This window comes from Liolophura sinensis, chromosome 12 (genome assembly GCF_032854445.1).
Source record: "Liolophura sinensis isolate JHLJ2023 chromosome 12, CUHK_Ljap_v2, whole genome shotgun sequence".
NCBI lineage: Eukaryota > Metazoa > Mollusca > Polyplacophora > Chitonida > Chitonidae > Liolophura > Liolophura sinensis.
In genome coordinates, this window is record NC_088306.1 from 18,855,741 (window position 1) to 19,134,610 (window position 278,870).

General features: G+C 37.8%; 4 protein-coding genes across 4 annotated transcripts; 1 reads left to right on the plus strand and 3 right to left on the minus strand.

Annotated features, from left to right (window-relative positions):
• Positions 1-7,781: 7,781 nt before the first annotated feature.
• Positions 7,782-33,421, plus strand: LOC135479021 (alanine--tRNA ligase, cytoplasmic-like). Its single transcript, XM_064758724.1, has 22 exons — positions 7,782-8,007; positions 8,416-8,604; positions 9,042-9,187; positions 13,666-13,857; positions 14,722-14,866; positions 15,783-15,928; positions 18,317-18,425; positions 18,888-18,926; positions 19,967-20,084; positions 20,984-21,117; positions 21,860-22,007; positions 22,758-22,918; positions 23,370-23,486; positions 24,324-24,467; positions 25,299-25,439; positions 26,302-26,399; positions 26,830-26,938; positions 27,907-28,017; positions 29,198-29,317; positions 30,915-30,995; positions 31,498-31,603; positions 32,581-33,421. The coding sequence occupies exons 1-21, from the start codon at positions 7,792-7,794 to the stop codon at positions 31,600-31,602; spliced, it is 2,769 nt and encodes a 922-aa protein (XP_064614794.1). The 5' UTR covers positions 7,782-7,791; the 3' UTR covers position 31,603; positions 32,581-33,421.
• A 2,206-nt stretch (positions 33,422-35,627) lies between these two features.
• LOC135479762 (filamin-B-like) lies at positions 35,628-172,686 on the minus strand. Its single transcript, XM_064759668.1, has 49 exons — positions 172,054-172,686; positions 168,933-169,312; positions 145,638-145,827; positions 143,835-143,900; positions 137,352-137,565; positions 136,270-136,372; positions 135,762-135,949; positions 135,291-135,446; positions 134,908-135,018; positions 133,849-133,978; positions 132,014-132,151; positions 130,531-130,704; positions 129,915-130,061; positions 128,756-128,850; positions 124,585-124,789; positions 115,826-115,966; positions 104,156-104,323; positions 95,320-95,475; positions 91,010-91,090; positions 89,836-89,973; positions 88,669-88,836; positions 87,605-87,760; positions 85,974-86,060; positions 84,502-84,642; positions 83,883-84,056; positions 83,304-83,450; positions 81,772-81,852; positions 81,151-81,288; positions 80,579-80,752; positions 80,122-80,268; positions 79,605-79,688; positions 78,985-79,122; positions 77,807-77,980; positions 77,215-77,361; positions 76,719-76,940; positions 73,465-73,638; positions 72,961-73,119; positions 71,510-71,593; positions 70,900-71,037; positions 68,838-69,011; positions 44,395-44,538; positions 43,963-44,088; positions 43,479-43,625; positions 42,603-42,707; positions 41,641-41,826; positions 40,997-41,278; positions 40,277-40,426; positions 38,297-38,464; positions 35,628-37,502 (listed from the first exon to the last, which is right to left on the minus strand). The coding sequence occupies exons 2-49, from the start codon at positions 169,282-169,284 to the stop codon at positions 37,219-37,221; spliced, it is 7,452 nt and encodes a 2,483-aa protein (XP_064615738.1). The 5' UTR covers positions 169,285-169,312; positions 172,054-172,686; the 3' UTR covers positions 35,628-37,218.
• Positions 172,687-179,642: 6,956 nt separating this feature from the next.
• Positions 179,643-209,884, minus strand: LOC135479390 (cytoplasmic protein NCK2-like). The gene is made up of 3 exons (XM_064759215.1): positions 209,555-209,884; positions 187,054-188,089; positions 179,643-181,262 (listed from the first exon to the last, which is right to left on the minus strand). Exons 2-3 carry the CDS (start codon positions 188,068-188,070, stop codon positions 181,056-181,058), a joined length of 1,224 nt encoding a protein of 407 aa, XP_064615285.1. The 5' UTR covers positions 188,071-188,089; positions 209,555-209,884; the 3' UTR covers positions 179,643-181,055.
• Positions 209,885-223,058: 13,174 nt separating this feature from the next.
• LOC135479473 (tyrosine-protein kinase SRK3-like) lies at positions 223,059-249,875 on the minus strand. The gene is made up of 9 exons (XM_064759324.1): positions 249,834-249,875; positions 235,534-235,945; positions 231,438-231,541; positions 230,790-230,996; positions 230,198-230,362; positions 229,426-229,685; positions 226,840-226,993; positions 224,351-224,482; positions 223,059-223,854 (listed from the first exon to the last, which is right to left on the minus strand). The coding sequence occupies exons 2-9, from the start codon at positions 235,932-235,934 to the stop codon at positions 223,679-223,681; spliced, it is 1,599 nt and encodes a 532-aa protein (XP_064615394.1). The 5' UTR covers positions 235,935-235,945; positions 249,834-249,875; the 3' UTR covers positions 223,059-223,678.
• Between the last annotated feature and the right edge of the window lie 28,995 nt (positions 249,876-278,870).

Genomic DNA, 278,870 nt, shown 5'->3' on the forward strand with positions numbered 1-278,870 from the left:
CAACGCTCAACACAATCCATCAAAAAACTAAAATCAGGAGGTTACAAATTTAGTCCTATTACAACGCTGGAACAAGATTGTAACAATATCCATCATTAAAGATGTTTCAGGTTTCACAGAGGCATGTTGGAAAAAGCTGATCTAGATAATAATTGTTTGTTTTCTGAGCCTCTGTCACATTTTCTGTTGATCAAAAAAAATCCTCTGAATAACTTATATTTATGGACATTTTCTTATTTAGCGGTTAGGGGTCTCCGTGACCGAGGTGGTTAGCGTTCTAGCGCGGCGCAATGAGCCAAGAGCCCCTCACCAAGGCGGTCGCTGTGAGTTCTAGTCCAGCTCATGCTGGCTTGCTCTTGGTTTGCCTCTGTCCGGTTTCCTTCCACCATAATGCTTTCCGCCGTCGTACAGGTGAATATTCTTGAGTGTGCGGCGTAAAACACCAATCAAATAAATCAGTATTATGGGGCTTGAGTGTGGTGTTTGTCATGCCAGCAGTGTGTGTGCTCAGTCAAAGATGCTGCTTTTATGCTACCACCAATCGATATCATGTGCATCGTATGTACCGCATGTAACATATTGTAGGCGATACTTGATGTTCATCGTTATATGGGAAAACAAAGTGGTTAGCAATCTAGCGCGGTGCACTGACCTAGTTGAAATCATGGCCGTTCCTTCTAGGTTTTAAATTCTAAGAGAGATCAGGGATGACAACTTGGCTTTGACTGTAGGGTGCATATTCCCAGCGTCTCGGGTACAAGCTGGAAGGACCATTGTTGGCATGTAATGAATGAGTGATATACATTACTACTTTGACTACACGGTTTCTTCGCAACTATGTAGGCAAACTGTGAATATAGGTCGGTACCGATAAATATTAACCTGCACTACCTAGTGCCCAGTTTCCTCCCACCCTAACGCTGGCTGCCGCCATACAAGCTGGCAGGTGTAAATGAAATATTCTGGGTATGACGAAAAACACAAATCGAATAAGTAAATAAATAACCAAATGGTGACACTGATGTACATATTCACTGTAAAACAGCTCACCATAAGATATAAATTTTACAGATTTAGTAAACTGTTGTGAACCATGCATGGATAACTCCGCCTATAATCGCAGCCACACCTGTCAACTCTCTTTTTAACGATTAAAGAATAAATGAATATATGAGTACCCCGAGCTGTGACCGGATGTCAACACCATGTGAATGTACATGGCGACAGCATGAGTGAATCTACTTATAAGAATCGTAATGAAAATAGAGTATTCCCAAGTGGGGGGCTAGCTCACATGGTAGAGCGCTCGCTTTGCATGCGAGAGGTACCGGGATCGATGCCCGGGCTTTCCAATCTTTGTTTTTTTTTATTTAACAAAAAAAAAAATACAAAAAATAAAAATGTCAATTGTTTATTGTCAAAAACAATATGTATTTATGTATGCTTGAGGCTTTACGCCGTATTTAACACTTTTTCTATCATATGACGACGAAGAGTCGTTAGGTGTTTGTGTATATATTGTGTCTTCATATGGCAGGGCTCATATCATACCGAAGACACCAGACATGACACCCAACAAAATCACATTGTTCCAGTCCTGTTTCACTGGTTTCTCAGCGCCAAGCGCTAAGAGGTAGCAAAAGATTTCTGCTTCCTAAGCTGGGCGTTCAAACAGACATTGGTTAACCATTCTTTACTATCATCAACCATAATTTACATTCAGAATTAATAATCGCAGGCCAATTTTCAGATCAACGCTCAACACAATCCATCAAAAAACTAAAATCAGCAGGTTACAAATTTAGTCCTATTACAACGCTGGAACAAGACTGTAACAATATCCATCAAAAAAGATGTTCCAGGTTTCACAAAGGCATGTTGGAAAGAGCTGATCTAAATACTAATTGTTTGTTTTCTGAGCCTCTGTCACATTTTCTGTTGATCAAAAAAATTCCTCTGAATGACATATTTATGGACATTTTCTTATTTAGCGGTTAGGGGTCTCCGTGACCGAGGTGGTAAGCGTTCTAGCGCGGCGCGATGAGCCAAGAGCCCCTCACCAACGCGGTCGCTGTGAGTTCTAGTCCTACTCATGCTGGTTTGCTCTCTGGCCGTACGTGGGAAGGTCTACCAGCAACCTGCGGATGGTCTTGGTTTGCCTCTGCCCGGTTTCCTTCCACCATAATGCTTTCCGCCGTCGTACAGGTGAATATTCTTGAGTATGCGGCGTAAAACACCAATCAAATAAATCAATATTAAGGGGTTTGAGTGTGGTGTTTGTCATGCCGGCAGTGTGTGTGTTCAGTCAAAGACGCTGCTTTTATGCTACCATCAATCGATATCATGTACATCGTTCTCTATGGGGAATATGTGTTTTCAGTTATGTATATTTTACCACGTGTAACATATTGTAGACAATACTTGATGTTCATCGTTATATGGGAAAACAAAGTGGTTAGCAATCTAGCGCGGTGCACTGACCTAGTTGAATTCATGGCCATTCCTTCTAGGTTTTAAATTCTCAAAGAGATCACCGACGACAACTTGGCTTTGACTGTAGAGTACATATTCCCAGCGACTCCGGTCCAAGCTGGAAGGACCATTGTTGACATGCAATGAATGAGTGATATACATTACTACTTTGACTACACGGTTTCTTTGCAACTATGTAGGCAAACTGTGAATATAGGTCGGTACCGATAAATATTAACCTGCACTACCCAGTGCCCAGTTTCCTCCCACCCTAATGCTGGCTGCCGCCATACAAGCTGGCAGGTGTAAATGAAATATTCTGAGTATGACGAAAAACACAAATCGAATAAGTAAATAAATAACCAAATGGTGACACTGATGTACATATTCACTGTAAAACAGCTCACTATAAGATATAAATTTTACAGATTTAGTAGACTATTGTGAACCATGCAAGGGTAACTCCGCCTATAATCGCAGCCACACCTGTCAACTCGCTTTTTAACGATTAAAGAATAAAGGAATATATGAATGGTTCGGTAGTACGCAATATCGTGTGTAGGAAATAAACAAGGAAGGGAAATAAGCGTACTGAATAAGGTCATATTTAGCAAATCAATATATGGGGTATAGAAAACCGCTCCGGTAATAAGAAACCCCATGGATGCGGGAGAGAGAGAGGGACGTGGGGGAGGGGCTTGGGGGGGGGGGGGGAGATAATCAGTTAAACATTTGGTCATTATACATGGCACAGAAATTAGTGTCCGAATGTCGAATAAATTGAGTATTGTTGCAATGTGGCAATGTGACTTGTGAAAAAAGTATGGGTATTCTAAATATGTCATGATGATCTATAAATTTTTATTTGAATTAATTAAGGTGAAGTACGACTTCTCTTTATATGGTGCAACCACGAAGCAATAACGTCTCACTCAGTTACTTTATTTAAGGATGGAGGTGTGAACAGGTTTGTTTGTAGCTCTATTTAGTGAACTTTAATCCGACCCCCAGCTGTGACCGGATGTCAACACCATGTGAATGTACATGGCGACAGCATGAGTGAATCTACTTATAAGAATCGTAATGAAAATAGAGTATTCTCAATGGGGGGCTAGCTCACATGGTAGAGCGCTCGCTTTGCATGCGAGAGGTACCGGGATCGATGCCCGGGCTTTCCAATCTTTTTTTTTTATTTAACAAAAAAAAAAATAATAAATAAATAAAAATGTCAATTGTTTATTGTCAAAAACAATATGTATTTATGTATGCTTGAGGCTTTACGCCGTACTTAACAATTTTTCTATCATATGACGACGAAGAGTCGTTAGGTGTGTGTGCATATATTGTGTCTTCATGTGGCAGGGCTCATATCATACCGAAGACACCAGACATGACACCCAACAAAATCACATTGTTCCAGTCCTATTTCACTGGTTTCTCAGCGCCAAGCGCTAAGAGGTAGCCAAAGATTTCTGCTTCCTAAGCTGGGCGTTCAAACAGACATTGGTTAACCATTCTTTACTATCATCAACCATAATTTACATTCAGAATTAATAATCGCAGACCAATTTTCAGATCAACGTTCAACACAATCCATCAAAAAACTAAAATCAGAAGGTTACAAAGTTAGTCCTATTACAACGCTGAAACAAGACTGTAACAATATCCATCATTAAAGATGTTTCAGGTTTCACGAAGGCATGTTGGAAAAAGCTGATCTAGATAATAATTGTTTGTTTTCTGAGCCTCTGTCACATTTTCTGTTGATCAAAAAAATTCCTCTGAATAACTTATATTGATGGACATTTTCTTATTTAGCGGTTAGGGGTCTCCGTGACCGAGGTGATAAGCGTTCTAGCGCGGCGCAATGAGCCAAGAGCCCCTCACCAAGGCTGTCACTGTGAGTTCTAGTCCTACTCATGCTGGCTTGCTCTCTGGCCGTACGTGGGAAGGTCTACCAGCAACCTGCGGATGGTCTTGGTTTGCCTCTGCCCGGTTTCCTTCCACCATAATGCTTTCCGCCGTCGTACAGGTGAATATTCTTGAGTGTGCGGCGTAAAACACCAATCAAATAAATCAATATTAAGGGGTTTGAGTGTGGTGTTTGTCATGCCGGCAGTGTGTGTGCTCAAAGATGTTGCTTTTATGCTACCATCAATCGATATCCTGTACATCGTTCTATATGGGGAATACGTGTTTTCGGTTATGTATATTTTACCGCGTGTAACATATTGTAGACGATACTTGATGTTCATCGTTATATGGGAAAACAAAGTGGTTAGCAATCTAGCGCGGTGCACTGACCTAGTTGAAATCACGGCTGTTCCTTCTAGGTTTTAAATTCTAAGAGAGATCAGGGACGACAACTTGGCTTTGACTGTAGAGTACATATTCCCAGCGACTCAGGTCCAAGCTGGAAGGACCATTGTTGGCATGCAATGAATGAGTGATATACATTACTACTTTGACTACACGGTTTCTTCGCAACTATGTAGGCAAACTGTGAATATAGGTCGGTACCGATAAATATTAACCTGCACTACCCAGTGCCCAGTTTCCTCCCACCCTAATGCTGGCTGCCGTCATACAAGCTGGCAGGTATAAATGGAATATTCTGAGTATGACGAAAAACACAAATCGAATAAGTAAATAAATAACCAAATGGTGACACTGATGGACATATTCACTGTAAAAGAGCTCACCATAAGATATAAATTTTACAGATTTAGTAAACTATTGTGAAGCATTCAAGGGTAACTCCGCCTAATACCGCAGCCACACCTGTCAACTCTCTTTTTAACGATTAAAGAATAAAGGAATATATGAATGGTTCGTTAGTACGCAATATCCTCTGTAGGAAATAAACAAGGAAGAGGAATAAACGTACTGAATAAGGTCATATTTAGCAAATGGGTGTGTGGGGTATAGTAAACCGCTCCGGCAATAAGAAATGCCATGGGTTCGGGAGACAGAGAGGTGGGGGTTGGGGGATAAGCAGTTCATTCAACATTTGGTCATTATACGTGGCACAGAAATTAGTGTCCGAATGTCGAATAAATTGATTATGGTTGCAATGTGGCAATGTGACTTGTGAAAAAAGTATGGGTATTCTAAATATGTCATGATGATCTATAAATTTTTATTTGAATTAATTAAGGTGAAGTACAACTTCTCCATATATGATGCAACCACGATGCAATAACGTCTCACTCAGTTACTTTATTTAAGGATGGAGGTGTGAACAGGTCTATTTGCAGCTCCATTTAGTGAGCTTTAATCTGACCCCCAGAAGTGACCGGATGTCAACACCATGTGAATGTACATGGCGACAGCATGAGTGAATCTACTTATAAGAATCGTAATGAAAATAGAGCATTCTCAATGGGGGGCTAGCTCACATGGTAGAGCGCTCGCTTTGCATGCGAGAGGTACCGGGATCGATGCCCGGGCTTTCCAATTTTTTTTTATTTAAGAAAAAAAGTGTCAATTGTTTATTGTCAAAAACAATATGTATTTATGTATGCTTGAGGCTTTACGCCGTACTTAACAATTTTTCTATCATATGACGACGAAGAGTCGTTAGGTGTGTGTGCATATATTGTGTCTTCATGTGGCAGGGCTCATATCATACCGAAGACACCAGACATGACACCCAACAAAATCACATTATTCCAGTCCTATTTCATTGGTTTCTCAGCGCCAAGCGCTAATAGGTAGCAAAAGATTTCTGCTTCCTAAGCTGGGCGTTCAAACAGACATTGGTTAACCATTCTTTACTATCATCAACCATAATTTACATTGAGAATTAATAATCGCAGACCAATTTTCAGATCAACGCTCAACACAATCCATCAAAAAACTAAAATCAGAAGGTTACAAATTTAGTCCTATTACAACGCTGAAACAAGACTGTAACAATATCCATCATTAAAGATGTTTCAGGTTTCACAAATGCATGTTGGAAAAAGCTGATCTAGATAATAATTGTTTGTTTTCTGAGCCTCTGTCGCATTTTTGGTTTGCTCTGCCGACGTACTTTATTTCACCGATGAAAAAAACCCAAAAAACAAAGATATGATATTAGGGGAGCAGCGAGTGTAAGAAATCCAACAAGGAGCTATCTGTGACTTTTGACATAGCCCACGTGACCATCTCGCCACTACATGACCGTGCACGCGCCCCAACAGACCCATGCTGGTAAGCTATAGAAATTCCACAAAATTCGGTTTTTAAAATTGAAAAATCGCATGGTAATGGAAAACAGTTGCCAGCTACCAACGTAACTCCTTTTCTTGTCAATACAACACTTACTAACGAGAAAAGGCGATTGAGAAATCGTTCATAAAAACTAAACAAACACCATGTTGTAACAACAACAACATGAGCTATAACTTAGTACATCCCTAGCTACATGATCTTAAGATGTGGCCACAGGCCACAATTAATTTTCTACTTACTTACATGTTTGACGTTTGACGTCACAGTACTGTCCCTAAATCTCCGAGCAGCAAAACCTCCTCGTCCCATGATACAACTTCTGTCAAATTTTTGATTCACAAAATTGACAAAGGCTGAGCCTAGAAGCCGGTATGAGCTCTGGTCTGCCGGTCTGAGATCCGGTCTGGGCATTGTGGCCAAAACAGCAGTGAGTATCGACTTAAAACTGATACAGATCTAATGACATTGATTTTTTCTATTCAGCAGTGTATGATGTGTCAAGATTGAAGCAGTATTTATCGAGTTATCATATTTGCATGACGCAAATTGGAGATTTCTGCTCGATTTCCGGCTTTTCCATTATGGCGGACGACGGGTACTGCAAAAATTTATATAAAATCCGATAACGGACTATATCGTTGTTTTATGGTAAAATTGTACTCAATAATATGTCACTTATACCACCACGGCCGGCATTATGCTGACAGGAAACCGACAGAGCTCGGGGAAAACCCACGACCATCCGTAGGTTGCTTGTAGACCTTCCCAGTTATGGCCTGAGAGGAAGACAGCATGAGCTGGACTTGAACTCATAGTGACCACATTGGTGAGAGGCTCCTTGTTCATTGCACCGCACTGGAACGCTAACCACCTTGGCCACAGACGCCCCCTGCACCCCACAAAGCAGCTGATCCCAATCCTATCCATTTCTGTACATTGACAGCTTTGACCTGACATAAATTTATATCATGTTGTCCTAGACTGAAACGTTCATTCAAACTTTTATTAACATTTAAGGTTGAATTTTTTTTTTTGTTTTAAATATATTTTGGTGATAATGAGGAGACCCATAATTTGTTTTGAAGTGGAAAGGGAGTAAGGATGTACCTGTCAAATGGTTGGAGCTGGTGTCAACACAGGGTCTGGAAGCAGATGTTGCGTGGTCTCAGCACAAGAGTAAACCCTGCATCAAAAGAGATCAGGAAAATGTTTCTTGACTTTTTTATGGAGAGGCATGGCCATGAGTACGTTCATTCCTCCTCAGTGATTCCTCCCAAGGGGCAGGGGACGTACTTCACCAACGCAGGCATGAATCAGGTAAACTTAGCTGTATGTATTAGTGTGGGTAACAATTCACTATGACAACGCCTATTTCTCAGGTAAATCAGTGTGATAACAGTTCAAAGTGATAACGTGTCTGAAACAGGTGAATTAATCTGTTTTGATAACAGTGCTAAGACAAGGGAGAGCATTTATTTATGTATCTAATTGGTATTTTATGAACTCTCGAGAATGTTTCACTTTAATATTCAGTGAAGGCCAGCATTATGGTGGTAGGAAACGAGAGAAGAGTCTGAGGCAAACCCAGAACCATCTGCAGGTTCTTTGCAGACCCTCCCACGTATGACTCCTATCATGGAAGGGAAAAATTCTTGAGCATGGTGTTAAACTTAAAACACCAGCCAGATAAACAAATGATAGCCTGAAATGTTTTCTTTATTTCAGTTTAAACCGTTGTTTCTGGGAACAGCTGATGCCATGAGCGAGATGTCCAGATACAGACGTGTCGTCAACAGTCAGAAATGTATCAGAGTTGGGGGTAAACATAACAACCTTGATGATGTAGGGAAGGACTTCACGCATCATACATTCTTTGAGATGTTGGGAAACTGGTCATTTGCGGACTACTTTAAGGTACGTTCACTCTCCAGATTGGTGCCGTTCTAGTGTACTTTAAATGATCAAAAAAAAAAAAAATCTCTGTTAATTTCTGATCAAGTTAAAGGCTTGAATATTAAGTATGTTCTTTTTCTTTGAATTTTGAATTTCAGCTTGGGACTTTACTGGCGATTAAGAGATCTAAAGCATGTTAAAGGATTCAAGTAGCTGTTGTATGTTCATAATTAGAGTGTGTGGTATAAACTGAAACATTGCAGTCAGGACCAGCTCATGGTTACATCTGGGCTCTAAAATGACTTCCTCCACCTGTAAACCCATTGGCTGCTACATAACTGAAATGCACTAGCTGTGTACCCTAAAAGACGACAAATTTTCGTTATCGTTATGCAATTTACTTGAACCATATTGCACTGGCTTTTCTTCGTGTAAGTTTGTCCTGATTGTGTATTCAGACAGAAGCTTGTGCCATGGCTCTTCAACTGCTGACCCAGGTCTATCATCTCCATACTGACAGACTTTATGTTACCTATTTTGGGGGAAACAGTTTGTTAAGCCTTCCCCCTGATGAAGAGTGTCGGCAGGTGTGGCTGTCGCTAGGGTGAGCTTATAGGTGGAATGTGAATCTCCTGCATGATGCTTCAGTGGCTGCAGCACTTTGACCACAATGACTCATCATCCTCTTATGATTTAAAAATTGCTAAAGGAGATATGAAAATGAACTATAAAATAAAGATTGTTTCTATCCCAAATGAAGAAAATTATTTCAAATAAATTTTGTTAAAAAAATTTCATTTTGGGAGTATTTTTATACCTGTCGATTACCCTTGTATATTCTGCATATTTTCCGTCAGCGGTCAAATGTTTTCAGAAATTACATCATCATTGATCTTGCTCAGAACTCAATGAACACCCCCGAAGTGCCCCAAGCCTGATGAACCATGTTGCTACAGTGTGGGCAAGGTGACATGTTTCGCCCATTTGGTCTGTCATCCCCATTTAGCCAGACCCGTTCAGTCTGTCCCCCACAGAGGTCTGTCATCCCCATTTAGCCAGACCCGTTCAGTCTGTCCCCCACAGAGGTCTGTCATCCCCATTTAGCCAGACCCGTTCAGTCTGTCCCCCACAGAGGTCTGTCATCCCCATTTAGCCAGACCCGTTCAGTCTGTCCCCCACAGAGGTCTGTCATCCCCATTTAGCCAGACCCATTCAGTCTGTCCCCCACAGAGGTCTGTCATCCCCATTTAGCCAGACCCATTCAGTCTGTCCCCCACAGAGGTCTGTCAAACTCCATTTAGCCAGACCCCTTCAGTCTGTCCCCCACAGAGGTCTGTCATCCCCATTTAGCCAGACCCGTTCAGTCTGTCCCCCACAGAGGTCTGTCATCCCCATTTAGCCAGACCCGTTCAGTCTGTCCCCCACAGAGGTCTGTCATCCCCATTTAGCCAGACCCGTTCAGTCTGTCCCCCACAGAGGTCTGTCATCCCCATTTAGCCAGACCCGTTCAGTCTGTCCCCCACAGAGGTCTGTCATCCCCATTTAGCCAGACCCGTTCAGTCTGTCCCCCACAGAGGTCTGTCATCCCCATTTAGCCAGACCCGTTCAGTCTGTCCCCCACAGAGGTCTGTCATCCCCATTTAGCCAGACCCGTTCAGTCTGTCCCCCACAGAGGTCTGTCATCCCCATTTAGCCAGACCCGTTCAGTCTGTCCCCACAGAGGTCCGTCATCCCCATTTAGCCAGACCCGTTCAGTCTGTCCCCCACAGAGGTCCGTCATCCCCATTTAGCCAGACCCGTTCAGTCTGTCCCCCCACAGAGGTCCGTCATCCCCATTTAGCCAGACCCATTCAGTCTGTCCCCCACAGAGGTCTGTCATCCCCATTTAGCCAGACCCATTCAGTCTGTCCCCCACAGAGGTCTGTCATCCCCATTTAGCCAGACCCATTCAGTCTGTCCCCCACAGAGGTCTGTCAAACTCCATTTAGCCAGACCCATTCAGTCTGTCCCCCACAGAGGTCTGTCATCCCCATTTAGCCAGACCCATTCAGTCTGTCCCCCACAGAGGTCTGTCATTCCCATTTAGCCAGACCCGTTCAGTCTGTCCCCCACAGAGGTCTGTCATCCCCATTTAGCCAGACCCATTCAGTCTGTCCCCCACAGAGGTCTGTCATCCCCATTTAGCCAGACCCATTCAGTCTGTCCCCCCAGAGGTCTGTCATCCCCATTTAGCCAGACCCATTCAGTCTGTCCCCCACAGAGGTCTGTCATCCCCATTTAGCCAGACCCATTCAGTCTGTCCCCCACAGAGGTCTGTCATCCCCATTTAGCCAGAGCTTATAGGTGGAATGTGAATCTCCTGCATGATGCTTCAGTGGCTGCAGCACTTTGACCACAATGACTCATCATCCTCTTATGATTTAAAAATTGCTAAAGGAGATATGAAAATGAACTATAAAATAAAGATTGTTTCTATCCCAAATGAAGAAAATTATTTCAAATAAATTTTGTTAAAAAAATTTCATTTTGGGAGTATTTTTATACCTGTCGATTACCCTTGTATATTCTGCATATTTTCCGTCAGCGGTCAAATGTTTTCAGAAATTACATCATCATTGATCTTGCTCAGAACTCAATGAACACCCCCGAAGTGCCCCAAGCCTGATGAACCATGTTGCTACAGTGTGGGCAAGGTGACATGTTTCGCCCATTTGGTCTGTCATCCCCATTTAGCCAGACCCGTTCAGTCTGTCCCCCACAGAGGTCTGTCATCCCCATTTAGCCAGACCCGTTCAGTCTGTCCCCCACAGAGGTCTGTCATCCCCATTTAGCCAGACCCGTTCAGTCTGTCCCCCACAGAGGTCTGTCATCCCCATTTAGCCAGACCCGTTCAGTCTGTCCCCCACAGAGGTCTGTCATCCCCATTTAGCCAGACCCGTTCAGTCTGTCCCCCACAGAGGTCTGTCATCCCCATTTAGCCAGACCCATTCAGTCTGTCCCCCACAGAGGTCTGTCATCCCCATTTAGCCAGACCCATTCAGTCTGTCCCCCACAGAGGTCTGTCAAACTCCATTTAGCCAGACCCCTTCAGTCTGTCCCCCACAGAGGTCTGTCATCCCCATTTAGCCAGACCCGTTCAGTCTGTCCCCCACAGAGGTCTGTCATCCCCATTTAGCCAGACCCGTTCAGTCTGTCCCCCACAGAGGTCTGTCATCCCCATTTAGCCAGACCCATTCAGTCTGTCCCCCACAGAGGTCTGTCATCCCCATTTAGCCAGACCCGTTCAGTCTGTCCCCCACAGAGGTCTGTCATCCCCATTTAGCCAGACCCATTCAGTCTGTCCCCCACAGAGGTCTGTCATCCCCATTTAGCCAGACCCGTTCAGTCTGTCCCCCACAGAGGTCTGTCATCCCCATTTAGCCAGACCCATTCAGTCTGTCCCCCACAGAGGTCTGTCATCCCCATTTAGCCAGACCCGTTCAGTCTGTCCCCCACAGAGGTCTGTCATCCCCATTTAGCCAGACCCGTTCAGTCTGTCCCCCACAGAGGTCTGTCATCCCCATTTAGCCAGACCCATTCAGTCTGTCCCCCACAGAGGTCTGTCAAACTCCATTTAGCCAGACCCATTCAGTCTGTCCCCCACAGAGGTCTGTCATCCCCATTTAGCCAGACCCATTCAGTCTGTCCCCCACAGAGGTCTGTCATCCCCATTTAGCCAGACCCGTTCAGTCTGTCCCCACAGAGGTCTGTCATCCCCATTTAGCCAGACCCGTTCAGTCTGTCCCCCACAGAGGTCTGTCATCCCCATTTAGCCAGACCCGTTCAGTCTGTCCCCCACAGAGGTCTGTCATCCCCATTTAGCCAGACCCGTTCAGTCTGTCCCCCACAGAGGTCTGTCATCCCCATTTAGCCAGACCCATTCAGTCTGTCCCCCACAGAGGTCTGTCATCCCCATTTAGCCAGACCCATTCAGTCTGTCCCCCACAGAGGTCTGTCAAACTCCATTTAGCCAGACCCATTCAGTCTGTCCCCCACAGAGGTCTGTCATCCCCATTTAGCCAGACCCATTCAGTCTGTCCCCCACAGAGGTCTGTCATCCCCATTTAGCCAGACCCATTCAGTCTGTCCCCCACAGAGGTCTGTCATCCCCATTTAGCCAGACCCGTTCAGTCTGTCCCCCACAGAGGTCTGTCATCCCCATTTAGCCAGACCCGTTCAGTCTGTCCCCCACAGAGGTCTGTCATCCCCATTTAGCCAGACCCGTTCAGTCTGTCCCCCACAGAGGTCTGTCAAACTCCATTTAGCCAGACCCATTCAGTCTGACCCCAACAGAGTTCCTTTTAAACAGGGATCATCGTTGACATTACCCCTGCAAGCTACTTAATTTCTGGACTGTCCACTAGGGCCTTAAGAAAACCATATTTTGAAGCCATTTTTACCCCCCAAAGATGAAAGCTGAAAAATTTATGTTGTTATATGTTATTACACATAATAATCTGCACATTAAGAAATAAAACCAAAGTGTTTCATGTATCCTTGAAGTATGATGTAAAACCCCAAGCATTGTGTGTGGCATTATACCCAAATAAACAATGTAACACCATCTGCATATTTACATATATTAAAAAGCACATATGTCTCAATGTTAGAAAAGGTGTCATAGTCTACTCAAGATTTCCTCTCTTGCTCTGCTAAGTTTTCTTAACTTATTAAACCAAACACAAGCATGTAAGCAAAATAAACTGAGTGTATAGGCATGTGTATGTGGGAGATTTTGGGTAAAAAAATACATACTTTTTAATGAAGTTAAATGTCTGTATTTAACAAGATTGGCTTAAATCATTGCCTCGTAGTTAATATCAGACTTGTACATGTAATATTTATAGGGTTTAAGTGATTTTAAAAGTAAATGTTAGTAACGTTCATAGACAAGGTTGATATTTTGTGAAAGGTAATTTTTGGGGCTAAACTACAATAAAGGCAAAAAAAATTCGTTTGGATTTGTGCTGATTGATTTTTTGCCTCTTTCGTTGATTAACAATTTCAAAAAATGATTATTAATAATGGCTATTCACAATACAGTATTCCCCCAGAGAGAGTGCTACCATTTGGGATGAAGGACAATTTCTGGGACATGGGAAACACTGGGCCCTGTGGTCCGTGCTCAGAAATCCACTATGATCATATCGGCAACAGAAACGCTGCGTCACTTGTCAACACAGGGTCACCTGATGTGGTGGAAATCTGGAATCTCGTCTTCATGCAGTTTGATCGGTGAGCTTTATGGATCCATGAAAATCTACAGGAATCACACTACTTTGTGTATAGATCCATGCATATGGAATTGGTGGATGTATCCGTGGCAACCTTTTTTGCCATATTGTTCAGGGTTAAAAAATATCCTCAGCTGGTCTTTACGGTTTTTATACTTATGCTTGATTTTTTTAAAAAAATTTGGAGAAAGTTAAATGGAAACACAGAAGTGGTGTATTAAAATGAAAGAAAGTTTAAATTTGAAGTAAGGCTTAAAACTGAAAAATGTACATAAAATATGTTCATTAATTTATTTCACATTTTCTATAAAATGTATACATGTAAATGCATTGAAGTGTTTGAATTCTGTGGTAGGCTTTTCTAACCATTTAGATGGTGTTTAGGTGTCACAAGTTATTTGGCCACTATAAACACGGTTATTAATCTGGGGATAGCTCTTATTATTCACAAGCACAAGATTACTTAAATAATGGCTACAAAATGTTCTCCTGTCAGTAAATATAAGGAAAAAATCTGATGTGATGTGATATATCCTGTTACTGACATTATCGTCCATAGAATTCAAACACTTCAATCGATTTAACTCTCTTCCCTAAAAATATACCCAATAAATGAACGTAATTGTGGTCAGGGATTTCATCTGCTGAAAATCCCTCCATGTTTGAGGTTTCTGTCAATTTTTATGACATTTTATGATTTATTTATTTCATTGGTGTTTTATGCTGCACTCAAATATATTTCACATGTATGACGATTATGGTGAGAGGAAACCTGGCAGAGCCTGGGGGTAACTCATGATCATCTGCAGGTTGCTGGCACACTTTCCCACATAAGACCAAGATGTTTTATGATGTATATTTACAGACTAGCTGACCAGACCTTAAAGTCTTTACCTAGACAGCACGTGGACACAGGGATGGGGCTAGAGAGATTGTGTGCTGTGATACAGGGGACAAGATCTAACTACGACACAGACCTCTTCTCTCCTCTCTTTGATCATATCAGACAGGTGAGTTTAACACACGGACACAGGACTAGAGAGACAAGATTTGATTGATTTCTGAAACTATGATTGATCATATCAGAGATGTAGTATAATTGACACGATTGCTCATTGACGTGACACGGAAATATATGCTGTCAGTAACCCTCAAATCGGGAGAGGGAAAGCAAACGTATCCTGCAAAAAACCCATTAATTCTATGCAAAAAGGCTGACTTAATGGTGAATCAGTTTATCATCAGCATACATGTATGCTATCGGTTGCAGGATATGCGATACATGTGTCCCCAGCATGTCTGTTTTCTGTCCAATGACCAGAATATTTTGCCTTATGTGGGATAAGTGTTTTTTTTTCACCCCACATTAAAATGTGTACCACATATTCACTTCGTTATGGAGAAGAAACCATTGTCTTTGACATATTTTATTTTGGAAAGTCACTACACCTATTCCTCCGTTACCTTGTAAACACAATATCGCAACTTTATGTGTCGCTGAGGATTTGTTTTATTTTGGGGGCCTCTATGGGGGGGGGGGGGGGGGGCCTCTATGGCTCAGTTCGTTAGCGCTGTAGTGCAGCATAATGACCCAGGAGCCTCTCCCCCATGCGGTCGCTGTGAGTTCAAGTCCAGCTCATGCCTGCTTCCTCTCCGGCCTTATGTGGAAAGGTCTGACATCAACCTGCGGATGGTCGTGGGTTCCCCCCAGGCTCTGTCTGGTTTCCTCCCACCGTAATGCTGGCTGCCGTCATATAAGTGAGATATTCTTGAATAGGGCATAAAACACCAATCAAATAAATAAATAAATTTATATTTGTTATGTGCCACGGTCTCAAACTGTGATATGTTTTCTGTGAAAATCTGTTAGTTACATAATGCTGCTTGAAACGAGATAAAGCACAGTTTTTTGTTAACCATCTACAGGCGGGCACTGCTCCTGGCTACCATGGTAACGTGGGGGCAGCAGATGAGAAAGGGATCGACTCTGCCTACAGAATTGTGGCTGACCATGCCCGGATGTTCACCGTCACCATTGCTGATGGATTGTTGCCAGGCAACGAAGACCTAGAGTATGTGATAAACATTTTTAACATGTTAAACATATGGCTGTTTTGGCACAGTATTAAAGTGCATACGGGGGCCTCCTTGGCTCAGTTGGTTAGTGCACTAGCGCAGCGTAATGACCCAGGAGCCTCTCACCAATATGGTCGCTGTGAGTTCAAGTCCAGCTGATGCTGGCTTCTTCTCTGGCCGTACATGGGAAGGTCTGACATCAACCTGCAGATGGTTGTTGGTCTCCCCCAGGCCGGTTTCCTCCCACCATAATGCTGGCCGCCATCATATAAGTGAAATATTCTTGAGCACGGCATAAAACACCAATGAAATAAATAAATAAATAAATAAGTGGACATATACTCTAAATGACCATAAATCATGCCCTTGTCTAACTTGCCCATTTTTCCTGATCCTGAGAGTTCTATTGATTTTAGAAAGGTGTTTTGAGGGATAATGGGATGATATTGTACTGGGAACTTGTAAATTTCAGCACCAGAAATAATATTTTGTGACATTTATTTGCCTCTAAAAATGTTCTTTTGTAGGTGGAATTTAAGGCCATGTCTAATGCATTCGTTATATATCCTAACTTGGGGTCTTTGGTTGACCAGACAGTTACAGCAATGGCTTTCTCTGATTATGTGGATTTTGACAAATGTGGTTACATGCTTGGATTGCAGCTTTAAGTCAGGTTGTTTGTCAGTTACCAGTTAAAGTGCTGTAGTTTACTCAAGGCCCCTGGATCACAAAGCTATCTTGGACAGAAGTCAAAATTTCAAACGACTTTTATAGAATTGTTATTTCTGTTGTAATGAGATAATGTCTGTTGTAAACTCTGGTTAAGTTATTGCACAACAGTTTTTGGCTAAAGTAACAAAAAGGAACATACCAAATTTAATGATTAAAATTTTGACTCGAAGTACATCCCAAGCCCTGACACTTTCAAACTGCAGATAGATGGTTTGATGTCCCCTGAATCAATTTTGATTAGTTAAAACGTTGAAAATGGAAGAAAAAAAGCAGAATTTGTTGATTAAACATCAGAAAATCTACTCCTCTGTGATTGAGCCATCGTTAGCCTATCTTTCAAAATGTTTGTTGTGAAACTGATTTCCATGGTGCTAATTAAGAAGTGTACACGTAAGGGTAATTATAGATTAAGTCTTGAAAAGCACACAGTAGGCAGGCCTAATGCACGGATTCAGCAATGCTTCACAGAGCTTTTCAATACTTAATCCCAGGAGGTCAAACTGGCATGATGTCACCAGGCCAGGGCTCCACGGTCAGCAAGATGGGCAGAATGTTCATTGGGGTGTTTTAAATGGAATTAGTTGACGTTAGATTTTTTTAAATGCAGTTTACAGACTAACGTAGCATAAATATTGTGTCTAGAGAACATTTGGTGTGAAAATAGAGTCATTGGGGGATCTCCCTCAAGTCTAAGATTGCATTGTGATCCTGGGGCCTAGCGGCGGGAAGCCTAATGGTTTGAACACCTGAGTCTGCCTCTTTCGTAAGATCTGGCACCAAGCCCGGGCTTGGTCATCCCCAAGACTTTAAAAATGGTACTCATTGCTGCCTTGCTTCTCACTCAACACTGAGAAGTTAGAGCGAGAAAACTGGACTAGTTGGCCTGGTGTTAGTATGATGTGACTGGCATGATACTTCAGTGACAGCAACACATTGGACTTGCCCTGTCTCAAGAAGACATAGTGTGTTGACTCTTTGTTGTCATATGGCTGAAAATCGGTCCTAATAGCACAGTTGGTAGAGAATCCACTTCGAGAGGCGGTAGGCGGGTCAATCCTGGGTCGAGTCACACCTATGACCTTAAAAGAGGAAGTTGTATACCTCACTTGGCATTCAGCCAAGGGGATATTGCAACGACTAGTTCACCCGTATTAGTATAATGGTTCAGACATTGCGGCTTACTTGCCTCCGGTGAGGCGTCTCAGTGAAACAGCACTAAATAAAAGAGCGGTGGAAATCCGTCCTGCAAGAAGGAGGCACATTACATACGCTCTAAGGATTCCTTCATTGTCGTATGACTGAAAAATTGTTGAGTACAATGCTAAACCCCAAGCACTCACTCACTCACTCATATGGCTGAAATTTTACGTAAAAGTAGAAGCAGAAATCCATACATATCCCTGGCACTCTGGTTTCCTGCACTCTGGTTTCCTGGCACTCTGGTTTCCTGGCACTCTGGTTTCCTGCACTCATAAACCTGACCAGTGTCCTTTCAATGGAAAAATCTTGACTATAGTGATAAACAACAATTAAATAAATAAATAAATAAATAAATGTATGCCATAATGCAGTTCACAGTCATTACCACTGGGATCATTCATTGCCATCCTTGTTATCATTTCTGATTGTTACAATATTTTTGAACTCGGCAGACACAAGCTAAGACACATCCTCCACCGATGTATTCACCAGGCTCTCTGTATCCTTCATCTTCCTCATGGATTCCTCTCTGGCTTGGTCGATGTTGTTGTTGATTCACTGGTAAGGGCAGATAACTCGCTGGACAAGCCATGTTTGAGTGGATAATGGGAAAGATTGCCAGTTGGTTCGAAGGGGTGCAAAAAACAAATATTCATTTTCTGCAGTGCTTTTGAACAGTGAACAAAAAAGTACAACTCTTGGGCCAACATTTTTAGGGGAGGTATACGCCTCGTGAAGGATCACATTTTGGTATCCAAAGCAAATGAGATTTTTTCACACAGCAGTAATTTAGAATATACTTTGACTGTGAAAAATTGTAAGCAGTTGTTGGTTGTGAAAAACTTACATTCGTTAATTCATCATTTACACGATAATTATTTGTAATAAGTTTTGGTTAAAACCATGGTATGTTTAGATTTCTCTGTTATGGTGATACCTATTGAATATATTTATGTTCTGTGTGTTGCTGAAGTTTATAAATAACAGACAAAATGTTGGATGGTTTATATTATCATTTTACAGGGAGAGGCATATCCAGAAATCTCAAAAGATGTTCCAAAGGTAACACTGAGAAGAATTATACTTGCAGGAAACATAATTTGCCGGAAAGTGACTTCTCTTTGCTGCAAAATTTTAAAAAGAGTCATCCAACCATTCATCACCACCACCACATGTTTGTGGTAGGAAGATAAATTGAGCATATACTGTAATTCTTCTAATTTATAGAGCAGAAATAAGTTGAGCTGAATGCAAAAAATTACAGTTCTCTTAGTTTTTTGGAAAAGTAAAGACACATATACTGTAATTTTTCAGCCTTTACAAGGTGTTTATTCAAGCATATTCTGAAGGCATTTTTCTGTGTTGACCGATAAAATTATACTTTTTGTGAAACCCTGAAACTGGCCAATCCAACCAAAGTACTTTTGTGTCCAAAATCGAATTCAAAATGTGGATAAATTGCACTGAAAGTTGCTCTCTCATATCCCAGTAGGCTGAGGAATGAGGGTACATTCTTCATTAGATGGACAAACCATGTGAGGAAAAGGAACTGTGTAATCTGGTTAGAGTTACATGTAAAATGGCTAAAAGAAGCAGTCCAGATGTCCTAAAATAAGAAGAATTACTGTACCAGTAATTGCTATATTGATGAAGGGGCCTCCGTGGCTCAGTTGGTTATCGTACTAGTGCAGCGTAATGACCCAGGAGTCTCTCATCAATGCGGTTGCTGTGAGTTCAAGTCCAGCTCATGCTGGCTTCCTCTCCGGCCATAAGTGGGAATGTCTGTCAGCAACCTGCGGATGGTCGTGGGTGCCCCCCCCTCTCCTCCCCCCCCCCCCCCCGGCTCTGCCTGGTTTCCTCCCACCATAATGCTGGCCGCCGTCATATAAGTGAAATATTCTTGAGGACGCCGTAAAACACCAATCAAATAAATAAATGAATATATTGATGAAAACGGTGTTGCATATAACTTTAATAGAGAACCTTGTGTAATCCATGATGTATTCCATCTGTTGCCACCCTTTTGTTCAATCAGAGAATTGTTGGTATCTTTCAGATCTCACCAAAACTGTAATCGCCTTATCTCTCCTTTGTTCTTTCAGATAAAAGACGTAGTTAACATGACAGAGGATAGATATCTGAGTAATCTGACACAAGCCAGGAAGACATTAGAGAAGTTTTTGAGCTCACAGAAGACAGGAACAGACAGACTCATCTGTGGTGAGATAGTCTGTTGTTAGTGAATGCCTTTATAGCCTTTTCCTATTGAAGAGACTCGGGCCTCTGTGGCTCAGTTGGTTGGCGCGCTAGCACAGCATAATGACCCAGGAGTCTCTCAAAAAATGTGGTTGCTGTGAGTTCATACTGGCTACCTCTCCGGCCGTATGTGGGAAGGTCTGTCAGTAACCTGCGGATGGGCGTGGGTTTCCACCCCCCATAATGCTGGCTGCCGTAGTATAAGTGAAATATTCTTAAGTACGGCGTAAAACACCAATGAAATAAATAAATAAATAAAAATTGAAGTAACTGGTACATAATTTAACATATACCAAGAAAAGCATCTGTCTTGAGGTCAGAAGGTCTGGGATCACACTCGGATTGGGAAATACCAAAGACTTGAAAGTGCTGCTTGTTGCTGCCTTGTTGGTGCTCAGCACCGAGAAATGAGAGCAATGAAACAGACCTGTTTGGCCCGGTGTCAATATTATGTTATTGGCAGCTTTGGGTGGGATGTCATGTCTGGTGTCTTTGGCATTATACTTCAGTGGCGGCAGCACTTTTGGGCATGGACTCGCCCTGCCACAAGAAGACAGTGGTTGTACACTCACACCTGGTGACTCGTAGTTGTAACTGAAAATTGTTAAATACGACGTAAAAACACAAGCATTTATTCATACATAAATAAAACTGACTTTGTGAAAATTTTTGGAATAGAGTGTTTAACACAAAAGCAAATAAATAATTGATCAGAGTTTTTGATGTACCTTGTAGAGATTGTCCTAGATTAGTTTAATGTGAAGAGGTACTTGGGCTGTATGGTGGGAGATATGGTCCACCTATATCTGTGGAGATTTTAAGTAGATATGTACCTTGTAAAGATTGTCCTTGATTGGTTTTAGGTGAAGAAGCACTTGGGCTGTATGAGGGGAGATATGGTCCCCCTATTTCTCTGGAGATTTTAACAACTCTTGCTGAGGAGAAAGGCCTTTCTGTTGACATGACAACAATTGAGCTGAAGTTGAAGGAAGACAGGGTAATGTTACATCGTACTCAAGAATATTTCACTTATATGAAGGTGTCCAACATTATGATGGGAAGATCCGGCAGAGTCCGTCAGAAACCCATGACCATCCGCAGGCTGCTCGCAGGCCTTATTTACTTACTTTATTTGATTAATTGCTTATCTCTGTGCTCCACAATATTTCACTCATACGACAGCATTATGATGGAAGGAAAACAGGCAGAGCCCAGGAAAAACCCACGACCCTCTGCAGGTTGCTGAAGGATCGTTCCACATACGGCCGGAGAGAAGGCCAGCATGAGCTGGACTTGAACTCGACTGTTATATATCTTATATCGACTGCATTGGTGAAATGCTCCTCACTGAGCCACTGTTAAAATTCTGCTGTATTGTATTAAACAGCAATGAAATAAATAAATACTACACAAGTTGTCTTGTAATGATGATGTTTTGTCTATAATTGGTAGTTTTCTCTGAAGCACATTTACATTATTAAAGATAATTTTTTTGTCAAATTTTCCAGCAATCTGCGGGTGGTCGTGGGGTTCCCCCAGGCTTTGCCTGTTTTCTTCCCATCATAATGCTGGCCGCCATCATATAAGTGAAATATTCTTCAGTAAGGCGTAAACTCTAAATAAATAAATTGAAATTGTCTGAGGCTGGACCTAAAGTCAACTGATTAGATGATTTCCTTTTTTTTATTTACATCGATTTCTAAATTTTCTGTCATGTTATTTTTGTTTTTTTAAATCAGGAGACATCCTACAGGGCATCTAATATGAGCCAGTCAGCTTCTTCCTTTCACCTAGACCACCATGCTTTGCAAAGGCTGCAGGAAATGGGTGTGCCTGAAACAGAGGATTCTGGGAAATATGACTACAAGAGAATGGGAGATTCGTATGGTATATATTATACAACAATATTCTCTTAAATGAAAAGGTCAAAGAGTAAAAGGGGGTCTGAGTGGATTAGCACGCCAGCATGGCACCTTGACCCAGGAACCTCCCACCAATGCGGTGGCTGTGAGTTCAAGTCCAGCTCATGCTGGCTTTCTCTCCGGCAGTATGTGGAAAGGTCTGGCCGCAACCTGCAGATGGTCGTGAGTTTTTCCTGGGTTCTGCCTGTTTTCCTTCCATCATAATGCTGTCTGTTGTTGTATAAGTGAAAATATTTTTGAGTACGACATAAAACCAAATAAAGTAAATAAATCAAAGAGTAGAAGCAGAGTACAGAAGTGTACGTGTACAACAAACAAAATTAAAATATTTTCCATTTGCACTTTCGCATTAATTGCAATGCACCTTCAAATGCAGTTCTGCTACATACCAGAGAGAATGTTAACTCTTTAAAGTATAAAATCCTGTTAGAAGAAAATAAAAATATGCGAGATATTTGCTTCTTCATGTTATTCATAAAGCCCTAGTGAAACGGGAGTGTTTGCTTGTAGATTGACTGAATGGTTTGCACTAGAAGATGACTGATCTTTGAGCATTGATGGTTTGCGAGGCTTTAGGTTGGGAGGTATGTCACATACCTGGCAAGGCAGTTTCTCACAGGTAGTCCCCAGATTTTCGACATGAACAAATCAAACAAATCCATCAGAATGTCATCTATAAGGGTCATTCAGTTTGACTTTTTCGTTGTTCCGGCAGATTTCACAACAATAAGGGCATGTGTCTGTGCACTGGTGCATGATGGGACATTTGTAGACTGTGTTCAGTCAGGAGAACAGTGTTGGGTCATCCTGGATCGTACTAGTTTCTACGCCGAGAGCGGCGGACAGGTGTCGGATCAGGGGGAGATAATCACGCAGGTTTGTGATTTCGTCAAGGAAGTTGATGAGTAAAAGCATATTTCAGACGGGTCAATTCTTTACATATTTCTTTGATGTTTTCACATTTACAGGATACTCAAATAACTGGATGGTTAATCCAAATGAAGCTTACTGCTCCAATGTCATAAATTTAGTATCTCAAAGCACTCTTTGAGAGCCCTTTACAAAAAATGTTCCCATCTTCTCGTAAAATATTCAGTATAAATGTCTCTTAAATGTCAGAATATATCTTTGCTTTGCAGGTTGTTGGACTTTCTGTAGGAAATGTGGGATCCTGCTTTACAACATTCTCATTGTTTTGCATATCATTCTTGGCGTAAAACACCAATCAAATAAATAAATCAAATTTTGGGTATCATATATTTTAATAGTGTATCTGTTCTTTTTTTGTAGTGTTTTGCATTATTTTGAGTCCTTGTTCATTTTCCAGACTGGTCGCTTGTTAGTGACAGATGTACAGAAGGTCAAAGGTTATGTGTTACATATTGCCACAGTAACATCTGGACAGGTTCAAGTTGGGGAAAGTTCATTATGCAAATTAGATCAGGTACATGAATGATAGTAGTTTTATATATTATATTTATTTGATATTATTAGCCTTTGTGGCTGATGGAGGTAGCAAGGGAGCAGGACACAATGTCCCAGGAGCCTCCCACCAATGTGGTCAATGTGAGTTCAAGTCCCCGGTCGTATGTGGGAAAGTCTGCCAGTAACATGCAGATGATCGTGGGTTTTCCCCTCGCCCTGCCCAGTTTCCTCCCACCTCACTGCTGGCTACTGAAGTGAAATGTTTTTGAGTACGGCATAAAAACCAGTTCAATATTTGATTTTATTTGATTGGTGTTTCATGCCGTACTCAAGAATAAGTCACTTATACGACTGTGGCCAGCATTATATGGTGGGAGGAAACCAGGAAGAGCCCGAGGGAAACCCACAACCATAAATAATAATGCTGACACTCAGTGGTAAATGGTGTATCATGTAACAATCTTATGGTCGTAAGAGCGACATGCCGATATATGCCAGTTGAAAATAAGTGAAGTAAAGATTCAGTCCACATCATGACAGAGCTCTATTACTTTGTAAAACCATTACAACAATGTCACAGTGGCCGTTGGACTCATTTTTGCCACACTAGAGAGGTTGGGGAAGATGACTAATATTGTTGTGTTTTCATGACTGCATAAACATGTTATTCTGCACAGTTCCACCAGTTGTCCAAATTATTTAAAATGCACCTCTGCGTATATATTTCGTTTGTCCTGAAAAAGTTCCAGTGAGTTTGCGTAATTTATTCTAAAAGCGAAACATACTCTGGTGTATATTGTTGAATTTCTTTGATGAAGCTTGACGTGATCATGTTTGATGGTTTGCTGTGTTGTAGGCTCGCAGAGAAGGCTGCATGAGAAACCATACCGCCACCCATCTGCTCAACTTCGCGCTTCGTGAAACACTAGGGCATGATGGGATACGTCAGCAGGGGTCACTCGTCACTCCACAAAGGCTGACGTTTGATTTCAGCTATCTGGTGAGTGAGATGACAATTGACAGTTGTGGACGGATATCTGTATGTTCCAGTTCAAGTCCCAATATCACAAAGCTACCGTAGTCAAAAGTTCATTCATTAAATTTAATATGTTCCTTTGCATTATTTTAGCTGAAATTTGTTAGTACAATAACTTACCCAGAATTTAGGTTGTCAAGCAATTTTTTGACCTTGTTACATCAGAAGTAGCAATTTTAAAGTAATGTCAAATTTTGACAAAGTCTAAGATTGTTTGATAATTCCGGTGTCTGAATTCACTTGATCTTTTGAGGGTTGGATAGTTTTTGAGAGCAAGATTAAAAAACTGATGACTGGAAACTTGTTTTTTCCTTTCCAGTGTTCAAGCTCAACCTTGGAATGGCAATCTTAGTTCATGTACTTGTATGGCTTGTTGGTATATTATGGCATATAAAGATTTTAGGCTACTGGTGCCAATTCCACTAAGCCAGTATCGACTGAAGTCAAAATTTGAAACTTTAGAGCATATTTTTGGTCCCTAGATTTAAAATTCTTCCTGCCTCATAAATGTTATCTCAATACAGATGTGTCAAAATTTCAACTTTTAGTGTTGAAAACTAAGTATTCTGACAATGTTTTAAATTTTTATTTAAAGTCAGAAAGCATTTTGTCGAGTTGGCCAGTGGTCACTGATGTTGGGGTGTCTTGTTTTGTGTCTTTGGCATGTCATTTAAGTGAGGCAGCACTGTATATATATGTCAGCATTGGAATTGTCAGCTTAAAGGTGACACAGACACAAAAGAACAACATTAATCTTGAATCAATTAAACAACCTATCGATGTTTTGTTCTACAGGGTAGTATTGACAGCCAACAGCTGACAGAGATAGAGGTTTGTGTGAAGAAGCTGATAGCTGAAAGGAGAGAGGTGACGAAAGCAGAAATGACGCTGGCTGCAGCTCAGAGTCTTCCCAATCTTGTGAAACTAGAGAACGAGGTAAGTCTGACTACCCTTTAACGAATGTCTGAGCTTTTAAAGCAAAATATGGCAAGTATTGGAGAGCCACCCTGTAGATAGCCATGTTTGTCTTCATTTATACCAGTCATATTGCCACAGTTCAGTATAATTCAGCTCCCTCCTGTTTTAGGTATGTGGGTCCAACCTATGTGATTTTAAATACCAGGAGAATTAGCAAGTTTTGGCCCATTGTCATAATCCACTCATACACTGGCTGATCCCACAACTCTCACCATAATGCTGACCGCTGTCTTATAAGCCAAATATTATACAAATAGTGGTTCTGTTCTCCCATATTGAATATCACTTCTCTAGAGCTGACATTTCCTCATATCCCATCCCTCAGCATGCAGCATATGTTTTATTATACCGAAAAAACTGTGTACCTTTTGGGGCTGTGTTTAAATTGCCGGATTTGTCCGTCAGTGACAGAGCTATAACCATAAACCACTGTTTACTTTACGAACAAGCAGATGGTGGAGAGCGTAGAAAGGGAGATAATTGTCTTGGAATAAACGCGTGATCATTGGATATTAGCACGAGATCGTTGGATATTGTCGCGTGAATGTAGGATATTACTTTATGGGTGTGACATGGTATTCCTTGGGCATGTGAGCCTTGTACATCATGTTTTGCAGAATATCATGTGACTGTCTCGACCAATAGAAACGGAGAGTAATCCTGTGAGGTATAATAATGTTGACTACACCAAAATATAAAATAAATAAATTTATGGATGGACATTTTATATACATGCAAAGTTATTACTATGGCTTTCTTTTCCTTAAACAAAAATGCATCGTCTTAAACATGACCCTAGTTGGTGTTTTCTCTCTTTTAGCTCTACCCTTCAAACGTAAGGGTGGTAGCTGTGGGAACAATTCCAGGGGAGGTTTCTGGAAGAGCTGAGAACAGCTCTGTGGAACTTTGTGCAGGAACGTAAGTTGCACATTGAAGTTTAAAACCATTTGAGTACCTCTTTAAACTCCTAAAATGCACAAAATGATACATTAACTTAATTTACATCACCTGAACAGGACTAGGTTTGAAGGGAGATGGTTCATCAATGGTGCAAGGGGCCTTTGTGGTTCTCTCTGGTCATAATATTGGTTGTTGTTGTAAAAGTGAAATATTCTTGAGTGCAGCGTTAATCACCACTCAGATAAATAAATGGCACATTGGCACAACTGCATCTTGTTGTCACTTCTTTGAGAGAACAAATGCTTATATCTATGTAGGTGTAGTTGATGAAAACAAATACAACTATATACATGTACATATGTGGGCATTCTTATTCTAACTGAAATATACTTTTGTAAAATCTTTTCTCATCTGTTAAGAACAACTTATAACTTTTTTTTTTTGTCAGCCATGTAGACAACACAGCTGACCTGACAGAGTTCTGTGTCATCCGTCTGACCAGTGTCAGTTTGGGTACCAAGAGGATGACAGCTGTCACAGGGAGAGATGCTGTCCAGGTAGGTCAGGAGTTACCTCCCCTTGTGGGGTTTTGCTTATGTTGTCAGTCGTGTAGAGAACACATCTAACCTGGAAGGGTACATATCAGTGTTTATAGTTTATGATAACCATAACACAACATGTACAGGTATAAACACCCATCCCTGTCTGGTGAGTTTACCCCATGTGGCCCTGGGGTTTGCTGTACAGCTAGGGGCTGATCACTTTCCCCTGTCTTCTCTACCAGCAACTCACATCGCCTGCATTCTTTATATGCCATAATATACCAACAAGCCATACAAGTACATGAACTAAGATTGCCATTTCAAGCTTGAGCTTGAACACTGGAAAGGAAAAAACAAGCTTCTGAAGTAAGAACTTGTGTCTTGTCAGTTTTCAACAGTCCAGTAATTCAGTTTTTTAATCTGGCTTCCTCTTCGGCCGTATGTGGGAAGGTCTGAGAAGCAACCGCTGGATGGTCGTGGGATTTCCCCGGTAGGTCTCTGCCCGCTTTCTTCCCACCATAATGCTGGTCGCCGTCGTATGGAAATGAAATATTCTTCATTACACTAACCAAATAAATGAATCAAATCAGCTAAACTTTACAACTGAAAATAATCTGCTAAAGTACATGTAAAATAATCTAAGATTACTCTGTGAAACAGGGTTCAATTCTGCTAATGCAGTTTTTTTTTATCACTTGTTTTTTATACCTTAAAGCTAACACTGGAAATACGTAACAAGTGTTGTATTCAGATAAGCCTGATTTACCATGTCAATTCCAATGAGGTCCACATATACATTGAAATTCAAAATGTGGGCTTATCATGATTGTTCTTATTTTTGGGATGCTCTGATTTTTTGGACACTCTAATATCACCCATCATGGGTAAGTTAAATCTGGCTTTGGGAAATTGGCTCTGAGGGCCCAGAACTTGAGGTAGCCAATCAGCCAGCTCACCACTTTCATCATCTGTTCATCCACTAGGCCGTGCAAACTAGCCATGAGCTGGAGGATGTGTACAAGCAGCTGGAGGAGTGTGTGCTCAACGGGAGGAACATGGAGAAGTGGGTACAGTGGGAGAAACAACTCAACAAGGTAAGCAGAGGATGAGACATGTACGACATCTGTGATACATTAATACATGTACTCTTCTCATGGTGAGTACTTTGTTGTGCCGTCTCTGGTTACAGAGTTGCAGAGGATCAGACATGTACGACATCTCTGACTCATTGATACCTGTACTCTTCTCATGGTGAGTACTTTGTTGTGCCGTCTCTGGTAAAAGAGTTGCAGAGGATCAGACATGTACAACATCTCTGACTCATTGATACATGTACTCTTCTCATGGTGAGTACTTTGTTGTGCCATCTCTGGTTACAGAGTTGCAGAGGATCAGATATGTACGACATCTCTGACTCATTGATACATGTACTCTTCTCATGGTGAGTACTTTGTTGTGCCGTCTCTGGTAACAGAGTTGCAGAGGATCAGACATGTACGACATCTCTGACTCATTGATACATGTACTCTTCTCATGGTGAGTATTTTGTTGTGCCATCTCTGCCAGAGCACAGGAAAGTCATTACAGGTATCTCATACCTGGATGGTTAACAAACTCGACACTCCTTGGCAGATGGTGAAGAAGATTTACATTAGAGGTGCAGGAAATTTGACTGAACCCAGTGCCAAAGCCTAACCTTCAGGCGTCACTTGTTTTTGTGGTAAATGTTAATAAACAAAACAGTTTTCTGCACAGGGTCCCTCTTAAAGGCTTCTTCCTAAATATTAAGCAGTCAAAAGATGGAATTTGATAAAGTTTTAGAAAAATGACATGTTTACATATATATAATGTTCAGCAATTTACCTGCGGTTTGTTTTCCATATACTGGTATCTCAAATTCACAAAAGAATTTCAAAGAATCATTCTCGAAACATGTTTTTGCCGTAAACTTGGATATTTTCAGCCCGACTGTGTAATTAATATGTAAAATGGTCGTGGGTTTCCCAGGGCTCTGCCCAGTTTCCTCCCACCATAATGCTGGCCGCAGTTGTATAAGTGACATATTCTTGAGTATGATGTAAAACACCAATCAAATGAAGCAAATAAATGATATATAAAGCGTTCTACAGAGAGTTTTGTCCATGAGGATAGTCTATTTGTACTTTGTATAAGATGACATGAATGTTGGAGATTTTTTTTCTTTCTACAAAATTGCACAAAAATATTTCCAGTTATCAAGATTCAGTGTTTTGATTTATTTATTCAATTGTAAAGGGATTGTCCGAGGAATTGGTCCAAAAGACAAAACGGGATGAACTTCTGGATAAATTGAGACGACTGGGTGACAAGATGAGTCACCAGATGAACAAAGACGAGAAGAGCAGGAGAATAGAGGTGAGTGCCAGAGTACAGGAAAGCCACTACCTGACAGGGTACATATCAGTGTTTATAGTTTATGATAACCATAACACAACATGTACAGGTATAAACACCCATGTGTCAACGCCTGTCTGGTGAGTTTACCCCATGTGGCCCGGTGAGTATTTTGTTGTGCCGTCTCTGGTTACAGAGTTGCAGAGGATCAGACATGTACGACATCTCTGACTCATTGATACATGTACCCTTCTCATGGTGAGTATTTTGTTGTGCTGTCTCTGGTTACAGAGTTGCAGAGGATCAGACATGTACGACATCTCTGACTCATTGATACATGTACCCTTCTCATGGTGAGTATTTTGTTGTGCCGTCTCTGGTTACAGAGTTGCAGAGGATCAGACATGTACGACATCTCTGACTCATTGATACATGTACCCTTCTCATGGTGAGTATTTTGTTGTGCTGTCTCTGGTTACAGAGTTGCAGAAGATCAGACATGTACGACATCTCTGACTCATTGATACATGTACCCTTCTCATGGTGAGTATTTTGTTGTGCCGTCTCTGGTTACAGAGTTGCAGAGGATCAGACATGTACGACATCTCTGACTCATTGATACATGTACCCTTCTCATGGTGAGTATTTTGTTGTGCCGTCTCTGCCAGAGTACAGGAAAGCCACTACAGGTATCTCATACCTGGATGGTTAACAAACTCGACACTCCTTGGCAGATGGTGAAGAAGATTTACATTAGATGCTTTTGCCATAGTCACACATGAGTGAAAGGTTGTGGTTTGATCTACCTTACCAATAATTTGCGTTAGCCTATATCGTGACTTAAATAGTTTGGTGTCAAGAATAGGCAGTTATTCTTAATTGTCAACCCATAAATTTATTTATTTATGTGATTGGTGTTTTATGCCGTACTCAAGAATATTTTACTTATACGACAACAGCCAAGAATTATGTTGGGAGGAAACGGGACATAACCTGGGGGGAAAACCCACAACCATCCACAGATTGCTGGTAGACCTTACAACATGCAGCTGGAGAGGACAAATCAATCCATGGTGGATTTGTAGAGCATGTTGAATATATGTTCTTGATGTACAATTTTGTTTTTAATATTTCCTAAACTAAAATTCCAGTTGCAGCTCTTTATACCGACCAACATGTAGACTTCCAGATTCGTAGATTCATTTGTATGAGTAATTTACAATTTCATAGAGGTCCTCCGTGGCTCAGTTGGTCAGCGCCCTAGTGCAGCGTAATGACCCAGGAGGCTCTCACCAATGTGGTCACTGTGAGTTCAAATCCAGCTCATGCTGGCTTCCTCTCCAGCCTACATGGGAAAGTCTGGCAGCAACGTGTGGATGGTCGTGGGTTTCCTGTGGGCTCTGGCTGGCTTCCTCCCACCATAATGCTGACCGCCGTGATATAAGTGAATTATTCTTGAGTGCGGCGTAAAACACCAATCAAATAAATCAATAAATATAAATGTCATAGGTTCACTATGATTTCCTAAAATTCCAATTCCAGCTCTTGCCTACATATTTAGCTTTTAGCTCATAGTGTTATGGGAAGCAAATTTTTCTCTTTCTTGGACGGTCTACAGGATTTTGTGTCCCTGGTAGATGAGCATAAGGATTCACCATTCCTCATCTCTGATGTTACCATGGAAATCACCATCAAGCAGGTGAGAAATCAATCAAATATGTAAATTTAATGTAAAAAAAAAGGATAAAAAAATGCACATTAAATAGCATTAACGATATAAAATAAATAAATATATGTTAATATATGTATTTTGTGTCATCTTACATGTGGCCCCTGGACATGTGAATTGACCATGCGAATACTGACCAATCAAATTACAGACAAACAGACAAAGTGACTTACTGTTCATTTAGTTGTAGTAGTATTCAGCATAAAGGAATAGATCAAGTACAGGTCAGCCAATGTCAGTAAATTGTCACTCAGTGGGACCTCATGTTGGGTGTCATTGGCATGGCATGCCAGCGCAGCAGCATTACACACAAGAGCAGATCAGCCAGTACTGTGTTTCCTTTCACAGTAATGGTAAAATTGTAAACATTTGAATTCATACATAAAATATTTGTAGAAATCTCGAAAGAAGCATGTTATTTAAAAGGCTGGATGAACAAAAGTTTGGGAGTTTTTTTGTTTCTTTTTTACAGATGATGAAGACTTTGCATAGTTCAGCATCATACAGAAAACCAACTTTCCTCGTGGTGAGAAGCAAAAACGGGGAAAACTCTGAACTGCTTGTTAAGCATACCTGAGGTAAGAGTTCTGTACACTCTGTCATTGTACATTTTTGGGGAGTGTAAATATTGAAGGTGTTCTATTTGTCCTCTGCAAACGGCAGTGATTCCAATTGGACATTTTCACTTGGAGCTTCCTTATATTCAGTTAAGAGCGGGGAAATGTTGGGGGAATGGGGATGAGGAGTTTGCGAGAGAGAACCAAGCAGAGTTGTCTCGCTGCATGCGTTATCATATGAATGACATGAAGTTCAGATGAAAGAGTGCGAAAAGCTGTTCGTAAATGTGGTCTTCAGTATTTTGGGGGATTTTTCCTTAAGGAGAAATAGACATTTGAAAATAATTTTTGTATGATGGGTATTTGGGACCACATTTTGGGATTTTTTAAGCTTTGTTCAATAATGTCATAAAGGAGGATTTAACACAGGCTAATATTTTTGCACTAGAATTTGTTCTTTTCAGCTAACAAGTGTGTTAAACCTAAATTTGGGTGATATTTATATTTTTAATATGTTCATAAATATCATAATTTAGGTTAAATGCACATGTTTCGATATAAACAACAGATTTATATTCAAATAAATTTATTAGACAAGCATCACATCCTTATTTAGAACATTATTATGCAACAATGATAAATACCAAAAGTTGGTCCCAAATACCCACCATACAAAAATATTTTCAAATACCCCTTTGTCTTGAAAAAAAAAAAAATCCAAAAAAATATTAAAGATTGTATTTGTAAATATGTTTTGACGCTCTTACATCTGATTGTGGCATCATTTTTATGTTTTCTTCTCCTTTAATGTATGTAATTTTTGCATTCTGAACTGTTTGACAGTTTCTTTACTAGATTGGCACTCCACTTTCCTCCAACCATAAAACTGATTGCAGTCATGTTAGTTAAAAACTTGTGAGTACAAAATGGCTTCAAACAACTATCAGTCAGAAAGTCGTTAGTACAACTGGCTGTCAGTCCATGTTTTTGTGTTCTAGGGTAGTCTGAAAATTTCCAGTGAAGACATTGGAGATTTGGTAGTGGAGAGGTTTGGAGGACGAAGAGCTCTGGCCAAGGGGAAGAACTCTGAAGGATTTCATGTTGTGAATTTGGACACAGCAAATAACACAGCAGATGTGTTAGAATATGTGACCAATAAGTTTTCATCAGCTAGTTGAGAAAGATTATCAGGATGAAAAAGATGTGTCCATAATTTAAACAAAAATACATGTAATGTGAAAGTATATGTAAGTCTGCTGGGAGAAAACAATAATGACAGATTTTGTCGTAATTTTTGAAACATTTTTGTATCCTGTATAGAATGTGTGGTGACAAATGGTGGATATTATAAACTTATGTAAACAAGTTACAATAGTATTTATGATTGTCTACTCACAAATCCCACCAAAATATTTCCTGTAGAATTCAGTGTACGTCAGGATTAAGCTGAGCAGATTAATGGCTTATCACCAGATCTACTAACCCTGGGCTAATGAGGTATCTGGTTCGGAAAAACAGAATATACTGAGTGAGTAAGTGCTAAGGGTTTAATATCGGACTTAGCAACTTTTCAGTCATATGATGACGAAGGACAAAGAAAATTTATAAATATCTGGATATCATGGATGGACTGAGGCATCTCAGAACTTGTGTTCTGACTGAATATACAAAAGGATGAACTTCATGTACAACATCAGTGAAATATGTAAATGAACACATCCATTGGTCAGCAAACCAACCAATCAATCAGAGATTTTGTCTCTTATTCTGAATCAGACTAGCCACATATGTTTACCAACTTCACCGACTTGTGCTGTTTTGATTAAAATCATGTATATCATCTACATGTATCATAAAGATGACAACTAAAAATTTGTCAAAATTTTGAAACATCAAATATGTGCCTTTTTACCTTTTATTTCACAGTGTCCGTGCTTTTGCATTGTTCCGTTTTGGTGGCAGTCTTTACATTTCCATGCCTTGGTACTCGGTGTAATAAAGGGATTGGCTCTGTTCTTGTTGGCATGGCATTCCAGTGAGGCAGCACTGTGAATATCTCATGATCAGACCCACATATTGTAATTCTTCAACCTTTTCGCATGTTTGCAAGACGTTTATTCAAGCATATTTTGAAGGCAATTTCGCCACAGTATGGCTGAAAAATGGTTAATGTGTCATCCAGCTTTAATTGTTCTTTCATTCTGAAGGCATTGCTCTGTGTTGATTGATAAAGGCATATTTGTTGTGAAGCCCTGAAATTGGTTAACCTAACCAATGAAGTTTTGTCACCAAATTTAATTTTAAAAGGTGCATAAATTGCACTGAAAGTTGTCCTTTCAACTGTGAAAAGGTTGAGGAATCAGGGAAGGTTCAAAGGGAGACTGCCCTGATGTAACCTTGGAAGAGTGATGTGTAGTCTAGAGTTTAGAAACGTTCGCCTTTCAGTTTGTATGGCACACAAGATGCAGGTTCAAATCTAACCTTGGACGGTGAATTTGTAGATTCTCTTACTCTTTTTGCTGGTGTCACTTTAGTGACAGTAAGTGTCTTAACACTTTTTAGCTCGCCTTATGAAGTAAGGAGAGGTATTGTGAGAGGGGGATCAGATGCTGTCAGTGGCAGTGTCAGTGTCCAGTTATTGGCCAATCATAGGGTTGCAGTGGCCACACATTGTACACAGGTAGCCAATTGCTGATAGCCATTTGCATATCAAAGACTATGGGAGTTGTTTCCTTCATAGCTCAACTTTTCCTGAGCCATTCTCAGGTTTGCGGTTGCTACCCATAGTACATGGGTTGACAAATGCAGTTCGTGATTAGCTTATCAAAGACCTCTGCGATGAAATTTGAGCAAAAATTCCCCGGTGTCTTTTACCACCGCAGTGACAACTTCATAACATACGCAGTCACTTCTGTGCAATCCTTTCGCATCTGATGAAGCAGTGATAGTTGTGACAGTATGATAATTTTTGCCTTTCTTGTTGATTGATTTAATGGTAAGATCTTATCGCTATCTAATTAGAGAATAATAAGTGTATGTGACACTGTTAAACAATCTACTTTATTTTGGTTTAAGGGGTCAAAATTTCATGACCTCTTTTCATGTATTACATGACTTGAAACACTATGCAGTTTTACGAACTGCTCAATCACGTGAGCTACCGTTAGTCTTTGAACGCCTTGTTCAGTTAAATGACAAAGAGGAGTCATTAAGTGTGTGTATGTAACAGAGCGAGTCCATGCCGCCAAAGTGCTGCCACCACTGAAGTATCATGGCAAAGACACCAGACATGACACCCCATCCACAATATACGGACACCTGACCTGGTCACATTATAATGACACCCGACCCAGTCACATTATACTGACACCCCACCCAGTCACATTATACTGACACCCCACCCTGACACCAGGCCAACCAATCCTGTTTCACTGTAATGTCTGAATGCTGAGTGCCAAAGGAGGAATCAACAAGAACCTTTCTTAAAGTCTTTGGTAAGAGCCAACACAGATTTGATTCTAGGTCTCCTGACTGCTAGGTGGATGCTCTAACAATAAGGCCATTCCTTATGCAGCCTGTTTGGGTGACTGTCTTAATGCAGGTAGTAGAGGTCAGCTTCATTTAGGATGCTCTGATGGTTGATAAAGTGGTTTCCAGGTAAATAATCAAATATTTCTATTCACGCTTGTAAGTTTAACAAATAATCAAGTCACACATGAACAGTAATAGAATATTTATTTTATTATGAAACTGTACACTTGCCAAACACCTACAAGTATATTAGAATGTAAGTATGTCTTAACACAAGAGAATTATACAAGAGAATAAATTATGCTATGCGAAGAAACGCCACAACAAAAACAGATGTTGTATTATCCATTACTTTTTTTTTTTTTTGGTCATTAAAGACTGAAGCAGAAGCAGTTTACAATTTTGTGGGTGGAATGTTAGATATCTCAGCCAATATATTGCCGGTTAATGTAATATATGTAATAATAATTATTATTATTAATATTATTATTATTATTATTTAACAAATACCTGATTACTTGTATATGTTATAAAGTTAATATCACAATGGGTAATTTAAATCAGTGTGGTAGGTGGAGGAGGAGGAGGAGGGAGGGAGGGGGATGTATGATCAATCACCTTTATGCTAATTACTAATAGCGAATAATTCAAAATATTACGATATGCTGAAATATGAAACATTTTTAAAATGGTTTAAACATAATAAAATGATAAATAATAGTGTTTTACAGCAGATATGTAATACATGTACATGTAAAGGTATAAGATGAAAAACTTGCAACAAAAAAAAAATGTAAATTCCATAGCATTAATATAGTGTAAGATACGTTTGTCTCTAGCAAACAGTACCATTAAAATCATCAATGTTCATAATCACAACACAATTCCTTCACGCAAATGCTATAAAAGTTGGCATCAATAGATGACTCGTATCAAATTTACATAAAAAGAGAAGGTATACAATAACAGAGAGTTTATTTTACACACAGTTTGTTCTATTAAAGTACAACTGTAGTAATAAGTTTATGCATTAATTATGATATTACAGTTGCAAATAATATATGACATGGTAATAGACAGTGTAGGACAATTTGTTAACAAATAAACAGGACAGGAATACACATTTATCAAGAGATGGCATACAAGAGCATTTACAGTACCCTAAACCTGAAAAAAAAGCATACCCTATTTACCAGAGTGCAAAGGTCAAGTTCAGATCCTTACTAAAATATCCAGCAACTATGGACAAAGAAAACGAAACTGGCAAGTTGTCTCCCTTTGATACCCAGTTGTGTTTCCTTTACAACTGTTTGGGATGTTGAATTCAATAGTAAAAAGAGAAGAGATCCATTATCTATTGATATATAATACAAAAATATCTAAAAACCGAGTAAAATGTACATGTAAATGAGATTCTAGCTAAAGTTTTTCCTGGTCAAGCAAGGAATAACTGGTATTTTAGATGAAAATCTAAAAGCTTCTATTTGGACCACCTCTGGATTTTACGACGTTTACAATAAACTAGCTGTAATTCTAATACACAACTGCTATTGGTAATTCAAGGTAGGCTTCTACTGTAATATTGGGCAGTAAGCAATCATATGGAGCAATTTTTATTTGTAAATATTTACTCCTAAGTCTTGCATCCATGATTTCATTTTTCTTTTTCTACAACTTCGCACAAAATGGCAGTGGTGGGAATGTTTATATGAACAATGCATGGATCCCTGTTGTCTGTATCACAATAAATGATTTTCAATTTTGCAAAGCTGTAATCACTAAATGCAATGTTCTGTTGTTATGGTGAGTGCAGTGTGCAAATAAATGCAAATGGCACGGCAAAAAATTATTGCAGATAATTGCTTCATTTTTTTGCATATAATCAAACTTGCAAAAACGCACCATACACAATTTTTCTGTTCACCACTGTGACATTTCTCGGAACTAATCAAGGGGAAAAACTATTCTGATGTTTTTATTTTCGGAAATATTAACAGCATTGCAAATGATGACTGATTTCTTCTGCACAGATCATATAACATGTTGTTGTTGTAGTACATTCACTCTGTCGTCATGGCAACCTCTGACATGGCTGTCATCTGTCCTCACATCCTCATCATATTATCATCCTCCCTCCATGAAGAGTACTCAGAGTTGTAGACGGAGCGGTTTAGGGTGCTGCCCTGATAGTGGGCTGGAATTTGTCCCTGCATGACACGCATCAGTTCGTGTTGGGAGTCTACAATGTAAACCTGGAACGGACTGCCGGGAACGTCCACGCCAGACCACTTCACGAAGATCTGGTACAGTCCGGTTTCTGTTGGATCAAAACGACACAGGATGGTCCTGTCTTTCTGACTGTCGCGTAACATTTCTACCTGGAAGGCACCTGTAATTGCAAAACAGAATCAAGGTGTGTTCCATGACAATTAAAACTACAGCAAGGTGTTGCAATGGACATTCCCAGCTACATTACACCTGTAGTGATAAAACAAAGGCATAACTACAGGCAATGATTTTTCTCATCTAACCCAATTTGTCCATTCTAAACCCAGCCCTAATTTCATGAAGCGTACTTGGTGTGAAGTAGCCCTTTGCTAAGTGCACTTTATATCTCTAAAATATATGTGGTTGTAATAGCTAACGGCTGACTTTGCCAAAGGTGCACTATCATCACTGAATTACAGGGTGAATTCCAACAAGCAAGTTCAATTTAATGTTTATTTATTTGATTGGTGTTCTATTTAAGAATATTTCACTTATATGGTGTGAGGAAATCCAAGCAAGTTTAAGACAAATTTGAAATCACTTATCTTTGGAGAACAAAAGTCCTCCAATATATTTCACCTGGCTGTTACTGGTCAGCTTTATGCGTAAGGAAACTGGGAAGAGGAACCCTTGGCCTTCAATTACCTTGACAAACCTCCTGATTTAAAGTTGTACCATGAAATGGGGCAGCGGCCCACCTGCTGTAGCAAGAGTATCCTTTTAGGCAGTGTGTGAGTCCGAAAACCCTACAATTCTCATCCAAGACGTGATGTCCACTATATCTGTTTGTAATGCCACCCAACTAAAATGGTTACACATACTCAGTATACTTTTACCGAAATGTGACCAATGTTGTGAAGGAAGAGAACGAGTCATAAAAAAAAAATAAGACTATACGCTTGCATGGTTACCAACCTTTAGGTCCTCTAATTCTCACGGTCAGCTGACCAGCTCCCGCCCCCCGAGTCTCCACAATGAAACGGCTCTCAAAGTTTGCCAAAATGCCGTGTTCGACACCCGGTCCAGAAACACGCACTTTGCTAGCATCTGGTTGTGCTCCCACCCGTAGCACGTATGGACTTCCTGTAACACAAAATGACATTTGGCCATGTTCACTCACTGTGTATGTAATGTAATAGTCTGACCTTTTTTAACCTCTGGGAGAGTTAATGTGGGAGAAAATGATGCCATACGTATGTATAGTTAATTGACGGAGCTGAATAAATGTCCGACCAGTAAATTACTTTGGAGTTGTTATAAAAAGAAGAAGATTACAATATCTGCAGTGGATGAATAAATGTTAACTGCTATTGAATAAACTTCATACAATAATAATGGGGTAGGTATATCTTAATGGCTCTAAAGACACGAGCCATTAACTGTAAAATAAGTTTTTATGCCTTAAAACTGTGTTTTTCAGATTTCATTGTTTGTCCCCAAAAATATGAAAATATTGTGAAAACATAGTAAAATGGTGTGGAGTATGACATTAAATCCCTATCAAATGTATCACATCAGCCTTTGTTAAATTTGATCTTATCTTAGGGCATTACTTATACTTCGCAAAGCAACTCTGCAACACTTAATCTTGTCCACGTGAGTTGTGTATTGTGCAGCACACTGGGGCGTTCTCGTAATGCATTTGTGAAACAACATGAAGGCTGTGAGGAACATTGGGAGTGTAAAGTTAAAAAAACTTCAACAACAATAATGCGCTGGTTAATTCCACAGTTGTACATAAACCAGTACAAATGGCACAATTAATTGTTAATTAATAAACTGGTGTACACAATATGCACAAAGTGAGAGACAATTAATTTGACATTAACAGGATTGTGACAAAGTTACGGCATCAACAAGACTTATTTTTACCCTTCACATCCATTCTATCCTTCACTGGAAGAAAAACACAAGCGACACATCAGCACTAAAGCAAAAGTTATCCCCTTTGACCCCAACCAGCAAGTTGTCTCCCCTGATCAAGAAAACTGACTGAAGTCTATTCATCTGTGAACCAATGTTCTTCTGCTAAGAGAAACTGACTGGCAAATACATACCACAGTTTATCTTACTTTTACTTTTATTTCCCAGGTATGTGTAATTGCTCTCCTGATTAAATACATACGTTTTTTTTTCATAATTTACAAACAATTAAAATAACAAGGTTTAAAATGAAAGTGATATTTTTAAAAGAAGTATTTCACATTTATTATCATATGGCTGCATATGAACTTTGTCCTGTATTTTCTTTCCTGTTTATCAGACAAAAACCTCTCAGATATAAATGATAAGTGGCATATTCTGCTTACTCAGAACTCCTTTTTTGATGAATCCACCAAGGTTATAGACTATCAATGGAAACTTCAACTAAGGATACATTTCAGTACTTATTTATTTGATTGGTGTTTTACGCCTTACTCAAGCATATTTCACTTATACAACGGCGGCCAGCATTATGGTGGGAGGAGACCGGGCAGAGCCCGGGGAAACCCACAACCATCTGCAGGTTGCTGGCAGACCTTTCCACATATCGCCGGAGAGGAAGCCAGAATGAGCTGGACTTGACTCACAGTGACTGCATCATTTGAGTACCAGCTTGAGTGACAAACCAGCAAGAACAAGTACAAACTATCCTCCAGCCAACGATCACTAAGCTGTCTTGGTATTGTTGTGAGCTCCCATGGAAATTTTCATTTCAATATTAAAAATTTTCTTTCACTTTGTCAAAAAAATTCAAATCTAAGTTCAAGGATAAAAAAAACTGTCTTGGAATTTTGTGAAACCAAAAAAACTCTAAGTTCTAGAAAAACAGCATAATAAGATAGGGTTTAATTCACAGGCAGCTCTGTGATTCGTGGCCAGCTCTATTCTATGTGATCTGGCAAGCTTTATTACCTAGAACGTGTTCTCCTCCGTATTTGATCTGTAAGATGTGTCTTCCTGGCTCCTGGGGTCGGATGTTCAGTTTGTACGTACCGTCCCTCATGTCCTCTAGCTCACAGTAAGCCACCAGGTGAGGGCCCATGCAGTGAGCAGTCAACTCGCCTGTAAACATACAACAGGGGCTAATAAACAAGGAGTTAAATTCTTCTATCTTAACTCATTGAGCTACAAACAATGACAAGTTTATCCACATTAACAGCACTTTAATAATGAAGCCATGACAATAACGTGAAGAAATCATCATGTACTGTTACGTTATTCAAATTTTCTTCACCATTTTCTTTTTTTTAATCAACTTTTTGAAAAGTACATGTATTTTATGCACATGAGGATTTCTCTGACAACAGATGTGTTTAGAATTTGATCATACCGTAATGATCATGAAATAGAGGTTTCAAGGTACAGTCCCTGGTTGTTAACTTCTCAAATTTGGAGAAAGAAAACGATAAATCAATGTTTTGGTGGGAAAATTTACCTGCCTGATTGATCAGGTTACTAGATTTACCTCCAATGATAAAAGAGCTCAACATGCTCAAAGGAGCTGAGCATTGAAGTAGGAACTTATAGTGAGGTTTGTATTCACCCATAGTAGTTATTACATGTATATACTTTTTATATTCAAATAAATATATCAAAACCACTTATCACATGAGTATTAAGATTTCTCCTGACCTGGGCCAGCCTTGCGTGTGTCGATTATCACGTTGATATCGCGTCCCATAACCCCGCCTTTCAGACCCTCACCGGACACGACAACCTTCTGCGGGTAGTGGGCGTTGATGACATTGACCTTGAACGGTGACCCTCGCAGCTGGCGGTCATTCCAGGTGATGTGCAACAGATATGCACCTGCTGTCTCCGGGATGTAGGTGCAGCGGTACCGGCCGCCGCCTAGAGATGACACTCGGACAGGGATGTTCCTCTTAAGCCCTGTCAACTGTACCTCAGGACGGCCTGCAACAAGGGGAGATAACCACAGTGAGCAGGCGCAACAACTCACTGACTTAAGCTACATTATAAAAAGAAATGTAAAATACAGAGGAGAAACCATTTCAGATTTAATTAGTTTATTTTATCTTTTGTTTGGGGCATGAAGTTTCCCTAGAAAACACTAGTTACTATGGGTATTGCTTACAGTGTTCAACGGCATGATACAAAGTAAGAATATTTTCTTCAATTGATATGAGTTGTCCAACAAGTATAAAAGCAAATAAAGTTGTAAACCGGTGAAACTGTGAAACACAATCATCAAACATTACACATCAGAAAAAAAGAACATAAATTTCCACAACGTCAATCAATGTCAATTTGCCTACCTGGCCCTGCCTCTGAGCCATCAATCTGGAACTCAGCCTCTCTGTGGACAATAGCCTCTTTCAAGCCCCGCCCACTGAGGATGACTTTAGTTGGGTCAGGTGACCTCCGTCTGCTGACTGCGTAACCATGGAAAGGGGCGTTGACAAGAGTATGATCCGACCAATAGGCATAGATGTGATGGTCACCTGTATAAGGTAAGAAAAGTCATTTGCACATTAATATACACTTGTAAAGACTAGCATAAAATCACTTGTTAAAATAAAACACCAATCAAATAAATAAACTTTCAAGGTCAAATAAATAAAGCAACAAATAAATAAGTGACAGTGCTGTATCTATATTTCAAAAGTTTCATGGCATAATTTTTCGCCTTTATATTTATTTATCTGATTGGTGTTTTAAGCCGTACTCAAGAATATTTCACTTATACAACGGCGGCCAGCATTATGGTGGGCGGAAACCGGGCATAGCCCAGGGGAAACCCACGACCATCCGCAGGTTGCTGCTAGACCTTCCCACATACGGCCGGAGAGGAAGCCAGCATGAGCTGGACTTGAACTCACATCGACCGCATTGGTGAGAGACTCCTGGGTCATTACGCTGTGCTAGCGCGCTAACCAACTGAGCCACGCAGGCCCCGCATTAAGGTGGCAGGAAACCGGGTAGAGCCCTGGGGAAACCAATGACAATCTACATGTTGCTGGCTGACCTTACCACGGAGAGCATGCCAGCATAAGCTGGACCTGAACTCACAGCAATGACCCCACTGGTGAGAGGCTCCTCGGTCATAGCGCTGCCCTGGCATGCTAGTCACCTTAGCCAGAGAGGCTGTTGGATACACATCAAAGTACTGAAAAGAATTTGACTACAAAATCTTGAAAAAAATGGGTCCAGATTCTATTTGAGGTGAAGTTACTTAATATTATAAAATTAAGGAATTCTAACAAGTACATGAACTGACCTTCTTCTCTGGGAGTAAAACAGATGGTTCTCCTGAAGCTGCCGTTCTCCTCAACATGACAGGGGATTTTACCTCCTGGACCTCGCACCTCTGCTTTCAAAATACCTACAAAACACAAAGAAATAACAATAGCTAAATCAGGATCAGTAGCAGAGGTTATACAATAACCTAAAATGCCTGTGTGGAGACTGGAACAAACTGGTGCCAGGTAATGAAATGAATACTGCTATTTGGAATGTTTTAAAGGTAACCGTTCAGAGAAGATTCTCATTCCAGGTTCTAATCATAACAGTTGTAATTGTAGAGTTTTAAAAGATTTCGTGGTAAAAACTCCAGTTGTCTCCCCCAGTCGTTTTGATGACTGACTGAAGTTGCCGTGGCTAATGAAACTGCTGTGTTTCTCTTGATGTAATGCTATATTTCATGCCACAATTATAACTGTAGCTTCTTTACAAGCAGAAGGAGTTTTAAAAAGTTCCCAAACATAGACCAGAAAGCACCATGAAGCTTCTGTAATTTAGCTGGTCTAACCCAAACAAATTTTGTTTCCTTTTCTTGCAATACAGTCTCTCTTAATGTTATTTTCATCATCATCTCACAGTATTATGAAGTAATGTTGCAGGTCAGCCACAATTTAATGCTAACATGTTTTAATGCTGCCTCACTGGAATGCTATGCCAAAGACACCCGACATAAGGCACCCCAAAGCCACAACATTCTTACACTGGGCTGAGCGGGTCTTGAACTATCAACTTTAATATGCTAAATGTGGAACCAGTAAAGTGCGAGTGTACTAAACTGCCATATTCAATGTCCTCTGGAGATATAATCCAATTCGGGCTTAAACAGAATTCTTTATTTGAAAATGAATCTTACCTGGACCAGCTTCAGAGACATCAAAGGGAATTCTCTTTTCTTCATCAACCAGCAGGTGAACACGATCGTTGGAGTCCATGAAATGTTGCCAGCCACCTACAACCTTGACCTTGCGAGCATCAACGACCTTGGGATGGAATGGGCTCCCTGAAAGAAAGAAAAGCGATTAAGATTTTGAAACAATTGCAAAGCTTCTTATTTTTTGCGTGAATTTGGAAGCTGGTTGCATATTGTTCTCAATTATCACAACTGTGATGTTTTTCTTACATTTTGCCACTGGTTTGGGATTATCTGACAAAATTTCTCATCTATCTGTATAGAACTTAGTGAGAAATAAAAAGCTAAGAACTGTCTGCAAACTGTCAGAATTTTAGTCTAATTGTGGGTAGAATTCTTGAAAAAAAAATTTGAAATTATTCTTCAAACTGAAGCAAACCAAAAAGAGAAAACATTCAGCTCTATAGGATTTACTTCTTTAGCTCACCTGGTATTTCCTTTCCATTCCACTTGACAATAGCGCGGTATTTCCCCACCTCCACAGGTACATAAGTCACAGCATACACACCATCTCTCTCAGGCTCAATGTTACATTTGGCAATTGAATTGGGTCCTATGAGAAATTGTGATTAAGAATTTAAATGTCTACTTACACAAGAATTGCTCTTCAAAGATGGGAGTAGTCAATGAATTAATAATCTGAACTGGTTGACAATATGGCAAAAGGTTTTCATTTGTAAATAAGTCTGGTATTGAGGATCAACATTTGTCATGATAAAACTTAACAGACAAAACGTTCAGCATGGAGTTGGCTGCTGCATTGATCAATTCAAAACTTGGATCAAGAATGACCTTGAAACCATGGTGCCAAAAGTGTCATGAAAATGGATTAATGGAAATATCCCTGACATATATTTACCTTCCACCTGAACACCTAATTCTCCTCGTAAACCACGGGCATCCACATAGAACGTAGCTGGGCGGTCTTCTTCACCCCTGTACAAGCCGTCCCCATTGGCTGTCGGCATCCTGCCCTCGTCCACATCTATGATGAATGGGGATCCTGCACCAACAGAAACGATGTAACAATGTAATGTGGTGTTCATGTAAGAGAGGTGAAGCCTGGAGAAACAGAAACAACGTAAGAATGTAATATGGTGTTCATGTAAGAGAGGTGAAGCCTGGAGAAACAGAAATGATGTAACAATGTAATGTGGTGTTCATGTAAAAGAGGTGAAGCCTGGAGAAACAGAAACAATGTAGCAATGTAATATGGTGTTCATGTAAGAGAGGTGAAGCCTGCACCAACAGAAACAATGCAACAATGTAATATGGTGTTCATGTAAGAGAGGTGAAGCCTGGAGAGACAGAAACAATGTAACAATGTAATATGGTGTTCATGTAAGACAGGTGAAGCCTGCAGAAACAGAAACAATGTATTATGGTGTTCACGTAAGAGAGGTGAAGCCTGCACCAACACAAACAATGCAACAATGTAATATGGGGTTCATGTAAGAGAGGTGACGCCTGGAGAAACAGAAACAATGCAACAATGTAATATGGTGTTCATGTAAGAGAGGTGAAGTCTGCGCCAACAGAAACAATGCAACAATGTAATATGGTGCTAATGTAAGAGAGGTGAAGCCTGGAGAAACAGAAACAATGTAACAATGTAATGTGGTGCTAATGTAAGAGAGGCGAATCCTGGAGAAACAGAAACAATGTAACAATGTAATGTGGTGTTCATGTATTTAAACAGATAAGATGTACAACATATTTGCCGAACAGCAATAATGTAACGTTCACTGTTATCACAAAATTGATGAACAATGAATCTTTGCCGTGCACTCAAAATGTAATGTGATGTTCATGTAGCAGATGGTGAACAATGAGCCTATGTCAAATACAGAGAACAATGTGATGTGATGTTCATGTATAAACAGAAGATGAACATTTGGCCTTTGTGAGGTACAGAAGAAACAATGTAATGTGGTGTTAATGTAGTAGAGAGTGAACAATGAGCTCTCATCATGTACAGAGAAACAATGTAATATGGTTTTAATGTAGCAGAGGGTGAACAATGAGCTGTCATCAGGTACAGAGAAACAATGTAATGTGATGTTATGTAGCCGATGGTGAACAATGAGCCCTCATCATGTAGAAAGAAACAATGTAATGTGATGTTCATGTAGCAGGGGGTGACCAATGAGAAACAACGTAATGTAACAAAAATGATGAAGTCAACAAATCAGTCCAGAATATGTACTACATAGAAAAAATAACTATATAATCAATGTATGAACAAGGGTGACCAATTATGAGTACCTATATGTAATATGAAAACAAAGTGTTACAATATTATATAATGTTCATTTAAACAACGAGGTGAACGATGAGCATCGAGTCTGCACGACAGAGAAATAATGCAAATAATGCAATATTACATATGTGAAAGTAATCCAGCTGATATTTTAAGCCACGTATTCAATTTTATATTAATGGCAGCAGTCTAGTTTGTGGATGAAGGACTCTAAACCTTGAGGGCTGCAGTACATCTGCCCACCTTTCTGACACTTTAATGGTTAATATTAAGATATGAATTAGCAGAGTAATACCGTGATCATATCACGTGGCACTATAATATAGGCACGAAGTTTGAATGAGAAAACAACCACGTAAAAAATGCCCTCAAAACTGCAAGATGTGCAGTACTGCAGTGCATAACCTGTGGCCAGCTTCAAACCCAGGATCGCCATGATATGGCTGAAATATTGCCGATGTGGCGTTAAACCATAATCATTCATTCAAACCCAGGATAAACATTTACTGGCTAAGTGATAAACAAATTATTAGCAAAGTGTTATGTAAAAGGTGTTTTTGAGTAATTCTACAGCTCAGTGATGTCTAATAAATGGCAATAAACATCCATGCATTTCTCCTTTTTTTTTAAAGTAATTCTGCTAAAGCCATGTTCCTAAGAGGAGTAAAATCTACTAACATGAACAGTTGGAATAAAACCCAGATTGGTGTAAACTGACAAGAGGCCGCATTTCGACGTTTAGATGTGATTGTTTGTTACCTATGACACTGTCATCACTGCTCTGGTTTTACTTGCTACTGGCGGCCATCATATAAGTGAAGTATTGATAAGTATGGGGTAAAACACGAATCAAATAAATAAATAAAGGTTTTACTTGTTATGCTACTAGTCTTGTATTATATTATGTCAACTGTACATATGAATGCTGGCAAAATCATTTACTGTATGAGTATTTTACCTGATAAACATTCTCCGATAATTCTCTCTGGTTCAAAAAGCCACTGAATAAAGTGACAGGCAAATGAACTAGGCCAAATCAAGATGCTAGATAAAATTTTTGTAAAGTTAACGAGTAAATAGTAAAAAGACAAATTTTCATTACCGATTTGAAAGGAGACCATTAAACCTGCCGAGAATAAATAACTAAAGATGAAAAATTTTGATAAGATCAAGGCAGATAAACCAGCATTTTAATCTGAGGTGGATCGCGTTTGTGATAATTAACCAGGTGAGTGGTTTAATATCCTACAGAATAATTCAACGCATAAAATCAAGATGTTATCGAAAACCTACTCACGCAAACCTTCACAAACAAATGCTATCGTACAGCACAGATTAAGACTTAAGAAAATCAAAGAGGCAAACACCAAAATCAACACATTAGGTTTATAATTCAGGGAAATCCACTCCTCCGACCATCTGCAGACCATGCCCATATCAAGAGTCACTTTGGTTCTGGAAAACCAACACGGCTGCTCAAACTAAACCAGCTGCCTTAAAACTAACTAGCAGATAAAACAAAAATATGATGGTTTACCAATAAAAACATAAGTTTTCATATTAACTTCTTTCAGGCTTAAAAGCTCTTAGAAGCATCATTTTGAGTTGCATCTTTAAAATTTCTTTATGCACACAGTCACAGTGTCACCAGTAAAGTTTGGGATCAGAGCCTTTGATGTTTTTCTGGATATTGCCCTGCAGGCTGCTGGCAGACCTTCCCACATATGGCTGGAGAGAAAGCCAGCACGAGTAGGTCTTGAAGTCACAGTGACGACATTGGTGAGAGGCTCCAGGGTCATTGCGCTGCGCTGGAACGTTACCCACTTTAGTGTTTCTTCACACACGTTTCATCACAAAGTTACCATGCTATTCAATACAACACAGTCACAAACATGTTATCAAAACTTTTACGCTGTTATTACAGCTGTCATGTAACATCATTCAATGATATATTAGGCTTAAATCTGGCTGATCTGGCTTAAGTTTAACCTCCAGTATCGCACTATGAACATGATATCAACCCCATCAATTGGAGTACATGTCTATTTGTTTATGATTTCAGCTGATGTATGTTGTGATGTATTGCTGACAGCTTTCATGTTTTCAAAAATGCCCTTGTATATACTTTTTCTACTTGTTCATGTATTGTAATAGAAGGCCTCTGTACAATTTGACAGTTACTCTATTTATTTATTTATTTATTTGCTTGGTGTTTTACGCCATACTCAAGAATATTTCACTTATGACGGCGGCTAGCATTAAGGGGAGAGGAAACCGAGCAGAGCCTGCAGGAAACCCACGACCAACCGCAGGTTGCTGTCAGACCTTTCCATGTAACACTTCTAACTAGGTTGGCATATTTGTCCCCCAAAAACAGCGTTGAAATGAGGGAGATGCGTATTATCATATCTAGTTGAACTGTGATTTCAACCCAAAGTTATTTACCTAAAGTCTTCTAAAATTTGGGACAGATATTAGTAATGTTGAAAGCAGAATATTACATTTCTTCACCAGCCTTTTGGAAAAGTAAAGATATGAGTATGGTGTTCATTAGATGGTCTGACCATGTGGGGAAAAAAGAAACTCAACATCGCTGCTAGAATTACATATCTATTGGCTAAAACGAGCAGGCCAGGTGTTCCAAAATTTAGAAGAAATAGGGTAGTCTGTATTCAGACTGATCAATCTCGTAATGCTCTGTTTCTGTTTACTATAAAGACAAATATAAAAACAAGCTTTACAGGTTTGAATAAACGTGAAGTTTGCTATAATTACTGATAAATAGTTCATTTCCCTTTCCGTTAAACATCAAAGGCCTAATTACTTTAATCAGCTCCTATCACACTATACCTACACTATCTGACACATTTTTGTTTGTGTTTATGCATTGAAGTAAAAAAAAGCCTGGGAAAACTTGGCTCTGGAAACTCAACAAAAATGTATGTTAATAAAAACACACCTTGATATGTAATATAAGACTTAAAAATAAAATAACTCATATACATTTACAGATCTATATTTTCCACGAATTTTTCAAACAACATGATAACTGTTAAATTAAATTTTTTTTCCTATTTCTTTAGTTATTTATTTAAATAATAGACACGAAGTAACCATCAGGCCTAAGGTACTGGTAGATATAGGTAAACATAACAACACAATAAAGGATAAATTACAATGCCTAAGTCACCTGCTAAAAATAAAGGACAGGTAATGCTTTCAACATTTTTTGTACATTTTAAATTGTTTCACATTGATGGGTAGAGGAAAACCCCACAATGTCATCATGCCACAGGATATATCTATACAGTTTTGTTACCAGTTAGTTAGTTTATTAAAAGAAATCCAGCTGATACTCTATGGCCATGTAAAGAGTACACCTGACATTACTAATTGCAAATTACCCAGGTATAAATACAGATAAATTTAACGATCGTGCGTTATGTCAAGAAGTGGTGATCTAACTGGAATTGTTTTAAGACCAATTACTGATGTAACATGTGTTATAACATTCCAGCAGGAGTTCATTTTCCCCTGTCTGCATGCTTTCTAAAATTAACAACTCATTAGAGGTTAATTAGGTCTGCTACTGGAGTTGACAGTTGGTATTAACCAGGCATATAAAGGTTTGAGCCACCTTCCTGGGCATATATCATAGAGACTTAGGAACCTAGGAAACATTCCCCTACATTTCAGGCATAATAAGTATAAATGGTAAATAATTATTGCACAAAAACTTTTTGCAAATGCAACAGGGTGATATATAACCCCTATCTTCCTCCAGACTCGAGGAGAATTTCCCTGAAATCTTGTGGTAGAAGTGTGGATTTCAAACCCAGTGATTGCTGGTTCAAATCCCCAGCCGGCACGCCCCGTCACATAAACTATAATTGCACCCCTCAAAAAGTCCTTAATCTTTCCACACATAAAAACATTTTGGATTTAGAAACATTTCTAATAACTTGGCTTGGAATGTTGGTATCTATAGTCACTCATTTTACCAACAAATTCTTGTTATTCTCTATACATATTTTCGTGTAACCATACATGAAGGTCTCTCTCTCTGTATATATATATACATATATATATATATGTCTATTCATTCACACTCACAGCTTTAGACACAGTTATTAAACGACACATGAACGGGAACTCTTAAAACAAACATTAATGAAGAAAATTATGCCCTAGAATTTTTGTTAAAAAATTTTCATTTTGGGGGTATTTTTATACCTGTAAATTACCCCTTATTATTATGCATATGTTCCATCAACGGTCAGAATTTATCAGAAATTACGTCATCGTTGATCTTGCATGGAACTCGGTGAACACCCCCCTGAAGTGCTCCGCGCAGTGTGGGCAAGGTGACATGTACACAGATACTGCATGGCTTCTTCGGGCCAGCTTGGCACCCCCTCCGCACTGCTAAACCCACCCCTTTTCGGTCTGTTCCCCAGACCCGTTCCGTCTGTCCCCTGCAGAGTTTATTTTAAACAGGTATCATCGTTGACGTCACCGCTGCAAGCTACTTAATTTCTGGACTGACCCGTGGAACCCTAGCAAAACTTGACCTTTGAAGACATTTTTACCCCCAAAAGTGAAAGTTGAAAAATTGGTTTGTACTGTTATATGTTATTGCACATGATAATCTTAACATTAAGAACTAAAACCAAAGCGTTTCATGTAGACTTTCAGATCAAAAGATTTATTACAACACCCTAGTGAAGACCCTCAGAAATAACAGGACTCAGGGTGACTGAGAGAACTGGCTTATTCTTCTCAACAAAAAGTTTTGTCATGCACACTGAAAGAAATTTTTTCTTTTTTTAGAACGAAAATAGGTCATTTTGAATAGAAGAGAAGGAAAAATTCCTGTTGCAACAGTCTGTGTGTATGTCTCCTGAAAAGCATTCTCAACTACATGTATGATATACAGTTGATATTTGAAGGGACGAGCTGGCATAACTTCATGAGAAACAGGTTGGACGAGTGGATTTGTTCAAACATCGCTGGTATAAATGTAGACACAATGGGCTAAATATTAATATAGTTTGAATAAGGTGTAGTGCACCTTTTTTAGGTGTATGGTTAATTACGTAGCACATATGCTTTGATTGAGAGAGCAGAAAAGCTGACATGTTTATACAGACAACAAAAAATCTTATGGCTGTGTTATGTGAAGTTGATACCTAATAAACCCAATCATGCCACATGGCAATGTAGCCATGCACTCTTATCTAAACATCCTACATCTAACAATGGGGGCCTCCGTGGCTCAGTTGGTTAGCGCGCTAGCGCAGCATAATGACCCAGGAGCCTCTCACCAATGCGGTCGCTATGAGTTGAAGTCCAGCTCATGCCTGCTTCCTCTCTGGGCGTATGTGGGAAGGTCTGCCAGCAGCCTGCGGATGGTCGTGGGTTTCCACCAGGCTATGCCCGGTTTCCTCCCACCATAATGCTGGCCGCCGTCGTGAAATATTCTTGAGTACGGCGTAAAACACCAATCAAATAAATAAATAAAATAAATACATCTAACATTTATCCTAAGATTCTTCAGTCTTTAGTATATAAGACATATACATAACCCTACGCAAGGACTGATAACAAGCTTACCCAGGCAAGAGTAGTGTAACTCAGAAAAACGAAAGGCTCATTTTGATTTCGGCACTGTGAAGTGTGTAATTATACACTGTGAAGCCGTCATGCTCCCTAAACTGGTACCGATACATTGTTTGGTGACTAGTATGAAGGTACAAGATAACAGCACATCTGATGCCCTCATTTTTCAACAGTTGTGCACATGAAAGAGCAAGTTTTAATGTGAATGGTGCTCCTTATTAAATTGATTTTGAAGGCAAAAGTACATTGGTTGGGTTGCCCAATTTCAGGGCTTTACAAAAATTGTGACTTTATCAATCAATAATACCCTCAGAATTTGCTTAAATTCAAACATGTGAAAGCTTTGAAGAATTACAAGTTTGAATAGTAGTATTAACAGTTTCATAATCAAATATAAGGTTTGCAGAGGAATTCAACGATAAGGCGAGGTGATCAATTTTGGCGCTCAAGCTTTCACCACATGAGTGTCATTATCAATTGTGTGCTTGACTCTTTGCCAAATTTTTATGATATTTGTAGCAATGAAAGTTTTCATCTTATTGGTGTTCAGTCATTAAGCTCTGGCCTGATCACCAGACCACTTTGATGATCAACTTTAGCCAAAATCTTCATCATTGTGGATCCATTTCCTTATCAGATTTCTCTATTAATAATTTTACATCATCAAACTAAAACGCCTATCTATATGAAAACCAGTTAAATTTTCTTTGGCTGAATTGTTAACTGTTGTACAAGAGATTGATACACTAGTTTAGACATCATTTGACAGTTTGGACAGGAAAAAAATATCTATCTGAAAAAATGTAGATGTTTTTAAACCTGAATTTGCACCTGAAGGATTCCTGTACCTACAGTTCCACCATACATGTTTCTCATATCCTTTCAAAGCTCAACTTTAAAAGGAATTCTGAAAGCATCTAAGGACAGAAAGAGTTCAACCCTGAAACTCTTTGAAACCTCCAACAACTGAAATGTGTCAACAAGAAAAACCTCTTTCAAGGTTATTTCATTCTCTTCCATTTTCCTGCTCTTAAAGAATATGTAGCCACATGAGGGTGTTTCATTGTTCCGATTTGTATTCACCTTACTGATGTGCAAGTATACATGCCTGATCACTGCAGTCTACCTACGCACATACGGCTGTGGTTATTTCGCAAGATTCGATGAAAAGTACATGTACAGGACATGAAATTAACCGTGTACTAATTGAACCATATTGAAAAATAAATTATGGGTACAAAACTGGGTGCTTGAAATCTTAGTAAAGAATTTACATCTCATTTGTCCAATTTCAGATACTATATAATTTGGGGGGGGGGGGGTTAATACGTTACTAACAGCATATTTCTTTGTGGCAAGAGACAGTTGGACAGAAAATATCCAGTTTTAAGCAACAAATGGTCCAAGTATTTTGGATACACAGTTTGAGACACCAGGATCATCTTTAGTATCAAACTCATTGACTGTGACCAATTCATCAATTCGCTTCCTATATAAATTAAGACAGAACCTTACAGTAACATATTTTCTTAATTCAGTGAATACAAAAAAAGTCACATGTCCAGCACTTTGTCAGCAAAATTCCCTCAGAACTTCCAAAGTTAGAATAAAGATAGAACCTTGGTGACTTGTAACATAAATATATTAACAGTAATAATGTTAAAAAATTGCTTAATTAACATTTACTAACACTAATGAAGAAGTGCATTTATATTCTACACCTGTATATTGCATGTACGCAAAAAGTATTTTAGCAATATATTTTGACACAAAAGTTCTCAATATTTAACTCAACAATTTGTACAAAAAAAAAATGTGCTCTTATTGTTCACTAAAAGTTTCTCTTACTGAATGCAGAACTGAAAAAATCCTGCTCATAAATCTCCTCCTTGAGGATAATTTTCGTAAGGAGCATGTTTAAAATAAAATTAATCATGATTATCATTTTTTTTATTTATTTATTTTATGTCTTACCGTCTTCAGATGTTTCCAGAGGCCCAATGATGACTTTACTTTCATTGTGTGAAACTATTTTCACACTGACTCCCTCCGGTGTTACATACTCTTCAATTCTGTTTGTGCCTTGTTTAAAAGTATCTTCATTCTCCTCGGAACTTACGCTAGTATGATGTACAGGAGCATTGTGGGAAACATTCGAAAGATCTGTAGATACCGTTTCTGACATTATAGTCCTGTTGAAACAGGAATCTGTTTCAGACTTCATGGATTCACCAAAAGTTCTGTTGGTCCTATTTTTCTCTGGGGACCTTGAACGATGTCTTCGATGTTTGGGTTTACGAAGGTCAATGAGGACTCGATCTGGGCCAGCAGAGTCTCCGAAGCTGGATGTGCTTGATGTCATGACAGTGTAAGATGGTTTCCTCTGCACAGTGTCATCAACTGAAAAAGCAGGTTCATGCGAAATTGGCACGACACGATTGGACGAGGAAAGTGGAAGACTTGTCACTGTGTCATGGGAGGGGTAGTTCTTGCTGCTGAAGGCCAAGTGATGGCTGGTTTCCAAAACATCCGGGCCGTACCCCGCAACTTTGGGGCGCGTTTCTTTAACGTAACCCGATAAGTTGTGTGGACTATGGTGGTGGTGCCCCCTGGTGGGAGAAATGTGCATCACCGTGACAGCAGAGTGTTTCTCCGGGTATCGATGTGCACCATGATGCCCTCCAGGGGAGTGATTCAAGGAGAAGTGGCTTTGATGCGACTCTCCAGATGGCCTTCTGGGAACTGCAGTCTTGTGGTTAAAATCGTAAAACATCGTGGCAGCCTTTCCTCTGGGAGGAGTATAAACCACTGGTCCTGTGTGCACGTGATGTGCGTTGAAAGGATGAACAGTGAAATGATGGCGCTCACCAGCATGGACATGAGAACCATGTCCGCGATGATGTTGCTGGTTGGCATGACGATGCCGTGGAAACCCTGCTGTGTGACTCATAGGAACGTATCTTATCACCGTCGGCTCACGGTTCTGATGCATGGCAATAGAATGCGACCGTACACCATGAGGTGGCCCATAATGCAACACCGACACAGGTTCCAAATTGTTGTTGTTATTCACTACTCGTGGCCTGGAGTCCTCATGCGACACATTGACCGGGATATGATGGACGGCCCTGGGAGAAGTTTGAGCTTCAGGGGGTGAATATTCAAAGACATCGTTCTCAGGTGTGACATGATTGATCACAGTGACAGTTTCTTTGTTGTGGTTAGTCGTCAGACTGTGGTTTATTACTGTCATTTTCTCCTCACTTGTATCCGCGACTGAACTGCGTCCGTTTCCTTCACTGGTTCTGGTTGTTGACTTGTAGCTTATCACAGTAGCAGAAACATCAGGACTCTTTCTTGTCTCATCCTCAGAGTCTAAGTTCATTTTTTGGCTGGTTTCTCCTTCCAATTCAGAGTTCATCGTATTTGCACTGTCATCGCGGTTCGTGGAATCTGCACTGGACTTCCGTCCGGTCACTTTTTGATCGCTGATCTGCTTAACTGGGCTACTGCTGACTACCACAGTTGTTTCCCTTGATTTCTCTCCCACTTCATGGTATGGTGACTCATACCGAATAACTGATGCTGGAGTTTTGAAGTTTGGCGAGGGGGTTTTCGTAGGCAGCTTCTTGCCTGTATCTAAACTGCCAGATGAATTACCTGTTTCACTTAAGTGGAACTGGGATGATTCAGATTCGACCGGCCGAAAATGACTTTCCTCTGATTCATCGTCTCTGTGGGTGCTACTCCTTAGAGACTTGAAACCAAGGTCTGACTCTGAGGCAACTAATCTTCGCTGTACATCAATCTTCGTAGTGAGATTTCGAACTTCAGCATCCGTGAGGCTAGCTGAGGGGGAATGGGGGGAAACCGAATGATTACCTTTGACATGATCCTCTGATACATCTGATCCGTGTCTGGATTCTCCATCAGAAATATGGATTTCTAGCTCCTCCTCTGAAAAATCAATTGCACTTGGGGCTGGGGAGTCAGATTTGTGGGAAAGTTCAGCGTGGTCATGAGAGATCCCATTTCTTTCAGCAGACTTGTGTACATTGGGTGAAGATTGCTGGATGGGTGCTCCAGGGGAAATAACTTTCTCTGAAGAATGTGCAAAGTTTCCCAGAACAACTAATGAATCCGGGTAATCATAGTTGGCCAAACTTGACGTTATCGACCCACTGCTTTGTGTATCCATAGCAACAGAGCTGCCAGTTGACAACCTTGATCCTGGTGTCACTTTTACTTCAGACTCTCCCACCTGACTGCTCTGTTTATCTTCATCTAGTAAAGGTAAAGCCATTTCTGTTTCATCACCCAATGGCTGTCCAGCACTGGTGTGAGCACTTGATTCAACAACAACGCCAGCATCACTGGAAAGACTATCCACTGGATACTGCACAGTGCTGTTATCTTGGTCTTGTACTCTAAACAGTTTTGACCCATGACCATTATCTGCCGAGTCATTAGACAAAGAGGAAAGTTTCCCATCAATCAATTCTAACACCTTATCATCATCACTGGAAACATGAATGTCTGCAATGACGACAACCTCTGCGCTGGAATTATAGGTGCTGTCCAAAGAGCTTGTTTCTGAGCTGATGTTTGAAAAGCGCTGGCTATGTGGGCTTTTGAAATCATCTAAATTTGTTGATGTTTTTGATGAGATCTGTTTTTCTGAAATATTGCTTTGGCTTTGGTATTTTGTTTCACCTTCATTTTGTACGTTTGTTTCATGTAAAGACTTTTCATCAGTTATTGATTCCACATTTCCTTGCTTACTGACAGTCAAATCAGATTTATCAGCTTTTTTCTCTAAGGGTTCTTGTCTGTTTTTGTCTCTTGATGTAATTAAGTCTACTTCCTTTACACTAATGTCTTTCTCTGCCTTCTTGCTTTCAATAATGGACGTCCTGCTTGCTTTTTGTGAGTGTACAGATGTCGGTGCAGATGTACTTACCAGCACATTCTTTATTTCTTTCCTCTCTTTCTCATACGTGTTTCCTTCTTTTGCAGCAGACTCCCCAAAGATTTCTGCCTTGTAGCGATTAATCTCAGAATCGTTCACGGCAATTTGTTTGTTACCAAGAGTCACCTCGTGGAAGACTTCGGGCCCCGTATCAGAGTCTATGGCTTTGTCCAGCATAATGGAGGCTATAGCTGTCTCGGTCATGGTGCTGAGAGGTTTGCGACGCCGATGTCTTTTCCCGGTGGAACCGTGAACCAGAACCGCCTTAACCAACTCTTCATCCTCTGAACTATTCACGCCCCATTGCTTTTCCCAGCATTCACACCGGACGCCATCCTGCTTTTATCCTGTGAATTCTGATTTATTCGATTTTCTCGAGATGACGCTGTCACCAATCCACTCACATTTTGTACACCATTTTCTATGATACTTGTCGACTCTGGCTTACTAGTGCTAATCTCACCACTGAAATTTGAAGATCCAGTCACATGATTCACATCATTTTGTTTAATGATTTGTGACTTATGTCCATTAGCATTTCCTGAAATGTCCAGCTTACCATTTTTTTCATCATTAGAATTAGTTTTAATTTCCCCATTAGTTTTCAGTGAAATGTTTTCACTAACATTCTTCCCAGGTGCTGTAATCTCATGTTTTGCGACAGGTGGTTGTTTCACATCATGAATCCCCTTTCTGTTAAAACGCTCAGGTGAATTGGGTGTTCCATTTAAACCTTCCTGACTTGACTGGTAGCTTTCTATCAATTTGGACACATTGAGTGAGCTCCGAGAAGCCTCTCCTTCACTGGCTGAACCATCTGACCCACGTTTAACAGTGCTGCGGTTAGTTCCCTTTGAGAATGGCTTGTTAATGTTTGTTTTGACTGAGCCATCACTTCCAGCCACACTAGGTCTGACCTTGTTTGGGGATTGGGAGTCTCCAGTCTGCCCACTTTTCTCGTCACCTTGCTCAACAATCACAATATTTAGTCCATTGACAAGTTTTTCACTGACCTGCTTTATGTGGGAATAATGACCTGTCTTCTTTTCACCAGCTTTCCTTGGGCTCTTCAAATCTCCAGATTCACTTTTGTCATTCAATGACTCAGTTTTTACTGCATTTTCCTCCTCATTTTTTCTGAAACGTTTTTTAAGAACGGAATTCAACTCATCAAAAACGTTGATTGTGTTGTTAGGCACGAATCTCCTCGGTCTGTTAGGAGTCCAGGATGGTATGTGGGTTGAAGTTGTCGTTGTGACAGGTCTGTTAGTAATTTTCTGTCCCCCTGACTGTGGAGAAGGAAGGGGAGGTGGGGGTGGTGGTACAAGAGGGGCGAGAGGCACACTCCCGGTGCTAGCCTCCTTGCTAACTGAGCCACTATTTGTTTCAGTGCCAACAGATCCGTTTACAGGTACATCCAAGCTCGACGACTTAACTCCAGGGCTATTGCCAGAACCAGTGTTAACTAAAGTGTTTCCATTCACCGAGGGAAATCCATTAGAGACAGGGTTAGAGTTTGTCACAATGCTGTTACCATTGCTGTCCACAGAGTTTTCATCTTCTGTGTTTGCCCTGTCCCCACGCACTTTACGAATGGCACGAAAAAGCTCTGACATGACACTGTCAGAGTTCTCGGCAAAGGACCGGGTCCTGGTCTCTCTGGCCAACATCTTAGTAACAGTTCACAGTCCCCGGACAACTCACCTGTACAATTGTCTGCAGTCGTTAACCTGATGGTCCTGCCTGGTAGGAAGGCCCCTTGGGCTTAGTGCTCACCTGTGAAACTTTGCTTAAGAGACAGTCTTGCTCAGGTATGCTTCACCCCCCTTAGAACTGTCCACTCAGCCTGCAGGTAACTCCGCTTTTTTACCTCGGTTAACAAGTTAATACATTTTGTCCCTGAGCAGGTGAAGAACTTCACTGGTCTGTTAATCCCTCAGACCTCAGTGGATAAACTCTGGAAAACTTTCCCGAACCCTTCCTGTGCTTGAAATCTTTAATCTTTAAATTCCTGGAGGGCATTTTAAACACACAAACACACGATGGCCCGATACTCCAGGCCTCCTGTACCTTCACTCTCAATTAATGCATCAGTAATTCCAGAAAGTCAAGCCTAAGCAAGATGTAAAAAAGCTCCAGGTTTTAATTCAGGTGGAAAACACTGCTTCTTCTTCTCCTCCTCCTCCCGTGTTCAAATCACTGTAAATACTTGGGGCAAGTCCACAAGGAAACAGTCCTGCTAAAGTTTACCCTTAGTCTACATGAACAGTTCAGGAACGTCTGCAGCAGCCTTACCTGCGCTTCACATACAAACACCTGTGCACGATTCCTATTTTTTTTTCATCTACGTGACCTTTTTAGTGAAACCACTGCAACAGTCTGGTTGCAGTTTTTTTCCTGTTGTCGTTGTCCTGCACTTTCCACATGGAGACAAACTCTGCATGTCTCCCACCTTTCACAGAATATAACACAGCTACTAAGCATTTGTCTGCATGACCGAGCAGAAATCTACACTTAAAAATAATCTTCTCTTTCAGTTGTTACTTTCACTAGTTTCCTCCTCCAAGCAAAATATTTCAGATCAGTTCAACTAAATTCCAGGTGAGTCTGATATACCTATGGAGTAAATACACATGTACCTGTGCTTGAGTCCTGTACTTAATGGCAAGGTTTTAGACTACACGCCCCCTCACCCATTACACTGGCACTGAGGTTGTCAATCACATATGTCTATACTTATATATATATATATATATATATATATTTACCCATGGTCACACCTTACAGCATGGATTCTTTCCAAGCCTTATGCCACAATGCTTATTTGGCCTTTAAATACACTGTACCATAAATCTGTTAAATATCCCTCACCTATGCTTAATCTCAAGGAATCTATTGTGGAAGACTGTCCTGCAAAATACACGTCAAAGATTTGGCAAAAATAAAGAGAGTTTGCACGGTCTCACTATCTACAGTCACACACATTTTAACCCTGTACCATAAACATGCCAATAGTCTGTGGCTGAAAAACTTCACGGCTGAACGCAAATCTATTCATCCAAACAGGTAACAGAGAATGTATCCCTGGGGTAAATGACCCTACTGGTAAAGTCTAAAGCCTGTTGTGTAACCAGGGATTACAAACCTTGTTACACAGAGCAGTGACTGCAAGGGGCCATGTGTGGGGGTGGGGCTGTTTGTGTGGAGGCAGGGGTGGATAAATTCTAAATTCTAGTACAGATTTAGGAGCAGTGTTATTGTTGCATAGAATCTGTCTATTACATTAGTCAATTAAGCCTTAAAGGCATTCAACTTAAAGATATAGACTTATGCATTAGTACAGTTATGGTTCCAGATTATTTTAGCACTCTTTAAAACCATGGATTAAATCCTTGAAAATAAAACATTCAGCGTCGAAAGATTTTATCGTTCACTTTTGTGCTTTTTTTCAATTTTTCAGTCCTGTTTAGGTTTGAGAATAAGGGAATGTTAATTATACATTGCATAAGCGCTATATTATAAATTTTAAAAAGAGGCCTTAAATGTTGTATGAAACATATTGCAATAATAAAAAAAAAAAAACAAAAAAAAAAAAAAAAACAAAAGTCAAGAAAGTACAGGTTTATTAACAGGTATAAAAACTTAAATAAACATAAATCAACTTATTTTCATTCATGAACTACCGGTCATACACTCTAACAAACATTTTTAAAAGGTTCATTTAACTTTGTCAAATTCAAAAATAAAACTACCGGATGAACTGCATGAATGCACCTCAAAAAGACTCGCCACTGAGGGTTTTAAGTCTTCATTGGGCAAATTTTTTAAGGATTTTACATTGTACCAAGACTGTAATTTTACTCATGTGAAAAGATTGATAAAGCTTTTGGAGCCCTGACAGAAGCCCACTGATAATTACATTTCGCCAGAGTTCAGATCAGCTATTCATGCATGTCTGGTTGTGCATTATACCCAACACGAGAGCTTTTTTGGACGTGATGATATTTACTTGGTAAAGTACGTTATTCGGTGCCTCAGCAACAAAGGAGCAACATGGGACAAGCATGGGAAAAGGGCATCAGCCAGTTACAAAAGTGTGAAAGTTGCCATGAAAAAGCGGAGTCATTCATTCTTACGGCAAACACTAACTTCAAGTTTAGTACTAAGAAGCCCTGACGTTTCTCTATCACATTGTATTATACACATCCTCTAACCTGTGACGGTGGGAAGAAAATCGTCGGAGAAGAAAAATGTCCTGGTAAACTTAACATATATACTAGCTGCCATTCTTTGCAAATTAACTCAAATTATAATGAGGATCTTATATCCTAATAACAATTTTTTTTTATACATAGATTAATATAGAAAAAAAAAGATTTAAAAAAAAAAGGGAAAAGAAATCTAGATATTTAATGCCTCCATCCATTACTTTATCGATATTGATACTATTAATCTGACATGCTCATATGTCTCTAACATGCATGCATGTATCTAAAAATAACATCTGTCTATGTAAGAACAAATCACACAAACCACTCCACTGCTTATAATAGTTACTACATTTAACATTTCATGTCAAAAAGCACTGGCTGGATGATTGCATACAGCAAATAACTTTTCATACTTCTAACTATAGTGAAAATTCCAGACTGGTATGTATCTTAAGTTCGTGGTATGAAATAAATGCTGAAAGTCAAAAAAAAAAAAGAAGCTTTATGTCACGAGACAAGTGGCACACGACAAGGTGACACGCTGAGAATAACGCTATTTAGTCACACACTGGGAAAACTATTCACTGAAACAAATTAGTAATCACGAAAATTGATTTCTATATTTCAGATAACTGTATTTCACCTGAAATTCTGCATTTTTTCAAGTGTTGCGTGGGAGATTTTTGTAAAGCCTGATTCTGTTGGTATAAAAAGTGTCGTATTAAGACATTAATGAGTTTCTGGATTTATATATTATTATACCATATTTACATACCAAACTTGAGGTGAAATACACTGTTTGCTATTCTGATGATTTCTGCTGAACAAGATTAGCATTTACCTTCAGGAAAATAAAAACTCATTCTATATCGTGAAAGGAAGCTCTTCAAATATCTATGACAATCCCGATGCAGAAGCAGTTCAATAGTACATAGCTCATATCTCTTCACTAAACAATTACACTTCCACTTCCGCAAGAAGAACGAAGGTTGTTTCCGGCCAGAACAAAAACAGAACTGGGAAGGGGAAGAACCTGCGTATCACGTTCTACATTTGTACCTGTGTGACAGAATACATGTTCTTTGATTACAGGGTTTATATCTCAGAAATATTTAAAATGACTATAAAATGATGACGAGCTCATTTTTCCTTTTAACAATCTGTTTACCTACATGTTTATCCATATACATGTACAAGTATTAAAAACAATGCACAAACAATACTAAGAAAATATGAAGAACCTTCACCTGCCATATTTTGAAAAAAAATTTTTTATTTGAACTGGTTTTGTCCTAATGACTGAAATTAAGGCAAACACCTTAAACATTTGGCCACACTCCACTCCACTTATGTTTTAGAATCATATCAGCCTGAAGTGGATTGTATATATCCTGTTTTCCCTTTTGACTTTCAACATTTTTGCGCTAACATTCAAAGAGCACAACCTGGCAACTAAGCAGCTTCTTCAAAGTCATCAAACAATAATTTTCCACTGCTTGTCACATTTCTGTACCAATTTTCCTTTCAATACACTCACAAGCTGTCATAATTTTCCACTGCTTGTCACATTTCTGTACCAATTTTCCTTCCAATAAGCTCACAAGCTGTCATAATTTTCCACTGCTCGGCAAGTTTCGGTACCAATTTTCCTTTCAATACACTCACAAGCTGTCATAATTTTCCACTGCTTGTTACATTTCTGTACCAATTTTCCTTTCAATACACTCACAAGCTGTCATAATTTTCCACTGCTTGTCACATTTCTGTACCAATTTTCCTTTCAATACACTCACAAGCTGTCATAATTTTCCACTGCTCGGCAAGTTTCGGTACCAATTTTCCTTTCAATACACTCACAAGCTGTCATAATTTTCCACTGCTTGTCACGTTTCTGTACCAATTTTCCTTTCAATACACTCACAAGCTGTCATAATTTTCCACTGCTCGGCAAGTCTCGGTACCAATTTTCCTTTCAATACACTCACAATAAAGTTAAAGGGGCTATACCAGAGTTATTGGCTAAAAATCGCTTAGTGCAAATCCAACTGAATTTTCCAAGTGCTATTATTTACAGTCTGATATTTTACGAGTCTCACATTTACTCAAATGCAATAATTGGAGCTATTACAGTTAAATACAGAAAATTTTATTTGATTAGTACATATGGATTGATGGCCAAAACTCTCCAGTGCAGCCTCTTTAAAACATTAATGAATATGTTGATTATTTGTACCTTTTCATTTATTGGTTCCTCTCTGGCTATAAGTGGGAACCTGTGGATGGTTGTGGATTTCCCCCGGGATCTGCCCGGTTTTCTCCCACCATAATGCTTGCCGCCGTCGTATAAGTGAAATATTCTTGAGTATGGCATAAAACATAAATCAAATAAATAAATAAATAAATTTAATTGAGTACTGAAGTAAACATGTTCTTACATACATATACACACTTTAAATTCGTTGATCAAAGAATTGAGGCAGGTCATAACAACTGCTCTCTTACTGAATCTTAAAAAAGGTTTCAAGAATATTTTCTGTAGACAAATAAAAATTATACTTTATGTGAAGCCCTGAAACTGGTCAACGCGAAGAGTGTAGTTCTGGCTCCAAAATCAAATTTGATCAAAAATGAGTATAAATGGTGATGAAAGTTAATCACCATTACATGTGTATTTCTGTGTAGCTAAGGTTGTGCAAAGTCATGAGTCAATGGAGCTGATTTTTCTCCGGGGGAGCACGAACAGGCAGATGTGTATATATATATATACATATATATATATATAAATAGAAATGCAGGTGTATCTTCATATAATTGGCCATAACAGGTAATGTTTTTACACTTAATATGGAAAAGCTTGTTAGTGACCACCTGGCTAATTATTTACTGGTAAGACGAATCGTAACAGAGTTCTCGGCAGTTTTACCTGACAGACATAATTACCTACACAAAAACTCGTTACTCTGCAGGTAAAAAGCATGTTAACATGCTACACCTGCATACAGAACAAACTCATTACCTAAATACCACGTGTGTGATTGTGTGTAATGATAATGCACAACCTATACATAACCTTATCATTTTATTATCTCATAGATATTAGTCTCTGATTCTTTGAATTTAATTATTAAAGTAAAATTTATTCTAGCAAAGAAAATGTAAATTAAGTGATAATAGCCCTGCATGTTGCTCTTGAAATCAGAATAACTGTAGTTCAGTTTATACATCATCCAAAATGACACCTATTACAACCCTAATTCCGTCAGATCCTCAATCAATTACTGGTGACATTCACCATTTTTATACAAACCATCCTGAATACCTAATTTTTACTTATTTAATTATCTCCGTTACTAGAATGCTATATAAACAAAACAGGAATTGATATATCAATTTACATCTTTAATTATCATATGTAAAAAAAAAAAGAAATAATAAGAATAAAAAAACAGGTAATTCACCTAAATTCAGCTTTTTTTTCAAGTGACACATTTTGCTTGATTTCGACTGATTCCTCCAAGTTTTTTGTGAAGTTTAAATGATTTCTTATCAGAAAAACTTAAATGTTGGTATCAAAAGTATAATTTTAAGACCTTTCTCTGCCTCTGAAAGTGCACTTACACATACCAAACTTTAGGTGAAAAACAGAACTTACATTTTACATCTTGAATTATTTATTTCCATTTCACACACTATCAATGTACATACTGGTTTGCTTTTACACAGTTAGTTTTACTTGATAATCATTTATGTGATAAAGGTGAAGCTCTGTTACAGCATGCAGGTGTTGTGATATAGGTGAAGTGTTAATTACCAGGTATTTCACCCTAACCATGATTATAATCACCTGAAATCAATCAGGGTCATTACTGTGATATGTTGGTCATGTCGTGTGAAAAAACTGGACTACCTTTATATATATATGTATATACACATCAAAGGACATGACAGTTATAAATATGCTTAGGGGTGAGTTTGTCAACAGTGATACTTAGGCTATAAAATGTGAATCATGATTTCAAACATTCACATCTAAACACTACATACCTTCAGTCAAAGTACCGTACCGGTATACATGACTCAGTTTTATATGTACATGTGTGCAAAAAGAATATTTCTACATTGAAAATGAATATTCTGTCAACAATAAATCACCTGTCTCAGTTTTTTTTCTTTCATCTGAACGATGCTTTAAAAGTTTGTTCATTTTGAGATATTTTCACAGAAATGTGTACACTGTCACATTGTAAGTGAAGAAGTCTGTCATCTTTCAAATGTCATATCTAAAAACAATTTCCTAAGGGATTCATGTTCGTGAAAGCGTTCCACCGAATACATTCATTACTCGAACACGAATGTCTCACTAATATATAAATGTATGATAATAAATAACTAGCTGCTATAAACATTCATGTTCGTGAAAGCGTTCCACCGAATACAGTCATTACTCGAACACGAATGTCTCACTAATATATAAATGTATGATAATAAATAACTACCTGCCATAAAGATTCATGTTCGTGAAAGCGTTCCACCGAATACATTCATTACTCGAGCACGAATGTCTCACTAATATATAAATGTATGATACTTAATTATTTCAGCTGACAATGTCGTTTTGACTTTTTGAAAAATGGAATTGATATTTTGAAAAGCGCAATGGTATATATGATTATAGCTGCATCAAGGGAGAGTAAACTATTCAATTCGGCTGAGTCACTCTCTTGCCATGAAGATTATAATTTCAATTTCAATCAATTGATCGACTGGTGCCTTCTGCATAAGGATAAAAGCATTTTCTGTCATTTTGTTTAACTCTTTCCCGCTCACTGAAATACAACAGGGTTAAACTGCTTCTGAATGTATATCACACCTGTGATTTACCTTGATACCTGACATACCCTGAATCAGGTGAGAACCATGTCCACCCTGCTAACGGGATTATCCAGGGATCGAACAATTTAACTGATTAACTCCTGCAGATTATCCTCAGATTATAGGATTAACAGGGTAAGGCTAAATTCTAAGGTCAAACAACCCTCATGAAAGTTAGGAGTGTCTTACTCTGTTCACACTTTTGAAAGGAGTCTAAAGATACACTGAAATTTTTGGACATTGTAACTCTCATAAATTCTACAATGAATCATTTTGGTTTACTTTTGGTAATTCAACGTGGCTCTTATAGACAACCATTACTTCTATATTTGTATTTTTATTTATATATCTTCTGTTTTCTTGACACTGATTCCCACATTCTCATCAAACTAATGAGTGATGTAGTCATCCACATTGGAAGCTTGGTCATGTACCATAAAGAAATCAAGAATTTATCTGTTCCTAATTATGAAACATGTTGAATAATAGTATTCAGTTCTAAATTAAACTTCTAAATACCACTGATGAAACTGATGAAGTTCACTATATCAATCTATGAACATAACAACTGACAGAACTAGGTAAACTGTATTTCACCGAATTTATTTATTTGATTTGTATTTGACGCCATACTCAAGAATATTTCACTTATACAACTGCAGCTAGCATTATAGTGGAAGGATAAACGGGTAGAGCCCTGGGGAAACCCACAACCATCTGCAGGTATATTTATGTATATTTACCTATGTAAAAATTCATGTTCTGCAGCAATAAAATCCATGCAAAGTCTTTGATGCAAGTCAATGCAAGTCAAACTTTTTCCAAGAAATTACCCCTACTTCACAAAAAAAAAAATCTTCAGCGACTTTGCAATGTGGACGAATCATTCACAATCAACCAATATGTGTCAGCTGAAAAATGCTAAACTCTACATTTGTACCACATTTTACTGAAATATTTCTAGGGAAAAAAGTACATTTTTAGAAGCAAATAAGGGATATAAAATATTATCTTTGTGCTGAAACTTACAATTCTCCAGTTAGGTACACTGTTTTTCAAACTACTATGCCTCTAAACATTTGTTTATGGTAAATAAAACTCTTAGAATCAGTGAAAATAACAGACTAAGTTGTTGTCAAAAAGTTTAGGATAAATACATTACCTGTCTAGAAACATTATGCAACTGTAACACACACAGGATGACAGACTGCTTAGTCACATTCCTATATACCCCAAAATAACAGCAACCAGGTGTAAAACATGAACAATGAGTTAAACAGCAATCATACCTGAGGCCTGCATGGTCATTGAGCTAACCTGGCTGGGAAAATAACTCTCAGTAACCCCAGGGTTCTGGCGGTGAGGGGTGGGGGTGGGGAGGCTTACAGAACAGTAGACATACAGGGCCAGTGGTTTATAGCTCCTTCCTTTAAGGTGCACAGAGTTCTAATCAAAACGATTCCAGATTCAATCAGCGGAGAACAGCAGCATGAAGGTGAAAATTAGGTGCTAAAATCACAGCAGGATGTTAGACACAATGGCCAAGGCAGTTCACACCCCTCACCATGTAATACACTGATTCTGAGACCCCACCCCAGGGACACCGATTTCAGGGAGAACCCTTTCACCGCAGGAAGGTTTTGTACACATTAATGGTTTAATCGATTCCACTTGTTCAAACAGTGGTACATGCTGATACAGGGTAATGCCTCAGAAAGTATGGAAATAAATACTTTTTACATTACTACCTGGGATTGCCAGCGAGCATGAAAAAGCCATCACAATTCCTACAGGCAATATAGATCAACTACACCTTTTTAAATGCTTACTTGGTTCCATGAATTTTGTGAAATACAAATGAATTAAGCCATACTGTTCTGTGTATTCTGATTATTGATTTTTCTCACGATAAAAAAGAATCATGCCCAGACTTAATTGGGACAAATATTCAGCAGTAAAGAGTATAAAGCAGTTCATTTAATAATTATTATAGTTTCATTATTTAATAATAATTAGGATTTCCCTTTTATAATGTACAACTTAGTACCTTTACATGGATGTGGCTTTATTTATTCATTGCTAGTAATTTACTTCGTTTATTTTATTTCTCTCATGAGACGCAAGTTCATGGAGGAAAGCGTCAGCCAGAATTCATTATAGAAACAGCCTTTTGATCATAAATATAAAGGAAGAGAGTGGTGTTGCTAGTAGGTTGCAGATTATGTCAATCACAATAAATCTCTGACAAAAATTATCAGACACATATATCAACAAAAATAAGGGAAGAATCAATCAAACTGTATTCCACACTACAGCTTGGATGGGTTCCTTGTGATGCTCAAAAAAGCAACGTGTTGAGGACACCAGAAATGACACTACTCAATCACAATGACCCTTGTACTGCTAACTACAGAGACATGATTAAGACACCAGACACAACACTACACACAAGCACAATGATCCTTGTGATGTTCACTAAAATAACAAGTTGAAGACACCAGAAACAACACTCCACAAAATCACCATGATCGCTGTGCTGTTCACTGAAGACACAAGATATATTACACTACACAATCAAAATGATTTCTGTGATGCTCACTAAAGCACCATGAAGAACACACCTGGCAGGACACTACAAACAATCACAATGATCCTTATGTTTGCGCTAAGTAGCATGATGAAGACACCAGACATAATACTACACACAATCACAATGATCCTTGTGCTGCTCATTAAAGTAACATGGAGAAGACACCAGAAATGCCACTACATTTAATCACAATGATTCTTGTGCTGCCCACTGAAGCAACATGTTGATGAGACCTAAGATTACCTGCTGTCAAGTGAATAGGACTGAACATAAAAAAAAACAAAACAAAAAAAAACATAATTTGCCCCTAAAAATGCATATGAACATGTTCTGTAGTAAATTTTTTCATTTTTCATAACACACAAGTCACGGTGAATAAATGGACACACTTGTGAACTACCTAGCTTTGATCATTTAAGCGAACTGTTTGCTTCAAAAACAGCCATTTTCTTCCTGAATTTAAAGTGATAAAGAATCGATGCCAATTGCCTGACAGTGGAGATAGGGTTTCCTGGGTTAAATCTTGTGACTTTGGTCACACTTGAATAAATGTCGTACCTAAAATTCAGCTTAGGCAAGACATAGCCCGGACTTACCTAACTCTCACACCAGCCAATCTGAATCCATTCTGTATTCTTTAAAAGTTACTGTGATATTTTTCGTTCTATGCTGCAATGTTTGCTGTGTTAAGTTAGCAAAACTACTGATGATGTGTGTACTACAATGTATCTGTAAATGTCACCTCCTCCAATGATGTTCATTGATAAGAAGCTCAACCTACCTGGCACATCCATCCCTCCGTACGTTATGTAGATCTTGTACCTGCCAGGCTCGTGGGGCTCAAATCGCACGTGTTGTCCGTCACGCGTCTCCTGTACCTCAGAATGCACGTGGTGACCTGAGGGACCAATCACACGCACTGTGTGCTCGGCTTTTCCAGCGTGGCTGTAGTCGACTGAAACGCAACAACATCAGAATTAGGTGTCAACTGGATGCTTGAATGGTGACAAGCTTTTCAGGGTATTTCCAATGACGATACTGTCTGAAGAGAAAATTGCTCTATATATTTCTTTTAGTGATAGCTTAGGTCATACTGAAGAATATTGCCCTTATATCTATATGGTAAGGTTTATGTCAGAAACTGAGAAAAACTTATGTGAAGCCCTAAAACTCTGGGCCCAGTTGTTCAAAACTGGTTTAAGACTTAATACCAGATTTAACTTTAAGCCAAGTCTTCAATTTTGTACTCAGTCTAAAAAAAATTGTGTAACATTATATTAAATATGATCTAAAAATGTTATATTTTGGAGAACTGCACTGGCTGCTGAATTTGGCTTAAAATTTAAATATGAAATATGACTTGATACCAATATTAGCCAATACACTTTTCAATAACTGGGTCCTAATGTAAGTGCTTCTGACGTGCAAATGACCGTACAACCAGTTTCAGAAATTTATTTTCATTACATGTGACAGTTTACAACATTTATGACACATTATGACTTTGAAGGTTTTAAGCTGGCCATTTAGAAGAGGTATTCAAATTCCAGATGAGCTAGTATTTACAAATGTTCATTGATGTGACAGAAACGTACTCTACGAGTTAGTATCCTATATTTCTGGGAGATGGTATAAAAAATAAAACATTTTATATTCACACTGACACCTGACTATCTGATCTGAAATGTATGAATATGTATTCATGGTTCAGGTATAAAAGTTACACTATGCTGTTAAATATCCTTAAAGTATTTGGATAAAAATTTAATCAATCAAGTGAAAATAATCTAAACTTATGCCATTCAATTGCAAACGATTTTGCTGTTAAACTGCTTTCACATAACGATTTTGCTGTTAAACTGCTTTCACATAACGATTTTGCTGTTAAACTGCTTTCACATAACGATTTTGCTGTTAAACTGCTTTCACATAAAATCATTGAAACCATTTTTACCATTGCCTCTGATCTATGTTTAGTCTACTTATTCATTGTCACCTTTGTAAAACTATGTCATGTAAATCCAGAAACTGGCTCCTTAATTCCTGTGGACAATTTCAATTTATCCCTCTGGAGAACTCACTTGCTTACTGATTTCCTGGTTATGCAAAATTCTCTTTAGACATGACATAAAGTGGTCAGACCAGTTTTATCAGCTCTGTCAACAGCATTACCTCCCTTGAACACAGCACTTTTGTAAGAGAGACATGTAATTAATTGATCAAGTCTCTAATGGCACAAACTCACCAAATCTCATTTAGATATTTTAGTCGTTAAATACATCAAAGTTCTTTGTGAACTCAAGAAGATTTTGGTTGTCTTTGCTCTTTTAGTGTAACAGCCATATTAAATAGCTTCTTTTGTTGTATTACAGTGTGGCGTCCATCATCTGTGTTTGTGCTTGGAAAACGACAAATATCCACACTCACTCACTCACTACATCAAACATAGAATTCAGTACATTTCAGCCAGCGAAAATAAAATGCAATTTGCACCACTTTTAAAAACTCGTTATTACAAGAGCTAAAGATGTGTCCTTTCTTTTTTATGAATTATATTATCATTCATTACTTATACAAATTATTTGAATTGTCTGTGTCCTAACAAGACATCATTTGTTAATTATCCATTTATTTGATAGGGGTTTAATATCGTATTCAAAAAATTTTCACTTTGTATGATGTATGTTATTTATCATGTTACACCACATGGTAAATAACAAATAACAACAATATGATATAAGACCCATTATTCACGGCCAACGAAACAAAAAGACAAACCGAGTGACAAAGTCTTGCCCTACAAAACAGGTAAACTGTCGGCGAACATTTTGGAAATCTCTTACCATCAAAACTGGCCATTTCATTGACACTCCCATAGCGGATGTTCTCCACCCGAATTCTGGAAATGTCAAAGACGTCCACGTAAAACGGGCTCCCCTGAATCTTACGTCCTCCAAACAGTACGTCAATGGTGTAACGCCCTGAAAGAAAAACAACCGACATAGCCATTGTTGGTTTTGTTTTTATATTCAGAGTTTTGTTTAATTATTTATTTTCCTACTTTTATTCATGCTGAATGAAAGGTTCAAGAAGATGACGTAGTTAAAAAAAAAAAGAATCAAATAAATTAAATCTGATCATATCCAGATGAATTCATTTACTCATCTGACAGGTGTTCAACACTGTACTCAAGATTCTTTTGTTTCTATGGCAACGGTAACATTCATGGGTGAAATAATTTGACTTTACAGTATTTCTTTATTTGATTAATTTTTAACAAACTCAATAATGTCTCACTTTAATATATTACACTAATAAGGTTTAGAAGGAAGCTACTAACTACTGCCCTTCACTGGGAATCTGACAAACTTATTGACTTGAAGTTGCAAAGAAAAACCAGAAAAAAAGAGTTTTTGCAACAAAAACCCAAGGAGAGTTTAAGAATTTGTTTACCAGGAATCGTTGGTGTCCATTCAACTCTGTAGTCGCCATCACTCTGTGGGATGATTCTAGCCGGAATCTGCTCCCCATTGGGCGCTGAGGAAGAGTTAACAAATCAAACATATACTATCTTAACACATATTTCAATCTTTAAAAGAAAGCTGTTTAAAATTTTGAAAATGTAATTACGGTACTTAGCTTATCCTCTGAACCTGTAATGTAAGCAGACACTCACAATTAAAAGGCTAAAAAACAAACAATGGTAAAAAGTGAAAATAAAGGGTGCACTGTGCTGATCACAACATCGACAACAATGTGCATGAATGATTTCTGGGAGTGGGTGTTGGTGTAGACACCATCAAATACATTTTGTTAATATGAAAAAAAAGCTTTTTTTTTTTTTTTTTTTTTTTTGAAATTTTGTATTTCGGTATGAATTGGAATTATACCCATGAAACCTTAAAAATTAAAAAATGGTCATTGTCATTTTTAGTTTGTCATCTCTTCCATGGTTTTATTTATGACTTTTATTTTAGTTAATATCAAGTTGTCACATCTTCTTTCATCCATCTGTAAGTTCATCCAAAACCATTCATCCCAAACCATTCATCCAAAAACATTCATTCAAACCATTCATCCCTCACGGCTTCTTTTCTATCCCAGTGAATGCATGTTTTTAAAACTCTCATTGTTTATTGCTTTATTTCTGGCACAGTAATATGAAAAGAAAGGCAGACAGCAAATCAGCTTTTGAATGTCAACAAAAGAAGAGGAGAAATAAAGAACATCATGCAGTTCGAATACATCAGAGCTGGCATAACGTATGCCCCTACAGCATACAGACAAACTCAAACACCAAGAGTCATAAGCATTCTTTATTTGTTCACCATTTTTTAATACAAAATATTCTTTAACGAATCCACAAAATGTAAATATTTCGGTAACACACATGTACATGTAACATTCATATATTTAATAATGACCTTTTTACTTGATATCAAAATAAAAGAGTTTGATGCAAGTTTAGAAAAAAATAAATAAGTTCAAGAAGTAAGTAAAATACTGAGGAGAACCAACCACTGAAATGATGGAAAAAACTTGTAAAGTACAGAAAAAAGCTTGCAAAGTAAAGGAAAAAACTTGTAAAGTACAGAAAAAAGCTTGCAAAGTAAAGGAAAAAACTTGCAAAGTAAAGGAAAAAAACTTGTAAAGAAAAGGAAAAAAGCTTGCAAAGTAGAGGGAAAACTTGCAGAGTAAAGGAAAAAAACTTGTAAAGAAAAGGAAAAAAAACTTGAGGAGAGATCAAGGAAAAGAACTGAAAACTTTTATTAACCAAAAGGGGGAAAAAAAGGAACAAAAAAACCCAGTGTTTAAAACAAACAACTCAGGCAGGTTAATATAATTCAATGCCACATAGTTTGTGTCTTCCAGACAACCCAAGCACTAAACGTTTCCATAGCAACCTCTGATGATGATGTCAAAGTCATCCAAGTTGACCTTGGCGCCGTCCATTTCCAGAAGGAACTGACTCTTTCTCTGCGCCTGATGCGCGACAGCCCCCTGGAAATTGATCCGAATTGTAGTAGGTTTTTCTTCCTCCACCTGAATCAGCAAAGGGCTTCCTACAAAACAAAAATGGTACAGGGACATAGAAAGACAACACACATTTCATAACATGATTTTCACTCCACTGAAGCGATAACATTTTGCTCTCTGCTTTTTGTAAACTTTTGTGAAAAACAAGGTACAGTGAGTTAAATTACATATTTACACTTTAGACCATGGTGTTATTGTCTTGCTTCATTAAAATTACCAAAAATGACTACAAATATACATTTTAACTCATGTAACAATATGTACAATATAATGTGCTGAATATGAGCTGATACAATACATGAACTTATTAAAAATCCAAAGTTTAACCCTAGCAGAAGTCAACAAAAATTTGTGACATAGAAATGACTTGCCTGGGGTGCGTTCATTATTGAAACGGACATCAATGTCATAGGGCCCTGGTTCAGTTGGGACAAAGACGTAGCGATGACGACTGACACCAACATTTTCCCTCCAAGTGCGCACCATTCGCCCATAATGAGTGACTGTCGCCTCAACTTCACCTTCTCCAGCTGCTGATGCATCAACTATCAAGGAAACAAAGTTACAATTCTGTCAGAGCAACTTTTTAACATAACTAATGATATTTAAACATAATATACAATTTTGAAAGTCTCCATGACAGTTTAACAACCTGTTAATTCCCCATCCCATAGAGAAGAACCAAAGTAAAAAGAATTAGAAGAACAGATGTGGAGGAAACATCGCAAACAAAACAAACACAACTTATTTTTTCCATGTCGTAAACATTCGAAATCTCTAAGCTTGATCTCGGCACCTCAAGAACAACTCAGTGCTACAATAAATATTAGGAGTCACTCCGTGAGAACCATACCTGTCCAGGACCTTTTTTTCAGGTAAATTTTGCAAAATGTAAGCTTGATATCCTGTATAGAAAAACTATGTTGAACTTTTACAGTTCAACATTTAAAAATGTTAAAAAAAGAGACAATGTTCTCAGTTTCTGGCTGAGTGACTTTTAGAACATTTCCAACTCCACGTCTGCTTTTAGAAGCGGACAAAAGTAGACGCAAGGTAAACAGTGTGGCAGGGCTTGAAAAAAGCTCAGGTAATCACTGTTTGCTCAGGTCTGGAGACCAGCAGGTATAATGTCAACAGAGTAATTGCCTTTGCACCTGGCAGACAAGCTGGGAGCCGAGAGCCCAGAGGTTAATGCTTCAATTCCACTGGCTTGATACAGTAGCAAATTAATGTCTTTATGCAAGCATCCAGGTTGTTATATTCATGTATAATTTAAACAGAAATTTACTGGATATAGGTTAATATGTTTGTCTGTGGTAAATATCTATACAACAACAATAATAATACTCTCTATGTAAAATATTGCTGATGTCATCTAGGCAAATTAACTGCCTTGACAGTTTCCATAGCAACTAAGACCGTTTCCATGGCAACTACTGATAAAAATGTAAAAGTTAGCATGACATTACAACCACATTTGTCTTTCAAAAAAAAAGGAAAACAACAAATAAAAAAAAAGGCATCAATGACAGCTAAAACTGGACGCAAGCTTAAAACCACTCATAAAAGTTCTCATTGGAATACAATGATATTTTGTATTATTTATAATACAATGATATTTTGTAAATCTCTCCAAAAATATGTGCCAACATTCAAAAATGACAGCTGGTATCAAAATCAAATGATGAAACTGAATTCTGATAAATACAGGGAAAGTTTTCCTATGATTATTATTAGGTGACGATTTCTTTTCTGTCCAAATCATAATTTACATTTTGCATTTGAAGTTTTGACTGTTTTGTGCATTGAAATCAATGTATCTGTGCAAACCTCCACGCTGTTCTATTCACATAAAACTTGAACAGAAATTTTCTGGATATAGGTGAATATGTTTGTCTCTGGTAAATATCTATACAATAATAATAATATTCTTCACATAAAATATTGCTGATGTCATCTAAGTAATTTAACTACCTTGACAGTTTCCATAGCAAACAAGACAGTTTCCATAGCAACTACTGATAACAATACAGAAGTAAGCAAGAAAACCACATTTGTCTTTCTACAAAATAAAATAAAAATAAACAAAAGGCATCTGAGACAGCTGAAACTGGATACAAACATAAAACCACTCACAAAAGTTCTGATTGGAATACAATGATCTTTTAAAATGTCAGCAAAAATATGTGGCAACATTCAAAAATGAAAGCTGGTATAAACAATCAAACGTGATGAAGATTTGGTAAAATACTGGTAAGTTTCCCCATGAGTGCAGTGTTATATCATTATTAGGTAACAATATCTTTTCTTTCCAAATTATTATTTAACTGGGCTGCCAGTAAAAACTACTTTCTATCCACACTTACTGCCTTTTGATTATATTTTTGTGCAAAGAAATCAAATAATTCTGGATATATATGTATGAATGTATATATGTATGAATGTATGTATGTATGTTTGGGGTTTAACGTAAAGGAAAAGACCTCTAAAAATAGATGTAGGCATCACTAAATAGATTACTTAAAACTATGCATAAATACACTTCAAATATTTTTTTTAATTTTTGTGAAAAAAGTTAAAGGCGTTCAGACAGTTGGATTCTAAGGTGGGCTTTAAGGATCATACTATCAGAGTTTATAATCTCTGACTTCAAAGGAAGTTTTTCCAGCCCTAATCACAACACTGAATGTTGGAATAACTCTTAATACTCATGAATGAAAGATTACGGAAGTGATTTTCCCAAAAATTCCTTCCTTCTGGTGAACATCAGGAAAAAAAGATGTGACGTCAAAGTTCCTAGATTCCGTCAGTATGACTCATAAAGCCCACCATAGTATTCAAATACATGAATGCCTTTCTGAAGTAATAAATGAAAGCATTCTTAAGCTTAGTTTTCACTTGTCTATATGACGAATCTTACTTCATATTTTAGCTTTCTTTTACTTCAACAATGTTTCTGTCATGTGACGAGGTGGAGTCATTAGGTGTGTGTACATATACTGTGTCTTCTTAAGGCAGGGTAAGTCCATGCAGCCAAAGTGCTGTCGCCACTGAAGTATCACTCTGAAGACACCAGGCATGGCACCCTACCAAGTTACATTATACTGACACCGGGCCAAATGCCATCTTTAAAGTCTTTGGTTTAGCCCAATCCTGGTTTTATCCCAACTCAGAGGTGGGCGCTCTAACCATTAGGCCACAGGAGTGGTCAGACTCAGAGGTGGGCGCTCTAACTGTTAGGCCACAGGAGTGGTCAGGCTCAGAGGTGGGCGCTCTAACTGTTAGCCCACCGAAGTGATCAGGGTCAGAGGTGGGCTCTCTAACCGATAGCCCACCAAAGTGGTCAGACTCAGAGGTGGGCGCTCTAACCATTAGGTCACAGGAGTGGTCAGGCCCAGAGGTATGCTCTCTAACCGTTAGAGTGGAAGGCTCAGAGGTGGGGGCTCTAAATGTTAGGCTATCAGAGTGGTCAGGCTCAGAGGCGGGAACAATGTTAGGCCATCAGAGTGGTCTGACTCAGAGGTGGGCGCTCTAACCGTTAGGTCACCTGAGCAGTCAGGCCCAGAGGTACATGGATTCAAGAAAACTGAAAACTGAAACTCAAACTGCAGAGCTTTTTTCTTACCAATGAATCCAATCTCTCTTTCCAGACGGCCTGTCTTATCAACATCAGTGATGCGTACTTGGCTAGGGTCAAAGGTCATGCAGGTCACCGGTCCGCCAGACACGGGCATGCCTGCATAAAATGCCTGGACACTGTGAGGGCCTACGTCATGAGGAGTGAAATCTACCCTGTACAGGTTGCCATGGCGAGTGATGCGACACGGAACCTCAACTCCAGAGGGACCTAGAAATGAATAAAAGACCAAAAGTGACACAAACCATTTTGAACGGACAACTGTACATACAGACATTCGATCAGAATCCAAACACAATTTCAGTTTTATATATGCACATATTATCAAGTTTCACCTTCACACATGAAACAATTTTTACTTTACCTGGATATACTCAGATGTCAGATTCTTAAATGATTTTGGACTGTCATGACAAGCTAGCTTCAGTATACCTTCATGACTAGGTAAAATCAGTTCACATTTACAACTAAAGCTTGCACTCACCTGTAATCACAGCTTCAACCTCCTCATCAGGTGGGCCATGAGGGTCAATCTCAAAGTGAGACTCCTTGTACACCTGGGCTGTTCTAAGACCCTCCCCTGTCATGGACACCTGGCTTCCGTCAATGATTTCAACATGGTGAGGTGAACCTGGGTAAAGTTAAAAGAAGGGTCAAATTTCTTTTTTGGCATACACTGAAAACAGATGTTGTCCAAATTATTGGCTTTCATCAGCAGTTCAATGTGCATATTGCATTCTTGATCAAGGCTGATAAGATCAAACAAGTAAGTGTTAAAGAAGCAGGAAAACATTAATTTACCAAAACCATTTTATCTCTATTGTAGAGCATTGACAGACAGACTGGTGGACAGACAAACAGGCAGGTGGACAGATAAACAGACAAACAAATGGACAGACAAAACTCCCCAGGTAATGGATACTGTACAGACAGACAAACAGATAGACAGACTCACTCACTCACCAGTTATTGTATCTCCATTATGCAGCAGTACTTACAGACAGCCTCAAATATATACAGCCAGACAGACAAACAGCCAGACAGACAAACAGCCAGACAGATATACAGCCACTCACCAGGTATTGTATCTCCATTATACAGCAGTGCCAGGGTGTGAGTGGAATGCTCCCTTGGGGTGAAGGTCACCTCGTAATGACCAGGTGTCACCTCACGAATGTTACTGCGGACAACTGCACCTCGACACTTGAGATCAACATCCAGAGAGCCTGGGCCAGCCTTGGATGTGTCAACTGGAGGTAAAGGTACATACCCAAGTACTGAAGGCTGTAAAGCTACACATTATTCATAAATACAATTAAATCTAACACGTAGATTTCACTCCAGATGCAATTATATTTACTTACTTATTGTTTTTTTATTGTGAGTTTAATGCAATACACTAATATAACAAACATTTTTGAGTACGTTTTACCAGTGAAGGAAACCGGTGTGGTGACAATAAACCATCGCCTTAGGCAACCAACTGACAAACTTTTCCACATCTAACCCACAAATTTTCACCTGCACTGAGAGCTCAACATGCAGTGATTTCTAACACATGAAGCATTATTAAATAGATTGTCACGAAGAACCCACGAATAGTGGATGCAGGGAAATTTGAGATTTATTTATTTATTTATTTGATTGGCGTTTTACGCCGTACTCAAGAATATTTCACTTATATGACAGCGGCCAGCATTATGGTGGGAGGAAACCGGGCACAGCCCGGGGGAAACCCACGACCATCTGCAGGTTGCTGACAGACCTTCCCACGTACGGCTGGAGAGGAAGCCAGCATGAGCTGGACTTGAACCCACAGCGACCGCATTGGTGAGAGACTCCTGGGTCATTACGCTGTGCTAGCACGCTAACCAACTGAGCCACGGAGGCCCCGGAAATTTGAGAACCAAGGCTGAATGAGCCCTGAAAATATGTCAATATATTTATTTACTTATTTGATCCCTGCTTAGGAATATTTCACTTATACGACGGCAGCCAGCATTATGGCAGGAGGAAACTGGGCAGAGCACGGAGGAAACCCACAACCATCTGCAGGTTGCTAGCAGACCCTTACACACACGGCTGGAGAGGAAGCCAGCACAGCTGGACTAGAACTCACAGCAACTGCATTGGTGGGAGGCTCCTGGGTCATTGCGCAGTACTGGTGTGCTGGCTCCCTCAGCCCTTTCTCTATTTTTAGTTGTAAATTTGAACATGCACTTCTATTACAGTACAGCTCATTAAGTCTTCTTACCTTCCCAGGTGACAGGCTTGTTCAGATAAGCCTTGCTCTTGTGGGTAATCCTGACCAGATCTGGGTTGTACACATCACTGGAGAACGGGCTACCTTTGACCTCTGTATCGTCGTAAATTACATGAACTGCGTACTGACCTGTGTAAGAAAGGCACACACATGTACACAACAATTACTGGGAACAGATGCGAAGAACAAAACACATTTTTTAGAGAATATGTCTTTCTTGAGATTAATGTATTTCCCCTGAACTTTAGTGTGTAAATATGCACTTCAGAAGAACATAAGGTTTTGATGCCAATGATTAAATTCTTCTCCTAAGAAATTAAGCAAACTTCACATAAGGCTTTTTAAGATGCCATATAAGGTGGGTTAATCAATCAGAATCAAGCAAAATGTGCCACTTTAGGTGAAAAACAATAAGTCTTAAAAGATCAGTGAATACATACTTCTACACATATCTAATGATATAAGCCAATATTTTGCATCAATTTTATCTTGTAAAATCTCTTTCACCCAGAATATGTTTTAGGTCTAATCCTCAATGGCTAATGTATTTCTAACTTAGGATGAATTCCTGAAATTATTTTTCAACAATTCTGAAGAAACTTGTAACTCACCAGTTTCTGTGGGGGTATATTCCACTCTGAATGGGGTCCCACGACCTCCTGTGACCCTGGCTGGGATGTGACGACCACTCGGACCTAGAAAAAGTCACAGTAAAGATTTAAAAACAAAATGTAACTTAAGGTTTATGGACAAGAGATGGTGCACATACTTAACAGTTATTGAACTTCATTTCAAACTGTTACTCATTTTGAATTTTTTCCTTGACATAAATTATAAGTTTTTGTTATTAATATCTTTTATTTTATTTTTTTTAAGAAAACCACGAAACCACCGAAGATAATATTTTCCATCAAAATCAACAGAAATTTATTCTCTTAGGTGGCCCCCCATTAATAAAACAACAGATTAGATAATCTGTAATAAAACAGATTAAATAGCACTGACTTCCCTGAAAATCAGCTGAAAGACTGCTGCGAACCATTGTTATCCATCATATTAATGATCTAAAATCCTCAGCACCTCTGTCATTTTCTTCTGAGTTTATTTTATATACTGCATTGAGCTTACCAATTATTTCCACATTGCAGGAGGCAGGGTCAGTAGTCTGAGGGTCGACTTTGAATGATGTGGGGATGTTAGCCGGCACCAGTCTTAGTCCGTCACCACTCACGTGTACACGGCTGCTGTCTGTGATCTTACACTGAAAAGGACTTCCTGTAATGTTTAAAATGAGACGCTTTAGTTTTTTTATACTGACACTGAGACTGGCAAACAGATATACCCAAAAAATTCTCTCACAGACTATATAGGTGACTGCCTCTCTCCAGGGGTGCCTGTAACATTACAACACTAAAACATAAATCTTCAAATTTTTAAATTCATTCAATTTAATTCTAAAATTTAATTACACACTTTTTCATTTTAATTTTTATTATCTCATTTCACATTTACTTGTTTTCTAATTACCAAAAGGCCATTTTAAATATCTCATACTCTGGTTCTCCAGCTCCCTGAGCCAACTCACCTGGCACCGGGTCCCCGTTGAAGTTCACAGTCACCAAATGATTCTCAGGTGTCTGGGGGGTGAAGGTCACTTCAAACTTTGCCTCCCCCTCCTGTCTGACAAAGTTAGGGACCGTCTCGCCTTTACTAGTCACAAATATCTCCAGGTTCCCAGCTCCAGCCTTGGCGGCATCCACTGAAAACAAGAAAAACAAAAGAAGAATAGTTTAAAATTTTGAATATGCATACCTTTTAATATTTCCAACAGTGCCATTATTTTGTCCTTATTTGTCCATTATTTTCAGTAAATCTCTAAATTACAACATGTATCTTACTGACAAAGCTAAAGGGGGGAACAACTCCGGCAATTGAATTTCTTAAATCATTAATTCCCTTAACAGGAAGGATCACCTGTTGTTCACAAGGCAGTGGCTATGTGTTTAAAATTCAAGTAATATTTAGCAGTGGAGCAACATTCACAAATTTTGTGATATTGACAAGAACCTGTAAATCAACCCACAAAATGCATTTTCTGATATATGATGGGAAAAAATGCCTCAAGTTTGAGGTAGTGCAAATATATGTCATACTTACAATGTAAAGCCACGGGTTTGCCTATTTTTCCATGGCCATCATGTCTGACAATGACACCACTAGGGTCATACACCCGGGGCGTGAAGGGACTGCCCTTCAGCTGCATCTCAGCATAGGACACGTACACCTTGTGTTCACCTGGCATTTAAGCAAATTACAGGTGAGTCAAACCTTAACAATAAACAGGGACAATTTTTGGGGGATAATTTATTGTAATGCAATTACTCTATCCCAAGCCAAAGAAAGAATTGAAATGATAAGTCACAAATTGTTTAGTATTAGCCATTATTTTTTCCATGGATGTAACAAATTTTATTGAGATGGGCTTTCCTTGAAGACTTCTGTTTTCAAAATAAGTTGCTTATGGAGGTTGTTACAAACACACAATTCTCTTGCTTTTAAATGACTTCCAAAGACAAATACATGTACCTGAATTTACCCATCAATTTATCAGTTAACCCATCAAGTAATTTTGTATGAATTCTCAATGTAACTTTTCCATTACAACATGTCTATGATTATTCCTTCAATTTATGCGAGACACTTTATTAGATTTTAGCCTTAGATTTTAGCAAATCTCCTTGAAATCCATGGTGGAAGTCTTGTTAAAAATTTGCTCACCAACAGAATTTGGTGTCCACTCAACGCGATAGCCATCTGGACTCTCCTTGACCCTTACAGGAAGGTCACGGCCATCAGGTCCTGAACAACAACAACATCATCTTCATGTACATACCAATAAATTCACCTGATAATATTTTTTATTATCTCTAAATTGTACAAAATATTTCATCCAAAGCTTTAAGAGTACCTTTCAGTGCCTTTTTGAACTCAACTTTATAAAAAATTATGCTCATATACAGGTAAAATGAAATTTTAATTGTGACTTACCAGGATTATGAACATGTCTCCAGCACCATGCATTATACACATCTCAGGGTCCACTTGGACAAAAATCCATCACCAAAAAAGTATCCATGCCAACAGGGGGGGATAACCAGGTATATGAAAAGGATATAGCTTCCACCAAAACCAGGAGCACATGCACTGACTGACACGATCAGCAAACTTCAGACACCCATACATTTTCATATCATGACTACCATGTGCAAAAAAAATAATCTTATGTACATTCTGTTTTTAAAACTGCTCATGCAACTGCACACGTACATCCCTCAAAAATTCCCCACACAATTTATTAGTGAAACAGGTTTTATTCATAATAATACAAGTCATAATTATTTGTACATGTACATTTCATGCACATAAAATACATTACAGAACACCCAACCAAACTGCGCATAACATAGTGGTAATTATGTTTATGCACATTTAAGTTCATTTTTAAACCTGCAAGTGAGTCAGACAAATTAACAAAGTTATTTTATGATAAAATTATTGTTACAATGTTACAAGGAATTCTAGGGCTACTTTCACAAAACTTCGTCAATTCAGTTTTTTTGTGAAAACTAGGGTAAAAACAGCAATTAAAAAGAAAGTGATGAAAAATTAATTAACATTAAATTAAGTTCATGAAAGTGACCTTCGATCAACAAAGACCTAAACTGTTTTGCCAATATATGCAATAAAAACAAGAATGTCAGGGCAAATGTCACGTACAGTAGACACATCCAAAACCTAATTAACTTGACACAAAACATTCCTCGCCTCCCATAAAGGTGAATACTGTAATTATTCGACCCTTTCGCACATTTGCAAGCTGCTCATTCAAGCATACTTTGAAAGCATTCTTCTGTGTACACTGATAAAATAATGCTTTATGTGAAGCCCTGAAACCAATCCAATCAATGTAGTTTTGTTTCCAAAATTAAATTAAAAAACGAGCATGAATTGCACTGAAAGTTGCTCTCTCATATGCGAAAAGGTTAAAGAATGAGGGGAATGGTGACAAATCGTGCACAGAATATAAACATAAATAAGTATAAATGCAATAATAAAAGTTTGATAACGATTTACCTTTGTAACCATGTATATAGTTTGCATACATGTATATATTTACACTGTTGTAATAAAAGTCATGCAGCATTCTCCAGCTTGATTTAGTTTACAGCGTGAGCATGCATCCAAAAACACAGCACACATCAAGATGCCAGTGTGTGAAAACAATAGTTGCTCCCCCTTGAGGACTCTACCTTTAATCTTCACACCAATGTCTCCTCCTTCGTCCCCACCACCATGGATGTTGAAATGAGTGGGGTGGTGACAGAGAACATTGTTGAGGCCTTCCCCTGATGCTGATATCTTGCTAGAGTCATAGACGTTCATTACAAATGGACTTCCTATAAAACAAAGAGCACAAATCTGTTCTAAACAGTGAACAAGCAGATCTTTAACAGACCGATAATGCAGCTTGGAATGGTCAAACATCAATGCGTAGTGTGGACTTTGTATAAATTTGTTGTGTATTACCTGATATAACTAAGATCAAAGTAAAACCAAAACTTTCACTATCCTTATATACACATGTATAAGACACATATCCACACTACTGGGCAGAAACAGTTAAATTCCAGGGCCTTGATCACATAGATCATTTACATGTGAAACACAATACTTAAAATAAGAGAAAAAAAGAAAAAAAAAGGGACAACATGTCTTGATATGCTATGTTCAAACTTAAGTAAATATATTTATATACAAAAAAAAATATCTTACAAAAGTAAATCTTTTCAAAACATCTGTTGTTTTTGTGCAAACAAGAAATTACGCACCTGGAACTCTATCCTTGTTATACAGCACCTGAACTTGGTGTCTGCCTGACTCGCGGGGCATAAATGCCACCTCACAAGCTCCTCCCCCTATAGGGCGAGCTTGGCTGGGCACGATGACCCCGTTATTTGTTATCACAACCTCCAGGGCACCTTCACCAGCCTCACTGGCATCAACTGTAAAGGGAGACAACTACAGTAGTGAAAATAATGTTCTGATGGGTGATTGACATCCTGAGTCTGTGGGAAAAGGTTAGTCAATCAAAATGTACCATATCAGTGCCCATGGTTTCAGGCACTGCACATTTTGCAATATTTTCTCATTTTGTTGAATTTTATAAGTATTCTAAACATCTCTGACTGCACAAATTTGAATTTTTACAAGCTCTTAAGTATACTTTTCAAACAGCATCTAATTTCAAAGTGCCCATTCCAAAACATTTCACTGTTAGACCTTTCACAAACATGTAACACAAATAGAAACAGAATGTGAAGAGTGCAAACGATTTCTTTTTGAACACTGGAACATGCTGCATATATTTCATGTCAATTTCTTAACTGCTTTTAGCAAAAGAACTGAAATGTCTCGACCTTATAAAGTATTAATTTATGAACTCTTTACCTTCAAATTTCGTAGGGATTCCCACCATGCTTTGGTTGGGAAGGTCTGAGACTCGCACCCTGCTGGCGTCGTATGTCTTCACCTGGAACGGGCTGCCTTTTACTGGGATTCCTCCAAAACTCACATTCACTTTGTGAGTTCCTACAAGAACAAGCAAATGCAAAACCACGGCTTCTGTTAATACTGGGTAATGTTAATAATGTTAACAACAATAATGTTAACAATGTTAACAACAATAATGTTAACAATAACGTTAACAACAATAATGTTAACAACAACAATAATGTTAACAACAAAGTTATGTCAACATGCGTGATCAGCAGTGACAAGGGCGTTACCATAAAAATAGCATTAACAAGAATCTTATTTGATGAGTAAAATTTTGAGCCTCACAAAATAATGACTGCATGTATTTATTTATTTATTTGACTGGTGCTTGACACCATTACTCAAGGATATTGCACCTATACAGCAGTCAGCATTATGGTGGGAGGAAACAAGGCAGAGCCCGGGGGAAACCCAAAGCCATCCGCAGGTTGCTGGAAGACCTTCACACGTACAGCTGGAGAGGAAACCAGCATGCAGGGTGCATGTACTATGACATCCACCTACCATATATAGAATTGAAGCAATGAAGAACAAAGGCATATATTCATGAGCAAGTAATACAAGATTTGCATGTTTGCAAATCGAACCCAATGTAGTTTTGTCTCCAAAATCAAATTAAAAATATGCATAAATTACTCTGAAAGTTGCTCTTTCATATGCAAAAGGGTTGAGGAATTTAGGTAACTATATGGCCTATGTTCTGTTCAAACCCAAATAATCAGCACAAAGACCACCTAACAAAGCCAGATAGTCTACAGTATTAACCCTCTCTAGCAAACCTGAAAGGATCTGTCCTGAAGGTATATTTTCCTTTTACGTGTATGAATATGGTAAATATATATTAACGTTGTCCAGAGGACAGTACCAAATTTTCCCAGGTCTCTGACAAAGCTACTAGCCAGATGATACAACTGAACTGGCAAGAGCTAGATTTGAACCTGTGACCTCATTGGTTAGGGGCTGAATGGTTGCAATAAGAATGGTGCTTTAAGGTTAGATCAAGATCGATCTTAGATTTAAGTAAAAATTTCACATTAATCTAAAATTCAATGTCAATGACAATGTAAATTCTGCTTATGAAGTTATTGTAAAATGAATTTCAGCTAAAATAACAGAAAAGAACATGTCAAGTTTAATGATTAAATTTTGACGGAAGTCTTCATGAAGATTTCTTTGTGATCACTGGGCCTGTTGTTCCACTGATTAATTAATAGAACTTAAAGGTTTATAGTTCACCAGCTTGGACACTTTTCACTTTTTCGCAAAAATTATTGTCATCATAACAAAAATGTCCACTTTCAGTTCCTCTGCCTATGTTCTTCGCACATCAGAAAGCAAATAATACACTCAAGGCAATTCCTCACCTACTTCCATTGGCATGTATTCGGCTCGGAAAGTACCAGAGTGCAGCGATCCAATCAGACGAGAGCTTACTTTGCGTCCAGTTGGTGCTTAAATATGCAAATTAACACAAATGTTCACATGTAATTACATGTATCTGGCATAGCAGCAAAAATAGGAGAGTTCAAAAACTTATCAATTTTTATGGAACATTAAATAAAATTATAACATTATTACATAACAGCTTAATCGTTCATAATTATCTCAATTTGTGATCATGTTATAATGTAGTTAGGACTTTATATAATCACTGAAATGAAATATGGCAAATGAGAAAGCTACACAAAAGCACAAAGGATATTCATGCATAAATCATGCAAATATGTATATGTAATGGAGAGGCATAATATAAAACGAAGACAAATGACAAATAAGATTGAAAATATGAAAAGCATATCTTACCCTAGGGGGTTAACTCCCCTTGGCAACAGCTAAATGGAGAGGGCAGTGCAAAAAACAGGACACCAGTGAGGTAGAACGTAGGAGTGTCGAAAAACAGCGCAAACATCCGTGAATGAACAAAATCACATCCCAAAGAACACAATAACAAGAATTGTGCAACACAAATATAATCACCATATAGGTATGACAAGGTCTCACAACAACGTCACTCCAGACATCCTTCCTGACAAATGCACACTTACAACTTTGATCATTCAAAATCACCTTGTCTCACACACCAAAATCACCTTGTCTAGCACACCAAAATCACCTAGTTTCACACACCAAAATCACCTAGTTTCACACACAAAAATCACCTTGTTTCACACCAAAATAACACTTCACTGATGTTTCACGCAAATCATTCCTATTCACAACTTCACACACACTAACCACGCATGTGATGGTAACACATTTAAATGTGTTTGTGTTTGAGTGTTAATTATTTAGTTCAGGTGTTCATGTGCTGTATTGAAGTGATGTTTAATCAAATATTATTATTATCCCGGACAAAAATAATCACGTGGTAATAAAAGAGCACAACATTTCTTCTGAACAAACAATACCACGGATTGTCACAGCACAACATTTTAACAGCATCAATTAAGCGTGCATTTTTCCTTTTATTTACCTGTCCTATTTAATCAAATACTGTAAAGAAATCAAGTCAACATTTTTATTTTTGTTTCAACATCAGCATATAATTTCAACTTAAGGCTTAGCTATCTTTTGTCGGCCACACAGGACATCTTTTCACATTAATGTATTGCATGCTGCCATAATAACTTCAGATTAAATTTAAATAAACTTTCTAAACTAAACACAAAGGAGATGAATTCGCCCATCAGCCATGAATATATTTATTCCATGAAAGACACCCTGGTAAAGAATCAAAAACTGTAACAATTTTATCCAATTCACACCACCTATATATAAGAACAGTAAAACACAAAAATGATAAAAATGCCCCTTCCCTTGGTGATGATAAATAATTCATGTAAAAATGTAACCTTTAAACATGGGTCAATGGATTTCAAAATACTTGAAATGTTTCCCTTGAAACAGGTAGGACTGTCAGCTGATTGATCCCAGATTTGAAAACGAAAGTGAAAGTAAACTGTTAAGTTGTATGATAGCAGGATCAGAAACTTACAAGTGATCTCAACAACACAGGTAAGGTCGCTCGTGTCAAATCCGGACACGGACTGTGACTGGATCACAAAATGACTGGATTCACGTACAGGTACTAAACGACGAACTTCAACATTAACTCTGGACGTATCGATCACATGACATGTGTACGGAGAACCTGGAAACAACAAAAAGTGAGAATGACTTCAGATATCTTTATTGATTGCTGATTGTTCTGTTCGTTTATCCATAAAGTTTAAGTTTAACGCTAAACATTATTTATTCACCTCTTTGAGCAATCTTTTAATTCCACAAAGAAGAAATTTTCACTGAACGGTCAATTTTATGGGTGGAGGAAACTAGGGTGTCTGGAATAAACCACTGACCTTTGGCAAGTTATTGACAAACACGTGATGGACTAGTATGTACACAACTGGTAGAGTGAGTGAGTGCTTGGTGTTTAACGTCGTACTTAAAAATTTTTTCAGTCATATGATGACAAAGGAATCCTTAGAGTGCATGTAATGTGCCTCGTTGTTGAAGGACAGATTTCCACCGCTCTTAAATCTAGTGTTGCTTCACTGAGACGCCTTACCAAGGGCAAGTAAGCCGCACCGCCTGAGCCATTATACTGATACGGGCCAGCCAGCCGTTGCACTATCCCCTTAATGCTGAACGCCAAGCAAGGAAGCTACTTTCTCTTTTAAAGTCTTAGGTGTGACTCGTCCCAGGATTGACCCTGGATCTACCGCTCCCGAAGCAGATGCCTGACTAACTGTGCTATCGGGGTCCGGTCCAATTGGTGGAAGACAAAGGGGTTTCAACAAACGCTAGCAGTACAGGCAGCCACACAGGTATCAGCGTTGATTGCTTATTGTTACCCAAGTTGTAAGAGCAGAGGAATATGCAAATTCCCTGTTCGATGTTGCTTTTGAACGGGCACCTCATGTGTCCTAGTGATTGAACGACAAGCACCTTTACCGAATAGAAAAACGGTTCGCTTTCCCTTCAGTAGAGGGAGCTTAGTACAAAGGTGCATGAGGACCATCTGGAATAAATACAGAAACCCATCCCTAGACAGCTCACCTGGAAGCCTTTCTCCATTAAACAAAATTTCCACGTAATGAGTGCCTGCCTCTACAGGTGTGAAGGAGACTTTGTAGACACCTGGTCGTTGATGCGTGACCGTGTTAGGCAGGTTTCCATTGTTTACCATGATCTCCAGCTGACCTTCCCCAGCCTTTGTCACGTCAACTGGAATGGTACAGAGGTTCGTCAGGATTAACCAGGAATTTCAGACAAAACTTATTTATTTATTTGACTGAAGTTTTACGCCATACTAAAGAACATTTCAATAAGGCAAAGCCTGCCAGCATTATGGTGAAAGGAAACCGAGCACAGCCTGCGGGAAACTCGCAACCATCTGTAGGCTGCTAGCAGGCCTTCCCATGCACGACCCAAGAGGAAGCCGTTGTGACAAACTAAAAACAATATTGAAAGTTCTTTGTACTGTAACTATATTCAACACAATGCAAAGTATTTTCATAATACTTTAAAAATCTTTAGTTAGAGGTTCGTCAGCTTCATCCTGGAATTTCACATCATATGAAACATCTTTAAATCAGTTGTTATCATTTGTACCTGTACATATATTCACACTGAAACAAAAAAAAAAACACAAACTAAATCCATAATCTCAAGTATACTTTTTCTCTACATAAGACAAACTATCTGTGCATCAGAGTTGTAAGCTAAATCCCAACCCCCACCCCACACCATATACTTGAGAGATATAAACCAACTGACTGACTGATTGTTTGATGAACCACCTGACAGTCTCAAATTTAATCTATTTACCTTAATTTGTTTCAGTTACATGAACCACCTGACAAACTGAATCTCAATTTACTTATTTCATTTAATTTATTTCAATTACATAAACCACCTGACAATCTAACTCACTGACTAATTGTTTAATTCATTTAATTTATTTCAGTTCCACGACTGTCGTTTAACGCCTTACTCAAAAATGCATATTTCCAAATATAACTTCACAAGTTGGCACAAATTCTTGAGAACTAAACTTTAACCATTGATATTAATACTTCAAAGTTCCAATGCTGCAAATTTAATTCTCTGTGCATGTTCTAGCCACCTTGAAATATTCAAACAAAGTTGAATTTTCTGGCTGTTAAAATTCAGGTATAGGGTTAATAATGAGGGAATGCTCGACGCTCAACTTGAGGTACTTACTGAAGAAGTCCACAGGCTTTCCCACCATGCCATTTGGGACTTCACTGACTTGGATAGATGTACTGTCATAGGATTTAACACTGAATGGAGTGCCCGCCACAGGGGAGCCAGCAAAGAAAATTTGAATTGTATATGTTCCTGAAAAAAACAAACGTCAAGAAGATGAAATACATGTGTATGTTTATCCTGCATCAGACAACATACTCCGTGTTTCATTGGATAACAAACCCTTTATTGGGTTGTGAATGCAATGGTCACATCGCTGAAACAATTCACCTATACATCAGTGTTCTGCACTGACTTGATGGGTCTTTGCAGGATAAATTAGCTACATGGTTACTCAGTGATAGGATACGGACATCTATGGTGTCAATAATCCTTACCCAATATGAGGATTATTGACACTGTATATACCTGTATTTGCGTATCCTATCACTGAGTAACCATGTAGCTAATAATATACACTACATCTGGAGAAACAAAGTCTTATCACACTGATCTGGATGCCATTAGTCCACATATCAAAGAAATCTTTTGAAACCATTGTTCTTAGTATCACATTTATGTGTTTGTGTTTTTGTTTATCCCGCTTCAGACAAAATACTCAGGTTTTTATTGGACAGTAACAGTCACACAGGAGACAGGTACATTCCCGTATCCTGCAGCTGATGTGTCTGCTGACTAGGTTATCTCCCTTTGGTCAGTGGTGAAAACAGTGGTCACACCACCATAGCGATTCATCTATATTTCTGTCTTCTGTGCTGAACTGATGGGTTGGATGTCTTACCCAATACTGCTATGAGGATTATATTTTTGAATGATCCTGTCTCTGAGTAACCATGTAACTTATAATGTCAAAAGAAAAGTCTAATTTGCACATGATTATTATGACATGTTTGGTCAAACAACTGGGGTAGACCTGAACCCAGGTCTTCGGATCTCATCAGGTGGAAACTTTAACTGAATGACTGTAGACCTCCATCAACTTGGTTCAGACACCCCTCACCAACCTGCCCTCCTCACACTGCAGGTTTCAACATGTACTCCTCAAACTTTTTGAGTGATCCATGAATGAGGTAATTAGCGCCATCAACATTATTTGTGACATCCATTATCTTGAAAGCCTGTTCAAAAAAGCTTATAAATGATGAAAATGTTTACATAATTTACATACCGACTTCAGTGGGTGTGTATTCCACCCTGTATCCGGTACCCTCTGGGAACAGCCTACTGCTGACGGGCTTACCACTGGGTGCTGAAAACGAAAGTGGAAGTGAACTCAAGAAATCACAACAAATGAACACAATTATCAGTACAGTTCAGCATAAAAATACACTCACATATTTAGCAATTTGCTCCTTCTATGGTTGGAACTGAACCCACTAAGTTCAGAACTTTGAGTAGACACCAAACAAAAAAAAGGGTAAAAAAAACATCAATTTGATGCAGAACTGGAAAGATTTTTTAACTAAAATACCTAAAAAACTAAAATTGGCATGACCCCATAGCTTGTTACAGACCAAAATCTTGTTTTTTGAAAGTGAAAACTCAAACAACAGTTCTTGCCTTTTTGTATTATTAGAAATTTTTAAAATTAATACAATGTGTGTTTTGACAAATCAAATTAGAAATATTTGACAGCCAAAACTGCCAGTGACAGATTTTAACATGAGAGGATCTAGCATTGATCACTGGTGACACACATACTCTAGATACACCTAAAGACACTAGAATGATTGATTGTATAAAATAAATCAAACTATTTTCTTGGACGGTGTTTAATGGTCTTTCATCTGATATATACATGTGCTTCACTTTAGTGTTTTCTTTGCCTTTAATAGACAGATGTGTCTGTTGTTTCGGAAGCTACACAATTTGCTCTCGTTTTCAGAAGAGTCTGACCGAAAAGGGGTGTCACCAGCCTGATCCTTTTAAAGTCTTAGTCATTTAAATTATATCACATGCAAGCTAAAACAACAAATAAAAAAACCCAAAAGGGGAAGAAAAAAAAAAAGCAAAATAACAGCAAACTTTTTAAGTTTAAACGGCCACATACAAAAAGAGCAATTGCACTGTCAGTTAAAACGCCATTAGATTAATAATTACTGCTTAGATAAGCGCCTCAAGCACTGACTCGATGAATAGGAAATCATTAATGCATCTAACAACATGATATCATGAAGCCGAGAGAGTGGGTTAGAAGGTTACAGTAAGCTATAATCATGCATGCATGCATGCATGCACTTACATATGAGTGAGGGCACCTATATTAATCTATACATATAAATATTTATACATATAAAGTATATACATGTAGGTTGTATGCTAATGTGAATTATACATACGGATAGACAGACAGGCAATTTTAATAAATACATGACGAAGTGGCCTATAAATAGAATGAGGTCATTTCAACAAATGTCTTATTTCTGTCTTACCTGATAAATTTGATGTAGTTATGAAAAAGTAAATTAATTACAGCAAATGTTTACAAAAAAAAAACTCTCCCCCCCCCATTAACATGCTGTAAGCACAAAGAAAAATAAAATGATAAAAAGGAAAATAAAATATGATGTATTATTCAATGACATGCCTTTTTCTCTTTTTCTGCCATTTGGTGTGAAAATAAAGTCACAGTGTATGAAGATTATAAATGTATACAAATCTTCATGAAAAACAAATACTAGCGAGATAAAGATTTTACATGGTAAAATTTATTCACATGCTTTGCCCACATCTAATAACACAGATTATGAACAAGTGAGCTCAATAACATATTCAGCTTCTATTCCGTTTATCTAAATTTATACAGAAAAAATCTGACATCGGTATTTGAGGTACTAAAACTATGGAGTTTAATGAAGTTAAATCAACGAAGTTTCCATCAGCAAATCAAATGTTAGGTTAATAGGTAAAATTTTCTCTAATACAAAACCTACCCTGCAAACATTTTGGTTATAGACCGTTCACTAAGGTTTCATTACATAAAAAAAAGAATAGTAAGAGTAATTTAATGTATTTTCAAAACTGTATTCTGGATGCCAACTTCCTTGTTACAAATCTAATTTAGGTAAATGCAGATGTTGCCCTGTGTGAAAAGGATCTAGTCACGCAAGCTAATGGTTGACCCAATCATCTATTAATCTGATAATTCTGTTATCCATTCAAGAAAAAGACAGATCTGGCCATGATTAACAAGGATCTAGTCAAAGCAATAACAGATCTTGTCATCTGTAACAATGATCTGGTCAAGGTAACAATAGATCTTGATTTTTGTAACATGGAACTAGTCAAAGCAACAAGAGACCATGTTTCATAACAAGGACATAATCAAAGCAACAACTGATCTTTTCAAGTGTAACAAGGACCTAATCTAAGCAGCAACAGATCATCCCTCTGTAACAAAGATCTAATCAAAGCAATAACGGACCTTATGTTCCACAACTGGGATAAAATCTGGTCAGATCCGGTCGTTTGTAACAATGATCTTGTCACAGCAATAACAGATCTTGTCTTTTGTAACAAGGGTCTAATGAAAGCAACTACTGATCTTGTCAAGTGTAACAAGGATCGAGTCAAAGCAAAAACAGACCTTGTGTTCTGTAACAAGGACATAATCAAAGAAATAACTGATCTTGTCAAGTGTAACAATGATCTAGTCAAAGCAATAACAAACCTTGTGTTCTGTAACAAGGACATAATCAAAGAAATAACTGATCTTGTCAAGTGTAACAAGGATCGAGTCAAAGCAATAACAGATCACATTCCGTAACAAGGACATAATCAAAGCAACAACTGATCTTGTCAAGTGTAACAATGATCTAGTCAAAGCAATAACAGATCACATTCCGTAACAAGGACATAATCAAAGCAACAACTGATCTTGTCAAGTGTAACAATGATCTAGTAAAAGCAATAACAGACCTTGTGTTCTGTAACAAGGACATAATCAAAGCAACAACAGATCTTGTCAAGTGTAACAAGGATCGAGTCAAAGCAATAACAGATCACATTCCGTAACAAGGACATAATCAAAGCAACAACTGATCTTGTCAAGTGTAACAATGATCTAGTCAAAGCAATAACAGATCACATTCCGTAACAAGGACATAATCAAAGCAACTACTGATCTTGTCAAGTGTAACAATGATCTAGTCAAAGCAAAAACAGACCTTGTGTTCTGTAACAAGGACATAATCAAAGAAATAACTGATCTTGTCAAGTGTAACAAGGATCTAGTCAAAGCAATAACAGACCTTGTGTTCTGTAACAATGATCTAGTCAAAGTAACACTAGATCTAGTTTTTTATAACAATGGTCTAGACAAAGTAACAATAGATCTTGTTTTCTGTAACAAGAATCTAGTCAAAATAAGGAAGGATTTTGTTTTCCTTAACTAATCAATGGCTAATATACATGTAGTCTTTCCTGACACACATCAAGTCAAGGTAAAGACAGATCTAGTCCTGGATTATGAGATTATGTTTTAAAAGTTTACATAAACATAAATATTACAAAAGTAAACATCACTTTATGTCAAACCACTGCTACAGTTGTTAATCAAACAATTTTAACTGTTACTTATTTAAATACGCTGACTAACACTAATGTCAGTATACTTCAAAAAATGAACATAATCTTATGTTACATACACATGTAGACAGGATACATTCCATCCAATTTTAGCGGACCATATCTACTTGTAATTAATTCAATAACTGTCGTCTATTTTGTTTCATTCAAATTTGCTTACGGTTATTTAACATTTCTTTGAATGGAATCTGGCTTATGATTAAGCATAAGAATATTTTAATCCCTATTAAAATAATATGAATTTGCAATTATTACACAGAATATTTGGATATATAAATGAACATGTAATATATATCACACATGTAAATTGTCAGTAAATCTACAAGTTTTATCTACAAGAGCTACACATACATGGATCTCCATTTTCTTTGGGTTGACAAAAATGATTTTTTTTAATATCAACAGGTACGTTACAAAATCTGAAAACATGCAGACAAGATCATATTCCCAGCCACCACAGCCAGAAGTACCACCCACATGCAAACCACTGGAGAAATGAAACAAACACAGATCAAAATATTCCAGCAAGCAACAAATTCTACCACTATGAAAATACCCCATGCTTCTCGAAGACATAAATATGCTAATGTGACCTTTCACCCCTCAATTTTTCATCAGAAATTGTGCTTTTGTTGACACTTCAAAATTTGAAATTGCAAATGAAATCAATCTACATGTCGTGACCTCACTTTATGCTTCATATTGTTCGTTTTCTTAGTTTCCTTTTGCATCAATATTTTACAAGACTTAGTGTCAAGAAAGAAACTTTGAGGTTTTCTCAAAGAATCTATAGCAAAAATTCTGATGAAAGGTCATTATTTCATGAAAAAAAACAAAACACAATATCCTGTACAACACCGAATAATCCAACATGGCCGTCAGCTTCCGTACCTTTGACAACCACATCTAATTCTTGGGAGGGTATTCCATCAGTTTCAATATAAAACGACACAACTTTGTGCATCGGCACATGTTTGAGATTGCTGGAGCTATTGTTCATTACGGCAACCTTCCGCGGGTCAACCACGCCCACCTTCCACGGACTTCCTGTTGGGAAAAACAAACAAAATCGTCATCATCATTAAAATGGTTGGAAAATTCTAATACAAATGTTATTATTGGAGACCTTCAGTCGTGTGTTTAATTTTGACATTAATACTTTCAACCATGATACTTTAGAAGTATATTGTATACATTCCTTAATCCCATTGAAATAAACTGACTTTTTACATAATGAGTTAATATACACTAATAATTCTTGCTGAACTTACATGACGTATGATTTTGGCTACCCTTATTCTTCAACCTATTCGCATGTGTGCAAGGTGTTTATTCAAGCATATTCTGATGGCATTATTCTGTGTATTTTGATAAAATTATTTGTGAAGCCCTGAAATTGACCAATCCAACCAATGTAGTTTTATCTCCAAAATGAAATCAAAAATGTTCATAAATATTTATTTATTTCATTGGTGTTTTACACCATACTCAAGAATATTTCACTTATATGACGGCAACCAGCATTATGGTGGGTGGAAACCGGGCTGAGCCCGGGGGAAAACCCATGACCATCCACAGGTTGCTTCCCACACATGGCTGGAGAGGAAGCAAGCATGAGCTGCACTTGAACTCACAGCGACGGCATTGGTGAGAGGCTCCTGGGTCATAACGCTGCACTAGCGCACTAATCAACTGAGCCACGGAGGCCCCCTGTTCATAAATAGCACTGAAAGTTGCTCTTTCATATGCCAAAAGGTTCATGCATTAGGGTACATTAGCACTAATACAATGCAAATTTGGTGTCGGGGGTGGGGGGGTGGGGGGTAGAGGACAAACAGCCTCATCATTGTTAAATTTCTAGAAAGCTTTCACGTGCACAAGTCTCTCAGACACAGTTACATGTATAATTACAAACCCTATCAGATACATTCTTCATGACATTTACCAATTCTTGTGCGTTTTCAACTGCCTCTGTGACCAAATATTTTCAAACATTGTGAGAGAACTATTTGGTATTGGGAAATAATTTGCACAGTTTTATGAAGCTTGGTTTTAGTGACACAAACAAAAGATTTTAGCATCAATATCATGACACATTTAATTGTGTGCATAAAATCCACTGGAAAAAGCGCCTTAATTAGAGGTCGCAAATGTTCAACATTTACAGCATACTAAATTCAGCCAGGATATCTCAGATCATTGTGATCCTTTGCACTGGTGTATTAAAACAAAAGAAAGCATGTTTACACAATGGGTACATAAGCACTCATATCTAATGCTCACACGGGTACACTTGTACCCGGCTTTACGTGTCAAATATAGAAAACAAAGGATTATCTGTCAACATCATGCTCAGTTTTGGAAATGCAACTTTCTTGTAGATCAAACATCAAATCAACCTGAAAATCATGTTAGGAGCCAACTTTATTAAAAAGAAAAGTTATGGATAATTGATTTAGGTGGTTTATGACACTGGCTAGTCTGTATGAAGTGTCTGTGAAATTTAATCGTATTGATAGAGGGAATTTAGCAGTTTAATTGATTAAAAATTATTATAGACTCATGTTTATATGAAAGATGTAATAGCAGTGGTGTCTTGGGATGTGCAAACAGTAGTGCACAAATCAATCCCTGTCACAGACAGGAGGTATCCATCACACTCTTACTGTCTGAGGTGCCTTTACGGAAATTTAGTCTGAATTTTCTGACAACAACTTACAACAGATTATGATAAACCTAATGGTATGCAGCAGTTCTAATCAGAAGTCACCCCGTTTATAATGATCAAGAGTTTCCAGGAGTATGACTCCTACATGAGATGCAAGCAGTTCTTGCATTCACAATAGACTGGGCCAAAGGTTAAAGTGAAAGTGAAAGCCAGTGAACAGAGAAGAGGTGTTGAAGACTTTGTTCATGAAAACATTTTTCAAAATGGACTAACCAGGCAGAACGCTAGCGATGAGAAGGACTAAGTACTTGAATGCAAGTGAAATAAAAAAAAGGCCATTTTAAATGGAGCGATCTTTGAAAAGAGCAGCAGCAAGCCGTTTTACAATTAATCACAATATCTGCTGAAATCCTAGTCAGAAAATCCAGACCAATTGACAATAAGCATTTGACAGCACTTGTAGGGACGTTCGCCCTGACAGCACTTGTAGGGACGTTTGCCCAGACAGCACTTGTAGGGACGTTTGCCCAGACAGCACTTGTAGGGACGTTTGCCCAGAAAGCACTTGTAGGGATGTTCATCCAGACAGCACTTGTAGGGACATTTGCCCAGTCTTCCACACCTGAGCACTCCTTTATCGGGCAATGTTCTTTGTTGATGAATACTAGGACAACCCACACAGTTGCTGAATTTGAGCACCTGAACACACTGAACTGAACTGCATTGAAACTTTTATTTGAAGATAGTAATTGTGTCAAATGAAAAAGTTTGCTGTTCCCCGAGGCCCTCTATGATAATAATAAACTTACAAATACCTTTTGAAGGGAGTGGTTAGTGAAATAAAGAACCTTCATCCACTACCCACACAAGCTTCCTTATTTTACTTATAGGCTGTAACTTTACAAAGAGAACTTTTCTCTCCTTCCACCCACAAAAGCTTCCCACTGACCTAGCATCTTGAGATATATTAAAACTTTTGAAAGCAAGAACGTAACTTTGTGCGTAACCACTGCATTGCTCTTTAAAACATGAATACGATAAACTTAAGCCGCATTATAACCTTCACTGGTCTGTCGTATGTCTCAAGTATCAATGTCAACAAATAATGCATTGTCCCTGTTCTTACAACCTTCTAAGTGCATGTAAAATGTTTGTGCATCAGTGATTATCAAAACAAAACTGGATACTGCATTTCCCTTGAAGGTGGAAAGAAAAAACATCAAAATGACATGTTGGGTATTTGGGCCCACCTTTTGGTATTCATGGCCTTTGTTTAAAAATGTCAAAAATGAGGATGTAACACAGGTTAATATAATAAATATTTTTGCACTAGAATTTGTTCTTTTCAGCTAACAAATGTATTGAACATTAATTTCGATCATATTTATATTTTTAATATGTTCATAAATATTATCATATTTTTACATTCAAATAAATTCATTAGACAAGCATCACATCTTTATTTAGAACATTATTATGCAACAACAATAAATACCACCACACAAAAATGTTTTCAAATACCCTTTTCTCTTGAAAAAATAAATCCCAAAAAATATTAAAAATCATATTTGCAAATAAGTTATGACGTTCTTTCATCTGATTTTGGCATCATTTTTATGTTTTCTTATCCTTTGAGGTTTGTTATGTAAAAATGCACTTTCATACATACAAGCATACAAAGGTCTTAAAATGATACTTTTGACACCAACAAGTTAATTTTCTGATAATAAACTTAATCAAATCTCACAAAATCTTATCTGTGATTCTATAAGGTGAATAAATCAATCAGAAATAAGCAAAATGGAGTCACTTGAAAAGTGCTAAAACTCCAGGTAAGATAAAGTATTATCTAGAGAGAACAAGGTGAATATGTGTCATGTGAAACTCTTTAAAACCAGTTTATATTCACTTATGTTCTGTCTGGTACATGTTATCTTCATTGCAGAACAAATTTTTATGACATCTTTTCCTTTAAAAGTGATTCATACGTCTCTAGTTTGATGCCTAATATTGTTTATGTCTCGTTAAATGTAATCATTGTATGCAACAAATGACATAAAATTTCGCCCTTTATGAAGATACACAGTTTTCCAGCATTTTGAAAGTTCTGCACTGATATGGGAAAGGTATTTTCAAATTTGTTCAGAAGGTGAGACAATATCTTACTTGAAAAAATCAGTCTCAGCATCAGAAGTAACATTTTATTTGCTTCCAAAACAACACTTTGTGGGGGTGAAAATTTGTAGTTATTACCTTCTTTTGTTGAAGAGATCTTACATATTTTCTGGAATGTGCTTCATTTTACAACTTATCTGTTGCTAAGGAGTCAACGGCTATATTTATAAGTCTCTTAGTCAGTGAATTCATACACAGGTAACACAACCACAGGTGAATCACTTTGAAGTCAGTTCTATTTGTATAAGGTGGGTCACACTCTCTTCCACAGGACCTCTGATTACCCAGGTAATATTTAGCCTCTTAATTTGCCTGAGGCCGATTGTTACAGTTGTCGTCAAACAGGTATTTTCCCGGCAGGTGTAATGATTGAGAGCATTTACCTGTACAAATTGAAAAACAGACTTGTGTCAGCTTCTCTGTTGACAGCCTGTACACAGATGACCTGCCTCTCTGATCACAGCCAACCAGCTAGACAAAGACTGTTTTTAGTGTGTGTGTGTTTTTTTTCTCTCACAAAGGTCAAACGAGGTCAGTTTGCTCCATGGGTACTCTATGACCCATAGTTTCAATTTAAATTTGCACTGATGTCCTTAAGTTAAAATCTTGTCAAGATTTGACAAGTTTTAGAGGTGGAGTTGTCTCACAAGTATATGAGATCCTACTTCCTCAATGCTGCATTGTCATCAAACCTGGATGTGATTAAACAAAATTCTCAAACAATCATCCACACTTTATGCAATGAATTTTTGCTCTCTGAGAAATAAGCTAACAACATGTTTCCCTACAACACATATATGCCTTAGTTTGTTTGCTTTGGTTGGGTTCCTAATTTGCATGTGATATGCATTTGTTCTTGGACTTAATTGCAAGTATCATAATATTCTTGAGTAAGAACCAATCAAATAAATAAATAAATAAATGCAGTTCTAATGTAAATTTAACATCGTCCTCTGAGGTATCAACCGTACCAACTAAGTCAAAAATGAATAAAGGCCGTTCTCATTAAATGAATCGCTGACGACGTCATTTATGAGAAAAGTTACGAAAAGCTGATTTACGAAGTTTTGTGAAAGAGGCCCCAAGTTGCTTTCATTTGAGTGTATAAAATATATAAATGAACATTTCTTTTAGCTGTCCATAAAGTACAAATCGCAGGACCAAACAAAATCACACCTTGCTGTAATTGCACAAATGGACATGACAACAAGTGATCATGACAAAGGCAGCCTTTACATCAGATGGCACCGAGATGTGAACTAAATTTTAGAAGACTCAACTCACTTCAATAAGTGAGTTCCTTGAAATATGCCTGTCACATGTCTGTGCCCGACATCTTCCCCTTATCTAATGTCTGTGCCCAACATCTTCCCCTTATCTAATGTCTGTGCCCGACATCTTCCCCTTATCTAACTTCTGTGCCCGACATCTTCCCCTTATCTAATGTCTGTGCCCAACATCTTCCCCGTATCTAATGTCTGTGCCCGACATCTTCCCCTTATCTAATGTCTGTGCCCGACATCTTCCCCTCATCTAATGTCCCTTAAGCTATCACAAGCGTTTTAGACTTCCAATTATGCGCACGTTTTGAGATACAATGTTACTACAAGAGAGTGACATCCCTTTGTGACATGACGTGGTCTCTTTGTGGCACGGTAGGGTCAATCTGGTAATTTTAACATGGAAAACATATTAAAGTAGTTTAAAAGGATTAGACTGATGCAAAAATAATGATGTACTGGCAGTTCTTTGATCTAAACACGATCACCTCTGTATCAAAAGACGGGTAAGGAGCCCTACTGTAGGGTAAAGTGGCGCTGTCATTTTGGACAGGGATGTCACTCCATTGTTGTAACGATATAACTCGAAAACTGCGTATTGAACAGAATCGTCCCTATTACTCATATACTTGTTTCCTCCTCAAAAGTATTAATTAGTATGATTTGCATATTGATCTGTTAATTTAATCCCACATTATTTAAGGGTTTAGCACTGCTGTAGCGGTGTTTGTTGCGTAACCCGATACTCGTCAAATTTGACTCGACACGGAATAAGGTTCAGCACTATCGGGTTACACAACAAACATCAAGACGAAGGTGTTAAAGTCTATTTTACTTCAAAAACTAAAGAAAATGTGGAACAAACTGCCTATTTCATGCTGCCATTCTGTTTTACTCCCTCCGCAGAGGTCATGCATTTTAGACCAATCAATGGCAAACTTAGGCCATAGCAGGTGACCTAGATACATCAAAGCTGCATATGTATGATGTTTTATTGTTGCGTGACATAGAAATGTAAAAGTTTACTGTACATGTATTATGACATCATACTGCTGAGCTCGGATTGGAATGTCTTGAAACAAATTTTCTGTTTCAACCTACTGGCATCTGGGTGTAAAATATAACAAATGTAAAAACAAAAGTGATATCTAAAAACTGTCCGAAATAATCCTTTTGTCAGTGGAGGAATTTCTGATAGTCCACCTTTTATGTAAATCATAAAAGTAATCTATGAAGTAAAACAAACTCAAATTCTTTTACTTGTAGAAATAAATAGCATGAAATGATATTATGTGAGGGAGGTAAGTGTACCGGCCAGTGTGTTGCATGCCACACTCAATGTTGTTTCAAAGGTCATCTCTATTTAATATGTATATTTGCACACGGCCCGCAACTAAAAGCGGAATAGAATATATCTCCTTTTCATGTGAAACACAAATTGTTGCCTCATTATGGAATTTCAGATACACATTAATTTGTGTGCATAATGGGTTGTCTCCCTTGTGAATCACTTTGTGTCTCCCTAAAATGGGCTTATACACCTAAATGTTGGCTACACACTCTGATCACCTCACAAACATGTCCATCTTAAACAATCCCATTCGTCCTTTACACTTCATTATCTACCCTAATTCCTAAACCTTTTTGTATGCGAAAGAGCAACTTTCAGTGCAATTTATGCACATTTTAAATTTGATGTTGGAGGCATTGGCCAGTTTCAGGGCTTCACAAAAAGTATAATTTTGGCAGTCAACACTAATAATGCCTTCAGACTATGCTTGAATAAACACCTTGCAAACATGCAAAAAAGTTCAAGAATTACAGTTTCTCTTTTGCCTATTAATGTATGACTTCCTAACATCCAACATATAACTTGTGTCTCCTTTTAATGTGTCTTCCTGACAAATCAATTAGTCACTTAGTGAAAGCTTTAATCACCTTGTAATTTTAATACACATTAATTTGTGCCTTTGTTATAGACATTACTCTGTCTTCCTTACAAGTTAATTCGTTTTCCTTACAAGTTAATTCATTTTCCTTACACATTAATTTTCCTTACTTACACATTAATTTTCCTTACACATTAATTTGTGTTTTCCTTAAGAATGAGTGTGTTCCCATTATACAATGTTTTATGTCAATTTTCCATATAACCCTGTATCTTGACTCAGCCTCTTTCCTACAGCCCTCCTTACCCTAACATCTGTGTATATACAATTTAGGAAAATTCCCTGGATTTGGTAAAAAAATTACCTTAATTCCTCAAACTTTTCTCATATGAAAGAGCAACTTTCAGAGGAATTGGAGACAAAACTACACTGTTTGGATTGGCCATATTCAGGGCTTCACCAAAAGTATGAATCTAAAGAGAATAATGCCTTTAGAATATTCTTGAATAAACACCTTACAAACATATGAAAATGTTGAAAAATTACAATATGTTATAAAACAAACAGTTTCTCAATAATCTCACCTAGATATGTGTGTGTTATAAAATAAGGTCACACAAATATTGGTACCATGGTCCGTCCCTGACAAACTGTGCATACATAAGGTGGGCCTGTTTTTCTTATTTGTGGGTCGGAGCTGACACTCATTTACTTGTGGGCCAGAGCGAACACGCACTTTATTACAACAATGTGTATATTATAGTGGATTAATACTAATAGGATTTTTGTTTTAAATAGATATTTCCAAACAAGTTTAGCGGCCCCAAATTAGCAGTATCTGCTTATATTCTGCTAAGACGTCAGACAATTAACCTATTTTGAATGTTTGTTTTTTTTGCACATTGTCATGCTGTATATGACAACAATTCCTGATAAAACTGACTTGCTCACGTGAAAAACAAATTTACAATTCTGTCACTTGCCGCAGTTCGGGAAACAGAAAATGCACCTTTATGGTCAAAAGGAGAACAGGATAAATATAGAGCTTGACCAAAGGTGTACTTTTCATAGTTGGTTTTTATGCAAGCTGTTTATTTTTTTTTCTTCTTTGTTAATTGTTTTACAAGAATTGTATTCAAATGTGTATTTTTTCCCCCAAAATCACGATAAAGGCTAAAATGGATACACTTAATTCTTTCTTCAATCTGTTTTCCAGACCTTTAATGAAGTGAAGAGAATGTTTTAACTTTACTGTGTACATATATATGTCACATTACCATAGGAAACTAAGCCTTAATTAACAGAGCCAATACAATACTATAACCAGAATAAATATAAACACTAACAAAAAAGCAGATGAAACCAAACATGTACAAGCTAATGTGTATGTCTGATACAGGTTTAAACTTTAATTATTTTATTCCCCTGTGTGGATTTTTTTTTTGGTAAATTTTTAAAAAATTCTAAAAGCATAGCCCCCTGATAATGTAAAAAAGCAAATCTGCACGAAACTGAATGACTGCTAAATGCAAAAATGAATGCTAAATGTATAAATGAATGCTAAATGTATAAATGAATGCTAAATGTATAAATGAAAATGTATAAATGAATGCTAAATGTATAAATGAATATAAATCCACTATATAAGGACTTACTGTAAGTGCATGTAGACAACTGATTAGATCAGTTTACACCTGGCTGATTATTGAACTCACCTGCTAATGGGACCTGATTAAACTTCATCTCTACCACGTGATTTGTAGCGTCTTCGGGCACAAATGATGCGAGGAATCTTCGTTTTCCTTTGTTTTCCACTTGACAAGGCACACGTCCACCATTTACCATAATCTCCAGGTTCCCAGACCCAGCCTCCGAAGCATCAACTGAAAAGGTAGCCATAGTTTAGGCAGGTATGTCATCCAGAGGGGCGTTCAAACCTTAATGCTTAATAACACACCTGAGGAATAACGAGTTTACACCTGTATAATCAAACAACATCCAGGACACACCGCTAGACACAGACAGACACACAGGTACATGTAGGTAATACACAGGTAATTCTGTCAGGTAAGTTATCCCCTCAAGCTCCTACAGGTAAAACAACAACACTGGGTACATCCTGCCTGGGTCCACCTACGACTCCTTAACGAACCACTGGACACAGGTAACAGGTAGATCAGAATGGAGACAGACAAACGAGACACATTGCATTCCCGTTTAACTTGCACAGCTGCCTGCCGACAAGTTTCGTCTAAAAATGAAACAAATCATCTGGCCCCTTAACTCGTTCTTTACTCAGGCTTTAATTTCTTAAGATAGTCCTCTTTTTTTTTTTTCTTTTGAGCTTTCTGCCGTCTTCCCATCATCCTATTTGGATTCGACCTATCAACAATTCGCCGACCTTTGACCTATGTGAGGAGGTACAGATATAAGACAGAAGAGCTGCATTCGTAGCCAGTTCTTATGCTTGAGGTTATGAAATGTGAAACAGGTTATAAACGAGTATCTTACAGGATGAAATTCAGGCTGCAACACTGAACAGTCAAAAAAAAAAACAGAACCCAGCACACATAATCTTCTGTGGACAGGATGTATGTATAAACGTATGTACAACTGAGCTGCCCTTGAGACAGCTCTAATAAGAAGACAAAACCACACAAGGATATATTATCTATATACATATAAATGACTCCAACAGTTTGCAACAATCTATTAGCATAGCTGAATAACTAAATAACTGAAAGTTGTGCTTTACTTATTTGTTTTTGAGAATGACGTTATGCAGTACACAAGAATGTTTTACTTTATACGCTACGGCGGCAATTTTTCATGTTTACAGGAAACCAAGATTGTCTGCGCATGGTGAACCACTAACCTATGGCAAGTTACTGATGAACATTCCCATGCATGTGTGATGTACACATCCACCCCATGTTAACGGGGGTCAAGTGGTGTTCAACACACGATACACTACGCAAAGATTATACACATGTCCACACAAGTGCCATCAAGTACAAGTGCCATCAACTGCAAGTGCCATCAAGTACAAGTGCCATCAAGTACAAATGCCATCAACTGCAAGTGCCATCAAGTACAAGTGCCATCAAGTACAAATGCCATCAACTGCATGTGCCATCAATTACAAGTGCCATAAACTACAAGTGCCATCAATTGTCACCATGATCCACGAATATTAAGCACATGTGAACATGAAAGCCCTCTTAAACTTTCGTATTTTGATACAATTTCCAATGCCAGCAGCAAATAAAATGCAAATCACAGGTAGCTTTCACCCGTTGATGATGGAAAGCTTAACTGTCTGCAATGAATGCATCTCAAAAATAATAATATGTATTTGCTTGAACTGTCTAATTCAAGAAAATGACAAAGCATGCCCATTTTAACATGTAGCAGTAATAATTTTTTCTACCAAAGTGAGGTTTAACTAAAATAAAAACATATAACATATTTCACCTCAGTCTGGCACTTTTCAAGTAGCACTCTGCTTGCTTCATCCAACTTACTGAGCCCCTTAAAGAGGTTCTCGTGAAGTTTGATTAATGTCAAATCAGAAAAGCCCGAGTGTTGGCATGAAAAGCATCACTTCAAGGCCTTTACATGTGAAATTAATTTAAAAAAACCATTAAAGCTAATACAGTTTAAGAAGAATATGACACAATGTGGAAAATTCTGAAAACTTTTGTCAGAGTTACAGGATAAAGGGGATCACATGACAAATTACAGGTGTACTGAAGTGTGACCAATTTCAAACTACCTTCATGACACAATGCTCTTCTCTGGATTCAAAGGGAACCAGCTCAGGTAGAATGTAATAAAAACCCATTTTTTCTTTTTCATCTTTAGGTAAATGAGTTTAAATTTGGCAGACATCCAACTTTCACTGACTTACAGGTGCGTAACATAACAAATTTAAACTGCAAAATTAGCCTGATCCACCTAAGACAGAAGTCATTATACACCGCCCACAGACATATGTACATGATTTTATATACATATATATATATATAGATATATATATATATATATATATATATATATATATATCACTGAGATCATACATATACATGTAAGAGTGTGACCCTTAATGACCATTAATGACTTTTTCAAGTATTTCAACTATTTTTTATCAAATATCAGAATTAAATCATGGATTATTTTTCAACATTTTTCTGGTTTGATTCCTCCCACATGCTTCACACATTCTGACTGGTTTGAAAGTAACAGTATTATCGTTAATAGGGATTACACATTCTGAATATAGCACAGATTCTGGTGCTGAAAATTGGCTGAGACCACTGTGGGTTTCGAACCAGCGTCCTCAGAGTCAGGCACCAAATCGCCAGCAACACATGTTGACTGTCTACACCACTCGACCAACAGGCCTTGCTTGACTCTGAGGACTGGTTCGAAAACCACAGTGATCTCAGCCAATTTTCAGCACCAGAATCTGTGCTATATTCAGAAAGTGTAATCCCTAGTAACGATAATACTGTTACTTAATCCACTTTCTAAAATGACATCTACACCTATCTGGTTTGAAAGTGTGAATAACCCGGCGTTGAGTTCACCATGTATCTAGGGAACTTGTAGGTCTTCGAAATTATATATAGACTGGGTATTAATCATTTCATCTACCAAGGTTTAACCTTCTTATCAAACAACAGCAACCGTGTAATTATTTTATTATTTCTTGTTTTTCTTTTTATATATGATTCTCCCCTACTCCCCCCACCCCTGAAAATGAGATAAGTCTTGCAATGTACATGTAGACATAAGTCTTATAAATTTTTCTTGTCTCAGTCAAGTGGGTAAAAAGAAAGCAAAATGCATGTAAAAATACTATTTGCACCATACACTGGCAGTTAGAGCTCAGGTAAGTTGTGCTCTTTATGCAGTCAAAATGGACAAAAAATGAAAAACAGTACTTCAGAATAAATCTGATTACTTACCAAGATGATGCTTGAATTAGAAAATGTATTTTGCATCACAAAAAAAAATACTTTCTAGAAAACATTTCACCCCAGTTAATAAATGATTAGAGATTAGAGATCATGTATTACAACATGGGGTCACAAAAACGCAGACAAAATGTCAGAAATTCGAATACATGTAATTTATCTTGAGCAGCATGTGACTTAGACAGAGAACACTGGCAAACAAGACAATGCTCTAACGGTTAGACCGTGTACAAAGTTTTCCTACAGTCGTATGACAAACAGTGTGACAAATGTCCACATTAAGGTATATTAACAATACTTGAGAGACGATTAGTGTAACTCAGGTGACAAATTGTCTGTAGCTGGAATTTATCGTCAAGAGAACTAAATCCGTTCAGGTTTTTAACAAAATTCATGCTATTCTCCATAATGTACTTTATACGAAAGTCTGGAGGATTTATTTCCTTCAATTGTTTAATGCCACATTCAAGACATTTTTCGGGACGTCTGTTACTTGTATCCAATTATTCATTGACACACGGTTGTATACTTCTCATTATCTTCCTGACATTTTATAGCACACAACATAATACCCATTTTCATCCACAAACTCATTAGGGTCGTCCATTGACAAACGTGTAGCATGACAGGGTTCATCAGTGGTCGTTTGAAATATGGTCCGATCTCGTTGTATACGTTTTTCACAGCTTATAAGAATGGTGTGGTCACTCAGCTGTTGGAATCTCTCTAGACCACTGGCCTATCTTTGTCTAGATTCAGACTGTCCACCCCCCACATAGAAATTCTGTACAATGCAAAGTCGATGCAGTATTATGTTAATATATGTATACAATCAGAGCACCAGGGCAAATTCCCCACAGCAATTCTAAACTCGACATTGGAGATTTACCAACATACTATTGTCTACTGACATCTTCAACCAGGTGAACATCAAGGACCAGAAACTATGCAATATTATAATGAAAATGTCATAATTTAACTTCAGAATAACTTCATGTAGTCTGTTCCTGATGCAATCCATCTGACATTACTACAATGACTTTTAAGTAGGAAAATTGCTAAATGTATGATGGCGTTTTGAAGAGGACATAGATAAAAAGCTCAAAACTAAATACCACAAGGTGAAATTTCTTTAGATGTAATCTAATGTTTTACCATTTGATTTTTTTTTTTGGTGTGTTTTGGACATTTTGCACCTTATGGCGACATTTCTGCACTCTTGAGAAGAGTAAACAAGAGGACGGTTGAAATAAAGACGGGAGTGAGAGCCTCTGATGGCAAACGATCTCCGGTGTTAAGAACAAGGTCATTGTTATCGTTGGAAAACAGGTCTGCTGGAGGTAATTACAGATTTTGACAGCACAAACACCACAAAGACACAATCTTTGGTTGACATTTCAGTTCACCTTTCATTCCTAGATACGATGCCCTCTTACTAAGCAAATGCCAACTTGTAATGCATGAAAAGCCACTGTTTGCAATCAACATCCAAAATGGCGAAGCATGGCAACATTTTATGTTTTCTCCAAAACAAAACAAAACAAAACCTTGTTTTAACCAATTCTACAAAAAGGTCAATAAGTCTTTGATATTCTGAAAAGTTATACAAAACAATAATATTGAAAGCAACAATGAAAATTTTCAAATCTTATGAAAAACAATATAATTTTAGTCACATGGTCTACCTTGTGTTATGATTAATACAGACAAAAAAACAAAACCTTCATCTTGCCCTTGGAAAGCAAATGAAGCTTAGATTAGAAGCTATAAAATTTAGAGAAAAATAACGCAGAATCCTAAAATAATCTCATTAGTGAGCATTATCCCTGTGATGGAAAAACTTTAATTTTGGAGGACTTTCAGAACATGCACCTAACAGCTTAACAGATGTTTGCTTTTAAGCCATAAAAGAACTCAAGTAAACTTATAAATGTATACATCAACCAGACTCAATGTCAACACAGCATAACGTAACCTTTCAAAGTTCATCATCTATCATAAAACCCCACCTGATATTTCACCCAGCCAATCAGAATTGATCCAGCATCGCCCCTGCGATCAGGAATCTGTGCAGCTATCGTGCAATGCATATAAATACCTGTACGAATACAGTACCTGTTTTTGGCTGTTCCCCGACTGATGTACATATACTCCAGTGCTTTCTCAAGCCACATTTACAGCGTGCCCAGCCTTTGTATAGACAAAGATCTAGCTAGACCGCTTACATATGTTTTTTTTTTTTTAACTGATTCAACTTGTATTTTGTGGCTGTACTGGCTAAGCAGGTTACCGGGGAATTTCAGTCTATAAATATACATATGCTTGTATGTGGATGGATCTACTGTGTGGCCAATTAAACAATTGTCTTGCAAGTATTACGGTAAACTTAATATGCAAATTAGAGGCTAACTTTATTGATCTGTACACTATACTTATAGTGCTTTCTTAACTGACTATGTAAAAAAAAACAGTCATTTTTTTTAATGTGTGGCAAATTTAAGATAAGGTTTAAACCTAAATTTCTCAGGGGGGAAGAGACACTTAAGAGATTAGCTACAGTTTCACTGATAATTAACCTTTTGTTAATGTTTCAATATTTTTAATGTAAAAAATTTCCAAAAACATCAACCTGTATGAAGTGATAACCAACACAGAGAACACATATTTGGACAACTTTGTCAAACCTTGTATATGAATCAGAACTATTAATTTTGGTGCAAAACTTATGGCAATATTATTGATAGCAGAATCGGCCAATCTTTTTTGCCTTCAGTTTTGCGCTCATATTTTCAAGGAATCTATGATCTTACATCTATTTTGAGTTTCACGCCTTACCCGCAAGTATCTCACTCAATATGTGACAGCAGTTCTGTTACTTAAGAAATCTCCTGGCAGAAAGCCACGCACAAAAATAAACCTCTTGTTAATCGTTTGCAGCTGCTCACACATAATCCTTTCTTTTAAGTTTCAGCTCCATCCATGTTTGCTCAAAACAGACATGTTTATTTTCAGAACAGTTTTTAGATAGTCTATGACATTTTTAGAGGAGAAAACTGGTTTGACTTGACAGCCTGCAAACTATGCAATGACAACAACATCTCGATCAAAGGCTACAACGACAAACAAGTCAGCACCTTCCTGCAAACACCTCGGTCATGTCAATCTCATCATCCATCTTCGTTTGCCACTTAATCATCACAAAAAGAAACAAATGACTTTGTCTTGATAAGAAATTGTTTTTGTTTCTGTTTTTTTTTAAATCCTGTAAACTAGGACAAGACTGAGTTTGACAATATATAAGTATCTCTGTGATTAATACATGCAGTGGTTGTCATAGCAACATAAAATGCTGAGTCAGCACAAACCTTGAAAAATAAATCTTTAACAACTTATATGTAGTGTTTAGTGTACTCAAGGTACATCTTGCGATATTTATTATTAAGAAAGTAAAATGATTTTTGGATACCGTCAATTCTGACAAAGACATGAATTAAACGCACCCAAGGCAATGCCAATTCTTTTTTTACACAAATTTAATGTTCATGATCTATTAACGCTGTGTAATGTAAGAAGCATTCTAATTTAACTTAACCACAGTAGGATTATATCTCTACAGAAAGCTGTACCAACAATGTGCTATTTCTTAAAACATATATTTCAATATGCCCGTGGTTCCACCAGTCATCTTTACACATCCTATTTAAAATCACACACTACCATTTGATGACTAGAGTGACAGTTTTCTTGTCCAATTATCCATGTCCACAATTCCACCTGTCCATTGCCACATGTTCACAATAATAAACACACGAGGATCGCACCTATGGCAGCATTATTACAGCACCTAATGATAAGATGGACGCCCCCAATTAGTGATAATTACACAACCTGTTAGGCGAAGGTATATATTTGGGTGTGAATCTAAGTATTAACATAATAAGAGAGTTAATTATTGCTGTGTTTATAGACATTCTGATCACACATATGCTCAGGTAAAAAAACAACTAACAAACTAAATCAACTTTTCACGATGACTCACCTGTAGTTAGCTAATCAAACCGTGCAGGTAAAGTTTTGATTAACGAGGACACTGACCTCTTTGCCCCACAGCCACATTTACAACAGGTAAACATCACAATTAGCAGATCAAAGTGCGACCATGAATTATCTAAACATTTTCAATGACAGGTGTAATTAAGAGATTTCCTTAACTATGTATTCCATTTTTTAAAAAAAGCTTTAATACAAAAAAACCAAGAAGTTGATAACATGACCTTGTAGAAAGATCCAGGTTTTAGGAAATCCAAAATGGCTAATAAGTAGTTTTGCAATTACTTTTTTACACAGGCAATTATTTACGTTCAAACCCTTGCAATCTGAGAATCTAGCCAGTCTGGTGAATGCAGACAATATGAATTTCTCCAATCAAAATAATCAAATTCTTTGTATATACACTTGTACCTCACTCAGCAGTTGCACAGTACGTATACGGACTACTGTAATTGTACTTCTTCAATCTTTTTGCCTGTAAGGTTTTATTCAAGCATATTATGCCGGCATTATTCTGAGATAAAATTGTACTGTTTTTGTGAAGCCCTGAAATTGGCAAATCCAACCAAAGGTAAGTTTTGTCTTCAAAATCAAATTAAAAATGTGCATAAAGTATACAGAAAGTTGCTCTTTCATATGCAAAAATGTTGAAGAATTAAGGTAAACTTATTTAACAGTGTTATCTTGTCAGGCTTTAATTTGCTGGTCCAATTAACTCACTTCTCATTTCCTTCAGGTCATTCATGACTGAATGAATGAGTGATCATGGCTGAACGTCACACCTGCAATTTTTCAGCCATATCGTGGCGTGAACATGTTTTAACATGAGGCATTTCAGGGCATTCATAATATTTCCTGGAAGTAGTTTTAAACTTTATTCTCTGAAATTCATTTTAAGATCTCTTGAAATATTTGCACATCAAAAACAGATGGTTCCTTGTCTTAAAGTTATAAAGAAAATATTTTTACTTTTGGTAGGGCCAAGCCAAATATTTCCAAAGAAAACAAACTTTTCATGCATACTTGATATACTTCCAGTTTACACATATCACACTCTTCATGCTTGCCAGATATACTTGAAATTTACACTTATAATACTCTTCATGTTTGGTTGATATACTTGAAGTTTACACTTATAACGCTTTATGTTTGGTTGATATACTTGAAGCTTACACTTATAACACTCTTCATGTTTGCTTGATATACTTGAAGTTTACACTTATAATACTCTTCATGTCTGGTTGATATAGTTGAAGTTTACACTTATAATACTCTTCATGTTTGGTTGATATACTTGAAGTTTACACTTATAATACTCTTCATGTCTGGTTGATATACTTGAAGTTTACACTTATAATACTCTACATGTTTACTTGATATACCTGAAGTTTACACTTATAATACTCTTCATGTTTGGTTGATATACCTGAAGTTTACACTTATAATACTCTTCATGTCTGGTTGATATACTTGAAGTTTACACTTATAACACTCTTCATGTTTGCTTGATATACTTGAAGTTTACACTTATAATACTCTTCATGTCTGGTTGATATACTTGAAGTTTACACTTATAATACTCTTCATGTCTGGTTGATATACTTGAAGTTTACACTTATAATACTCTTCATGTCTGGTTGATATACTTGAAGTTTACACTTACAATACTCTACATGTTTACTTGATATACCTGAAGTTTACACTTATAATACTCTTCATGTCTGGTTGATATACTTGAAGTTTACATTTATAACACTCTTCATGTTTGCTTGATATACTTGAAGTTTACACTTATAATACTCTTCATGTTTGCTTGATATACTTGAAGTTTACACTTATAATACTCTTCATGTCTGGTTGATATACTTGAAGTTTACACTTATAATACTCTACATGTTTACTTGATATACCTGAAGTTTACACTTATAATACTCTTCATGTTTGGTTGATATACTTGAAGTTTACACTTATAATAATCTTCATGTTTGGTTGATATACTTGAAGTTTACACTTATAATACTCTTCATGTTTGGTTGATATACTTGAAGTTTACACTTATCATACCTGAGTATATATACTCTGCCAAAAAAAGGATTGAAGGCCTGTGGTAGACAGGGCATGGTGGTGACACAAAACGCTGAGATGAAAATCCATAAAAATTAAGTTTCTGTTCGTTATTTTACCATTACTGACATTTTGACTTTCCCATTCTACACTTTTCACATGAAAACTGAGCTAAATGTATCTTTTTTTTTTTTCTGACACACTACAAGTTTATTATTTCTTGACATGTGATCTATTTTTCACAAACACATTATTACGTTCCCTGTGGCAAGTGATGTATTACGTTTTCCCTAAAAATTCACATGACAAATATACGCTTTTAGAGGCAAATAAAAGTCATAAAATATTACATTTGGAGCTGTAACTGGCATTTTTTAAGTTTCATATCACCCCACCCTCAGAACAAACCTCAAAACACCTTTCTCAGATCAACTGAACTCTCAGAATTGAGCAAACGAGCAACTTAGCCCCGTGAATAGCTTAAAAAATCATTTTATGCACTGTGTGAATGTTAGTGACAAACTGGACTCCAGGAAAAAGTGACTCTGTCATTACTGATCTGGGACCGATTTCACAAAGCCAGTTTTGACTTAAGTCAAAAATTTGAAACATGAGTTTATTTTCAGGCCCTGTAAATTAAAATTTTGACCACCTCATCAACGTTATCTTAAGACAAATGTGTCAAAATTTCAACATCCAAAACCAAAAACTAAGTATTGTAAGAAAGTTTTAAATTTTGACTCAATTAAGTGAGAAATGTCTGTGTGTCCGCAAAACATGCAGTTACAAATTCCCTGAGGCATGTGACATATCAGGTTGTGATTTTAGCGTCACCCCTGTGCACAGTGCGTCTAATCACCTCAATGCTGAGGTAGCCTCATTTCCATACGCTCTTGTCCTCATGCAGTCCCGAGATTTCTTGCGGGGGATGTTTTATGAATGACTTGTCCCGGGATCAGTGTATCACTGTCCTGGATACATAAATAAGGCAGCCAGCTTGTCAGACATGCAGGGTGAAGTCACCCCAAAGGCCTTGTGCATCCTGCATGGGATATAATTAATACACTGGTCTTCTGAGACATGAAATGTCAGGTGCATAGCCCAAATTAAGAGCCCTCACCTGTACACATGCAAACAAAGGTGCGTTTTAAGGGCAATTTTCTCTGCACCTGCAGGAGTTTCACAACGTAACCTTAAACTAGAGCTTGCACAATATGATAAAAGACTTAGGGCATAGACAGCAAAACCAGAGCAGCTATGACAGTGTGATAGTTGGCAAAATGACTTTTTCAAACTGAGCCATCATCACAAGGTAAAGTGGATTAACACACCGGTGATGATCAATCACTCAAACTTTTACAAAATTGATGGCGACTGGGTTTGATCTCCCGACCTTATGGGTTAACATTAATAAAACACCTGAACAGTAATTATAAAGGCAAACAAATCTTTTGATGCTCTCAACACAAGTAAAGCAGTGCACAATTACAATCCTGTAGATATGATTACATATCTGTCACGCTGTACTCTAGGTTAAATTTTTCATTTATACTTTGGTTGTCTTGTTCTTGCATGAAGGGACGTGGGGGTGCAGATTTGGGGAGGGGGGGGGGACTTTCAAAAAAAGAAGACAACATTAGACCATGTGTATATACATGTATGTATAAATAAAGTATTCCACAACAGGTAATAAAAACACACCTTTAAGTTTATTGTGATCTTGCAATCGAGCTCTGTTTTCACTGTCTTGCAAAATATGTACGGCTATATTACTTTTGCTTTAATGAACTCATAGCTAAGACCTCATTTTAAACCTACATCCTCAGTGGTCGACCATTATCTATGAGAACAACAATGAAGTATATCTGAATATTTGTCAGGATCTAAACTCGTCAACCGCACAAGTATATAAGGAAAGAAATACAGAAGGAAATATTTTTGAACAACTTGCATGCAGGATATAGGCGTGGGAAAGAATAGCAATACCCCAGTACATTTCAGGCACATATATTATAACCCAGGATGGATGTTGTTACATATTCAAAATCAAATAATAAATATAATTTGCAATAAATATGAATATATATGGTTCAAGTCAACAATGGTATCAACAGAGTAGGGCTATAGGTACTGGTATATCACATCTGGTAAGGAACATTGACAGTTGTGAATGGGGAAAGACCTGTTCAATTTCTGGTAACATGATATATTTAATGAAGGGACAGGTAAAAATCCGGCTGGCCATACAGCCAGTGTCAGTTTACACACCTGAATTAATGTACAGTTACTTACTTTCAAAGTTAACGGGTTGTCCCATGGCCACGGTTTTGGGCATCTTGTGAACGATGACTTTGCCAGTGTCGTAAACTTTCACCTGGAAAGGGTGACCCCTTACTGGGTGTCCATGGTATAGGACCTTCACGGAGTGGTCCCCTGTGGGCAGGTAAGAAGAAATACAGATGAATCACAGCAGAACAAATCACCCGATCAGAAGGGCTTGGACGAGGTATATCATTATATACATAGGTAAATACTACAAACATTTACCAACAGGTAGCACTGAATTCACCTGAACTCAGGGATATTTGAAATACAACACAGCTGATAATCAAATGTACATAAAATGATATGATATCAAAATAAATAAAGAAACCAAATGATATATAACTGTAGTACTCAAACGAAAGGTAAAAGAGAATTTTAAAACGCAAAATAAATATTTGTAATGACCTACTTGCAAAATATCACAAACTTAGGCTTCACTACTGTTTGTATCGTACTTGTACATTCTACACATGTGATATAACATAATTATACTGAAACAAATAAAACACACCTGCAACAGAGCCACTAATAAAGACTAAAATACCAATATAGTAATGTTAATGTACAAGAGCTCATGGACACCAATACAACAGGTGTAAACAGGAAGGTGTGGTGGAGAAATACAGCCAGGTGTCTTTCAAAGAGAGCACAAGCCAAAGTTGTACAGATAAAAATTCAGGTGGGAAAACATTAAAAGGTTAACTATGCAAAATAATTCTCAGGTAAACAAAGTGGCCATTGAAAGGTGGGAAGCCTGCCCTAGCATGGCCAGGTAGAGGGCCAGTACACAGGTATGGTTTATAAATAGTAAAGTGTTCCTGCTAAACTACCTCCAGTGTCTAGATAGTACTCCCCAGTCATGATTGTCGTAATTCCTACAGCATCACAGGTGAATCCAGATGTAAGAAAACAAATCGTCTACCGCAGGCCTTCAATCAAGCTATTGTCACTTTTCAGCTCCCTGAACGTGAAATATTTCGCCCAAGGCTGACTATTGCTAGGCAGAAAGTTGCAGGTAGGTTGTAAGGTGTAGAGCAGCTGGCTGAGACGACGTAGAGTATACCTATCCTGACAACGACAATGCTGCTCAGTGAGACTTCACAGTGAGTGCCTCGCCCAACCTAGATAGTATACACCCCTACACAAGACTAGTCTGGACAAATAACACAGCAGTTTACATGCAGTCACTCATGTGGAAGTGACCTTCCTGTGTTAAAGTACTCCATGTTTCACTCTAAGCTCTTTTTTTCACCGCTGTATTCACACACAAGCACAACAACAAAGGGAGAACATACACAGAGATGACAAATGCATATAGTTCTTACTAGCAAATTACCTCTTTACGCAAGTGATGTTTCATAAAGGTAAGACAATATCAACGCCCTGCTGGGGGGGGGGGGGGACAACAAACTCTGCACTGTCACACAAACATCTTTCATTATCAAAGAATAGCAGAAGACTTGCTTTGATATGTACAAGTGTCTTCAAGATGTCAGAAATGCTTGACACCTTGTTTTTTCATTTAATTGAAAACAGACGGCATAAAGGTTTGCACAAGGGAAAAAAAACAAATTTTCTTCAAAATCAGAACAAAAATTTCATTCCTAAAATAAAATACCCGATAAAAGTATATTTATACAATATTATCAAAATTTTGTTTCAACTTCTTTGTACTTTCTTGGAACATTCGCATTAAATCAAATGAACTGAGTGGAATAGAGAACTATATTTGGTGTTCAACTTGTTGCTATGCAGTATAATTTATTACTGGAATGTTTCTAATATTTTAGCTAGTTGTCATTCAGCAAAATCTGTTACTCAAATCTCCTTCACGGTTTCACCAGTTGTCATGCAGCAAAATCTGCTACTCAAATCTCCTTCAGTGTTTCACCAGTTGTCATTCAGCAAAATCTGTTACTCTAATCTCTTTCAGTGTTTCACCAGTTGTCATTCAGCAAAATCTGCTACTAAAATCTCCTTCAGTGTTTCACCAGTTGTCATTCAGCAAAATCTGTTACTCAAATCTCCTTCAGTGTTTCACCAGTTGTCATTCAGCAAAATCTGTTACTCAAATCTCCTTCACGGTTTCACCAGTTGTCATTCAGCAAAATCTGTTACTCAAATCTCCTTCACGGTTTCACCAGTTGTCATGCAGCAAAATCTGCTACTCAAATCTCCTTCAGTGTTTCACCAGTTGTCATTCAGCAAAATCTGTTACTCAAATCTCTTTCAGTGTTTCACCAGTTGTCATTCAGCAAAATCTGTTACTCAAATCTCCTTCACGGTTTCACCAGTTGTCATGCAGCAAAATCTGTTACTCTAATCTCCCTAACTTTTTCACCACTTGTCACACAGTATAATTTATTTTCTTGATTTGTCAATAAATATAATTTTTTACTTTAATTCCATTAACTTTTTCACTTGTCATGAAATATAATTTGTTATTCTAATTTCACTATCTTTTTCATTTATTGTCATGAAATATAATTTTATAATTTTTATCATGTCAAAATTCTTCTATCTATACATGAAATGTTATGCTAACTGAAGATTGTGAAGCGCAGTGGACAACCTAAAAAAAATGACTGATAATTATTTAATATTTTCAGGACGTAGACTGAATGAAAATCATCACTGGGCTTTAAAAAATGTAATTAAAATAGTCTACGGACAGAAAAAAAACAACAACATAAACCCTCAAACTACAACAAATAAGCTAACAAAGCAAATGAAACATCATGTTTGTGTCCTGGGCTGTCACTTAACACACTGATGATCAAAAGTCTACATTTACCTGTCATTTGTCAAGTTTCTCTCGTCCAATCAAAACAATAACCTCTGGCACTCTACACACCTGTATGTAAGTAGTTTACCTGGTTAAACTTTCTGAGTTCAATCAGATACACAATGTCACCACAAAGGTAACATAGTTTACTCTTTTTTTTTTATAATTAAACCGGAAACATAGTGACTGAAAATTGCTTTGGGGGAAGGCATTATTTCTGAAGCGTTCTTGAAATGTGTCAAAGAAATTTGTGGCTGTAAAATTTACAGGTTGATAGACTGATTAATTACTAATATATATAAGATGTCACAGAACTTACAGAACAGATTTATTCCTGTTTTGAGTTGTGCTATTTTTGAATCCCTACCTGCCTATAATAAATACAAACAAAACAAACAAAACATAAAGAAAGAAAAAATTAAAAAAAAACTTCATCAACATTTTTTCCATTATACATATCCAAAAAAACTTACACAAATTTCTTCACATGACAAATGCATCCAGAATCCAGAGCAGGATTTCTCAAACAGAACTTCTCAATAAACATTTTTATACCTTTGGCAGAACTTTAGAAGGTTTACAGCATTTATTTTTTCACCTCTTTCCCAGGAGCCCACACAAACTGGTTTTGTGTTCAGTAAACAGGTTTCCAAGCGGAGGTTTTCACCTGATGGTGGGTACAGGTATGGCTGTTAAGCACTCCCACTCACCTGCTATGTGCAGCAATGAACCTTGTCAGGCAAGTCTTACCTACTGTCAGGTAAACTATCTAAAAACCTGCACAGGTAAATCTAATATAACATCAGGTAAACTATCTAAAAACCTGCACAGGTAAATCTGATATAATGTCAGGTAAACTATCTAAAAACCTGCACATGTAAATCTAATAAAACATCAGGTAAACTATCTAAAAACCTACACAGGTAAATATAATGTACTATCAGGCAAACTATCTAACAGCCTGCACAGGTAAATATAATATACTGTCAGGTAAACTATCTAACAGCCCGTACAGGTAAATATAATGTACTGCACAGGTAAAGCTAAAAATGCACAGGTAAATCTAATATAACATCAGGTAAACTATTTAACAGCCTGCACAGGTAAATAAAATGTATTTTCAGGTAAACTATCTAACAGCCCCTACAGGTAAATAAAATGTACTGTGAGATAAACTATCTAGCAACCTGCACAGGTAAATATAATGTACTGTCAGGTAAACTAACAGCTTGTACAGGTAAATATAATGTACTGCACAGGTAAATCTAAAAATGCACAGGTAAATCTAATATAACGTCAGGTAAACTGTCTGACAACCTGCACAAGTAAATTTAACACACAGACATGTAAACTATCTAAAAAGCTTCGCACAAAAATCTTACATACTTATATGTACATGGTCTCATAAACCGTAGATATTTTCTACTGACATGTAAATCTGCCTAAAAACCCCTCTTGGCTACACCTACCATACTAATATGGAAATTAGACCCTAATATACAGTTATTATTAACTCCAGACTAATTCTTACTTTTCCTGACACTTAGCATCAATGCCTCAAAACCTGCTCAAATAGATCTAATTTATAGACATGTAAACTACCTAAAAATCTGCTCATGTATATCTTGCTTATTAACATGTAAATTATCTAAAAACCTTCTCAGGTACATCTTACATACTGATGTGGAAACTTCCTAATATAATGCTATCAATACTAGCAGATTATAAAATAAATTAATCGTTTTCCTGACACTCAGAGCCAAATTCCTCAAAGCTCTTATATATAGGGTTATCATATATATATGTATTAAAACCTTAAAAACAAAATGTTTCGCCTATTACATTTTCACTTCCCCCTCCCTTCAAAAAAACATTCCCACTCTCAAAAAACGCACTTTCAACATTTATAGGATAGTGATGTTTGACAATGATCTGTGTCAATACTGCTAAAGGTAGACTGAATATTAAGGCCAAAGTGACACTAAAACTGTTTATCTTTTCCGTGAATGCAACTGGAGGTCTGAGGAAAGAGCATATATGGGAAAATTCACCAAAACTACAGCTACATGGCTGGTGGTTGTTTATACAAAACCACCAAAAACAGTCCCAGTGTCTTTGATGCTATGTTCCAGTGAGGCAGCACTGAAAATCAATCAACAGAATCTACGTACTAAGACAACAGCCTAAAATCAGGTCATGAAAGTGGAATATGGTGCAAAAATAGGTGACCGAGCTGGGTGTCAAGCTTGGTGTCTGGAGTTCTGTGCTCCAGTGAAGCAGTAACAGAAAATAAGGCACAGAATGGGCGTACCCAAAATATGTAGATGAGCAGGGTGTCATGTTTAGTATCTTGAGTTTTATGCTCCAGTTAAGCAGTAACTGAAAATTGGCCCATGGTGAGCGTACAGTAAACAATCAAGACGAGCAGGGTGTCAAGTCTGGTGTCACTGGTATTATGTTTCAGCGGGACAGCAACTGAAAATCAGACCAACGGAATGGTCACATTGCGGAAACATGTCCTTCATGACCCATCCAAAACATATATAATGTTAAAATGTAGTATTAATTTTGCAGGCAGTAAGTCAGGTCAAGTCAAAAAACACTTGTGTCTAATTATAACAGGTGCGAATTATTCAGGTGTTTACAGCAGCTGGGCTCTGGGGTCTGGTAATGATTCTCGGTCAGACATGTTCAGTGAGGCATAGTCACCTGTGTATACCTGCAATTATAACTGTCCTTAGTATGCAATCTTCACCACAGACAGGTATGTCAGTAGAACTATGATAATTAGACATGCTGACAGGTAGGCTTTAGCACAGAGATTAAATCCACAATTCAACGGGTAATAAGTCATAATGTCAGGGGTCGTCATCAAATAACCAAAGGAATGACAGCCAGGGGTGGTCCACAGCTCTACTTTCACTTCCCTTTTCCAAATCAACGAAACAACTTTGCCTATATGTATATGCTGTATTTCCACTAAGTTTTAGCATTTTTCAAGTCACATATTTTGTTTGACTCTGATTGATTCATCCACTTTGTAGGGCCACTTGAGAGCAACTTTTTGTGAAGTTTGATTAATTTCTTATCCAAAAAAAAAACAAAAAAACAAAAAATAAAAAACTGGAAGTGTTGCTATCAACAGTGTCATTTTAAGACCTTATATGCTCCTGAAAGTTCATTTTTAAATACCAAACTTTAGGTGTAAACACAGTACTTCAAAAATTCCATTCACTTTCAAATATAAAATAATCGGTGGGTTCATTCCTTTATTTATTTATCTGATTGGTATTTTACGCCGTACTCAAGAATATTTCACTTTTACGACGGCGGCCAGCATTATGGTGGGAGGAAACCGGGCAGAGCCCAGATAAAACCCACAACCATCTGCAGGTTGCTAGCAGACCTTCCCACGTATGATTCATTCCTTTATAGCTTGCATGCATCAGTATGGTAATATACATCTACCTGAACAGGTTTAGCTCATCATACAGGATAAATATTAATTACCCAAACTAATTAGAAACAATAACAAAGCCACAGTGAGTTTGGTGCACCACATGCACCATGTAAGTGGTTATTTCTGAAAGTCATCAATGCTGGTTTATTGGTGTTAGCCTACACTAATTCCCATTCTATCCCTAAACTGTGCGCTCATGTATCCACATTAATACACCGTCACATGATCTGCACTCGACACGCGATCGGTCTTAACACTGACAGTTATAACCATGTCCGCATGCACCAGCCTTACCACAGCCAGCATCAGTAAATCTGACATCATCTGTAGGCTTACATGGACACCAGAAGGTATATCATTATTTATTTGATTGTTGTGTAACATCACAATGAAGAATTTTTCACTTTTGCAATATGTTGGTCTGTTTTATGGGTAGAGGAAATTACCTGGGCTGCCTCGCATAAACCACCAACCTTTGGCAAGTTACTTGTAAGCTTTCCTACAGGTCATATATATAGATATGCTCATCATAATGGTAGAAAACAACTAGTCTTCAACAAACTGAAGACTAAACAAATGGCCCCACAAGTACTGTCAAATGCTTACTGTCATCAAGGCACCACAAACACTGAGTGAGAGGGGAAATGATAAAAATCCTGTCCAAGACTGGGATTGAACCCATTCCTCATGATTTCCTAACTTAACAACTTGGCCTCAATCTACTCCCAAGGGTAACTAACATATGAAAGATATGGAAAAAAATAAAAAATTACAGAATAAACACAAAATTTAAGTGATCCGTTTTTTCCCATGAGACCAATAGAAAAAAAACAAAAAAAAACACAACAAATACATTTTACTAAATGTTTTTTAACAAACCTCCAATTGCGAAAATTTTCAGTAATAACTATTTTACATAAAGCCCTGTTTCATCTCTGCTGTTCATGTCTTAATATGAGTGGCACAGACTCCAATCTGACTAACATACATAAACAAATGGTTCCTCTATGATAATATTCAAAAGTGAAATGCTAAGCCTTCCAAAATCTTCTCCATGCTGTGAACTAAGGCTTTGGTAGCATTCATTTGACCGTGCCCCTCCTCCCACAGATGAATTTGCCAGAACCTCTATGATGACATTCCCAAATTAAAGGGAGACAAGTGTTGGTGTTTTGAACAAATCAAATCCAGATTTGTTATCAAGTAATTTGCTTCCAGGCCACTTCTGTGGATGAATTTAATGTCGCCCATACCAAATTGAAGAACCATATATACCACCATGGCTAAGTGTTTACTTTGTTAAACCCTTGCATTTCATCTTTAAAAATTTATCTTAGCCTTAATTTTTGAAGCTAGAAGATAAATCATGGCGGATGTATCTTGTAATACTAACTTTCTAGCACTATGGTTTCCATAACTTTTGCTCTCGAGATTTCAAACAAAAAATACAGTAAGTGTTTTAACTTAAAAACTGCATTGTGGAGTCTGTACCCGCTCTTAATCACTTAAGCAAAATTTTTAATCAGCAGCTCCTTTAAACTGATTTAATTGTGAAATTTACAGAACATTTAAACTTTGTTCTAACAGTGTTCCTTTTCTGTTAAAGAGTACACTATTTCTTTATATACATACTAATCTTGTTGTTGTTGATCACTTTTGATATAGATGCATTACTTACCCTTACACTTGACTCGCATTGTGAAAACAATACGACAATCTACGTCCAAATGTACACCCAGCTTGGATGTCTTATCTACTAGCACAGCTTAAAAAACAAAAACTAAAATTTTGAAAAAAAATGGAAACTAGCCAAATATACTCCAAATCTGTCAATGTTGTTACATCATTCAAAAACTGATCAGAAAAGTTTAAGTTATCTCATATATGTACGCTTATCCGCTATAGTAACTTGGCCAGCATGCCACTCATAACTACTACATGTACACCTCCTTCGTTTCTTTGTGATTTAAGAAAAGAAATGCATCTTTAGTGGAGAAAGTTACAGTACATCCATTAAACAGGACACGGATGACTTGGTTTTAATCAAAAGAACGGTAAAAAACAAAGACATGCTGATCAAACTTTTAAATGAGCCTCAACTGGAGAAGGGTTTACTTCACTTGACACTTTCTTTTCTCTCTCAAAAATGAGATCGGAGTACGGCTGATATTTTCATTGTAAACTGGTCCTTTTTTCTATCACAGTTTCTATAAATCTAATGATACAACTGCATTTTGAGTATCTGTATGACAGGGGAGGTAACTCAATCGCACAGGCACACTAAAGTGGGGATAACTCTGTCAACTTCATCAGCAGTATCAAAAAAAAAATAACCTTTTTTAATTTTGAAGAAAAAGAGTATAGTAATAAATCGAACCCCAACAATGGCTGCTACTGAGATTTGCATGCAGTTGGTAATACACATTCCTCTCACTGGAAAATAAATTAAATATTAAATAAATAAATTCAATAAAGACTCACCTATTTCTTCAGGTGTGTATTCCACCCTGTAAGATTCATCTGTGTCACGGACGATTCTCACAGGTAAATTTTTACCTGACGGAGCTGAAAGAGGAGGTTGGTCATTATCATCACAGCCAGGTAATAAAACAACAATAATCATGTAACAGCACTGATTCCTTAAATAGGGAATTTTTCTTTCAGAAATAAACATTATTTTTGTTGTCTAAAAAAATGAACAAAATAATGCATCATGCTTGCTTTTAGTCTTGTTTAAATGTTCATCCTAAAAAACAAACAGAAAATAGCCCCAAAAAATTGTTTTTGAAATGTTGCAACAATTGTTGCAGCAAAGGTAAACATTTTCAAAACTGTTGCGTGAAATCAAACATTATTTAAAGCTAGACATGCAAGCCAACAAATCTAGGACAAAAAAAATCAACTAATTAAAATAAAATTATAATCTAACAAATTATGAATGTTAATCAAGGCAACATAATCAAATTATTTAATGGAATAATTCCATGCATTACACCATGCAAAATAAAATATCATCAAGCTGGCATTGCACATTCCATCACCCAATTTGAAAAAATCATAACAATTTTGGAATTCCAAAAATAGTGTGTAGCACTAATCAGAGTGAAATGAAACAAAATAGCTGTCAAAAGTAGCTTTAAATTTTCGAATTTTTCTGTGTACATTTTGGATCACTCCAGGATTATATAGTATTAACTTTAAATTATGATTGTTTGAAAAGTTATAGCAAAAGGAGAAGAAATCGTACTCATTTAATGTCCAAATGGAAGTCAAAGACACCATCTGGTATGACAACTTACACAAGACAGTTAAATTTGAAAATTTAAAAAAGATTATTTCTAAAAATTCACTTTATAGGGGGGAAAATATTCGACATAAATGATGCATACATGTATAACAGTGATAGACTTACCTTTTGTCAACAACAACACCACCACACGTCACTCTGCTGTGTGCAGCGTTACCGTGGCAACACGACTTAACTCCACCATGCTTGAGTACGTAGCATTTGCTATGTATGAAGTGGTTAAAGGCAGTGTATCCAACACAATGAAAAACTAAAAAACAACCACCGAATGCACATACATGGCAAAACCCGACAAACACGAACGTTTTTATAAAATGTTGATACACCATTTCTTAACGATAGAAACATGGTGAGCTAATGGTAACACCAACTACTTAAATATATATACATATTACATATATATATATATATATATATATATATACTCAATATTATGGAAAAGTGCTTATGTTTCAATGTGTGCACAGTTTCTTTTCCTTATGTCAATTTATTCTCATTCTAATAGATTAGGGTGTACAAATATTGTTTATGTTCACAACACTAACTGTACAGTATTTTTAGACATGTTCAATTTTAAATAATAGGGTGGAAATTCTTTCATTACATGTGTTTTAATGTGCAGTGACTGTGTATTTTCTCACGAATGGCTAAGTCAGGCGAGAGGGCATGTCAGGAAAATGTGAGCTAAGACTTGTAGAAAGATCAACGTAGGCCTGCATATATGGTATTAGTATACATTATATTCATGTTAATTAAGGGTTCACAACATTTCAACAAAAACCTTATTTCCCCCAGGCAGCGACTTTAGGACAAAAAGGCTTCCATTTATTTATTTATTTATTTGTTTGATTGGTATTTTACTCCATACTCAAGAATATTTAACTAATACAACAGCGGCAAGCATTATGGTGGGAGGAAACCAGGCAGGTCGAGGCTGGGAGGAAAAGCCACGACCATCCGCAGGTTACCGGCAGACCATTCTAATACTCTCCATCATGGACAGCTTCAAATTCTTCACGACATGTCAAATTTGGCCTCTTCTTTTTTTAGGGAGTCGAAAGTTATTTTGCGGTGTAAATTATACGAGGACTCCTAGAGGCAGTAGGTCTATGGACACAGATATATATATCACCTGTGAACACCGGAATCAGAGTAATACCATCATCATGTGGTTCAATCATAAAGTGTATAACGCAGCCTTTAAGTGCAACACGAAGCCTCTAAGTGTAAAATCTGAAGACTTTTGACATTTAAACATTTAAAGGTGTGTATAGAAGACTTGTGCAACAACAACAACTTTTATTTGGCGAACACATCTGCAAATGTGTTGTCTTGGAATGAGTGCTATATGATAACGCATGTGTTTCATGAGTGATAGGTGTATATATTTATCTATTTATTTAACTTGTGTTTTATGCAGAAATCTAAAATATTTCACTTAAATGACTGCGGCCAGCATTATGGTTGGAGGAAACCGGACAGAGCCCCGCGGGTAAACCCACGGCCATCCGCAGGCTGCTGAAAGACCTTCCCACATATGGAGATACCACAGGCGTATTTTGAAGTTTAAATTTCATCATTACTTAATATGAGACAAGAAAATGTGCTACTTTATAAATAACAGAGTTTGTAAATTTAGTCATTACTGAGTTAATTGACTTTGAGTACACATTACTAAACGTAAATGTGAAACACATTTTACAGAATAGCTTTTTTTTATCACTGAGGATAAGTGAAAACACAATTACTCCTTTATTTAGGCAAGCGGAACTACTTCAGTAATTGTGGCTTTTAACAATGATTTTCCTGCAAATAATATCTTGTACCATTCATACCATAAGTGTACCATTCATTTATTGATTTATTTACCTTATCTGTGTTTAACGCCATACTCAAGAATATTTCAGTTATTTCCACCAGCATTATGATGGGAGGAAACCAGGCAGAGCCCGGGGAGAAACCCACAACCATCCACAGGTTCGGTACATGCAAGTCATGTCTTAAATTCATATGCAGCATGTGACTTTTTAACTTTTCAGTGTGCAATAACATACCTGTCTTCTTTTGTCAGCTTTTTTCTCATGTCTTATAATAAGTTTTGTAAATGTTCTATTTTTATGATTCTGCATATTTTAAGCTCATCACACTTTGCTGTGTTCCAAAAATTACCCACTTTCAACAATCTATGACGGAATACACACATATGGTATTGTATCACACAATTTGCTAAACACTATTGCTGTCAGTGTATCATGTCTTGCACACTTTTGTTACTTTCTATAGTTTCTAATGTGTTACATTCTTTTTCACACTTTATTACACTGTCTGGATCTCTGCATCACAACACCTCATATAGCACACTTTTGTTATTACTATTTCATTTCACTACTCATGACGACATCAGACCACCCATCTACCACACACTTTTGTTACCAATATTCCATGCCAATGCTCACAATGTATCACGATCACACGTTTGTACAGCACACTTTTGTAACTCCTATACACCATTTACAATATGACATCACAACACATGAACATTCTACATGGCAAACTTTTTTTTAACACTATTCCACTATACCACATACGATAACATCACAACACGTATTCATACAGCACACTTTTGCTACCACTATTCCGCTCTCTGGACTACTGCTCATAACCCACACTTACATGGCACACCTCTGTTACTAGTACTCTGTGTTACACAACTAACTTTCTCAACCATACTGTTTCCCATGTATTCATCAAACCATATTTCTCTATCACACACTTCTAGCTTGAAATCTTTCACAACTCAATGTACCAGATATGAAGCGATATGTATCCTACAGACACCGAGACACCTGTCATACTTGTGTCAAAATGACTTTCTCACTCCTTGACATTGATCATTTTTACGCCAGGCACACTTCCCCACTCTGACAAACACACCTGCCTTTCCATGTCATTACTCACATAAGATCACGGCATTCCTTGTTGGAATTCTCCGCCAGTACGACACATTCCGACATTTCATTCTTCACTCTGACCAGCCAGGAGACAATTATACGCTGCACATACATCAGCTTGGATAATCACGCAGAGGTTATATAATCCTCAGATAAGGACAACCTTAGCACAGGTACACCAAGAGTCACATGGAGGGGTGTGGATAAATATATAGGGAAAGCAACATATATATATATATACATATACACACATATATATAAATGTGTGTTGACAGGGAAGCTTAGACTAAGAGGGAAATATCAAGAAAACCACAGAGGAACATTTTTCAGGAGAAAATCCACACAAAAGGCCAGAGTTAAGCCGCTCATCAGGCACAGATTAGAAGGTGAATACCCTGCCTGCTTTGGCTACAGCTGCATCCAGTAAGTCAGACCTGTTAACCACATAGATGGTCTGACCCCCATGACCTACAATCTTTGAACTTTGACCTGTTACCATGACCTTTCAGACAGGGCTGAATACTGAAGGTCATATTTGAGTCAAAAACATATAAAGTGCAGGAAACAATATTACAGCTTTTAATTTGTAGATTGTGTTTTTTTTAAGCATAAAAATTTTTGCTTTATTTCACATGGTTTTATGTTTATGTTTTAAACTGCATTGAGTCTTTATGTAAGTCCGTGTACATGTAGTCTCTTTGAAGTTGTTTAGTTTCATGTCATTTCATTCCATACACAGGAAATGCAAATAACCACAGTGCAAATTCAGTGTCACAAATGCTATTTTTGTGATTTCTGTTAATAATATACCATGGTTACAACAGTGCAATGTGTGAAGAAATATTGTCATAGCTTGGTTTACAACCACACGTAAAGTTTAGTCAGCAAAATGTCAGTAAAAGCAAGACATTGAAAAAAATTGAAACAAACAAAGAGTGCTTTGATGTTAGCGTTAGACATGTTTTAAATTAAACATGTACAATTTGACACAAGTTCTGTAGACATAGCAATTATTGTCACTGTAATGTGAATTTGATGACAAAAATTTGGATATAAAATTAAATAGCCAAATGTTCAGTTTCATTTAAATGGTTAAGGCCCAAGGAAACAAAACAGAAATGTTAAAATTAAAGTTTAATAGTTATTTTTAAATTTTACTGTAATGTAGCAGAGAGGATTTATTTGATACACACATAAATAGAGATAAAAAATTACAAAGATATATATATATATATATATACACACGGAGTACATTTATGGGAATGACCATGCAGAATGCATGCAACCTTGAGCACATACTAACTACATGTGCTTGTGTTTTGCAAGAAAATAAATACATGCACATATAAACAAGCATAAATAAACAAAATAAACACAACATAAACCAAATATTTTTGCAGCTTAATTTGTAAGATATACTGATGATAATTTATTGATTGAAAAATGAAAACCAAAAATGAAAATCAAATTCAAAATAAAGTTAAATGTAGAAAAAGTTATATTATGGGTATAAAACTCTGAAAACGTTTTGAAGCTTAAGTTTCTAAACTCACCAACAACATCCACATTGACTTCGCCCCCACCAGCAGCTTTTGTGTCAACGTTGAAAGCAGCGACTTTGTTGACAGGTACGAGGCTAAGCCCCTCCCCACTAGCGGTCACGAGGTTGGAGTCAACGATTTCCAGGGTATAAGGAGAACCTAAGTCCAAGCGAAAACTAACCCTTATCAAATGTGTATTAGCATTCAATGTATATATTTATCTGAGTGGATATTGAATTCAAATTTGAAATATTTATGATAGTAACCATATTTATGGGCAGTGGAAATAAAAACAAGCAGACCAAGGTACAAACTGCTGTACCTCATCAAAGTCTTAGTAACAACTCAAAACAAAAGGCCATAGAAGGTGGATTTGAACTCACTACCTCAACAGTACTCATCCCACAAAAATATCTGAAACTCTGATACATCCACGGGACAAACACATATAAAGAATTTCAGGTGTTCTATTTACTTTTTAGTACAGCATAAATCTTTTTTGTATTGTTACGGGTTTTCGTTTTGCCTTTTATTTTTCAAAGTTCAGTTTTAACATTCTCCTTGTGAGCAACAGATACCAGTAGCTCACACTTTTCTAGGTCTAACCTTGACCTTGTGACCTCCTCACCTTTGACCTCTGTCCCGTTGAACATGACCTCTACCTTGTAAATACCAGCCCCTTTGGGAATAAAGTCCACCTTGTAGATTCCGTAGCCCTCCTCAATTACCTTTGCTGGCACATTCACCCCGTTGTGAACGACGTTCACTTCCACGTTACCCTGCCCTGCCTGGGAGCAGTCCGCTGGCAAAAATGGAAAACGGGGAAAGGGTTGTTATTCTGATGCACACAAACAGACAGACAGACAGACAGACAGACAGACATAAAGACATCATAGGGCTCTTGTTCAGGCTAGTGTCTAGCTAGTGCAGCTTGGAACAACTGTCTGGTTAAAACAAGGAACAAGTTGTCATCATGCTGGTAACAGACAGACAGGCAGACAGAAATAAAGACATCATAGGGCTCTTGTTCAGGCTACCGTCTAGCTAGTGCAGCTTGGAACTGTCTGGTTAAAACAAGGAACAAGTTGTCATCATGCTGGTAACAGACAGACAGAAAGAAAGACTGCATGGTGATCCTCCAGCTAGCATCTATAGTGCAGCTTGGAACTGTCTGGTTAAAACAAGGAACAAGTTGTCATCATGCTGGTATCAGACAAACAGAAAGAAAGACTGCATGGTGATCCTCCAGCTAGCATCTATAGTGCAGCTTGGAACAGCAAGCTGGTAAAAACAGAAAACAGGGCTAGAGCAGTTATTATGCTGCTAACGGACACACAGCATAGTGATCATCTTGAAGTTACTGTCTAGTGCAGCTTTGAAATAAATGACTCGTTAAAATGTAAAACAGGAAACTACTGCCGTGTAAAAATGAGATCATTCTTTACTGAATATTTCACCATTTTATTATCCTCATGATGGCATATAAAATTCTGAAATATTGAGTGCAAAATGATATCATGTTGTGGACAAACACTACTCATATTTTCACGTGAGTGTTCTTAGTGGATGTTAGAAACTATTACTGTGATGCTAATATGCCGACAAACCCATAGACACTACAGTGATCATTTTCTTTGCCTTTTTACAATCAGATGATTAAAACCAAAATTAAAGAAATAAAATCACAGTTGTGATGCTATAGAGAAAGCCATCACATTTATGACTTCCTCTCAAACAACTGGCTGATTACAGTAAAACATCTCTAACTACTATCATGGACGACAAACAAAACAGTATTAGTATCTTTTTGTTCTCTTTTTTATGTGACATTTATGTTTTATCTTGGATTGAGCACTCTGTGTTCACACAGTTCTACTCAAGCAGTTCTATGGTTCATACAGTTCTACTGTTCACACAGTTCTACTGTTCACACAGTTCTACTGAAGCAGTTCTACTGTTCACACAGTTCTACTCAAGCAGTTTTACTGTTCATACAGTTCTACTCAAGCAGTTCTACTGTTCATACAGTTCTACTCAAGCAGTTCTACTGTTCATACAGTTCTACTCAAGCCCCAGATTTCAGGAAACACCAGCATGCTTATCTCCCTTACCTGTGAAGTTAAAGGCCTTCCCAACTGCGCCCCCTTCCAGCCCATACACCTTGACAGCGTTGGGGTCGTAGACGTTCACCGTGTAAGGACTGCCTCGCACATGTTCATTGGCATACATCACTGAGATTTTCCAATCTCCTGTAAATGGAGGAAGAATCATAGCAGTTTCACCATTTGTGTTTGCCAACAAAAAGGCAGTAATATTTCATGTAAGTATCAGCACAATTGAAACAAACTCTATTCCTGTTTGGTTGAATAAACAGATTTTGTACATCTGTAACCAACGCCATATAACTCTAATCTCCTACTGCAAAAAACTGCATTACACACTAAGGTCAAATTACAAACTCACTACAATATGTATCCACATACAGGAATATAAATTTCGGATATGCAAAAGTTTTACCCCAGCTATCGAATTTCCATTTATTCATTTATCTGATTGGTGTTTTACACTGTACTCAAGAATATTTCACTTATGTGACGGTGACCAGCATTATGGTGGGAGGAAACTAGGCAGGACCCATGACCATCCGCAAGTTGCTGCCTGACCTTCCCACTATTATGTTTCGAGTTTCCCATCCCAACACAGCAATGGTAATCATGCAGAAAAACACTTTAAAACAAAATCAGTTGAGATATTGCTCCACTTTTCTTTGTTGAAACATGCAAAAGAAAAAACTCATAAAGACTTCATGCAAGCTTCACTCCTAATTAATAGTATTAAAATGATGTGAACTGTGTTATTAAAAAATAAACAATTTAAAACGTTAATCTCTCATAAGAAAAAAATTTTTAACAAAATATTTTCAATATCTGAACACTATTTGCCTGAATGTGTATTGAAAATTTCATTCTTTTGAATCATGATTTTCACACAAAATTGAATTTTTTTAACAATTTCAGCAGACGTATCCAGCTGGTGTCTAACAATGCATTCATTCGAGAGTATTTCATGTATATGTCACCAGTCATGGCGGAAAGTTAAAAATCTGACAAAGACTGCCTACAGTTTTTTCAAGCTCTAAAGCACTTTTTCAGTGGAATTTATGCTTACTCCAAAAATGATTTGTTCATGTGACAAAAGATGCCAGCTTCATAAAACTATGCTGATCAGTTCTCTACAGCCCTCAGTTCTCTCACAATGTTTCCCAATATTGTCAGAGTGACGGCTGAAAATGTTGACAAATTTAGGTAGTCTCGCTGGTATTAAATTCGTGTTTAATGCACATCTTTTCATTCAATATTATAAAGAAACAAAAACAAAACCAAGAACAGCATTCCTGAGAGAAAATATTTCATGCTGGACCAAGATAAATTACGAGAGGGGATTGAGCAAAAGTATGAAGACATTACGTAAAGGTTTCTAATGATAAAACTTAGAACCGAATCTCTTTCAAAATGTTCAAACTTCACAAATATGAAAACTACATAAAATATGAGGGGAAAGCGGAGTTATAAGTAACTTACCAATATCCCCTTAGTTTGTGTTTGCGCATGACATGAACAGCAACATACACATGTGGAGCGTTTCATGATTAAAATAATGCTGATATTTATATGCAAAAATTTTATAATGCAACGTTTATAGAATAGAATTTCTGCTTATCGACACTGGTTATAATTCACATTTAGACACTTAAGTTCATTTCATCTTTCAAAAAATTCTTGGACATTCAGAACCAGGTTTGGTGAAAGAGACAAACTCTTTTATACACAGGAGAATTGTGCAACTTTTGCAGGCAGGGGGAGACAACTCTAATTGTTGATTAAAATAAGTTATCCCCCCTGCTCCTGCATGTTTCACAGAATTCTGGCCCATGCTGTTTACTAACCTGCTTCCTGAGGAGTGAAAGTTGAGTGGAACATTCCATTTCTGGCTGACAGGGGCAGTTCAAATCGCTTTCCACTGGGTGAGGTCGCTTCCACCGTTACATCCCCTTGTCCAGCTGATGATGTGTCAACCTTTAATAGAACATCACCTATTTAAATTCATGTACATGCACCACAGGCCTGTGTGGCCGAGGAGCCAAAGACCCAGGAGCCTCTCACCAATGCGGTCGCTATAAGTTCAAGTCCAGCTGATGCTGGGTCTGCCAGCAACCCACCCGAGCACTACTCCTTACACCATAATGCTTGCTGCTGTCGTATAAGTGAAATACTCTTGAGTAAAGCATAAAACACCAATGAAATAAATAACTACATTGAAGAGATTACTCATACATTGTAAACATTACATTGGTTTTCACCTAGCAGTACTTTCTGTTGAAGTGACATAGGTGCCAAATATTACAATATCAACAGTAATGTTTCAATAGAACACCATGCGCAGGACACCACATCTGACACCCTACCCGACACCCTAACCACACCCCAAATATTCAGGGATGATTACCTCCTAATTATGTTCTGGACAAGCAGGTGACAAACCCAATAGTACCTCAGTTTTACCTGCACAGGTTATTATGCTAAGTATTATGTAGGTGTCTTACTGTACTTTTCCCATCGTAATAGAACGGTGTAAAACACCAATCAAATAAAATAAATCCTATCATAATATTTTAAACAATTCACATACCCATGGATTGACTGTAACCTGGGGCGAGCGTCATGTCAATGACACTATGACAGGATACGTGTAATAATGCCGAAGTGGCAATATGCCACATTCACGCAAAAATTTCAGTTTGAAAGTATTCTGATTTGATCAGAATTGGGATAATCTAACCACTGGGCCACTGTCCACCAAATCAACCATCATAACGGACAAACTACTGGACAAAAGGAAGTTCCCAACCCCACATACTTTAGACAGCAATTCTATTCTTTTTCATGTAACAAGCCCTAAATTTTTGATCATTAGAATGGACTTACCCTTAACTCCTGCTGGGCACTCCTAGACAGGCTTTGTCGATTTTGTGAACGACAACACGACTTGGGTCAGAAGTGACGTTAAAATTTACAGGGCAGCTGGAGATTATCTCCTCCTGACAGTAGACAACAAGCTGCAAAAAAAGAAACAAAATAAAAAAAAACAAAAACAACAAATACAATACTGTCAGTTTTTTTAACTACTCTCCATCTTGGGTAAACTTGTCAGTGATGGTTTGTGACTTTACAGCACCAATATAACAGCTTCTGAGGAAGAGCAAAATACAGAATATCTTTAAAATCATGCTGCACTGATGCAGCCATGCTAAAGCACAACTGCTATACCAACCAATACTAATTAAGGTACTGGAATTAACCAAACTTTGTCTTCAAAAAACACACTCACCCGATGTTTACCCGCTTCCTTTGGTTTAAAATGGCCTTCCACAGCGTTCCCCCTCCAGTCTAATCTCACCGGTATCTTTGAGTTTGGACCTTCCAGAACTGCTTTTATATCTGACGATCTCACTTTGTCATCTTGAATTTGGAGCCCAAAATTTTTCTGAAATTCAAACATCAAATAAAGCATTTGTTTTTTTTTTCACTATTTTGGGGATGGGGTGGTCCAGTATGTTGTGGCGGAGTTCAGAGCACCAACATCATATACTCTGAACAAATTCACATATTTTATTTATCTGATTGGAGTTCATCAGTTCATGGCGGATATGGTTAATGATGACGGAGTGCCAGGGAACGACCTATACTTCGTTAGCAGGAAAGCAGGAGAACCAAACTCCGGATTACTATCTGTAACCTTACTGGTCTATGAAGGCCAAAAGCATGAATTAGCTGGATGAGAATGCTTTCATCAACTCACCTCACTTCCCACCGTGATGTTGTTAAAGTCTCCGCTAAGAGCAACCTTTTCTGATGGAGGTTTTGAAGGTTTAAGGTGTGTGAAACTTGCGGCGTACGCCATCATACCCAGATGTTCCTCAGATGCCTCTGATAACTCTTTAGCGGACAGGATGGGATCTACACCCAGGCGCTTACCTGCATCAATACCTGGAAAAACAACATTAATAATGTAAGGACTGTACTCAGGTGCTGGATAGATTAATACAATCTATCTGAAGTCTTATAACTTTTAAATTTACCCCTGCGGTTAACCTTAAGTCTTCAACCTTTTCAAGCACCTCTGCAACTAATATTATAAAACACTCTGAGAACTAGCTTTCACAGTTTTTTGAAGCTTGCATCTTTACTAACACAAGCAAATCATTTCAGCATCATTGTGATACTGATTGAATGCTTAAATTCCAGTGAATAAAAATGCTTTTGAGGTTGAAGATCATCAGCTTGTTAACCTGGGTGAACTGACTTACCTGCCTGCAGGTTCTCAACAGGTGTGCCCTGGGGGTTAGCAGGAGAACTGCCCCCCATTTTTCTGACCAGTTTACACAGTGCCCGTCCATCATTCCAGTCAGTCTGCAAAATGGATGAAGGCTCAGTTTTTGTTTTTCTCATGATAAGAAAGTGAAACAGGTAAATGTTCATATGAATAATACATTTTTGAACTCATCAATACGCATGTCAATACGCATGTCAATACACATGTCAACACGCATGTCAACACGCATGTCAATACTCATGTCAATACGCATGTCAATACGCAAAACTATAGATACAGATAACAATATTCCTTTGGGTATCTGGACCAGAAATCCCATACTCCTTCAGTTAAATGATATGTTTGAAATACCATCCATACGTCATTAAACTCTATCATTCACCTAATTAATTCTATTTATTTATTTATCTGATTGTTGTTTAATGTGTTTTTTCACTTTTTCGATTGTTGTCAGCTTTACGGGTGGAGACAGACAGGGTATTTCTTTATTTTCTTTGAGTTCTACACCGCACTCAAGAATATTTCACTTACACAACAACAGCCAGCCTTATTGTGGGAGAAAAACAGCCAGAGCCATAAAGAAACCCATTTGCATGTTGCTGAAAGACCTTCCCCGTATAACACGATAGGAGGTCAGCATGAGCTCGACTTGAGCTTATATCGACCGCATCCTTGCTAGACTCTAGAGTCATGGTACTGCACAAGCAGGCTAATCACTCTGTCTTATATTCAATAATTTTCATAATACACAGGTTAATTCCCTTGTCATGGAATTATCTCCCCTGACAGTAGGTATCAGTCTTTCGTTTCAGTACTAAGGGACTATGGAAAATATTGTCATTTACTCAGTTTCCCAGTGTACAGAAGAAAATGGTAATGATTCAAAAGTAGTTAACCCCACAGGCGAAATTTTTACAGTCAATCCCTGTGGCTGCTTAAATTCCACTACACAGGTACTTCCAAATGCTAACAGCATTAGATAATTGAAATGAAGTGAGGTAAATCAATGAAAAAGGAAATAAACTATGTGTTATAAAAAATGGCCCACAGACTCACAGTGAAGTTGTTGACGTCGGCCTCGGGGATGGCGTTCCGCACCCAGTTAAGCGTGGCCTTGTAACCCGGAGAGTTGTACTTCATGTAGTAGGACAGGTAGGTCATACCTGACAGCTCGTCCAAATCAGGGCTTGATAGATCCTCTGGTCTTAAAACCAGCGGAATATCAAAGTGCTGTTTGGCCAGCTGCATGGCATTACGACAATTCTCTACCCTGAAATACAGAAAATTTACTTATTTACTTTTATGATTTAATATTGATTTCATTGGTTTACGTAAAGTGAAAAATTCTTGTTTATAAGCCCCATCGACATGTTATGGGGCTTACGAGTTTGTGCAGAAAATTATTTAAGGCACGGTGGGTAGGTGTCAATGGTGTTGTTGAGTTGACAGACAGATGTATATTCAATATAGTAAGGGTCACAAAATCACACCTTTCACCTATGTTCGTTTTGCGAGAACATGTGATTTTAATTTTACTTTAAAAAAAAGAGAAGCTGCTATAGACTTCAAATACATATAATACATTAATTATTCCATTCTTGTTAACCCCATTTACGGAAACGGAAAAATGAAATCAAATGGCCGTCATCAATTACAAGATGCAAATCAGATTGGATAATGTTGAGACATCCACCTGCCTAATAAAGTACACACAAAAGTATGATGGAAGTAAGCTTAGAGAATGACAGTATGTGAATATGAACTAGCTAATAAATACATGTCAGAGATGGATAGTAAGAAACAGCATGGTTTTAAATAAAAGAAACACTTCGTAATAGGTAATCTTAAGTCTGTATAAATAAGGAGCATTTTTAATACCCTCCTAAAAAATGCTTGATGTCAGGATGGAGGCACATACTATTTCAGAAATTCTGCATGACTACCGTAATTCTTCAACCTTTTCAACTGCCTCTACGACCAGTTTTTTGAAACATTCTGAGAGTGTAAATAAATAACGTGTACAGTTTTATGAAGCTCACATTTTTAGCACTACTAATATCTTTAGTGATACACACAAGTCATTTTAGCTTCACTTTCATAATAACTGTATGCATAAATACCACTGAAAAAAAAGTGCCTTGAGGTTGAAAACCTTTACAGTACGTAAATATTCAATATTTACAATATTCTTAAATGTTGGAAATACCAATGAGAACGTTACCACACACAAACATTAAATACAAATCATCAAATCAAATTGACTGTAGCCTTATTTGCATACCATGAATTCTACCATAAGCCTTCTAATTTTTGGGCCACCTGGTCTGCTCTTTTCAGCCAATATACATGTAACTGTAGCAGGAATATTTAGTGTCTTTTTATTTCTTTTTTACACTAATGAACAAAATATTTATATCTCTTTCAGAAAACTTCTGAAATATTCTTTGCAGGTGTATGAAAACAACTACATTGCTTTTCAAAAAACACTGGGAGAGCAATATCAGCACTACTAATATCTGTCCCAAAAATTAGAAGACTAAAGCATTATCCTGGTTGGACAAACTTGATAGCTTTTGCTGTAAAATGTCTGGATCAAAGTTGATGAAACACTGTCTAAATATTTCTGCAAAACTACACTGTAACTAACTGGATTTCAAAAGATGATGGATAACTGCAGACAGGTATGAGGATTGAGGTGAGTTAATGAGATGAGGTGTTTACACAGAATCTAGCCTGAAGTCAACAGGTAACATCAGTGACCCCTGACATCCTGAGGACTGGTACAGCTGAGCTATATCCCCGCAGGTACGCAAGCTTCTACCTCACACAAAATGCTTCTACCTCTCACTTTTGTGCGGGGATTAAAGGATTTTAAGGAGCTCTTCAGTCGTGTGTTTCCACGGCAACAGCATGTTTTAATCTGGTTAAGTGAATGTCAGCCAAAACAATGACTCATGCTGAGCGAGAGGGGCTAAACCTGGAATACTAACTTTAGCTCGTTTGTGAAATTTAATTCACAGCGTTTGTCAAACTACGACAGATGGCCTGAAGCAAAATTTCCATGAGGCATGTACATGTACATGAATATTTAGCCTAGAAGAAAGGAATCTATGTGGGTCTGTCTTTTGATTTTTCTCCATAATCACACAATTGATCGTGCAACTTCATACTTGCTGGAGATAAAATGAAGCACAGTGTCAAGTACACGAAAAGTTACGCACTGCATCAAGCTAGGGAATAATTTCAAAGTTTAACTTGGTATCTGCCAATGTTGACAAATTTTCCCTTTGTAAAAAGAGTTATCCCGCTATTTTAATTCGCAGCATTTATGTCTTGTACCAGAAACAGTTGGCTTCTATTGAATGACCACTGGGTGCCAGACATGGTCCTGTTTCTCATTTCCAAACTTGCTTATGAAAATTTAGGCAATGATGATATCACAAACAGAGGCTGCCTCACTGTATTCTGATAATGTACCAGTACTTTTGTGCAGCTTAAGACCATTCATTTCCACTGACTGCTACAGGTTTCAGATTAATTATTGAAATTTAGCATAACTGACAAAACAAACCATAGTAAATCTTTATTCCCACATGCAAAACTTCTGACTACATCAACATGTACAGTCAGTTACAAGACAAAATAGAAACCTTATTTGAGTTTCTCAGCAATGTGTGTATTTAAATAATTTTGCTTAAAGATTATGGAAGAAACAAACTTTAGTTTGAGGTAGAGAAAAAAGCTTCACAACCGGTTTATATAACAGTAATATGACAGTTCATGTTGTCTTTGCTCTTTCTTGTAACTCTTTCGGAATTTCCGCTCTCCACCAGACAGCTGTGTCGTTAAAATGTGGAGCCTATGCCCCAGGGAGATTATACACAGTTTGCCAGACACTCTGCCGCATAATGTCCAGACAGTCAACTGAGCAAATAGAGTGACACACTTTGCTATTTACAGAGTTTATTCCCCTGACCAGAGAGGGAAGGATCCCAGAAGGCCAACCAACAGCTGATCTTTTTCACCTGTTGTTCTTGAAATTGTTACGGCTAATTTTCAAACTTTGACACACTACGTCTTCTATAAATATGTCAGTTTAAATAAAAATGTCCAAATTCTTTCAATAAAACCTGATAATTGAAGTTGTTTTCCAAAAAAAATCATGTTCTCAGTTCTCTGGGATTTCTTCATGAATTTGATAAAATGAGCACTTTGTGTAGGAGATGCAAAATTATGAACATATTATAGTCTGCTGGAAATAGAAAACAATTTGTTTTTAATGTTTGTATAAAATTTACAAACCCTTAGAGCATAAAAGACATAAGCTCATAGTTATACAGAGGAAACATTCTAACTGCCACATCAAAGGACGGTCGATTTCAATGTGAGGTACATACAGTTCAGTAAAGAATGATACATTGAAGATCAATACAAATCAATACGATAGCCACTGATGATGAGAAATGAATAATTAATCTGTGAAAATCAATGAAACTTAACACGAGGCTGATGAATATTAACAAATCTATTTTTAAACCAGACAGCGAATGCTAATGAACAGATATGAATGAACAGACAATTGGGGAATTTCCAGTTCGAACTCTTTCATATTATTACACATAAAGTGTAAAAAAATATTCCACTATACCATGTGATCTGTCCAAAATCTTAGGCAACTATTTTTAATTACATATACTATAACATGGTTGTCTTCAAAAAAGTTTCACAAACAGTTACTTGGAGTAAATAAGCTATGTAGAAACTTGAGGAGCTGAGTGATGTTGCTTGCCGAAGAAAACGGGCGTCACTTGTGCCTCTGGAACTCGGGGAGACTGGTGACTAGTTCACCAATATCATCAAAAGTTGCGTAACATTTTTGACCAGTCTCATGATACAGCAGGACTTTTCTTACCTTTAGCGACAAAAAGAGTTCAACCTCAAAATCTCCCCTATCAACAAGTCACCCAAGGGACATTATCTAGATAATGGCTGACCCATCAGAAAGTCCCTTATATACAGCACCATATGTAGCAAATACAGCCAAATAATTAAATGAATAGTTGACTGAGGACATGTAAACAAGCCAATTCGAACAAAAAAAATGACATTTTTTTCTTTGGAGAGCAAGCAAACAAATGAGAGCCAGATTTTCAAATTGGAGAGTCAATCAGAGTTTAGTGATGTTATGCCTGTGTTGTTGTTGTTGTACATGGGAATGTTGAAGATTTGACTGCCATTTTGCATAGCTGTCCACTACGAAACCATAATGTGTAATGTAAAACAGAACAAAGGTTTGTGGGAAAAGACTGACACGAGCATGTGGTATACAGGTACATGCTTTCCATGAGAAAGGATCCATCAATGCACAGGGTTTTATTTATTTGTGTTTCACTCACCAGGTATAATTTATTTATTTTTATTTGATTGGTATTTTACGGCATATTTAAGAATATTTCACTTATACGACGGCAGCCAGCATTATGGTGGGAGGAAACCGGGTAGTGCCTGGGTGAAACCCATGAATCATCCGCAGGTTGCTGGCAGACATTCCCACGTACTGCACAAGGTATGAAGCGTGGTACGTAAATCCACACTAAGGACAAGAAAAGTACTAAAAGAGATCATTAGACACATTACAACAAAAATGGCGGACAATACATTTTATACTGACCAATCAGTAAGTACGTAGTTCACAAGGCCACCAGCAATAGGCAGCCAATGAATGAGCTCAAGGCAGAGCAGAATAGTTTTGATGTGAATGTAGCCATAGTCGACAATGATGAGAGCTAGCATACATGAAAGGTCGATTAACAGGATATCATTTTTCAGCCAATAAAGAGTTTCGAGCAACCCAGAAAGTTCTTCAGTCAGGGTAAACCCCAGAAACACATGTTCTCGGATATTATACACAAATTCACAATTTCACAAAATAATGATAAAGATGACCTCAATAGTCACTGAGTAAAAGGGATAGTTTAGGACAGTATGTTATATGGACAGCAACAGAGGTTTCCCCAACAGACAGATGGTAAATAATTCAGCCAATGAAAATGGCTCATGTTCAGACATGTTCACCAAGGTACCAATCAACATGCTTAGCCAATCAAAAAGCAGCTTGAAGGGTTCTGAAAACAAAACAGGAAGTAGATTTCGGTCTCAGAAGTGACCTCATCATGCTTATACTTACTCCAAAGGGCTGTGTCAAGAGAGAAATCAAATTCGCTATACCTCTATCAAATTACTTAAAAGTACCTTAAACATGTAAAGAGGCTTTGTTCTGTCTGCAATATAAAACTGGATACTTCTAAACCATGCATGCTTTTGAAAATCTCGAGTCCATTCAGAAAACAGGTGAAATATTCTTTGCAGGTGTATCAAAACAACAACTGTATTTCTTAAGAGATTTGCGATACCATATCAGGAGATTTATAATAATATCTCTTTATTATTTCTGTAAAATTATTATAGCTGTATCTCTAGTTATACCCCAGGCTAATTCTAGATTACGTTTCGGAATTCCTGGATTTTTGTAACAAACAATTCAGTATCAAACACAGGCCACGCCCTATTCATTCTCAGAAATGTTTATTTTATGTTCATGAAATAAACATGTCTTCCTTTTCCTAACTGTAAAAATGACTAAAACAACCATGGTGAATTCATTTCTATTAATAAAGCACTTTAAAAGGCTAAGCCTATTTTCTATTCTTTGTTTTGCAATGGTGTCATAGCTGCTCCGAGCAAATCATCAGTACACTCTTTGGTCACGTGTGCACGTGAAAACAAAGTGAATTTAATCCCGGTGAGATGCATGCAGGCGTGGAAGAAGTTTTAGCAAAAAAAAAAAGAAAAAAAAAAGAGAATTACAACCTTCAGTGAAGAAATTCTTTCTGGAAAATTAAATCAATGTGTCTAGCCTTCAAACATGACACCCTAATTCTTCTAAAATTTGGGACAGATATTAGCAGCGTTGAAAACAGAATATTACATTTCTTCACCAGGTTTTTGGAAAAGTAAAGATATGAGTATGCTGATCATTAGATGGTCTAACCATGTGACAAAAAAAGAAACTCAACATTCCTGGTAGAATTACATCAATATTGGCTAAAATGAGCAGACCAGGTGTCCCAAATTTTCGAAGAAATAGGGCACTTTCAGTGTCCTGTAGGACTCTGAACTTAAGGAATCGGAACAAAATCAGGAAATCCGTCCATTTAGCTCGGTGTTATTTATCACCATCTGCTCCTGGCTAGGAATCTGGGTGCTTGAAACTATGAATTATATTTACTTATTTAATCGGTGTTTTAGGCCATACTCAAGAATATTCACTTATACGATAGTGGCCAGCATTACGTCACAGGACGAGAAGGCTAAAACCCGGTTAAATGATGTACAATATTTTCCGAAGCCATATGAAAATTGCAGCCATACAAAACTTGCCACCTTTGTGCGTGAAGGTAGATTTGCACAAAATCAAAATTATAATAATTTGACAAAAAGTGAAAATTAGCGTGAAAACTTCATCATAAAGTGACTTACTTGTTATTCCTGTTCAACTGCCTCCAGTTGGGAGCCAGACCTGGCTTACAATAGTCCAGTAGGGCACTGGAAACAAAATAATACAAAAATAAACTCAAAACAAAATATAAAAAAAGAAGAAAAAAAATAACAAGAAGTGAATTTTATTCCCAGAATATCATAAATTGAACTGAATGAGCTCATGATTTAATAATGTTTATTTGTTTTATTGGGAGGGTGCTTAACACTGTACGCTGTCAGTTTTATGGGTGCAGGGAAGCTAGTTAGCTGATAAACCATGCAGGGTCTGGATTTGAACCCATAACATCACCTAATTTCCAACTATTTTTCCAACTTATTATTTTTTAACAAATTTAACTTTGAATAATACAAATCATTTAAATATATATATATATATATATTTAAATATATAATGTTGTGCCAGTACATTATTAATAAAATTTAAATTAAACTTCATGACTGTGTAAAAAAACCTTTCATTTGACCGTTTTTACTCTACAGGTATTTCACCTAAAAAAGTTAAGCATTTTTCATGTCATGCATTTTGCTTGATTCTGATTGATGCATCTACGTTACAGGGCCACTTACATAGTTTTAGTAAAGTTTAATTACTTTTTTACCAGACACACTTAAGTGTTGGAATCAAGTGTCATTTTACAGCCTTTATGTTGCTTATGAAAATGTATTTTTACACATCAAGAACAGGTGAAACAGAGTGCATGGAGAACAATTTTTGTTTTCATTATTTTATAATAATGTCGCCTTTTGTGACAATTTCTGGTCAAAATTAAAATAAAAAGTCCCAATGCAAGGTGTAAAATCACATGCAAGCAATGATAGGAAACAAACAATCAAATGTGACAGGCCTAACGTCAGGACAGACAGAACATCTAACATGTCAAAGGAATACTGCTCCTGTCAATAAACACTGCATACACAAACGACGTTAACAATCCATTCCCTGAAAGTCTGTCAGCAGCTTCTGTGTGTTACTGTCAGCTTCATTACACCGGACTATATTGGAAGCTTTTTTTACGATGGCCATATCATTTCTCCCATGAATGGAACTAGTGATCTGAAAAATGGCTCAAAGAGCAAACAAAGGCTGTTAATTACACTGACATGTTAAGGGAGGGGGAGGGGAGAGGGAGAGGATTGCGTGAGATTGGCACCTAGATTATGAATTTTACACCAATTAATCAATAAAGCAAGCTACGTGCTTCAATGATTCCCATCATCAGCTACAACAGCAACAACGTCCACTATATGGCGTCTCCCTGGAGACCAGAAGTCAAAAATTGTGTCTGCTTCCCCACTATTATCTTGTCGTACATCAAATTTCTGGATGTAACTGACACTTCAGATAGCAATCCTCATAAAAAATTCCACCCAAAAGTAAGATAAACTTAAAAATGTTCATCAGTCCGCAATGTGCATCCAGGAGTTAGGTGTACAGTTGAGTTGCACACATCAGGGCTTAATAATAGTCATCTGCTAACATGCATTGTGAATTAGAAACTGCCAGTACAAACATGGTCTGTCTGACCATGAAAAGCCATTAAAGCACTTTTGTGGCATTGTGAATGATAATTTGGGAGACTGGGCGTAACTGGTGTAACTCGTGGGCGTGTAACCTTTTCCTACCTAACCTTGGTTGGTACGATATGAAATATTCCTCAGCATTTTCCGTGGTAACCCTTTAGACATGTCTAATCATTAAATGGCTAATTACTAAATACCTCATTACTTTTATCAAACATACATGTACATGAATACAGTCTAAGACAACTCCCCGAGCCTTACTGAAGAGCCACGCCATCATTCCAGTCTCGAGTAAAGTTCCCAACTTGGCATTCTGGGATAACCGCCTGTAACCATGCCAACATCAACTTCTTGGGTGGGAACTTTGTTTTGCCGATCTGGTAGCGAAGAATCAGGTGCCATATCAGTCCTAGTATCAATTTGAGGTTTCCATTAACGATATCTTCTGGACCTTTAACATAAAGTAAGTAAATCTCAAGGTTAAAACAGCTTGTATACATTTATGTCTTATTAAGGCAAAGAAAACTCTAAAATGAAGTACCCTAAATACCCCAAAATTTCTTCCACACAAGTGCATTTCTAGAAGCAAATAAATGTCACAAAATATTATTTTTGGTGCTGAAACATAACTTTCCAGCAGAATATCAAGCAAATCACAAAACACCATTCTACAATGAATACAGTATGTCAGAATCAGGAAATATGGGCTAGTTTGTCGTGAAGGAAATGTATGGTCACTGTGAGTGACCTCTGCATTCAGGCAAAAAGTGGAAGAGCTACACACTTATTTTGTATACCAAAGGAATATCGGGTTGTCATTTGTAATGCCCTTACAAACATTAATTGTTACCATTTTTGATACATATAGATGTCATTTTTAACATATTGCAGTCCATCATGAACACGTATGTAATAATACGTAATATAAGATATTACACATGTATAATGTTAAATTAATTATGTTTAAAATGTAATTCCTTTTAAACGTCAAACATGTAAAAAATGTAAAATGTATGTACATTTAAAAACTTCAGCTCAGATGGGACATCGTAAAGTAGAACACAGATGTTTTAAAAAAAAAAAAAAAAAATTACATTTTAACTTCGCTATAACATTCTTATCAATCCTAAATAACAAAATCAAACTAACTCTTTAAAAGTTTGTCACAGACTTATACATTTAGGCCGTACAAACTGATACAATATCTGTCTTCGGATGCTTAATACAACAGGTAAACAATAAACGACAGAGGAATTTGTGGCGTGATGTCTCTCTGCGACCAAAAAAAATATGACATAACTGTGGTTTAAGGCTATAAGCTCTCTGCTTTGTTTATACTGTTCCAATTCATGTTTATTTTTGCATATGACAGTTGTTTTTCAAACACTGGCTGTCTCGCAAGTTCATTCCTTTAATGAAACTTTCACAAAATGCAATGGTGGGTTGTTTAGTTTGATACTGGAAGATATAATAATTGAAGTGTTATGATGTCCTACATGTAGCATATTGGTGCACTGTCAGAAATTTTGCCATATTTACGAGTTACACACAAGACTGAGTCATGACAAGACGAGATGAGATTTCACTCTTCTTGAAAATTTTTCATAAGAGAAAATATTCTCACATGAGACTGTAATCCCTGGACCCAGCTTACCGGTTTTCAAGTGAGGGAAAGAGTGTGCGGAGATGAGTTCTCACCTGAAACAGGGGGTTTCTCATATTTGCATCACCAGGTTTCTCATATTAAAAGCAATGGGTTTCTCAGACATTCAAACAGCCAGTCAGAATTTCAACACGGGGTTTCTCAGATTTGCTACACTGGGTTTCTCAGATTTGCAGCACTGGACTTCTAAGATTTGCAGCATTGGACTTCAAAAATAGTGGGTTTTTCACATTTCAAAACAGTGAGTTTCTCAGATTTCAAACAGCCAGTTTCTCAGATTTGTAATCAGGGTTTCTCAGATTTGTTATCATGGTTTCTCAGACTTGATGTCAGGATTTCTCAGATTCGTAATCAGGTTTTCTCAGATTTGTTATCAGGGTTTCTCAGACTTGTAATCAGGATTTCTCAGATTTGAAACGGGGGCATTACAATTATTCCATTCTCTTAGCATTGTATGAAACAATCCATGGAACTAATGGTAGTCTTGTTCAATGATGTGTACATCTATGACCGATCCAATGCAATGTACTTCTTACAAAGCTCTTCTGGTACATGCAGTTTGTTTGAAAACAAATAATTTTCTGAATTTCAAATCCAGTGAATCTCTATTTCCTTTCAATCTTTCAATCAAACACGCGAAAATGATCTCATACAGGGAGACATGGACTAATTCCTCAATCTTTTCGAACATGAAAGAGTAACTTACAGTGCAATTCATAAACATTTTTAATTTGTTTTTGGAGACGAAACTACATTGGTTGGATTAGCCATTTTCAAGGCTTCACCAAAAGTATAATTTTACCAGTCTACATAGAAAAATGCCTTCAGAATACGCCTGAGTAGAAACCTTGCTAACATGCTGAAGAATTACAGTAGCATCATTTACATACCTAGCACCACACAACTTCTAAATCCACACTGACCCGGTTTTTGTTTGACTGAGCTAGTCTACTTTAACTAATCTAATGTTTTTGTAATTAATATATGAGTAATTTTGGAAACTGATCGTGCTGAAAGTTTCATTAAAGCCCAGGGGCGATTACCCTGAGATTTATTCAAAATTTCTCTGCACACTGAGTTTGTAAAGTATACACCTCTGTTGTTTGTGGTGTTGCCCCAGATTTTTAAGAACTTGCATGACAACATACCTCCACTGTCATGTCCTTACTGAGAACACACCCAGTTTAGGTATTCAAGTGACCCAATGGGGGACTCATTGCCTCCCCTCCCCCACTTCAACCCTTCCAATTCCGAAATAGCCATCAAACAATAGCCAAATTGTCTTACAGGGTGCAGCAAACCTTTTAGCCTAGTAAATACCACCTAGTTTTTAATCATGTTATTTTTTGACAGCATCGGAGAGTGACACCAGTATCTTGTACATCAATCGGCAAATCCTCAGCAGATATACTGCGGTAATAGAAGAAGGCGACGAAAATACTTTCCATTTTTGGGTCTGACAGTTAAATTCATGAATCACACACCAGTAGTTAATTAAACACTTTGCACATACAAATTGCAGTTACACTAGAGAGAGAGAGAGCTTAATTTTAAGTCACACAATATATGGTTTTTGTGGGCATTTTCAGCTTTGTTGAAGGTTTTCACCTGTTTTTTAAATTTGCCACAGGATGTTTTCTACCCCTTTAAACCTGCATATTAGGTACTTGTAAAGAAAACCTATGTCACACGCAACAGAAACCTTGAACACAACTGGGGTGTTATACCTATTTCTTTTACACCATATTATGACCCCTGGGTCACAAAGACTTAGGTCAAAATTTCAAATCACTTTAAAATTGTTATTTCGTATGTAACGAGGTCAAAATCTGGCCTGACAATGTAAATTCTGGGATAGTCACACTAAAACAAATTTCAACAAAAATAGCGCAAATGAACACACCAAGTTTAATAATTGAAATTTATCACTTAATTAATTTTAAAATTGAATCGTGCTCGGAGCCCGAGTTTTGTGTACATTTCAAATTTCAAAAAAACTGTGTTCTCTACACTTCAAGTTTCATATTTTTCACCTCGCGATGTTGCCCCAGCAGTACCTACAGCTGTATGTCTCCATACTGATACATATAATTTGTATACAATGCTGCCACACTGAAACACCATGCTTGAGACACCAGACATGACACCCCAATGAGTCACACCATACTAATGTAAAATCTCCTATGAGTGGAGGTAGATAGAACACATTTACACTGTTTTAGCTCGACCAGACAATGAATTGTACCCACATCCCTACACATATGAAAGATATTTTAATAGCCAAACTAAGGCAGACACTTTAGCTAAATGAGGCAAAGGCTTTTATAGCCAAATGAGGCAGAAGCTTTAGCCAAATGATGTAGATTTTTCAACAGCCGCTTGTCTATCACAACACGCCCTTGAACGCAAGGATTTCAACACATAGCACATGTCACGCTGCCTTATTTTAATATCACAAACATCCCTTTTACCAGGTTTATATGCTATTTTACCATCACACTTACATCAGAGTTCACAATCATGATGCTAGCAACTATCACCTAGATAAGGGGATTTCCCTAATTATTTATGTATCTCTCCCATCTTGCATGACACAAGTCACACCGCACAGTTCCTAGGCTATGCTCACAACAAACACAACATCTTTATATAAGCTTTGTTTGCCTTAATTGTAATGATAATTACATACCACTATTAATGTCAAATATGAATACAATCCATATGATTACATGTACTAAGCCCATATTTCCTTCTTAAGACTTATTAGCAAAGATTCTGAAAAATTATTATTAATGAATATGTCCAAACCTTTCATTATGAGATTTCAATCTGATAAAAAAAAAACCAAAAAAAAAAAACCTTAATAAATGAAACAAAAGTTAGCCTAGGGCCAAATGACTACACGTACATGTACATCTAACAGGTAAAGGGCCAAATGACTACGTGTACATTTAACAGGCCAAGGGCTAAAAAAACTCTATGTACATCTAACAGGCCAAGGGCCAAATGACTACATGTACATCTAACAGGCCAAGGGCCAAATAATCACATGTACATCTAATGGGCCAAGGGCCAAATGATCACATGTACATCTAATGGGCCAAATGATCACATGTACATCTAATGGGCCAAATGATCACATGTACATCTAATGGGCCAAGGGCCAAATGATCACATGTACATCTAATGGGCCAAGGGCCAAATGATCACATGTGCATCTAATGGGCCAAGGGACAAATGATCACATGTATATCTAATGGGCCAAATGGATGCAAGGAAGTGTAGATATTTTATTTTACTTATCTGATCAGGTAATTATAAATATGACAAAAAACTCTAAAAAAAATGAATAAATAAAATAAAATTTACCCTTTGGTCACATGAGTGTGTACATGTAAAGGGACAAATGACTGTGTGCATGTAAAGGGACAAATGACTACCTGTACAGGAACAAATGAGAGCAAGGAAATGTTGTTATTTTACTTGAATGATGTTAATTTACAGCATCAGGTTATTACAAAAACTTCTAACACTATTCTGCAATTTACAACAAACAAACAAGCACTTTAGACAACAAAAGTAAGTGAACAAACGAACAAGCTGTTCCCAAAGCTCTTAGCACCCATCAAATCTAAAACAAAAGTCAACTGATCTAACTTAACAAAAGACAACTGATCTAACTTTTTCACTTTTTCACTAACATTTTTATATTTGTGGAGCACTTGCATGAATACCTGACCTCAGTATTTATGTATGAAAGTAAATGTACAGAAAGTCTGTGTTTTCTGCTAATTATTGGGAAGATCTATGTAAAGGCTTGATAACTTTACAAACATTGTTTAAAACACGACTGTTAAGCATTCCTGACAAATTTTGCAGTCTAATTTTCTACGGGTATTCCATGCACCTTTGACCAGCTGTATGAAAGAAAGAAATCGTCAGCCATACAAAATGACCAACAAATTGTTCCATTTTCTTGCACTTCTTGCAAACAACTTCTGATGAGAACAACCAGTTTTAAAGTCACCTGCCCTGATAAGAATACTGATGTTCTATACCTGTATTAAACCTCCATATAAAGTCTTACCTACATACATATGTGGTGACTTTGGAGTCAAAATCAACCAGAACGGCCAAAAGGGGACTTTATTTATCTCTCATTTGATTAATGTTAACTGCTGTATTCAGGAAGTTTTCACTTTATAATACATATATACCTTTATGGGTGAGGGGTGGGAGAGTAGATTGATGGGTGGGCGAAAATGGAGTTCCAGGAATTAATAATGTCTATGTCATGTAGTTTCCTTCATTTATTTTCTTCATTAGTGATCAAGTTTTCTCTTGTATGTTGGCAGGCAGATTTATGTGTCAGTAGAGGAAGTGCCCCAAATAATCTGCTGCCCTATGTCTCTTACATGGCAAACTTCCTGACTTAAACTCACAGCCAAATCCTGAAGCAAGTTCTCTAACCGTGATCATTGATTTGGTAGATTTCAATACTGATACAAAGAGAACAACACCATTTATGTGTACTGTAATTCTTCACAATTTCTGCATGTTCGCAAGGTGTTTATTCAAGCTTATTCTATGTAGATTCGCAAAATTATACTTTTTGTGAAGTATACCTGGCAATAACTTGTGTAACTCCTACAAAGGGTGACGACAGTGGTTTTTTGCAAGAGACGTGATGTAACGTATTTCCACATAGCATACATTTATTTATTTATTTGATTGGTGTTGTACGGTGTGCTCAAGAATATTTCACTTATACAACGGCTGCCAGCATAATGGTTAATGGGGAGGAAACCGGGCATAGCCCAGGGGAAACCCATGACCATCCGCTGGCTGATGACAGACCTTCCCACGTATGGCCGGAGAGGAAGCCAGCATAAGCTGGACTTGAACTCACAGCACATATAGCATAGATAACTTCCTAGAAACTACTGCTACATGTGTGTTGTACATGCACATGTAGTTGTGACCCGTCTGTGAAAGTTTAGTATTGAAAGAATGAATGAACAAATGACTGATTATGGTTTAATTAAGCCAACTCCAGCAATATTTCAGAGATATCCTCATCAGAAACAAGTATATGCTGTAAATCTTCAACCTTTTCCACCTTTATGCACTTTTTAAGTCGAATATATGCGTACTATTATTAAGAAACTATTGACAAAAAATATTTGTTTATATCACTAAAGACGCAAGCTTCATAAAACCGTGCAGATTATTTCTCAGCAACCCATATAGTTCTCAAAGAATGCTTCAAAATATTGGTCACCGTGGTGATTGAGAAGGCCGGGGAATTAGGGTAGTTCAAAGGAGGCAAGCTATGCCACCCATAAATACAAATGAGTCAAACCACTAAAAGAAATAAATATCATCACTGACAGAAGCAAACATGCTAGCTATCCCACTGAGCAATGCAAGTGAGAGTCTATACAGACATCAATGGCTCACAACGGAACACAAACTTCAAACTGAAAACCAGTCACAGTTCAACTTTGTTACAGCCACATCCAGGTACGGACAAGTAAGCTTTCCATTTCACCACATGCAGCCACCGCAAACCCACGGCTTATACAAATGTAAACTTCACACTTCCATCACAAAACATCACAAAAGTCACAATTCGTGCTCAAAGTCTTCTTTAACCCTCTGTGGTTGAGGTCTTGAGGCTGATTTGACCAGGCTCACATGATGTGTAATACTGCTATGTGACACTGATTGGGCAGTGATTTGGACTCGCTGTGGTATGTTCATTTCACTGTAACTTCTGACCTAGAGTATGCTTATTACGCAGGTGTTGCGCACTGAAAACGTCCTTGAACTCGCCCAGGAGGACTTCTGCCAGAAGTTCTCTAACCCTAAACTAAGTGGATGCGAGTTCAAATGCAGCTCTAGCTGGTTTGGGTGCAGTTTTTTTCCAGCAGGAACAAGAAATTCACTTTCACCTGTGCACTTGCCTTTAACCCACTATGCACAGCATGATCCTCAGATTCTAGGAAAGGGTCTGTGGGCTCACACTTGGGAGTATCTTAATTTTAATGCAAAACTGCACATCCTGGGGTGCAAAAAGTGCAATTGGAATTTTTACACGTACAGTCAATTGGTACTTAACCTTGGTGACATACCTTGATTTATTTATTTATTTCATTGGTGTTTTACGCCGTAGTTAAGAATATTTCACTTATACGACGGCTGCCAGCATAATGGTGGGAGGAAACTGGGCAGAGCACGGGGGGAAACCCTTGACCATCTGCAGGTTGCTGACAGATCTTCCCATGTATGAGACATACTTTGAATGACAACTTGTGAATGTATATTTAAATGAACTAAAGTCTAACACACAAAACACCCCACTTTTCATGCCATACGTGTACCTTACCCCATGCCTCAAACAGTAAAAGAGGAATGTGCATATGTGGATAGTGTATATTTGGGGAAATCTGTCTCCAATTTGGACATCTGTGGCCGCAACCAGGTCTTTGGATTATTCCAGCTAATCCTCACCACCAGTGAATACATGTAGGAGTACTGTGTTAAACCTCAATCAAACTGACAAATAAATAAATAAATAAATATGTGGCTATACATCAATAAAAATACATATATTTCTGTTCCTGAGGATCAAGGATGCTTTACATAAATATCTTAAGTTTTATAATCCTGTGACATGTATCACAAGGAAAAACTTTGAGAAACAGAAATTTACAATTCCGTTCACATTTCACTTTTTCACACGAAGCCCTCTGTGTGTGGTTTGTTTGGGGTCACTGGAGGTCGTTGTTATGACGTCTCACGAGCACCCGCACAACAATACACCAGTATCTTCAAGCAGACACGAACAACAAGCAAAAATAAAAACATGCTTTCACTGAAGATGCAGCTGAGCTGGATCCATCAGCATCTATTACCAAATACTCAGACTCTAACTTACACCTACATGTATGTTGACAAAAAAATCCAAATGCTTGTAGTTTAGAGTTTATTTAAACTGTGTGAACATCTAATGTCTATAGCTAGGAATATACGTATGTACGTGATAATGTATATGTGTTATAGGCCTACTGTTCACCTGATTGACTTCACACTTGCCTTGTGAAATGTGAGAACCCGAGAAAATGTAGTCTTGTGTGTTAAATCGAAAAAAAATGTATTGCATATGCAAATCATTTAATGACAAAGTCACAAGTCTTTCACTATCCTTAGCAGTGAAACAGAAGTGTTTGATTTTATCGTTTTCTCTTCATAGTTAATTTCAGGTATATAAATGGTAACACCGCAATTCTAAGGACTGAATGGATATGTATAAATGAATGTATTTATGTATGTATGGATGTATGGATGTATGTATGGATGTATGTATGTATGTATGTATGTATGGATGGATGTATGTATGTATGTATGTATGGATGTATGTATGGATGCATGTATGGATGTATGTATGTAAGGATGCATATATGTATGTATGTATGTAAGGATGCATGTATCTATGTATGTAAGGATACATGTATGCATGTATGTAAGGATGCATGTATGCATGTATGGATGGATGGATGGATGGATGAATGTCTGAATGAATGTAGGTATGAATGAATGTATGTATGTACGTATGAATGTATGTATGTATGTATGTATGTATGTATATATGAATGAATGAATGTATGAATGAATGTATGTATGAATGTATGTATGAATGCATGTATGTATGTATGAATGCATGTATGTATGTATGAATGTATGTATGTATGTATGAATGTATGTATGAATGTATGTACGTATGTATGTATGTATGTATGTATGAATATATGTATGTATGAATGAATGTCATAGCATAATACAGTAGGATCAAATGGCAACAGCTAGTGTAACATCTAAACCTAAGTAGGCCACTTCAAATACAGGAATGCAGGTATCTTTTCTCAGCCTGCCCTAGTTACCTTTTTTTTTTTTTTTTTTTTTTGTAGACTGCCTGCCCAGGTTTGCCCACATCTCGCTGTAGAATGATAATCTAGTTTCTCCTGATTCATTCTACTATTATACATATAATATCCTACTCGATTCTAGCACCATCCTACTACCAGGTTTTAGCACCATCCTACTGCCAGGTTTTAGCACCATCCTACTACTAGGTTCCAGCACCATCCCACTACTACGTTCTATCACTATCCTACTACCAGGTTCTAGTACTATCCTACTACCAGGTTCTCGCACCATCCTACTACCAGGTTCTAGCACCATCCTACTACCAGGTTCTACACCATCTTAAGTGCACACTATTTATTAATTTAATTATAAATTATTTCACTGGGGGTTCAAATAGCAGAAATGTTGGGGTTTTGTTTGAGATTCTGTGTTGCTTTAATTTGAAAGTGACCCATGTCAGATTTGAACCGGGGAAATCAAGCATATGACATAAACAGTCTAACCACATTTGATCCAAGGTTATGTACTCTCTGGAGACATGAGGTACCTGTGAATTCTCTACATGTTACAATGGAAAATTATAGTTCAATCCTGAAGAAAGCTTTTATCGTCTCTTAAACTAATGTCTTCAACATCTTCAGAAGATATAAATAAAGATGCACAGAAACTGTATGCTAACAAACACATAACACGACAGACTAAAACAGAGCCTTTACCATGACACTGCTATAATTAGCAGTACATTTTATTAACACTGTGTGGACATTTTCAGGCTTTGAATCATCCCTTAATCTAGGTTAAGAGAAATAACTAGACATGCACAATGCATGTTATATATGAAGTACTATACAAAGTCCCAGTGACTTCATTGACAAGTCATTTTTACCTGCCTTTTACCTGAGCCTATCCCTTCATACCTCTTACCTGTGATTGCATTTTAACAGGTGAGGTGAAGTGAGTCAAGCCTAAAGCACTTCGCTGAAGTGAACGCTGATCAATAGCGCGTAAGGGCTAACCCATTCTCACCTGTGCACAGGTAACTTCACATAAGCTATACAGTAACTACTATTCTCTGCAGGTAAAAAGTGTCTAAGTGTGACTTTACTGAAGATCTATTATCGACGATGTCTTTCACAGACATCAACAGCGTGTAAGTCTCGAGACTATCTTCCCACCTACAAAAGCTATAGAGCAGAACGCGTGTACATATCTAGCTTAAAGCCACACAGCCTGTGATTTTTTTTCACCTGCCTTGTGCTACCTGTCATTGAATGTGACTACGTCGAATCAATACAATACCTAGGTGAGACTATTATAGAGTCAATCGAATCTATTTCCCTGAATATCTAAAGTGTTTAGCTTCATCAAAAACACATTAATGGCATGTGCACATTAACAAAAGCATTCGATCTTTACACAGACCAGAATACACCATAATATTCAAGGTGTGAAAAAGGCTATTGTAACAGTTAAGGTGCACCATGCTGCACACCATGTGATGTATGTGTATATTCAGGCCAATTTCACAGCATTTTCACACGAAAAATAGTATCTCTAACTGCCATACCCGTGTATGAAATTATATTTACATTGACATGAAATCGCGCCTTGCTAGCTGTCAAACTTACAAGCTTCACAGAGCTTAAATTATGTACAACGGACAATGTGAGAAGATTAAAGCTGTAGAAATTGTATTAACGATATGAATTCTTGAAGTCCTCCAGATTTACACGTATCTCATGTAACATACAGGAATGTCTACCAAATCCTCACAGATGATGAAGGTTTCTCAATGCCTTCACAATATTTAATTATTTGTTTATTTCATTGGTGTTTTACGCCGTGCTCAACAATATTTCACATCTACAATAGCAGCCTATTATACTGAGAAGAAACTGTGTACAGGAAACCCTTGACCACCTGCAGGTTGCTGACGGACTTTCCCACATACAACCGCAAAAAGACGCCAGCAGAACCTGGACTTGAACTCACAATGACCGAACTGGTGAGAAGTTACTGGGAAGCTGTGCTGCACTAGCATATTGACCTCTAGGCAACAGAGTACTCCAGTCACAGTAAGCAGTTAATATTGCAGGTATGGCTGTTCAAGTAGTCTAACATGAAGTTTATTCAAGATAACTGGCCTTTCACCCATATACATGCACCTGTACAGGTAGGTCACATGTGGCAAAGATGCCTAAAACTTCTACTCAAAGGGCTCGATCCAGTTTCTTCTCCAATAAAACTGATCACAACTGTATATACTGTAATTCTTCGACCTTTTAACATGTTTGCAAGGTGTTTATTCAAGCATATTCTGAAGGTATAATCCTTATTCTGTATTAATTGATAAAATTATACTTCTTGTGAAGTCCTGAAACGGCCTATCCAACTAATGAAGTTTTGTCTCCAACATCAAGTTAAAAATGTGCATAAATTGCACTGAAAGTTGCTTTTTCATATGCGCAAAGGTTGAGGAATTAGGGTAAGTTAAATAATCCTTCAGAGTAACTTCAAACCAAAATAATAATAATTAATTATTATAAAAATAAATAAAAAAATAAAATAATAATAAAAATAAAAAATACCCTGTGACATCTCTATAAACTTCAACAGTTTGAATATGTATAAGAGTGTATTTATAAACATGGTTTACATCTCTCTGCCCGAATTCAACTATACATCTATACAGATATATATATATATATGTATATATACACAGGTACCCTCATTCCTGTGCTGATGAAATACTCTATAACGCGCACACTATCATCTGTATCATCAATGTTTACCTATAGGGCTTAAGCCAGTGATGTGTGAACACAATTAAGCTATCTCCAGCGAGCTGTTAACAGTTTATCAAATATTATTCTACATTTGTCTTCCAGGCACCAGAGAAAGAGAGAGAGAGAGAGACAGAGAAAGCTCAAAATTACGACAGCAAATCTGGGTCAGAAATTTACAAAGAGGTGAACATGTAGACTAAATTACACAAGCACAGGTCTTGGCACTAACAGTCTGCCAACGGAATGTGCAAGAGTTTTCTTTTGAGAAAGAAAAAGAGAGAGAGAAAGAGAGAGAAAGAAATACAGAAAAAGAAAAAGAATAAGCCCAGGATGAGGTCAAACAGCTAATGGGTATATACTGATTTCGGATCTGCTTTTCCCAAAAAACACGAATTTAAAGACGTCTGAATTCTTTTTAAACTACCCTTCACAAAAGCAAGGTTTTTTTTGTTTTTTTTTAATGAAAGTGACCAATTTTTTTAACTGATCTAATAAGTTTCACAATCTGTTTTTTGCTTTCACAACAAATTAAGCCTGTGACACAGAGATTTACCAGTTTTAACGATACACATGACGTATAGCGTGTATTCACAGAATGCACCCTGGACAAAGTCAATTTATTTCACAAGTATTGTGCATTTGTGTCTTGACAGCTCATAATATTGAATTTATTTTGTTTCGCAAATTTAGTTTTTCAAACACTGTATACTGCCTGTAAAGAATTGAGAACATGTATGAATGTTTGAATGGTACAGGTACAGTTGGCCATCAAATAATCACAGCACAGACAAACTGAAATGGGTTCATTCAATTTCATGCAAAGGAAAATATACATGTAGGTACAAATCTGAAAAGTAGGTCATTTATATATACATATAATTTTACAGATGAAAGGAAATTCTCCATGATATATTTACGCACAACTTATTTCCACGGAGATTACAGAAACCGCTCTGTCTACATACATGTGTGTCATGGGTGCATGGAACTGCCAACAACATTATGCATACAAATACATTAAAACTGTTTCTTTGGGCCATGAATATGTCTATTCCACAACTGTAGATGTCTTTGTATTGCTGGTCTCAATATTGCCCACACACAATTTCTAGTACTGCTTCACTGGAAAGACAACTCTCATACACCAGATATTTTACCCCAGTTGCCTGACCCAGTCATGCCATGCATGTACTACATTTCAAGGCTGCATGTCCAGTTCTTCCCTTACACACAAGGTTGCCCTACCCAGTCATGCCATGCATGTACTACATTTTAGGGCTGCATGTCCAGTTCTTCCCTTACACACAAGGTTGCCCTACCCAGTCATGCCATGCATGTACTACATTTTAGGGTCGCATGTCCAGTTCTTCCCTTACACACAAGGTTGCCCTACCCAGCCATGCCATGCATGTACTACATTTTAGGGCTGCATGTCCAGTTCTTCCCTTACACACAAGGTTGCCCTACCCAGTCATGCCATGCATGTACTACATTTTAGGGCTGCATGTCCAGTACTTCCCTTACACACAAGGTTGCCCTACCCAGTCATGCCATGCATGTACTACATTTTAGGGCTGTATGTCCAGTTCTTCCCTTACACACAAGGTTGCCCTACCCAGTCATGCCATGCATGTACTACATTTTAGGGCTGCATGTCCAGTTCTTCCCTTACACACAAGGTTGCCCTACCCAGTCATGCCATGCATGTACTACATTTTAGGGCTGTATGTCCAGTTCTTCCCTTACACACAAGGTTGCCCTACCCAGTCATGCCATGCATGTACTACATTTTAGGGCTGCATGTCCAGTTCTTCCCTTACACACAAGGTTGCCCTACCCAGTCATGCCATGCATGTACTACATTTTAGGGCTGTATGTCCAGTTCTTCCCTTACACACAAGGTTGCCCTACCCAGTCATGCCATGCATGTACCACATTTTAGGGCTGTATATCCAGTACTTAACTTACACACTATGTGTCTAACTATGGTTTCCCCTTTGCCCATGTATAGCTGATAAAGAACTTCTTCATCCTAATGTGGTACTACACACTAGATGCGGGTATATTTTTGGGAAATTTCTGTCATTTTTGTGGACATCACAGAGAGACCACCACAGACCTCAGGTAAAGAGTTCAATTCTTACTGCAGTCATGGTTTACACTCAGGATCATAAAATACAACAAGAGAGCAATTCACTAAAACTTAATTGTCATTGTCAGATTTTAAGACATGATAAAGGGCTTGTGCTCCCTATAATACAACTTTATACTTATATGTACATGTGGTAAGGAAATGGCACAAAATCTATGTGCTGGAGATTCCACTACACATAATAGTCAAACCTGACACAAGCAGAGCTTGACAAAAAGATTTTTCAAAAACTTCACCCTGAAACTTCAGCTTGAGATAATAGCACTGAAATCCAAAACTTTAACTTTATCTGTGGATTTAAGCATCTACCAACCGATCACCCAGACGTAAATACCTGTCTACAGCAGGGACAGGATTTGGCTTTCAACCACAGCTGACATAGATCTGTAGTGTCATCTTTTGTACCATAGACATGACAGAGATCGATTTTCAAACATCGACCAGCAGTTTACTTCATCAATGCAGATATAAGGGCGCTGTTTTAATATTTACACCAAACAAAAAGCTTTCAAGATATTTTAGAAAATTTTCTTTCTTTTTCAACTTTTACCTGCAATAAACAAGCAACTCTAGAAATCGCATTATACATATCCGTCCGTCTGTCTGTCTGTCTGTCTGTATGTCTGTCTGTCTGTCTGTCTTTTGGTAGGCTGATCAGCCTTTTCAAATTGTTGACTTCGTATGTTTTAACGTAGACCATTTAACAAACACAGTGAAGGGGCCTGAGTGCTTTCTGTGGGATATCCCATCTACTGGCAATTAGACAAATTTCACCATTACTGTAAATTTTCAACTTTTTATGACCTCTAAAGCACTTTTAGTGGAATTTATGCATACAATTATTATGAAAATGACACACAAAAAAAATGACTTGTTTGTGTCACTAAAGATGCCAGCTTTATAAAACTGTGCAGATTATTTATCTACACACCAGTGTTCTCTGAGAATGTTTTAAAGTTCTGGTCACAGTGGTGGTTGAAAAGGTTGAAGAATTAGCCTAGCTTCATGTAAAATTTCTTTTATGGCCTGTGTGACACATTTATAACTCTGCCTCTGAAACAGGTATAAATAATGCACATACTGTAATTCTTCAAACTTTTCACATATTTGCAAGGTGTTTACTCAAGCATACTCTCAAGGCATTATAATTCTGTTTTGACTGATAAAATTATACTTTTAGTGAAGACCTGAAACTGGCCAATACAACCACTGTAGTTTTGTCTCCAAAATCAAATTAAAATTGCTCTTTCACATGGAAAAAGGTTGAGGAATTAGAAACTAGAAAAACTATGGTAAACTCCGGGGATCTAAAGGATTAAGTAACCTGCCAGACTGAACAGAGTATACTGTATTGTTCGCACAAGAAAAACAGGTCAACACAGAAAAAACCCAGCCAGGCGTTAAAAAGAAACAAGGGCAATTTTACTGTCAGGTAGTTCCGGAGTAGAATTGAGTCCGACATGGCGGAAGACCAAAGAAAAGAATAAATGTTTTAGATATAAAAGGTAACTAAAGAATGTCCTTGGTTGTTAAAATATTTGTTGTTGATAGTTAACATGAAGACATGAGTTTTTCAGCTACTTGGACTATTTCACAATTGAGTCAATGCTTGAAACACTGGGTGGGGGTGGGGGTGGGGGGGGGGGTTGCGGGGGGGGGGGGGAGTACAACTGTAACACATGCATCAGATCACGTGTATGTCTGCATCAGGGTGCAGCTGTTTTATTAAAGACAGGATTGAAGGACTCAAAATTAATAATGGCAGGGTAACTGACATTAACTCTCCAAACATTTTCTCACTTCGACATGTTTGATGCAGGTTAACTTGAACGTGAAATAACGGTAAATAAGAAAAAAACTAGGACTAGGTTAAGTGACGTAATATGGATTGTAAATTATCAAACATCATAGATGCAAACTGGTAATAAGTGGTTGAAATGCAAAGTTACAGGTGAATAAACCATTTATATTGAAATGTAAACATCACTAACATAAATGTGTAATGACATACAGTGATGTGCAAATAGGCTGAACCGTGAGTTGACCGTGAAATTCACAGTAGCTATGTGAAAGGCACCGGGGAAATGTGAATTCCAAGTAGAAATGTGAATTCCAAGTAGAAATGTGAACTGAAAGTTGAAATGTGAAGTTGAGCTACTAGAACCTGGTAAACCTCGTACCCAGAGGCTCAAGACCTATATGTACAGGATTCAGGTACCCCTTCCCTTTTCTAGTTCCATGACCCCCAAACAAATTTTAGATTCCATGGGTACAGATGTCATTTCTAGGAAATGCTGAAGGTAACCAAGCAACCAAAACAACACAATCTTAAATAAATAAAAAAATTGAGTTTATAGCTCTGTATGATTTTCTGGGAAATAAATATATGGACAAGATGTAAAATTAAAATTGAAAATTCTTTAAGAACATATATGTATATTAGTGTACACCAACATATGACATGCAAATTGAACGACACATGATTTTCTTTAGTCTATGGTAATAATACAGACATTTTAACATGTATACAAGAATTTACACACAAAGGTAATAAAACCGATGTAAAACCAGAAACTAATTGTATCTAACCATGTACATGCCTACACACCTATATATACACATACTGCAATAAAGGCAGAGTTTCAAAACATTAAAGTACCATCTACATGACAATGGCTGAAATACACAACAGCTATTATGACTAATATAAGCATGGAAAAACAAACAACAAACACTTATTAAACCTCTGGAGAACAAAAGTTTACTTCACACTTTGATCACAGTACTTAAGAGAACATGAAGACCGGCACACGCACACATTTTGTATCTACAACTTATAGGAGTCACGGTATTAAAAGGGTGATAAACTTTTTAGTTGATACTTGTTCTTTTGTAGTTTTTGTTTTTTTTTTTTTTGGTTCTCACTTTTTTTTTTTTTTTTTTTGCTCTCATTTTGATGTATGTGTCCAGACTGACCTTTATTGCACCTGAAGACAACCTCATCTACAGGTGACCTAGTACGTATTCACACATACATGCACAGAACGCTAACAGGTATACAAGTCTGTGCTTTTCAGTTTTGTTGTGCATATTCTTCTGGACTATATTAATACTAATATGGGAACAAACGACAATCAATTCATACACTGTAGGTGTTCCCTATACATGTAACTATACACGTGTATCTACCTGCACATCAAGTTTGACATTGGTTCACTTTGCCTGTGTCAAAGCACCTTGCTGGCTCAGGTCACTCCAATTTAAGGAAGAGGGTATAAAAATAAAAATATAACTTTTGGACTATCACAACAATTTTTCCTTTTCAAGCCTTGATAAAAACAGACAAAACATAAAAACTTCAAAATGGCACAACATAAAGAGATTTATAAGAGATTTTATTTTTATTCCATTTTTGGACCGCCCATAAAAAAAAATAAAATAAAATTGATGTCACCTCAGTCAAATGAAAAATTCTCACTGGAACAAAGCAGCCAGACCCATGCTTCAAATCCAAACTGTTTCCCACCTGCCCATCAACGGTTGCTGAATACTGACGCCCCAGTCTCCTCCACCCACGTACTAAATATTTTTTATTTGTTAATTTTTCTTGGCTACAAAGGTGGCGTATTTTCTTGAATTTACTTCAGACTTTCACATTTCTGTGCACATGCTGATAGCCATGAAGAGTTTGTCCTGTCTAATTTATACTCATGCCAAACAGTACAACGTCATATCAAAGCTTGCAATATTACGTAACCCAAATCAAGAGCACTGCTTGGAGCATCCTGGCAGAGTCAGTCTGATGTAACAATAAATACATTTGATGATAATTACTTAAAATTACTTCAATTTCTTCAATATACATTATTTCACTTTTCTGTTTGCAATTTCATGCCGTACTCAAGAATATTTCACTTATACGACAACGGCTGGCATTATGATGGGAGGAAACCTGGCAGAGCCCAGGGAAAACCAAAAACCATCTGCAGGTTGCTAACGGGCCTTCAAACGTATGGTCGGAGAGGAAAACAGCATGAGCTGGTCGTGAACTCACACCAACTGCACTGGTGAGACTGATCACAATCTCCATGTAATTGTAAATTTTGTCCTCATACAAAGTCCCTATAATGAGCTTTGATTCGCAAGTTCCATTTTTTGATATCTATTTTTCAAATAGAATGTTTTACATTCAAGTTAAAATAAACTGCACTGTAAAAGATTTTTTGCAATACACTGCCTCTCCCTGAGCATTATACTGAATGCCCCAGAGATTTGGGCACTCTGGTACAGCACCTCTATTTGTCCTGCCTAAACTCATGTCATACTGACCTTCTGTTTGGAGTTGGGAAATTAGAAACTGTAGGCTGACATAAAACACCCGAAAATGTCAGGAGGAGGTTAGGTACAGACTAGGTACTCTTACAGCACATGCGTGCAGAAAAAAGACGCTCCACTGAATGTGGGTGAAAACTGGCCAAACTTAACAAATCAAAGATTATTCTGGGAACAAAAGACAAACTAACAAAAATATTTTACATCAACAGCATAATACTGCCTTGCCAAAATCTCACATTTTTGAATTTTTCTTTCCTAAAAAGCAAAATAATAAAAAAAAAACTTGCACATACATAATGATTTATTCACAGTATAAACTGAACCATTTCAGTGATCAACTTTTATAATTATAATTTTGGAAAAAACTTTAATTAGGACAATGGAAATCCCCCATCTATTCCTTTCACCATGTTTTAATTGATTAACACCTCAATAAAAAAAATAAAATCCTTGATATTCAATATTGATATTGATATAAAATATGACCTTACTCGTACACAAATTTCATGGATTTATCATCACAAAAATGTAGTTTTGCCAATCAATACAGTTATGAACTTTGGGTTTGTGGGAATTATGTCTCTGATTTCAATACTTTATGGTGGCACATGTATCCATGGATACACACATTACAGCTTGGAGAAAACTTCATGTGGAGCCTCGTCTAACATCTAACATGTCCACGCAGAGAGTGTACTATGTCCACACTGGAAAAGGTCAGAGCCTAGTATAAATAGACCATATAAGGCTTGTAAATAGGCAGGTGTGTTCCGCTCAGGTACGCTATCTCGTTAGTCCAGGTGAGGCGATCATTTTGGCATAAGCTGTAGTAACCTTCAGCAATCAACTACACACGGCTTAGAATGTCGTCTTTCATGTACTGGTATATATATATATTAAATACTTTGCTCACCCTACTTTTTTTTTCTATCTCGACTTTGACGGATTGGCTTGTTTTTTTTTTTCCCTTGTGTCTTAGTCTGAGAGAAGTGAATGATCAAGTAATGAAGAATGTTGTTTGCCTTCTCGTCATGATTTCAAACACTTGATCTTTGACATTCAGGTGTAAATGTCGCCAGGTGGGACAGGTAGATGACGACAATTAAGGCCGAGAATCTGCCTGTAATCTGCTTAAGGCATAAATAACTCAGAACTGTCCAGAAAAAACTATTATTTATACATGCAGTTTGCCTAATCAGGTTTAATAGTAAAATAAAACACATAAAAACTGTACTATTAAGCAGGCCTCTGTGTGTAAGCACAAATACCTGTACTTTTGTAAAGTTCACCTTAACATTAAGCCTAATTAACTATCACAATATGCAAAAATATATTAAATACAGAATTATATTAATACCTTGTATTAGTATTTTTGCAATTATCAGTATAATGGAGCTGAATTCCTGCGAATATAGGAACACAGTTCTGAGTATACAAGAAAAGCTGTCAATAGAGCCATGATGTAGCTGGCTGGTTTACTCAGATGAACTGTCCCAGCACTAAGGCGCTCGTTACGCGGGTCAAGGGGCAAGAAAAAAAAGCCCTCTGCACGACACCCTGCAAACAATTAGTAGATTACAGTAAGTTATCATATCTGATAATTTGTCACATAATGTGACGGGGACCCTGGCTGTGTGTAGGCTTACTAAGGGCCATATTAATGACAAGGTGTCTATTGCAAACTGGACTCAAGTACACACAATACACATGTATACACACACACTGGAATGTCAGTGGTTGTTATAGTACCGCAGGGAGAGTCTACATACATGTACATGTACGGCCTACTGTTTTAGATTACGTGCACATGTTGATCTGGTAAAGTTTTTCAAAGTTACCAAATTTACATCCACTAATCTATGGAGATATACCAAGAAAATACCGCAAATCTTCAAGCTTTTTGACCTCTAGAGCGCACTTTCTGAGTTGAATTTATGAATACAATTATTGTGAAAATGACACTAAAATGATCCCTTTGTGTCACTAACAAAGATGCAAGCTTCATAAAGCCGTGTAAATTATTTATCTACGTCATGGTTCTCTAAGGATGTGTAAAAATATTCGTTGCTGAGGAAGTTGAAAAGGTTGAATAATTAAGGCAACTGCGGTATGAAATACTTCCGCTAGCTTTAATCGGACAAAAGTTTTAGAGATTTGAGAAACCAGGTATAATATACAACCCTACAATTTCCTTACCTTTAACTTTTATTATTTACATATCTTTAAAGTTTGTCCAACCCGAAATCATAAATGTTTTAAGTGCAAATGTACTTCAGTTACAACCTTACCCAATGGGGGCTGATTGCATCTATAGCCACTGCACACTTACACTGTGTAGATTTAACGTAATTTGAAGACAGAGATACATCAGTAAGTCTGAATTTATACAGTAACCTGCAAATACTGAGGCTACATCATGGGTAAACTTAAAGGAGTTTGATGACAAAGGTGTATTACTGACTCTGAACTTATACAGTAGCAAATATTAACCTTTATTCCAATTACAAGGACAACCACCCTGAATTCTGCATTCTTTTCATATGTGAAAAGGCAACCATCTATGCATTTATGCATATTTGTTATCTGATTTTGGAGACAAAACTGCATTGGTTGGATTGGTCAATTTCAGTGCTTCACAAAAAGTAGAAACAGAAAAATGCCTTCAGAATATGCTTGAATAAACACTTTGCAAACCTGGGAAAAAGTTGAAGAATTACAGACGCTCACAACGGAGAACCATTTGACGTACACATATGTGTAAAGCATATAGAGATACATAAATCTCTAATGACAATAAACACTTTATCTGCCTCGTGTGAATGTCATTCTGCTTCTCTTCATCAGTGCACATGGACTATACAGTTTGTATACTTAAGACGCTGATATTGAAGGACATCAAATCTAGTGTAGTCCATGCGTTAAGCTGAGAGTTCTCGGAGCAATAAAGACAGATCGTAAAAAAACAGGAACAAACTGAAGGCATGTCCTAAATAAATTATTAACATCTCGACAAGAGTCAGCAATGAAACGTGCTAATTAACTTAGTCATTAACATGCAAATGCATGGTACTGATAGCTTAGTATAAAGTGAGCATCCAATGCATAAGGCATACATGTGTGTGTGTCACAGGCACACTGCACTAACCCTTTATGGCTATATATATATAACATGTATGGTCTCTCTTAAATGCATTTCAATGTCCAGCAGGTGCTGAAAATACATATCTAAATTCTCAGTTGATTTTTGAGCAATAAAAGTAAAATCTGTCACTGTGCTATACCAAAAAGTGCAGTCTCAAATAAAAATACTGTTATTACATATGAAGAAGTGCAGTCTCAAATAAAAATACAGTTAATACATACGTTACACTGAAGGTTAGTATTAATAATGCAAATAAAATGAGCTATTAACTAAATCTGAATAACTTAGTAGATGTAAGGACATAACAAAACACCCTCAGCTGTCAGTGGTAGACTGAGACTGTACCGTAGACTAAGGGTTTCGATGTATCCAGCACACATACATACATGTACATTACATGTATGTGTGTGTGTGTGTGTGTATATGTATGTATGTATGTGTGTATGTATGTATGTATGTATGTATGTATGTATGTATGTGTATGTGTGTATGTATTTGTGTATGTGTGTGTATGTGTGTATGTATGTGTATGTGTGTATGTATGTGTGTATGTATGTATGTATGTATGTATGTATTTATTTATGTATGTATTTATGTATGTGTATGTGTGTATGTGTGTATGTATGTATGTATGTATGTATGTATGTATATATGTATGTATGTGTGTATGTATGTGTATGTGTGTATGTATGCTTGGGATATTACGTCACACTTAATGATTTTTCAGTCATATGACAATGAGGAATCATTAAGTGTGTACATTATACTGTGTCTTCTTGTGGCAGGAAGGGTCACTGCTGCCAAAGTATTGTATCATGCTGAAGAAACCAGACATGACACCTCACACAGTCACATTATACTGACACTGGGTCAGCTAGTTTCCTTGCTCTACCCATGTAGAGATGCATGTAGAACACACCAGAACCCCGCCTTTGAATTTTTATACAGCAGATGTATCACTGACCTACAGATGTATTAATGAAACTAATTGAAGTAAGACATACCAACATTAACAATCTTAAAATGATTATCTTATACAGAAGTTACATATTGTGCTCTCTCATTTTTTTACCATAGCATCTTCACTATCGTGAAGCAGGCAAACACGAAACAAATCCACCAACTTCAAGCGGAACTACAAAATGCCGAGGAGATTTGATTTATTTATTTATTTATTTGATTGGTGTTTTACGCCGTACTTAAGAATATTTCACTTATACGACCAACGGTAGCTAGTATTATGGTGGGAGGAAACCGGGCAGAGCCCAGTGGAAACCCACGACCATCCCCAGGCTGCTGGCAGACCTTCCCAAGTACGCCTAGGAGATTTGAGGCACCAAGAATGCTATGTTAAAGCTCTTCTTCACTATATCCCAGGGTTTAGCTCTGCTTCTTTTAAATGTCTACAACTGTCGTAGCTGAAATCACAAGCATGCAAATCTTAATGAAATCACAAGCATGCAAATCTTAATGAAGTCGCATTTTGTTTCAGGCAGCCTGGTGGAAAATATCTTAATCCAGTAACCATGGAAACAATACCCAAACTTACCGATGTTGACGAGCTTGACGTTGTCGTCTGCAATGGCCGTAAGCGCCATTGCTGCGTTGTGGATCATCTGATGCTGATTCTGAGGGTTCTGCACAACTTTTCCTTTCACCCTTTTCCCCTGTAAGCTCTCCACTAGGTAACACAATCTTGTACCATCCATGAAATCATACTGTAAGTCATCAACATGACTGTCCTTTTCTCTCAGCTGCTCATTGACCCAGTTCGTGAAGGTGTTTTTCTGGATTTGAATCCACCTGTCGTCCCCACCCCTCATAGAAATGGCTGCGTGACCCTCTTTGGAGAGGGCGCGGCGCCCCACCATGCCTGTTGTCAAATCATCATTGTCTAACATTTTTCTGGTTTTGTTGTGCTCTTAGCACCTGAAACATTAAAAGATGCAAACAATTGAAGAAATGTATTTAAAAAAAAATTACCAAAGTGAGAAACCAGAGTGCCAGGCATAAACCACCGACCTTTGGCAAGTCACTGAAAAAATTTGTGATGTACAGATAAAAAAATGGTCTATACCGAAAAGACCAACAAACACTGTCCAAGGTAGGTTTGGATCAACAGCTAATGTGTCTTAGCAATTGAAATGCAACCCTTTTTGCTGCTCCGCAATGGTCCACTCCCACCTTCAATATGGTTAGCATCCTAAATGCAGATGCCGACAATTTTCTGAACAACCTCTGAATATAGTGAAGAAAACAAAGTACATGTAGATCCGACTTTGTTGAGGTTCTATAGTGTCACCATGCCTGGAGTTGGATTTTTAACCTTTTTTTAACTTGACTACTGTTGAATTGATTCCTCCATGGTGGACTGTAGTTTTCACCTAGCAACACAGATGATAAAGACAGCTGGACACAACCTTGAATGCAGAGACACATAGTAAATCCATCCCCAGAGAACAAAATGCAGTAAGAGGGTATTTGCTAACTGATCAGTGTCTATGAAACAATTTTTGTTTTCTTCCATTTTACATTACATATGACTTTCCATTAAATGTTAACCTGGGACAGCCTATCCATGCACTCAGCCTTCAGGTAGTTTATTCCCAGCTGCTCTGTCTTACCTACCAGTGGTAAGCTGTCATGCACAAGCCACAGGTACACAATATACGTCATTCAGCCTAGGTTACCTGTCCTACACTGCTCTATAATTAGACTAAAATAACAAAGAACAATGCTGTCAAAGTTTAACTTGAGGGGCTGTTCTGAACAGAGACAGATTTAGCCTAAATCAGTGAGTACATTGAATTAGCTTAATACAGCTGTCATAAATCCTCGTTAACTTTTATACTTTACTCTTTGTAGTTTAAGTATGACCTAAAAAGTGCTCTAGATTAGCAAGAAAAGGGAACTTGTCCTCTTGGTTCTGTTGTCAGTTGTGTGACCTTTCAGAATAACCAAATCACAATTCAAACATGAACTTTATATGGCTTACTTAGAGCATTTTGATTTTCTCTAGTTAAACCAAGAATATTTCCCTTATACATAATTCTCTTAAAATCTGGGATGCTAAGGTGAACCATTGTGCAGGTAAAACGATGATAGTAAACAACAAACTGCTTGCAAGGCATGTTATGTGCAAACTACATATATGTGGCCAAACTTCAAAAATCATACCACTAACTGGCTTTGCAACGATTTTCCGAAATAAAGATTATCAGGTTATGAACATGTGATCTCATATTTGTTAAAAACTTGTGACCGAACTAAAAGTCCAGTGACAATTCATTTGTAAATTCTTCGTTATCCTTTTATAATAAATTTCAATTGTTTGCCGACAAAAAGAGTCAATAAAAATTGTCTTGATCAGTAGAAAAATGCTTAGAATTTCCTGGCAAGACTTAATACATATATTATCTATATTTTCTTCATGTAAAAATAAAAAAATTCATTTATTTATTTCAGTGGTGTTAACTGAATGCCAAGCTCCAGGGGTTTTGACTTACACTGGGTATGTGATGGCAATGAGGCTACTTACATAGCTGCTGAACCAAAAAACAATTTATGCCTATTTTACAATCACTCGTGAAGATTTATTTAAGTGATGGCCTCCCACCATAATTCTGGCCGTCATGGTATAAGCTAAATATTCTTGAGTATGGTGTAAAACACCAATCAAGTAAATAAATAAATAAATAGATATCATGGTAAGAACAGCTATAATCATGACAAATAACCTACCCTACAAGCGCACTGGAAGAACAGCTTGTGTACAGAAAAGTGGCAAATCTCGTAACTGTGTACTTAATGCTTACAAGTAACAGCCCTGAGGAAGCCTCTGTAGGGTCTACTCAACCTTGACACACATAGCATTTAACAGCTACAGCAGTTACAAGGCTAACAAGGAATTGTACAGGTATACAACCTAGGTGTGCACTTATTACACAACCATTAATGGAGACACCGTACACCTTTCTGACCTGACTTGATGTTTGTGTAAAGATTATAAAAGTCTAAAAGTTCTACAAAAAAAAAACATTAACAGTTTCACCAAAATCAGCAACAGTCCTGCGTGACAACTAAGCTAGAACCACTGCATACTGAGCTGAATACAAGCAGGCTAAATCTGAGGCTTAAAAGCTTGGTGCTCCGTACATAAGTGATTATATACGCATAGGCTTATAAACCTACCTGTTGGTAAATAAAACCTGGCTTATACCATATGTACCCACCAGGTGTACAAACTTGTAATTAACTTACCTGTGACAGTGATATCGTAAGTAACTCTGTCAGACTGACAGTTGTTTACCTGGAAGCCCTCCTTACATTAGTCTTGTCAAGACAAGCAGGTATATTGCACACACCACCACAACCCTTCACCTTTAAAACTTTTCCTTTCAAGTCTCCCGGCAGTGCGCCTGTGTCTTGGCTCTTACGGTATTATCCACCGTTAACTGGAATGGGGCTCCTTGAGAGCTATCTAGCTCCCTCACCTTAAAACAACAGACTTGTTTAAACACATGTAGACCTAGAGGCCTATCCAATATGCTGTCCACCATCCAGTGTACCTTAATTAAAGTTTACTACAGATAGGAAGGGCCACCACTTCATGTATGCATGCCTGTGTCAGTTTAACTTTAAACTCACGTAGGAGAAAACGGAAGTCTTACCTGAATGCCCCGGGGTGTGACTGTTTTGACCCGAATTAATCCTCTTGTCAACACAGAAAAAGGGGGTCAGTTGTGACAATGTTGAGAGGGAGTGTCGCGGATGGACTGTACGCCGGGACCGAGCGACAGGCAGACTGACTAACGGCGGTTCTTGTCACGGTTCAGACGTAGTGGGCTCCGGAGTCAGCCAGGTAGAAACTCTCGCCGAGTTATTTCTGTCCAGACCCCAAGTAGTCATTCACATGCTACACATCACATCAGGCACAAACCGGTTCCAATGCAAATTATAATATATACGCTCTCATAATATCCAGGAACCGCGGCTATGTCTAAAATTTATTTCTTCATTAGGCTCGACGACAAGCGGCAAATATCGACCCTTCCGCTCAGCCCAATATATAAATTTATGGCATACCTACCCTGGAACATATCAATTAGAAGTATCCTAAGCCGCATCTAAAATCGTGGCCCACAGAAGAAAAATCAACTCATTTTCGTTTTCATTTGCCTCGCTCTCTTTCGCGGCTGTTAGAGGTTTCGGAACCAAATTTCTATCTTCAACTGTAGAAGAGTGTCAGTGCCAAGTTGTAGTACATAAAGCGTCAGTTGAGCTGTGTTTGGGGCCTCAGATTTCCCCTAGGCTACCCACCTTGTTGCAGCTTATATTTTGACACGCACATCGTCTTATTGATTTTTCCACCGTAACCAGGGTATGGAACGTGCATAATAAATAAATACAGAATCGAAAAGTAACAGGTGGTGGCACGAAGCAAGCTTGCAGTCCAAGGGAGATAAACCTTACCAAGACTGGTTTCACTTTCACGAAAAGGAACTGGAGTTCTGCAAAAATGTCAATTCATGGCGTATCTCATGGTAAAAGAGAAGTGGTGCCACAGTGGTGTGTCCAGATAGTATTAAAAACAAATAAAAGTTTAACTTTCAAGTCTATAAAGTTATGAGCTTTGTTCATGCTAATTAGGCTTGTAGTGGCCCTCATCAATTCGCATATTACATACAAGCAGTTGTGAAATTGTCATAGATAGAAAGGTTAGGTACTTTATTCAGGAGTTTTGATGATATTTCTGGTAGCTTTCCCTACCGTTTCCTTACTGGAGTTGTGTTATGTTGCCATCTGCTACAGTGTATATGACAGCTTGTCTAGAAACCAAAAAAACAAATAGCTCTAGATTCCCTAGAGGCTCTGAACATGAAGTCTCAGTTAATGTCTGTTCATCTTGCAACCATCGTAGGTTTCTCAGACAAGAAATGGTAAGGCAAACTGAACTGCCCAAGAGAAACAAGAGGTTCCCTGAAAGGAAACAATTCTGCTTGCGAGAAAAGCTTAACCTGGTGAATCGGAAGCCACAACTGGGTGAGAGGAAACCGAAAAGCTGGAAAACCTACAATCTGTTTGAGAAGAAACCTGACACCGAGTGAGACCAATGGATGAGCTCTTCTGGATCTTGAAGCAACTACAATCTGGTTGATGAAATATAACAATTCATGAGAAAATAGCTGAAGGGAAACCAAAAACTGGTGAAGAGGAAAGAAGCTGGTTGAGGAAAAGCGTATTATAAAGTTGGCAGAGGTGATGTTAGCACAACATGATCCATAAAAGCACAGGCTGGCTAAGAAGAAACCAAATAGTGGCCAACAGGAAAGCATAACCTGAATCATAAGAAATCACAAGCTGGCTGAGGATCGATAAACCAAAACTGGACAAGATGAAGATATCAGCCGATAAGAGGAAACCATGAAATAGCCGAGGGGAAACCACAACCTTTGTGAGGGGAAGCCCCAACCTGGCTGAGGAAACAAAGTTTGACAAGACGATACCCAAAGGAAAGAGTGGAACAGCATTGGGGGTGACAAAATCACACAATGATCTGAAAAGCTGGGAACCACAAGCTTAACATCCACCAAGCTTCAATGAAAATATCACGAAACTTTTCAGAGAGGAAACCACTGGCTGCATTGGAAGAAACCATGGGCTGATCGAGAAGAAATTATCACAAATGGATTTCAACCCAGTGACCATAACAGATTTGTTACTACAAAGTCGAAGACAAAACAAGTGAAATGTTGAGTGTATGTAACATTTATTTCTTATGCATATGAGGATGATTTATATATATATATATGTATCTATATCAAGACGTATATATATATATACATATATATATATATATATATATATATATATATATATACATGAAAGCTTCAATTGTTTCTCACAAAATTCCGACATCATCATTCCAACAAGGGCAGGGTTGTAGTATATAGTACAAGTAGTTTGATACATATTAGGGCAATAAATAAACAGTGCAACAGCATTACGTCCCCTGTATAATCCATGCAATACAACTACAACACTGCACTTGCATTCTATATGCACTTCAATAACTTATTTATAAAGACAGGCATTAAGACATCCTTAGAACACAGCAGAGTCAGCAAATAAAGATGACTGAGGTTAAAACAAGCAACTACCGGGACATATTTGATGTATAGATTAATGATTTGCCTTGCTCATAACTTGATTACAAAATGTGTCTCGGGCTACTTTCACAGATTGCCATTAGCACTGGCATGTTGACAGATTGTTCATTTATACAGTACACGAGTGTATTCTACGTCACTGATATGCCTGACAACAAGTCCTGCAGTGATGCACTATACCACTTCACATAATAGACCCACTGTCAGGGAAATATGATAGGCCTACTGGTAGGAATTCAATCAGATGGCTGGATTCACACAACCAATTTTACTTGTCAAGGATGTGCCTTTTCTAAATGTTCCCAATACAAAACCGGTCTTCTGGTAACAATATCACTCAGCAAATAAAAGATGATTAGATGGCTTCAAATCGGTAAAGGGTGGTGGAAGGGTGTAATGAGAGTCTGGATACTCGAACATACGTAAACATATGCAAGGCTTTTTTTGTTGTTGTTGCTTCAGTTCACTGAGTACCGTATTTCACCCAAAAATTCACACACAGAAGATAGAATTTGTAGAGGCAAATACATGTTATAAAATATTGCTCTTAGAGTAGAAACTTTTATTTTTGTCGTATAATGTAATCATACCTTGAAGGTAAACTTAAAAACACCTAACAAGAATAGGGTTATTTTCACTTCATAACTTTTCTACGTCAGATAAAATTAGACAACACTGGCTTCCAGACACAGAACTGTTGCAATCTCCGTGATTGCAAACCTGAGTTTTGAACTCCTAGTCTCAGTGGTGAGAATTATAATTTTTTTGTCATAGAGTTAGGATAAGAATTCCTAGAGGTGGTGACACAAATTACACTTGTTTCCTAATCGCAACAGCTGGTAGTCACACTCACATAAAAATTGCAATTAGGATTAGGCCAAAATAATGATCAGAAAAGCAAGCAGGAGACACAGTTTGTAATCAGTTAGATTTCTTCCAATGCATGCAACAAGGAAAATTATCCATAACAACACACAGCCTATTCCCAGAATTTGAAAATTACAGAAGCAAAGGGATGTCCTTTCCCTCTAATTCTGGCCAGAAAAGGTGTCATGCAACACAGGGATGTCATGCCACAATGGGACATTAATGTACTAATAGCATTGCAAAACTGGAAACGACACAGTGCATTTCTCCATACTGATATTATTAAATTTAGCAGCAATAACAATTGAGCTCCTGTGATTAACAAACAAACAAACAAACAAAAAAAAAAAAAAAAAAAAAAAAAAAAAAAGAGAAAGATTTATCATAAATTGTATGAATTCCACTCACTCCCATTTTAAATGAAACCTTTCTTTCTCCCTCACATAACACTATTTTCAAGAGTTGGATTTTTCACTCTTAGATCTTCTACAGTAACACAACCCAGTTCAATATTGAGCATGTTTGTTGTTTGCCAGTTGACAGATTTCAACCACACCAGAGTTGTGTAGAGTTAAGATGCTAACACTGGCAAAGTTGATAAAGTGTGTTACTATTCTTATCAATCTGAATTAAAGACTGACATGTCAAGCTCATACAGCTTCCCTGACAAGCTCATACCGCTTCTCTGACAAGCTCAGGCTTCTCTGAATACTGTCACTGTGGAAGCTTGTGTGTGTTTTTTGTGAACTTTTGTTAACTTAAATTATACAGTAGCTTAACTATTACAAACATATGAACACCACCAAATTATATTGGCAATAGTTCAAAAAAACCAAACACTGTCAGTCTTCCAAGAGATAAGAAATAATGAATGAAATAACAAGTAAGGCAATGCATACAAAAACAAAAAAAAAAAAAATGCGCGCCATTTTGAATAATTTATGATTTAACAAAAATCAAAATTTTCCCAAGAAAGTTACATGTACTTGATACATGAAAATTTAGAGGTTAATCTTCTGTCAATAAAATATTTAAAAGCAATCCAAACTTATTACTTTAAATTAAAATCCTGGATCCATAAAAAACAAACAATAAGTGAAAAAGCAAAAGATTTAGGTGGAAGCTAGTTTATGTTCTTTTTGCTTTGTGTACTGGAATATACTAGGGGAACTTCAACTGAAACATTAAACTTCAAAGTATAACAAAACTGGTGCACTTTGATAGCCATAAAGACAGGTGATTTGCAATAACTGGTGAGCAAAAATAACACAAAAGAAACTTCAACTTACTGAAACTGGAAAACAAAACAAATAGTGCAAAAATGAATCTTTTTTTGTTGTTTTTTTTTTTTAACTAATAAACTATAGTTAAACCGATGTTATGACAACACAATCTTATCAATGCACAAAATGATGAATGACAACTCTACAAATGTTCATATAAATTATTTTACAAAATAGAAAATTGGCAACAGATGTCTAAACTAAGTAAACGCCTTCTTCAACTCAGTAGTCAAAAAAAAAAACACAAACCTTATTTCATTCTAATAACTTTGTTATTTCGTTACTTTAAAACTTCCAAAGACAATCTTTTGTGACCTGCAGTACATACACAAATATATATATGCATCAGCACTATATGAAGTCTGTATCAAGACAGCACAAAAATAAAGGCCTCGTAAAACATTGTGAGTCTTGAAAAACTTGCATAGAGCAGTCCCGCAGTCAGGGACTACACGAGAAAAAAAAAAAAAAAAAAAAACACAGACAAAAAAAAACATTAAAGCTTAAAAATTCCTTACATGTTATAGCTATATCATGCATCACTCAATGGAACACTCATGATTAACTATCTTCAATCTATCAAGCTAATCTACGTCGAATTGTTATCTTACACATACCATATTTGTACACAGCAACTTTCCATGTAACAGCCATCAATGAAGATCTGCAACCTCTGTGGTCATCATGGGCTACATGGGCTACATTCCCTATAACCCAGCATCCCAATGTTCAGGGGCCATTAGAATCATGGGTATATATACATATATATATATCTATATATATATATATGTATATATACATACACAGATTTCAACCATGAAAATAAATACTATAGTACAAATCACATTGTTTTTGTGCTTACCATAATCTAAATGCGTTATGATTCAGAGTAATGGACTTATCCAAAAATGACATGCATCACCACATTCTGGTTACATGGTCTTTGTGGATTACTTCCCCTCTATTAGAAATACCTGTAGAGAGTATTCTCCCTTGATTTGCTCATCTGCTGTCAGAGACAATGATTCTCTGTAAACATGTAGAAGAGATCTGAGCTAGAAACTGTGTATTAACAAGCTGCAAGATTGTTAATTGTTAAATTTGTTAAATTCACAATATATTATTCATGAACTTCTAGCTGAGTACAAGGCTGGCGTTTTGGCTTTCAAGCAGTCCTGACAAGTAATTAATTTTAACTCTGTAAAATTAGCCACAGAATACGAAGTTCGCATACACCTATGTGTGAATTGGACAGAGTAGTTTTACTAAATGCTGCATTAGTGAGACAATTTATCATAACATCAATATAGATATAGATTGATGAACACATTCAAATAAGTGGAAAACCCTAAAAAATATGCCATTGAAGAAAGCTTACAGCTTGCCCGGACTAATCGCAAGGGTGATGAAATGGTCTTACACATGAAGGAAAAACACAATTTTAGTTCCTTGAAATTTTGAATAACCGATAATATGTGATAAACACACACGGAGTATATAAAAAAAAAATATATATATATATTTCAATACATTTTGTAGGCTGTATAACAAAGTAATCTCCTTCAAGAAAAAATGATGATTCTATGTATCTCAAAGCAAATAGATAGAAATCAACAAATCAAGGTAACAGGTAGAATAACATCTCTACTGAGGAAGATTACACTGGAAGTACAGCCCAACAAACACCAGTTATATCAGGAAATTCCTGAATAATGTTTACTCCTTGTCCACATTTGACAACACCTATGAAAGATGGTTCTACGTCACACAGAGACGGAAAGAACAGCCTAAGAAACTAAATGGTATTTGAAAAACTTTCGAGTTTTACATTTGCCTTATTAACTTGTAAAGCAGGTCAATCTCACAGGACAAATCAGTTAATTAGAAATTTTTTAAAGTTATTTTGGGGTCAGCAATTTTTCTTCTTCTTGCAGATCTTTTTTTCATGCAAATATATAAAAAATGCTACAGTTTGGCAGTCCAGAAAATGTATTTCAATGTGTGTCCAAAATTTAAATAAATTAAATTTTTTTGTTTGGGGTTTTATGTCATACTCCTGACTACATATATTTCAACAATACTTGTACTACATTTCTTTGATGTTATAAAACATAAATAATTACAAAGAATTACTTGTAAAAATTACACCTGTCTTCACTATTAGTTAAGCAAATGTACAGAGAAAGCAGAGTAAAGGTTGAATTAATTTCTCCTGTTCTTCTCCTAGAATTTATCACCTCCATAGAGGAATTTCAAGATGGAACTCTTTAGTTGTTAAAGGTAAAAACAGTTCTAGGCAACCTTTGCTGACATTATTTACTGATCTTTTACCTCACTGTGTTCCAGAGGCACAAACAATACTTTTTTCCCCTAAAAACTTCTCACATGTTCAGCTTCTCACTTTTTCCTATTGCTCCTCTGCTCAAAGTAACTTTTTGTAAAACTTTTTTCAGATGCCCATGTTATAGTAAATGCAATCAGTAATAGTTGACTAACATTTTTGACAGGTCACACGATACAGTTGGACTTTTTACCTTTAGTGATCAAAGAGTTCTAACTCGGAACTCCCCGATTTGAGCTCTTCCACTAACAGAATCTCTTACTAGCCTATCGAAACTTTAGAAAGATCTTCCAAAAGACTTTCTGAGTCTCCTAATTCCAGAAGCTGTCCATCAAGTTGATCTGAGTAATAGTGCCAATCAAAAATGTTAAAGTACTCAAAATTATCATCACAGAATTTCTTGAATATTTGCGAACAACTAAAACAGCAGACAAGATCTAAAATTAACACTTTGACCTCTTTTTTTTTCATTTACAAGCCAAATACAAAGAATTGAATGTGGCTCATTATATCAGAGGAGTTTGACATTCCAAAGATTGCACACAAAACAAAAAAAAAAAAAAGAGAAGAAATACAGACAAAATAGTACTGTATACCTGTAACGCAGAAGCTTGAAAATATCCGATTTTACCTTCTCTATTGAAGCTGAACGCCATTCTCTGATTTTGACTCACTGTACATCCTGGAAAGTTTATATTTCTGTTGCCAAGCTATTAGAAACAGGCTGAGTCATGACAACAAAGAATGAGTTACATGAAATGCACCAGATACATGCATTTTATGTTGAATAGTCTAAAGCCGATTTTCGATACATTTTTACACTTTGTTGCAATTTTAGTAATCACCTGGGAAAATAAAGGTGACAACAGCAGGTCAGAGTCTCAATCAATGAAGTAAAACATGCGCTGCCACGTATAACAGAGCTGTGAAATTTTCACACATGAACATATACCTGTACCTCTGTAGAATTTGCAACAATTGCACAAGGGGCTAATTTAGAGTAGGCTTTCACACGCATGGCAAAAAATCACTGTTTTCTTTTTTTTTAACGAATTTTCATAGTCTTTTAACTTCAATTTCACGGATACATGCTCGTTGTCAGACTGGAAAGTTAGAACCATGTCTCGGTAACTTTTTTATTCAAAATTTTTTTAAAATTTTCTTGTCACGCCAATGAAAATATCCCCTCCTGAATAAAGAAGTGAGCTTGATGAACCAGTCTACTTCAGCTCGAGATTCTGACCTGCCTCTGACATCGCGTTCATAAACAAGACAAATTTCAGATATTAAGCAAGGGAAATCACAGCTTTTGATCATCTTTCAGGTGTTTCAAATGAAAGGATTTTCGTTCTCTCACTAAGCCAAGGCAAACAGGTTGAGATACCTCTAGGTATCCCAAACCAATATGGAGATTCTGAAAGTGAACTGTTAATGGCAATGGTATGAAAGATGGTTATAAAGTTAAACACAAAAACAATCACTTTATTACACCTACTTCCAGAGAAACTTAAACCCAACTATATATCAAGTTCAAAACTTTTTTTATCCAAAAATAAGACGGTTTGTAGTTTTGTAAAGATCAAATTTAAAACACAGCAGATGTTGAATGCTGACAGATGGAAATTCCACCTCACAAATTCTCAAACTGGTTCCAGTAAGAACTAAATGGAAAGTTGATTTTGTTGACAATTTGTATGCAACTGAAAGCTTTAGGAGTATGGACAGCTTTAGTAAAAAGGAACACTTTCTTCTGTGGAGTCATAAAACGGCACAATAATGTCAGACTTGGACAATATATACATGCATGTAAAAAAAATGACATGACTGCAGCTGAGTAGATATACACACGTTAACACGATGGATATTTCCATCTGACTAGTAGAAGAGTGACACGAAGGGGCATAACTCCTGCTTGACAAGGGCCTCCTGATCTTGGGTTGATTGTCCACTTGTTAATGGACTTTGGTGAACTGTGGACAGCTTGACAGGAAAACCCCCAAGGAACACACTGGTCAGAACTCCGCTGGGTACACAAATGCTTTGACCAGAAACAATTTTTCATGATCTTGTTTATAAATAGGATGCTTCTTGTAGTGCTCTATAAGGTCTTCTAGAGATGGGAATGTCTGCTGCCCAATTTGGTAACGTCCGTCACTTATTTGAACACGAAAGTGTTTGTTTCTATTGGGCGCTTTCAATACCACTGTAAAATGGCCAACCTGAAATGTACAAAGAGAATTCAATCAGTATTAAACATGTAATGACTGAAAGAGTCAACAGATAAACTTGTACATGTGCATGCTGTAACAATTACAGTAAATGTGCCAAGTTCTTTGGGCAACGGGTTTTGTAGTTCTATCATAAGGAATGATGTTCATATTTTGCTTACTTCCACATGTAGGTCTTTGATTGCCACGCAAGGCATCAAGGATGAAGGTGTACAATTTTTGAATCTTTGGTCTGACCTGACCTGGGTGTGAACCATCAGGCCTCGAACGCGGTATCGTCCCAAGAAGGTGCCTGACAAACCTACTGATGTACAGACCAAGACAAACTAATGCCTAAGGATTGTAATCTGCTGTGAAATAAAGTGGTTGGCTTTCAATGGAAATCATTTAAACCGCTTGGACCAATACGGTCGTTGTGAGTTCGTCCAGCTCATGCTGGTTTCCTCTCCAGCCGTAAGTGGAAAGGTCTGTCAGCAACCTGCAGATGGCCATGGGTTTCCCCTGGACTCTGCCCGTTTTTCTCCCCCAATTATGCTGGCCACCGTCATAAAAGTGAAATATTCTTGAGTATGACATAAAACACCAATCAAATACATAAATAAATAAAAATTAATTTATTAAATAAATTTAAACTGCTTGGCCAGGGAAGATCCAGTAACACTGAACACATGTACAGCCCTAAAATAAATCCATTTTATGAAATGAAGGAAACCATACAGATCCTGCTACACAGAAACCCTAAAACTGTGCTTACTGTCACATGTGGTATACATATACATGTAACATAAAATGTACCTATACTCACAAACTTCAACACTCAAAAGTTTTAATTAGGCTTTTGCTAAAAGTTTTTTTTTTCTTTCTATCTCTCTCCCTTTGCCGACTGCTTGAAAGGGATACAGAATCGATTCTAATTGGCTGGTGTGAGAAATAGGTAAGTCCACACTATACAGTGTACCTAGACTTAGCTGAATTTTAGATATGGTAGATTTATCCAAAGGGGACCAAGGCTGCATGGTTTAAACAAGGAAACCCCATCACCACTGTCAGCGAGTCAGTTTCCATTCTGTATCCCTTTAAATTTCCTATCTCTTTCATTAACCAGAACAAAAACTAGTTCCCTTAGTGACCAGCCATATTTCTATGACAGGGTTCTTTTTTTTTTTTTTAAGGATGACACTGTGTGGCAGTTACAAGCCACCAGATTTTCTGCATATTTACAACTGACCAAAATTCTGTCAGACTCAAACATACAAACATTACTTGGTCATTACTTTCAAGCACATTACATATGTGCTTGAAATCAACATACAGTACTCCAATGAATTATGACCTTGCTTGCTTAGGATTTTCTCAAGGGGCAAGTGAACGTACAGGACATCTTCATCTAGCGAATTACATACCTACTTTCAGATGCATTTTCAACCCAAAGGTACTACATCATAAAGTCAATTCAAAACGGCCTCCTACACGTACATGTACATTGTACATTGTACTTTAAGTATTGGCCATACTGTCTAATGTATTTATTTATTTGATTGTTGTTTTACCCCGTACTCAAGAATATTTCACTTATGCGGCCAGCATTATAGTGATAAGAAACCGGGCAGAACACAGGGGGAACCCTCGACCATCCGCAGGTTGCTGGCAGACCTTCCCACGTACGGCCGAAGAGTTGTACGCTGCATTGCAAATGCTTCCAAAAAGTAGTTTTGACATCGTAATCCTTACTCCAGACCACGTTCAACACACAGGGTTTTGATTGCAGGTGACATCGTAATCGTTACTCAAGACTACGTTCTACAAAAAAGGTTTTGATTGCAGATGACATGGTAATTATTACTCAAGACTACGTTCTACGAACAGGGTTTTGATTGCAGATGACATTGTAATTGTTACTCAAGACTACGTTCTCCACACAGGGTTTTGATTGCAGATGACATGGTAATTATTACTCAAGACTACGTTCTACGAACAGGGTTTTGATTGCAGATGACATGGTCATTGTTACTCAAGACTACGTTCTCCACACAGGGTTTTGATTGCAGGTGACATTGTAATTGTTACTCAAGACTACGTTCTCCAAACAGGGTTTTGATTGCAGATGACATGGTAATTGTTACTCAAGACTACCTTCTCCACACAGGGTTTTGATTGCAGATGACATGGTCATTGTTACTCAAGACTACGTTCTCCACACAGGGTTTTGATTGCAGGTGACATTGTAATTGTTACTCAAGACTATGTTCTACACACAGGGTTTTGATTGCAGATAACTTAAGTTTTTACCTGACCCAACTTGCCATCTTTCTAGGCATAAAATGTATTAGGAAATACAAATAATATCTCTTGACTTTAACAGCCCAATACTGAATAGCATGATGACCAGGTGACCTCAACCAAACACCATACTAAAGATCTGTACACATGTACAACTACATACATGAAGAAATGGAAATACTACATTTCACCTTATAATTCACCAAAAAAGTGCACTTTGGAAGCAAATGAACAACTTTGTAAATAGTACTTTTGGTTCTAAAACTTGCATTTTCCAGAAAGATAACACCCCAACCTCCTAACAAACTTCAAAAGGCCAATAGAGCTCCAACACCCAGGAAAATCAGTCGTGAACGAAACATTACACGTACGTGTAGGAGAAACACAGCGACCCCTGAACACTAGTTTTCAGGGGTCACTCACACATAGGCTTCTTAGCATCGTGTACACTTACACTGTAACTTACTACCATGGCAACCAGTACTGTATTCATAACGACGTCATGGCAGTAACATAAAAAGGCTTGTAAAATAGCTACTGTAATTCTTCAACCTTTTTTGCACATTCAGAAGGCATTACTTCATGTAGACCACAGGTTTAGCCAGGGGGTGGTCTCGGTGTCTTTGAGACACCCTATTCTGACAAAATTAACATGGGAGAGATAGGGAAAATAGGAGAAAACTGGAAATGAGACGATCTCTGTTTCAAATTCTGGCTAAATCTACGGTGTACACTGGTAAAGTTATACTCTTTCTGAAACCTTGAAATTGGCCAATCCAACCAATGTAGTTTTATCTCCAAAACCAAATTAAAATTGTGCATGAATTGTAACGAAAGTTGCTGTTTGGTATACAAAGAGGAAGCAAGCGTGTTTTGATCTTTAGTCACAGTCATGCTTATCAAAGCCCAAGTACAGAGAAAATATGACACCTTCCACATTGCACTTTAAGTAGGGAGGTCACCCTGTTGTTTATGTGGAAACATAAATGCACATGTAGCAAGCTCACTACTGTCACATTTACATGTAGTTACATTGTGAGTAGCCGCTCCCATAACAAAAACTTGCTGGATATTTGAAGTGTCACCTGCACTCTGCTCGTCCATGAGGTTAGGCCTTTTTAAGAACCATTGGTTCAAATCACAAAACAAATGATTTCACTTCCCAAAATAGAGAAGCTGGAATTTGACTGGACGAAGAGGATTAGCAGGAAAAGGGCATTACTGATTCCTGCTGATTTACAATGTACGTGCACATGTACATGTAATCATTACAAAAGTGACAAGTCAGCATAAGGGGTGGCTACTACATGCAGATCTGCTGTCATTAAGGTTGGAAACATGTCAAACGCATATTTAGTCAGTTAGCCCACCACGCAAAACTTCTTGAGGTTTGATATAAATCACTGAAGTTTATAATTTAAACACAATCTCAACTTAAAATTAATTACAGGTGTGCAATTTTCGCCAATGTGGCTGACCTGATCAGAATTTTTTTCTAGCCTTTTTGACAATTATATAGTGATAACAAAATTCACAGCTTGAAAACTCAAAGCAAAGCAGTGAATCAATCCAACCAAAAAAACATAAAAACCATCGCAGTGAGGTAAAACAGACAAAAATAGCCAGGGTTTAAGAGCTTGCAGATTTTGTGTATGCTTGGAAATGCATTTTTAGCCATTTTAAGCTATTTCTATGCATAATACAAAATGTATGTATCACTGACACTTAACAAGGAGTTAGTCCTACAAAGTAAACTTACTTATCAATAACATGACTCCAGTCAACTGATTTTCTAGAAGCTCTGAAATCGTTTAGAAATTTCTGAGTGCTGGCTATGAAACGAATGAATCAGTGACATCTTAAATGTGAAGTACAAATTTAATAATACATGTATCAGAAAGAAATCATCTGATTTTTTTCTAACTTTTGCCCATTTGATTTTTTTAGTCCTTCTGATGGAGACCCTGTATCCATCCCCGTCGAGTTACTAACAGTAAATGATAAATTTTGCCCACAAACTTGGAAAGTGTATCCCATGATTCACTGCGTGGACTGTGGCTGACTGGGGCGCCATGGGAAAGCATCTGGAGTGGTCAGGGGATTATATGGACAGTTCCCGAATATAATAAACAAGCTCACGCTTCTCTGGGTAGTCAGTCTATGCTCCTACCACCAACAGTTCATGTTTTCTTCAGGATAATTATGATGAATTTAGTACATATATGCTTTCTTCACAACAGATGCACCTTGATTGTTTTATGATCGCCCTTTTGTGATGAATGAGAATTCGGGAGAAAACTCCCTGGAGATTGCAAGAGCCTGACCACCCAGTACTTTTACACATGTGGAGTGGCATGTCAAATACGTGTATCTCTCAAAATGCAGAGCTCTTCATGTATAAAGGTATAACAGAGCTTAGCACCCCTGAATCCTTTGTTGCAAACTACCAGCAGATGATGTCACACTGTGTTTACAGCGACAACTTAAAATCAGTAGGGTATCCACATGTCTGTTATACCAGTCGACGGCAAGATTTTTGCCGACAACAGGCAAAAAAATCATCTCACCTGTCGACTGCGATACATAAATCACACCTGGGAAAATGTGCACACCGGTAATCATAAAACATGCACTTTATTTCGATATATAGACAGTCAGTGTTTTGTGAACTTCTAACATGTCAACAACACGGACAAATCTTGTCTAACTCCCGATATGCTGGGCTCACACACAGTGCTACCGAAAAGGGGTCAAACGTAGTCCTGGTAGATTTCGGAAACCTTGCTTTGAGTATTTTTTCTGTGTTTAATGGAAGGTTCCCGACTTCAAATGGGAGGGAAGCGACAGGTAACTCTTCTGCAGTAGGAGGACAGTCCCGATTGTTATGAAACAAAATGTGACATACTTCAATGAAATTATACAAAATGTTGGTGACAGATATTTCTCAGCGAAATCCATCTGTACCTGAAATACATGTGTACAAATATTTGTTGTGTAATGTGGGCTCTGAAGAGACAACCGTTCAAAAGATAATGCTGCTACCCGATTAATAGTACGTTCACTGTTTCAAGGTTTGCAGTGTACACTGTAGCATTTGTACATAGTTTGTTTGGCATGGCCATGAATCGAGACAGCGTTTGCAATTTATAGGTTTGTAATAGTCATCGTCTGACTTCATACTTCCTCCTGTTTAATTCATGAGTATAACCATAAATGCACATGGGCTGGTCGGGAGGCCTGTACTCGCTGTCAGTGCCTTGACCCCCTGCGTCGTGGATTAGAGACCACAGCTGCCATGCAGGGTACTGGAACGGGGGCGGGGCTAATCATCCACTTCTATCATCTTAACGCTAACTCATGTGCAAAAGGTTATGACACAGAAACCGACAGGTGAAACTTTATGTCATTTACAGTACGTGTAAGGTGAGAAAGATTTCCCACCAGCTTACATCTGTGAAAAAAAAACAACAAAAATCAAAAAATGAAAAAATTGGTCACTTACACTAGTTTCACTGTCTCTAATAAGGAAATCCCCATCTTCTGCATATTTGCTGAGAATTTCTTCACACTGTGCTCGAGTAATTTTCCCATAATACCAATCTTTCTCAGCCAAGGGGCCAGAAACCCTAAACTGTCCCTTGTCACCAACTCGTACGGCACCGAGTGACGATGTGTTAGACAAGCTACTAGCTGAATGGGACTGGGGCGTACTCGCTGTCTCTGTGGTAAAACTCTCTGTTTCAGTCTCTTCAACAATTTGCACATAATTTCTCGGCACAAGGCCCACTTCCCCACGAGTGTTCCTTGCTTTCCACCAGTCTGGGTCCTCGCGAGGTTTTTCTAGAATTTCTAACCTTTCGTCTTTCTCAAAATTAAGTTCTTCAGGATTTGAGCTAGAAAAAGGGTACAAAGTCACAGCAGTCTCTATGAGTGGAGGGACCCCGGAACATGCATAGGTAACTGCTGCCGTTGAGTACATTCCTGTATCATTGTCCTCGATTTCTGGCTCGACATAGTTTGATGGGAACCAGCCCACTTGGTTATGTGCCTCTTTCCGCCCTCTCCACCAACCGTCACTCGACTTCTCCAACACAGTAACTCTCTCACCCTTTACAAGGCTTAGTTCGTCTGGCTGTCGGGCTTCATAGTTAAATTTGGTAATATGGGGAATAGGTTCACAAGGGAGACTATCCACGTTGTTCGTGGAGTCTTTCATAACACTAGTATTACCATTTCGGGCGATGGGCGGGGTCATGCCTGTTTTCGAGTCCGCAGCTTTGCTGTTGCTGCGGGCAATCGTTCCACGCAGTCGATCTAAAATCGACTGCTTCTGTTTTTTCACGTAATTTGACGGGACATAGCCAGACTCGTTGCGCGCATTCTGCACTTTCCACCAGTCCTTGCTATCATCCAGTAGTGTGAGGCGCTCATTTTTCTTGATGTCCAGTTCTTGAGCGTTTTCGGCCTTGTAATCCCATTTGGCGATGACTGTCCCCACCTCGGCCATCTTTGGTTTCATACTATACGATAAGCATCACCTGGTAAAATATAACCACAAATAAATTTTTAAATATGTAGGTATTTCCAAGACAGAATTATTGGCTATTTTTCAGACCAGAAAAGAAAATTTGAACTTGCCATCCTACAGTACCAGTAGATGCTAACCAACCTGACAAGTCTCAATGCATTCAAAGCAACCATTTTTTCACTTTCTATTTCACAACCTCACTACTACACATACCATACACAAGAGTTAAACTTTAACAAAAGGGATGGGAAGGGAACAGGAAGAACTGAGGAAAGCCTTACATCCCACCATGTACATGTACATCCTCTTGATCACAACACCTTGTACATGTACATCCTCTTGATCACTACACCTTGTACATGTACATCCTCTTGATCACTAGACCTTGTACATTTATATCCTCTTGATCACTAAACCTTGTACATGTATATCCCCTTGATCACTACACCTTGTACATGTATATCCTCTTGATCACTACACTTTGTACATGTACATCCTCTTGATCACTACACCTTGTATATGTACATCCTCTTGATCACTACACCTTGTACATGTACACGTAAGTTTTAATATCAAATATTGTAATTCTTCAAAAATTTTCACGTTTGCCAGCTGTTCATATCCTGCAAACATTACTCTGCAAAGACTTTGCATAAGTTTTGTATCTGAAACCAAATGAAAAAAGTGCCTAAATCTCACTGAAAGTTGCTCTTTCATGTGTGAAAAGGTTGAGGAATTAGGGTACGTGACAAGTTTAGCCCTAAAAGTACAATGACAGAAAGGGACAGATTATAAATGCGAAAGATATTTTCGGATTACATAGAAATAAACAAGTTATTTTCCTTAATGCTTGCCTGAAAACTGACTACCAATTATTTGCTGATCTTCATGTGCAGTATATACATCAAAGTTGCAATGTCCTTTTGAAAGAAATCTCTCCTACAAATGAACCTTCTCGTTTGAATTAAATTACAACAAATATCTGATTCATCAATCATGGGATGAGAAAAATTATTGGCCACGAAGATGACTATCCACAGGAAATGGATACGAGGACAGAGACAATGTGCACTTGCCCAGTCATAATAGCACACTATACAATATATATATATATATATGCATGTATATATGCATGTATGAGCTAGGCCTGTCAAGCTGAGAGCATTGGGTTAGCCAGAGCTACCTGGTGCTAATTGGACACCCAGTTTTCTGCACCATTTACATGGGAGCGATAGGAGAAAATGAAATCTGAACACCCCACTATAACAAATGGCCTCAGAAAGTGATGTTTGGACACCGTCTTTCACATTTCTGGCTAACCCCCTCAATGAGATTACCATAACAAGTATGTGTGTGTGTATGTGTGTACATGTAGTGATCATGAACGCATGTGTCGTAGTACAGGCCTGCAAATCAGTGGTCTGGGAAACAGATTACCGGATGCCACCAGACAACACAGCCATTTCACCATTATTGTGTCTCTCCTATAGATCTCAGGGGTAGAAATTTTTTTTTAAAAATGCAAGTCACAGACAGACTTTTTTGTATCTGTCACCTACAGGTATCTACCAGTCCCCATCAGTCTGGGTTTTAGAAAGTACGTACTGTGCTAGCGCTACCGATCCCCGTTGTTGCATTTTCCCATATTCCAGTTTGGCGACATTATTTTTCGTCAACATCGCCACCTTGGCTAAGTAATACGAGTCTACCGTGTTACGACAATATTTGGTTTCAGTAGCATTTTCCTTTTTATTCAATATTCTGTTGCGACCGGGACTTCTGCACAGTTGATCGTCAAAAACAAAACTTACTTGCTGGAGTTCAGTCTGTACATGTGTACGCATGTGCTTCCCATTCAAGGTAAACAACTGACGAAAAGCATTCCGTCTGTGTGCGTTCAGATTTATGTGTGTGTCTTGAGTTACTCCCCTTTACATCTGTGACACCAGGCGCACTTCTCTAGCGGGAAAAGTTAGCAATGCGGTCCAAAACCGAACACTTCTGGGAGATCGGAAGAGGACGGGACTATAAATATTTACTTCATATTTTATTATTTACTTATTTGGCTGGCATTTCAAGCTGTACTCAAAAAGATTTCATTTATATGACGGTGACCAGCAACTCGCATCGACCGCATTGGTGAGAGACTAATGAGTCGTGACACTTCAATTTTTGGTTTATTCATTGCTCTGCACTGCCTGTCCTCTAGTTCACCTTGACTAGCACTTGTTGACGGTGTTCGTTCCGTCATAGCTGTGGACTCCTGCGAAAAAGCTTTAGGGAAAGCATATCTAATGCTATCTAACGATCTTGCAGATCTAATTTTCTCGTTGCTATGATAACAGAAATGCCTTCTTTAACGTTGAAGGTATGTTTGGTCTTGGAATTAAAAGTGAAAACGGGGTAGGTTTGTTGCCGACAGCCTTGTCCACCAAATTATGACCAAACAGTGTTGACGTGTTTGGGCTGAAAATGACGAAGTGTTGAGATAACATTTTGATTATGGGAATGCCAAGTAAATATACAGGCTTCACAAACATAGACGTGCATGGATATTGACTTAAACATGATTGTAAGCTTACTGAGCCTACCTAATGATGCGACAGGTGAATCTTTTGTGACCTGTCGTCGACGTAAATTGCCTGTCGCCAACAATTAGACAGGCGTTATTTCGACCAATGGATCTGCCTAGTTACATGTGACAGTCTGGGACCTTGTTCAAGTGTTGAGGCTGTTACTAGAGAGACTAGATAATTACCTGTTACCAAACCAATTTTGTCTGAAGTCCACAATTCAATATTTTTGCATATTATTAAATTATGTCTAGTATTTAACGCCTGCATAAAAAATGAATAAATTTTATCGATTTAATGCACATATTTAATCTGGATAAAGGTTTTAGACCAAAGCATGTTTGGGACACCTAATGTGCTCTTCTCAGTCAATAGGTATGTAAATGTAACAGGAATATTTAGTTTCTTTTTTTTTTTGCATGGTTAGTCCATCTTATGAAAATATTCATATCTTTACTTTTCCAAATTGATTGGGAGAGAAATGCAATTCTTTGCTTTTAGCACTACCAATATCTGTTCTAAAAATTAGATGTTAGGTAGGTATGCTGGGTTCACACACCTGGTAATTTGAGGAAAATGTTCAGAAATGTTTTTACTTTCTTGCTAAGGCCTGTATTGGAGCAGTTTATTTATATATGTTTCCTTCTGTGACTTGAAACATACATACAATCAATCTCCAATGTTGAATTTGTGCACATACATGAAATATTTGTGCATGTCAACGGGATCAACGTTGACATGCATGCAACGTTAGACATCAAATACACTGTATTTAATCACCTGTAATCAGCAAGGAGGTTTAATATGTCAGGTATCATTGTACAAAAAACTCTGAATCATCTGCACAATCCAATCGATTTTCAATATATGTATAGGTCACCATGTGTTACGGCCAAGTCCAGAACTGGATTTCAGATACATGTAAGTTGTTGGCATCTGAGTTACGCGCACGTGCACAAGCCTTTACTTCCACTAGGACGACATCTTCTGAGTACAGAGCTACTTTTGCCAGAAGCAGCACTCATTACAACTTCTGAGTTACACACATGATGTATTACAAATCCTTCCTCATTGTACTTGTGCAAGAAGGCTTGTAGACTCACAGAATTGACCTTCAGAGAAATTTACAGGAAAAATAGCGTATAAATAAGCCCAGGCCTTCGAATCTGAAGCATGCCTAACACACTCCCATGCCTAACACACTCCCATGTCTAACATACTCCCATGCCTAACACACCCCCGAAACAAGTCTAGGTGTGCTAGTAACACAGTCAAGACACACCTGACAAATTCAAAAATCTGGAGAGAATGAATTTAAGTAATGTATGCAAATCACTCTCCTGGTCTTTCATGCGGGGTGTGATAATTATATGCTAGATCAAAAACAAAAAAGAAGTCCTGCAAACCTATTCGTACTGATTGGTGTTTTACACTGTGCTCAAGAATATTTCACTTATGCGACAGCAAACAGTGATATGGTAGGTGGAAACCGGACAGGGCCTGGGACGAAAGCCATACCCATTTGCAGCTTCATCAATTATGACGCCTCACAAACATACCTCATTGGGCTTGTACAGGAAGGGCTGTACAGTAATTACTACAATCACTATGATGATTTTCACATTACCGGTATGAACCTATGTTTATGTGTACATATACATGCAGGGGCTACAATATTACAGCATTTAGCGCAGACTGACCCACATTTGTCCCTACATAATTTGGTCAAGAGAGGCCCAGTGCTGTCAGAGGAGGGTCACCGCCTTCCAATCACTCTGTGTGCCCAGACTAAACACAGCGATCTGTATACACGCATGTGTTGCCTGCAAGAATGTCAAGTATCCCATTGATTTACATTCCCCTGTGAGGTACAGGACTTTATACTATGTGCAACCTTCCCTGAAACAAGTCTTGGAGAAAGAACTTGAATTCAGAACACCCAATTCAGTTGTACTGTGACATATACAAATAGGACTAAATCTGGTTTCACTTTCAAAATGGGCAATGCACATACTGTAAATCTTCAACCCTTTATACCTTTACAGCCCCTTTTTCAGTGGAATTTATGCATATAATAATTGTGAAAATGATGGCAAAAATTTGTCCACAAAAATGCAAGTACTTTCTATGTATTGGCTGCAGAGCTGGTTGAAAAGGTTATATATTTATTTATTTGATTGGTGTTTTACGCCGTACTCAGGAATATTTCACTTATACGATGACGGCCAGCATTATGGTGGGAGGAAACCGGGCACAGCCTGGGAGAAACCCACAACCATCTGCAGGTTGCTGGCAGACCTTCCGACTTATGGCCGGAGAGGAGGGTTGAAGAATTAGGGTATACATTCTTACAATAGAACAAAGGACTGATTTATTTGATCATTGTAATGTTTAACATCATCACGGAGAATTTCCACTTGGTGGTCAGTTTAATGGGTTGAGGAATCCTGAGTGCCAGTGGTCAAGAGAAATTTGAAACATACGTGCATATGTACGGATTACCAAATTAATAGCACATGTGGCCTATGGGAATGAATAGAATAAATGTGACAACAAAACACAAAGCTTAACTGGTATTCAAATGGGGATTCTAAATCATATCAAGTTTAAATACATGTAGTTTAGATCTCAAGAACATTCAGAGGCCTTTGTAATGAAAAGTCTGGACAAGGAAAATCTAAGTATTGGATTGGGAAGTATTTTGATCAAAACGATCATTTGGTGTACATGTACCCATAATGTAGTGTTTTCTCCCAGTTGTTGATATGTCACATGTCATAAACTAAACATCCTGTTTACTACCAGATGAAACTTCAATGTACCATACTGTAATTCTTCAATCTCTTCCCATGTTTGCCAGGTGTTTATTCAAGCATATTCTGAAGGCATTATTCTGTGTTGACTGATAAAAATTGTACTTTTTGTGAAGCCCTGATATCCAACCAATGTAACTTTGTCTCAAAACACATAAATTGCACTGAAAGTTGCCCTTTTATATGTGAAAAGGTCGAGGAAATAGCATAAGTATGGGTTAAAACAGAAAAATGTTCTTATTTTCATTTTCCACTTCTTTGGTACATATGTTTATGATTAATAAGCTCAAAATATGCACTCACTTTATCTAATCCTTGAGTCATGATGTAGCAGAAACTAATCTAATTCTGTGAAACCATCCACTAGGGAAAGAGAGGGAAATTCCCGACAGCAGGCTGAGTCGGAGGAGATAGCTGCAGGAGTGCAGGAAATGCAACCAGACAGTAATACAGCATGACAGGAAATGAAATAATTTGCCAAACACAGGGGAAGTTTGATGGCCACTGAAGCTTAGAGTTCTGCTAGCAATTCTACAACTTTAATTGAACATCCTAGCTGTGTAACTGTCAATAGAGAAATTCCTTTGACATAAATTTATAATCTATCAAACCCTCCAAAACAGCCAACCCCATCATCTGTACTGCGTCAATCTCCTGCCAGTGCTGGTGTTTCCACCCCCTGACTGTGAACTGCTCAGTGGACTAGCTGATGGCTGCCTGGCTTGCTGTCAGAGTACATGGATCAGTACCAGAGTGACTCACAATGCTGGTATGTTGTTAGTACCTCACAGCCTGTATTTATGTCCCCCCCACCCACCACCTTCCCTTCCAAACATCTCTGGTTCTACTGCCCTAATCCTCTCTCCCCACTCACACAACACAACACAGGCACCAGTCCACTAGGATCATTGGCTCCCCGTTTACAGGCTAGACCATTTGTAAACCTAATCAGTACTAGGAAAACACAAGCTCTGCACACATGTTTGCTCTGTTTACCAATATTATACCCCTATTAAGCCCTGTCCTTGCTAGCTTTCTGATAGGATCTGAATAACTCCTATGTCTATATCATATCATGTACACAAATGGCTTACTACATTACACATACATGTACCACCAGTGCTTCCCCAACATATACTCATGGCCTCCTGCTCCACCAAAGATGATCACACAATGTATGCATCTACATAGTGGGATTCCCTATCTAGTGGCCCTGAAAGTGAAACCAGGTGATGACCACATGGGAGCCAAATGAAAGTTTCTGACTCTCAAGTACATATATGGACAAATTTAACAGGACCTGATTTCTTCCTCTTTTGTTTAAATGTTTCAGTCTGTAAATGTAGATTACAGGCTTGATATTAACACCTGCCTACCTCTACAGGAATAATTACAATTGGTCAAGAGGGATGTACAATTGAACAAGAGCGCTGTAGAAATGGACAAGAGGGATGTACAACTGGACCTGAGGATTGTACGACTGGACAAGAGGGCTGTACAACTGGACCAAAGGATTGTACAACTGGACAAGAGGGCTGTACAACTGGACCAAAGGAATGTACAACTGGACAAGAGGGCTGTACAACCAGATAAGAGGGTTGTATAACTGGTCAAGAGGGATATACAACTGAACAAGAGCACTGTAGAAATGGACAAGAAGGCTGTACAACTGGACCAGAGGATTGTACAACTGGACAAGAGGGCTGTACAACTGGACCAGAGGATTGTACAACTGGACCAGAGGATTGTACAACTGGACCAGAGGATTGTACAACTGGACCAGAGGGTTGTACAACTGGACCAGAGGATTGTACAACTGGACAAGAGGGCTGTACAACTGGTCAAGAGGGCTGTACAACTGGTCAAGAGGGATCTACAACTGAACAAGAGGGCTGTAAAAATGGGCAAGAGGACTGTACAACTGGACCAGAGGGCTGTACAACTGGACAAGAAGGCTGTACAGAATTTTGCACAGTGGCCATCTTGTTGTCTCCACCAAGCAATGATGTTTATATAAGACTTGTGTTTAAAGGCATACAAGAGTTTTTCACTCGTATATAACAGTGAATGGTCAGGTTCTCGGGTAGAGGTCATAACACCTTGCTAGGTACATGGACTTTCACTCAGATTTTACGTGAGAATCTGCAGGCTATGAAATTTGGCATGAATGAAAGAATCGTTCGCCTGTCAGTTATGTGGAGTGTAATTGTGCAGACCAGTAAATCGGTTACGCTGATCTGTCCCCTGGAGTGCTGTAACAAATACAGCACTTGAACTGCGTAGCTCTCAACGGGTACATTAGAGTTTCTCACACAAGGCTACCATCAGCGTATGATATCACAACAGCTACCACAAAATAGAACTCGTGTCAGTTTAATACTTGTCCGTTGGCAAAAAAACAAGCACTGATACGACTCTGAACGAAAGCAGTCATTTGGTGTTGTGATGCTGCAATGTGCTCTATTGAGTTTGAGCTCAATGCCATTATGCACTAAAATGTATGCAGTCACCAGTAAACCATTTTATCAGACAGGGATGGTGAGCTGTGCTGGCGCTACTGATTGCCATTTGCGCATTTTGCCATCATCATTTCAGTTTTGCAAAAGTATTTTCCGATAACGTCACCACCATGGCGAATAAGAATCATCCCACCGTGTTACAAGAAAAATTGGTTTCAGAGGGATTTTCCTTTTCATTCAATATTGTGTCAGGGCTGGGTCTTCTGCACTGTTCATCATCAAACCGAAACTTATGGAACTTCAGTCTGTACTTATTAACATGTGCGCTTAGTAGTCAAGGGAAATAACCGAGGAAAAGCATCCAGTGTGTGCGTTTACATGTATGCGTGTGTATTGTTACCTTTTTGGCTTTACACCTGAAACACCGCATGTAGTCCTCAAGCGGGGAAAGTGTATGTTGTCTAAAGCAGCGAACTACTTTGAGGGGACAGGACAGACTGGGGCTGTAACTATTGACTTCATATTTTATTATTCATTTATTTGACTGGTGTTTCTTTATTCAGCCAGTCTGAGCTCTAGGAACTCACAGCGACCACACTGGTGAGAGAGTCGTGCAGGGCTTTTTTTTTTTTATTACTTCACTGCTTTGCTTTGACTTTTCAGGTTGTGAATTTTGTTATGACTACATAATTGTCAAAATGGCTAAAAAAATTCTGACCAGGTTAGCCACATTGGCGAATAGGTAAAAAAGGATAGTTCTGGCATAGGTGAGGGTTCCACAAGCCAGTCTGATACTACACACACTACAAGCAGGAACTGTAAAAGTAGTTATTAATCATCAAGAAAATAAAATACTCAGGAATATAACACATGCTGGTCTGGCCTTGAAAGCATGTGATTCTCAGCGTGTGTGACAAATAGGTTTTATAGAGGTTGGATGTTTTATCCAACTTGAACCATGCTGATTACCATTCATGCTGTGAGCCCCCCCCCCCCCCCCAAACCATGTAGCCATTGTGCTATCCAAGGATCCGCTGAACATGTATGATGGCGGACTGTACTGCAATACAACCACTTTCAAACGCAAATTAATAGGCTTTACCGAAGTTAAAGTAAAAGGAAGGAAAAAATCTGCTAGGAAGTACTGTACCTGACTTTATTAAACACATGTTCACGTAACCCATTTGTGGGATTGGTCTGTTCTTGTGTCATGGCGAAACCTAACGATCGCATATTCAAGGCTTAAAACCCGTAACCGATTCTTTGGTTATGTCAACCACCCAAATTTCACGGCCTGATTTCTCAAATTTCTGGGATGTCATTGGTCAAGCTATGTTAAGGATGGTTTCTCTTCATATGTATGTCTGGTATCACTTGCAGAGTTGATAAATATTACGATGATACTGCACCATACTAATTTTCTTTAACCTTGCCCTTGTACAAAACTCCACTGTGATGCTATCACTTTTGCTGCTGCAGCACATTCATCAAAGGTAGACACATTCGTCCGCTGGCTATAGAAACTGCTGTTTCTTCTCTGACCATACATTGTGGTTCATGCACATGTCTGCATGTCTAACCCTGGATCAGCCCCCACTCACCAACTGCTACTCCACTACTCCCCCCCCCCCCCCTCTCCCACCCATAGCTGACAGATCCTGCCAAGTAAACTAGACTGGCCAACTGGACTGTGGACACAAACCACCACAGCACTATGATCAACTGCTGGAAGAGCAGAAAGATGACGAGAGATAAGGTAGTAGCAGGGCTAAGCCTACCTCTGTGTGTGCTCGAGTGTGTGTGTGGGGGGGGGGGGGGGAGGGAGGCAGGATTTGTGTCTAGATTATATGTGGATACCAGGTAATGTTTTGGCTTTCAGTTCTCCCAGAGTATATCCGACTTCAATAAATGCACTTTGGGCATTTGGACGATTGACTGGATAAAAAAATAAATGTGGAATTAAGTTTTAAACATACTTCAAAAAATGAGGGACTCCCACTCCCACGGGGTTTAGCAGAAATGTACAAGAGGGTGTCCAAGCATTCGTGTTTTAGGCCATTCTGTTATAGCAGGGTGTCCACATTTCATTTTTTCTATCTCTCCCATGTTAAATGTGCTGAAAACAGGGTGTCCAAATAGCACCAGCTGGCAAACCATATGCCCCTCCCCCACCCCAAGACTAATTCACTATTTACACTGCCAGAAGATTGACTGCAAAACAGTCCACACCCCCAGTCTAAATCACCAGTGAAAATATGCAAAGAGAAGAAATAAAACCAATTTCAAGACCCTACTAACTGGGGTCTTTTGGGGAGCTCTGGAGGTTTAAATTGTGACAGATTTTTCTCAACACAACAACTGATAGGCATTTCAAGATTCCTAAATGTGGATATTGAAATTTTACCAGTCTTCTACATGAATGAATCTTTATTCTCATCCTAACCTTGCAATGTCGAAACATTTTCTCTCCACTCAAGTGTAAACCACAGCCAAACAGTCTCTTCTGTAAAAGCATGCCTCCGCCAAAAATAACCGCATCATTAATTACGTATAATTATGTATTGCCTACAATCCAGTGGAGAACACAATGTAACAGCCTAGAACAATCTCCATCAACAGAGCATAAAATACCTGATTCATGCAAACAGTCACAGCACAAAGCCCATGTAATTCAATAATACTGACAGAACCATTAATATTTCTACCAGCGACAAATCGAGTTACATGTATTAACATTCCCTCAAGATTACCTAAAAAAAAGGCAGAAGATTAATTTCCCAACAGTTCAATGCACATCCAACCCAGTCTTGTTGGAATCTCGGATTCTGGTATTTAACACAAATGTTCCAAGTATGAGCTGATGATTTTAGCACTGTATTGTTTTTTTTGTCTTTTCTTCTCTTTTTTTTTTTGGTAATTTTTTGTTACAGCCAGCAATCACAATATCAATATGCTCGAATCAGGAAAAAAAATCACATGTAATACCCGTTGCGCCTAACAAATATTTGTCATAGACAGTGTTGAAATAAAATTAGTTCAAAGTAATACAACTGGTATCTTTCACCTTTCCTTCATGTGGCTGAACATAAATTGCAGACAAATTAGTCAGGCTTGAATTAACATGCAACACACCATTAAATTGCATGCATAACAGGGAAATACAGAAAACCACATTGTACCTATACACTGAATCTACCTGTGTGCATAAAACTGAAGTCTAGCCAACAACTGCCTAATATAGGCTAGCTACATGAAAATAAAGTACTGTAATTCTTCTAATTTTGGAAACACCTGGTCTGTTACTTTTATGCAATGAATATGCATATGTAACAGGAATGCATAGTTTCTCTTTTCTCACATGGTTAGAGCATCTTTACTTTTACACAACAACAAAAAAAAAAACTGACACACAAATGTAATTTTTGCTTTCAGCACTAGTACTGTAATTCTTCAACCTTATTGCATGTTTGGAAGGTGTTTATTCAAGCCAATTCTGAGGGCATTATTCTGTGTTGACTGATAAAATTAATCTTTCTTGTGAACCCCTGAAATTGGCCAATACAACCAATGTAGCTTTGTCTCCAAAATCAAACTAAAAACATCAATAAATTGCACTGAAAGTTGCCCTTTCATATGACAAAAAAAAGTTTAGGAATTAGGAAACTATCTGTCCTAAACTTTAGGAGAATTACAGTACATGTATGGTTTGATGTACATGCACAATCTGATCATAACAGCTTGGGCAGTTTCTGCTGTACATGGATGGGCAGTTTCTGCTGTTCATGGGTGGGCAGTTTCTGTTGTTCATGGGTGGGCAGTTTCTGCTGTACATGGACAGGCAGTTTCTGCTGTACATGGATGAGCAGTTTCTGCTGTTCATGGATGTGCAGTTTCTGTTGTTCATGGACAGACAGTTTCTGCTGTTCATGGACAGGCAGTATCTGGTGAACATGGACAGGCAGTTTCTGCTGTTCATGGACCAGCAGTTTCTGCTGTACATGGATGTGCAGTTTCTGCTGTACACGGGCGGGCAGTTTCTGCTGTACATGGACGGGCAGTTTTTGCTGTTCAGGGATGGACAGTTTCTGCTGTACATGGATGGGCAGTTTCTGCTGTAAATGGACAGACAGTTTCTGCTGTACATTGACGGGCAGTTTCTGCTGTACATGGACAGGTAGTTTCTGCTGTTCATGGACGAGCAGTTTCTGCTGTACATGGACAGACAGTATCTGGTGTACATGGACAGACAGTTTTTGCTGTTCAGAGACGGACAGTTTCTGCTGTACATGTATGAGCAGTTTCTGCTGTTCATGGGTTAGTTTCTGCTGTACATGGACGAGCAGTTTCTGCTGTACATGGACGGGCAGTTTCTACTGTACATGGACAGGCAGTTTCTGCTGTACATGGACAGACAGTTTCTGCTGTACATGGACAGGCAGTTTCTGCTGTTCATGGACGAGCAGTTTCTGCTGTTCATGGACAGACAGTTTCTGCTGTTCATGGACAGGCAGTATCTGGTGAACATGGACGAGCAGTTTCTGCTGTTCATGGACAGGCAGTTTCTGCTGTACATGGACAGGTAGTATCTGGTGAACATGGACAGACAGTTTCTGCTGTACATGGACAGGCAGTATCTGGTGTACATGGACAAGCAGTTTCTGCTGTTCATGGATGTGCAGTTTCTGCTGTTCATGGACAGACAGTTTCTGCTGTTCATGGACAGGCAGTATCTGGTGAACATGGACAGGCAGTTTCTGCTGTTCATGGACAGGCAGTATCTGGTGAACATGGACAGGCAGTTTCTGCTGTACATGGACGAGCAGTTTCTGCTGTTCATGGACAGGCAGTATCTGCTGTTCATGGACAGGCAGTTTCTGCTGTACATGGACGAGCAGTTTCTGCTGTTCATGGACAGGTAGTTTCTGCTGTACATGGACAGGTAGTTTCTGCTGTACATGGACAGACAGTTTCTGCTGTTCATGGACGAGCAGTTTCTGCTGTTCATGGACAGACAGTTTCTGCTGTTCATGGACAGACAGTTTCTGCTGTTCATGGATGTGCAGTTCATGGTGTTCATGGGCAGACAGTTTCTGCTGTTCATGGATGTGCAGTTTCTGCTGTTCATGGACGGGCAGTTTCTGCTGTACATGGACGAGCAGTTTCTGCTGTTCATGGACCAGCAGTTTCTTTTGTTCATGGGCAGACAGTTTCTGCTGTTCATGGATGTGCAGTTTCTGCTGTTCATGGACGGGCAGTTTCTGCTGTACATGGATGAGCAGTTTCTGCTGTTCATGGACCAGCAGTTTCTTTTGTTCATGGACAGGCAGTTTCTGCTGTACATGGATAGGCAGTTTCTGGTGTACATGGACAGACAGTTTCTGGTGTACATGGACGAGCAGTTTCTGCTGTTCATGGACCAGCAGTTTCTGCTGTTCATGGACAGGTAGTTTCTTTTGTTCATGGACAGGCAGTTTCTGCTGTACATGGACAGGCAGTTTCTGCTGTACATGGACGGGCAGTTTCTGCTGTTCATGGATGGGCAGTTTCTGCTGTACATGGACGAGCAGTTTCTGCTGTTCATGGACAGGCAGTTTCTGCTGTACATGGACGGGCAGTTTCTGCTGTTCATGGACAGACAGTTTCTGCTGTTCATGGACCAGCAGTTTCTTTTGTTCATGGACAGACAGTTTCTGCTGTTCATGGATGTGCAGTTTCTGCTGTACATGGACGAGCAGTTTCTGCTGTACATGGACAGGCAGTATCTGGTGTACATGGGCGGGCAGTTTCTGCTGTACATGGACAGGCAGTATCTGGTGTACATAGACAGGCAGTTTCTGCTGTTCATGGACGAGCAGTTTCTGTTGTTCATGGACAGACAGTTTCTGCTGTTCATGGATGTGCAGTTTCTGCTGTTCATGGACGAGCAGTTTCTGCTGTTCATGGACGAGCCGTTTCTGCTGTTCATGGACAGACAGTTTCTGCTGTACATGGACAGACAGTTTCTGCTGTTCATGGACGAGCAGTTTCTACTGTTCATGGACAGGCAGTATCTGGTGTACATGGACAGGCAGTTTCTGCTGTTCATGGACGAGCAGTTTCTGCTGTTCATGGGCGGGCAGTTTCTGCTGTTCATGGACGAGCAGTTTCTGCTGTTCATGGACGAGCCGTTTCTGCTGTTCATGGACGAGCCGTTTCTGCTGTTCATGGACAGACAGTTTCTGCTGTACATGGACAGACAGTTTCTGCTGTTCATGGACGAGCAGTTTCTACTGTTCATGGACAGGCAGTATCTGGTGTACATGGACAGGCAGTTTCTGCTGTTCATGGACCAGTAGTTTCTGTTGTTCATGGGCGGGCAGTTTCTGCTGTTCATGGATGTGCAGTTTCTGCTGTACATGGATGTGCAGTTTCTGCTCTTCATGGACAGGTAGTTTCTGCTGTACATGGATGGGCAGTTTCTGCTGTACATGGACAGGCAGTTTCTGGTGTACACAGGTGGGCAGTTTTTGCTGTACACAGACCAGCAGTTTCTGCTGTACACGGACCAGCAGTTTCTGCTGTTCATGGACAGACAGTTTCTGCTGTACATGGACAGGCAGTATCTGCTGTACATGGACGAGCAGTTTCTGCTGTTCGTGGACAGACAGTTTCTGCTGTACATGGACAGGCGGTATCTGGTGTACATGGGCGGGCAGTTTCTGCTGTACATGGACAGGCAGTATCTGCTGTACATGGACGGGCAGTATCTGCTGTTCATGGACAGGCAGTTTCTGCTGTTCATGGACGGGCAGTTTCTGTTGTTCATGGACAGGCAGTATCTGGTGTTCATGGACCAGCAGTTTCTGTTGTTCATGGACCAGCAGTTTCTGTTGTTCATGGACCAGCAGTTTCTGCTGTACATGGACAGGCAGTATCTGGTGTACACGGACGAGCAGTTTCTGCTGTTCATGGACAGGCAGTATCTGGTGAACATGGATCCTAAAATAAACACACCAGCTTTTAATCACTACATGCATATATACAAATCTGTGAATAACCGCTATTTAAGACGGTGCATACATTAGAACAAGGGTGCACTACCACAAACATGTCATTTTATTTATACTGACACATCAGTGGGCATTTCCTCTCTGAGCAAACTAGTTAATCCCACACACAATACAGCTTTCATAGTCATAGCCGAAGACATGCCTACTGACATGTACAAATGCATGTAGCACTGGGCTAGACTGACAGGGAAATATCTAGTGGTTCATGGGGCCTTTTTACATAAATAGTTATTGTTTCATATATTCTCAACCCTATCTGGAATATCAGGGGTAAATTGGTTGTGATTTATTCTCTTTCCTTTTTTTTTCTACTTTTTCAAAAACACAAAAAATTGTTTAAAGCTAAATTGCGCTGAAAAATAAAAAATATTCTGAAACTTAACATGTGAAACTAACATTTTTAAACATGGCGTACTTATACATGAAACAAATATATTTTTAAACATGGCCTGGATGAAAATGTCATCTCGCTCTCTGAGAGACAATAACGATTTGTGTCGAAATTTGTCAGGTCAATGTTCATTAATATACAACATTCAGGTTTTCAACACCTTTGGGTCGAATTAAATTACTAAGCTGATACCACAGTATCCCATTTACATATCTTCTCTTACTTTCCCCATCATTCTCAGGTTAAGTTTACAAAAATAGGGTCTCTTAGTGTGACATACATGTACACTGTCACTCAGGCTAAACCCATACTTCGAATGACCAGTGACCACTAATGTGAACTTACTGGGGACACCTTCACTAGAAACTGAAAGAGCCGCAACAACTTTCAGCAGAAAAATGTACGTAGCACAAATTTTAGTCAAACTGCTTGCCCACTTTTCAGATCATCTTGAGGCAGATCAACAATGGGCAACAACCAAAATGATGCACAAAACTTTAAATGCAAGGTGAAGGGAAGAAAGTATCGTTTCCATGAGAATCCTATTTGTTTATTTATTTTATATGATTGGCCATACTCAAGAATATTTCACTCGTACCACGGGAACCAGCATTATGGTGGGAGGAAAAAGGGCAGAAACCCACGACCACCAGCAGGTTGTTGGCAGGCCTTCCCACGTACGGCTGGAGAGGATCCTATTTGTATCATAATAATAGTTACTTGTAAATAATACGCATTCCAAAAATGACTGGATATTACCATAATCAAAAAACAAATAGCACTGATACTTCTTCAGTTGATCAAGTCATTATGTAACATTGTTATAGAGGGCAGGGGAAAAAAACCTGACACATTGTTTGACCACACTGTTGATGAATGCACCACATTTTTGAAACCAAAACAAACTTACTAGCTGTTATCTGAATCTTGGCATTAGCAATGATCTCTGCCCCAACAGTGACATGTGGATAAATGTGGCCGTAGTGTCCAAAAGTTGTATTATTAGCATTTGCTGGATTTTACACTTTTCAAAACAATTACATAATCTACACGAAAACTGTATGAATAAATGAATTCATTTACCAATCCAATCTGTTTCAGGCCTTTCAAGGTTTGCAATATATGGCGCATACATGCACCAGTGCACCCATTTAATTGACTGGATCTACACTTGCACAGCATGCATGTTTAGTTATTACAAACTAGAGCCCAAGGGCTGTGAAATGAGTCTATTGCTCTTCTATTTTTATTTTTCTTGTAACTATTGACCAACTGTCTTCTTGTACAATACATCAGTCTTCTCTACCTACAAAGGGCCTATCAGTTATTCTGTCTGTAATGGAGAACCCGGCCACATCTCATTGTGACAGGACTTTAAGAGACTGCAATGCACCAGAATGTCATATTATTACATACTGTAAGACTGTAGACATTTTCCCGAATTTTTTTCATTCTTCATTTTCAAAATCTTCACTATTTGTGCCACTATAGCATGTGGCAACAGATCAAGGCAATGTATCGTAATACGATACATGTTTTGGTCTTTAGATAGTATAGTTGTATCTCAATAGTACAAATATTGCAAGAACACATAAAATACATGTACAATCTGTCAGCCTTTTTTCCGATCTTTCCAGAATTATATCAAAATGTTCATCACATATAGCAAACGTAATTAACAGCTCATTCCACAATTTAACAGATAACTTCTTCAACGAACCATGAAAAACTTTGGATAATAAGTTTGTTGACATCCACGCAAATTTGGAAGATCAACTATTGGGAAGTAACCGAGAGGGTCAAGTAGTGCTACAGATAATTTTCAGAGGTAGTGCGGTGCTCCCTACTTTTCCAAGAGTAAGCCTACTTCAGAACACATTTTTGGAAAATACTCAACACTTCACTATTTTAGGTCCCCAGCAATACACCTGGAAAGGGCGAAGTTGACTGACTGAAGGAGGTTGGGAAAATTGAAAGAAATGCATACATGTGCATACGGTTCATGTATAGGCCTACCGCTACAGAGATTCTTGTAGTTATATATAGGACTACAAGTATATGCATGGACATGTCGACTGCCCAGAATTATGATTTGTCATAACATTCTAGAATAAATTAGTCATTTAGCTCTTCCTCACGAGGACTGAATCTGAGTCATGCTCAAATGTTGACTTTTATTTATTACACTTCAACCTGTAAACCTACTAGGTTTATTACAATAACTCAATGACAACTTTACCTTCTCATTTTCTTTTGATAGCAGAGGCTGCAGTATTATTTCATTCTATGGTAACTTGCCTAATGCAACTGGTAAATTTTTTTTTTTTCCTATGGAAACATTTGTGTATATGCGACAAACTGCCTTTTTGGGCTCAAAATAGGATAAGACTGTCAAAATGTAGGCCTACATTAGCTGACAAAAATTTATTATTTGTGCTTTATTTATTAGCAGTATGTAGTATAAATCTAAAGTGTTTTTGAGCACTAGATGTCACCTCAGAAATCACCGATACATCCACACGTTGGAAACTGGACCCTCCATGACACTTTAACATTGCACCATTAATTGATAATTGGTGTAGAAGTAAAACCATACACTGGGAGCGATATTAGGATGGTCTAATACAGTACAGTAGCAGAACTTGCTGCATAGTAAATGACATTTTAGCCCTTGCCATATCTTCTTCATGGCAAACACTAGAAAATGTCAAACATCACCATAGTCATTCTCCACAACTACGGGAAGTGGTATATGAGCCTTTGTTGTAACCTTCAGTTTCTGAAAATACATTGTGGAAGGCGTCGTGCACATAAAATACTGTGGAGATCTACTTTACATTTTGACAGGATTGCTTGCTTTAAATCTTGAATGTATAGCTTTCAAGAATTTAAGGATACACACTAATCGTCATGCACATTCAGTATGCTCTGTTTTAATTTCAGAAGCGTATTATCTAACTTTTCAGCGCATTTACACTGGCACGCCCCTCACCTGTTGCACTGGGATCAAGGTCAAATGGCTTACCCGCGGTCTGATAACTTCCACATTCTTTATTTTCACCATTATGGTGAGTAACAAAGCGCTCAATTGCCGTAAAGTAGGCCCCAAAATAGCGCAAGCGCATTCGGTAACCTTTTGTGACACGAAATTAAACCAACAATAACTGAAAGCATGAAACCAACATAATTAAAATTTTTATTTAATGCATAATCATAACACATAAATCCTAACAACACAACGAAGAAAACATCATGAAAGGAAGCTAATATTTGACCATCACACATGGTCTATTTCGTCCTGTGCACTGACATGTTGTACTTGGGTGAAACTACTTCTGGCAATTTCTTCACATTTTTTCATGCCTCTATAATGGGCCTCTGGCAATTCTCACCAAGACCCACTAAAAATCACCATTTTAGCAATTATCTTGCCTTTGGCAACTGCAGTCATTCATTATGTCATTTCAGACAAATTTACATTACACATGACCTAAATTAGAGCTCTCCTCCCTTCAATTTGGGCATTAACAAACCCTGTGCAGGTAAATAATTTTCTGTGTATACATATTGTATTTTGTACTGCTATCTGTACCCTGTGCACATGTATACTTTTTTTCTTAAATTTGACCCCGCTTCTTACTACATATTACTATATACCAACATGTACATATACATTCCTCAAAATTATCCTTTAAGACAAAAATTATGCTTTCTATCACCAGCCTGATTCAAACATGCAAATGTGTACGTGTACAGTGTACACATAGAGCAAGAGCTAATTTCCCAGAGAAAAGGCAAATGCTTTAGGCAAAACTGAAAAATGTTTTAAAGCAGAGCAATAGCACACTGGTTGACCTCACCATGTTTTCATTACAGGGCTTTGTTAAAATTAAATGGATATGAACCTGAATGGAAAATGTCCATTGGATGTACCTGAATGAACCAATTATTGCTACATGCACATCCTACATGCACATCCTCAGGCAGGTATAAATACCACTCTGTCTGTTCCATTATCCACAAATACCGGGTGAAGAAGATAATGACAGAGACATATCAAATGACAGACATGTATTCATTACTGTCCTTCTATGAAATTGATAATGCTGTGAGCATCTCTTAGTCTCCTTCATTCAGATGATGTTTGATTTAATATAATCATGGCTTCTAGTACACCAATCACAAATTACCAGACACAAAACCAAGGGATACAATTACATAATAGGAATACTCAGACCCCCTCGCTTGCACAAATCAGGGGGGTGCAGCACCCCGCCCCTCTCAAAATGCGTCCTGCCCCTCTAGAAGTCCATAAATATTCATCCTGCCCCCCAGGGAAGGGCTGATGAAGACCTTTTAACCAGTGACCCCTGTCCAGCCAGACTGTAGTAATCCTATCTGCCTGTTAACTGTATCAGGTAGTGAAAATCCCCTGTCATAACATCTGTTTGCAATCAAGCACCAGTTCATTTTACTAATTGCATGTGTGTTTTAAGCTCATAAAGGGATGTAGTTCACTGATACCTACTTTAAGCCATCAGGGCTAACTGTCTGTTCTTTTTAACTCTTTCCCCACATGGTTAGTACAACATATATATATATATGTATTTACTTTTCTGAAAAACTGATAATTGCAAATTTTCTGCTTAAAGCACTTCCAATAAATACGTCCTGAAAATTAGAAGAATTACAGTATACAAATGCATAGTTGAGTGTTGAGTATGCTAATTTTATAGCTAAATATCTTTAGAATACCTACGAATCACATTCATTATTATAGACGCAAGCAGAAAATAGTGCCCTTTAAGGCTATTATTTGTGAAATATGCCACCCTGCTCTTTTTGTTTGAAGCTAGGCGTCTGATACTAGAGATACTGTATTTAAATGATCTCCTGCAAATAAACTAGACATAAACCTTACAGTCTTTTGCTTCTCTCTTTACTTTAGATCACAACTTTTTCTTTTGATTAAGAACAAATTTCCCTTTCTGGCAAATATAAAGTTACCCTTGCTGTACTAGGAAGTGTGTTAGAGAGAACAGCCAACTGATGATCTGATTTCAAAGTTGCGGAATTGGTTAACTCTCATTTGAGCTAGGGAGTTTCAACAGTTAGAGAGAGAAATAGCCACAAACGAGTGACTTATACTCAGGAACAATTATCTCTGTTCCCACGCCTATTAATGCTTCCCGAGCGAAAACTGACGACAAGCATGCAAGTAGTCTCTGCAGTTAACTAATCTTTTTTGATTAACTGTTCATCAAGCCGCTTTAAGAAGACTGACCTTGAGGTCATGACCTTTGTCAGCCTCTGGGAAATGTACATGCAGGCAGGTGTATGGCTATGAGTCCAGGGATTATCTCCCTTGAATGACATTTTGAGTGGTCACATCAATCACATGATTGACAATCAGCTTGGGTTGGTGGCTGCAGTTGCGTAGACTCAGAAAATTTCTTTTTCTTTGTGCTTGTGTGATTGCCATGGATTCTTTCATTTAGGTTAACCTTAGAACAGAATAGTTAGCGAGTAGGAATATTTAGTTGACTATTGTTGATGTGAGAACTTAGTCTTATTGCGCTTTTGAACAGCAGTAAATGTTTCCTACGGCAAATCAGACACATCAGTGGCTGTTTCTCTCTGTATCTCTTGCAACTTCGTTGTTCCAATGAACCCATTCCCTAACTGCATTAACACAGACATTAAACCTGTAATGAGCTATTATGAGAGAGCTGAAAACTCCTAATTTGTGTTCAACACCATTTCACAACTATTTTCTTTCTACAAAGGCAAAACTGTATTTGTCCCACATTTCTCTCAGAGGTACATATATTCTGCAGAATTTTCCCAAGCCAATTGCCTTGTATAATTATTCAACTGTTTCTTAACTGAATAAATTCTAAGATTGACATATTGTACCTTTGTGGTATGCTTTGACACAGATAATCAAGCAACATTTACTTTCCAAACGAACGACATACATAACAAAAGAAAATTTTCAGTTAGTGTTAGAATTTTTAAGTCAAATGATAATAGCACCCCCCTCCCCCCGCCCCCACAACCCCAATACAACCTTCATGTCAGCTCAGAATCAGTGATGGGGGAGGGCTACAGGAGAGGACAAGTATAAATCAATGAATTGTGATATAGCCGAGGAGCCGAAGTCTTTCAGCAGAACTTGTTGCATACTTACCTAAGACATAAAAATATTTAGGGTCCTTGACATGAGATCACGTACTCTCCAAATATCAAAGAACCGTTGAGAAAATGTACACGACCTATTCCTCACACGGCAAGGATGGTAACTTGTCATGAATTTTGCCAGTTGTTGGGAACATTTTTACTTGGTGATAACTTCACTTGTTTGGAACCTACACCAGTTGAAGATCCTTAAATAGAGTTCGACTTACAGCCAGGCAATCGAATGGAATAGTAAGCCCATGTTGGGAATAATGACTGCACTATCTGACCGGAAAATGTCAAGAAAACACAGCGTCAGCCTGCCACAGACGACTTTTCTCACCATCAGATCGCCATTTTGGCTATATTAAAGTAGTGCGCCGGTGCCCCCCGAAATAAGATAGGTTTAGACATAGCCTTCCGCGAGTGTCTTAAGTGGGTTTTGTTGACACAGACTCGAATCAATAATAGAACAAATAAATACTAAGTCATTCAGATTTAAATTCACAAACAATATATCACCAATACAATCGCAATATTGGAATCTTATCCGGAACTATATTCTTCGGCAAATGAATATTCTCCCCGCCATACCGCCTACTTCGGTCAAAGGGGAGATAACGCATGCCTGTTTTGTATGGTTCAGTTGGGTGACTTATAGACAGGCTGAGTCACTTGCGCATGTATACAGGCTCGTTTGTGGAGAAAATTATTTCCCACGTTGGCAAATAAAGTTCCCGGTTGATGTACTTCCTTTATTACTCTGTGGTTCTGTACAAGACAGAAGAATAGTAAATACATGACTGTATTACAAGTTTTACAGCCCTTGATCAATGAGGCCGTGAGATCGAATCCAGCTCTAGATGGAGGTTTATGAGTTATCAGGTTCAATTGTTTTCTCCCGATTTCATCCATTTGTAACTTCACCACACCCCATCCCCATCCGCCAGTATCGTTTGAATAGTGGTGTAAATTATCCCCAATGAAAATAAATCAATCAATCAAGCAATAAATAAATAAATAAATAAGTTTTAAGCTTATGTCTGAAATATACAGCTCTGCCAAGCTATGTAATCTTTACAATTTATAATACAACATAAATACTTCAGAACTACACAGGTCGCTAGGCTTGAAGTACATGTAAACTGTGCCTTGACCTCACAATTAGTGAGACACATTAGGCTTTTGATGTCAATTATTTGTCTCTCACGTTTTTGTTTTCCTGATTAATTATCTCAGCTGTCTACAGGGGTGACGTTTAGGTTACATTCTGTTCGGGCATATAGCGTTTTTGTCACTTCTAGATATAGGAAGTACGGTTTTGTCGGTTTTCCCAATATATACATATATAAAATCTCTCGAATTTCTTCAATAATGGGGTTTCTTTGTGTTTTTTTTTTACATGGGTATACTAAAGACACGCACGATGTATATATATTTTGGGCACGATTTACTGATTTTAATCCATATTTACTCTGCCCGGTGTCCTCCCACCATAATGCTGGCCGACGTCGTGGAAGTGAAATATTCTTGGGTACACATACAACACCCATCAAACAAATAAATAATCAAGCTTTACCTGACTCAGCTCTGTGAAAGATAACGCTGCCGGATATAACACTCATGTTCATGTGTAGACTATAGCAATTGTTAACTTAGTCAGGATCTTGTATAATAGCTATTTATATATGCATGTACATATACGAGGCCTGTATAAGTAGATTTCAGACATCCTAGCAAGTGTCAATTCATCGGTATCCCAGTTTGCAATCTTACAGGCCTACCGATATAGGAGGTCAAATCTTTCATACACTACGCGGAAGGGACAGCGAGATATATATGAGAATGGGTCTTCGAAATAGTGATCACAAATCATTTTACTTAGAATGTCTTTTGCACCACATTCCGTCGCACTTCGCTTCGTGCATGTTCACATTCCACGGCGAGTGGCTCTTTATATCCGACTTGAATCATATGCGAAAGCAAACATAAGATATAAAAGCCAGGTAACAAAGTACAGACCTGAGTGAATAGTGTTATATACGACGACTTTGAACAAATCACCATCTTTTGAATTCTCATCACCAGTGTATACGGTGTCATCTGCTATTTTTTTTTTTGACGCAATTATTTATGGGTCAAAGGTCACGAATTTCTCTTATATATATATATATATTCTACAGATATGATGCCCATATCAATATATGACGCATTCAAAGGATTAAAGTAGTTCCACTAGGCCGGGTTACATGTCTACAGCTTTAACCATAGGCCAATATAGTGCATAGTTCTATTTAATAGGGTTTATATGCAGGCAATTATTTATGGGTCAAAGGTCACGAATTTCTCTTAAAGTCAAATATATAGAGTCAAATAAACAGGATGCGTATTTAATCTATACCAGTCTCTGAAGAATATTTATTAACAATTCCCCAACGTTTGACTTAAAACAGTCGACACTGAATGTTACCAGATTCTTTGAAGGAGTTCTGATGCGGCCGATTCTGCAAAGCCAATTTTGACTCAAGTCAAAACTTGATACTATTTAGGGCTTGCGTTTGGGCCCTGTGAATGAAAATTTTCACCACCCTGCCAATGTTATATTAAGACAACTGTGTCAAAATTTCACGTTCCATTACCAAAAGCTAAGTATTGTGGTAAGGTTTTAAATTTTGACTCAAGTCAGAATTGTGTAAATTTGTGAGTGAGTAACGTCTTACTTAACAATTTTTAGTATACAAGAATGGTGAAACTCACAAGTTATATAGTATATATGAGACCACAGACATGTCAAATTTGAAAATAAACCCGATCCGTGGAAATAGTTTTGTATATTTTAATGAATTCGTGGATTCTGACTAGTCGTTGGTTTTTATGAAATAACTTCTTTAGATGAAAAGAAGGGCTTCCGTGGCTCAGTCGGTTAGCGCGCTAGCGCAGCGTAATGACCAAGGAGCCTCTCACCAATGCGGTCGCTGTGAGTTCAAGTCCAGCCCATGCTGGCTTCCTCTCGGCCGTAAGTGGGAAGGTCTGCCAGCAACCTGCGGATGGTCGTGGGTTTCCCCCGGGCTGTGCCCGGTTTCCACCTACCATAATGCTGGCCGCCGTCGTATAAGTGAAATATTCTTGAGTACGGCTAAAACAACAATCAAATAAATAAATAAATTTAGAGGAAAAGATCTCTAAAAATCGAAGTAGACATCACTAAATATTTTTGTGAAGAGAGTAAACGGCGTTCAAACATTTGAATTCTAAGGTGGGCTTTATGGACCATACTATCAGAGTTTAGAAACTCTGACGTCATAGAAAGTTTTTTTTTTCAACTCTAATCACGACACCAAATGTTGAAATAACTCTTTTTACCCATGAGTAAGAGATTACTGAAATAATGTTCCCCAAAATCCCTTCCTTCTGGTGAACATAAGGAAAAAAGGTGATGTGACGCCAGAGTTCCTGGATACCGTCAATATGGTTCATAACGCCCACCATAGTATTCAAATATTTGAAGGCATTTCAATAATCTTAAAAAAATCTGAAAAAATAAATAAAAAGAATTTATACGCATAGTTTTACGTTGTCAATATGATAAACCTTATTTCATAGTTTAACTGTGCAAATTTGCCATTTCTTTTACTTTTATCGGTCTATTTATTTATCTATTTGCTTGATGTTTTACGCCGTACTCGAGAATATTTCACTAAAACGACTGCAGCCACCATTATGGTGGGAGGAATCCGGACATATCCCAGGGGAAACCCTCTACCGTCCGCAGGTTGATGGCAAACCTTCCCACGCCGACCCGAGAGGTAGCCAGCATGATTTATCGGTGACATGGTCGCCCAAAATTTGGATTTTAAAACAAATTATGAATGGGACGTCTTAACAAAATGTTAAAGATCGTTCATTAACTAAATCACTCACGTTGAAATAAAAAATATTCATTAAGTATGTAGCGTGTATGGGCCCGGAGAAGTTCCTGCGTTTATTCGAATTCAACACAAATAAAGAGCAGGGCGTTGTCATCCAGCGCTACATGAACAGTTAGAACCCCGTCTTAACTGAAGTCAACTGACAAGAGGTCGTGTTTCAGCGGTCACGTGTGGCCTTTTGCCAGTTATCACATGCATGGTCGTCGCTGCTCAGGTTTTACTTTCTATATGCGGTAGGCCTACCTCTTTTATTATATGTGTGTAGTTTACTTTGTGGAACCTTGGATAAAGTATAGGAAAACCAACCTGCATGATTTGTGTCCAAATTTTGCATACTGAATTTCATTTATACTGATTACCCATATAGCTTTCCATACTACAAGTGATCCATCCAAATATATTGTCCGATTTTGATAATATTATGTGTGCAAGTACATTTTATGTAAGTTTATACACTAAAAAAAATAAAAAATAATAATCTGTTCAATTTAACAGAAAGTCTGTTGTCTGAGTGATGCTAGAATGTATTCTGTTATTACGAAAAAGTACTGTGTCAGATTCAACATAGTATTCTGTCACTCCAACAAAATCTTTATGTTGAATTAATACAGTATGTATGTTATGAATAATTTGCTCCAATAACAAGAATACATCCTAGCAACACTCAGACTACAAACTTTGTTAAACTTATCACATCATTTTTTTTGAGTGTGCCATGTACGAAAACCATCCGTCTTTAATAATACTGTCCGATTTCAATAAAAAAAAATTTGTGCAGATTCATTTTGTCGCTTTGAATATCAAGTTCGAAAAAACTTTAACCCTTTATATACATAATTCCATCCCATTTTCCTACGTCATATGCTTCCCATCTTTGGTGGTTTGTTCTGAGCGTCATTTTGGTAATTGGCCTCGCGATTATTGACCCTCTGGATTATCCATTTGGCTTGACGGCTTGTACACGAATGTCTGTTTTGGTGCATATATATATATATATATATATATATATATATATATATATATATATATATATATATATATATATATATATATATATATATATATATATATATAAGCATTTATAACATGGGGTATTAACTCTCTGAAACCAGTTTGTAATACGCCCGTTTCTTATAACAAGTTTTCAGTGACTATAACCTTTAGTACACCGTACACCATATATACTCTTGGAACGTTATTAATGGTCTTCAATAGAGGTTAGAACGTCCGCCTCGAAGTCGGGAGACCCAGGATCAAACCCAGGTCGGGTCATACAGAGACTTTAAAAATGGTACTTGTTTCTGTCTCGCTTGGCGCTCAGCACTGGGAGGTTAGAGCAAGGAAACAGGATTGGTTGGCCCGGTCTCATTATAATGTGTCAGAGTGAGGTGTCATGACTGGTGTCATGACTAAACCCCAAGCATTCATTCATTCAACAGAGGTATAAGGCTGCACAAAATAGCTGCCCCGATATCCTGCTTCGTTCGTTTACTGCCCTACGAATTAATGTTACCGGAAACTTCCTGTGCCAAGCCGATTTTAAAACAACGTGCTGTGTGCCAGTGACTGAGACACCCGCTCCGCTCCATTTTTTTAGCTTTTTTTACCATTTACAGATTTAAATGATTTTTTTCTCTAGGTGAGAAAACCCTTTACCTTTAATTTAATTCATTTTTATTTATTTATTTATTTATTTGAATGGTGTTTTACGCCGTACTTAAAATATATATGTACTTATAGGACGGTGGTCAGCATTATGATCGGACTGAGGAACGGGGAACAGAACCTGGGTGAACAATGCATTCTTTTTGAGGGTGCAAGGATCTCATAGTCAAATTTAAAGCGTTTTTTTTTTTATTAATTTTTTTTTTATACCTGTATTCCCATTTTGTACTATAAACTTGATTACGAATTCCATTATCACCACGAATACGAAAGGATTTGTCACTTATATACGATAGCGGCTACGCAGTATTATGGATACAGGAAACAGCCCGTCTTCATAGCAAGTTTCATCTGGGACAGATATAACATCGGTTATATTAGTCCGGGTCACGAAATGGCGAACTTCGCCACTTTTGACCTCATCTGTGATAAAGATAACCGTCTTGTTCTAATTCCAGGTATTAAAGATACCTCATATTTGTGGAAGGCAAGCAATTTTCTCTCTGATCGGGTTGAAAATCACATTTCAAATTTCAATCTGTCTTTGCCGAATCGGCTCCGCAATGATGAAGCCGTCAAAGTTTTAACAAATTACTTCACCCATCCTCCAACTTACTTCACGACCCCATGTAGTTATAAAAGTTTTTGAAGTATTTCAATGTAAAGCAGGTTAAACCGAATTTATTTATTTTTTGCATTGGTGTTTTACGCCGTACTCAAGATTATTTCACGTATACAACGGCGCCAGCATTATGGTGGGAGGAAACAAGGTAGAGTCAGAGGGAAACCCATGACCATCCACAGGTTGCTGCAGAAACTGTGTGCGTTTTCACAACGGCAGTCGGTTTAAACAATCCATGAGTGCAGGAAACTAGGTGCGGCCCTGTGGTACTAACCGGCTTTTGCCAGGTATTTGAAAAACCTTTTCGCTTAAAAGAGGCATTCGACCCCACGAGAGCTGGTTTAGAACTCGGGACGTCATTGGTCATAGGCGCGTCGTCTGCAGCTAGACGAGCGCTTTAGACCACAGAGACATCCAGGCTCCTTTCCCATTTGTGACTTCTGTTTATTAATTACTGTTTATATGAAAGCAATTTATATTTCAAAATTCCACATTTCCTCGAATTCAACTCCAACAATGATTAAATGACAAAAGACAAGACAACTGATACTGTTTCTTATCCTGAGTTTATAAGCAAAATCATGACGAGTGAATCCTTTGTTAAAAGATGAAGCAAACATTTCCTCCCTAAATGATCAACACTGCAGACTGGACAAAATGGCACTGTACAAATGTCAACAGAACTCTACATGGCTCACCATAATATGTTTTACCCCAATGTACAAACAAACATAACCATATAAACGAAGGATTATATTATTGTTGATTTTCCACACATTGAACAACTATGTGCTATGTGACAAAACCATTTGGACAACAGCCCGATCCAGGGATGAAGGTCACCTGGGGCGTAACAGAACTGGAGGAGTCTGGATATTGTGGAACCGGTGAAAACAGCCAATTAAAAGTTTTTAATTCAATGTTTAGATGATGACTGATTGCATCCACTGCATTTTAGAACTTTTGCACATCTTAAGAATTTTCTTGGCAGAAATCTTGATATTCAGGGAAAAGAAATCTTTTCCAATCAAATTCAGATGAAAGGCTAGATATTATTAAAGTTCTGTTTTGTCTTCAAATCAAGTGATCAGCTGAAAATTTTCATCCCTCAACATTTGGATTAAATAGTTTCTAGGAATCTTTAAGAAAAATTCTGGTCTACCAACGATCGTAAAGAAAGGTTAAAATGGGTATTCTACGTATCTGAACACCTTCACTAAGGCAATTTTAGTTTACCAAGACACTTCAACAAAACATGACAAACACTGAGAACCGATGGTAACACAGACATCCCGCAAATCCTTTCAGCTCTGTTAACTGCCCTCGTAATGTCCTTTACCCTCAGGGAATTGCAATCGCCAGGCTTACAATATACATACTCAAGCCACATATACACGGCCAACTATCATACTAGCACTGAAGCTCATGTCTGCATAACCATGGAGGCATTCACATCCGTTCCATAGCACTGAAGCTCACCTGCGCATAACCAAGGAAGCAATCACACCCTGTTCCATGGCACTGAGGCTTGCATGCGCATAACCAAGGAGGCATTCACACCTGTTCCATGGGACTGAGGCTTGCCTGCGCCTAACCAAGGAGGCATTCACACCTGTTCCATGGCACTGAGGCTCACCTCTGCATAACCATAGAAGCATTCACACCTGTTCCATGGCACCGAGGCTTGTCTGCGCATAACTATGAAAGTATTCATACCCATTGCGCGGCATCACAGCTAACGCATCCAAACAGACAGTGTAATACAATAAAGTCCCCTTTTCTCAAACACACATGCCACATAACCTAGCAAACAGATCCCGGTGGATTTCTTAGTAATAAATGGCTACAGATCGTCCCTGAATGATGAAAAATAAGGTATAGAAAAAAAAAAAAAAATAAGGACATGGCTCTATTCCAAATTGATGTGCGTATACAAGTCACTGAAGCTACAAATTTGTACATTCAACAAGCATAAACATTTGGCATTTAAAGTAAACATATTTGCACATTAGACCATCAACAATGTTCCACAGGACAAAATGGCACTGTACAAATGTCAACAGAATTCTACATGGCTCACCATAATATGTTTTACCCCAATGTACAAACAAACATAGTAATAATAATGCAACATGTATCAGCATTGCTGATAAAAAAGGACCTGGCTGCAACACAATGCCAATGCCTTATCTATTTGGTACCCTTACAAAGGTCTGTGGACTTACAAATACTTGTAAGATATGATATTCCGCTGGCACACAAACATGCTATATGTTTCAGCAATTCGCGAAGCAGACATCCGGGCACTTCAGTCGTATGAGGCAGCCGCAAGCAGACAAGATGGTGACAGATAACATGGGACAACATTTGACGATATTCAGAGAAGTACAGCGGGTAATAACCAGAACTAATAGCATACAAGACAACTGAACAATGTGTGCAGCATATATATATATTGTGAACGTCAACAAAAACCTGGTTGGGAGCAGAGTTTTCTACCTCCAGTGTTATTTAGACAATGTTTTCACCGATGTGTGATTGAGTAAGTGTGTTCGCACAAGTAAAATGCCAAATGCCAGGATGTCCGCGGCTCTGAATACACTGCAAGGGTTAAAGTATGATCCCGTGTGTGTATGTTGTAACAAAAAGGTGACTATGAAATGACTGAGGCACACACTTTAGGTTTCAAAATATGAGGCCAAGTAGCTTTTCAGAAAGAGATGTACAAGCCCTAAAGCCATGTATTTTGATAAACCCTAGAAATCAGGCCTACAGCGACAAGTTCATGGTGGAAAAATCACAGTTTACTGTGCGGAACATGACCACAGGCATTATGTTGCCACCACAGACATCATGTTGCCGCCACAGGCATCATGTTGCCACCACAGGCATCATGTTGCCACCACAGGCATTATGTTGCCACCATAGACATCATGCTGCCACCACAGGCATCATGTTGCCACCACAGGCATTATGTTGCCTATGGCACTAAATACAACAAACACATGGCAACAAGGCATGTGGCAACTTTATGACATTTAATGTTTCTAATAGGAATGAACCATAAAAATGGAAGTAGAAAAGGTTGAACGTTTAGCAGTGGGTGGCACCGGGTTTTGAACTCTTATCTCTGCATCCAAAGTCCAGCATTCTGTCATGCAAGCAGAAATGCAGTTTCTGCCATCACATAATGCAAGCAATGGTGACGGAGTAATCTATAGTACAAAAAATACATGCAAGTAGTTACAGAATTTCAGGAGACAATTTCAAATATGACAAAAAAAGCCAAATTTTTCTACGCAAATTTAGCTGATGAACACATTCAGCCGTGCTGATGCACTCTTTTATCAAAACCTGACATTGCTAAGTACCATTTACGATAAAAGGCTTAGAGATTTTTGTTGAAATGGATGAGCCCTCCAATTTGTGCATGAATGTATGGATGACATATGAAACTCAGAGATCACAGATATACTGTTAAGCTACAACTGTGCAAGCTTGTGGCGTACTGTTCAAGTCAAAAAATGTGTAAGCTTGTTTCTAGCGTAATGTAAAAAGCACACACTGAACTACAGGCAGCAGTAATACGATTAGGAGAAAGGCTATAACGGTGAAGTATTGATGACAGACAGTAATGAATATAATCCGATATGATCTGTAATGTGAATAAGGAAGCCAGACAAAAATGAGTAATGACAGGTAGATTTCGTAATCGCTCCTTCATACTGCACTATGGTAATTGGACAAACTTTTATCCCAAATGCACCAACAGTATTACATTGTCCCTACAGGTAGAAAAAAAAAAAAAAGAGCACAAATTATAAACTTGAAAACATGGACTGTTAAAAACATTACAAAGACTCACAATGAAGAAAATTGCACAAAAACACGACATGGTGAACGTTCATCATCACAATGCCTATGTGTAGTTAAAAAATCCCAAAATACAGACTATCAGCAAGGGGGTACAGTTTAGGCAAGGGGGATAACTCAGACTGCCGAATGCAAAATAGGTACTTGTACATCTATCCTGTCATCCAGGTCACTGTGTCAAAGCCAGAATATTGATTTAGGTTTAGATTAGGTTAGCTAAAATATTTCTGTTCAAAGAGAAGTGCTGAGATGTCTTTTTTTTTTTTTGTTTTTTTGGGGGTTTTTTATGGTCAAACAGTCACACATTCAACATATGATTTTCTTACCAAACATGCATGCAAATGCAAGTACTTTGGAAACACCAATTTAAATTTGAATTTAACTGAAGTTAGGGTCAGATATAGATAAGCGCTCTAGTTACTAGCAGCTAACCTTTGAATATTTCACCAGAAAAATTTGCTGAATGGTAACCAAATGAAAGTTATGGACACACCACGAGACTTCAATCCATCAGAAATCAATGTATTTGTATCCAGTCAGCTCTACACGACAAATGCATACTTCAACAATGGTTCCATCACCTACCTCTAACAATCAGCCCTATTACAACACGCTACCATCAACAATAACATGTATCAACTAATGTAATTTTTTTTTGGCAATCTTCTTACAAACCACGTTTTCTTTGTTGCCATTTCAATCATGATTGAAGTCAACAGTGAAAAAGTACTTTTTTTTTTCCGACCATTAAATACAAGTTCATTTATATGTATATACCCAGATAACAGATATAAGAACATCTGCCTTTTGTATTTTGGCACAGTTCAGAGGTTATATGGCAGTGGAAAGTAGGGGACTCTACACCCCAATAACACTGGTTATTTACATACTGTAATGTATATCCATGTCCTCCCCAGTTTCTTACTTTTAATTTTTCTTCTATCTCTTCACAATCATACATATTTTGACACCGGCAGAGCTGATTTCACAAGGTGTCTACTAAAAATTCACAGAAGGTATCAAGAGGAACAACTTGTTATTCATAGATCCTATTTACAGTCTAAGGCAAATTTTGTAAGATTGGTTACTTGTTTGTGAAGAAACTTAGAACAAACTTGTTCAACAGTGTACATTTGCAGTGTACACTTTGGGTTTTAGTTTCTGTGTTTAAAAAAAAAAGGAAAGAAAAAAAAAAAAAAAACAGAGCAAGAAGATCCCCCAGCTTTAAGTATTTCATACCTGTGATGGGAGATGTGGAGATGAGTTATTTTCACAATCTTCAAATTTCACCAATAAAACTTACAGGAGAAAAAGATTTTACTTCATCTTTTGAATTTTCAGATGAAATTTCATTCATAGAGAGAAACTGCATACTTGTTTACAGTCAAGTAAGATCGCAGTATGGTATACAGCCAGGTTAAGTATCCACCAGTGAAATACTGTCTTACTTCTGGCCAATCAAAATGACCCTGTTCACCACTAGTATACATTTTGAGCCTTTTCACTACCTAATCTTTATCTGACATTTAAGAATCTACTGCTGATGTGGTGGCCAGCTATGAGCCAAATGGAATTTTCTGTCAGTGTCTCCTTGTCGATGCAGAAAAGCACCACTGGTAACTAACTGGCATACTAATAGCCCACTACACACAAACCACTAACCCACTAATGGCCAGCTTTTCTTCTGAATGCAGACAAACCTCTGTCTCTTCCTTTAACTTTGGTCATTAGTTTCTGAATAAAGTTTTATGCCCCATTAAGGCAACTTCAAGAGATTTCCCCAAATGAACATTTGAAGTCAAGCAATCTTTGTACAGATACAGTCCAAATATTGGGCCAATTTGCATGGCTGCCTGTGTACGGTTCCTGTTTATACATTTACCCCTTGGAACTCAAGTCATCCATGATCTGTTTATGTATATGGACAATATAAGTTTTCTAAGAGACAAAAAAAAAAAAAATGCGGCCTTACAGCATTTATCTGCAAGTCGCCTTTCCAGTCTCTTACATGTTTTAACAATTCAAGGATGGTCACAATGGATCTGAATGCTTGCATGGAAATTGGACAGCAATACTGAATGGTACTTTACCATGATTCAACGGAAAATCGTACAGGTCAAGTTGGGCATGGTGATTTAAAAAAAAAAAAAAAAAAAAAATCCATGTGTTTTTGGTCATGGGATATTGTGTAACTCAAAGCACAGTATGTCGATTGAGTGATTATTTTACAGATCACCATATCTGATTTTTCTGTTGCAGTAGCATGACAGGAATAAACTCCAGGGTTCAACTGGGATATTTGGCCTAGAACAAAACTATGTGTAGCTACTAAGTTACCTCCCCTTGTTTGAGCTTATCAGCAGATTACTTATTCTCTTCACCCTCCCCCCAAATTTATCGCCTGTAAGGATCGTTCGTAGAGTATTAGTACTGTACCTGCTGGAAGCTTCACTCATGATCTAGTAAATCATTTAAATTACAAATGGCAATTCTTCCTTGCACATAATATCTCTGTACTGTAACTCCCAGGAAAATCAAAGCTTCAGTTTGGTTCAATGGAATATTTTGAATATTAATAGCAAAATAAAATGCTGACTTGTTGAGTCACAACGAAGCTTTCATTTTTTTCAGGGTTAAACTACTTGTGTATGATGTGAAATTTATCAAGTCAATCCACCTCAGAACAAAGGGAGGTAACTGCTCAGTGTATTTGGTCAATATAACTTATAAATGTGTGTAGCCATTTAGCTGTACAAGGGAAAAACTCTCTATTTCTTTAAAACATGCGTTCTTACACACACACACACACACTACACAATTATTCAAATAACACCACATCTACTCCACAGTAATAATCACTATATACAAGTTATTGGCCTCAGAAACATGAAAGCGGCCCTTCGTCCCGCTTGTGAAGAACTGGTTTACTTATCGTGCCTTTTTCTAAACACTTTATAACTCTGATCAGTCACAATACCTATCACAACACAAAGAGTTTCCCTCAAAATAAATACAGCTGATAAATTACCTTCAAATTTGTCTGTCCTAAGATTAAAAACTGCAAATGGCTCACACATGTAACTGTTTGAGCCTTAGGGCTGTTGCATTCAGTTTTGATCACTCTGCTTCAGATTGTTTGTATCAACATTTGATCAAACAGGTTTAAGATTGATCAAAAAAGATTTATTGTTTTGAGACCAAATTTCTACAGGGCAGCACAATCACATACACTGAATCACACACACACAAATAGAAAAACAAGCCACAATCTTCTGACAGGGTTGGCCATATATATAATATACAGTAAATATATATATATATATATATACACAAGACACACTTTTACGTAACAGGTTCTTGATCTTCTTTAAAAAAAAAAAATAAAAAGAAATTCAGAGAAACACTCAAGTGCAGACTACATTTCAGGTAGTACTTGTAGCAAAATCGGTCGAGCACTATTAAACATGAAATCTCCCCCCACAAAGAAAAAAAAAAATATTACAACTGCAAAAAAAAGGAAAAAAAACAAACAAAAAAACAAATTTGTACAAAAAGCATCACAGTGAAGGATTGGTGGTTATATGGTATGGTCCAGATCATTCAACTTTAACCAGTCCCCACCAAAGTTTGCAAAGCTTACGAACCAATGTCTGTGCGTACTACGAAGGCAATAGTCCGACTGGTCCCTTCTTTGCCAGGGGAGATAACCAGTAAATGTCCGCGTTACAGTTCCTGCACTGCCTCAGTAATCCTTGTCCAATGAACAAAATAGCAACAGTTCAATAGGGGACAACCCCCTCTATGAATAAATAGGGACCTGTTGCACCACACTGGAGTGCACACTGTAAGGCTTCTTGCACAGACTTCACTTTACACAGATGACGTCTTTTGAACTCCCACAAGTTCTAACAATGACTGCATTTATAAAATTTAGACATCAGGATTGTCCCTGGTCACCAGTCCCCCATAGTGCCATCTATGGGGATGGAAATACATCCCCACCGAAACAACACAGCCAAATTAATCAGAGTTTTCTCCCATTGGCCTCTCATGATGAGTGGGCATCCTGTAGGAAAGTGTGTAAAAAGTCAAATGACGGCCGTGAAGGCGCGGTGATGTTCCAGCAGGTCAGAATGACCTCGTATACCGCAGGGGGACATAACTCTGGCCTCGGCATCCTGTAGCCAGCCTGGATTTTCTCAAATGCCTGTTTACTTGGAAGGCCTGCAAAAGAATTATGCCAATCATCAAATCAATAACAAAACTGAAAGTTGATAACCTGTAAATACACCACTATTATTAGAAATTCTATATATGAATGTTTGGAAAGAATCTGTGGCATCACTGTCAGCTTGCCCTGAAAGTCCAGCAAACCACAATTTAATATTTCTATTTTATTATTAATAATAATAATAAATATATCATGAAAACCATATGTGGCATCAGCATGGAATGCCCTTTCGGATGATGCATAATTCATCAAAAGGTGGTCTGTTGTTTTGACTAGAGGTATTGTTCTTGAATTGTTCATAGTTTTTCAGTTCTGTCATGGAAACCTACATGGAAACTATCAGTACAATTTCCTCAGATAAGTGACAGGTTATGCACAGTGAACTACTTTGAAGTTAAGATTGAAGTCTGACATATGTCCATGACCAGTTAAGGTCTTTGAGCCTGGTTTAGAGACGTCTTTGAGACACACATATTTAACAAACTGTACCTTCATAAGGTTCCTTGCCATAGCTCAGTATTTCTATCATGACTACTGCAAATGACCAGACATCGCTCTTGGTGCTGTATTTGTTGTAGAGTAACACTTCTGGTGCCATCCACTTAATTGCCATCTTTAGGCCTGAAAGATATTAAAGGGGAAATAACTCCATAATTAAGGTAGCATTTATGTTTAGCTTATTGACAGTTGTGTCCCTTTACATAGCTGCCTCACATGTCCGAACCCTTTAATGTATTAGATCACTGTGCTGAGTAAAATTTATATGATTGAATTTTAACAATAGAATATTCCGCTTATACAAAAGCTGTCTGTTTTAAGAGAGGAGGAAAGCTTGTAGAGCCCTTTAGGAAAGGTATGGCTGACCCAGCGAGCCATAAAACTGAACGCACATCCCACAACTTTTGAAAGTATGCACACATACGATCACCTAGTTTCACTACAGTTGTAGTTAAGGCGATATCTACTAAAACCCACTGTGTTTTGGTCCATGCTTTCTACCAACAATGCAAAGTCAATAATCATCACCACATACCCAAGATCAATCCTTTTGTATGTGTGTGTGTGTGTGTGTGTGTGTGAGTGTGTGTATAGATATGTATCAATGATTCTTCCCAACCTAATTCGTTCAAGATAAGCTCTCACTGCAAGCTTTGTAACATCAGAAGAAATCCACCTCTATTCACCATCACATAAATATGTTGCCAAGACAACATATTTTCAGAAAAGAGTGGTGAACTTGCAAACAGGGAGAATAAAAAAAAAAAACCCTACCGTGCAGCTTTTGTACAGACAGCTACGCTAACGTTTCATGTATCGATTACATTTCCAGATATATGAAGTCACCACAAAGTTGCACCTGTAGTCTTGACATATGCTGCACGATGATAAATTTGAATCCTTCAATCTTGCATCTGATTGGTCACTGCCAGATGTTACTACTACTATTTTGGGGGGGGGGGATTTCCTTTGTTCTACACTATGTTTTTATAAACAGGAAGCTAATGAATCAGACCTGTACAACACGTTCAAAGGCTTCAAATCTTACAACCAAACTATGTGGAAAATCTGATAAAAGACTGCCACAAAAACAGCACAAGCCTAGCCATACTTCAAGCACCCAAAATTAGATTAGTTCTGATCAAAAATGACAGGCTGGCTCTACGACCCAAGACATTCCTACCACCAATCTGGTCCGCATTTCCACAAAGTGCATGTAATGCTATGTTTTCGTAACACTTACAGTACTGGTTGCCATGGAAGATACGTGCACGCGTTTACTTTATGAAACAAAGCCCTGGTCAACACTGACCCACCCCACGTGACCCTCACAGTTAATGTTTCTAAGTGCTGTCTCCTGTGTACAATACCAGTTAAACAGACTGTTACACTTCACCACATGGAAATGGTAAATACCATACTTGTTCTAACTGTCCAAACACAAACAAGCTGCAAACTTTAAATTCTTATCTGAATATTTTGGTTAAATGTTACCCTCTCTGCATTAAGATTGGGCTCTTCATTATTTCCTGTAAACATCTTGAAATTTCAGCTTTTACTAGGCCAATTTTGCTTTCAAAACGACTTTTCAAGACACAGTATGTCAAATGTTTACATCCTGGTTGGCCTAGCCTGCCTTTGCTGGGAGTTACATTACACTCCGCAGGGGAAAAACTGTAGCAGCAATGTGTAAATCAGAGCAAAGATCTAAGGAAATGAAGTCCAGGTGGCAGTAATTAACTGTCCATATCTGAACCCAGCCACGGGAACCAGGAGGGATTAATACAACTTGTGCCAATATACAACAAGGCCATGGAGAAAATACTGTTGGCTTACTGTCAAAAATATCTAAAGCATAAATTGGGTCAATCCTTAAGTAGTCAGCATTTTTCGGTATAATTTCTTTTACTTTTTTATGCACCCTAAATAAAATATTAAAATATCATCGCCGAGTGTTATGGGAAAATGTACACATTCAATTTGAAAAAAAAAATACCAAAATAAAACAAACTTGTGCCAATATACAACAAGGTCAGGGAGAAAACACTGTTTGCTTAGTCTAAAAAATCTCTATGGCACAAACTGGGTCAAAACTAATGTAGACATACATACATATCCTTTTTTTTTTGGTAAATTTTCTTTCACTTTTTCACATAACCATAAAAAAAAATACTAAAATATTATAGCCGAGTGTGCCACTACAGAAATTACTGGAAAATGCACGCATCCAATTAATATTTATTTTAATTTTAGCATATTTCTTTATCAAATCTTCTGTATAAAGCTTTGTAGCATAATGGAAAGATAATTTCTTGTTTTTGATTTTTGTAAAATCTAAACGATACTGAAAGAGCATTATAACTTTACCATATTGCTAAGAATTACTTCCAAACTCATTTCCACCCACGGAAAGGCTAATATATCAGCATAATAACAGCTCAATATTTTTTTCCCCTTGTCTTCACCCTGCAAAACCTCACCTTTTCTAAAATTAAAATCTGGATCGTCGACAACTTTGGTCATACCAAACCCAGATATTCTGACATTGTTGTTCTCTCCCACCAAAATGTTCCTGGCCCCCAAATTTCTGTGGACAAATCCTTCTCTCTCCATATAAGCCATGCCATCAGCAATCTGAAAGTGAAAGAGCAATTATTCATCTGCATAAAACAACGAAAGAATTTATTGGGTGATGGACATCTCACTTTGTTCAATGAAATATCTACGTGAAAAATTTGAAAAGATGAAACTGTGGTGAATTCAACAAAATCGTAAGTGAATTTTCACTTGATTCAAAGCTACAGTTCAAACCTATATAGTGACCTACCTGACCATTGGTAAAGGGTCCATTTTCACAACACTTTGTAAACCAGTTTTTCTTAACTTTTCTCTTAAATCAGAACAGTACCTCTTTATACAAAGAAAAACTGACTTGTAAAGATTTGTGATAAGTGGCTCCAGTTCTCAAAACCATCCCCAACGTCAGACAAAAGCCCTGCACACTTGTAATTTGTTCTTGTATATCAGTATATTGTAGCACTCCGGATACATCATCACTTCTTCAAGGAACCATTCGTTTGGTCGTACGTGGGAAGGTCTGTCAGCATCCTGCGGATGGTCGTGGGTTTCCCCCGGCTTCTTCCCGGTTTCCACCCACCATAAAATGATAATGCTGGCCGCCGTTGTATAAGTGAAATATTCTTGAGTACGACGTAAAAACACCTATCAAATCAATCTATCAAATCAGAGAACCATTCAATTTGTCAGGATAGAAAGTGACAAAGCAATGAGGATGTGCCATTAACGCATAAAAAAAAAAAAGTTATTATGAAACAGTCTGTTTAAGATGAGGCCACTTGTTGAGAGGTCAGTCAGTGGATTTCACTCCACCCTGAGCTCCTGTACCAGTCAGACCACAAACCACTGTCTGCTTCACTAATACAGGAAGCCATGGTAATAAGTGCTTCCTCTACTGATCTTAACACATGCACACAGAGAGCGAGGACTAGTCGAGTACAGACCAGCCTGAGTTAGATCAGCTGTCTGAGAGGTTCCATGTGTCTCATGGCAGACCAGAGCTTCCACACTCACACATATGCTCTCCTTTAGCAGCATGAACCAATGGTACCCAGGCAAAACACTATCATGTATTACTGTTATTTGTTTGGACGCAGAAATGTGAGCTACTACACTTGGGTCAGATGACTAACAATGATTTGAGAGATATTGGAATAATATAACACGTCAGAATGGTGTCACCTATAGAGTTTTCGACAATTAAAATCTGAAACTTTATTATCTAATAATTTAAAAATGAAAAGATGCCTGGAATGACAATTATTCAAAAACAATGACAAAGACATATGCTGTACTTGGGTGGAAATCTACATGTGTGTGGAAAAAAACTGGCTTACCTGACATTATTGTGCGAAGTGTATGTATATATATATATATATATATATATATATATAGTAATCATGTTATTTTACATCGAGTGTAAATAGATACTCGATCAGCTGTGGGTGTTACACATTCATGTAGAAGATAATCCACAGAGGAGATATTGGATGTTTTCCAGGAAAGATGGATACAAACAACGATAAGCTTCCCAGAGCAATAAATAAACAACACAATCATATTTTGTCCAGTCTCTCATGCTATTCTCACGCCATTCTAAAGGTGGTTGTGACTGATTACAATTGTTATTTCTTGTTCCAGAACTCTCATGTTTTGTCCATGAGCAGAAAATAAAGTCATATCATGTTTGAGTAACTTATGTTTTGGATAAGCATGCAGTGAACACCTGCAGAAACCTCATCATCTTTAGACACAAGCTTGAGGGTGGGGTTATAAACAGATTAAGCGACAGTAAAAAATGATGAACTGGGGTCACAAGTTATCACACATGCTCATTTCAAAAATGCACCCCAAGTTCAAGAACATGAAAAACACCTCAACTACAACAGTAACAACAACATGGTCATCTTCCCATACAGCTGTTTGTCAAAGTTAAAAAAACACTTGAAACATGTTTCTTACATCTAACATATTATTCTCTTAACTATATAGATGCAAAACTCTGTCAAAAGACACCTGGTTTTCTAATGCAAATGAAAAGGGATGTAATCTGTGTTAGCCAATGAACGTTTCGAACAATCAAAATACCGTGGGAAACAAGTACGAATTTTCACCAGTCGAAGCGGAGGTTATTATTGAAATGGAGGTCTTATATTCACATAACTTCTACAGGTTGGCTGTCGACTACTTGGTCTCATGATTCCAACAAAATATAATCTACTTCAGCAGTACCTGATGCCTCCAATCGCACTCAAGTGACCTCTAGTTCCATACTTCAATCTAATCTCCACTAACAAATGTGGTAAAACCAGGTCCTGCTTCGTAGAGTCACACTAACTTTACAACAACAACATGATTTGCCTCACAATGGTATGACCGATTCCACTGGATTATGTTCACTGTCGATCTGCATCAGATTTGTGAGCTGATTTAGCAGCGGTAGTAGATGGAAGGCTACAGGCCTCTGCATATGGAGAGTAATAACATACCTGTGTGGTAATCCAGAGTAATTCAGACAATCCCAGGTCTTTGCCTGCCCCCTCCCTCAGGTACTGGGACAAGCGCCCCCTGGGCATGTACTCCAGAACCAGGTAAACAGGCTCCTGCTCTGTGCAAACAGCTAACAGTCTGACAATGTTGTTGTGTTGAAGAGTTTTAAGGATTTGCGCCTCATCTAAAAATGCAGCCGTTGATACAGAGCCAGGCCGCTGCATCTTAATGGCTACATCTTTGCTGTCATTCCACTTCCCTGAAAGATGGATGGCCACAACATCGTAATAAAAGATGTATCTCTTCTTTTTTTATTTATTTAATTAGATTTTTTTAAGTGCTGTTAAATTAAATGGTAGTGAAAACTTGGGAAAGAGAGTAAAACCATTGTCAATAAACAGGTACCAGACAAAATATTCCTGACACGAAGCCATATCTGCACCAATGGAAGTTTGATCTACACAAATAAATGGCAATGCCTGAAGGCTGGCTTACGCAGATATTATCATTGTACCAAAAAAAAAAAAAAAAAAAATGAGCAAGTGATATTTGTCTGTCTACCTGACAAAGATAAATGAAAAGGCTGTAAGCACAGGGGCAGTTAATATCAGAAACTTTGCATTTTTCGTACATTTTTCTTCATAAATATACACTGTCTGTATCAAGAGACGTCATTAACATGTAAAACAGAATATATTAAATACGACATTTTGTGAAAATGGTTCATTACATGTAGATTCACAAGTGTAAGACAATTTTTTTCTTACTCACCTAACCAGACATCTGCAAACTGACCACTGCCCAGTTTCATGACGAAGCGGATTCGTTCTCTCGGAGACTCCCATTGGTCAGTTTTGCCTCGGTCCATTGCCCACAGGAGCGACCGTGGCTTGGGACATATTTGAGTTAGCTTACAGCAAAGGCCGTCGGCTAGTTCTGAAAACAACAACAACAGCCTGACACATCAGTTTTCTGAGAGCTGTAAAAAAATAGATAGATACCACACATTTTGATCCGGAGTCTTGCTTGAAACTCAGTATGCTGCTGGTCTCAAGTGAATTTAATGTTAAACCAATTTTTATCTATTTGACATGTCCTAAAAATTTGACCATTGTCTTTAGCTTGATTAAAAGATATCAGCTCTGGACCACCACCATACCAACTTTGGGCCACCACCAGACCAACTTTGGGCCACCACTAGACCAACTTTGGACCACCACCAGACCAACTTTGGACCACCACCAGACCAACTTTGGGCCACCATTGTACCAACTCTGGGCTACAAATGGATCATATTTAGGGTGACTCTGGACAAAACATACACACGTTTTTTTGTATAAATTTTTTTCATTTCACCATTTACCTGAGTAATGTATGACAAGGTCAGCCAGCGTTGCAAAAGGTCGCCGCGTTGTGATGTAGTAATACTCTTTGAGTTCGGCATCGTTATCATCGCCGTTGTTTGAATCCAAGTCGTCATTGTTACTTGACTTTTTCATGTGGATTTTATAATGCTTGACGAGAAATCCTCGCAGTTCATCGCAGTCACGTACAGACAGTGTGTAAGTATCTGCAATAAAAAAAAAAAATAAAAAAAAAAAAAAAAAAAAAAGGCTAACAGATAAACAACATTTTTAACTTTTTCTGGGACATGTATGTGTCAACAGACATACTCTGTTTAACCAGGAGGGTGTTTGAAGGAATTTAAAGTAGACAGATTGAGAAAACAACAGAAGAAATGCAAATGAGAAAAATGAGAAACCTATTTAAAGGTTCCCTAATACTTCACAGAATAATCAAGCACTGAACTTTTTCTCTTTTTCAAAAAGACCAATTTTATGCAATATTAATGACAGTCTTTGAAATAACAAAAAAAAGCCTCTGAGGAACTGGTCATTAATCATATATATCAAGATGCTCCTTTCTATATGTTGTGTAGATATACTGATACCACAGTGGGACACACCCAGACTTTCTAGTGACAAAGTTGATAATAGAGCAAATGCCGTACCTGGAGTTGCCTCCCCCTGTCGTATCAAAAATGTGCCTTTGGGGAAATCGGGCTGCAGGAGCCATTCTTCAGAAGCATTCCGACTGACTTTACCAAAATACCACCTACAGAAAAACAAAAAATAACACCATTAACAAAACTAATGTACAAACTCATTACAAACACTGCAAGAGTAAGACTGAATGTACCCCCCACAATCAGAATGTTGAAGAGATTGTAGTGGCAATTTGAAAGTTTCAACAAATATGAACAAAATCATAAACCGACGTATTTAAAGCGGTCAGTCTAAATCTTCAACCTTCTCAATCCCTAAAGCACTTTTTTTTCGGTGGAAGTTATTATGAAAATGAAGTTAAAAATTATTTATTTGTATGATTTCAAGATGGAAGCTTCATGAAAGTGTGCTATTATTTCTCTAAACCTCATAGTTCTCTCAGAATGTTTCAAAATATTGGTTGCAGACGTGGTTGAAAAGGTTGAAGAATTAGGGTAAGTACAATGTATTCACTTTTTTCAATAGTGAGTGTTTACTGAGAATTGCTTTAGCAATTACCTACATGCAGTGTACATGGCAGAACAGGGAAACTGCAACGCACACAGTACAATCTGGTTGTTGTATTTGTCTGGTGCATGTGTAAATAGAATGCTAGTGCCGGGATCACGAAGCAACTGTCGACTGGAGTTCAAATTTCAATAATTAAATTTGGTATGTTCCTTTCCATTATTTTATTTGAAATTTGTTGTATAATACCTTAAACAGAATTTACAATGCCGAGCAATATGTTGAGCTTGATACATAAGAATTAAGAACTTCAAAGTGATTTGAAAATCTGACTTCAGTCTAAGATCGTTTCATGATCCTGGGGCCAATAAAAGCTTTCTGTACAATATGCTATGTGCACCCTGATAATTAAGGTGTCAGGTCTGACAAAATTTGATGTCGCAGTTAAACGACAGAGGTAACTTCAGGTAAAGCAGCGATGTGCAACACAGTGTGTGGCTGTGAAATCAGGCTAACTAGTGTGGATATCCTGTCTGCCACAGGATGCCACTTATGAGGTCATTAGGTTAGGAAAAAAAGAGAGAAAAAAACCCGATCAGCCACAGGTGTCAGCACACTTATATATGTACAGTAATACTGTCATGTCGTTTATGTTATCTGCTCTATTGTAGATTTACACCCACACACACTAACTAGTAAGTTCAAACCACATCATTAGATGTATTACAAATTTATCAATCACCTCAGTGATGAATATCTTGAATCAAACTAAGAGAACTATGGGGTGTAAGGAAATAATTAGCAGTTTTAAGAAGCTTGCATCTGAAGTGACACAAACAAATCATTCTGAGTGTCATGTTCAAAATAATTGTATGTATAAATTACACTGAAAAAAGTGCTTTAAAGGTTGAAAAGCTTGAGGATTAAAACTGTATACATCTAGGTACGCACTTTCCTAAAGTGTTGTTAAATTGAGTTCGTTAATTTTTGAAGATATTTTTTGTTTTAAACAACACATGTATCTTGCAATTTAAATTTACCTATTAAGAGTTGAAATAATTAGGAACTGGTGTCCTTTATTGATGATGTGGCTTTATTTAAGCGGTTTAATCTTTTATTTCGTACATTAAGGTTCTAATGCCTTAGGGAATTCATCTTCTTTTTTTCAGCTGACTTTCTAAATTTTGAGTTGTTAAAACACATCATCAAATTGCTAAACATTTTACTTCCTAGGGTTTTATATAGCACGATCTCAAAGAATTTGCCTGAATTAGCTGCCGGAGAGAAATGGGTTTTATTACACACAAAAAATTATGTTGTCAAATTCCACTGAGTGGCTTGAACAAGCCTGTAACTCCGTGCAGAGCAGTGTATTTGGCTGATAATCCTCTAGGGTATTTATGGTAACTCTGGCAAAGGTGTTGAACTGAGCACAAGGGGCTCCCCTACTCAGGAGCCTCATCAATGACCGGATATGACAGGTATCAAAGGCCGGCTCAGCTCATTCTGTTTAACCCCACTTCCTGTAACTCTCGGGGCAGCCCAATAGAGATACGGGTACACATTCAGTCAACTTGAAATGATAAATATCTCTCCCAGGCACATACCACCCCTTCCCCCACCCCCCATTCACCTGAATCCCAAGTACTTATATACTGTACCTACTCTGCAGGTGAAAGACACGGAAACCGTTAGTGCTGCTACAATAGAGCTGGGCTGAGCGCACCCATGAGAACAGTGGTGGCTCACCTGAATGAGAGTCTGAACGACAGGTGCAAGAGAAAAGGGCTCAGCCCTAGGATTGTACTTCTGTTAGTGACTGTGGGTACTATGAAAGGTATTGCACAGGTACCTCAACACCACAAGTGCAAATCAGGGAAAACTTTTCAATTTACAAGAGTAATATCTTCTGATACATACTGGCAGTACCAGCACCGAATATGCTGATTTAAGATGATGTAGGTTTCTAAAATTACAATTTTGACCTACATTTACCCCAGCACTTACACCCATCAAGGTACACGTACAATTCAAGTTCAAATTTTATAATTGTGAGATTATAAACACTCTATATACCTATCTTTAAAACTGACCATAATACTGAAATCTGTAATTTTTTAAAATTACAGTACTCAAATGAAACATTAAATTTTGACGCCTGGTATAAATACTAAATACATTTTATACACTAAAAACAGAAAATCACAATGATTTGCTGATTGATTAACTGACCCTACTGGTGCCTTTCACAATCCCATGTATGTGAAAAGAGACCATCACATAATGCTGTAAGGCCTAACTTGTATGTATGCTCATTACTTTGAGGGTAATAAACTCCTACCCCCCCCCACCCCCCCCACCCACCGCCACCGGCCCCCATCCTTCCAACCCAACCCCTCTGCTTCCACCCCGAACTCCAACCCCTCTGCTTCCAGATGGTCATGGCTTCCTGTTTTTCCATTAACATAGAATGACCTACATGAATGCGAGTTGCATGTCTACTCGTAGTTAGCTACATCGATATGCAGACGTACTGTTGAAACATTTCAGATAGGCAAGAGTGTTTATGAAATACAAACTTGTTAAGTTTGTATCTGATATTTCATCAAATCTGTAATATCTACCACATGCAGGACAATTATTTTTTGGGGGTAGGGGAGGAGGGGAGACAATAACCACTCTTTATTTTGAATAGTTCTGATTACAATATCCATGTGACAAGTACACAAATATTTCCTGACCTTTATTAAATTTAATGAAGTTTATGTACTCTACATGTACATGTATGTTTCCTAGGGGTTTAAGGTCGTACTTAACAATTTTACATTGTCATCATATGATGATGAGGAGTCATTAGGGGTGTCTACATATAAGGGGTGTCTACATATATTGAGTCTTCTTATGGCAGGGCGAGTCCATGCCTCCACTGAGAAGCATCATGTCTAAGACACCAGGCAACCCATCCAGTCACATTATGCTAACACTGGGCCAACCAATGTGCCGAGCAAGGCAGCAACAAGTACCATTTTTAAAGTTTTTGGTATCACCTGACCCAGGTTTGATCACGGGTCTCCTGACTTTGGGGTTAATGAAGTTTTATACTGTACTGACATAGGAGCTGGTAGATGTATATTTGCATCTTGCACTGTCTGGAGGAAACCAAACTAAGCCTGGAGGAAACCAAACTAAACTTGGAGAAAACTGGACCAAGTTTTGAGGAAAAGCACAGTTTTTCACTTCTGAGATAGCCAAGAAATCTCTCTTAACAAAGGTGCAGACCAATGAAGCAAAGCTAGATTTGAACACACACCTGGTCGAAAGCTAGCCGGCTTGTAGAACACATTAAATGGCTTGGCCAGCATTTGACTGAGGTTTAGCCAAAAATAGTAAAAAAAAAAAAGTATCACATCTAAAATAAATCTTGTCCTCTGTTCTGATTTTGCATATATAACAAAAGCCAGCTTTAAGTTTGTTGGAAATCAGAAGACACTTCCATCCTTTGAAAGGTACCTAAAAATCCCCTGACCTAAAGCAGCAGTCAAACCTGCAGGAACACCTGTACACAAGGATGGATCACTAACGACGTGTACTCACTTGAACGAACGCAGTTTTTTCTCTTTGGGCGATGGTGGGCAAATAGGCCTGGGCGGGGTGACTTGAGACTGATGCTGGACTGCAGGGGGCACCCAGTTTGTGTCTTCGTCAAGCGTCTGTGACAAGCTCAGCAAGACAAAATTATCCTGAAACTCGGGCACGCCTCCTGGGGGAATGGGCGTGTCCTTGCGGCACATGGGGCAGGGGAACCAGCCCGCCTTATCTCCTGGGTTACGCCGCACATAGTCCGTTAGGCAGTGCTCACAGAATGTGTGGAGGCATGGCAGTGCCTTGGGACGTGAGAATGGCTCTAGGCAAATCTTGCAGGAGAGGAACTCTTCTTGAAGCTTTTCTTTCAACCCCCCACCCAACCCCCCACTACCGCAGCTTGATTTTGCCATCGTCAGCCATTCTGAAACAAGCAAAAAGAAAAAAATAATGTAATTCTTATTTTGAAAACAGTAAAATTGTGCCCAACATGTATACTAATTTCTCCACCTTTTCACACACAAAATAGCAACTTTCAGTACTATTTACATGTATGCAGAAGTGCATGTATAATATGACGTTTGGACACAAAACTACATTGTATGACTTGGCCAATTTTATGGCCTCACCAAAAAGAATAATGCATTAAAATGTAAAATGTACTACCTGCTCATCTCAAGCTGACCTTAGCTTTATGCAACCAATGATGGGACTGATGAACCGATAGACATACAGACGAACAGGCAGCCTTATTTCATTACGCACCTGGAAGTGTTCCACCACATTATTTCCTTTTCACAACACATAAACTCACAATTCAATGACAGGTAACTTTGAGTATGCTGCGTCTTAACCCACAAGCCAGTGAAAAGGTCTCCAATGGTTTACTGTATCTTGAAAACAAACTTATTTTTGGCTGAACTTCTAATGTTATACATCATACCCTTCTCTAAATAATATTAGTCTTTCATAATGCCTGACCTGTACATGTACATGCTAAAATAAGTAACTCTTGTTTTCATGTAATCACAGCATACAGAATTACCAAAACAAAAACGAGAATATTGGCAATGTGCCTGTCTACAAACACAAATGTGTACAATGATTATAGGTATATCAATATAAACCACTCTTTCTTGACCACACAGTATAATTAACCTCATTCCATATACACATAAACATACATGTACATGATGATTAAGAAATGATGTCTATTTATATGCGTGTAACACTTAATATCGTAGCTTAAGTAAACACTGTATATGTACATACTGTAAATTGTTAACTTTTTCAACCGCTAAAAAACTCTTTCGGTGGAATTCATGCATACAATGAAAATGACATACTTTCATCACTAAAACTGCAAGCTTCATAAAATTGGGCAGATTATTTCTCTACACACCATAGTTTGGTTGAAAAGGGTTGAAGAATTAGGGCATAAAAAACCTTCCTGTTACATGTTAATGTACATGTTTGAACACTGTGTGTACCAAAACAGACTGAGCAATGTTACTGTGCCTCTGGGCATAATAAAGCCTACGAATACATGAACAGGGGCCCTGAACAATTGTAGCATTCTACTGAAGACAAATCAACTACATGTTCATCTTGAACATTTTTAAGCTTATATCCACTTTAACAATACAGTCACATTGGGCAATGAACTGGCAAACAACAGGACTGCATGAAAATATATACTGTAATTCTTCAACCTGAGGGCCTTATTCTGTGTAGACTGATAAAATTAATCTTTTCAGAAGCACTGAAACTGGCCAATCCAACCAATGTAGCTTCATCTCCAAAATCAATTTTTTTTTTGCGCAAACATAAGAATACATCTACACGTACATTGCACAGAAAGGGAGAAGAAGGTTGTAAAATCAGGGTAGAATGATATATCTGGTCTGAACAGAACTTTAATAGTATTCATACATGCACCCAACAAAAATGCTAAAAAGAAAAAAAAATAACAGCCATAATAATCATCTGACATCAACATGTTTAACGGCAGACTAAGCTTATTGTAATGGCCATAAAAATTGTGTGACACACTACACTTTTAGAGAGAGCCAAATAAAAGTCATTAAATGAGGGGTTTGTTTCTGAAACTCACATGCTCTCATTAGGACATCATCTTAGGTTCCAATCAAACCTAAAAGCATCATTCATTTAAAAGGATTTGATTAATTTGATTAGTGTTTTTACATTGGTGCATTATGGTGGGAGGAAACTGGGGGAAACCCACGACCGTCCGCAGGTTGCTGACAGGCCTTCCTAGTTACAGCATTTAAAAGGAACAGCCCTCTCAGATTCAGGCAAGATGAGTACGGTATTTCACATAAAATTTTTGCTTTCACGTGACACATTTTGCTTGATTCTCATCCATTCATCCATCGCTTAGGGCCAATTAATAGTTTTCTGTAAAGGTTGACTAATTTTTTTATCAAGTGCTAGTATCAAAAGTATCATTTATGTGCCTTTATATGCTTCTGAAGGTGCAATTTTAATAAATATAAGTGAAATACACTAACTTGAATAATGTTCAACTTTTTAGTTCAAATACAGTCATGTTTAGTCTTCAGGTTAAACATCACTGACACACGTACATGTAAGCATTTAACACACATAAATGTCCACTCATAACACGTATATGTAAGCATTTAACAGACATAAATGCCCGCTTATAAGTCCTACATGTAAGCATTTAACAGACATAAATGTCCACTCATAACTCGTACATGTAAGCATCTAACAGACATAAATGTCCACTCATAACTCGTACATGTAAGCATGTAACAGACATAAATGTCTGCTCATAACTCGTACATGTAAGCATGTAACAGACATAAATGTCTGCTCATAACACGTACATGTAAGCATGTAACAGACATAAATGTCCACTCATAACCTGTACATGTAAGCATCTAACAGACATAAATGTCCACAAATAACACATACAGGTAAGCATTTAACAGGCATACATGCCTGCTTATAAGTCCTACATGTAAGCATTTAACAGACATAAATGTCCACTCATAAACATGTATATGTAAGCATTTAAGAGACATAAATGTCTGCTCATAAACACGTATATTTAAGCATTTAAGAGACATAAATGTCTGCTCATAACTCGTACATGTAAGCATCTAGCAGACATAAGTGTCTGCTTATAACTCGTACATATAAGCAATTTAACAGACATAAATGTCCACTCATAACTCGTACATGTAAGCATCTAACAGACATAAATGCCCACTCATAACTCGTACATGTAAGCATCTAACAGACATAAATGTCTGCTCATAACTCGTACAAGTAAGCATCTAACAGACATAAATGTCCACTCATAACCTGTACATGTCATCATCTAACAGGCATAAATGTCTGCTCACAACTTGTACATGTAAGCATCTAAGACATAAATGTCCACTCATAACCCGTACATGTAAGCATTTAACAGGCATAAATGTTCACTCATAACACGTACAGGTAAGCATTTAACATACATAAATGTCCGCTCATAACTCATATATGTAAGAATTTAACAGACATAAATGTCCACTCATACTGTAACTCAGATGTTTCCTTATTTTTTTTCACTTTCAGAAAACATCACAATACAGAGATCCCTTTGATTACCACACAATGAAATGAATTGGAGTTTGCATGTACATATATATGACATGTGCACAGATCTATAAACAGCTGTTGATCAAATAACATCTGTGGTTTAAAATCAACTCTTTATGCTATTTTTTTTTTTATCTCATTCTATCACATAAAATCATAGTTTTAACCCTTTGTTTGATTCAGCATTTTGCATCAACAGATTTTACCCGGTCTGACCTCAAAAGCTGATGGGGTCCAGAAGGATAAAATCTCACAGCAAAGTAGGAGTATTATAAGATGTCTAATTATGAAGCTGCTTATTAGAGACAGGGTCACGTGCACAATTTTTCGTACCGATAAAAGCTGGCCAAATAAAGGCAAAGGTCAAAAAGCCACATTAAACTTAGGAAAAACAAAAATCAAATTCTAAATTTATTTAATTATATCAATTAGATGTTGAAAATGTGAGATTTAATAAATGTCATATTCAGCCTAATACCAGAGAGACATGCATGTTATGTACTTTAACAAATAGTCTTCAGCGTAAATTATGGACAGAGCCCAAATATTAAAACCAAACCGTACCTGTTTCTGACATTTTAGACACTACTGTCCATAGCGACACCATACGCTGTTCTATCTGATATAGGTAAATGTTAAATGTACATGTACCTGGACTTCATTTTCTCTCTGTTTTAGCATCGTGGGAGCCCGCTTTCCTTCCATCATTATCCTGGCCACCATTGTATATGTGTAATATTCATAAAATACCAATTCAATAATAATCAAATAATCCAATTCAGGACATTGTTTAAAACAGGTCTGACATCAACATGGTGGAAGTGGTTCAAACTGCATGGAGGATAGCATAACCATAACTTTATACCTACATGTACATTTATACACTAAAACTGTTCATCTATTACATATGATACATGTAACGCCTACATACAGTAAATGACCTAAAGTTTTGATTTATTATTGATTTATTTATTTATGTCATTGGTGTTTTACACCGTACTCAAGAATATTTCACCTAAACGACAGCAGCCAGTATTATGGGGGGGGGGGGGGGGGGGGGGGAGGAAACTAGGCAGAATAACAGGTGCCATCATGATCTCTGTCTTCATTAGACATGTGCTTAAACACTACATGTAGCATACATCATCACACAGCATGATACATGACATGTACAAGGTAGGTATCCACTGAGCGATTATAATGCGTGACATCTTCTGGAGATTAGTTCCCGTATTTAGACCAAGAAACCAATTATCTGGGTAATTAAGTCATTGCCGACCTGTAATTAACACACTTTCCAATTATTTATGATTTTATAATTAAGGTGTGTTGATATGAGACTTCTGAAGACGCAAAGTGATTTGGCTTCTTTGAGAGCTAGCTCCAGGAGAAGAATGTCACAGATAATCAGATATTAAATAAATATATACACATGTACATCTTATATTATTTTTAACACTGGTCTGAATGGTGGTTGATCATGCAACTTTATAGATCAAGCAAGACAGCCCTTTAAACCCTCTGAGTCAGCAAGGGCCCTGTGTACAACTAATAATATACATGAATGGACATGTGGTACATGTACACTGATGTGAGTAAACATGAACGTGAAAAAAATATACATGTTCGAGAATTTTCACCATGAGTTGGTGTGTAACTACTCCATAATGATATTGTATTTGTATCAGTTCAGTTCAGGAATTATTATGAAAAGAAAAGTTCATAAATATAAAATCAAACACGGTGATAACCGAGAGAGCATCAGTGAGATGAATGGAAGGATGGAAGGCGACAAATGTCTCGCCAAAAACTGGAATGGTTTCTCTGGCGGAATTGGACGGCTGCTCAGCTCTATATATAGTTTGTAAACTTCGCTGATTGCCCCAGGCCGGAGTCATGTAGAGCATTGGGCTACAAACAGCACCAGCAGTGGAGCTTATTGATTACAAGATTACTGCTGTCTGGACATGCTGTCCTCCCCTCAGACTGCTCAGAACGCCATATGGAATGGCTAGAGCGCTCACAGCTGATGAGAACTAGTCCATAGCTCTGTAGTACTAACTCGCATACAAGTACCCCATGTAATCTGTACATATACAATGTACAGTTGAGTAGATGTACGAACCAAATGTGATATGTACATATGCATGAGCGGTATAACGTGTCACACAGCGATTTGTGTGAATCCTTCCTAAATCTTCATCAAATTTTGACCATAGCCATACCCTAAATCCTAAACGCTTTCGCCTATGAGGGAACAAATTTCAGTCCAATTTATGCACATTTTTAAGACTTTAGAGATAAAACTACATTGGTGGGATGGGCCTATTATAGGACTTCACAAAAAGTGTAATCTTATCAGTCTACACAGACCAATGCTTTCAGAATATGCTTGAATGCTCACACATGAACAGGTTGAAGAATTACAGAAGTGCATGTTTTTGCATAACAAAAGCATGTTACCTGATCTGGACAGGTTGTTATATAATTTCTGTGAAGTCCATATGTGTCCCTACCTGAACAAGAAATTTTACCCTTCAAAATCTAACGAATTTTGTTTTCATATGGCATGAACAGTTGCACTTGAATTGTCGGATTTGCTGGAGGTTTAGGGTAGTGCTTTCTACACATACATGTACCTGTACATCGTACACGCATATCAACCTGTGTTATCACTGTAAATTATGTGACACTGGACACATAATCTAGACTACATGACCTACAAGTAAACACATGTATCAACCTGTGATATCACTTAGTAAATTATGTGAATTCTTCACTTGACACATAATCTAGATTACATGAACTTACAAGTAAACATGTGTATCAACCTGTGATATCACATAGTAAATTATGTGACACTTCACACATAATCTAGATTACTTGAACCTACAAGCAAACATGTGTATCAAACCTGTGATATCACATAGTAAATTTATGTAAATTCTTCACCTGACACATAATTTAGGCTACATGAACCTACAAGTAAACATGTGTATCAACCTGTGATATCACATAGTAAATTATGTAAATTCTTCACTTGACACATAATCTAGATTACATGAACCTACAAGTAAACATGTGTATCAACCTGTGATATCACATAGTAAATTATGTAAATTCTTCACCTGACACATAATTTAGACTACATGAACCTACAAGTAAACATGTGTGTCAGCTGTGTTATCACAGTAAATTATGTGACACTTCACACATAATCTAGATTACTTGAACCTACAAGTAAACATGTGTATCAACCTGTGATATCACATAGTAAATTATGTAAATTCTTCACTTGACACATAATCTAGATTACTTGAACCTACAAGTAAACATGTGTATCAACCTGTGATATCACATAGTAAATTATGTAAATTCTTCACCTGACACATAATTTAGGCTACATGAACCTACAAGTAAACATGTGTGTCAGCCTGTGTTATCACAGTAAATTATGTGACACTTCACACATAATCTAGATTACTTGAACCTACAAGTAAACATGTGTATCAACCTGTGATATCACATAGTAAATTATGTAAATTCTTCACCTGACACATAATTTAGGCTACATGAACCTACACGTAAACGTGTGTCAGCCTGTCTTATCACAGTAAATTATGTGAATTCTTCACTTGACACATAATCTAGATTACATGAACCTACAAGTAAACATGTGTATCAACCTGTGATATCACACAGTAAATTATGTAAATTCTTCACTTGACACATAATGTGAAACCTTCACTTCCGGAAACACATAACCTCTACACATGTATCATGTACCAACCTGTTTTACCACATAATAATCAACACAAACTCTTCAATCCTACATTACATTTTTGGTACTGACGGTTTTTAACATACATGTATATATGCATATGAGGATATACATTTATTTCTTAACATTGTGCACAGAGAAATAGCATTCTAAAAAGCAGCCTATGTGTTTTTCCCCATGCCCTTTCATTTTCACATCCTGGAAAAGCAGACTCCAGTAATTAACTCCTGCAATATATATGCATGTATCTGTGCATATGGAATGCATGTACATACTATCATAATTAGCAGAAACCTATTAGTAAGGTCAGCTCCATCTGCATGAGTAGTAATAGCAACTACCGTAAATGACTATAAATTTTGTCCATGACGAACCATTTTTCCCAATTCTAAGAGTTCTACTGATAATAGAAAGGTATTTTGAGGTTTGCTTGGAACATGGGATAATATTCCACTGGAAAATTGCGAGTTTTCAGCACCGAAAATAAGATTTTGTGAAATTTATTTGGCTCTACAAATGCTCTTTTGTAGGCGAAACTTTCGATCATTTAGGGTAATGTGAAAGTATGGAAGATGAGAAAATAATATGGCACCAGATGTATTCATTCTTATCTGGCTTTGCACACCAAACCTGTCAGTATGTATTAAGAGAGAGAAAAAAAATGCAATCCATTCATTCACCTTGTGAATGGCTTTATACTCCTATAAAGTACATTTGATCTCTTCATTAAGGAGATTTCAAATCAAATATATTTTATTAATATGGCCATCATGAGGTTATGACACCACTGTTTTTATGATTTACCCGAAAATAAAGTTAAATTGCTTCAAAATGCATCAAGTAAAGATGCAAATGAATAACCTTTCCTAACCAATTCCTTCGGTTCACTTCAAAGTCAAGTCTTGCCACATATGTATGTTTTGTGTTTTATAGGTATGTCATACCTAACAATTTTTCAGTTATATAATGACGAGGAGTCATTAGGTGTTCAAGCCCTTCAGTACACAGAATATGTTAGTGTGACAAAAGGCTAATGCAGTAGTCAAGGTGAAAGAGGCCCCTGGTTGAGATAAGCCCATGTCACTACACAGGTAATGCCTGAAGGTATCCGTCTGTCTGTCAGGCCTTGGGGGGGGAAAGTACCTTTATGTACATGAAAGTGACCTTAGGCCAACCACTGGACCAAGTTAATTAAAACAGATAAGAACGGTTAAAGGACTTCTCACCTGAAGCAGATAGGGATCAAACAGAAACCTCTCACAGTAACCTTAACACTTTACCGGGGGTGGGGGGGGGGGCGACAAGGGGCAGGTAAGGATAATGTGAAACCTATCGTACTTTAATTCTTCAACCATTTCGCATGTTGCAAGGTGCTCATTCAAGCAAATTCTGAGGACATTATTCTGTGCACGCTGATACAACTATACTTTTTTTTTGAGGCTTGGAATTGGCCAATCCAACCAATCAAGTTTTGTCTCCAAAATCAAATTAGAAGTGTGCATAAATTGCACTGAAAGTTGCTCTTTCATATGCAAAAGGTTGAGGAATTAGTGTACTCACAGGGATCCTTAGCTTCTTATTTTCAGAAAACTCTGAAAATCCTGATTTCGCTTAAAAATCAGCCAAAATCAGCTGGAATAATCTCTGTAATAATGGAGCCAAATTAAACTTAATGATGCAAATTCTTCTTTGTTTTCTCTCTAAATTCATGGCATAAACCCTGAAGACCTACCTGTAGTACAAAAGTATCCAATTTACTTGTTACATGATCTGGTACAACACATGAAATATAACTTCAGGCCTCATCCTCAGTCCATATATGTAGATATATATATATATATATATTATACCTATGCATACTGGCATATCATGAAAATGTGCCTGTATATAAGCTTATACATATTTATAAATACACGGTAGCATTTTTTCCTTCCAGGAGAACAATGAAAATCAGTCAAGGTTTTCATAAGGTGGAATACAATGTGGTTTAGTCAGTCACAAAAAATCTGTATTGGCATGCACATATATTAGCTCCCCTAATATAGACATTCCGACTTTGTTCCCATCCATGTACATGCAGTGCCTTCTATAAAATATGCCTAAGGCTATATGTACATGTATTTGACAACTGGAATCACTACTTTGCAAGAGCTTGAACAAGTCCATGCTAGTCATTTATAGCCTAATTGATGGATTAATTAAAATCCTCTTTATATCAGAATACTGCATTATTTCAAGCAGTTGTGGATAATGGATAACAAAAAAAAAAATGGTTCAGGGATTGGTGTTGGGGTTTGAACCAACTACCATTGCGACTAACTTTTTATTTATTAGGTAATCTAGTTTATATTGCAGCTGTCAGCTATACGGGTTACGTTAAGTCAAATCAAATCAGGTATTAAATAGACCTTTTTGTATATTCTGGCTCAGTGGTATACGGTGTGACTCTGCTTGCTTGAGACCAGCAACCCTTGATCAATGAGGTGGAGTTGACAACTACAGTATTGTGATGGGAAGTTTGTCTGTTCTGGCTTAGTGATCTAAGGCGTAAATTGCTCGAGACCCAGTAAACCTGGACCAATGAGATGGAGGTTTCAGCTACAGACTTGTGTGGCAAGTTTGTTTGTTTGTTCTGACTCAGTGATCTAAGGTGTGACTGGCTTTTGAGACCAACAGCTAATGACCAATTTGCTGGACTTTTCAGCATCATGTATCATACATGTACATGTATGTAAAAAAGTCTGTCTGGTACATGCACCTAAGCCAGGTACATATGCCTCACACTGGTACATGCGCCTCAGTCTGGTACATGCACCTAAGCCAGGTACATATGCCTCACACTGGTACATATGCCTCACACTGGTACATGCGCCTCAGTCTGGTACATGCGCCTCAGCCTGGTGAATTTTTTCTGGGTTTTGGCTGGATTGCCACAATCCTAACCCTGGCTACTGCAGTTACATGCATACAAGCAAAATCTTCCTTGTAGTCAGTACAGTAATACACAACACCTCTATCCAATAAATGAATAAATAAAATATGTGATTTTAAGCAATCATGAAAATATTTAAACATGCAACTGAATTTTTATGAGGTTCTTAAATGCTCTTCAGTCTCTCTTCCTCGTCACTTGGTACCTGTCTTAACCTCGTATCCCCTAACTTCACCCCCCCACCCCCTGTCAACCGCCACCCACCCCCACGCAAATCATTATAAGGTCAAGTTCCAACACATGGCATTTGAGATCTCTATATGAAGTGCAATCCCAATAGAATAGTCATGGAAGCTGATAAAAGGACAGCCTCTCCTTCTCTGGTCATATTTAGACTCGCTGCAGTCATTAGTTCCCATGGCAACTGGTATTAATAAGCCAATCAGGTTACAAAAAAAACTTGTTTCAATATCAAACAGCAGCAGTATGACGAATATCTCAGGCAAAAATTCCCCAGCTTGAACAGGATCAAATCTGGACCTTTTTTTTTTCGCCTTAGTGTTTTTTTTGGGGTTACATCCGATTTTTTTTTTTCATTGTACAGCAACTGCAGAGTTGGACGGGCTGAACAAGTCAACAGGGAGTCGGCATATTAGGCTCGCAGTCACTATTTCATCAATCAATGATTGGATTAGAACCAGCCAACTAGATCTGTTCAGCCTTCCATTTCTACCAGCTGATCTACACAGAGCATGGCAACCATGAGGCTCACTATGGGGGTATTGCAATGGCGTGCTTGAAGACAGCTACATGTACACATGTAAATGTACAATGCTAAACACATGAAATGTTTGAGATCTACGTACATTTATTCACATCCTTGATGCTTTATTTAGGTACTAATGATTTTCACAGATCTGAAAACAATTATGACAAACTGCTTTGCACAAAAACCTTATAATTAACATGTTGCACGTTTCAATGCAAGCCCTGTAAACTGAAACCTGATAACATAAAAAACAATTATGGATCATGATCAAGAGGAAGTTCATTTAGAATCAAATCAAAATATAACTCTTGGTTATACTTGAATTTGTCATCATGACTACGATCTATTGAAATAGTTAACCTCTCAGTCAGCACTAAATGCCTGGCATGACTCTTGCTGTTTCCTTTTTTTTTCATCAAAATATCAGGATCACATGCATATTATGCAATATTACATACATTTATTACAATTTTCTCTCTGTCACCAAATACAAGCAATGTATGTAAACCAATAAAATGTTCCAGGAGGGAACAATGTACACATAAAATCAATACATTCTCAATCTGTTGGTCTGCACTTTAGATTTCCCTGCCATACATACATTAGGCTAACTGTGTTCAGATCACACACCCACAAGTTTCAGTTCTGTTTGAATCATTGATTTAAAAATATTCCAGAATCTGGAGGCGTATTACAGCTGCTTCATCCATATTTATTCTCTCATTTTTTTTTGTAATGAGAAAATTTAATTTTAATTTATCACTCATATTTTTTTAAAATCGGTTTGATGATTTTTCCTGGAACACATTTTGATAACTGCTCCTGTAATTCACATGAAGTTTCACTAAAATATGTTGTCGCGAGTGTAGCAAAAAACCTGAAATCTGAACGTGGCTTATTAAATCAGCTTTTAGCCAGAGCACGGGTGGAAAACCCATAACCATCCTTAGGTTGCAGAGGAAGCCAGCATGAGCCGCACTGTTAAGAGACTCCTGGATCATTGCGTCGCGCTGGCACGCTAACCATCTCGGCAACCGTAGCCCCTGCATGGAGTATCTAATTATAGGTATTATTTATATTTTTGTAAAATTTCAAACAATAGGAAGGCATTATGACCAATTTCATCACAACAGATCTCTGATTAACAGTGTTTGTGTTGTGGGCAAAGCTGACTAGATAAGCCACCAGCTAACGGCAAATTTCTGGTTAATTACAAATTTGTTAATCTCTCCATCTACCTAGCAAGCACTAGAGATATAGTGTATGTTATTAAACCTCTACACTCTTCGGCTTCTCTAAGCGACAATCAACTTATCAGGTCATCAAGTAAGGTTTCGCACACCTTTTCTACAGGTTTTTCCCCCTCTACTTTACCAGCAGGTGAAACCGGTGCTTAGTTTTCGTTAGAAAAAAGATGGCAACACAACACCTAAGTACAATGCAATTCACCTTCCACCGATGAAAACTTTGATGTAGATTTATAGGATGTCCATCACCTGAAGTTATTTTTGCATGGCAGAAATACAGTGTGTTTGAAATAATGTTTTTTTCCTTAACACATACTGGCATTGTATACTTACAATTTTGTTTATTAAATCAAACACATATTTTTAACAATACTATCAAAAAGATATTTTATAACAGGCTTGCAAAGTTCTGACAACAATGATTCACAATTAAAAATATTTGAACTTCTGCCTCCAGAATCACTAAAAATATAAAATTTTCAAATATTAAATGTCATATTATAAAAAATGTTAATAATCCAATACACTGTACATGGATTTAAAGAAAAAATTAAAATCAGGGCAACATGTTGTGGGTGGGTGTGGGGGTGGGGGTGGGGGTGGGGGTGGGGGGTAGTGAATAGAAGTGACTAGTTGCATATGTCTAGATCTGAGCTCTAAATTAAAATACTAGAAAAGCAAAGTCTGTGTTGTATATGTTGTATATAGCTTGATGGAAGGATGCAGACAGACACTGTGCAGGCAACTACCAGTAAATATACAAAAAGAAAAAACTCAGCATTACAAAAACAGTCTTTGAGGTGAGAGGGACATCAGGTTAAACTGACAGGAAGATTGCTATATCACATTTCATCTATTTTACATAAAATTGTAATTACTCTAACAGCTGGCTGTCTTAACTGCTGTACACCATTAAAATCAGTCAACTGTGAAATATATGTGACATCAGAAGGTCACTCTCAAATAGAAGCTACACTTTCAAATGCATTGCACTAAAAACTACAAGGGTTTTTTTTTTTAATTATTATTATTTTTTTGTAAGTCTGTGGTGGCGGGGGTGAGAGAAAAATGAAGCTAATTGATACACTGTTTGCGTTTCAAACACAAGCCCACGTGGGTTTCCAGGGAAACTAACCACGTCATACAATAAATCACACAGATACGGTAGGATAGGGCTACACTTTACGAGAAGTAAAATGCAAATACTTGATGTGGCCTTACCACGTGTTCATGCGACCTCAGCAAAAATAGGACCTACAAATCTGGGTCGCCGATGAAAGTATTTCATTCACAAAACGGGAGAGTGGGCTGAGAATTCAGCGAAATGACGACAGATACGCTCTGGTACGGATTGGTCAACATATGATACCCAGTCTGCTATTCTGTAAATTTGTAATTAACCTAGAAGTACATCTGTCAGTTTTAAACTGACTCACTTGTTCACAAAATTACATCATAAAAAACACACACAAAAATAAAAGAGACGTATGGTATTAAATGGTCGGACAGAGGAAAAAAGAATTTTCCACGACTATACTAAAATGTTAAGCTTTGGATTCGAAGCATCGATATTCGCTGTTCAACAATGTGTGCCATACCAATGTACTGAATAAGATCTGTTCATTTGGTTGATCATTGTTGGCAAATTATCGTCACTGTGTGCACAGTTCTAAACCACTGTGAGAGAGCCAAAGCCTTTTAAACAAAATTTGCATTTGCTAAAATGTTTAAAAGGACAAAATTTATCCTGGAACAAGACGGTTTTTGGCTGGCAGGAAATGTTCGCGTGCCGCCATTTTTCCCCACTTGGAGGACGGCAAGATGGAAATAACTGCAGTATCTCCCGATCGGTATGAAGAAATACCGCTACACGATTGAGTACAATTTGCGATGTTTCTTGCCAGTTTTGTCTAATACCTTACAGTTGGCATGCAGTGAAACAAATTTACCTACCTCGTTTTCATTAGATATTGGTACATCTACCAGAGACATGGCATGATCCCCAAGTATGTCTTTTGCTGCGAAACCCAAGATGTATCCCCGGAGTGTGGGTCTCTGAGGCGCTCAACCTGGGGGTATCGCCGAGCGGGCCAAGCGTAAAAACGATTCTAGCTCTTAAATAGGCTGTGTCAAGAAATATTCGATAAAGTTACGTCAATGTGAAAACATCTATGTCACAGTATTTAATAATAGGAAAAATCCGATTGACGTCACTGGATATGGGCTATTTGGCCTACCTTAAAAAAAAGTATTATACATTTAATAAACGCATCATGAACGCTCAATCATAAATTTATATAAAAAAAAACTAAAGAATTAAGGAAAGAAAACCAGACAGACAATATCATAAATGAGCTCCCGCTCTAGCTTTGAAATGAACGAAACGGATATTAAAAATTTCAGGGAGTGGTTACTTCCTGAATCGTTCAAATATACGCCCACAAACTCAATCACAGATTATAGCCCTTAGCCTATATACAGGTCTATATAGGCAATTTTTTATGTCAACAAACCATGTGGTTCACTATTACAAGGGACCTATCTAGGTTATCGACGGCAAGACAAACTACTGTGTACAAACAAGTGGCGTTTAAATATAAAGAGCACTAGTCTTATGTGCTTTTTCACTTTCCAGCTCATTCTTAATGTATATAGCACCTTGAGAACGTTTTCTACCGGTACTAGGTCAGTAGGAACGGACAGAATAAGCCTATGGAAACCTATACACATATAGGTGTTTATATTTAACTCCTAATTTCATATTAACCAGACATGAAGAAAGAAAAAAAATATTAAAAAATGCCCTCTCGAAACGTTTGTGAACCCCAGCGGAAAGTTCGAATCCTGTTCCTGTCAAAATTTGTCTTTGCCACAACGTGACATATAATCGATGAATAAGAAATTCCACCAATATGATGTCTTCATGAGAGCGCCCCCCTCCCTCAAAGCACCGCCCCACACTCGCCCAAATATTTTACGTACTTTAAATAAAATAAAGTAAAAGAATAAATATTCTACGTATATACAGAAGTGAGGGCAATTAAAGAATGTAAGGAGCTTTATTTTTTTTATATATTTTTGGGAGAAATTAGAGACTTAAATAGAAAGCATAAACCTGTTTTGTGTGAATTAATTTGTTCACTATTTGTTTCCACTTTCGCTCCACTCTCATGCATATATTATTTTTCCTTCCATAAAAACACGCATCGCCTACAAAACTTGACGTGTTTACAGCGGAAGTCATCAAAATAAATAAAAGCCGTTTTCTAAGTGAAATTGTCACTTTAATGTGTAATTTACGCGCTGTGCAAGTTTGAAGAAAAGTCACATTGTGTGTGACCTGACGCATCAAGGTAGACTTCCAGGTGACGTTTGACGGGTCTAGATTCGCTAATTTTGAAGACTGGCGACTGAGTCGATGAAAAAGACCTCTCATCCGCCTCATTTGTCAATGGCTGTAGTAAAACAAGATGAGCTGATGGAAGAATTGTTCTTGATGTAACCGACAATCCCGTTGCGGACTTGACAGCTGATGCACGGCCTGATGATGGATTAGACCTCGGTAAATACACATATGCGAATATATAATATACAGACAGCGAAAAACTAGAAACACGAATGTCCGAACGAAACATTGTGCACTTCCAACGAACATAAGTTTTATAAAGCATATATAAAATGATAAATCCATGTATGTATAGTTAATGTGGTATCCGGTATAAGTAAATATTTTCCAAAAAGCATCGCATATGCAGATTCTAATCCATAAATTATGTCATTTTATATATAATTGAGTTACAAAATCGTGTATGTATAGGCCTCATGTTAATATATATGTACGAACAAAATCTCCGTACGAATTAAGTTTCATGAACGTTTTCCCGAGATATAGGCTAAGTACTGTACCGACACTCTCTGAAAACGACCCACACACGATGTATACATGTTATTGTAGCGATGTCATCACACAGCGACATGAACAAATTTGTTGCACAGAATTATGAACACGTGTATTTTGCCACAATATACAGCTAGTGCATATATGTACCGCACGTAAACAGTTGTTTTCAGAGAGCATTTCGGAGTGCATATTTTCCAAAGACGAGCAATATAACTCATATATATATCTGGTCTTAAATTTACATTAAAGTTTATTTAAATATTTTCTAGAAAATGACCGATGATCTATATGGTAAATACATAGTTTGAAAAAAAAATTATATAGATAAAAAGGACACGTGTCCCAAATAGATTTCTAAACGTCTATTGAAAAACGAGACAAAACTCTCCTGCTCAAGGTTTTCATTCATTTCATTAATAATTTATAATCATTTATGGCCATGCATATGATGTGTAAACGTCTTTCACATGTGATACACTTTTCATGTTTGAATGCATGCTCATTTCATACCAGGCGTGTTTTCCCCGAATATATATATAACAAATGAGTTAATATTTCATTTATTTATTTTATTGGCTCATGTTTAAAGCATAAAGTATTTAAAGGTTAAAATATATAGTTTAAGGTTCATCATCAAGACCACTACATAAAAACTGTATAAAAATATTTTCATTATTACTTTTTTAAGTGTTCGAATGTTTGAATTCTGTGGGGGTGGGGTAGGAGGGGGGAGGTGTTCCCGGGTGGTTATACTCTGATGTCACAAGAAGTTTTTCTCACTCTAAACACTTTTCATGTTGGAATATAGGTCTTATTACGCATGAGTCAAACAATACCTAAATTATATTCACAAAAATTTCTCCGGTGAATGGATGAGTAGTCCATAAAGAAACAAACGCGATGTGACGTCAGAATACTTTATACCACCGACAGTTGGTCCATTAAGTCCATCTTAGAATTTAAATATTTGAATGCTTTTAATTTTATTCATAAACGCTAAAAATGTACGAATAAAAGTACACTTAGGTAGATATAGTTCTCAACTATTTATATTTCAATTTTGAGCTGATTTTTCTCTCTCTCTCTCTCTCTTTTTTAAATGACTTTAAAATAATTCTCAGTACTGCGAACGTTATATATAAGGTCCTGACGGGCCCATTTGTCTGGAGCCAGTGAGCTCACGGGTTCGAATCTACCCACTTTTCATTCGGCCGCGGCTTTGTCCGGTATAACTCACGGAGGTCAGTACATGGTTTATCACGAACACCCAGGTTTCTATGAGAGAAAATTGTTGAGTAGGCTTATATGGCGTTCAACGTCAATAAATAAATAAACAAATAAAAACTTATCTTGCAGGTCTTTTTATAGCAGACCAAATATATGTACAAAAATGACGACAAAGCTGTATAAGGTAATACAGAATTTTTCACCTATGAACACGCCAATACAGATCTGTAGCAGTATTATACATGTATATGCATGTATCCAAGTCCACAGGAGAAGTATACAGCCTTGCGCAGTGTATGGTCGTTTGTGGGTCGGTCACCATCCTCAGTCAATCTAAGACGGGAAACGCTTTAATGAGCAGGAAGTAACACGTGATATAGGAAATTAGGCTTTGATGAAGTTCGCCTGGTGTGACGTATACATACATATACATTGGAACCCATTCGGCTGTTTCCGGAAACTTTCGGGTAAGATCGATTCTCATGCGTGAATTTATCTCGGCGAATGCATGACGTGCAGAACTGTAGATATATGAATAGGCAAGTGCTTATTCTATATAGACTTTACTCACCTGATTGCAAGGTAATCTCTTACAATTTTAATAAAACAACTGAAAAATTATATATAAGTAACAAAATCATAAAGATTTTACTTACAAACCCAAACATAACAATGTACTTATGTATACATATATTACACGAAGATTCTGAAATCTAAATTCGCGACTAGACCAGAATAAATCGTCTGCGGCTTCAAAGTTTTTAGCTTAGTTTTATTTCTGAATATGACGTACATGGTGTGGCCGAACATATGAAGCTCCTCAACTTTCTTCTTGGGACGTAAAATGTCTATAATTTACAGTTTTTCTGTAAAGCCCCAGTAGTGAGTCTGGACACATACAGCCGGAGATGAAGCCAGTATGAGCTGGAATTCATCTGAATGATGAAACCATATATATAAATCGATTGCAATTGAACCCTTGTTTATTATACTATATAGCTAATTGCCTGATTATGTTGGTTACTTTTAATAGTTTTATATAAATTGTCAAAGAAAAAAAATCATGGTGATATGCTAAATGTGCGCAAATAACATTGGCGATACCAAGTCCACAAAGGGTAGGGGAGATAACTCTCATCGCACTGTTAACATTGGAACCATAGCAGGCTGCGTGGTGGTCCACAAGGCTATCACCAACTGCAATAGCGTTCTGAAAAAGTAGCTGTTTACAGCGGTTTTATGTGTGAAAACTAGCCTGGCACACGAGGTGTTGTTGTTGGTTGTTGTAATAAAGGGTCTGACTAGTTTTCTTCATCCGTATGGCGACTGGCGTTTTATGCGTTGTGGAGAAAGGCTGAGTAACCGTACAATCCATCCTGAGAAAAGCGCGGATTAATATTGAAGTTGGATCCAATATAATTCTAATACTACTAATTATTATCTTCAATACTATAATAATAATAATAATAATAATAATAATAATAATGTTCCTTATTACGTCATGTTCATCCTGACATACATCGATCGCCTCAAAACCCGGACAAAAAAAAAGGAAAAAATATTTTTGTTATATATCAAGTTTTAAAATACATGCATTAATGAATGTGTTTATTATCAAATAACACTAAATTAATAATGTCACATATAGAGCAATACGATGAATGTTACGGCAAAAAAAGTAAGTATATACTACAAGGGTCATCACAAAAACCATGGAAAGCTGTGTTTTTCATACAATGCATGAAAAGACCATTGCACCAAAATATGACCCATAATTTTGTGTATATACAATCGGATTAACCCTTTATAAGCTAAGATACATATACCTGTAATATTAATAGATTTTACTATAAAATACAGCCTGAGATTCAGAGTATCTTCGCTTCGTTATATGCCCGTATCAATAAAAGGCCCATATAGCCCATCTTGTAATTGGCTTGTCTCGGTTAAAAATATTTACACATATATTTAGATACAGTTTTCCTTGATCTCTCAAGTAATGCTTTATTCATGTTTTATTGTTATTTGTTTTCTGCTCCTCTGAAAGATCAGGTGAAAAATGTGTCAACTGGAAGCACTGGAGAGGAAGTTCGTAAAGTGCGTGGGTGAGAGAAGTTAATGATCCAGAGGAGGGTGTACAAACAGAAGAGATTACAGGTAAATCGGGTGTACTCGGATATTGCTAAGGTGTTAACGTGTGTAAACAGCAGGCTAATTACCCTGTTAGCTCAGGTGCGAATCCAGGTGCCAAAATCCGGCGATTAAGACGACTTTCTAGAGGAAAGGCCACCAAACACCGAATGTCCATTAGATTTGACATCTCTAAAAGCTTTTACGAAAGTACATATGCACTGCGTTACTGCATGCTGTTCATATATACACACATAAAGTAAATACATTATAAACACTAATGAATTACGGGACGGTGTAATAAAAAAAAAGGAAACCCTTCTGCGTGTGTAAACTATGTAATTTATTACTTTTGACAACATGCAAGCTTTGAAAGTAAAATCAGGAATATGAATGAAAATATATAAAATATACGTCAGCACAGACTGATTGTCTCTATGTATATATACTGCACTATTACAAGTTATACCCAAGGTAATTACGGGTGTGTAAAGTATATACACGTATGTAGTTATAAGTACAAGTACGCTTATAATTGTTCTTAACACATATATAGACAGGTCTCTATATATTTGTGCTGTCGGAAGGTCTTCCAGCAACCGTGGGTTTCTCCCGGGCTTTGTCCGTCGTGAAAGTGAAATATTCTTGAGTATACGGCTTAAAAATCAATAAAATAAATCAAATATATATATGCCCTTAATATAAAGGTATCATGAATATATATATATATATATATATATATATATATATATATATATATATATAGGCGGAAGGGAACCGGGGAGAGCTCGGGGGAAACCTCCGATCATCCACACGTTTGAAATTCTACACTGGTATTGAGTATGGTGCCAGTCTCTTCTAAATATTTGGGGAAAGTGATCTCAAATTCGACTTTACACCATTAAGGAGAAGTCTGTACAGACTCTCAAATTCAACCACAATACAGAGTTAGAATTGTGGTCCCTATGTGAAATATGCCGCAACTACAGTATGTCTAATAGGTATACCGACTGAATGTCAGATTGTATACCACACAATTCCGGTTAGATTCCGGTTTCTGTTCTAAAAGATCTTTCCTGTTGCGACAAGTGCGTTTTAAGGTGTAGTGAAGTCAGTGACTGACGTCATATATAGCCGACTAAACATGTACTTGTTACCCCAAACCCAATCACGCGCACATGACGCCCCCGCGTGGGTAATTCTGGCTATATACATCATATGTTACTTTAAAAGACAGATATACCGATTTACTTCCTAAATGAAAATTATATGTAATTGCATTTTATTTGTATATTTGATTGATGTTTTACGCCGTACTCAAGAATATTTCACTTATGCAATGGCGGCCAGCATTATGTTGGGAGGAAACCGGGCAGGGCCCGGGGGAACCCACGACCATCCGCAGATTGCTGGCAGACCTTCCCACGTACTATATAATTACAAGTATGGATTTCCACTATATTGGTTTAAATATATCTTGGATAAAATGTACTTAAGTAGCTGTAAAAAGTTTTAAAAAGAGACAAATGAAAATGACTGTTTTGTTTTGCTTACATTATATATATGTTTTTTTTCTACACAACATCGATCCTTTCAGACAAGGAGGATAAAATTTCAATTTCCTGGGCCAGACATTACAATAACCGTCAACCACACTGAATGAGACTATATGTACCGTTAAATTTCATAGGAAAGCTTATTTGTTCTTTAAAGCAATGCATCTCTTTTAGCTCCGTTATATATAGATATGCCATAAATCAGTAACGTCTATAAAAAAAATTGCAACTAATGCATGGTTTCACTGAACACGACAGTCAGATGCAGGGGGTCGCTTGTTCGAATCCAGCTCTCAATATTTGTTTTCGGTGTGACTTTACATTAGGACTGTTCAGTCCTTGGAAAAGACTGGTGGTCCTGTCCAATTTTCTCCACCTATAAACCTCATTACTATCGAATTATACAGTAAACTTCTCGATTATAAGGCATAAAAATACCCAATGTAATAAATAAATATGACTTTCCGTTCATTTTACCGAATGAATCATTGATTATTTGCTTTTTATTTGAATTGCAAAAAAGAGACATATATACACTGAAAACATTGCGTATAAAACGGTCCCAAAAAGAAAATAAGCATAGAAAGTGCGAGTATACAGATAAATAAGCACATGAGTGTCAACTTTGTAAAGAGCATCTCGGGTCGTGTCCTCTACACGGAGAACACAGTTATACAAAATCCTTTGGGTTGACGAGTCTGGACAGTTCCTCTAAAGATCATGATCAGAGGTTTGACTTGTTTACTTATTTGTTTGACTGGTGTTTTACCCCGTACTCAAGAATATTTCACTTATATGGCCAGCATTATGGTGGGATGAAACCGGGCAGAGCCCGGTGGAAACCCACGACCATCCGCAGGTTGCTGGAAGACCCCAGAGGTTTGACCATTTGGTCACTTTTATCATTGACCATGCATATTACAGATAATACATGTAACAAAGTCTCCTTATATACGTCCGTCATTTTGATGCTAATTAGGCCTATACCTGTGCTAAAGTATATACACTAAAAAAATATTTTTAGCAGAAAGCACGTTGTTTGAATGATACTAGAAAGTATATTCTGTTAATATTCTGTCACATTTAACATAATACCCTGTTAGACTAACATATTTTATATGTGGACAGAATATGTCTATGTTATATTTAACAGAATAATCTGCTGCAATAGCAGAATATATTCTGGCATCACTCAAACAACAGACTTTCTGTTAAAATGAACCGATTATTTTTTTTGAGTGTAGCGTGCATTGTCTATTCTTTAATACACATCAATGCGTATTAGTTCATATAGGACGTATGTGAGGTTCGCAGTGTGAGGAAATGAGCATATAACATCTCATATAAAAGATACGACATTTACTTCTTTAATATCAGGATATCCTTCAAAGATACACAACTTACAAAGCGTTATTTAATAAGCTGGCATTATTATTTCTGGTTGCAGCGGAAAGCGAAATGATCGGGTCAATTCACGACTCATCCGGTACGAACTCATTCCGCCACACTACATCACAATAGAGAGGAAATTTACAGAATCTGTTTGATTTTTAAATGACGTTCATATATGTGTACAGCTGTGTGTGAGCGTGTGTCGGTGAGGAGATAATGGATGGTGGTGGGGGCGGGGGGGAGGGGGTGCACTCACTTAGCTCGCCCTTGATCCCACTTCCATTTAGAGAGTTCGAATCCAACTCTTGCTGCATGGTTTGGTTGCACGTGACGTTTAATTGCTGCCTGCAAAGTTTGTCAGGTACTTGACCAGGTGCAATATTGACTCTGAGGTCGATTTCATGAAGTTTTTAACCTCAAAATTCGGAACTTCATTACAAAATATACACTTAAATTTATGGTCACAGAAGTCCAAACTATGACAAATTTATCTTAACAAAGCCTTTTTTCTCAGTTTTAACCCGACTATGCCATCTAATAATTTATATCGTTTGAATCGCATTGAGAATTTTACTAAAGTCAAAACAGGCTATTGGAAACCACACCCTATGTGGTTACAAGTATATACATTCCTGGTGTTTAATTGCTCATTATACATTTCAGATCATTGAGGCCCGTTTTGTGATTCTTACCCTGTCTGGAGTACTTACAAGTATTCTATGAGTCTGCCTTCTTGCATTCTTGCATCTAACATTCAACAGAAAGGTTTTCAAACAGAGAGAGAAGCAAACTGTAAAAGCTTATCCATGTGTAGATACTTTAATTAGGTACCTTTGTGAATCAGCTGTGAATCCCTTGAGTTGCAATTTCATTCTGTCAGTTTTACTTTTCAATTCAATTTGACTTTCATGTATTGTGAGAAAATTGGTACTGTAACGTAAGACTTAAGCCTATATAGGCCACATGTAAGGCAACTGATCATGGACGCGACAGCCGCTATTGGGTGACAAATGATGTAGAAAAGGCACCACCAGTTATGGTGAAAATCTTGCGACAGGCAGATAAATAATAACACATATTTAATTTGAACTTCTCACACTTTATTACACTATGAAGAGTAAACTTACACTTCGCGTTATGGCCGTATAATCAGTTTTAAATACAAATCGATGGCATTGCAGATTTCGTGTATATATAGGTCGACAATATTCGGCATTTCTGAGCTTAGAGCCAACTGTAAATATTGCCCTATCCCGTATACAAACGGCATCAGCGTTAGCACAAAGGCAGTGAAAACCAACACAGCTGGCTGAAAATCGGATTAGCAAATCGCTCTGTATTACCCTCACGTGAAATCAAACATTGTTATGGCACAGCGGAAATGGAACAACCAATATTTATTTAGCGCCGACAGAGGGCGTCAAAACTAAATAGACAATCAGAAACTGTATTACTGGACACGACCAAACAGGGGATTTCCTTGACACTGCGATAAAAGAAAATAAGGAAAGACCAGAAGAAATAGAAAATACTGTCTGCAACAAAAAGGAAAGCGATTTGAGAGCAATTATTATCATGCAATTTAATTTCCCGTTTGATCTTAAATGTGTAGATAATTAATTTTGGATAACGATAGCCTATGTATCCGTCGACATTTTACGTTACAATTCTCAAGCTCACCGTATCGCAAAGTGCAGACAGTTCATTGAAGAGATCAAATACACACAATCAACAGGAAATTCACTTTAAATTAAACTAGCGCAGTTCCTGTTTGTGACGCCACTATTGCTTGGTGTACGCTATACCGCATCTTTCGAATACTTCCTAGTGTTCTCATCTAGTGCACCCACCAAGTCGAATCGATGAATACCGAAATGGCTGTACATGGAAAAAGTCGATGGGCATTCATATACAGTACATACGACGTATCATACATTGTCTACATATAAATACATAGGCTACATATACGTACATGGGCTACATGAACATACATAGGCTAGATATACATACATAGACCATATATACATTCATTGGCTACATATACATACATAGGCTACACATACAGGCTACACATACATACATAGGCTACACATACAGGCTACATATACATACATAGGCTACATACACATACATAGGCTACGTATACATACATAGGTATTAGAGGAGCAGTTCTTCTTATCGCCACTCTATAGGCATACTGGGTTAAGGGTCTGTGGCTCATTCGCCTGTAACGTCACAATCTCCACAGCCGAGTAGCCGCTCACCTATAAGGTTGAGAGTTCGAATCCCGCTCTCGCTGGCTCGGCTACGGCTTTAAGCCAGGAATGTAAACGGACTGGACTGCACTGATTCTGCAGATTCATACGGATGGGGGAGGGGGGGGGCGTGTATTGACTTTCAAACTGCGTACGAAGCATTTTTCTCGTTAAATGCTGACAGCGTTATATATATATATATATATATATATATATATATATATATATATATATATATAACCCTAAAGTCTATGTCACTTGTATGCGCATCCACTTCCATTTCTACAATCTACATTTCTTAGGGATGCTGAGCAATTATAGTTTATCGTAAAACTTCTTTAAACACTCGAAAATGGAAAAAAGCTGCCATCTGATTGATTTTAGAAAGGATGTTGTTTAAATTAATGACGGACACTGGCTCAATCAAAACAATGTAGGTCCCTATACAGAGGAGATAATCTGATGAAAAAACAATAAAAAAAGTTCTTGAGGAATAGAGCTCGGTGTTCAAATAGTATTACATTGAAGAGTATGTGGACATTTGAGTAACTATATTGTGTATAATATATTTGTACATCCCGATCTATATTATCATGATGAGCAAATAAGCTGAATTGTACACCAAGTAAGCAAAAGGGTTTGCACAAGGTGGATTTTTAGAACAGGGTGTGTAAATGTGTTTAAAAATATGTATTTATTTATTTATTTGATTTGTGCTTTACGCCGCACTCAAGAATATTTCATTTATTCGACGGCAGCCAGCGTTATGGTGACACCATGAGCTCAAAGCAACCGCATTGGTGAGAGGCTCCTGGGTCATCGTTAACCCCCTTGGCCAGGGAGCCCCCTGTTGCGACGGAGTGTTGAATATAAACCAGGTTGACTAAGCTCACATTTTTGTTTTATCAAGAAGGACACATCGAATTTTCATTTCGTGCAGCAAATTCATTAAAACAGTAGCTGACCGCTGACATGTCTGTTTACGCGTAGATACGTGCTAAATTTGTATACATTTATGTTAAACATTTGTAAACAGTGTTCCGAAAATAATATGCAATAAATCTGGGATTGGTGTCCATAATGTGTGACAGAAATACGTGCCACACTTACATATGCACTACAAATATTTTATTTTAATATTTCACACCTGTACATTGTAACGTAAACGTTTATGTAATCAAGTAAATAAGAAATATCATCTCTCCATGTGAAGTCTAAGAAACCTTTTTGTTTCCACTATGAATCAACGGGATTCTGAAGTGACTTAAGTGAAATCATATTTATTGTTAAACAAACGAGTGGCATGAGGCGAGGTGCTAAAATGCGGCCTAATGTTTATATGGCGTATAAGCTTTACTATAGCGGCCTCACGGGGATAGTTAATAAGGTATGTCACGTATATTTACTAACGTTTCCTCGTGATAATTTTGTTAAGGTGTGAACGCCATTACAGGTGAGCGTAGTTTCCTTTTAAACTACACTCCCACGATTCATTACGCAAATATTCGTGTTGTTTTTTAAAAATATGCAAATTATGAAACAATCAACCATCCTCGTGCGTCAGTTATAGGTCATAGGTGTGCATAATATAAAATGCATGTTTCCAGTGTTGAACTTCCGCGAACAGTGTGTCACTTTTGTATAGTGTGGAAATATTCTGTTTTCTCCATATATCCATGGGTATATACGGAGTCCATAAATGTATGTATGTACGTATGTATGTATGTATGTATGTATGTGTGTATATGCTTGGGGCTTTACGTTGTGCTTAACAATGAGACTACAAATGACATATAATTTCTCAACATTATTAGATGATAGAAAAGTAATAAATGTTTATGACATTAGTCTCAAAGAATTGATCTGTTAATTTTAACACAAAGTCTGTTGTCTTGGTGACGCTAGAATGTGTTCTGTTATTGCAGTAGATTGTTCCGAAGGAAAGTTTCTCAATAAACATCTTGGTGTTCAACCAGGCTTTCGCCAGAAGAGAAAAAACATCGACACGAATGTCATGTCCACTGATGTCTGAGGTCGAGAGCATTTGCGGTTTACATAAGCACTAAATGTTTATTTTGTAGACGTTTACGATGTGCAATAGTCATTGAATGACCTACTTAATTTAGATCTTTAAATTACATATATTGTGAATAGAACACATTTAAAAGTATTTCATTTATATATTTAAATAAATATTATATCTATATATTCGTTATATATAGATATAATGAACGAATGCAATATGATAAAATATGGTAAATAAAAACATGTACAGCAACAGATCCGTTACAGATTAGCAAAAAAGCAATTACATAATTATTCATTCATGGCAAGGTTTAAGGGTTACGCATGAGTGACAACAAATGCAGGGGGGCTCCATGACATTTTTTGATTAGCCCGTTTAATGACCCAGGAGCCTCTCACCAATGCGGTCGCTGTGTGTTCAAGTCTAGCTCATGCTGGCTTCCTCTCCGGCCGGAAGGTCTTGCATCAACCTGCGGATGGTTGTGGGTTTCCCCCGGGCTCTACTCGGTTTCCTCCCACCATAATGTTGGCCGCCGTCGTATAAGTGAAATATTCTTGAGTACGGCGCAAAACACCAATCAAATAAATAAAATAAATAGGTAACAAATCCACGCGTATTGTCCACTAGAGCTTCAAACGATCGAGTTCTGACCATGCAATGAGATCGCAGGTTCGAATCTAGGTCTTGCTGTCAACCGACTGCGGGAATGTCAAGCACTTTGCCAGGTACCTGTAAAATGGTGGTGCTTATCTGAGGGCACTCACGTGTCCTTCACACATAGACACCGCCACTGTATGTGTAAGTGGAAATTTCTCATGTATAGCGGGTTAGATATCAACGAAATACAATAAATGAATAAAATTTAAAAATAAATAAAAAATAACCAATGTCTGAATGATAGTACTTGAAATGAAGTAGTATCCACCTTGACAAACAAGGGGAATTTTAATCGGTTTCATTAGTCCTTGCACCAAAGGGATTTCGTTTGTAATTTCCAAGCCCACTCCTGCGTGTGACCATTTTATTATTAAGATGAGGAACGCTTTACATTGACCTTACAGCTCAAAACTGTTCACTATTTCTTAGTTTATAACTACGTTGAGGGTATAGTTAATGTTCTGGAAATCGGTCTTGCTATTATTGACCTGGGACATCCATTTCTTAAATGAAGCAAAAGACGTAAGATGACCTCCAGACAACTAGAAATTTCGTTTCAACGGACGAAGCCTGTTGGCTTGAATGGAATGTTGAAACACGGTCAGAAGAAATGCGGAGCCAGCTCAACTCGAAAAGCACCAGGAATCTGACAATCGCACAGAGATCATTTGCGCTGAGACACTTAACCTCTGAGAGAACCTTCAATGCATTCGCCTTTGTGATTTTCAGACGACCCGTCAAAACATGCTATTGTTTTCAGCTTTAATTATATCTTACTCCACATGTTCCTGAAATACATGACTGGAAGCAGCTGTTTTTCAAAACTGAATCTGATTAACTCGTGTTGATTTACATACTTAATTAAGAATGTGTAATATTTATATACGGGTCGAGTTGTGAATAAACATCCTCAGTGTATAATTAGGTCATTATACAATCTCAACACATTGAATTTAAACTATACATGGTGTTTGACGCATTTAAGATAGTGTATTCCGCTCCCTTTACACCACCTGTACACCCTACATCACACACACCCACACACGCTATACCCATCCGCCTTGATATCAACTTGACAGAAACCGATGGATCTATATACCGCATATATTCAAGAGAATATTTATCAGTTTATTTGACTGATGTTTTACGCGGTACTCAAGAATATTTTCACTTAAAATGACTCTGACGGGAGATCCTGGAGAAAACCCACGAATATCCGCAGGTTGGTTGAGGGGCTAGACCTTATCACGTACACAGCATTTAAAAGAATAATCAGTTTTTACTTGCTGAATTGCCCAAACAATTCACATAGGCTTTACATCAGAGGAAGTTGGTTAAGACATGCCTTATTCTTTCGTTTTCAAATACACCATGATAGGAGTGATGCTGTTTATGTAGCGTTGTATCGATGCATATGTGACATTCACTACTAATTTTACTAAGATAGTCAATAACAATGGTTACACATCTCCACGAAAAATAAACAAATATCTGAATAACACATACCTTAAGTTGTACGTATAAAATTAGCACGACCCCAAAGTAATATACCTATATATGCATATAATCATGAACTGCCCTCACATAGCCAATACACAAGCTATATACCGTCAGCATTGATTTTGTAAAAGCTCCTGCCATATAGTTTTGCGTTTGGTACTTCATTTTAACACATGCGAAACTGAAGGTAATTACTATGTAGTCTTCAGAAATACACTTCATCGATCAGTACAAATCGAAGACACGTATGAACTTTGTAAACACTACCAAATCGTCTTAAACACACCACGAGCATATAACTATGAACAGTCACTCCAGTTTAAGTCGATAATCGCAAGATCCATTTCCCAAACACCTTAAAACACCATTTCCCAAAGGAACATGTATTTACGCCATACTCAACAATATTTTACTTAATCGACGCCATGCAGCCAGCATTATGGTGGGAGGAAACCGGGCAGAGCCCGGGGGAAACTCACGGCCAACTGCAAATTCAAAGATATATGTAAGACATAATTATATAAATTATTAAAAAGAAGCATGTAACGTTCGTGTCAGAGAAAAGTGGTTACGTTATACTTTGGCTATACATGTGCGTTTCAAAGACACGTCTATGTTTATATCTTTGAATACAGCCAATCTCAACTGTTCATAAAAGCATCATGCTGCAGTAATATACATGAATGCTTATACAGCCCCTATCCGCATGTACAACTGGCCGATACATTGGCTATACACGTGAGTGAGTTTCAAAGACACGTCTATATTTATATCTTCAAATATACATATGTTTTAAAATGAATTGAATGTCTTACCTTTGTAGCACCTGTTTATTTTATTTCGTTTCATCATCATTCTAAATCGTAAATTCCATCTTGAGCAAAAACTCATTCTCTCAGACTTCATTATCTTCAGCAGAAACCGAGTTCTGTAGAGACTTCTCTCTCCTGCCTCCGTATAGATCGCCCTCTCCAGTCATATACACAATACAGAAGAGTCCCTCAGACATATATATATATATACGTATATATAGGGAAAGCCGGACTCCCAGTGCAGATTTACCTCGTCATTAAATGGATTGGCCCGCCGGAGTCATGTAAACACAAGCTCAACTCCAGCTGTACGACGATTAAAGCCTGTTGATTTCAGCACGTCACTCAAATCGCTTTTACGTCAACCACGTACAACCCCGTTCATTCATAAAACTTCATGAATGAATGACTTCACTAGCGAGTCTATACTTTCTCCTTCCAGTGACGCATGCGCTTTTGCTTAGTTCACAAACGGTTCATTCAGTTCTTGTTGATCTCTTAGCCTCGAAAACAACATCATGGTGATAGCAGGGGATTTGCCTAACTTATTTCACAGATCTTTGCCGTTTGTACACAAGGACGAGTTCCTAGCTTAGCACGAATGTTAGGCGGTCAGTTAACGCCGCTATAATGGAAGCGGGGTTGTTGGCTGTGGCTAAGGAAGAGGAGAGCCGGTCTGCGGATAAGAAGGGAAGGGAAGGGGGAGCGGGAGAGAGGGGGGGGCTTGCAGATGTCTCGTTCCCATTCCACCCAGGCAGTCAGGCATGCCATCACAGATGAAAGCCCTCATTACATCACTAATGGAGCGAGGAACACATGGGCATAGTTTATGTTCAAACTGATGGTGCTAATTTGGATTTACTGATAAATAGATCGATACGCAATACATTGCGCTGGTAATAATATACACTGTATACATCCAGTGGGATGCTAGGGTGGCTTTTGGAGCGGCAGTATATACATCTTGTTGAATTAAAATCACTACGTTGGATATATAAATTGTTGTAATTAAAGTGCAACTGAGAGATATATTTCATTATCGACAACTTATATACTAGCTTGGTACACGATTTTAATAGTGATTTCATTCATTCACCCAAAACATTCCTTGCGTCTCCAACAATATTGGAGACTGTTTGCTTCTCTTTGCATGATTCCGTTCTAATTTTGTACTTTATATACTTTCTTAGTTCTTTAGAGGTTTCTATTAAACGTCGTTTTGGGAAATACCCTGCGATTATTGACCCGGACAGTCCATTTTGGTTGACGACTGGTACATAAATGTCTGTTTTGATTGATTGATTGTCACGATATTTAATCTGGACTGAGTTGAAATTTTGGGGTGGCTTTTGTATCATAGACCAGTGACGTTTTATGTATTGCAGTTAACATCAGACCATATTTTTTTTGCCGCGGCTAATTCTGCTTAAGCCATGGTACTATTGGGGGTCTATGAGTTTCTACTATTTAAGAATTCACATGAGCAGTTGGAATAAAACCTTAACACAGGTAAATTGACAAGAGACATTTCGTGTTAGCATTTGCCAACTATCACTATGTCGTCTCTGGTCTTGTCTTGCTTTCTATGTTGTATAGTCTTTTATATTATAGACTTTTTTTTTATGAAAAACGCGTTTGTTTCTGGGATTCTCTCGCAGTCCTTAACGTTATTCATATACAGTCTTTTTTTGCGGGGTGCGGGGCAACAGATTTGCTTAAAATATAAGCTTCTAAGCATAAATACTCAGAATAAAACCCTAACTGAGATATATATGAGGTCCCATTTTCCCGGTTTCGTGTGACCATTTGCCAACTATCACACTGCAAGTGGTTGTTTTCTATGCTAGTCTCTTGTATTCTAAAAATATTTATCCATCAATATCTGCATGGGATGTTATATACTCGTTATATACTAGGTCTGAGCATACTGTTCACTAATCATTTCAGAATAAGTCACCAAAAAGCTGGAAAACACTATATAGATCAAATGGTATAGATATTCAGTCGAAGTGCAAATCTAAATGTATTGTCTTTACAGTGACTAATAACATGAAAGTCCAATTATATGAATGATACTTTCGCTATTTAATATACTTAATAACAATTACAGCAAAACCAGAGCAGTGACGATAGTGTTATACTTGACAAATGGTCACGCGTAACTGGTGAAATACGGTCTCTTGTCAATTTCAAAAGAGTTCATAATATTATTTCAATTCTTGTAAAATAGAGATAGAAAACAACAAAAACAAAGAAAAGAAACTGGCAAAAAATATATGGCAACTGAGAAAACATGTTTTTTTATTATGGTAATTATATACCCGTCTATCATCTCCATGTTTCCACACGTTGATGTACTCTGGGATATAACCTGCTTATAATTAAGTCTGTCGAATCTCTGCACCCCACCCCCCACCCTCCTCCAAACGCATATGTTTATCCAGATACTAGCCCTTACGGGGCCAACAGAACTCTAAACAGCAAATTTTCAATTAATGAACATGATGCTTTCCAGATTTTTTTCTTGGCTCTGAGCTGGGAAACATATTTCCGCTTGCTCGTGCCGCGTCTCATATCGCAGTGGCCGCATGCATGTGTAAACGGTTTACCTATACACTGTGGGCTTACATATATATTCGTCCCTTAGTTTGGAAAGTTGAGCCAGGAAAGACTTCCGGACGGTTTGAACTTGATTGATACCACACTTCCGGGGATACTGATGCATGGGAGGAAAAAACACTGATTGGCTGGTTGGATGAAGCCGATTTTTAAATAATGCCTTGGAACACCACAAGTATATAAATAATGACCCATATATATGAGTAAATATGTCTAAAAGCTGGTTGATGAGAGAGAGAAAAGAAACCCAACATATCTTGTCACGGTATACTTGATAAAACAGATTAATGATTTTGTTTCATTTTTTTTTCTTGGTTTAACGACGGTAGTTTCCAACATTATTTCTGTGATACCCTATGACAGGCATGTTGGTCTATATACTCGGATATCTGGTGCTGCCTCACTGGAACATCATGCTGGTGACAACCGATGTCAAGCCACATCCAAGGCCGATTAGTACTTACATGGAACCGTCTCCACAAGGCAAGTTTTTCCGCGAGTCAAAATTTAAAATGTTAACGAGACGATAATTTTTTTTTTCGATCATGAGTTGTAGGAAAAGACAATATTAGAACAAATATATACAAGCATCGATATAAAATATCGCATATAAAGTTTTAAACATATGTTTTATTTTTTTTGTGATTTGGCATGTCAAATTAAACAAAATTACCTGTATTGACAAAATAGAAAGCGCCATATGTTATGATATTAACCAATCAGGCGCAAGCTACTTCTGTATTTCGAGAACGCAGCTATTTTCCCTTTTTTTTCGGAAAATTGTCAATTGTGATACAAATCTTTGAAACTTCATAGGCAATTCAAAAAGACCACTACTATATTAGCCTGCTACAAGTACATATAAATATATACACTGAATCCAATAGCGTGTTCATCATATATATGAAAGTCTGGAGAACGATTTGACTTTTCCTTGCTATAGAATTCGGCACAGAACTTTGTTTTTATCTTCATCCATTTATGAAATGGCTCCAGAAGTTTCCTGACACTGCTTATTTCATTTTTTTTTCTCTCAGACTGATGTCTAATAAACCCAATCACCAAAGAACTAAGAAAGTATATAAAGCACGAAATTAGGACGAAATGATGCAAAGAGAGACGGTCAACAATTTTCAATGATGAGGGGAAGAACAAGGAGCGTCGATAAGTTGTCGATAATAAATATTCACTTGTACTTTGATTGCAACTGTTCATATATCCAATGTGGCGATCTAATTCAACACGATGTGAATACAGCCCCTAGAACTGGGTTATTAAAAGAGGAATTAGACACAAAAATGAAGCTGAGTGCCAGAGATTCTGGGCGCTCTGTCTACATTTACTTGCAAGAGAATTATACTCATTGTAAAATTTAAGAAACTAGGGTGACTCATATTCCTCTCTTGTGTTATTCTGAGAAATTGTGAATTTAATATTCGCGAGTTACGTATAGCTGCGTAGCTATATCTACATGTTCAGGGTACCCGCACTCCAATGACGAGTTCACCGCATGAAAAACTGGAAAAGGAATCGACTTTTCCTTGCTTGATTCTTGTTGCGTGCAGGAATCAGTACAGAGCTGTGTCCATTTTTGAATGCATTTGTCACGAGCTGGACTGGTCTCTAATAATCGTATAATGAAATTCTCCTGGGTATAAGAATAACAGAGGAGTGACTGTAGTTGACGGGTGAGGTGTAAATGATACGTGGAATGAGGGTGGGGGTATTGTTTGGTGGGACAAACCGCTAAATCGTCTGGGCGTGTATGCTAAAGAGCTACGTCTGCCACTGACCTATACCCTACTCTTTCTCCCTCTGTCTCTCTCCCTCTCTTACCCTGGCTCCCGACGGGAGGTGTAAACTGACACCTCCCCGGGGGTCGGGACTTGTGGTCAGCTGAGGCGGACAAGGAAACAACAGTGGTCATTGTTGTGTAGTGTTACGACACACGTGTCAAAGTGGAGAGGTGACACCTCTTAACAGAGCGGGCACGAGGGGAGACGTCATCAATACCTCAGGCCCTGAACTTATCTCTGAAGATGCCGATACGGTGACAAGATAATGACTAGCTTCCTTCTGTCAATGAAACCCGAGCTTACATCCGGGCTACTAGTCAAGTATGAACACAAAAACGTCCGCATAGTCTATTAACCGTATGCATTACCATTAAAAAACGTATATTACAATGGCGTATGTAGGGATAAGGCTCTTTCTTTATCTTCTAAAAGTTTGAGTAATAATCTGATAATCCAACGTGATGCACTTTGAAAAGGATTTTTAAGATTTTTGTTTTTTATTTTGTCGTAATGAGAAGAGCAGGAACGGTATAATTGGAAACCAGCCTTTAGTTACGAAACGGAAGAGCGCCAGACTGAAAACCTTTATGACGCGTAATCTCACAAAATCTCTTCTGCAAACAAATGTTGTTCGGGAAAGCTGATGACGCTTCTCTGCTGTACGGGTTTTACCCTGTACAAAAATGAAAAAAAAAATGATAGCGAAAAATTGTATGTATAACAACAACAGTACGTGTGATTTGAAATGTGTTAGCAAACAGTGATGCGTTACAGTTTCTTTTTTTGGGTATCAGCTGTCATGATAACTAAGGTTTGTTTTCTAACTTCGTAAAAGACGCTGCCTGGATTGCTAATCTGTATACCTTCACGATTTGTTAATTAAGAAATAATCTATGGTTATATTTTAGACTTATTTATATTTAGTTGTTGAGGCTTTATATTTAGTTGTTGTTTCTTTCTAGAAAGCGGGCTGATCCCATGCGGTGCAAATACATTATTCTAATGCTGATGCCTCACTGGAAGGCCATGCCGTATGCATAAGGCGTTCCATACAACCTGACACCGGATAAGACAGTATATGTACTAGGCTTATCCTGCGCTTTGGCCTATGCCGATATATAAAGTTTTAGGTATGGTCTGCTTCAGACTTTGAACCACGAGGAGGATGCATGATCAGCTTTCACTAGGTCATTACTGTGCATTTTTCTTTGATGAAGAGAAGTTATATCTGTGTAGTCAAATTTGGTGTCAGTGGTCATGAAAGTTGCTATTATTTAAGCGTTTACATGAACAGTTAGGATAAACGCATATAACCGAGGTAAACTGACAAGAAGCCGAATTTTATCGGTTATGTTTGACCATTTGCCAACTATCATACTGTCATCCCTGCTCTGGTTTTATTCCCCACGTTGTCAACTTCTATGCTGGTGGCATTATAAGTGAAAAATCTAGAGCATAACATCAAACAAAAATGAGTAAAATAAGTAAATAAATAAATCAATAAATTAACAAATAAATACATTTATCAAGAGGAATACAAAACTAATTAAATGTTTACTTGGAACCATGCATGCAGTTAAACTGGGCAGACTAGTTATCCCTATAACAGCGGCCACCTTGTGATACAGAAAAAATTCTGTCAGTTTTTTTAATGCCTTTAACGTGCTAAACAGTTATTAATAAACTGTTAATAGACATAATGTGCAAAGTTAATTACTATACCTTTCTTCATTCCAGGGGACAATGAAAATTAAATTAAAATCAAGTTTCTAAATTGAAACATATGTAAACCATGCGCAAGGTTTTAGGATTTGTGTATTTTTGTCATGAACAAGGAGGTAATGTCACACAATGCATGTTTATCATATGGGACAATGAGCTATATATACAATTACTTTAATGCAAGTTTTAATTTACCTTTTGTCACCGCAGCTAAACTCTGCTGCGGAATAATTATTTGAACACTCTTATTCCTTTATATTAACCGCGAGAACTTGCATTAAAAATTAACAAGTAAATTTAATTGATTTACACTTTAATTATTACCCCGAGACAAGTCAGCATGGCAGGCCTCGGTTGTGCATGGGAAAGCTTAAACAAAATGCGGCATTACCTCTGATCTGTGAGGAAAAAAAAAACATTGTGCAGAAATGCTTAACTTTCTAACGTCGATTATTTTCCAGATAAACGTTATGTAATCTGACCCTGAAAACTTCACAGCCATGCAAAACTAGAACTGCATGGTGTGTCGCACATGTCTGTTTTTGCAAACGAAGAAATTCAAAAATCATGTTTGTTTCGTATTTTTTTTTACAAACTTTCTATATGTGTATGATGTAAATGGGTGATTTCTATATGTGTATGATGTAAATGGGTGATTTCTATATGTGTATGATGTAAATGGGTGATCGCTAACTCTTTCTTAAAGCGTACTTGCCTACTTTTCAAAGGACTCATTACTAATGGCGTCACGTGTTCGAATCCAGCTCTCGCTACATCAACTACCGGCTTAAGTCAGGACTTAAGTCAGACATTTATTTACTAGTATTTGAACTTGGGTTAACACCGTACTCAAGACTATCCCACATATATGTCTAGGGTAAGGTTAGGGGTATAATGGTAACTGGAGTGTCTTTCTGGAAAAAACACACATCCTGAATGAAAAAACCTGCAGCCGAAAGCAACTGCAGGGATTAAATCTGTTTAACGACTATATATATATATATATATATATATATATATATATATATATATATATATATATATATATATATATATATATATATATATATATAGATATATATAGATATATATACATATATACACACACAAACGCAACTGAAATGCAGATATACCTGTGCGCGTTTTTAGAAATTAGAGTGATCGATTGTGTAGACATGCATAGTTTGTTACCACGTCCATTTATTGATTTATTTGATTTGTGTACGCTTTATGCCATACTCAAGAGTACTTCACTTATACGATGGCGGCCAGTAGTGTGGTGGGAGGAAACCGGGCAGAACCTGTGGGGAAACCCGCGACCATCCAAAGGTTTATCACTGATACAACGGGGGGCAGCAGTATGGTGGGAGGAAACCGGACAGAGCATGTAGGAAACCCAGAACATGTTACTGTCAGACCTGCCCCGGTAAGGAAACCAGCATTAGATGGACCTGAAATACAGTGACCGCATTGTTGCGAGGCTGCTGGGTCATTGTGCTTCGCTGAGACGCTAACTACTAGGCCATGGGGGGCCTTACCACTTCCATTTATTTATACATTTCTATAAACAACTTGTATACCCTCTACGTGCTTAAATCAAATGTTATCTAATCAAATTAAGTACCTTTTAAAGTTGGTGTTTCAACACAATATAGTCTACATTATGTCTTGAGGCTCCTTATATGTCGACGATAGACACGCCTCTGTTTCGTGAGTGTCCCTCACGTGATCACGGACCGGAGGTCATCTGTGGTGTTTTAAGAGGCTTAAGGATTAAGGATTTAATCCTCATTAGCTGTACCACGTGATTTGAAGCGCGGCGACAAAGTTCTGCCATGAATTGCTTGTTTGTTCGAGATAATGTTTTACATCCGTTTAGGATTATAAGGCCTACAGAAGTCTGAGAGATTTGCATCAAAATTCCTGACTAGCTGTCCAACAAACTCTGTACATCATCCTACGAATTTTGTCTATAAAGGCTTACCCTGTTTTCTGTGACAGACACTTGAAACAAAATGTCAAAGAGGATACATTATATATGCATTATTATGAGTATTTAATATGCATATTTAAAATACTCATGCACAAAATGTGTGCATTAATAGCAAATGTGCATTGAGGAAATCAGCTATGGAGCGATCATTCAGTAACTTAATTAAAAGTTAAAAAATTAATCAATAAATTAATCACTGACTAAAGTGATTAATTGACACATAGGCCAATCAGTCAGCAGATAAGGTTATGTTTAAATTAATACTCATAGATGTAGATTTTTTTCTTTTTTAAGTTTCTCAAATATTTCCGTCTTTTTTTGTCCTTAACATGGCGTTAAGCGATAGACAACAATCAAGCGTATTGATTCACCATATATATTTAACACTATACATATACATATTTAATCTGACTTGTTCTGGAAATGCATGTATACACACAAAGGACTTTATGATTTTGGGTGAAACTGTACTGGAATTTAAAAGACTCGCCTAATAGATGAGAAATTCTCTTTTCTTTCAATCTATTATGGAAAACCATAATAAACATATTGATCTACACTTTATTCACATGTATTAACATACACGTCTTTGATCTTCCATTTTAGTTAAAGTTTTTTTTTTCAAAAAGCTTGTTGTATGACCACGATTATGGATACATAGACATGTATATTTTATCTATGTAAGTTGGCCTTGAAAAACGATTACCGTACATGGATGTATGTATTAGATCGTGTATATATTGAGACTGGAGTCCAGACGGTTGACGTACAGATAAAACCCCTTCCAAACAATGCTAGCCTTCTTAAGCTTGGAGACTGCAGAGCCAAATTAAGCAGGAAGCGATCAGCCCTAGTCGTGGTTGTAACACACAATTTCCGTGTCATTTAAACAAATGGGAGGAATTCGGAGGTGCTTAAAGGGAGGATGTTTAAAGTGAACTTCAGCGATGACCTGGCACGCGGCCCCTCTTGTGTAGAGAGAGCCTCGCCCGAGGCAGTGGCCGGTCAGCCGACAATTCCTCCCGGTATACAGGCATATAGAGACATTCCAGTGTTCAACATCAGCCAACAGAAATGGGCCATATTAAATATGATTTTAATATATATGTACGTACAGTTAAATCATTGTAAATGCGTAGGTATATTGCGTTAAACAGCAAACAAATAGATAAATAAATTAGTAAATGAATACAGGAATAAAACATATGCAAAAAAATAAAGAAAGGAATAAATCATTGCATTTTAGAGATATTTGTTTTTTGTGTGGTATTTAACGTTTGTGTGATGTCGGTCTGGTCCATGTCCAGAAGAAAAAAAAACACCGTCTTTAGCCAATTACCCAGAAAATCCTCCGCCTTACAACCGCTGCCAAACGAGCGAGATCTGGATTCGAATTTGCGACCTCATTGGTCAGGGACCGATCTAAATTTATTTAGATTGTGGTTCTCGTGTATCTTTTTTTTCCAGGCAGTGTGGTAATTTGCAGTTGTAATTTTGTGGTTGTCATATATACATTATATCACGGTGGTGGTTTGCAAGGTGGTTGTCACAAATGTATAGTTTTTTCCATATAGGACTGGGATTTACAGGCATGATTTTTTGGTCCATACAGGACTGTGATTTGCAGATTTGACTTTATGGTTATTACATGCAGGGCTGTGGCTTGCAGGTATGAGTTTGCAGTTGTCACGTAAATATATCTTTTTCATACAGGGTGGTGGTATGCAGATGTGATTTTGTGGTTGTCGCTTGTATATATATATATATATATATATATATATATATATATATATATATATATATATATATATATATATATATATATATATATATATATATTTTTGCTACAGGTCTACACGTGTGATTTTGTCGTTGTCACATATCTATTTCTTCGTGCAGAGCGGTGGTTTGTAGATATGACTTTGCAGTGGTCACATATACATTTTTCATACAGGGCGGTGGTTGCATGTGTGATTGTGGCCCGGGGCCTTGCCAAGGGCAGAGTATATGCGTTTCTAAATGTATGAATAAACTTTAAGGCCGTTTGTTAACATTCAGCTGTATTTATTTATTTATGTATTTCATTGGCGTTTTAACCCGATACTCAAGAATATTTCACATATAAGACGGCGGCCAGCATTATGGTAGGAGGAAACCGGGGAGAGCCCGGGGGAAAACCCACGACCATCCGCATGCAGACCTTCCCATGCACGTATGACCGAAGACGAAGTCAACGTGAGCTGAACTTGAACTCACAGAGACCGCATCGTTGAGCGGCTCTTGGGTCATTCAGCTGTACAACTTTACTGCTGATAAACTAGTTTCTCTGCATGGTATTTATATCTCAGTCGAGGGTAGAAATGATGCACATAATTTATTCATTGTCAACTGTATATATACACGCTCCTTGACATGCATTCACACATACCCAAAAAGAAAAAACTATAAACCAAATGACAAACCTGTCAGTGTGGGATACACGCGACTTTCCTGTGCAGCGACTATTGTAGTACACGTATTACTGTTTTTTCTGTATTTTATTTTCTTTTTTGTTGCACACTTTTTGCTATTGCCAGTCGCGTGACGTTAATTAGTACATGGCGTTTTGATTGATCTACCTACATACGATAAGCGTGGACAGGCCTGTATATTGACACGTGCCTTGTATATTTCTAATAATCACCTTAAGCTTGTCAAACTGGTCTGATCAGCAAGCACCCGATTCATCACATCATATAGAACATGTGACAATGATAGTGACGGAAACATCAACTTGTTTTTTTCTTCTTCTTCTCTTTTTTGGTTGTTTTTATGAAGGTAAAATCACATCCGGTGAGGTATATATACCGGGAACATATATGAAATTTCATGACGTGTAATCAGTGCAGATGCCGGCTGGTCACTTTTTCCACTCAAATCATGTTCAATCAATAAGCAACTTGATGAAGAAAAACTTATCCTTAATGAATACAGTCCTGAATTTTCGACAGATTTTCTGGAAACTGATCCATAATTTTGGAATTATTGACAACTGTAAGAATTGCCGCGTTTTCAACCGTCTGAAATAGACACAATATATTCATTATACAAACAAAAAATATAGTTGCAAAGTGAAAGGTTTTTGATCATTTTCAGACGCGTCTTTCCATTCAGACTAAAGTATATGTTTAGCCTTTGGCAACTTGTTTATACTGCCTATTGATTATTATGTAGAGGTGATTTTGCGGTTGTGTAACACATATTATATTAATGTGTGTAACACATATTATATTAATGTGTGTAACACATATTATATTAATGTGTGTAACACATATTATGTTAATGTGTGTAACACATATTATATTAATGTGTGTAACACATATTATATTAATGTGTGTAACACATATATTATATTAATTCAAAATAAAGAGTCTTATGTTCTTAGACTAACAGAATATTCTGAATATTGAATAACATTCTAGCATCACTGACAACAGAACTTCTGTTCAAATGAACAGATTATTTTTTGAGTGTAAGAAAGTTACAGTTGCGATAATAATAATAACAATAATAAAAATTTCTCTCGAAGCGCATGTATATACTAACTTCATTGTATATAAGCAGTGTGTTCTGAGATGCGCCAGATGCAAATCCTTTTTTCCTCCCAAGCATTTTGTACGGATTTCCGTTCTTTTTCATCAGCCGAAATTTAATAAGTTCAGCGTCAAGATACATTTATCTGCTATAATATCGGCAAATCCAGCGGACGTTAAATGTAAATGTATTAAATCCCGATGTTAGCGCTTCTGTAAATTTCTTCATGTTCGTACAGACACCATATATACAGGCCTATAATCTGATCAAGCATTGTTGTCAAAAGCTGTTTGGCGAAGATATTTATCAAAATAATTGCCGGTACCTCTCTTAGCCTAGTTTTGTGATAAAATTGATAATTGTGGCAGGTGGAAAACAGTGTATACGGGGGATGATCTTGACAGGAAACGGGTCTGGCATACAGATAAACCGGACACATGAGGGAAGTGTTGAACCAAAGCTTCTCAGGCCAGATATCCGCGTCGGACAAAGGCACATTGTCCTGCATGGCGATTGTTCAAGTGGAAACTTTGCACGTCGCCCATGAGATTTGCCGCTGCAATGGGCAGTCTGAGGAAACGGGTTGGGGACGTTTAGTTAGGCTTTTCAAAAACGTCCCTGTGGCCCGCATGGATATAATTCCACGAAAAAGTAATTTTGTTATGACATGTTTAAATGACATGCGGATGCAGTATACTGGTAGGGCGTATACACAAATTGCTGGAGATCACCGGAAATTTGTCGGCTCACATACCATCCGAGACGCTGAGGTGTCAATCATAATACTTATTTGTAATTATCAAACGCCGCAATACGCGCGAGGCTATACAGAGCGCCCGTATATTGTAAACGGGATATCCGGTGTTCAAACCTGACTCAGGTCGTGGAGAAGACGTCAATCTTGATATACTTCCTACATCACTATTGTGCATCGATTGTTATTCAACGCTGTACTCGATCAAGCCAGTTTTATGAACTTTGGCAAGTTACTAACGAACTTTTCCAGGCGTTACATACAAGTTATCAATTAATGCGCAAACGCCAACACGAGCGAATAGATCGCCGTCGTCATTGTCGCTGAGGTCCCCAATAATAAGAAAAGTGAATCCCTGCCCAAGGCTGGTACTGAACCTGCAACTCGTGTGCCAGGCTTTGGACAGGGAATTCGTACATTCAACCCTTTCACTGTTGTGTGGGGGAGGGGGGGAGGGGAACTGGTAACAACAAGCGGACAACCGCTCGTGCAGAGTTGGAGCAGTCTAACGTTCGTTGAAGACTTGTCTTGCACAATAAGGTACGTTACATATTGTGAAAGTTCGTCACAAACTTCAAAGGTCAGTGGTATCTATTATTAGTGATGGGCTGTATAATGTACACTTTCATTATCTCAGCTTTTACCATCACCATGATATGCATGAAATATTGCTAATGTGGCGATAAGCCTAATCATTCATGCAAGTTTTACACATCCACACTAGTCTTTTCATGTCTCCAAATCTTGGCAGTACCAGAACATCGACCACTTCCATGGATATATTTATATATAGAGTAGTTATGACCGCTTGGAAAACGACTGACTTCACTCAGCAGCTAACAGATCTTGTATCCCTCCATCCTTGGAGGAATGAGGTCCATGTCTAACAAACTTGAGCCTCGAGCTAATTTCGGCGAAATACCGGTACGCTATTAGTCTGTTCATTTTAACAGCAAGTCTGTTGTCTAAGTGACGATAGACTGTATTCTGTTATTGTTAACTATATTGTCATATTAAATATATCCGGTCAATAATACATTCCGCATGTCGAATTAATAGAATAGGGGGTGCTATGTT

Excerpts from the sequence above, each read along its gene's own strand:
- LOC135479021 (XM_064758724.1), top strand. The coding sequence starts at position 7,792 with ATGTACCTGTCAAATGGTTGGAGCTGGTGTCAACACAGGGTCTGGAAG. Across the intron at positions 13,858-14,721 it reads GTCTTCATGCAGTTTGATCG|ACTAGCTGACCAGACCTTAA; the intron begins GTGAGCTTTATG and ends GTATATTTACAG. Across the intron at positions 28,018-29,197 it reads GGGAGAAACAACTCAACAAG|GGATTGTCCGAGGAATTGGT; the intron begins GTAAGCAGAGGA and ends TCAATTGTAAAG.
- LOC135479762 (XM_064759668.1), bottom strand. The coding sequence starts at position 169,284 with ATGTTAGACAATGATGATTTGACAACAGGCATGGTGGGGCGCCGCGCC. Across the intron at positions 84,643-85,973 it reads ATACATGCCAATGGAAGTAG|GAACTCACAAAGTGAATGTG; the intron begins GTGAGGAATTGC and ends TTGTTCTTGTAG. Across the intron at positions 41,827-42,602 it reads TTTTACTCCCAGAGAAGAAG|GTGACCATCACATCTATGCC; the intron begins GTCAGTTCATGT and ends TACCTTATACAG.
- LOC135479390 (XM_064759215.1), bottom strand. The coding sequence starts at position 188,070 with ATGAAACCAAAGATGGCCGAGGTGGGGACAGTCATCGCCAAATGGGAT. Across the intron at positions 181,263-187,053 it reads TTAGAGACAGTGAAACTAGT|GTTGGCCATTTTACAGTGGT; the intron begins GTAAGTGACCAA and ends TGTACATTTCAG.
- LOC135479473 (XM_064759324.1), bottom strand. The coding sequence starts at position 235,934 with ATGGCAAAATCAAGCTGCGGTAGTGGGGGGTTGGGTGGGGGGTTGAAA. Across the intron at positions 230,363-230,789 it reads CCTTGTCATACATTACTCAG|AACTAGCCGACGGCCTTTGC; the intron begins GTAAATGGTGAA and ends TGTTGTTTTCAG. Across the intron at positions 226,994-229,425 it reads TACTCTGGATTACCACACAG|ATTGCTGATGGCATGGCTTA; the intron begins GTATGTTATTAC and ends TTTCACTTTCAG.